We start from the raw sequence: 288,358 nt of genomic DNA, 5'->3' as shown, positions 1-288,358 counted from the left end.
TACATGCTACTAGAGAGTCTGGGTTCTATTGTTTTTCTCTGATGAGTATTGATTTTTTGTTTCTTTTATCATGCAATACTCTTGGTTAAATTCAGAATTGCAACTGTAGACAACAGACTATGACTCTGGACTCAGTTGAGATCTTTAGTTGTTAGCGAAGTTCAGCGCTGAGGCACAAACATGTATGAATGTTTGAGAAGTCAGCCAGAAATGTGGGAGATGGAATTTTGAGGATTCTTCTTCTAAAGTCTTCCTTTTTGTATATCCACACAGCAGCCACCATTTCTTCATATCAGATACTTAATTTCCTGAACCTGGAGTATCAATTTTTTTTCTTTTTTTCATGAATAGTCTGTGAACCCACTTGCCATGTCTATTATATCTGGCCTTAGGCTGAAAGTCACAAATACTGTCACTGTTTATAGGTATTTCTTTTGGGCATGGACTCCCAACTAGTAATGTTAGCTTCTGATGTTTGTTTGTTTTTTTTTTAAGTTTTTAATAATATTCCAGTTAGTTACTATATGATGTAATACTAGTTTCAGGTGTATAATATAGTGAGTCAGCACTACCATAAAACACTCAGTTCTATAACTTTAAAAAAAAGTCAAACTATGGAAACACAGAGTAGAACTGTAGTTGTTAGCAGATAGGGGAAGGGGGAAATGTGGAAATGTTGGCCAAAGGGTACAAACCTCCAGTTATAAGATGAATAAGTTCTGAGGATCTAATATAACTATGGGAACTATAATTCATAATGTGAAAATTTGATATATTTACATTATGAAACAATTCCCATATGAAATTAATATATTCATCAACTCCCATAGTTACATTTTATGAGAATGCCTAAGATGTACTCTCTTTTTTAAAATTTTTTAAATTTATTTTCAGCGTAACAGTATTCATTGTTTTTGCACCACACCCAGTGCTCCATGCACTCCGTGCCCTCTCCAATACCCACCACCTGGTTCCCCCAACCTCCCACACCCCGCCCCTTCAAAACTCCCAGATTGTTTTTCAGAGTCCATAGTCTCTCATGGCTCACCTCCCCTTCCAATTTCCATCAGCTCCCTTCTCCTCTCTAACTCCCCTTGTCCTCCATGCTATTTGTTATGCTCCTCAAATAAGTGAAACCATATGATAATTGACTCTCTCTGCTTGACTTATTTCACTCAGCATAATCTCTTCCAGTCCCGTCCATGTTGCTACAAAAGTTGGATATTCATCCTTTCTGATGGAGGCATAATACTCCATAGTGTATATGGGCCACATCTTCCTTATCCATTTGTCCGTTGAAGGGCATCTTGGTTCTTTCCACAGTTTGGTGACCGTGGCCATTGCTGCTATGAACATTGGGGTACAGATGGCCCTTCTTTTCACTACATCTGTATCTTTGGGGTAAATAACCAGTAGTGCAGTGGCAGGGTCATAGGGAAGCTCTATTTTTAATTTCTTGAGGAATCTCCACACTGTTCTCCAAAGTGGCTGCACCAACTTGCATTCCCACCAACAGTGTAAGAGGGTTCCCTTTTCTCCACATCCCCTCCAACACATGTTGTTTCCTGTCTTGCTAATTTTGGCCATTCTAACTGGTGTAAGGTGGTATCTCAATGTTATTTTAATTTGAACCTCCCTGATGGCTAGTGATGATGAACATTTTTTCATGTGTCTGATAGTCATTTGTATGTCTTCATTGGAGAAGTGTCTGTTCATATCTTCTCTCTTAACAAATTTCAAGTATATAATACATAATGATGAATTATAGTTTAAAGTTATCATATGTATGTGATAGCAAACATATTTGTCTTTCTCATTTTGTTTAGAATAATGCACTCCTGGTCATCTATGTTGTTGCAAATGGAAGGTTTATCTTCTTTTTTATGACTGAATAATACTTCATTGTATAGATACACTACATTTTCTTTATTCATTCATCTATTGATAGATATTGATGTTGCTTCCAAAACTTGGCTATTATGAATGATGTTGCTATTAACGTTGGGTATAGATAATGATTTCACTTATTTTGGTAATATAGCCAGAAGTAGGATTGCTGGGTCATATGGTAATCCTATTTTGAATTTTTTGAGGAACACCCACACTATTTTTCATAATGACCATACCAATTTACATTCCCATCAAGAGCTTTTCTCCACATCCTAACCACCATTTGTTATCTCTTGTCCTTAAGATAATTAGCTATCTTACCTGCTCTGAGGTATTATCTCATGGTGGGTTTGATTTGCATTCTTCTGATGGCTAGTGATGTTTAGCATCTTTTCATAAACCTGACCATTTGTATGTATGATTTGGAAAAAATGTCTATTCAAGTCCTTTGCCTATTTTTCAGTTGAGTTATTTGGTGTTTTGCTATTGAGTTCTGAGCTCCTTATATATTTGTTATATAATTACTTATTGGATATATGGTTTGCAAATATTTTCTTTAATTCCATAGGTTGCTTTTTCATTCTGTTGATTTCTTTATCCTTTGCTGTGAAGAAACATTTTAGTTTTATGTAGTCCCAATTTACATCTTTTTGTTTTTTGTTTGTGTTTACTTAAGTGTAATTAACATGCAGTGCTATGTTAGTTTCAGGTCTACACTATGATTCAACAATTCTGTACATTTCTCAGTGTTCATCAAGATATGTGTACTCTTAATCTTTTTTTTTTATCTATTTTGTTCATCTTCCTCCATCCCACCAACCTGCCCTCATGTTGAGGTCTTTTATCCATTTTGAGTTTATCTTTGTGTATGGTGTAAGAGAATGGTCGAGTTTCATTCTTCTATACATAGCTGTCCAATTTTCCCAGCATCATTTATTGAAGAGACTGTCTTTTTTTTCTACTGGTGTTTTTTCCTGCTTTCTCGAAAACTAGCTGACCATAGAGTTGAGGGTTCATATCTGGACCTCTACTCTATTCCATTGGTCTATATGTGTCTGTTTTTGTTCCAGTACCATCCTGTCTTGGTGATGAGAGCTTTGTAGTAAAGCTTGAAATCAGGCAAAGTGATGCTCCCAGCTTTGTTAGTGATTTGGGGTCTCTTCTGGTTCCATACAAATTTTAGGATTATTCCAGCACTTTGAAAAATACCAGTGGAATTTTGATCAGGATGACATTGAAAGTATAGATTGCTCTGGGCAGTATAGACATTTTAACAATGTTTATTCTTCTGATCCATGAGCATGGAACCCTTTTCTGTTTTTTTGTGTCTTCTTCAATTTCTTTCATGAGTTTTCTGTAGTTCCTTGAACATAGATCCTTTACTTCTTTGGTTAGGTTTATTCCCAGGTATCTTATGGTTCTTGGAGCTATAGTAAATGGAATCAATCCTCTAATTTCCCTGTCTATATTTTCATTGTTCATGTATAAGAAAGAAACTGATTTCTGTGCTTTGATTTTGTATCCTGCCACATTACTGAATTGCTGTATGAGCTCTAAAAGTTTGGGGGTGGAGTCTTTTGGGTTTTCCATATAAAGTAACATGTCATCTGTGAAAAGAGAGTTTGACTTCTTCTTTGCCAATCTGAATACCTTTTATTTCTTTGTGTTTTCTGATTGTTGTTGCTAGGACTTCCAGTACTATGTTGAGCAGCAGTGATGAGAGTTTATACTACAACATTTTAATGAGCTCCACTACAAGCATCTTACTCCTATTACTCCTATTTATATTGCTGGGCCATTTCCTAAATGATACACTTCAACTTAAATACTAATTCACAAATATTAAGTAGTTATACTCCTTCTCAAAATTCTCTATTGGAGCACTTCATTTTCTTTAGAACACTTTTCATGATCTCTTTGTATTTGGGAAATTTGTTTCAAGTCGCTAGTTTATTTTCTTTCTCCCCTTCTGTAATGGAAGTTCCCAGTGTGAATAAAGTCCATTTCTTCATGCATCCCACTACATTTTCATCTTCTTTTAATGTGCTTGACACATGTGTATACTGAATTAAGATTTGTTAATTGGATGAATTTATTTAATGAGAATATTAAATAAATGTGTTTTGTTGATTGTATCAGAAATACAATTTGAGTATGTTAAATATTAAACCAGAGAATACTTCTTGCTTGATCATTCTTTACACTGTTGCTTGGTTCTTAGTCAATTAATCAGTGTGGATAGTCTTATCAATGACATATCAAAATAACATGTTGTAAAATACACTTAACATAAGAAGTATTAAAATATAAAATTTTACAGAAACAAAATATTTTATTTATTTGTTAACTACTTGTATGATGGTTTTCCTTTCAATCTTTTTTATTTTAGTATCCAGATGCAATAACTTTGGAGGGATTTTCCATTATTATAGCTCAACTACTTGGGCTTAAAATGGGATTAACATATGATGATATTAATAACTGTTCTTGTCCAAGAGCTACATGCATAATGAATCCTAAAGCAGTGTAAGACTTTTTTCTTCTTAATTAATTTCACATATATGTTTGTGAAGTTGTTTACAAGATGTGATTTTTTTTTGTTCTTTATATTCAACTCCATGTCAAAAATTGGAAAGTGTGTTGTGCCAAAAGAGATATCACACTAACAAATATGTCTAAGTGATATGACTCCAGGAAAGTGGTGACTGACATGATTAAGAAATGCTCACTTGAGGGAATTAGAGGGAAATTTTTAAGATTTATGAAGACTGTGAAATTTTATATAAGCATGGTACTATTGTTTTGGTTGTTGTAGTATATTGCATTCAAAGCAAACATATCTAAAATTACCCTTAGTAATATAATACTGGCAGCTTTGGTTAGAATTTTAAAGAGATAGTAAAAGGAGAAAAGGTTTGCAGAGGAAAAGTAATTGTCCCTATTTACAGATATTATGATGACTACCCACATATATCAACAGTATCAGTATGCAATTAGAAAAACAACATTAAAAATTTATTAGGATGGGAGAAACTACATATTATCTATAGGCTAAAAGAAATAAAGAGAAGGAAAAGATGATAATGTTGGATATAATGAAGACTTAAAAACAAAATCATTGAGTAAATTAGAGAGGATAGAATTTAGTGCATGAGTAGAGAGGCTTTTATTGGAGCTGAGTATATTCAATTATTGTGATAAGATGTTAGCAGAGTAAAGAGATAAAGATTTAGGTAGTTTGGTTAATTGAGTTATAAAGATGAGGACAATTTCTTCTAGTAAGGAGTATAAAAGTTTGGATAAAATATGTGAAACACTTGTCTTAGAGAGAGACTGTGGACTCTGAGAAACAAACTGATGGTTTTGGAGGGGAGAGGGGTCAGGGGATGGGTGAGCCTGGTGGTGGGTATTTAAGGAGGGCACATATTGCATGGAGCACTGGGTGTGGTGCATAAACAACGGATTTTGGAACACGCACACAAAATAAAATAAAATATTTTTTTTTAAAGTATGGTAGGGTTGTAGGGAGTTTTGAAGATATACTTAATATTAGTAATTACAAATGCAATGTGAATTCAAACATGTTATTTATTTTAGTCCGTATAATTTCAGCCACCAAAGTGTATATATAAAGATAGTAAATAGTTGCGATTTTGCCGAGTTAATATCCATGGGATTCAAAGAGAGTTAGGATTACAGGAAAAGCTATGTTCCCCTAAAATAATTATTTCAATTTTTCATAGACTGCTCTTGGAGTTTGGGATTAGAAATTAAAGGGAGTTGAGGGAAATTGGAAGGGGAGGTGAACCATGAGAGACTATGGACTCTGAAAAGCAACCTGAGGGTCTTGAAGGGGCGGGGGTGTGGGAGGTTGGGGGAACAAGGTGGTGGGTATCAGGGAGGGTACGTATTGCATGGAGCACTAGGTGTGGTGCAAAAACAATGAATACTGTTACGCTGCAAAGAAATTTAAAAAAAGAAATTAAAATACTTTGAGGCTGCTGCCTTACCTTGACTTATTTTATAGTTGTCTTTAGACCTGGGTTTTAATCTTCTCCACAAAAAGCTAATTAATTAATATTTACTTTGAATTGTCTTGGTCTATTAAAATTCTATATACTTAGGCTAATACATTAATTTCTTCCCTTTCATGGCCATCTTTTAAGCAAAGATTACAAAAATAAATTGCTTTGTACACAGTTATACAAATGTTCCAAATTCTTATTAATACTTCCAATTTTTACTCAAAAACATGTGACCCAAGTAAAAGATAATGTTTCTATTTTTTATTTTTGAATTTTTATTTAAATTCTAGTTAATTAACATATAGTGCAATATTGATTTCAGGATTAGAATTCAGTGATTCATCTAAGTCTCTATTTTTAAATTAATTTTGTATAAGAAATATCAGTGCTCAAAATTTGTAACTTTTTGCCTGAGAATGGCCTGCAAAAGTGGAGTGACACTGATACCTATTGAAACAAAGTAGCTGTAAGTAATTGAAAATTGCTTAAATTATATTATTCCTTGTGGCATTCTTCCCACTTTCCCCCATTTATTCCATTACAAATGGCTAAGTCTGTGAAAGCTAAAGCATTACTTTTTCCTCACTTGACCAACTCCAAAACATTAGCAGCTATACATTTGGAGGCTCAGCTATGGCTGTTTTGGAGTTATTTTTTTCAGACATGATTGCTTCGACTGGCAATAGAAATAAAATGTGACCCACATATGTAATTTTAACTTTTTTAGTAATTGCATTAAAAAATTTTAAAAATCAGATGAAGTTAGCTGCAATAATGTATTTTTAATAATATATTTTATTTAACAATATATTAAAAATATCATTCCAACATTCAGTCGACATGAAAATTACTAACTGTATATGTTATATTCATTTACATGTATGTGTATTAATAAAGGATGTATACAAGAGAAAAGAGTCCAGGGATTACACCAATGTTATCAGCTTGAGAAACCAGAAGAATAGAGTTGCCTGGAACTGAGAATAGTAGATGGAACAGTCTTGGCTGAGAAGACCAGTAGTCAATATTGTGCATAGTATATTCAAAATGTCTAGTGGAGATCCATTAGACATATTTTTTAGATATTCCACTAAAAATATAACAGTGAACATGAAAATGAAGACCTTAATGGAACTTACATTTTAGTGTTAAATTTAAGTTACATAAAAAAAATTTAAAAAATACAAATGAGCTTATTTTTACATGACACAAAAGTACCATGTGGAATAATAAATATTGACACTGGAAGTAGAATGGGGGAGGGGACACAATTTTATATAATGTCAAGAAAGACTTTTTTGGAAGATTACATTTGAGTAGACATCTAACTGAAATGAGGGAGGGAAGCTTTGGCTATATGAGAGAAGAACATATTAGGTAGACAAAAAGATAGATGATAGATAATAGATGATAGGTAGATAGATATCTAACCATTATACTTTATTGCTTTCCTGGAAAGATACATTTTTTATGGCATTTTAAATCATGCTTGTCTTTTATGGCATTTTAAATCATGCTTGTCTTTAAATCATTTTAAATGAGCTTGTATACGTTTTTCATTAGCCATCTTGCAATTTATGTCATTATATATAGGGGCATTGTTTAGGTGGAGTTCTATTAGCCTGAGGTTTTACCTGAGGATTATTATTTCATTGTAGGGGTTCCAGTGGTATAAAGATTTTTAGCAACTGTAGCATGTATGACTATAGATATTTTGTTTCAAAATTTGAGGCTAAATGTCTTCAGAACTTTTCAAATTTGCAACCATTATATCAAAATCAATCAGTATGTGGTAATGGGATGTTGGAACCTAATGAAGAATGTGACTGTGGCAGCCAAGAGGTAAGCAATAAAAATTGGAATTTGAGCAAAATTTCTTGTGTTTCTAATAAGTAGTTGTCATGGTATATATGAGATAATATATGCAATTATGTCTGTAATATAAAACTTATATATGAAAATGAGTGTAAGATAGGGTGTAGGAATTGCTTTTCCATCCCTTTTCAGATTAGAAAACAAATGACTCATGAAAACTTGGTTTGCATATACTGTTCCCAAGTATGCCAGCAGAGAGGTTTTGCATGTAAGGTTAAGTGCTTGTCTTTTTATCCTCAATTTATTTCCTAACTCATGTGACCCCAGTCTGTTTTCTCTACAAACTTTTCCTGAATTTGGTTCAAATTTCCCCATTTCTTTTTGTTACAAGAATGGTGAAAAATTATGATAGATTTTTCTTAATCATTAAGCATTCTTGCATTTCCACGTTTCAGGATGATCAAAACTTGTTCTGTTTCCTCACTTCTAAAAATAGATATCCATTCTACCACAGTCCTATTAACAAAACACTGTCTGTACACTATTCTTAACAGATAAGACCACATATTTAATCTAATATCATTATTATGTAATATTTTGCAATTCCCCTCTATTTAAATAAAATAAAATTTAGTGATTAGTCCCCCAGCCATTACATGAACTTCTTATGCACCTATGAAAAGAGCTGACCATTTGTTTATATAACATTAAATCTCTACAAGTTTTCTTAATCCCCACTATTCCCCAAAGTGTGTGTGTGTGTGTTTCTGTGTGTGTGTGTGTACATGTGTAGGTTTTCCATTTATCTCAGATCTATCTTTCTTATTTTTATTTACTTTTTTAATCGCAAGAATTACCTTAATAGAGAAATATAGAAGGGGTCAAAAGCTCAGAATAGTGGTCATACTATAATCAAATATAAGAATACAAATCCAGCACCCAATTATTTGGATGGTTTACAGGATATTGCTTTCACTAAGGCAATGAAAAAATCCAACTAAGGAGGTAATAATGTTGAAAATCTCAGTGGTAGCTTTCTTTTATAGACAACAGTTGGTGGCTGAAAGTGCCCTTACAGAACTGAGCACCCTGGTGTCATTAGGAATAGCAAATAGCAGAGGCCAAGAGACAGTGCTTAACAATAACAGCCAAAATGGATGAAGTTAGCATAAAGGGAAGAAAGACATAGATGGCAACTACTGGTTTTGAACTGCATGGATTTATACTGATAGTTAAGAAGGATCTGGGTAGTTAATTACCATATTTCTTGGTGTAAAAGAAAAAGTGAGCAGAGGATTGAGGCCAATTGCTACAAATCTCTTGCTAATCTCTCACTACATTTTCAAACCCAAATCAGTCTTAGAGCTTGAGCTCATTGCTCAGGTAGAGGATGAAATCCTACAATGCTCCAGTAAGAACAGAAAGCAGCAATTTCCTCAGTCATTCCCCTCTCCCAACACAGTGTCCTATAGTCTTTTACTGAAACAACTATCCACTGGGGAATGGAGAATACCCAGATCATTGTAGGATGATTCAATACAGAATCTTTGCTGGTATTCACATGAGAGGACCCAAAACATCATCATGAGTAGAGTGAGAGTATAGAGAATCCAGGTGATACCTGGAGTCCTTGAAAAAATTTTAAATAAATAAATAAATAAATAAATAATAAATAAACAAACATAAAATAATCCAAAACCAAAACAAAGCAAAACAAAATAAAACAAACAAACAAAAAAACATAAAACAAAAAAAGAAAAGAAAGGAAAAGGCCATCTCACAGAAGGTTCAATGGACCCCAGGTTCTCACAGACTCTGCATCCAAGCATCCTGCAACCAAATATAAGTTGTTTGAATAAATAGCTAGATAGCTAGAAATGCCCCTAATGACACTAATAATAAAAGCCGGGGGCACCTGGGTGGCTCAGTGGGTTAAGCCTCTGCCTTTGGCTCAGGTCGTGATCTCAGGATCCTGGGATCGAGCCCCGCATCAGGCTCTCTGCTCAGTGGGGAGCCTGCTTCCCCTCTCTCTCTGCCTGCCTCTCTGCCTACCTGTGATCTCTGTCAAATAAATAAATAAAATCTTAAAAAAAAAAAAGCCAGCAATAACAGTAACTAAGACATTACTATTGGGGATATCAATATAGATCTTACGTAATATGATTTTAAAATGGTAAGAAGATGTCATGAACAACATTATACTACTAAATTTAACAACCTAGATTAAATGGACAAATTCCTTGAAAAAGATGCATTTGCAAAAACCAACATGATTAGACATCTAAAATATAAATAGCATTATTAAGAAGTAATGCTAAAGAAATGCTATCTATATTTTCAAAACTTCTCATTAAGAGAAGTCTGTACCACCTGGCTCTGCTGGTGATTTTTTTTTAATTAATAAAAGCACAGGATAGAGAATATAGTCAATGACACCATAATAGCATTGTATAGTGACAGATGGTAGCTACACTTGTAGTGAGGAGAGCATAATGTATAGAGAAACTGAGTCACTCTGCTGTACATCTGAAACTAATGTAATGTTGTGTGCCAACTATATTCAATTAAAAAAAATTATGCTGATTTTATACAATATTTTCTAAATTATAGAAGAAAGACAATAATGTTCTAACTTTTTCTTTCCATGTAGAAATAAAAATTAAGTCTATACATCCATTTTACTAATTTGGGACAATTACCATCCCTAGCAAATTAAATACAAATGTGCACACACAAATACAAACATATACTGTGATTAAAATGAGGTGGTATTGGCCAAAAAAATACAGAAAATTTAAAATGAATATAGTCCATATCTTAATAATTGCTTGATTGCCAGTGCATAGACTAGCATCTGGTACTTACAAGGTACTCAACAAATACTTGTTGATTCAGTGAATGTGTGGATAGTGTAATTATCTTTATAATTATGTATCATTTCTAGAATACCCACTAGTCATAACAGTACTTGGAGAGTTTATTTGAAAGTTTTTCTTAACAAGAAGTAAGAAAGAATGTAAGGAACTTTTTATAGAAAAAGTTGATTTGGAATAAATCTTGCCTTAAACATCAAACATACTTTGAGGCTGTTTAATTGCATTCATGTTGTATTGGGCTATTGGCATAAGAAAAGAAAATTATATATATATCTTTATCTATAATATCTACACTTATCCATCAGTGATTTGACTATCTAAATATGTAAAAGTTATATATATATATAACATTCATTTTCAGGATGGAAATATATAATGTCAGAATTGTTTATCTATAAATCCAGTGCATTCATTATGAGAAAGGGAGAAGCAGCCCCTGATGTGCAGGATCTGGCCTAATAATATCAGCTGGGCCTTGATGTTGCTAGGAGCTGGCCTGCCATAGATGGGTTGTGGGGTTCTCCTGTTAAATAATTTCAGAAAAACTCAACATCTGTGATCATGATAGATGAAGAGAAAAAGCAAGGCCACTCTCAATGCCTGAATACAAGTAAAACTTGGAAATTGTTCAAGTCACAGAAATGACCAAATACCTCCTATCCTGGCTAATGTGAGAAATTCCTGCTCCTTTATCAATTTTAGTTTTAGCATTAGTGTAGTCCCTCCTCTTCTAGATAAGCATTATTAGAATACTCAGTCAGAGATATACCCCTTCTTTTCTGACAGCATCTAATCTGACAAAGTCCAGATTCCTTATATGCCCTAAATTACCCAACACAAGCTCAAATTCTGTAATTATACCCTTTCACTGAGGAGTACCACAGTTTCTCAGAATGTGTGTTCTCCTTTGCTGACACTAGTAATAAATCCAATTTGTTTAACTACAAATGTGTTCCAGGTGGTCTTTGGCAGAATGACATAGACATCTGTATCTTTATAAATATCACTAATTTTACAAAATGAAGTTCTATTTTATACACCCACCTATACATGTGGAGTGTACATTTGTTCTTATATAAACAAATATAATGACAAGTAATACATATTTGAACAAATATCCCACAAAATATAGACATACATTTCAGAAAAAATAAATCTGTAAGTTTTAAATAAAAACAAAGATACAATAAAGTATTGATAATAGTCTTTGTATAATGGAGGTCTTGGTAAAGAGACATAAAGCCATAATCATAAAGAAAGAACATTACAAATTTCACAAAATGACAGGCACCATTAACAAGACAAACAATAGACTTCAAAGAAATGTTATAAACATACAGAAGAGAGAAAGGATAACTGGATATTATATAAAAGATTTTCCCACTAGTTAGTGGGGAAAAGAAGGAAAAACAAAATACTCAAAGTGGTCAAAAGTAATGATCATTTAATTCATAATGTACAAAATGAAAATTCATGCTCACATTCACTAGTAATTAGAGAAATTGTTTAAAAAATGAGACAAAATTTCCCCACTAACTCATTGTAAGTTAAACACATTTTGTCATAATTAGTATTGATATATACAGTTGGGAGAGGATCTTCATTTACTGTCCATGAAAGAACACACACACACACACACACACACACACACACACACACACAAATAAGGATATTGAAGCTACCCCTGGATAATCTGGGAAGTATAGAAACAACTTCAGCTTTTAATCTATATTTTCTGTGTTATTTCTAGCATGTGAATATTTATAAATACATTCCTATTGACATTGATTTGATTGACTATTGATTTTTCATGTCTTTAGACATGAAAAAGCAGAAACAAATGGAAAATTAGAAATAAAGAAGAATCTTACCTTTATGTTAAAGGACAAGATCTTTGAAACTAGTTTTTTGAGTAAACAGAAAATGTTTGACTTTTTTAAAGTGTTAAGAATACAAAAATATTAAAAAATTATATAAATGCAATTTATTTACATGGAAACAATATTTAGTTTATTATTTAAATTATTACTCCATTTGAATAACAATTGACTGTCATTTAACTTGTAAAAATACATAGGGGCACCTGGATGGATCAGCCCCTTGAGTGTCTGCTTTAAGCCCGGGTCATGATCCCAGAGTCCTGGGACCTAGCCCTGCAACACATTGGGATACCCTGCTCAATTGGGGAGCCTGCTTCTCCCTCTCCCTCTGCCTGCTGCTCTCCCTGCTTGTGCTCTCTCTCTTGCTCACTATTTCTCTGTCAAATAAATCTTTAAAACAAGAAATATTAAATACAAGTTGGTGCAGCCACTTTGGAGAATAGTGTGGAGATTCCTCAAGAAATTAAAAATAGAGCTTCCCTATGGCCGTGGAATTGCACTACTGGGTATTTACCCCAAAGATACAGATGTAGTGAAAAGAAGGGCCATCTGTACCCCAATGTTCATAGCAGCAATGACCACGGTCACCAAACTGAGGAAAGAACCAAGATGCCCTTCAATGGACGAATGAATAAGGAAGATGTGGTCCATATACACTATGGAGTATTATGCCTCATTGGAAAGGATGAATACCCAACTTTTGTAGCAACATGGACGGGACTGGAAGAGATTATGCTGAGTGAAATAAGTCAAGCAGAGAGAGTCAATTATCATATGGTTTCACTTATTTGCAAAGCATAACAAATAACACGGAGGATATGGGGAGATGGAGAGGAGAAGGGAGTTGAGGGAAATTGGAAGGGGAGATGAACCATGAGAGACTATGGACTCTGAAAAACAATCTGGGAGTTTTGAAGGGGCAGGGTGTGGGAGGTTGGGGGAGCCAGGTGGTGGGCATTATGGAGGACGCACATTGCATGGAGCACTGGGTGTGGTGCAAAAACAATGAATTCTGTTACGCTGAAAAGAAATTAAAAAAAAGAATAAATTATAAGCATTTTTTAAATAAAAAACAAGAAATATTTAAAAAATTAAAAATAAAAATACATATATTTATTAACATATCCTTTTTTGTTAATTTCATTATAGTAAAACATAACACATAATTATTAAATCAAATGTATTTTAGTTGTAACTATTGTCTAACTCTACTTTAACTTTATTCGCAAAATGAACCTGAAATAAACAAAACACTAAGAAGACAATTGGGGAAGTTTTTCTCTTGGAAACTCACATGTTCCTTCCTCAAAGATATATTTCCATTTTGGTAATTTATGAATTAGTCACCAATGATTTTAAGTAATAAATGTCATGATCAACTACTATTTTTGATGTTATTTAGTTCTTATATGTTCTTTTGGACATTCTAGAAGTAAAATAATAAAGCTTCATTGAATATATTGTATAATTGAAAAGTTGAACACAAAAATGTATAAATAGAAGCTAAGATTAATACATAAGAGCTGTTAAATTGTTGAACTACAATAATATTTCTTATGAAATTTTAGGAATGTCAGTTTAAGAAGTGCTGTGATTTTAATACATGTAAACTGAAAGGCTCAGCAAGATGTGGCTCTGGACAATGCTGTACATCAAACTGTGAGGTAAGTTTCCAGTGTTTATAAAAAGGAAATTAAACTGTGATCATAGAAGTCTATATTAATTAAATTATTGTGGAGTTGATAAAATGAATATAGAATAATGAAGAGTCCATGAACAACCACAAGTAAAAAGGAAAACTACTATGAATTAAAGAATGCATCACAGATAGGTACTGATTATTCTTTTGTGTTAAAACTACAGTTTACTGCCTTCTAAATTACCATATAAAGAAAGGGTAAACATAGACATTACTATGTCAAGATATTATCAATTATAAAGGAAATTGTGGAGTCAAATAAATGGTAAATGACCATGGAAAAATTTTAACCCAAATAGACAAATTGTGTTGCAGAGAAAATGAATAGCATACAGAGTATGTAAAGAACTCTCAGATATTGATAAATATGATTACACATAGGCAAAGGTGATGCTCAGGCAATTTATAACAATGAAAGTAAAATTGTTCAATATGTGTACTTCATGTGCAGTAAAGGTAAACACAAATAAAAATAATACAATATATAAAGTAGTCATTCAAATGGTAATCTTAAAAAAACAGTGTTAGATATTAAACAAACAGAAGGGATAAAGATAATTTTTGGAGAGTGTTTGTGGAATTTCGAATTGCTACAATCCTTTTGGTGAGCAATATTTGAATATCTCTGAGCAGAGTATAGATTACCAGTCAGTTTCTCTTATGTACATATGTTAGAAATATGCACATGTATGGAAAGTTCAAAAAAGAATATTAATTGCAGAATTGTTCACAGTAGCAAATAAATAATATTTATTAGTATTTGAACAGTTACATAAATTATTGTATATTATAAAAGAATTAGTAACTGCAGGCTAAATATGGGTGTACTAATATGATATTATTTTTAAGACATATGTTTGGGTGAGAAATCAAGTTCCATAAAGCAAAATATTTTATAATTCTACTTCTGATATATTATATACACATAAATATTCCATATGTTCTTTTTGCTCAATTTTTCAATTAAGGTATAACTTACTAATTATTTTATTATAGTAAAATTCTTTCAGTGAATAATTCTGAGCGTTATAACAAACTTTCAGTCTTATAATTAGCACCACAATCAAGGGATAGGTGATTTTATCACCACTCCCAAAAAGTCACCATGTACCTTCTTGTATTCAACCCATTTCTACACCCACTGACCCTGGAAACTACAGATCTGTTTTCTGCATCTGCAATTTTCCTTTTGCTGAAATATAAATGGAATCATATGTGTAAACATTGTAATTAGGCATGTTAGCATAATGCATTTGAAGTTCATTTATGTTGCGGTGCTTGTTAGTGGCTCATTCCCTTTTTGTTTGTTTAGTTTGTTTTCAAAATAAGTATTCATTATTAAAAAATTATACAAACTGTCTCTATTACTCACAAATTATGAAAATTTTTAAACAATTTGTCTCAACCCTTCAAAAAGTGTACTCTCTCTTTACAGTCTTTAGTGGCAGTACATTATGATGGTATGGAAACTAACTCACAAACATTCCAAATAACTTGGTTAGAATGTACAAAGATATAGCAGAAGATAGAATTCCTACAGTGATTTAAAAAATACAAGTTTAAATTGAAGTTATAGAGACAGTGAGGATTACAGAATAAATAGTAAACAGACACCTCTGTATAATTTTGCAAAGCAAAAATTATAAGTTTTGTATGTTTTCACTTTGTTTCAGCCTTTCCAAAACACTTTTAAACACAAAAGTTGAGGGCACTTGGATGGTTCAGTCGGTTAAGCATCTGCCTTGGGCTCAGGCCATGATCCCAGGGTCCTGGGCTTGAGCCCTGCAATCAGGCTCCCTGCTCAGCAAGGAGTCTGCTTCTCCCTCTGCCCGGACCCCCAACTTGTTCTCACTCATTCTGCTCTCTATCTCAAATAAATAAATAAATAAATAATCTTAAAAAGAAAGTGCAAAAGCTTAAAATTTTCCAGTTACCTAAAACTTCAAAAATTTATTGTACTTTAGGAAAACTCTAAAAAGCAGCATCATTCAAACAGTGGTTAACACAAATGTGCGTGCAACATCCACAACTAACCTCACTATTACTCAAGCATGTCAGAGTACAAGCCAAGGGAGAGCCGGTAGCAGCATCTCTGAGAGTAAAGAGAAAAGGGCATGAAGACTAGTGTGCGGCCCAGGGCATTAGGGTGCTTGCTTGTGGAAAAAAGGATCAAAACTAAAATGACTTTCTTTATAGAATCCGAGGTCCTAATTAAAAGCAGCTCCTTTAAACACCTAGGATACCCTCATATACTAGAAATGCAAAATACCTTGTTACTATTTTTGCTTTATATATATATATTTTATCTTTAAGAGAAGTTAAATAAAGGAAAAATGAACTTAATAACTAAAAATAATTATTCCATTTTTTACTCTTAATTTCCTTTTGTATTTTAGATTTCTGTTTAGTATCATATTCTTTGTGCCTAACGACCTCCCTTATGATTTCTTGTAATTTAGATTTACTAAAAAAGAATTCTCAGTTATTATTTGCTTAAGAAAGTCAATTATTTATCATTAATTTTTGAAATATAGATTTTGAAGGTATAGGATTTTAGGTTGAAATACTTTTTTTTTAAATTTCATTACTTTAAGACACCACTTCATTTATTTGTTACTCATCTTTGTCTCAGTCTATTAAGTAGTAATTCAATTAAACAGAATTGTGGAGTGTGTGTGTTGGGGAAAGGGGATAAACTTCCCTATGAAAGGTAATAGATAAAGTACTTCATAGGCCCTATAAATTTGACAATAACTGAGCTATGCAAGAAGGCCTTTCTACTTCCAGATAATAATCTATATAAAGATGTTGATAGCTATCATATACATTGTTTATTATGTGTTGTTCTAGCACTTTTTACTTTAACTCAGTTTTTTCTCAAATTTTTATTTAAATTCTAGTTAGTTAACATACAGTGCAATATTGATTTGAAGAGTAGAATTCAGTGGTTCGTCACTCACATACAATGCCAGGTGCTCATCATAGCAAATGCCTTTCTATTTTATTTATTTATTTTAATAACAAATACCCTTCTTAATACCCATCACCCATCTAGCATATTCCCCACCCACATACCTCCATCAACCCTTAGTTTGTTCTCTATTATTAAAAGTATCTTATGGTTTGTTTGGTTTGTTCCCCCCCTCTTTTTTTCCCTTCTGATATGTTCATGTTTTGTTTCTTAAATTCTACATATGAGTGAAATTATATAGTATTTGTCTTTCTCTGACTTATTTCCCTTAGTATAATACATTCTAGCTCCATCCATGTCATTGCAAATGACAAGATTTTATTCTTTTTGATAGTTGAGTAATATTCTGTTGTATATAGGAACCACATCTTCTTTATCCATTCATCAGTTGATGGACATATAGTTTGGCTATTGTTAATAATGCTGCTATAAATATTGAGAGGCTTATACCCCTTCATATCTGTGAATCTTTTGAGTAAATATCTAGCAGTACAATTGTGGGATCATAGGGTAGTTCTATTTTTAACTTTTTGAGGAAATTCCATACTGTTTTCCAGAGTAGCTGCACCAGTTTTCATTCCTAACAGTGCAAGAGAATTCCCCTTTCCCCACATCCTCACCAAAACCTGTTGTTCCTGAATTGTTAATTTTAGCCATTCTGACAGGTGTGAGGTGATAGCTCACTGTGGTTTTGATTTGTACTTCCCTGATGATGAGTGATGTTGAGCATCTTTTCATGTGTCTCTTAGCCATCTGGATGTCTTCTTTGAGAAAAAGCCTATTCATGTCTTCTGCTCATTTCTTAACTAGATTATTTGGTGGAACATGCCTCAACAGCATAAAGGCCATGTAAAAAAAACCTACAGCTAATATCATCCTCAATAGGGAAAAACTGAGACCTTTTTCTCTACAGTAAGGAATAAGACAGGGATGCCCATTGTCACCATTACTATTTAATACAGTACTGGAAATCTTAGCCTCAGCAATCAGACAACAAAAACAAATAAAAGCCATCTGAATAGACAAAGAAGAAGTACAGCTTTCAATATTTGCAGATGACATGATACTCTGTATAGAAAACCAAAAAGACTCCATCAAAAAATTGTTAAAACTAATACATGAATTCAGCAGAGTCACAGGATATAAAATAAATGTACAGAAATTTGTTGCATTTCTATGCACCAATAATGAAGCAGCAGAAAGAAAAATCAAGGACTCAGTCCCATTTATAATTGCACTGAAAACCATAAGATGTCTAGGAATAAACCTAACCAGATAGGTAGAAGATCCACACCCTGAAATCTATAGAACACTGATGAAAGAAATTGAAGAGGACACAAAACAAATGGAAAGACATCCCATATGCATTGATTGGAAGAACAAACATTGTTAAAATGTCTATACTATCCAGAGCAGTCTACACATTTAACACTATCCCTATCAAAATACCAACAGTATTTTTTCACAGAGCCGGATCAAACAATCCTAAAATTTGTATGGATCCACAAAGACCCCAAATACCTAAAGCAACCCTGAGAAAGAAAAGCAAAGCTGGAAGCATCATGATTCCAGACTTCAAGCTACAGTACATAGCTGTAGTCATCAAGACAGTTTGATACTGGTGCAAACATACATTGATAAATGGAACAGAAAAGAAAAACCAGAAATGGACCCACAACTATATGGTCACTAATCTTTACAAAGCAGGAAGTTATAAGAATTTACAAGAATATCCAATGGAAAAAAGTCTCTTTAACAAGTGATGTTGAGAAAACTGAACAGTAACATGTGATAGAATGAAACTGGACCACTTTCTTATACCATACACAAATATAAATTCAAAATGGATGAAAGACTTAAATTTGAGACAGGAAACCATCAAAATCCTAGATGAGAACATAGGCAGAAAGCTCTTCAACCTCAACCATAGCAAATTCTTACTAGACATGTTGCCAAAGGCAAGGGAAACAAAAGCAAAAATGAATTATTGGGACTTCATCAAGATAAAAAGCTTCGGCATAGCAAAGGAAACAACAAAACTAAAAGGCAGCCTACTGAATGGGGAATATGTTTGCAAATAACATATCTGATAAGGTGGCATCCAAAATTTATAACAAACATATTAAACTCCACACCCAAAAAACAAATAATCCAGTTTAACTCCGTTTAATCCTAACAAAAACTCTCTGAGAGTGTTTATCATCCTGAGTTTACAAACTAGAAACAACTGCAAAAGAGAGATTATATATCTCACCACACAAATAAGCTAATGAAAATCCAAACAAGACATTGAAACGAGGCAGTTTGGTTCTTGGTCACTTCAAGAACAAAAAAGTATGGGCATTTTTCCTTCAGTTTTGCGGAACAGGTATGTGTTACCTATTTAGGCTCCCTCTAAATGCAGGTTGAGTTAGATGGCCTCCCAACGCAGAGCACAGAAGAGTTGTAAACTCTCTGTCACAAAGGATCCTTTTATATCTGAGACACTTACTTTCCTTCAGGCTTCATAATGAATAATGTACCTGACATTTCTTTCAGAGAACTCACAACCTTGGGAATTTATGATCCCAAATATCAATAATTAGGCATATTTTATTTGATAAATCTCTTCACTAAGTACGGAAGAATAGTCATCCACAAAACATGATTTTCTTTTTCTGTTTCCTCCTAGATAGCAGTAGCAGGCATTCCATGTAGAAAGAGCGTTGATCAAGAATGTGATTTTACAGAATATTGCAATGGAACATCCAGTAATTGCGTTCCTGACACTTATGCATCAAATGGCATGTTGTGCAGTTTGGGAACTGCATATTGTTATAAAGGACGATGCCAAACTACTGATAACCAATGTGCCCAGGTATTTGGAGAAGGTATTGTTCTTTCTTATGTATTTATATTACCTTAAATTTGAATTCCTCTATATGATGAAATACATATCACACCACTCTGAAGTAGAACTTGGATCTCAAGCTCAATAATGAACAAATTTGAATTAAGGAAGATGTTTTTAGAGGATAGTAGTATAGTACAGTATTGTATAGTATCTCCAGGATAATATTGTACATCTCTCTTTTCATGGTTTGATTTTTTATTTTTGTACTTAGCAACCTGGGCAAAAATCCATTTTTACCACTCATAATTACTTAGAGATTGGAACAGCAAGTTAGTAGATTCTAGAATTTTACTTAACAATTTTTCCTTCATATCTTCATCATCTAATTTTAATGGCATAAAACAAGAAGTTCAGAGTGAATTTCATTCAAGCATAATCATATCTCTTGACTGAGGAACAGCTAGGATAACAGTAGTCATAAACCACTGACCCAAATTCATTTTTATATTTTCTTTTTAAATAGTTTTTCCAAATAATTCAAATAAGAGTTGTGCATATATGCTTGCTTTTCAGGCAGTAAGCATTCATAATACCCCAATATGATTTTAGAGGGATTAAATGAAATTTGAATGGACAAAAATTACCATTGAAATGTATTCAGATAAATCATTTACTAATTGAGTAAAAGTAGTGTAAGCACCACTTTTTAGTTATTTGCCCTGCAATAATAAGGTCTATAGTTTATACCAAAGGACATGGAATGCAATTTATACTGTTTTCCTAATTATCTGAAACTTATCCTTAGTAACAAGCTTCAAATTAGGTGACTTAACCAATATTTAACCAGAGCTACAGAGCTATAATCTCCTAAATCAGAGCAGTGATATTTTCTGTAGGCTATATTTCAGGATTCCACTTTTTATTTGGTTATGTCTTTGCTATTTTTCTTTTTCAGTGCTTTCAAAAAATATTATTTATCATTGTCACAGTATCTTTAGATCAAGATTTAGTACATCATTTAAAAATAAAATTAAATAATGGGGCACCTGGGTGGCTCAGTGGGTTAAGCTGCTGCCTTCAGCTCAGGTCATGATCCCAGCATCCTGCGATGGAGCCCCGCAGCAGGCTTTCTGCTCAGCAGGGAGCCTGCTTCCCCTCTCTCTCTGCCTACATTTCTGCCTACTTGTGATCTCTGTCAAATAAATAAATAAAATCTTTTTAAAAAATTAAATAATACTCCCTATAACATCCATTAAGGATTATCCAGGCCATACTCTTCTTTTTTATTAAATAAATCTTTGATCCAGAATTGAACTACTTGTCATTTGACATCTTTTTGAGTTTTAATTAAAATGAGGATGTTTAAGTAAGACTTAACCATTAGTATGTATTTCCTCTTCTAAGCTATGATCCGGAGTCCTACAAAACTTACCCAACTGGGTCAAAATTTGATCTTTTGATGTAGTTCATACATTCATCCCCCCTTTCTTCATTTATTTGGCTCCTATTTGAAGGAGGCACTTTTTTATTGTTTTTATGTTACCAAAAATTATAGGACAAAAGGCTGTACTTAAGGCAAGAGCACACAGAGCTGATAGTATTCAACAAGTTGAATGTTGTCACATGGTTATTTTACTCATGGAGTTTATGATCAAGAGACAAAGATAGTAAAAACATAAATACAAAAGAAATATTAAATCTTTAATTGTGCTACGTGCAGTTAAAGGAAAGAAAATAAAATCCTGGGAAAAAATGAGGTGTAGTGGACAAGGGAAATACCATCTGCTGTCATTATTATCAACTCTAGCTGTTAGCTCACTTCTCCAGAATTTGTCTTAACTACAGACACTTCACCCAAAAGTACATCTTTCCCAGGACAGCACAAATCCAATAATTAATTGAGGTGGGATATAAAGGCCTGAACATTGTAGTCTAATCAGGCCCAAATCAGGCACAATTTGCACTCTGGCAAACAGCATAGGACTGGTCAAGTCTTTGTTGGGCTTGCATTTCTGTTTGACTTCTTATCTTTTCTATCCTGCTTTCTTCCTCTCACTTCTAGATGCTCTAATCACTAATAAATAGCTTTCACATTATACTTCATCTAGATGCTAGCTTCTGGAAGCTCTAACCATTAACAAATGATCCTTAGAGTGGTGTGAAAAAATATTCTATCAGATCATTTTCTTTTCTTTTCCTTCTTTTAAAGATTTTATTTTATTTATTTGACAGAAATCACAAGTAGGCAGAGAGGCAGGCAGAGAGGGTGGGGGGGGAGGCAGGCTCCCTGCTGAGCAGAGAACCCAATGCAGAGCTCAATCCCAGGACCCTGGGATCATGACATGAGCTGAAGGCAGAGGCTTTAACCCACTGAGCCACCCAGGCACCCCTATAAGATCATTTTCAAAACGAAGTTACTTACTTCCAAGCTGTGAATAAGCATGCCATAACTGGTGAAAGTTGATAATATCTTCACTGAGTGAACTAGGAAGTCAAAGATAATCCATTAGCTGGTATAATTGAAATGTGTGGGGGAAATTGTAACTATAAGGGCAGGGGTATTAGATGGCTATTACTAAACAACACTGAAATCTAAGAAAAGATAACAAAAAGGTGTTCACTTGAAATCAAAGTGTATATTGAATGAGCCCCACTGTTAACTCATAGAAAGGTTTTAATCTTTCAAAATAGAAGGTTAGAGCAAGTTAAAAACTTAATTATCAAGTTGAAGGAATTTCAGAGGAGTTTAAATTCTCAGTCTAGTCTGCTTTACCATGATTAAGATTCTGGCTGGAAAAAGAACAAGAACTACAGTTGGGATGTGAAGAGATGAAAACATGTTCCCTGCAATTTTAGCCTCCAGACTTCTCTGAAACTACTGCATTTATAAAATGACACAACTCTGATCCCTCACACCACCACCTTTGTCCAATTAAGAATGGTATAAGCATGTTCCCATTGTTTGAAGAAAATGTGGAAGCCTATCACTCATAACACAAATTGTATCCCCATTAGGATCTCTCTCCTATCTGTCCTGGACATGAAAGCTGAAAATTAAGTTAAGACACAGCAAATAGAGCCAGGATTTGCTGGAACTTATAAGGGAGTAAAAGAAATATACCTCAATGGAGCTGTAGGTCCTAGCCAGCATTTACTACTAGAATCAAGGGAGTTTACATGGAATTGGATTCTGAGAGTGTTTGATATAAGATTAGATAGGGGAACAGAAGATTAGATAAGAAAGTTCATTGTTTTCGGAGCACTCTTCCAGAATAATAGGAATTAGCATCCTGGCTAGGATCCTAGAAGATGGTAAAAAAATTCTATTAGAAGTGTTTCCAGAGGCAGGGGAAAAAATGGGATGGCTCACTCTAAGTGAAATTTAAATGATGAAATTGTCATGAGATAATAGAGGAAAGAAAGAAAAGTCTCAGGGAAATGGATATAATGTATATGCTATAAATACAAGGCCAAATAGTCCCAACAGGAAGGCCCAATGTCACAGGGAATGTGGTGCTAATAGGTGTATCAAAATCACTTTAAGTCTTCATTATGGCCTTCTCTGTAGGCCTGTGGTGGCAGAAGGAGATGGTAATAGAAGTAGGCTCACTAATAGCAATGGGCATGATTGACAAGGTCTTAAAAATATCAAGGCCAGAGAACAGTGCTTGGCTTCCAGAAACCAGATGGATAAAATTATTGTAATAAACAGTAGCAGACAAGGACACCTATGCTACAGACAAAATTATTGTAATAAGCCATAGCAGACATGGACACCTAGTCTACAGACAATCAGGAAGATAGATAATAGAATATTACTGCTTGTGCCATCAAAGGAAATTAAAAAATGGATGACTAGGGGACTCAGTAGAGTTACATTAATAAATGCCATAATTTCATGTTCAAATTCTGAATGTAAGCCACTTTTCAAAACCAAAACTCATTGACATAAGAGAGGATTAGAGTTCCAGAAGGGAAACCACAGAACACCTTGGCAAACATACATGTTAACAATTTCTCTAGCACATCCTCGAATGATTCTCGGTCACTTAATTAGGTATCTATCTGTTCATGTCGGAAATGAAATAGCCAAGCACTTTGGGAACACTTTGGGACAAAGAGTGTGTGAATTAACATGAATTAACCAGAAACCCAGTGTCATCATGGTGTCTTTGTAAGAGTGGGGACTCATAGGGGTAATAGAGTCTTTGATAACTTTCAATGTACAATGGGTCCACTAGGTCCACAAATCTATTTGCTAATTATTTTTCAGTCCTAGAGGATATCATCAGGTTTGACATGTTAATAGTTTTTGCAATCCTATCATTATATCCTTAGCCTAGTTGGCAAGGTCATGGAGAAAGCTTCTGTAAATGTCTCTTTCCAGAAATTAGTGCTATTTGTTTTAAAGCATCTTTGAGCTCACAAACCTGAGATCGAGACTGACCTGAAACCGTAGTCAGATGCCCAACTGACTGAAACAACCAGGTGCCCCCAAATTAATGCCCCCCCTTTTTTTTAAAAGATCTAGAAGATGCAGAGATGGTTCTGTATATTTACATTTAATTACACATGATTCTTGCAGAAACCAGATGGCAACAGAAGATAATAAGCATCTATTGCAAATGCAGACAAGTAGTAGACTAAGTAATTATACCCACTATGTCAGATATCGTGTCTGTGCTAGAGCAGAATAACATGGCCTCAAATATGTGGTAGGAGTATAGCCACTGATTTGGAAAATATATTCTTTTCTTTTCCTATTTGAAAAAAATAATTAGAAATGGTTTGCTTTCATGTGGAATGGATAATAGCATTAATGTTGAGTTTTGTTGCAGGGTTAGTTTTACTCTCCTGCCCTCAATCATAATGCAATTGTAGAGATATATAATATCACATTGTCTACTCCATCAATGATTTTGTTCTAATCCAGCTAAATAAGCAAAGCCTCCTAGAATATTAGAACATTAAATAAAACACATGTAAATAAAAACACTGGAGACAGACTTTCAAAGTGTTTAGAAATTTGTCATCAGTAAAATTTTAGAGTCCAGTGACCAGAGGTATGACCTGACATCCCCTGCAAAGTATAAGCAAACTGTATGTATCTTGCATCTTATTGAACTAAGAAGTACAATAGCTGGTAGTTTTCTTTGGGATCTAGAGGCAGTATATTCCACATGGGGAAGTACTGCTTTGTTTCATCTACTAGATGACATAAAATGTTGCTAATGTTGAGTGAGGTGAAAAGCAGAAAAGGGCTCTGTAGCATGTCCAAGCTGCAATGTAAGCAGCCATGCATTCTGAATTATAAAAACACAGCGGCCCCAATAATATCAGAAGTGTAGGTTGTGAGAGAAAAAAAAAAAATTCTGTGTCGTGTTTATACCAAGCTTCTTTGGGAGAATGACAGGGCAGTTCTCTAGGCTTCTGGAGCAAGATTGTGCCATCTAAACTGGAGAACCATATCACTTTAACAAAATAATTCTGGTCACACTAGTGACCCCTGTAGAGATAAAGAATCTTTCAGACACCAAATAACCATGCATTAAGAACTGTACAGCCTAAACTCAGTTACATCAGACATACTAAGTTAAATGGTCAGATAGATAGAAGTCATTCATTCACCTGGATTCAAGCACAGGCAAAAAGAGAGAGCAAAAGGAAAAAGTCCATGAGCGGAAAATCTAAAACAGTACACATTTCTCCTCTTTGCATCTCCCTCCACTCACACCTATGGATACATGGGATTTAATCATAACCAAATTACACAAGAAGAACAAACCAAGGCTTATTTTATACATATGATGGGTCAGTCACTGGTTATAAGTTGGCTGGGGGGAGCAGTAGCCATACTGCAAACTCAGTGGAGGATGCCTTGAAAGATACTGACCATCTAGTTATCTTTTTCATGTAAAAGGAGAAACAGCCAGAGGTAGATTATAGATAAACTCATGAACAATGACAAAGGGCCTAGTTTCTTGGTGGGGAGCCTGGATATGAAAAGACTAGAAGATTAGAAGCAAGAGTTCTGGGATAGAAATATGTGGGTAGATACATGGAAATGAAAAATAATATGAAGACCTTTGTATTAATCTAACAGATTAACACCCATCAATAAGCACCACCACTGAAGAGACACAGAACAATCAAATAAGCATAATAATTTGGCTAGTTTACATCAGCCAGCAACCATCATTATCCACACCAATGCCAGTAGAATGGACATCTTTCTAGGCTTTCTCAATTTTTTTTTTTTTATTACTGCTTCTGAAATAACTGATTCTATCCTGAGTTTAGTTTATCTTTTTCTTGAGTACTTTTGCCTTCTGGTCAAATACAGCCAAAAGTAACAGACAGATTCTGTTTCCCTACTTCTTTGCCTAAGACAAGTTTATTAAGGCTATTATCACCATTTTAATCATTGAGAAGAGAGTTTCTCCAAGTGTTTCACCCTCACATAGCATGAATTACTCTTCCTTATCCAATGATAATAATTTTCTTATCACCTACTATAAGGCTTCAATGACAATGCCACATATTTTACAGGAAAATTCCACTTTTATGTACCAATTCATGTATTTAATGAAATGGAAACAATCCTAAAATATCTCAGATTTCCATATCCAATACAACTATTCTGCTACTCCATATTACTTTGACAATTATACCTAGACAGACAAATGAACCTCTAACTAAAAGATTGCTTATCCCCCATCAGAAACAAAAGGAGAATGTAACACTTTTGTTCTATTCACATGTCCCACAATACTTTCTGCCCGTAAGTGAGATATTCAAATCTCTCATTCCATTGAGAAGGTCAAATCACAAGGTCAAGTCTAATATTCATTGGATGAGGCAGTGTGCATTCTCACAGAGGCAGCAAATTATTTTTAACAATAATTTAGTTTTACTACAATAGATATAATTATTTTCTGTTTTCTGTTAGATAATTATTTCTTTCTACTTGCATTAACAGTATACATACACGAAAAAAAGAATGGCTTTTTTCTTTATATTTTATTTATGAAATAAGTTTGTTTTTATGAACAAAAAATTTAATTTGGATTAAGAATAATAATTTGACAGACACCTTTACATTTTTAGGTGCTCAAGGTGCTCCATTTGCCTGTTTCAAAGAAATTAATTCCCACATTGACAAATCTGGAAACTGTGGTTTTAAAAATTCACAACCATTACCATGTGATCAGAAGTATGTATATAGAAATTAATTTTTATTGAGTCATAAAAATTATAGCTTTCTTGTCAATAGGTACTAAAGAGTAATGGACAATAAACTGTATATCAGGAGAATATTTTCAAATAACATTATATATATTGTTCTTCAATATAATTCAGTTTATTTTTTGCTGTTTTTTTCCCAGATATAGTCTAATAATGAGACTAAACCAAAAAAAAAGGGGGGGGCTGATGCTTATCTTATTACCAGAGGTAGGAAGTGGGTCAAAAATCAGAAACTTGTACACTATCTTGAGATTTAAAACTGAGTTGTTTTTTTTTATTTAGGTAATAATCCTAAGGCTTTGATTTTTAAAACATAAAATTATTGAGAGGAATAAGTTTCCTTTTTTTTGTTTGTGTTGTTTGTTTTCAAAATACTGATATGTAAAGTGTGGCAGTACCTATGAGGACTTAATTGGGAGTACTAGGATATTTTTAAGGGATTTATGAACTCCAATAAAGGACAGCTTAATCCATAACAAATACTTCCTGAATTTCATAAGAGTATTGAAAACAAAAGAATCAAAAATAATAATAACAACAGAGAGGAGGTTGACCAAGATGGCAATATAGGAGATTTTGGAATTTTACTCCTACCACAGAAACACTGCATGTACACAGGGAACAATTACTTCTGAAAGAAATCCAGAAAATATCTGAGACTTCTACACACTGAGCAAATGAGGAAATACACTGAAACTGGCAGATACATACTCTCTCCGTAAACCCCACAACTGGCCCAGCACCATGCAGTTGGAAGGGAACTCCCAACTGCAGCTTCTTCCTGAGGAGCAAAGAATTTGGACTCCACATTTAGTGTCCCAATATGTACCACACCTCCATGTCTTAAAAAGGAAAGAAAAAGAGTGAAGATTGCTTAAGGAATTCAAGGAACACCACTACAGAGAGCATTATACACACTACAGGAGTAACAGAATGGAAAGAGAGCGAGAAAAGGACAGAAAGGTTATTCAAAGTAATAATGGGTGAAAATTTCCCTAACCTGGGGGAAAGAAACAGATACTCAGATCCAGGAAACCCAAGGGGAAGCAAAAAGATGAATCAAATATCCCACAGCAAGATATGTTAAAATTAAACTGTCAAAGATTAAAAACAAAAGAATCTTAAAAGCATCAAGAGAAAAGTAACTTGATAGGTACAAGAGAACACGAAAAAATTATAAGTAGGTTTTTCAGCAGAAATCTGCATGCCAGAAGAGAGTGAGATGTTAGAATTTTCCAGACAAGCAAAAGCTGAAGTTCATCACAAGACCAGCCTTACAAGAAATGACAAAGGTGGTTTTTTAAGCCAAAATGAAAGAATACTAATTAGAAAAAGAAAACATATGAAAGAAAAATACCCACAAGAAATAGCAAATAAATAGTTTAAATCAGAATATCCTAATGTAATATAGTGGGGGGTAAATTACTCACACTCTAGTTTAAGATTAAAAGACAAAAAAAAAATTAAAACTATAACTACCATAAGTTGTTAATTTATAAATACTGTAAAAAAATACACATTGTGAGCACAAAAATATAAATGTACAGGAAGAGTGTAAGAATGTAGAGCTTTTATATGTGTTCAGTTTTTATCAACTAAGATTGATTGTTACAAATATAAGCTGTTTTATGTAAACTTCCTGGCAAACAGAAAGCAAAAACTTAAAGTAGATGCACATAAGATAAAAAAGAATTGTATGGAATCAAAGCATAAAACTACAGAAAATAAAATAAAGTCATAGAAGGAGACAATAAAAGAGGATTAAAGGAACAAAGGAATTACAAAACAACCAAAAAACAATTCACAAAACTGCAATAGTAAGTCCCTATCTATCAGAAATATAAATAGACTATGTTCTCCAATCAAAATACATAAAGTGTCTGAATGCATAATCAAACAAGAGCCAACAGGGGTGGCTGGGTGGCTCAGTTGGTTAAGCACCTGCGTTTAGCTCCGGTCATGATCCCAGGCTCCCTCCTCAACAAGGAGTCCACTTCTCCCTCTGCGCCTCCCCCTGCTTTTGCTCTCTTTCTCTCTCAAATAAATAAATAAATAAATAAATAAAAATAAATTTAAAAAAGATTTAGCAATATGTTGCTTACAAGGAACTTCAGCTTTACAACACACAGAATGAAAGTGAAAATTGGGAAAAGGTAATCCATGCAAAATGCGAATAAAAACAAAATAAATCAAACAAAACAAAAAAACAACAACAACAATGAAAAGCCAAAAGAAAAATCACAGATAGCTATACTTATATCAGACAAAATGACTTTAAGCCAAAGACTATAATAGGAGACAAAAATGTCATTATATATAATGATAAAGGGATCAATTCATCAAGGCAATGTAACAGTAAATATTTTTGTACCAAACTTAGGAGCAGCAAAGTATATAAAGCAAATATCAATAAATTGAATGGAGAAACATACAACAATACAATAATTGTTGGGGCCTTCAATACTCCACTTTCAACAATGGATAGATAGATCATCCAGACAGAAAATCAGTAAGGAAACATCAGCCTTAAACTACCTTTTGGACCCAACAGACTTAACAGACATTTATAGAACATTCCATCCAGCAGCAAAGTACATTCTTCTTAAGCGCACAGAGGCTTTCTTCAGGAGAGCATATGTTAGGCCACAAAAAAAGTCAATAAATGCAAGAAGATGGAAATAATATCAAACATCTATTCCAACCATAATAGTATGAAACTAGAAATTAATTCCCAGAAGAAAACTGGAAAATTCACAAGTTTGTGTGAACAAACAACATGCTACTACACAACCAATGAGTCATAAAAGAAATAAGAAGAGAAGTAAAAAAAAAAAAAAAAAAAAAAAAAAAAAAACTTGAAAAATGGAAATGGATACACAACATACCAGAATGTTTGATGTAGCAAAGCAGTTATAAGAAGGAAGTTTATTGTGATAAATATCCACATTAAATAGAAGAAGGGTCCAAAATAAACAACATAATTTATACTTCAAATACTAGAAAGAAGAATAACCTATGCATAACTTGAGTAGAAGAAAGAAAATAGCATAGAGTGGAAAGAAATGAGACTAAAAAGTCAATAGAAAAAATCAATGAGGTATTTCATCCATTTAGAGTTTATCTTTGTGTATGGTGTAAGAGAATGCTCCAGTTTTATTTTTCTATATATAGCTGTCCAATTTCCCCAGCACCATTTATTGAAGAGACTATCTTTTTTTCCACTGGATATTTTTTCCTACTTTGTCGAAGATTAGTTGACCAGAGTTGAGGGTCCATATCTGGGCTCTCTATTCTGTTCCATTGGTCTTTGTGTCTGTTTTTGTGCCAGTACCATGCTGTCTTGGTGATCACAGCTTTGTAATACAGTATGAAATCAGGCAACGTGATGCGCCCAGCTTTGTTTTTCTTTTTCAACATTTCCTTAGTGATTCGGGGTCTCTTCTGGTTTCATACAAATTTTAGGATTGTTTGTTCCAGCATTTTGAAAAATGTTATTGGTGTTTTGATTGGGATGGTGTTGAAATTATAGATATCTCTGGGCAACATATTCATTTTAATGACGTTTATTCTTGCGATCCATGATCATCGAATGTTTTCCCATCTTTTTGTGTTTTCTTCAATTTCCTTTTTTTTTTTAAGATTTTATTTATTCATTTGACAGACAGAGATCACAAGTAGGCAGAGAGGCAGGTAGAGAGAGAGAGGAAGGGTTGCAGGCTCCCTGCTCAGCAGAGAGCCCGATGCGGGGCTCAATCCCAGGACACTGAGATGATGACCTGAGCCGAAGACAGGGGCTTTAACCCACTGAGCCACCCAGGCGTCCCTATTAAATTTCTTTTATGAGTATTTTGTAGTTCCTAGTGTATAGATCCTTTACCTCTTTAGTTAGATTTATTCCTATATTTTGGATTTTGGTGCTATTGTAAATGGAATTGATTCTCTAATATCTCTTTCTACAGGTTCATTGTTAGTGTATAAGAAGGCAACTGATTTTTGTATCCTGCCACATTACTGAATTGCTGTATGAGTTCTAGTAGTTTGGGGGTGGAGTCTTTGGGTTTTCCATATAGAATATCATGTTATATGGAATAGAGAGAGTTTGACTTCTTTGCCAATTTGAATACCTTTTATTGCTTTTTGTTGTCTTATTGCTGTTGCTAGGACTTCTAGTACTATGTTGAACAACAGTAGTGAAAGTGGACATCCTTGTCGTGTTCCTGATCTCAAAGGGAAGGCTTTCAACTTTTCCCCATTGAGGATGATGTTTGCTGTGGGTTTTTCACAGATAGATTTTATTAAGTTGAAGAATGTTCCCTCTATCCCTATACTTTGAAGTGTTTTAATCAGGAACAGATGCTGTATCTTGTCAAATGCTTTTTCTGCATCAATTGAGAGGACCATATGGTTCTTCTCTCTTCTCTTAATGTTTTGTTCTATCACACTGATTTGCAAATGTTGAACCACCCTTGCATCCCATGGATAAATCCCACCTGGTCATGGTGTATAATCTTTTTAATGTACTGTTGGATCTTGCTGAGAATCTTGGCATCCATGTTCATCAGGGATATTGGTCTGAAATCTTCCTTTTTGGTGGGGTCTTTGCCTGGTTTTGGGATCAAGGTAATGCTGGCCTCATAGAATGAGTTTGGAAGTTTTGCTTCTGTTTCTATTTTATAAAACAGCTTCAGGAAAATGGTATTATTTCTTTTTTAAATTTTTGGTAGAATTCCCCAGGAAATCCATCACACCCTGGACTCTTGTTTTTTTGGGAGGTTTTTTGATCACTGCTCCAATCTCATTATTAGATATTCATCTATCCAGGTTGCCAATTTCTTCCTGATTCAGTTTTGGAAGCTTATAGGTTTCCAGGAATGCATACATTTCTTCTAGGTTGCTTAACGTTTTGGCATATAGCTGTTGATAATAATTTCTGATGATTATTTCTATTTCCTTGGTGTTATTCATGATCTCTCCCCTTTCATTCATAATTTTATTAGTTTGGACCTTTCTCTCTCTCTCCCTCTTTTTCTCTCTCTTTTTGTATAAGTCTGGCCATTCTTTCAACGTACCACCTTCTAGTTTTATTAATGCATTCTACTGTATTTCTGGTTTCTAATTCATTGATCTCTGCTCTAATCTTATTTCCCTTCTTGTGCATGGGTTAGGTTTAATTTGTTGTTGATTCTCACAGAATGGAAGAAGATATTTGCAAATGACACTATAGTCAAATGGCCGATATCCAAGATCTATAAAGAATTTCTCCAACTCAACACCTAAAAACAGATAATCATGTCAAAAAATGGGCAGAAGACATGAGCAGACACTTCTCCAAAGAAGACATACAAATGACTCACAGACACATGAAATACTGTTCATCATCATTAGCCAGCAGGGAAATTCAAATCAAAACCACATTGAGATACCACCTTACACCAGTTAGAATGGGAAAAATATACAAGGCAAGAAACAACACATGTTGGAGAAGTTGTGGAGAGAAGGGAACCCTCTTACACTGTTGGTAGGGATGCAAATTGTTGCAACCATTTTGAAAAGCAGTGTGGAGATTCCTCAAAAAATTAAAAACAGAGCTACCCTATGACCCAGCAATTACACTACTGGGTATTTACCCCAAAGGTATAGATGTAGTAAAAAGAATTGTCATATGCACCCTAACCTCCATAGCAGCAATGTCCACAATACCCAAAATGTGGAAAGAGCCAAGATGCCCTTCAGCAGGCAAATGATTAAAGGAGATGTGGTCCATATACACAATGTAATATCACTCAGCCATCAGAAAGGATGAATACCCAACTTTTGCATCAACATAGATGGAACTGGAGGAGATTATGCTAAGTGAAGTAAGTCAAACAGAGAAAGTCAATTATCGTATGGTTTCACTTATTTGTGGAACATAAGGAATAGTATGGAAGATTAGGAGAAGGAAAAAATGAGGGGGGAGAAATCAAAGTGAGAGATGAACCATGAGAGACTATGGACTCTGGGAAACAAATGGAGGGTTTTAGAAGGGAAGGGCGTGAAGGGATGGGTAAGCCTGGTGATAGGTATTAAGGAGGGCACAGATTGCATGGAGTACTGGGTGTTATACAGAAACAATGAATAATGGGACACTGCATCAAAAATTAATGATATACTATATGGTGCTAACAACACAATAAAAAATGACTATGATTGAAGTATTAAAAACAGGGGAATAAGAAAAGATCAATTATACTGAAAGTTGATGAAAACATCAATAAAATTGATCAACTAACTAGATCTACTGAGAAAAAAGAAATATGACTCAAATAGCTAAAATTGGAAATGAAAGAGAAGACATTATAAATGATATCATAGAAACAAAAAGGATCATATGAAATAACTATGAATGGTTATATATTCCAAAATTAGACAAGGTAGAAGAAATGGATAATTAACCTAGACAGACACAATCTACCAAGTGAATCATGAATGAATAAAAAATCTTAACTGACCAAACGAGAGTGATAATTAGTCAAAAACCTCCCCCAAAACAAAATTCCATATTCAGATGTCTCCATTGGTGAGTTCTGATAAGCATTTAAATAATCAATAGCAATCCTTGTCAAAATCTTATAAAAACCTGAAGAGGAAAAAACACTTTTGAAGTCATTTTACAAAGCTAGTTTATTACTCTAATAACAAAGCTGGGCAAGCATATTACAAGAAGAGAAATAATAGGCCAATATTCCTGATGAACATAGATGCAAAAATCCTCAACAAAATATTAGAAAATTAATTAAGGAGTACATTAAAAGGGGGATGCCTGGGTAGCTCAGTTGGTTGAACACCCAATTCTTGATTTCAGCTCAGGTCATGATCTCAGGATTGTGAGATTGAATTGGGACTGGATCAGCATAGAGCCCTCTTAAGATTCTCTCTCTGCCCCTCCCCTCTTGCTCTCTCTTTCTCTCTCAAAAAGAAAAAGTACATTAAAACGATTGATCACACATCATGATCAAGTGACATTTATTCCAGTGATGAAAGGATGGTGCACCCTCCACAAACAATCACTATGCTATACCACATTAACAAAATAAAGTATAAAAATCACATGATTATCTCGACAGGTATGGAAAAAGCATTTGACAAAATTAAACATCATTTTATTATAAAAACATATTTGTACAGCAGGATTGTACCTCAACATGATAAAAGTCATATATGACAATTCTACAGCTAACATTATATTAAAGGTGGCAGCTCAAAATTTTTCCTCCAAGACCAAGAAAAAGACAAGGATTCATTCTCTTGTTACTTCTATTTGAAATAATGCTACAAGTACCAGCCATAATAATTAGGCAAGAAGAATAAGAGGCATCCAAATAAGAAAGAAAGAATCCTGGTGGTGGGTAATAAAGAGAGTGTGTGTTGCACAGAGCACTGGGTGTGGTGCATAAACAATGAATCTTGAAACACTGAGAAAATAAAATTAAATTTAAAATAAAGAAAGAAGTAAAATTGTCTGCTGTAGTTGATATAATCTTACATGTGGGAAACATATGTGGGAAACCACAAAAATGTTAGAGCTAGTATAAAAATTCAGTAAAGTTGCAGGACAAAATTTCAATATACAAAAATTATTTGCATTTCTATAACACTAATAATGGAAAGAGAACTATGGAAAAGGAAATTAATAATCCCATTTATAATAACATCATAAAGAATAAAATACTTAGATATGAATTTGTCCAAGGATGTAAAAGATATATGTATTGAAAACTATAAGAAATTGATAAAATAAATTGAAGAACACACAATAAATATGAAGATATTCTATGCTGATGGATTGGAAGAATTAATATTGGTAAAATATCTCTACTACCCAAGGTATGTACAGATTCAATACAATCCCTATCAAAATTCCAATGTCATTTTTTACAGAACTAGACAAAAGAATTTAAATTATATGAAACCACAAAAGACTCCAAAGATCCAGAGTGATATTGAGAAAGAAAAACAAAACATCACACTTCTTGATTTCAAACTGTACCAAAAAACTATAGTTATTAAAAAAAAAAAACAACTATAGTACTTAAAAGAGTATGATATTGGCACAAAATCTGACATATGTTAGTGGAACAGAATAGACAGTCTAAAAATAAATACATGCATATACAATTGATTAATTTTCAACAAAGAGACCAAGATTATACAATGATAGTCTGTTCAATAAATCACGTTGGGAAATTGGGATATCAATCTCACAAATACACAAATATTAACTAAAGTGGAAAAAAGACTTGAATTTAAGATATGAATATGTACAACTCCTAAAGGAAAATACACATGATAATTTCCATGACAGTGGTCTTGGCAATAATTTTTTATTGTCACTGAAAGCAAAAGCAGAAAAAAAAATTACACAAGTCGGAGTACAACAAACTAAAAAGCTTTAACTTAGCAAATGAAATCATCCACAAAATGAAAATTCAAACTATGGAATGGAAGAAAACCTTTGCAAACCAAATATCTGATAAGGAGTGATATTTACAATAAGCAAGATATCTTCCAACTCAATAATAAAAAAAAATTTTTTAATGGGCAAAGGATCAGAACAAACATTTTTCCAAGGATATGTGTATGGCCAACAAGTACATGAGAAAATATTCAGCATCACTAATCATCAAAGAAATGCATGTCAAAACTACAAAAAGATATCAAATCACATCTGTTAGGATAGCTATTATAAAAATGGATAACAAACGCTGGTAAAAATGTAAGAAAAAGGGAGCTTTCATATAGTGTTTATGGGAATGTAAACCGTATAACCACTATGAAAAATAATTTGGAGTTTCTTCAAAAAATTAAAAATAGAACCACCATATGACTTGTCAGTCTCACTTCTAACTGTAATGAAAAGAAATGAAATCAATATTTTGAGCCAATTTAAGTACAGCATGATTCATAATAGCCAAGGTATGGAAATAATCTGCATGTCCAGCAACAGACAAATGGATCAGAAAAGTGTTATGTATACAGCGAAATATTGCTCAGCTTTAAAAAGAAGGAAATCTTGTCATTTGTGACAACACGGATGTACTTAGACATCTGTATGCTAAGTGAAATCACACAGACAATGACAAATAATAGTACCACTTACATGTGGAATTAAAAAAAAAAAGTTAAACTCCTATAAACAGAGAGTAGAAAAATAGTTGTCAGTAAGAAATAGAGGTAAGTTAATAAAAGGGTACCAGTTTTCAGTTTTAAGATGACTAAACTCCAAGGATCTAATGTATAATATATGGTGACTATGGTTGATAACACTGTATTATATAATTGAAATTTTCTAAGAGAGTAGAACTTAAATGTTCTCACACACAAAAAGGATAAATAAATGAAGTGATAAATGTGCTAAGTCAATGGGGAGAATCCTTTCATAATATATACCTATATCAAATCATCACTTTGTACATTTTAAATGTCTTACAAGTTTGTTAATTGTACCCCAATAAAGCTGGAAGAGCATAGTAACATAAACATGTCCTGGAGATCTACTACACAACATAGTTACTACAATTAAAAAGATGACATTGTATGCTTAAAATTTGCTAATGGTAGGAGTTATATTAAGTGCTTTTGCCACAAAATATTTTAAAATAATATAATAAATAAAATTATTTATTATTATTATTATTATTATTACACAAAGGCAGGAGGAAACTTTGAGAAGTGATGGATATGTGTATGTCCTTGACGATACTGAGGGATTCATGAGTGTGTGTTTATCCCCAAATTCATCACATTGTTTACATTAAATATGTATAGATTGTAGATGTTAATTATAACTTGAAGTGGCTTAAAAATAGTTATAGATCCAAATTCAAGAAATAAGGGAATGGAGAGAGAATATAAAAATATTCAGGGTCAAGTGATCCAGGGAGAAGCAGGATTTTCCTTAACTTCCAAAGACATGGTGAGGAAAAATTTGTAAAATCCTTTGGTAAGCACTACATTCAGCATGCTTATAAAACAAAACAAAACAAAATACCTTGCTTCCTTCATGAATATTACAAATAGCCAAAGAAAACGTCTAGTTGGGTGGGACTAAGGTTGTATCCACCACTTTGCATCCACATGAATTTACTATAAGTATGACATGTAGAGGATGCAGAAATTCCCAGATGCCCCAATGCAAGACTATTAGATTGAAAGAAAATCTCTGGAATCACAAAATAGTGATGAAGAGAGATCTGATAAAGAGATCCATATAAGCTCCAAAAGACAAGATTTAGTCAGTCACACCTTGTTAGACACTAATACAGAACACCAGTGATCAGGCAGACTCAGTTATACCACAGTGGATGCCAACAAAAATAAGAGGTAGGGATAACCAGTTATGGTTAATCTCTCTCTTTGATGGCCAGAAGGCATGTCAACTACCTTTGGCCTAAGATTATTTGTGTAAGTATGGAGAGAAAAGGTGGAAGAAACTGTGAAACTCTAGCAAGCACGACTTACCCAGATTTCATGGTACATACATTTTCCTGAAATAAAATCATCAGCACAATTCATCTGCTCTAAGCAGACTGATTCCTTTCCAGAAAAGAAAAGCCTATTATTTTCAAGAATTCAACCATAAATGCGAATTCTGAGAGAAAGAATTTTGGAGGAAGAATTTGTAATAAATAACCAGACTAGAAGGAGACCTAATATGAAAAGCTGGTTTAAGATATATGGCATAGAAAGACAGTGGAGCTGCAACCAAAAGAAGTATCTAGATCCAAGATAGAAAATTTATGCTGGGAAGAAGAAAAGCTTGAAAAGAGATTTGAACTTTGGCTCCCAGTTTCACCTGAGTCTTTTACCTCATTGTGCTGTTAACCTAATCTCTGTGATGTTAAAAGAAACTAAAATGGTCTTTTAGGACAAATGGATAAAATTTTCTAAGGGAAGACTTTTGAAGAAATCATAAGGACATGCTTGATAAGCACATATCAATAATTAAGAATAGTTGTTTCCATCGAAATGAGAATTGATATATTTGAGTGACTCCATGAGCAAGAAATGACATAGATTACTTTCCAGGGCATGGTCTAGGAATATTGTAAGCCTTTAGAGAAGGCAGTATTCTGTCCAGTGATAGATTATGAATGGCTAAATAAACTGTTTATGGGATAATGTTTGGTATGCTTGTGGCATAAAGGAGATCTCAAGTTTCTTAATTCTCAAGTGAGCTGCAGAACCAGTGCAAGTATCAGCATGTTGGAAAAATCTTGGGATCAATGTGAAGAGTGTGTATACTAAGAGATGGACTGATTAAAGTTCATGGTAGGGACAATGGACATTAACAGAAGGGGCTAAAAATATATAGAGAGTTAATAAATGCAACCAGCTACTCTCAGGAAATATTGGGTAACAAATGACCAGATTGGTCTAGCAGTATCAAAGTGGAAGACAGGTGATGAATTTTCCCAAAGAATGTAGTAAAATATGATGAATGGCCTAGGTCAACTGGAGGCTAGACAAAACCTTGAGTTCTGAAATAGGAAATGAGGTTATGACTGCAAATTTGAGTTTAGTGTACAGTATTCAATTCAGTTACAGTGCTAATGACTGGATCATATTCAGTTGTTGTGCACCATAGGATAATATTATCTTGGCATTTTTTTTCTGCCAAAAATTTTATACCACATATTAAACAATATTAATGTTATATAAAACTTATTTGGAAGTTGGTATCATTAAAAGACAAAATGATAGGAATTTTTTTTTCATTTCAGGGATGTTCTCTGTGGAAAATTAGCTTGTGTTTGGCCACTTAAGAATTATAAAAATGATGTTCAATCTGCAGTTTATTCCTATACTCAAGGGAATGCATGCATATCTATAGCTACTGGGTCATCAGTGAGATCAGATGGAAGAGATTATGCCTATGTAGCTGATGGAACTGTTTGTGGTACACAAATGGTAACAAAACATGTTCATTTATATTTAGCTGTGTTATATTATGTAATTGTCAAATACTATATTCCATAATGACTGTTGCAGTTATACTGAATGGATTTGAACCTGGTGCTGTAAATTATTTTCCATACAATATTGAAAATATAATTAAACTAGGCCTCAGCTATCCAATAACTTTGCTTTTTGGTTGTTATAACCTGTCATTATCCTTGTATGAGAAGATATGTATGTGTTTTAAGCACAACATTCCACTAAAATGAGAGATGATTTTTTAAATTAGATCTTTGAATTCTAACAAATTTCAGAATTCTGAGCTTTCAGTTTTCCCTGCTTCACAAAGAAACATAACTGAGCTTTTATATTTCCTAAACCATCTGTTTACGTTTATAATCAAAGTATAAGTGTGAGACGTTTGGAAGAACCAAACAAGAAGTCTATACCAGGAAAGCATGGTTATAGTGATGTACAAGCTTACATCCATATGCATATATACATACATGTAAGCATTTGCACTTTTATATGCATACAATAAAGGGAGAACAAAGATGATTTCATTCAGAGGCTGCTAGTCAATTTGGAAGTACAAGTGCACACATTCTGGAAACTATAAGGCATCTGAGATTTAAAGTAACAACTATAAATCAGTGTACTACATATAAATGACATTCAAACTTACTTGTTGAATTAAAAATAAAACAAAACCTTGAAATGACAAATTGATTAGCCAATTCTTTTTTATTTTATAATGTATGTTCATTTAATTTTTATTCAGGTATGTTTGACATAAAAATTATATTAGTTTCAGGTGTATAACATAATTTAACATCGTACACATTGTGATATGATCACCACAATGTCTATAGTCCATCATCTTCAATACATTATTAACTATATTCCTCATGCTGTGCATTATATCCCCATGACTTATTTTATACCTCTATGCTTATACTTTTTAATCTCCTTCACCTCTTTTGCTCTACCCAAACCCTTTCCCTCTGACAACCACTGATCTGTTCTCTGTGACTGTAAGTCTGGGTTTTATTTTGATTGCTTTGCTCTTTAGAATTATAAAGGTGAAGCTGTATGGTATTTGTTTTTCTCTCTCTTACTTATTTCATTTGTTTAATAACCTTAAGTTTCATCCATGTTGTCACAAATACCAAGATTTTGTTATTTTTTTGTGGTTAAGTAGTAATGCATTGTATATATATACCACATCTTTATTCATTCATTTATGGATGGACATTTGGCTTGCTTACATATCTTGGCTAATGTTGCAACTAACAGAGTGGTACACATACCTTTTTGAATTAGTGTTTTTATTTTCTTCAGATGGATATCCAGTAGTAGAATTACTAGATCATATGGTAGTTCTATCTTTAATATTTTTAATTTTATTTTATTTATTCACTGTATCTTTAATACTTTGAGGAAACTCCATACTATTTTTCCTAGGGATTGCACCAATTTACATTCCTACCAATAGTGCACAAGATGGTCCTTTTCTCCATATCCTCACCAACACTTGTTATTTCTTGTCTTTTTGCTTCTAGCCATTGTGACAACTGTAAGCTGATACTTCACTTGATTTGTATTATCCTGATGAGTAGTGATGTTGACCATCTTTTCATGTGCCTGTTGGCCATCTCTATACATTTTTTGGAAAAATGCATTCAGATCTTTTTTCCTTTTTTTAATCAGAATTTATCTGTTATTGAGTTGCATGTGCTCTTTATATATTTTGGATCTGAGCCCCTTATTGTATATATGATTTGGAAATATCTTTTTTCAGTAGGTTTTTTATTTTTTATTTTGTATCTTTTAATTTTGCAATTGTTTCCTTCACTGTGCAAAAGCTTTTTAGTTTGATGGAGTTCCATTTGTTTCTTTTTACTTTTGTTTCTCTTGCCTTTGATGTCAGATTCCAAAAATATCTTTAAGACTATGTCAAGGAGCTTATCACCTATGTTTCCTTCTAGGAATTTTATGATTTCAGATATTACATTCAAGTCTTTACTATATTTTGAGTTAATTTTTGTACATGTTAAGATGATGGTCCAGTTTTATTCTTTTGCATGTAGCTGTTAGTTTTCCCAACATTATATTTTGAAGACATTATACTTTCCTAATGTATATTTTTGTCTCCTTCATTGTGAATTAATTGACCATATATACATAGGCTTCTTTTTCTGTTCAGTTGGTGTATATGCCTATCTTGATTTCTGTACCACAGTGTTTTATTTGCTATAGTTCTGAAGTCTAGTTTGAAAATAGAAAATGTGGTGTCTCCAGTCTTGTTTTTCTTTTTAAGGATGGATTTGTCAGTTCACTATCATCTGTGATTCCATACAAATTTAAAAATAATTCTTGTTTCCATTTTGGAGATGAATGTCTTTAGAGATTTGATAGGGATTGAATTTAATCTGCAGATTGCTTTGGGTAGTATTGATATTTTAACAATATTGATTCTTCCACTGCATGAGCACAGAATATCTTTCCATTTATTTGTGTCATCTTCAATTTCATTCATCAATGTCCTATAGTTTTTTTTAGCATACAGGTCTTTCACCTCCTTGGTTAAATTTTATCCCTAGGTATTTTATTCTTTTTGATGCAATTATCAGTGGAATTTTTTTTTTAATTTCTCTTTCTGATGGTTTATTAGCATGTAGAAAACACAACAGGTATTTTTATATTGTTTTTTTTTTATCCTATAACTTTATTGAATTTAGCTCTAACAGCTTTGTGGTAGAGTCTTTAGGGTTTCCCCTTTTTTAAAGATTTATTTATTTTAGAAAGAAAGGGAGAGTGTGTCCAAGTGGGGGTAGGAGCAGAGGGAGAGGAACAAGCAGACTCTGCACTTAACATGGAGCCCAACATGGAGCTTCATCCCAGGACCCTGCAATCATGACCTGAGCAGAAATTAAGAGTCAGATGCTTAACTGACTGAGCCACCCAGGTGCCTCAGGGATTTCTATATATAATATCATATCATCTGCAAATAGTTCGTTTTACTTCTTCCTTTCCACTTTCTATGTCTTTTATTTGTTTTTGTTGTCTAATTGTTGTGGCTAGAACTTCCAATACTATGTTAACTAAAAATTATCTTGTTCTTGGTCTTAGATGTAAAATTTTCAGCTTTCCATCATTGAGTATGATATTAGCTGTAGATTTGTCATATATGGAATTGATTATGTTGGGGTATGTACCATCGATAGACAAGTTGTTGAGAGTTTTTATCATAAATGGATGATGAATTTTGTCAAATTTTCTTCTGCATCCATTAAGATGATCATATTTTTTTCTTTTATTTTGTTAATTTGGTATATCCCCTTAATTGATTTGCTGTCCCTGCATCACTGGAATAAATTCCACTTGATTATGGAATATAATTCTTTTAATGTATTGTTGAATGCAATTTGCCAATATTTTATTGAGAATTTTTACATCTATATTCATCAGGGAAATTTGCATTACATTTATTTTCTTATCATGTTCTTGTCTGGTTTTAGTATCAGGGTAATGCTGGCTTTGTAAAATGAGTTTGAAAGTATCTTTTCTTCTCCAATTTTTTGGAAGAGTTTGAAAAGGATCTGTAGTAAATCTTTGAACATTTGGTAGAATTTACCATTGAAGATATCTGGTCCCAAATTTTTGTTTACTGAGGGTTTTTTTTTTAATCACTGAATCAAATTTCTTATTAGTAATTGATCTATCCAGATTTTCTATTTTATTTATTTATTCATTTATTTGAAAGAGAGAGTGAGAAAGGAAAGAGAGAAGAGAACACACAAGCAGGGTAAGGCCTGCTCAATCTCAAGCAGACTCCGTGCTCAGCACAGAACTGAATGTGGGGCTTGATCTTGTGACACAAAGAATAAGAGTTAAGAGTCTGAACTTAAACCAAGAGTCAAGAGTCAGACACTTAACCGATTAAGTCACCCAGACCCCATAGATTTTATGGGTTTTTTTTTTTTAGTTAGTATTGACAGATTGTAAGTTTCTAAGAATTTATCCATTTGTTCTAAGTTGCCCAATTTACTACTGTAAAATTGGTCATCATAGTCTCTTATTATTCTTTGTATTTCTATGATAGGAGTTATAATTTCTCTTTCTATCTAATTTTATTTACTTGAGCACTCTGTTTTTCTTGGTGAGTCTAACTAAACATTTGTCAATTTTGTTTATCTCTTCAAAGAATTAACTCTTAGTTTTATTAATATTTTCTATTGCCATTTTAGTCTTTGGTTCACTTATTTTAGCTCTGATCTCTATTATTTCCTTCCTTCTACTAACTTTGGCCTTACTCTGTTCTTCTTCTAATTCCTTTATGTGTAAAGCTAAATTATTTACTTGAGATTTCTCTTGTTTCTTGTGATAGACTTGTATTGCTATTAACTTCCCTCTTATAACTGTTTTTTTGCACCATCCCATACATTTTGGTAAGCTGTATTTCTGTTTGTATTTGTCTCAGGATTTTTAAAATTTCTCTGATTTCTTTTATGACCCAGTAGTTGTTAAGCAACATTTATTTAATCTCCATGTATTTCTGTTTTTTCTAGTTTTCTTGGGATTGATTTCTGGTTTCACACCATTGTGGTGAGAGCAGATGCTTAATATGATTTCCATTTTCTTGAGTTTATTGAGTCTTGTTTCATGGCATAACATGTGATCTATCTTGAAGAATATTCCATATGCACTTGACAAAAATGTTTATTTTGCTCCTTTTGGTGGAATATTCTCTCTACATCTTTTAAGTCCATCTGCTCTATGTGATGTTTAATGCTGATTCCCTTTTTTAATTTTCTGTCTAGATGATGTATTCATTGATTTTAGTGGGACGTTAGAGTGTCCTACACTTACTGTATTTCCGTCAGTTTCTCCTTTTAGTTCTTTTAATATTTTTATGTATTTTGGTGTTTCTATATCAGTTGCATATATATTTATAGATACTACATCTTCTTTCTTGAGCCCTTTATCATTCTATAGTGTCTTTCTTTGTCTTTTATTATAGCCTTTGTTTAAAGTCTATTTGTCTGTTAAGACTATACTTATCTTAATGACCACTGAGTAACATAAGATATACATATCTTAATGAGTATTGAGTAACAACATACTGTTGAATCATTCTGTTGTACAGCTGAAAATAATATAATACTGTAAGTTAATTATAGTGGAATTAAAATTTAAAAATAAAAAAGACTATTTGTTTGATATGAATATAGCTATACCAGCTTTCTTTGCTATCTTTCTCCATTCCTACATTTTCAGTATGTGAGTGTCCTTACTTCTGAAAGAAATCCCTTATAGGCAATGTAGAGATGTGTTTTGTTATTTTATCCATTCAGTCACTCTCTGACTCCATCCATGTTGTTGCAGGTTACAAAATTTCATTATTTTATGGCTGAATAATATTCCATGCTATATATATACTACATCTTCTTTATCCATTCATCAGTTGATGGACATGGGCTGTTTCAATAGTTTGGCTATTGTAAATAATGCTACTATAAACATTGGACTACATTTATCCCTCTGAATTAGATTTTTGTATTCTTTAGGTAAACACCTAATAGTACAATTGCTGGATTATTTTAATTATGATGTGTCTTGGTGTGGATTGCTTTATGTTCATCTTATTTGGAACTCTCTGAGCTTCTTGGACCTTGATGTCTGTTTCCTTCCCTTGGTTATGAAAAATTTCACTTGTTATAATCTCAAACAAGTTTTCTTTCCCTTGGTCTCTCTGTTCTCCTTCTGGAACACCAATAATGCAAATGTTATTCTGCTTCATGTTGTCTTAAAGGTCTCACGTTTTCTTCATTTCTTAAAGTTTTGGGTTTTTTTTTTTTCCTTTTTGCTGGTCGGTCTGGATAAGTTAAATTGTTTTGTCTTCCAGCTTGCTAATCCATTCTTCTATTTCACCCAGTCTGTTGTTAAAATCTCTTGTGAATTCTTTTTTTAATTATTTTATGCTTCACTCTGTGACTTTTATTTAGTATTCTTAGATTTTCTCTTTTTTGTTTTTATTGTTGACTTTCTCACTATGTTCATTCATCTCCCAAGTTCAGTGAGCATTTTATGACCATTATTTTGAATCCCTTATCTGGTAGGTTACTTATCTTCATATTACTTAGGAGTCTTTTCCTGTGTTGTTGTTGTTGTTTTTTTTTCTTGTTCCTTGTTTTGGGTTATAGTTCTCTGTTTCCTAATTTTGCTTGACTCTCTATGTTTATTTCTATGTACTATTTTTTAAAGATTTTATTTATTTTTGTGACACAGAGAAACACAGTGAGAGAGGGAACACAAGCAAGAGGAGTGGGAGAGGGAGATGAAGTCTTCCTGCTGAGTAGGGACCCCGATGTGGGGCTTAATCCCAGGACCCTGGGATCATGACCTGAGCCAAAGGCAGATGCTTAATGACTGAGCCACCCAGGCATCTGTATTTCTAGCTACTTCTCTCAATCTTGAAGGAGTGACTTTGTGTACATGATCAACTTTCTTTTTTAACTTTACCCTAACTATTGACGATCTCTCAAACCTTTGTGATTGTCTAACCACCTGATTTATTCTTGATTAATCCCTATTTCTGAGTGTGTACCAAGACCTCTCAGTATTCAAAGGGAGGAATCTCATTTAGTGCCTACTTTTAGGTTAATTGGAAACTAGACCCTTAGGCAAATATGCAAATATGTAAAATGTGAACATATGTGTTCGTCCTATGGGAATGCAGTTATAATCCCTGCTGGTGTCTCGTCCAGAAGATCTGGAAGTATCCTTTGGGTGATAGTTGCAAAAATTGAGGTTGCAGATAAGTGCATACGCTCCTTTCTGGGAGGTCTCTTTGAGCCGTAGTGAGGCCCAGAATGTGCACAAGGATGTGCTTACATTGCCTGGATGATTCCTTAGCCTCATTGTATGGAGAAGATTTAAAAACTGTCCCTCAGGCTGAAGTTCCATATTTGACAAACAGACTTTTTCCACAGGAAGCCTGGGGTTGTGTTTCAGTCTATTGTCTGTGTATTAACCTAGGTGTGGTAACCAACCAAGAATTGTGTGTCCAATTTTCATATTCCCATTGATATTGGGGTGCCAGTTTCCTTGATCACCAGAATCAGGTAGATCAAAGAGAATTCCTTTTGTGAATTATCCACACCTACTGGATTTAGATATACAGCTGGAGAGTATAGGGATTGGAGCATATTTGCTGGCTTAAGAAAGGCAGTAATGATGTATCTTAACTGCACATTTCCATAGGTTAGAATGCAGCTGAGAGTCCTTGTCTGTTTGTGTATGCTGGCTTTAGTTTCAGAGTAGGAGAATGCCACAGCCCCTTGCTCCCACCACCCCCAGCCAGATAACAAAGGAGTGTCATAATTGTCCATGCTTGCTGATTTTATCTAGTGAGCATGAGAATGTCATGACTGTTCATGTTCACTTGCTCAAGCCAGCTAGAGGGAGAGTGCTGCAACTGCCTGCACAACCAGACTTCTATAAGGCAGTAGAACAGTACTTGAATGCTGGTCTTTTCTGTCTTGGCAAGGTGGAGGGAATGGGCTGTGTCTGAACTTCCTCCTGTGCTAACAGGATAGGAGCAGATTGCAAAAATGGTATCTGCCAGTGCCTCTGACTCCAGGGAACACTCCTCCACAAGAGACTTTTGAATTAACAAATGAATCTCCTTCACATATATTCATAACGCTCTCCAAGCTGTTAGGGGATTTTTTTGTTTGTTTGTTTTTGTTTGGTTTTTCTGGATTTGGGTTGAGTGAGACCATATGTAAGCTCTTTAAAATGTGAATCTCAAGTTTGTATAGCAGTTTGGGTCCCTTGAGCATCAGTCTATTTGGTTTTCTAAGCCATACATTTTGGGAGTTTGTGTTTCCAGTGCAGATCTCAAGGATTGAGATGACTAATATGGGGGCACCAACCCCTTGCTTCTCCATGAGAAACACTAGATGGGTGAGATCCATCCCTATTCTGGGATGCCATGGCAGGACAGTTTTTGGTGAGATGATATCCCTGCCTTCCTACCCATTTTGATATGGTCTGATTTTAGTCATAATGGCTAAAATTACAAGTCAGGAAATGACAGGTGTTGGCAAGGATGCGGAGAAAGGGGAACCCTCCTACACTGCTGGTGGGAATGCAAGCTGGTACAGCCACTCTGGAAAACAGTATGGAGGTTGTTCAGAAAGTTGAAAATAGAGCTACCCTATGACCCAGCAATTGCACTACTGGGTATTTATCCTAAAGAAATAAATGTAACGATCCGAAGGGGCGTGTGCACCCAAATGTTTATAGCAACAATATCCACAACAGCCAGACTATGTAAAGAACCTAGATGTCTATCAACAGATGAATGGATAAAGAATACATGGTATATATATATATATATATACAATGGAATATTATGTAGCTATCAAAAGGCCTGAATTCTTGCCATTTGCAATGACATGGATGGGACTAGAAGGTATTATGCTAAGTGAAATAAGTCAATCAAAGAAAATTATCATATGATCTCTCTGATATGAAGAATTTGAGAGGCAGGGTAGGAGGGTTGTGAGGGTTAGGGAGGGAAAAAATGAAACAAGATTGGATCGGGAGGGAGACAAACAAACTGAGGGTTGCTGGGGGGTGGTGGGGTAGGGATAGGGTGGCTGGGTTATGGACATTGGGGAGGGTATGTGCTATGGTGAATGCTGTGAAATGTGTAAAGCCTGATGATTCACAGACCTGTACTCCAAGGGCAAATTACGTGTTAATAAAAAAAAATAAAGTGCAATTTATGGTTCACATGAGAAGTACATGTTTGATTCTGTAAGAACCTGATAGAATCGTTGCCAGAGTAGTTATGCCATTTACTTTTCCACCAACAATATGTGAGTGATCAAGTTTCTCCACATTTGGACCAGTACTTGTTGTTATTACTATTTCTTATTTTTGCTATTTTGATACATGTGTATGGACATTTGTGTTTTTAATTTCCATTTCTCTAATGGTTAATGATATTCAACACATTTTTGTGTGCTCATATACCATCAATACATTCTTCTCATTAAAATGTTTACTCATGTCTAATCAGATCACCTTTTTTATAAAAGATGTTGGTCTTTGTTTTTTATAAATAGTACACTCAAGTTTACAAATGTTTTCTTCTATTCTGTAGCTTTTTTTCAAGCTTTTTATTTTCAGGACGTCCAGTTTATCAATTTTTCCTCTTATAGACTATGTTTTTGGTGTCAAGTCTAATAATTTCACCCAGCCCTAAGTCATGAAGATATTTTTGCATGTTCTAATTTTTTTTTCTAAAAATATATAATGAGTTTTACAGTAAATCTTTACTTATTGCTAACTTTTATAAGGTGTGAGGTTTAGGTTGAGATTCTTTTTTCTGTACCTTTATAAAAATTAAATTGGGATATTTTTGTGGATCTATTTTGGGGTTGTCTACTCTGTTACATTGATCTATCTATCCACCCACTAATATGTTTTCTTGATTAGTTCAGTAATGTAGTAAGCCTTAGTAATAGGTAGAGTGAATCTTCCCATTTTATTTCCCTTTTTCAAAATTATTTTAGCTATTCTAGGTCCTGTATTTTTCCATATAAGTTTTCAAATAAACTTATAAAGGACAATAAAATATTTTCTGGAGTTTTAATAAGAATTGTGTTAAAACTACAGTTCATTTTGGGAAGTACTGATATTTTTACTCTACTGGATCTACCATACCATGAATATGGTAAGCCTTTTAAATTATTTATGTAGTCACTGACTTTTTTAAAAATATTTTTCAAGATAGAGTCCTATACATCTTTTGTTAGACTTATATCTAAATATTTTATTCATTTGGGAGAAGTACTGTGTTTTCATCTCACCTGTTATTGTTGTTAGTATACAGAAATATTATTTTTATGTATCTAACTTGTACCCAAAAAACTTGCTGAACTCATTTTTTAGTTTTAGAACTTTATGTAAATTCCTTAAGATTTTGTGTGTAGACAATGATGCCATCTGTGAAAAGTGATAGCTTTTTCTTTTTTTCCTTTAGTAGTCTCTCTCTCTCATCTATCTGTCTTCTGCTATCTATCATCTATCAGTCTGTCTATCTGTCTATCATCTATTTATCTATCATCTCTTTTAAATATATGTTCCTTGCTTATTGAACTGGCTAGAACTTCATGTACTATGTTGAATAGAATCATAAGTGTATATACCCTTGCCTTCTTCCTGATCTTAAGGAAAAACATCCAGTCTTTACTATCAAGTATATATTATGTTAGTTGTAGGTTTTTGAAGAGGACCTTTAGCCAATTGTGGAAGTCCCCTCTATTTCTTGTTTGTTGAGATTTTTTTTTCTATCATGAATAGGTATTGAATTTTGTCAATATATATAATAATGCAATTTTTCTTCTTTGGAATTATAGTTTTATTTTATTGAAATCTAAAACAAACAATATATGGGAGTTCACTGATGGTATTTTTGAGTAGTCTAGATTCATAAGGAAAAACTGTGGATATGTGAAGATATCAAACCCTCTTATGTTAATGTAGAGATTAGGAAACACATGTGATTAAATTTACATTGAGAACTTTGGGAATTGTTCAGAATTGCCAGACTTTGATCGTAACTATCTAGGAGACTCAAGGATGGTAAGCACCACTGTTATTCTGAGCTTCTAGTGAAGAGTACCTCTCATTCTTAATTAAGCACAATGAAAAATGTTATAGCAATAGTAATGTGTGTTGTGTTATTGTAGGAAAATTATATTTGGATGTATGCATAACACTGATATTTTGATGAAGTATTTTTTTATTTAAAAATAACTATAGCTTATTTTCTTTAATGTTAAATACCTACAATTCCCCCCCAACACAAATAGTAACTGATTATTTTAAAAAACGTTTTCAGACACAGATATTTTTATGTATTTTTCTTTTTAAAAATGCATAGAAATCAGAACTCTACAAATAGAAATTTACTGTAAAACTACTAGTTATAGTACATCATTTGTGACATATTATTTGACTAAAAGGATACTTCCAAGACTCTGCCTGACACATATTTATAATTATAGCAGATATAAGAGCAGTGTGTTGAATGGAAGCGAAATGTGCTCTCATCACAGGATATGGAAAATATTGGTATTTTTTGAAATGCAAGATTCTTATTTTTAAAAGATATATATGTTATAACTAGACTTTTAGAGTGGATTTCAGGAATCCAGGATATTAAATCTGGCATGTTCAATTACAATATTTATATACATGGTCCTATAAAGATAAATTATTACTGATAAGACTACATTGTCTTTTGTATTTGTATATAAAAGATTCTTGTGCTACTCAAAATATGAAAATAAGATAATATCACAAGTATTGAAAACATCTCTTAAAATAGTCTTGTGAAGTTGGCAGTGCCATTAAAGTGCCATATATGGTATGTTTTTTCTGTTTCCAAAATTATTTATTGATAACGTTGTCCTCATTTTTTTTTTTAGATTTTATTTATTTATTTATTTATTTATTTGACAGAGAGAGAGCACAAGCAGGCAGAGAGGCAGGCAGAGGCAGAGAGAGAAGCAGGCTCCCCACTGAGCAAGGAGCCCGATGAGGGGCTTGATCCCAGGACCCTGAAATCATGACCCGACCCAAAGGCAGCGGTTTAACCCACTGAGCCACCCAGGCGCCCCTGTCCTCATTTTCTTAATGAAATTATTTCTTGATTAATAATCTATAACTTGAGATCATGTGTGTGTGTGTGTGTGTGTGTATATATGTATATGCATATATATATGTATTATGAGTGTGTATATATTTATATATATATATATATATATATATATATATTTAGACTGATGAATACAATAGAACCACACACTTGATTTGGGGTGTATTTTGGTCTGTTAGAAGAGCCTGCCCCCAAAATTTTAAAGAAAGAAAAACATATATATACAAAAATAAGGGTAAACACAATGAAGGGATGGAATATGGCTGTAAAGATGAAAATCAAAGATTCTAAAAATGGAATTGATAAGAAGTTGGTTGAAAAAAGAAAGAAAAAAGGAGGAGAGAATGTGATCAGGCTGGAGACTAGAACAAAGCCATGCACTAGATTTAGGGTATATTTTGATATGTTAGAAGAAATCATATCCTAAAATTTTAAAGAAAGAAAAACCTATATGTATACAAAAAATAAGGATAAATACAATAAAGGAATAGAATATGACTATGAGAATGAAAATTTTAAATTTTTTAAAATTTTAAAATTTTTAAAATTTTTCATTTTAAAATGAAAAGATAATATAGCTTTAAAAAAGTTAAAATCAGAAAGAGGAAAAATTTAAAAAATAGAATAAGAAAAAAATAAAATTAAAAAATTTAACTTTGAAAGACTAAAGAATCATGGGGGGAAAGTCATGCATTTTATGTGTTGCATTCCCCTAGCTCTGGAGTTTCACAGTTCTCATTGATCAGTAAACTTGGTCTTGGCTGGATGTTCTTGTTAATCTTTGGGGGAAGGTCTGTTGCTGTGATTCTCAAATGTCTTTGCCTGAGGTGGAATTGCATGGCCCTTACCAGGGAGCAGGATAAGTAATCTGCTCAGTTTTGCTCTTGGGAACTTTTGTTCCCTGAACACTTTCTGTACAGCTTTGGAGGATGGAAATGAAAATGGCGGCCTCCCAATCTTCAGCCCCATAGGAGCCGAGAGCACGGGTCCCCACTCTTCAGTACAGCCTCAGCAGAGAAAAGCAGTCAATCATTCCTGTCTCCCTGGTCTCTGGCAACACTCTGTGCTCACCTGGCCTGTGACCAAGTGTTTCTATCTCTAGTGCATGGCCCTGTTTGGAGTTTCTAAACCCAGCAGATTCCTGCAGTGTGCACCCATGCCACTCCTCCCAGAATAGGAAGGAAGGGGGGTCTCCCTAGATCTGCCATTTGTGGGGTCCCTGCTTGAAGATTAGTGGGCCACCTGTGCCTTGGATCATGGTTTAAGGTAACCCCGAGCTGTGAACCCACTCCTTGGCTCCATCTTTGCAGTCAGCTTCCCTGCTCTGATACCTGGCAGCTCTGCCACACTCAGGCATCCCTGGTCTTTCTGTGACCCTGAAAGTCCTCTAAGACCTCACTGTCCCCATGAGTGTTCCACCCCCCACCCCACCCCTGCTTAACCTCTGGAGCTATGTCCCTCATAGAGCAGACTTCTAAAAGTTCTGATTTTGTGCTCTGCCACTCTACTGCTTGCCAGAAGCTGTCCCCTCACCCCATGGTCTCTCATCCTGTATATTGCCTCAGATTCACTTCTCTGTACATCCTTCCTTCCAGAAAGTTGTTGCTTTTCTGTTCCTAGAATTGCTGTTCCTCTTTGTTCTCCTGTTGAGTTTGTAGGTGTTCAGAATGGTTTGATGACTATCTAGCTCAACTCCTGGGATGTGGGAATATTTAGGTCTGCTACTCCTCCACCAACTTTAAAGATTTTTTTTTTTAATTTCTTTATTTACAGACAAAGATCACAAGTAGGCAGAGAGTCAGGCAGATAGGAGGAAGCAGGCTCCCTGCCAAGCAGAGAGCCCGATGTAGGGCTCGATCCCAGGACCCTGGGATCATGACCTGAGCCGAAGGCAGAGGCTTTAACCCACTGAGCCACCCAGGCACCCCACTCCTCCACCATCTTGCTCCTCCCCTTGTTTCATTTTGTTTTTGAGAAATGGTCATTCTGTTTTCACGGTGGCTGCACAATTTTACATTCTCACTAGTAATTCACAAGGGTTCCAATTTGACTACTTCTTTACTAACACTTTCTGTTTTGTTTTGTTTGGATAATAACCATCTTAACAGGTAGGAAGAGATATTTTATTGAGTTTTTAATTTTCATTTTCCTAACAATTAATGATGTAGAACTTTTTTTCACAAGCTTGTTGGCTATCCCTATATCTTCTTTGGAGAAATGTCTATTTAAGTCGTCTGTCCATTTTTAATTTAGTATTGGTTTTTGTAATTGTTGAGTTTAAAGAATCCTACATATACGTTGGATGACAATCCCTTACCAGATCATGATTTGTTAATATTTTCTCCCATTCTATGGATTGCCTTCTCAGTCTCTTGATAGTGTCCTTTGGCACATGAAAGTCCTCTTAATTTTTTTGAAGTCCAATGTACCTGTTCTTTCTTTTGTTCCTTATCATTGGGTGTCATATTGAAAAAATCATTTCCAAATTAATGTTATGAAGCTTTCCCCTATGTCCTCTGAGTTTTATTATTTGGCTCTTTAGGTCTTGAATCCTTTTGAGTTAATTTTTGCATATGGTGTAAGATCTAATTTCATTCTTTTGCATATGGATATCCAATTTTCCAGGATCATTTGTTGAAAAGATTATGTTTTGCCATTGAATGGTCTTGGCAGCAAAATTATTTGACCGTATATGCAAGGATTTATTTCTTGGCTAATATATTCCATTCATCAATATTTCTGAATTTATGCCAAAACTACTGTTTTTATTGCTGTAGCTTTTTAGAAGGTTGTGATATCAAGAAGTGTAATTTCTCCCACTTTGTTCTGTTTTTAGGCTGTTTTGGCTATTTGATGTCCCTTGAAATTCCATCTTAGGATGGGTTTTCTATTTCTGAAAAAGTGTCTTTAGAATTAGCATCTTAACAATGTCTTTCAGTCCATGAACACGGTATTTTTCTATATATTTATACCTTCACATCACTTACCTGCTTGGTTTAGTTGGTTAATAATAGTTAATACTGTTTCAAATTGAATTATTTTCTTACGAGACAGGCCCTACCAAATTGAATTATTTTCTTAATTTTTCACAATTTTTATTGCTAGTGTAAAGAAATGAGTTTATTTTTTGTATGTTAATATGTTATCCTGAAACTTTACTGAATTTGCCAATTAGTTTTGAAAAGCTTATTTGTGTGTATAGAGTCTTTAGGGTTTTCTATATATAAGATTATGTCATCTGCAAACAAATAATTTTACTTCTTTCTATACAGTTTTTATGCCTCTTATTTATTTTTATCACCAAATTTCTTTGGCTAGAATTTCCAAAATTATGTTGAAAAGAGGAGGCAAATGTAGGCTGGAATATGCAACATCACTTATGTATTGGGTGTATGTTAATTTTCAGGAAATAATTTCAAAAATCTAATTTTTATTCTTATTATCTTCATATTTTCAATGTATTATTTATAATTTATGTGACTTTTAAAAATAAAACAAAAAAAATGTAAGCCAGGAAGACAGTTAACAAAATTTTGAAAGGTAAATGAGGCAAAAGTTATATATACAGGTGACTAATTACCACTAGATTACCCATTTTGACATACCAAGGGTTTTACAATGGATACAAATGTAGTTAAAATATTTTTGTTGACAAATTATTCTTATCAATATTTAACAAATATTCATGATAATAATCCAAAATACTAACATATTTGAAACTCAAACAAAATTAATGAATTTTGTTCTAATTTTTGAGGGGACAAATCATTAATATTAATCTAGCTAATTATTTATAATAGAACATTATAATAATAATGTAGAAAATTTTCCTGATGGAGATTTTCAATTCAATTCCAAATTCTAAGTATCAAAACCCAAATTATATTACATTATTATAAAAATTACATCAAGGCAAACATCTTCAGTTATTTTTCTTTTTTCTATTGTTTAGATTTTTTATTGAAATGCTAGAATCTTTGTATCAGAGTAATATGGAATAAAATGTCTCAACTTGAGCATCTCTTATGTGTATATAACAAATAATTCTTTTCTCATATTACTTCAAATGTGTGACTATGAAATATCTTTGTTTTATTTTAGTACTGTATAAATAAAACCTGCAAAGAAGTTCATTTGGCAGGAAACAAATGTAATGCCGTTACAAAATGCAGAGGAAATGGAGTAAGTAAGTTTTCTTTTTGTAGTTCTAAATTAAATGTTATTTTTGTGGGTAATTCAAATTAAAGTTTATCTTACTGGGGAGAACTGAGAGTCTAGTTACTTTTAAACTGAACTTGCGAAGGAATAGCTAACCAATATAAAGAAAATAATTGGGGTGATAAATGAATGCCATTTGCGTCAACATGGATGGAACTGGAGGGGATTATGCTAAGTGAAATAAATCCAGCAGAGAAAGATAATTATCATACGGTTTCACTCATATGTGGAACATAAGGACTAGACCAGAGGACCATAGGGGAAGGGATGGAAAACTGAATGGCAAGAAATCAGAGAGGGAGACAAACCATGAAAGACTCTGGACTCTAGGAAACAAACTGAGGGTTACAGAAGGGAGGAGGGTGGATGAATGGGGTAACTAGGTGATGGGTATTAAGGAAGACAGGTGTGACAAGCACTGGGTGTTATACAAAACTTATGAATCATTGAACACTACATCAAAAACTAGTGATATACTCTGTTGGCTAATTTAACATAATCATAAAAAATAAATAAAAAGAAAAAAGAAATAAAATCAGTGGAGCTAATTAAAACAGTTAAACAAACTGTACTACATCTGTTGATTTTATTGTGAAAATCCACAATTTATGAATTAATAGCATGTTTGAATGAAAAACACTTATTCTTTTCTTATGTCAATAAATGTATAATTTACTTATAATTATGAGCATATTTTGTTCTCCCTCATTTTCTTATTAATTAAAATTTATGGCTATATAATGTTTTATAGAGAGTACACTTAAAAAAATAAAAACCTGTTGACATGTTAGAATTTTCAGATTGTTCCTATGAAGAGGTTTCCAGTCGGATATGTATCCTCATGCAAAAATTTTTTATTTCTTCCCAATGGCTTATCTATCTTAATCTGCTAATACAAATCTGCTGTTACTTTTGTATTTAATTTTTACATCTTAAAATTTGTAGTTTTGGTCCTTTTAAAATTATTTTTCCTGAAAGAAAATCAGTGTAAGATACAGTCAACATTATAGGAATTATTCCATATTTATAATATTTATCAGTATTCAATTTATAATTTTTAATTTGATTGGATTTAGAATATATAAAATACCTATTCCATTGTCTTTAGTTTTCCAGAGGCTGTTAACAAAGAGGATAACTACCTTTTCATGTTTTGTTTTTTACTCTCTATAGTTATAATTATTGACCTTATCTTTTGCTTTCCATTGTTTAATTATCTGTTTTAGGTCTCAGCCCAAATTATTTTTATTAAGTCTCAAAACAAAGTTATAGATGATAAATTATTGATACTGTTCCACTGGATACAAATTTGTTTTCTTTGCCTACTACCATTTAGATTCCATTTTTATTTTACTTAGTTTTTGGATTTTTAAATAAAATTTTTCTTTTTTTATTAATATATCCCTATGTCCAACGTATACTTTATGTTATTTATTTTATTTATTTTTTATTTTTTTAAAAAAATTATTTATTTATTTATTTGACAAAGAGAGAAATAGCAAGAGAGGGAACACAAGCAAGGGGAGTGAGAGAGGGAGAGACAGGCTTCCCACCCAGCAGGGAACCCAATGCAGAGCTTTATCCCAGGACCCTGGAATCATGACCTGAGCTGAAGACAGCTGCTTAATGACTGAGCTACCCAGGAGCCATATTTTTTTTTTATTTTATTTTTCCAGTGTTCCAAGATTCATTATATACCACACCCAGTGCTCCATGCAGTACGTGCCCTTCTTAACACCCACCACCAGGCTCACCCATCCCCTGAAACACCCTTGCATCCAAAAGCCTCAGTTTGTTTCTCAGAGTCCACAGTCCCTCATGCTTCCTCTCCACCTCTGATTTCCCCCAATTCACTTTTCCTCTCCTTCTCCTAATGTCCTACATGTTATTCCTTATGTTCCACAAGTAAGTGTAGCCATAGGATAATTGACTCTCTCTGCTTGACTTATTTCACTCAGCATAGTCTACTCCAGTCCCGTCCATGTATCAACATGGACCCAACAAAGTTGGGTATTCATCCTTTCTGATGGCTGTATAATACTCCATTGTATATATGGACCATATCTTCTTTATCCATTCATCTGTTGAAGGGCATCTTGGTTCTTTCCACTGTTTGGCGACTGTGGCCATTGCTGTTATGAACATTGGGGTACAGGTGTCTCTTCTTTTCACTACATCTGTATCTTTGGGGTAAATACCCAGTAGTGCAATTGCCTCATGGGTCATAGGGTAACTCTATTTTTAATTTTTCAAGGAATCTCCACACTGTTTTCCAAAGTGGCTGCACCAACTTGCATTCTCTCCAACAGTGTAAGAGGGTTCCCCTTTCTCCACATCCTCTCCAACACGTGTTGTTTCCTGTCCCATTATTTTTTTTTTCCATTCTAACTGGTGTAAGGTGGTATCTCAATGTGGTTTTGATTTGAATCTCCCTGATGGCTAATGATGATGAACATATTTTCATGTGTCTGTTAGCCATTTGTATATGTCTTCTTTGGAGAAGTGTCTATTCATGTCTTCTGCCCATTTTTTGACATGATTATCTGTTTTGTGTGCACTGAGTTTGTGTGCCCATTTTTTGACGTGATTATCTGTTTTGTGTGCACTTTATAGATCTTGGATATCAGCCCTTTGTCTGTAGTGTCATTTGCGAATATCTTCTCCCATTCCGTGGGTTGCCTCCTTGTTTTGTTGACTGTTTCCTTTGCTGTGCAGAAAATTTTAATCTTGATGAAGTCCCAAAACTTCATTTTTGCTTTTGTTTCCTTTTCCTTTGGAGACATATCTTAAAAGAAGCTGCTGTGGCTGATGTCAAAGAGGTTACTGCCTGTGTTCTCTAGGATTTTGATAGATTCCTGCCTCATGTTGAGGTCTTTTATCTGTTTCAAGTTTATCTTTGTATATGGTGTAAGAGAATGGTCGAATTTCATTCTTCTATACATAACTGTCTAATTTTCCCAGCACCATTTATTGAAGAGACTGTCTTTTTTTTCCACTGGATATTTTTTCCTGCTTTGTCAAAGATTAGTTGACCATAAAGTTGTGGGTCCATATCTGGACTCTGTACTCTGTTCCACTGGTCTATGTGTCTGTTTTGTGCCAGTACCATTCTGTCTTGGTGATCACACTTTGTAGTAAAGCTTGAAATCAGGCAACATGATGCTCCCAGCTTTGTTTTTCTTTTTCAACATTTCTTTAGCAATTCAGGGTCTTTTCTGGTTCCACACTAATTTTAGGATTGTTCGTTCCAGCACTTTGAAAAATGCTGGTGGAATTTTGATCAGGATGGCATTGAAAGTATATATTGCTCTGGGCAGTATAGACATTTTAACAAAGTTTATTCTTTTGATCAATGAGTCTGGAATGCTTTTCCATCTTTTTGTGTCTTCTTCAATTTCTTTCATGAGGGTTCTCTAGTTCCTTGAGTACAGATCCTTTACCTCTTTAGTTAGGTTTATTCCCAGGTATCTTACGGTGCTTGGTGCTAGAGTAAGTGGAATTGATTCTCTAAGTTCCATCTCTATATTTTCATTGTTAGTGTATAAGAAAGCAACTGATTTCTGTGCATTTATTTTGTATCCTGCTGCATTACTGAATTGCTGTGAGTTCTAGTAGTTTGGGGGTAGAGTCATTTGGATTTTCCATATAAAGTATCATGTCATCTGCGAAGAGAGCATTTGACTTCTTCTTTGCCAATTTGAATACCCTTTATTATTATTTTTGTTGTTGTTGTTGTCTGATTGCTGTTGCTGAGACTTCTAGTACTATGTTGAACAACAGTGGGAGAATGGACATCCTTTTTGTGTTTCTGATCTCAAGGGGAAGGCTGTCAGCTTTTCCCCATTGAGAATGATATTTTTAGCTCTGGGTTTTTCATACATAGATATTATGAAGATGAGGAATGTTCCCTCAATCCCTATACTTTGAGGAGTTTTAATGAGGAATGGATGTTGGATTTTGTGAAATGTATTTTCTGCATCAATTTAGAGGACGATTTATTTCTTTTCTCTTCTCTTATTGATTTGTTCTATCACATTGATTTGTGAATGTTGAACCACCCTTGCATCCCAGGGAAAAATCCCACCTGCTCATGGTAGATAATCTTTTTAATGTACAGCTGGATCCTATTAGCTAGGATCTTGTTGAGAATCAATTGTATTCATATTCATCAGAGATATTGGTCTGAAATTCTCCTTTATAATGGGGACTTTGCGTGGTTTGGAGATCAGGGTAATGCTGGCCTCATAGAAAGAGTCTGGAATTTTTCCTTCTGTTTCTGTTTTTTGAAACAGCTTCAGGAGAATAAGTATTAATTCTTCTTCTTAATTCTGTTTGGTAGATTTCCCCAGGGAATATGTCAGGTCTTGGGCTCTTGTTTTTTTGGGAGGTTTTTGATCACTCCTTCAATCTCATTATGAGATATTGGTCAGTTCAGGTTCTCTATTTCTTCCTGTTTCAGTCTTGGAAGTTTAGAGGTTTCCAGGAATGCATCCATTTTTCCTAGATTGTTTAACTTATTGGCATGTAGCTGTTGATAATAATTTCTGATGATTGTCTCTATTTCCTTGGTGTTAGTCATGATCTCTCTCCTTTCATTCATAATTTTATTAATTTGGGTCCTCTCTTTTCTTTTGAATTAGTTTGGCCAGTGGTTTATTGATCTTATTGATTCTTTGCAAGGACCAGCTTCTAGTTTTGTTGATGTGTTCTACAGTATCTTTAGTTCTCTGCTCTAATCTTGATTATTTCCCTTCTTGTGCCTGGTGCTGTCTTAATTTGCTGTTGATTTTCCAGTTCTTCGAGGTGTAAAGAGAGCTGGTGTATTCAGTATTTTTCATTTTTTTTGAGTGAGGCTTGGATGGCTATGTATTTCTCCCTTAGAACCCCCTATGCTGTATCTCATAGGTTTTGGACTGATGTGTCTTCATTCTCATTGTTTTCCATGAATTGTTTAAGTTCTTCTTTGATCTCCTGGTTGATCCAAGCCTTCTTAAGCAAGGTGGTCTTTAGCTTCCAGGTGTTTGAATTCCTTCCAAACTTTTCTTTGTGGTTTCAAAGCATTGTGATCTGAGAATATGCAAGGAATAATCTCAGTCTTTTGGTATAGGTTGAGTCCTGATTTGTGACCCAGTATGTGGTATATTCTGGAGAAAGCTCCATGTGCACTCGAGAAGAATGAGTATTCTGTTGTTTTAGGGTGGAATGTTCTGTATAAATCTATGAGGTCCATTTGGTCCAATGTGACATTCAAAGCTTTTGTTTCTTTATTGATTTTCTGCTTGGATGATCTGTATATTACTGAGAGTGATATGTTAAGATACCCTACAATTAATGTGTTAATATCAATATGACTCTTTATTTGGGTTAGCAGTTGACTGATGTAGTTGGCTGCTCCCATATTGGGGGCATAAATATTTATAATTGTTAAATCTTCTGGTTGGATATACCCTTTAAGAATGATGTAGTGTTCGGGCACTTGGGTGGCTCAGTGGGTTAAGCCTCTGCCTTCAGCTCGGGTCGTGGTCTCAGGGTCCTGGGATCGAGCCCCATGTCAGGCTCTCTGCTCAGTGGAGAGCCTGCTTCCCCCTCTCTCTCTGCCTGCCTCTCTGCCTGCTTGTGATCTCTCTCTCTGTCAAATAAATAAAATCTTTTGAAAAATATGATGTAGTGTCTTTCTGTATCTCTGACTATGGTCTTCAGCTTAAAATCTAATTTATCTGATATGAGAATTGCTTCCCCAGCTTTGTTTTGAGGCCCACTGACATGAAAGATTCTTCTCCATACCTTCATTTTCAGACTGGACGTATCTTTAAGTTTCAAATATGTCTGTTGTACACAGTATATGGACTGGTCCTTTGATTTTATCCAACCTGCATGCCCTGTGTGGTTTTATGGGAGCCTTTAGACCATTCTTGTTGAAAGTGATTATTGAAGGAATAGTTTTTATTGACATCATGTTGCCTGTGAAGCCCTTGTTTCTATAGATTATCTCCGTAAATTTCTGTTCTGAGACTCTTGCGTTCTTTCTTTTTTTATAGAACCCCCCCTTAATATTTCTTGTAGTGCTGGGTTGGTGGTCCCATCTTTTAAACCTTGCCGGTCTTGGAAGCTCATTATCTCTCCCTCCATTTTGAATGTCAACCTTGCTGGATAAAATATTCTTGACTGCATGTTCTTCTCATATAGTGCCTTGAATATGTCTTGCCAGCCCTTTCTGGCTTGTCAGGTTTCCGTGGACAGGTCATTATTCTGATTGGACTTCTCTCTGAACTTAAGGAATCTCTTCCCCCTACCTGCCCTTAGGACTTCTTGTTAAAATTATAATACCTGAATTTCACAATCAAGTGTCTGGAGTCTTTCTAGACTTGTTGATCTTGTGTGAGGGGTGTCCTTTCTGCCTCTAGAACACAAACACTTGTTCCATTCCCCAGACTTGGGAAAGTTTCATCCAGAATTTGTTCAACTATATCTTCTAGTCTTCTTTCTTTCTCCACCCCCTCAGGTATCCCAATAATTTTGACACTGGAATGTTTCATGGCATCATTTATTTCCCTAATTCTGTTTTTGTGGCTTCTAAGCTGCTTGTTCCAGGCCTCCTCCTGATCCTTCTTATCCATCGGTCTTCTAGATCACTAATTCTATCTTCTGCCTCAGTTACCCTAGCTGTTAGAGTATTTATATTAGACTGGATCTCATTGATAACATTTTTTAACTTCTGCCAGATCAGCTCTCACTTCTGCCCTTAGAGATTCTATGTCGTCACTGATGGTTTTCTCCAATCTTGCCATTGCCTGGATAATTGTTATCCTGAATTCCCTTTCTGACATACTGTTTATATCCATATCCTATAATTCTCTGGCAGAGGGCACAGTCTGTGATTTTTCCCTCTGTTGAGTGTTCCTTCTCCTAGTCATTTTGGTGAGAGGTAGTTGAGGGGATGTATAGCTGAATGTATCAACCACGATCAAGGCAAGGTGCACCATGGAAAGTTTCAGAGCATTCGGAAGTAACCACCAAAAAGAAAGAAAAGAGATAAAAACAGAGAGAAAGGGAGGAAAAAAGAGAGAAAATCCAACCAAAATGAGTCCCAAAAGTAAGATTTACATGGTACATAAACAAGAATGAACAAACAAAAAGACTGACAAAAGTAAATGACAAGAAAAATAAGAAAACCCAGCCAAAATGCATCCCAAGTATAAGATTTATATAATAACCAGAATGAAAACAAGTACAGAGAAATACTAACAGAAGAATAAGATGGGAGGGTGGTTATAAATCCTTGATGTGGAGAAGGAAGTTTATTTTGGTTCTTCCTGGGTATATCTTGTTATCTTTGTTAAAGAAAAAGAAACCCTGGTATATGTATGAAAAAATTTCAAGTTAAAAAGTTATTATAAAGTATGTTGTATTATGATGTATGTAGCTGTAATGGTAAGTAGGTTAAAAAAATTAAAAGAATAAGAATTGTCGAGAACTAATTAAAAAAAAAGAAAGAGAAAGGGAGAAAAGAAAAAGAAAGAAGAAAGAGAAAGAAAGAAAAGAAAGAAAGAAAGAAAGAAAGAGGGAGAAAGAAAGAAAAGTTGTATCTATGAAATATACACGTTTTGGAGCAATATCAGGAGCTTAATATATTGTTTTCTCCTGCTGTTGGGGTTCTACAGTTTTATGGGGACCCTGTGGTGGATGTCCTCTTGTTCTTTTGGCTTCTCAAGGAGAGGCCTGTTCTGTTGTTTTCCAGTCAATCTTGCTTCAGTTGAGTTGCCCTGCCCCCTCTCAAGGGGCTTGGGCTCTATGCAAACTGGTTTTTCAGGCTTTTGTTCTCTGGAGGTTTTTGTTCTTTGATGGCTTTTTGTGGCTTTTCAGAGGGTCAGAACAAAGAATCTGTCTGCACCCATACCTCCAGCTCAGAGAGAAACCTCAGTCTGCACCCCTCTGGATGGTCCAGAACACACAGACTTCCCCTCTGCAAGCTCCACTGAACCTTCCACAGGAGGCGTGCACCCCCAGCCATGTCCCAGTTGTCACGGGAGGCCCTGCTTGTCTCTGCACCCCCATGCCACAATACTGCAAGAGATAGTGATCCAGGGAGCCCACTTCTGGTGGTTGCCTTTGCTGGGACTACTGTCTGGAGTCCAGGCCCACACCAGATGCACTCAGATCCCACAGCTGCACAGGTCATGGAAGGCTATGGGCCAAAGGATATGGACCGGAGTTTGCACTGGGTTCTCTCAGCCACAGGTGGAAGTGTGCCTAGTCCTTAGAGTTGGTGCAAGCAGTGGAAATCAGCAGGCTCAGGGACCACGGACTGGGGGCCCTACTGGACTCTGCCACAGATGGTCACTGTCGGTGACCATGCTGGGACCATGGACTTAGGCCCCTGCCTGTGAATGCTGTATTCCACCAGTCGCCCCGTAAGATCTTTTGCTCTTTTTGAGTGCTTTTAACCAGACTCCCAAGTTAATGCTGGTCCCCAATTACAGGGCACTAGGAACATTAGTAACATATACTTAAGGTTCCTTCATGTCTGATGTCTGGATTTTCCACAGTTTCCCCTTAATACCCATTTATTTATTCACCACTGAAAGACATATTGGTTGCTTCCAAATTTTTGCAGTTATGAATATAACCACTTAAATATTCATGTGCAGATTTTTGTGAAAAGATAAGTCTCCAACTCTTTTGGGTATATACTTTAAATTAGGCTCCCTAGCAATTTATCATTTTATTAATGATCTAAATATATCAAGAATTTAAAAACAAGAGATTATATTGAAAATTTTAGTTATTGACTATAAGTGGTGGACATTCCTGAATCTGGTCCCCATTGTTAAAGACAAAGATTTCAATATTCAATTCCATGTCTTTCTTTCATGCAACATGCTTTTTTAAATTTTATTTTATTTTTTCAGTGTCCCAAGATTCATTGTTTATGCACCACACCCAGTGCTTTATGCAATACGTGTCCTCCACCCCTCCAAAACCCTCAGTTTGTTTCTCAGCATCCACAGTCTCTCCTGGCTCAACTCACTTCTCCTTTCCTCCACCCAATGTCCTCCATGTTAATCCTTATATTACACAAGTAAGTGAAACCATATGACAATTGACTTTTTCTGCTTGACTTATTTCACTCAACATAATCTACTCCAGTCCCATCCATGTTGATACAAAAGTTGGGTATTCATCCTTTTTGATGGAGGCATAATATTCCATTGTGTATATGGAACATATCTTCTTTATCCATTCATCTATAGAAGGGCATCTTGGCTCTTTCCACAGTTTGGTGATTGCAGCCATTGCTGTTATGAACATTGGGGTACAGATGTCCCTTCTTTTCACTACATCCTTATCTTTGGGTAAATACCCAGTAGTTCAATTGCAGGGTCATAAGGTAGCTCTATTTTTAGTTTCTTAAGGAATCTCCACACTGTTTTCCAAAGTAGCTGTACCAATTTGCATTCCCATCAACAGTGTAAGATGTTGTATATAAAAAGTTATCTCCAAACCCAAGGTCACCAAGATTTTCTCCAGTGTTATCTTCTACAAGTTTTATAGTTTTGTATTTTACAGTTAGTTCTATGATCCATTTTGAGCTAGTTTTTATGAAAGGCATAAGTACTAATTTTTTGCATGTAAATTTCCATCACCATTTTTTAAAGTATGATTCTCCATTAAACTCTCTGCCTTTCTCCATTATCAAAGACCAGTTGACTATACTTATGTGGATTTAATTCTGGTTTCTCTATTTCATGCTATCAGTCTGTTTATTCCTTTGCCAACACCACACTGTTTTGATTATTTTAGCTTTAAAATAAATATACATATCAGGTAGTTAAAGAGAGCCTTTTTTGTTCTTCAGTATTATGTTGGTTATTCTGTGTCTTTTGCCTTTCTATAATAAACATAAGTTTGCCAAATCAGTTTGTCAGATCCACAAAATAACCCAATTGAATTTTGGCTGAGATCATATTGAATAGATCAAGGGGGGGAAGAACTAACATCTTGACAGTATTGAATCTTCATATCCTTATACATAGACTATCTTTCCATTTATATAGATCTTTGAGTTTGTTACATAGACTTTTGCAGTTTTCCTAATACAGGTCTTTTAAATTTATAACCAATTATTATTTTTTGGTGTTAATGTAAATGGTACTGTTTTTAATTTCAAATTCAATTGTTTATTGTTATATATAAATAAGCAATTAACTTATATATTAACTTTTCATTAGGCAACTTTACATAATCACTTACTGGTTCTTATAACTTTTTTGTTGATTGTTTGGGATTATTTACACAATCATGTCATCTGAGAACAAAATATTTTATTTCTTTCTTTCTGAATCTTATATCTTTTATTTCCTGTTTTTATTGCATTAGCTAGAACTCCTGGTATAATGTTGAAAAGAGAAAAAATATTAAGAGTAAACATCATGGCCTTGCTCCTGATCTTAGCAGGAAAGCTTCTAGCTTCTCACGATTTTTCTTATATTCTTTCAATGTAGTAGACCATATTAATTTGTGAAATTCTAAATAAGGTAGAGCAATTTTTTATCTGTAGATTTAAAAATAGTTTCAAACTTTACAAAGAGTCATATTCAAATAAACATGTCTAAATTAAAAAAATAATAAAGACATTTACTTCCTGAAAACAACAAAGGGGATGTATTCATCAACCCAGGGCACACATCTTACATTCCTCCATCCTCTCACCTGTGACCTTCCATGACCAACACCCAAGTGAAAGCTCACAAAATAACTTACCTTTGTCTCCAAACCCCATGGCTTACTCTCTCCTTTCCAATTTTTTTTTCTCCTTCAACTTGTCTATATTTTTACTCTTTCATTTACTTTCTATTTTTTCCCTAGTTTTCCCCTGATTCTCTTATGTATTCTTAGCTCCAATTGTTCTCTACCTTTTTCTTTTTTTATTGAAGTTAATTGACAAATATACATTTGTTCAAGATGTACAATATAATGCTTTAATATTTCTATGCATTTCAAAGTGATCACCACAACAATTCTAGTTAACGTCCATCATTATACATAGTTATAACTGTTTTTTCTTGTGCTGAGGAACTTTAAGATCTACTACTCTCTTGGCAACTTTTGAATATTCAATAACATATCATTAACTATATTCACCATACTTATATTACATCCTTATTATTTATTTATTTTATAACTGGAAGCTTTTATCTTTGAAGACCTTCACCCGTTTCACCCATCATTCCTTCCCCACCCTTCACCTTTGGTTCTCTGTACTTACATGCTTGTTTTTAAAAAAATTCTATCTATAGAAGGGATCAGATGATATTCAACTTTCTCTGTCTTACTTATTTTACTTAGCATAATGCCCTCAAGATCCATCCATGTTGCCACTAGTGACAAGATTTCATTGTTTCTAATAGCTGAATAATATTCCATTTTGTGTGTGTGTGTGTGTGTGTGTGTGTATACATGCCACATCTTTTTTTATCCATTTATTCTAGATAACACTTACATTGTTTCTGTATCTTGACCATTACAAAAAATGTTATAGTAAATATCTTTTTAAGTTAGTAATTTGGTTTTTTTGGATGGATACCCAGAATTGGAAGTACTGGATTGTATGGTAGCTCTATTTTTAATTTTTTTTTAGGAAAAGACATGCTGTTTTCCACAGTGGCTGCACCAGTTTGCATCCCCACCAACAGTGCACAATGGTTCCCTTTTCTTCTCATCCTGACCAACACTAGTTATTTCATATCTTTTTTTTAAAGATTATTTTTTTATTTATTTGACAGACAGAGATCACAAGCAGGCAGAGGGGCAAGCAGAGAGAGATAGAGGAGGAAGAAGGCTCCCTGTTGAGCAGAGAGCCCAATGCAGGGCTTGATCCCAAGACTCTGGGATCATGACCAGAGCGGAAGACAGAGGCTTTAACCCTCTGAGCCACCCAGGCGCCCCTAGTTATTTCATATCTTTTTGATAATAGTCATTCTACCATGTGTGGGGTAGTATATAATTGTGGTTTTGAATTGCATTTCCTTGATGATCGGTGATGCCGAGCATCTTTTTATGCACTTATTGGTTATCTGTATGTTTTCCACTTCTTATTATTATGATGTTAGTTGTACATTTTTTTGTAGATGTTCCTCATATTGAGGAATTTCCCCCTCTATGCCTGGATTGATGAGAATTTTTAATCATAAATGTGGTGTGTTGGTCAAGTCCTTTTTTCTGAATCTATTGATGCAATCATATGACTTTTCTTCTTTAGCCTATTGATGTGATAGATTACAGCAATTGATCTTCAAATGATAATCTTAACTTGTATATCAGGAATAAAGCCATTTTATTCTGAAATATTCTCTTATATGTTAATTAATTTGATTTACTAATATTATTGAGGATTTATGCACTTATAAGTGATATTGTTTATAGTTCTTTCTTGTAATGGCTTTTCTGGTTTGGTATTGGGAAAATGCTGACCTCACAGTGAATTTAGAAGTGATCTTTCTGCCTCTATTTTCTGAGAGAGGTTGTAAAGAATTGACATAATCCCTTTCTTAAATGCTTGATCAAATTTACCAGAGAACACATCTGAGTTATGTGCTGTTTTGGAAGATTATTAGATATAGATTTAATTTATTTAATAGATACAGACCTATATAAACTACTTCTTCCTGTGTGACCTTTTATAAATTGTGTCTTTCAATGAATTGGTTCATTTCACCTATGTTATCAATTTATACACATAGAATTTTTAGGATATTACTTTACTATCATTTTGTATTTTTATTTTAAATCAATTTAATTAACATATAGTGTATTATTAGTTTCAGAGGTAGAATTTAGTGATTCATCAGTTGCATATAACACCAAGTGTTCATGACATCAAGTACCTCCTTAATGACCATCACCCTGTTACACCATACTCTCACCTACCTCCCCTCCAGTAACCCTCAGTTTGATTCCAATAGTTAAGAGTCTCGTATGGTTTGTCTCACTCTTTAATTTCATCTATTTTATTTTTCCTTCCCTTCCCCTATGTTCATCTGTTTTCTTAAATTCCACACATGAGTGAAATCATATGGTATTTGACTTTCTCTGACTGACTTGTTTTCCCTAGCATAAAACACTAGTTCCACCCACATCATTGGCAAATGGTAAGTTTTCATTTTTTTTTTTTTTCTGATGGCTGAGTAATATTCAAAATACACACACACACACACACACACATCTTCTTAATCCATCTGGCCTCTTTCCTTATTTTGGCTATTGTGGACATTGCTGCTACAAACATTGGGATGTAAATGCCCCTTCAGATCAATACATTTGTATCTTTGGGATAAATATCTAGTAATGCAATTATTTCTGGGTTGCAGGGTAGCTCTATTTTTAACTTTTGAGGAGCCTCCATACTATCTTCTAGAATGGTTATACCAGTTTGCATTCCCACTGTAGTGTAGAGAATTTCCCTTTCTCTGTATCCTTGCCAAAATCTGTCGTTTTGTGACTTGTTAATTTTAGCCATTCTGACTGGTGTGAGGTGGTATGTCTTTGTGGTTTTGATTTGTATTTCCCAGATGCTGAGTGCTGCTGAGCATTTTTCATGTGTCTCTTGGCCATTTGGATGTCTTCCTTGGAGAAATATCTGTTCATGTTTTCTGCCCATTTCTTGACCGGATTATTTTGTTCTTTGGGTGCTGAGTTTGAGAAATTCTTTATAGATTTTGGATATTAGCCTTTTATCTGATAAGACATTTACAAATATCTTCTCCCATTCTGTAGATTGTCTTCTAGTTTTGTCAACTGTTTCCTTTGATGTGCAAAAGCTTTATTTTTTTGTCTTAATGAGGTACAAATAGTTCATTTTTGCTTTTGTTTCTCTTCCTTTGAGACACGTCTAGCATCAAGTTGCTGTGGCCAAGCTCAAAGAGGTTGCTGCTTGTGTTTTGATGGATTTTGATGGATTCCTGTCTCACATTTAGAGCTTTCATCCATTTTGAATTTATTTTTGTGTATAGTGTAAGGAAATGGTCCAGTTTCATTCTTCTACATGTAGCTGTCCAATTTTCCCAACTCCATTTGTTGAAGGGAAAGTCCTGTTTTCTATTACTTATTCTTTCCTGCTTTGTCAAAGATTAGTTGTTCATAGAGATGAGGGTCCATTTCTGAGTTCTCTATTCTCTTCCATTGTTCTATGTGTTGGTTTTACCCCAGCTGTCTTGTTGATTACAGCTTCGTAATATAGTTTGAAGTCCAAAATTTTCATCTCACCAGCTTTCTTTTCTTTTAATTTTTTTTTTTTTCCAACATGTTTCTGGCTATTCGGGGTCTTTTTTGATTCCATACAAATTTTAGAATTGTTTGTTCCAGCTCTGTGAAAACATGTTGATGGTATTTTGATAGGGATTGCATTGAATGTATAGATTGCATTGGTAGCATTGACATTTGAGCAATATTTAGTCTTCCAATTCACTAGCATAGAATGTTTTTCAATTTCTTTGTGTTTTCCTCAATTTCTTTCCTTAAAGCTCTATAGTTTTTAGGGTATAGGACCTTTACCTCTTTGGTTAGGTTTATTTCTAGATATCTTACGGTTTGGGGTACAATTGTAAATGGGATTAACTCCTTAATTTCTTTTCTTCCATCTCGTTGTTAGTGCATCTGACTTCTGTGCCATTGATTTTATATCCTGCCACTTTGCTGAATTCCTGTATGAGTTCTAAAAATTTTGGGTAGGGCTTTTGGGTTTCCTATATAGAATATAATGTTGTCTGCAAAGAGTGAAATTTTGATATGACTTTGTCAATTTGGATGCCTTCTATTTCTTTTTGTTCTCTGATTGTTGAAGCTAGAAATTTCAGCACTATGTTGAAGAGCAGTGCTGAGACTGAAGATCCCAGTTATGTTTCTGACCTTAGGGGAAAAGCTCCATTTTTCTCTGTTGAAGATAATATTCACTGTGGGTTTTTCATATATGGCTTTTATGATACTGAGGTATGTTCCCTCTATCCCTACATGGCAGAGAGTTCTTATCAAGAAAGGATTCTGTATTTCATCAAATGTATTTTCTGCAACAAATGAGAGGATCATATGGTTCTTGTCCTTTCTTTTATTAATGTAGTATATCACATTGATTGATTTATGGATGTTGAACCACTCTTGCAGCCCTGGAAGAAATCCCACTTGGTTATGGTGAACAATCCTTTTAATGTATTGTGGAATCCTATTAGCTGGAATCTTGGTGAGAATTTTTGTATCCATATTCGTCAGGGATATTGGTCTGCAATTTTCCTTTTTGGTGGGGTCTTTGGTTTTAAGATCAAGAAAATGCTGGTGTCATAGAATGAGTTTGGAAGTTTTCCTTCCATTTTTTTTTTTAAATAGCTTCAGAAGAATAAGTATTAAATCTTTAAATATTTGGTAGAATTCTACTGGGGGCCATTTGGTCCTGGATATGGTTTGTTGGGAGCTTTTTGCTTCAACTTTCTATGCTGGTCATTCATCTGTTCAGGTTTATTATTTCTCTGTTTTAGTTTAGATAGTTTATAGGTTTTTAGGGATGTATCCATTCTTTCCAGATATAATTGTCATAATATTCTCTTATAATTGCTTTTATTTCTTTGGTGTTGCTTGTGATCTCTCTTTCACTTATGATTTTATTTATTTGAGTCCTTTCTCTTTTCTTTTTGATAATTCTGACCAGAGGTTTATGTAGCTTATTAATTCTTTTAAAGTACTAGCTCCTAGTTTCATTGATCTGTTCTATTGTTTTTTTGGTTTCTATTTTATTGATTTCTGCTCAATATTTATTAATTCTCTTTTCCTGCTGGGTTTAGGCTTTATTTTCAGTACTTTCTCTAGCTCCTTTAGGTGTAGGGTTAGGTTGTGTACTTGAGACCTTTCTTGTTTCTTGAGAAAGGCTTATATTACTTCCCTCTTATATACTTCCCTCTTAGTATCGTCTTCACTGCATCCCAATGGTTTTGAACATTTATATTTTCTTTTCATTTGTTTCCATGTGCTTTTTAAAACATTCTTCCTTAATTTCGTGGTTGACCCATTCATTCTTTAGTAGGATGCTCTGTAACCTACGTGCATTTGTGTTCCTTCCAAATTTTCTCTTTGACTGAGTTCAAATTTTAAAGCAATGTGGCCCTAAAATATGCATGGAATAATCTCTATCTTTTGATACCAATTGAGGACTGATATGTGACCCAGTATGTGATCCATTCTGGAGAATGTTCAATGTGCATTCTGTTGCTTTAGGATGAAATGCTCAAAAATATCTGTTACGTCTATCTGACCCAGTGTGTCATTCAGAGTCTTGTTGATCTTCCACTTAGATGATCTGTCCATGGCTGTGAGTCAGGTGTTCAATTCCTCTACTATTTTTTTAAAGATTTTTATTTATTTATTTGACAGAGAGATCACAAGTAGGCAGAGAGGCAGGCAGAAAGAGAGGGGGAAACAGGCTCCCTGCTGAGCAGAGAGCCTGATGCAGGGCTCGATCCCAGGACCCAGAGATTATGACCTGAGCTGAAGGCAGAGGCTTAACCCACTGAGCCACCCAGGCACTTCAAAGTCTTCTACTATAATGTTGTTGTTATCAATGTGTTTCCTTAATTTTGTTATTAATTGCTTTATATGATTGGTTGCTCCCAAGCTAGAGACATAAATATTTATAATTGTTAGAACTTCTTGTTGGATAGACATTTTAATTATGATAAAGTGTCCCTCTTCATCTCTTATTATAGTCTTTGGTTTAAAATCTAGTTTGTCTGATGTAAGGATTTCCACTTTAGCATTCTTTTGATGTCCATTAGAATGATAAATGGTTCTCTACCCCTTCACTTTCAATCTGGAGGTGTCTTTGGATCTTCAATGAATCTCTTGTAGACAGAATATAGATTGGTCTCTCTCTCTCTCTCTCTTTTTTTTTTTTAATCCAATCTGATACCCCATGTCCTTTGATTGGAACACTTGGACCATTTACATTCAGAGTAATTATTGAAATATATGAATTCAGTGGTATTGTATTACTTGTAAAGATGCTGTTTCTTTAGATTGTCTCTGTTTCTTTCTGGCCTTTGTTACTTTGGGGCTCTCTCTTTGCTCAAAGTATTCCCTTTAATATTTCTTACTGGGTTGGTTTAGTGTTTGCAGATTCCTTTAGTTTTTGTTTGTCCTGGATATTCTATCTCTCTTTATATTCTGAATGACAGCCTTGCTGAATAAAGTATTCTTGGTTGCATTTTTTTTTCCCATTTAGCACATTGAATATATTATTCTAGTCCTTTTTGGCCTTCCAGGTCTCTGTGTACATGTCTGCTGCCAGTCTTGTGTTTCTTGTGGGTTAAGGACCTATCGTCCTGTGTACTTTTGGGATTTTCCCTTTATTTCTGATATTTGCAAGTTTCACTATTATGTGTCAGTGTGTTGACCTATTTTTAATGATTCTGAAGGGGTGTTCTCTGTGACTCCTAGATATGAATGCCCGTTTCCTTCCCCAGAATAATGAAATTCTCAGCTATAATTTGTTCAAATAAACCTTCTGCCCTTCTGTCTCTCTCTTCCTCTTCTAAGACCCCTATTATTCAAATACTATTTTGTGTTATGGTATCATTGATTTCTTGAAGTCTCCCTTCATGACCCAGTAGTTGTTTTTCTCACTGTTTGTAGCTTCCTTATTGTCCATCATTTTGTCATCTATATCACTGGCTTTCTCTTCTGTCTTGTTTATCTTAGCAGTAGAGCCTCCATCATTGACTACATCTTAGTAAGAGCATTCTTAATTTTGGACTGATTAATTTTACTTCTTTTATGTCTATAATAAGGGATTCTCTACTGTCCTCTATGCTTTTTTCAAGAACAGCTGGTATCTTTATAAGTGTATTTTAAATTCTAGTTCTTATATCTTGCTTATATCCATATTGATTAAACCCCTGGCAGTGAGTACTGCCTCCTGTTCTTTCTTTTGGGGTGAATTTGTCTGTCTTATCATTCTGTTCAGAAGATAAAAGATAACAGAGAGAAGTAAGATAAAAATAGTAACAAACCAGAAAAATACAAGCAAAATAAACCTGAAGAAAAAATAAATAATACAAAATGAGAAAAAAACTGAAAAAGTAGTAAAACAGAACAAAACAATAAACTAGATCCTGGATGTATTTTGGTCTTTTAAAAGAAACTAGATCCTAAAATAGGATTTTATATATATACAAAAATAAAATAAAATAAAATAAAATAAAAAGAAACCATTATATATATAAATAAGAATTAAGAAATAAAAATAGAGTTGAAAAAATTTTTTAAAAATAGCTAAAAATAAAACCTGAAAGACTAAAGAATCATGAAAAACTAAACAAAACAAAACAAAACCATGAATGCTGTATACTCTTTTCTCCAAGAGCTGACATTTTGCAGTTCTGTATGATCAGTAAACTTAGTGTTAGCTGGATGTTCCTGCTGGTCCTTGGTAGCAGGGACCTCTTGGATTGATTCTCAGGTGCTTTACCCTGGTGGAATTGTCAGGGCCCAGGCTACTTGTAATGGCTCCAGATCATCCTATGTGGCACTGTTTTGCTCTCTGAAGGCTTTCAGCATCAATGGGGAGATGAAAATGGTGGCACTCCAATCTCTAGCCCTGGAGATGAAAGTTCATGTTCCCCACTTTTTAGTGAGCCCTCACAGAAAAGGAGTCAATCACTCTTATATCCCTGGTTTCCACCAGAACTCTGTGTTCACTCAGCCTGTGACTAAGCATTTTTATGTCAGGTATGCTACCACATTTCAAGTCTCCAAACTTCACAGGCTTCTGTGGTGTGAACTCATGCTGTTCCTCCTGGGGGAGGGAGGGGGGTCTTGTCAGACTTCTGCTTTTTGCTGGTCCCCTGCCCAGAGAGTGGTCATGGGAACTTGCAGCAGAGGAGGTTTATGGCAACACCAAGTAGAAAGCCAGTGCCGAGACTCACTGTTTTCAGCCAGCTCCCCCTCTCTGATGTTTGGGAACTCTGCCATACTCAGACACCCTCACTCTTTTTGTGACCCCAGGGATCCTGAGATTACACTGTCCCACCTGGGATTCTGTTCCACTTCACCACCTGAGCACCTTCAAGCCAGGGCCATCACCAACTCTAGCAGACTTCTAGATTCCTTTTTGCACTCTGCTGCCTCTTTATGCAAGTTCCCTCCCCTCTGACTTTTATCTTCCAATATATTGCCCCAGATTCACATCTCCACAATCCCTACCTTCCCCAAAGTGATCAATTTTCTACCTGTAGAATTGCAGCAATTATTTTCTCATATCTTGATTTTGCTGATGTTCAGAATGATTTGATAACTATCTAGCTGCATTCCAGAGATCAGTCAAAATTAGGGTCCCCTACTTCTCCACCACCTTAACTCCTCCCCCTACCTTATCTTTTCAATGTTCATGGATCAATAATGGTGGTACTTTATGATATCAATAATTTGGATTTTTTCTCTTTTTTCTTGAATTTACCTGGTTAGAGACTAATCAATTCACTTATTTTTTTAATGAGTGAGCTTTGATTTTAATTTCCTCTATAAATTTTTAGTTTTCAATCATTTCCACAATAATCTTTATTAGATTTAGTTTTCTCTCCTTTTTTCTAGTTTCCAAAGCACAGAATAGATTATTGATTTTAGATCTTTTGTAATGCATGCACTAAATGCTATAAATTTCCCACTAAGCTGTGGTTTCACTGTGTCCCACTAGATATTCATAAGTTGTATTTACATTTTGACTTAGCTTTTTTAAATTTCTTTTGAAACTTCTTTGACTATTATTTAGAAGGTGTTGCTTAGTCACAACATATTTTGGGGTTTCCAGTAATATTTCTCATATTGATTTCTAGTTTAATTCCATCATTCCTTCTTGGCATGAAGCATACTTTGTATGATAGCTATTCTTTTAAAAATTTTAGGTGGGTTTTATAGCCAAGCATTCAGTTTATCTTGGTGAATTGTCTCTGTGAGCTCAAGAATAATGTATATTTTCTGGTGGTGGGTATTAAGGAGGACATGTATTGCATGGAGCACTGGATGTGGTGCATAAACGATGAATCTTGGAACACTGAAAAAAATAAATTTAAATAAAAAAAAATAAAGCCAGCAATGGAAAAAAAAGAAATTTTTATGAGTAGTATAAATACTTGTAACAAAGTATTCCCAGTACCTCCCTCTTATGCCTTACATTTCTGTAATTAATTTCTCTTACCTATAAACTATAATCACCAAATGCAATGTTGCCATATTTTGGTCAAATTGTTATTTCTTAAGTCAATTAAGAATAAGAAAAAGAAAAGATATTATTTTACCTTCCTTTATTCCTTCTCTTTTACTTTTTTTTTTCTTTTGGTATGTCTGAGTTTCTAATCTATATCAGTCCTTTCTGTAGCTTTTCTTGGAAAGCAGGTATACTGGTGAAAAATTTCTGAATGTTTGTTTGAGAAAGTTTTTATGTTTTTTCTTCTCTTTTGAAAATAATTTTAATGGATACACATTTAAGATGGGGATTTATTTTTTTCACCATTTTAAGTATCTCACTCCGTTTTCTTCTTGCTTTCATGATTTCTGAAGAGAAGTCCAATGTAATTGCCTTCCATGTTCTTCTATAGATAAGGGTTTTTTTTTTTTTCTACCTTCTTTCAAGTTTTTCCTCTTCATTTTTTTTTTATTCTTCGCAGTTTGAATATGTTATTTCTACATGTAGTTTTGAAATATTTACCTTGCTTGGTATTCTCTAAAGTTCCTGTATATAAGGTTTTGTGTCTATCATTAAATTTGGAAGTTCTGCTTCAAATATTTTTCTGTCCCTTTCTTTATTCTCCTTCTGGTATGCCCATGATATGCATGTTATATCATGTTATATCTTTTTTAATTATCCCACACTTCTTAGATATTCTGTGATGTCTTTTTTTACTATTTTTTCTCTTTACATTTCAGTTTTGGAATTTCCTATCTCTCTGCTTTTATTACCTATCTGTTCTTTTATATTGTCTACTTTCCCCTAGTACATTAGCCATGGTTGTTTAGACCTCTAGTCTGATAACTCCAACATATCTGCCCTATCAATCTGAACTTCACCTTGTTCTATTTCTTCAAATTGTGCTTTTTCTCTTTTAGTATGTCTTGTAACCCTACAGAAATGGTCCATTTATTTCTTTCACGGGACAGCATTCCTTGCTTACTAGAATATTATACAGAGTTATGGTCCTTGCAACTTAACATCAGATATTGCTCTCTTAAGTTATGTAAAAACAAAATGTGAAGTTATAAAGATTACAATAATATTAGCTTTTAGAGTAATAATTGTTTTTTAATCTATTAGTTTATTGTCATGTAGAAAATAAATAGTAGAGTTACAGTTGTTACAATAACTTTAGTTTTTGGAAATCCACATGTATTTACCTTTATTGAGATCTTCATTTTTTCATTTAAACTTAAGTTATAATATACTGCCCTTTCAAATCACCCTGCCAGACTCCTTTGACCATTTCTTGCAGGACTGTTATAGTAATAATTAATTCTCTTAATTCTTGTTTATTTGGGCATTAATTTCTCCCTTACATTTGAAGAACTCTTTTGCCAAATATAGGATTCTTGGTTGACAGGCATTTTTGGTTTTGTTTTTGTCTGTCCGTCTTTCTCTTTCTGTCTTTCTTTCTTTCTTTTTTTCTATTAGCACTTTGAATATAACTTTGAATATAACAGCCATCTGCCTGCTGGCTTCCCAAGTTTCTCACAAGAAAGCTATTGATAATCTGAATTAGGATCTCTTGTACGTGACAAGTTACTTCTCTTGCTGGTTCTAAATTCTCTCTCTGCTTTTGGCTTTTAAAATTTCGTTATAATATGTACCAGTGTGAGCCATTTTAAGTTCATCTTACTTGAAGTTTATGAGTTTCCACATGTTTGTTTTCATGTTATTCATTGAATTTGGGAAGTTTTCAGTTGTTATTTCTTCATATATTCTCTCTTCTGAAATGGAAAAGAGAGTTCTTCGAGTTTAAAAATAGACACTAACAACATGAAAACATGTAAAAGCATTAAAAGTCACAGTAAAAAATAAAATAAATTCAAATTCAGAATATTCTTATATTCTGATGTTAGCATGTAAACTCTGATGTAAAAGTTAAGAGACACAATTTAAAATTAGGGCACCTGGGTAGCTCCATTTAGTGTCTGCCTTTGGCTCAGGTCATGATCTCAGGGTCCTGGGATCAGCAGGTAGCTTGCTTTCCCTGTCTCTCTGCCCCTTCTCCCTGCTCATGCTCTCACTCTCTCTCTCAAAAAAAAAAAAAAAATCTTTAAAAGAAAAGTATTAAAATTAACTAAATACAAAAATATGTTAATACACCATATACAATGATGGAAATTTTAGCATCAATTACACAAAATGTGGGAGAAGCTGAAATTAAAGTGTAGAATATTTGTATAAGTCAAAGTTAGGTTGTTATCAGCTTAAAGTAGACTGTTCTATCTATAAAATATTTTATGTAAGCTTCATGATAACCACAAATAAAAAAAAAAAAACCTGTAGTAAACACCCTAAAGAGAAAGAGAAAGTAATCAAAGCATTAACGTATTTTTAAAAAAATTAAATCATAAAGGAGGACAGCAAGAGAAGAAAAACAGAACAAAGAAACCACCAGAATATAATGAACACAAAGGCAATAGTAAATCCTTTCTAATCCATAATTACTTTAAATATAAATTAATTAAATTTTTATTTAAAAACAATAGGAAATTATAGGGTGCCTGGGTGTCTCAGTGGGTTAAAGCCTCTGCTTTCATTTCAGGGCATGATCTCAGGGTCCTGGGATCCAGCCCCGCATCAGGCTCTCTGCTCACCAGGGTGCCTGCTTCCCTTCCTCTCTCTTTCTGCCTGCCTCTCTGCCTACTTGTGATCTCTGTCTGTCAAATTAATAGGTAAAATCTTAAAAACAAACAAACAAACAAACAAAAAGGAAATTATATACTGCCTACAGTGATTTTCTTTACTTTTAAGAACACACATAGGCTTGGGGTGCCTGGGTGGCTCAGTGGGTTAAAGCCTCTGCTTTTGTCTCAGGTCATGATCCCAGGGTTCTGGGATCAAGCCCCTCATCAGGCTCTCTGCTCAGCAGGGAGCCTGCTTCCTCCTCTCTCTCTCTACCTGCCTCTCTGCCTACTTGTGATACTCTCTGTCAAATAAATAAATACAATTAAAAAAAAAAAAAAGAATGCACATAGGCTGAATGTGGAGGAATGGAAAAGAGATTTTCCATGCAAATGGTAACCAAAAGACAGTAATGTGGCTATATTTATATCAGAGAAAATACACTTTAAGCAAAAATTGTCAAAAAAGACAAGAAGGTCACTATATAATAATTAAAGAGTCAATTCATCAAGAGGATATAAAGATTGTAATAGACACATGCCTGAATTTCAAACATCTGAATATATAAAAGAAATGTTAACAAAACTGAAGGGGGAAATAGACAGTGATACAGCAATAGGAAGGAAACAAGGAAAATTTTTAGTGGTGGAGAGTAGAACTTAGTGAGAACTCCTAGTTTTATGCATTTTAATTGTTTGAATTTTACAAAATTTTATTTACTTGTTTTACTTTAAAATGAAAATTAATACTAAACTATTAAATGTAAAAGCACAATAACATGTAAAGTCCATAGATGTTAACCTCTAGAATTGCAAGTTTATTATAAATTTTTATTTTATTGTTCATTTTAAATAATTTTTGCATCTATTTTATTTTATTTTGGAAAATGTGTTTAGTTAAAAATGAAATACAAATGATTGGTTGCTAAAGTAAAATTTGGAAAAGGGGATTAAGATGAAAAATTGAAGTGGCCAGGTCAATCGATGATAATTTTATTATAATATTTTGTATAGAAATTAAAGTGTAGGTGTAGAAGAAGTGGTGATAACAAATGTTTACAAAATAGCTAAATGAGATATTTTTGAGAAATTCAAACTTCACAAAATGTACCTTTCTCTGAATAAAATGGCCATAATTTATTGTATCCTATTTATTAAAAATGATTAGAGCAAGGCAAGGTACTTATCAAAAACTGTCAATATATAGAGGTCATAAATATACTATCATGCAGGATCATGTAGGTAGTAATTTTGTCATTGATTATTATGATGTCAAAACTTTCACTACTTTTTCTAGCATTTCTCATATAGTGTTAAACAGAAAAATAGTGATTTTATTCTTTTGAATATATACATAAGATATAAAAATTAATATAATTTATAGTAATTATATGACTTTTTTGTTTGTTTGTTTGTTTCAGATATGTAATAATTTGGGTAATTGTCATTGCTTTCCTGGCTATAGGCCTCCACATTGTGAATTCCAGATTGGCTCACCAGGGGGAAGTATTGATGATGGAAATGTTCAGAAATCTGGTGAGTAGAAATTAAACTTTTAAAACAAAATATATGCTCTTTTATGAAATACTTAAAGAACTATAATGCTGAGTCAAATCTTTCATGATCACCTGAGTAACATTTTTTATTAACATATAATGTATTATTTGTTTCAGGAGTACAGGTCTGTGATTCATCAGTTTTACACAATTCACAGCATTCACCATAGCACATACCCTCCCCACTGTCCATCACCCAGCCACTCCATCCCTCCCACCCTCTTCCCCTCCAGCAACCCTCAGTTTGTTTCCTGAGATTAAGAGTTCTTATGGTTTGTCTGCCTCTCTGGTTTCATCTTGTTTTGTTTTTCCCTTCCCTCCCCTACGATCCTCTGTCTTGTTTCTCAAATTCCTTATATCAAGGAGATCATATGATAATTGTCCTTCTCTGATGTATTTCGCTCAACATAATATCCTCTAGTTTCATCCACATTGTTGCAAATGGCAAGATTTCCTTTTTAATGGTTGAATAGTATTCCATCACATGTATGTGTGTGTGTGTGTGTGTGTGTGTGTTTATAATATCCTTATCCATTTATCAGTTGATGGACATCTAGGCTCTTTCCATAGTTTGGCTATTGTGGACATAGCTGCTATAAACATTGGGGTGTACATGCCCCTTCGGATCACTGCATTTGTATCTTTAGTGTAAATACCCAGCAGTATGATTGCTATGTCATAGGGTAGCTTTATTTTCAACTTTTTGAGGAACTCCTGTACTTTTTTCCAGAGTGGCTACACCAGTTTGCATTCCCAAAAACAGTGTAGGAGGGTTTCCCCTTCTCCACATACTCACCCACACCTGTCATTTCCTGACTGGTAAATTTTAGCCATTCTGACTGGTGTGGGGTGGTATCTCTCTGTGGTTTGGATTTGTATTTCCTTGATGCCAAGTGACATTGAACACATTTTCTTGTGTCTGTTGTCCATTTGGATATCTTCTTTGCCAAAATGTCTGTTCCTGTCTTCTGTGCATTTCTTCATTAGATTATTTGTTCTTTTGGTGTTGAGTTTGATAAGTTTTTTATAGATTTTGGATACTAATCCTTTTATCTAATATGGCATTTGCAAATATATCCTCCCATTCTTTTGGTTGTCTTTCGGGGTTTTTTTATTGTTTCCTTTGCTGTGCAAAAGCTTTTGATCTTGATGAAGTCCCAATAGTTCATTCTTGCCTTTGGAGATGTTTCTAAGGAGAAGTTGCTGTGGCTGAAAGTCAAAGAGGTAGCTGCATGTATTCTCCTCAAGGATTTTAATGGATTCCTGTCTCACATTGAGGTCTTTCATCCATTTTGAGTCTATTTTTGTGTGTGGTTTAAGGAAATGGTCCAGTTTCATTCTTCTGCATGTGGCTGTCCAATTTTCCCAACACTGTTTGTTGAAGAGACTGTCTTTTTTCCATTGGACATTCTTTCCTGTTTTGTCGAAGATTAGTTGACCATAGAGTTGAGGGTTGAGGGTCCATTTCTGGGCTCTCTAGTCTGTTCCATTGATCTTTGGGTCTGTTTTGTGCCAGTACCATACTGTCTGGATGATTATAGCTTTGTAACAGAGCTAGAAGTCTGGAATTGTGATGCCACCAACTTTGGTTTTCTTTTTCAACATTTCTTTAGCTATTTGGGGTCTTTTCTGGTTCCTTATAAATTTTAGGATAATTTGTTCAATTTCTTTGAAAAACGTTGATGGTATTTTGATAGGGATTCCATTAAATATGTAGATTGTTCTAGGTAGCATAGACACTTTCACAATATTTGTTCTTCCAATCCATGAGCATGGAACATTTTTCCATTTCTTTGTGTCTTCCTCAATTTCTTTCATGAGTACTTTATAGTTTTCTGAGTACAGATTCTTTGCCTTTGTTTTGGGTGCATTATAAATGGAATCAACTCCTTAATTTTTCTTTCTTCTGTCTTGCATAGAAATGCAACTGGTTTCTGTGCATTGATTTTATATCCTGACCCTTTACTGAATTCCTTTATGAGTTCTAGCAGTTTTGGGGTGGAATCTTTTGGGTTTTCCACATAAAGTATCATATCACCTGCAAGGAGTGAGAGTTTGACTTCTTCTTTGCTGATTTAGATGCCTTTTATTTCTTTTTGTTGTCTGATTGCTGATGCTAGGACCTCTGGTACTATGTTAAATAGCAGTGGTGATAATGGACATCCCTGCCATGTTCCTGACCTTAGGGGGAAAGCTGTCAGTTTTTCCCCCTTGAGAACGATATTTGCCGTGGGTTTTTCTTAGACAGCTTTTAAGATATCGAGGTATATACCCTCTATCCTTACACTGTGAAAAATTTTGATCAAGAAAGGTTGCTGTGCTTTGTCAAATGGTTTTTCAGTATCTATTGAAAGTATCATATGGTTCTTGCTTTTTCTTTTATTAATATATTGTACCACATTGATTGACTTGCGGATGTTGAACCAACTTTGCAGCATGGAAATAAATCCCATCTGGTTGTGGTGAATAATCCTTTTAGTGCACTGTTGGATCCTATTAGCTAGTATTTTGGTGAGAATTTTTGCATCCTTGTTCATCAGGGATATTGGTCTGTAATTCTCCTTTTTGATGGGGTCTTTGTCTGGTTTGGGGATCAAGTAATGCTGGCTTCATAAAATGAGTTTGGAAATTTTTCTTCCATTTTTATTTTTTGGAACAGGAGAATAGGTATTAATTCTTCTTTAAATGTTTGGTAGAATGCCCCTGGGAAGCCGTCTGAACTTGGGCTCTTGTTTTTTGGGATATTTTTGACGACTGCTTCAATCTCCTTACTGGTTATGGGTCTGTTCAGTTTTTCTATTTCTTTCTAGTTCAGTTTGGTAGATTATACATCTCTAGTAATGCATACATTTCTTCTAGATTGTCAAATTTGTTGGCATATAGTTTCTCATAATATGTTTTTATTTCTTTGGTGTAGGTTGTGATCCCTCCTCTTTCATTCATGATTTTGTTAATTTGGGTCCTTTCTCTTTTCTTTTGGTTAAGTCTGGCCAGGGGCTTATCAATCTTATTAATTCTTTCAAAGAACCAGCTCCTAGTTTCATTGATCTGTCATGATCACCTGAGAAATTAAAAGAGTTATCTTGAATAGTGGCTTTAATTAAATTAGTGTTACACAATGTTTGTGATGAGATTTTCTCAGATACTTAGTTTTCCTCAACTTAGTTAAATAAGTTAGAAGACAGTCTTCAGGTGTTATAAGTCTCAAAGCAAGAAATAAGATAATGAACTTAATTAATAAATATTATATGTGCCTTGATTTCTCCACCAATAAACTATTCCTCTTCTCTCTCTTCTTGGGCCTCCATATCCTTGATACACAACAATATTTAAGTTAGGCCAGTTAAAAACCCTACAAAGGCCTCTAAGTGCACAGGGAAAGGAAAAGTCTCATGTCTCTGACTTTAAATCAAAAGCTGCAAATGATTAAGCTTAGTAAAGAAAGAACACTGAAAGCCAAGATAGGCCAAAAGCTAAGCTTCTTGCACCAGTTAGGCAAGTTGAGGATGCAAAGTTTTTGAGGAAAGTTAAAAATGCTAGTCCATTAACATACAAATAATTAAAAAAAGCAAAAGAACCTTACTGCTAATATGGAGAAAGTTTTAGTGGTCTGAATAGAAGAACAAACAACCATTCCTTTAAGCCAAAACCCAATACAGAGCAAGGCCCTAGTTCTTTTCCTTTATTCTAATGCCAAGAGATGTGAGGAAGCTGAAGAAAAAAAGTTTGAAAGTAGCAGAGGTTGGTTCATGATATTTAAGGAAAGAAACCATCTCCATCGCATAAAAGTGCAAAGTGAAGCAGCAAGTGCTGATGTATAAACTGCAGCAAGTTAGCTAAAATATCTAGCTAAGACAACTAATGAATGACTACACTAAACAACCTATTTTCAATGTAGACAAAGCATTGGAAGAAAATGCTGTTTATGAATTTCATAGCTGGAGAGGAAAAGTCAATGCCTGGCTTCAAAACTTCAAAGGGAAGGCTGAATCTTCCTGTTAGGGACTTATGCAGCTGGTGGCTTAGTTGAAGTCAATGCTCATTTACCATTCTGAAAATCCAAAAGCCTTAAGAATTAAGCTAAATCTACTCTTTAAATGGAACAGAAAAGCTTGGGTGACAGCACATATGTTTATAACATACTTTACTGAATATTTTATACCCACTGTTGATGACTGCTACTGAGAAAAATAGAAGTTTTTCAAAATATCATTGTTCATTGACAATGCACCTAGTCCTGTAAGAACTCTGATGGAGATTTACAATGAGATTAATGTTGTTTTCATGCCTGCTAACAAAGCATTCATCCTAAAGCCCATAGATGAAAGAGTAATTTTAATTTTCAAGTCCTATTACTTAGGAAATACGTTTCATAAATCTATGGCAGCCATAGGTAGTGATTCCTCTGATAGAGCTGGCCAATGGAAATTTAATACCTTCTGGAAAGGATTCATCATTTTAAATGCAATTAAGAGCACTTGTGATTCATAGGAAGAGGTCAAAATATCAACATTAACAAGAGTTTGAAACAAGTTGATTCCAACACTTACTGATGACTTTGAGTTATTCAAGACTGGTGGAGGAAGTAACTGCAGACATGGTTAAATAGCAAGAAAATTAGATTAGAAGTGATACCTGAAGATATGACTGAATCACTGCAATCTCATGATAAAACTAACATCAGGAGTTGCTTCTTAGGATGAGCAAAGAAAATAGTTTCTTGAGAAAGAATCTACTCCTGGTGAAGGTACTGTGAAGATTGTTGAAATGACAGCAAAAGATTTAGAATATTACATAAACTTGGTTTTTAGCAGGGTTTCAATTTTAAAAGAGGGTACTTTTTTATATTACTATAGCTAAAAAATGCTATCGAACAGCATCACATGCTACAAAGAAATCATTCATGAAAGGAAAAGTCAATCAATGTAACAAATTTCATTGTTGTCATATTTTAACAAAATGCCACAGCCATCCCAGCCTTCAGCAGCCACCACCCTGAACAGTGCGCAGTCATCAACACTGAGACAAAATTCTCCTCTGCAAAAATATTATGGGACACCAGGGTGGCTCAGTCAGTTGGGTAGCTACCTTTGGCTTGGGTAGTGATCCCTGCATCCTGGGATTGGGTCCCCTGTTAGGCTTCTTGCCTGGCAGGGAGCCTGCTTCTCCCTCTGCCTCTGCCTGCCACTCTGCCTGCCTGTGCTCTCTCTCTCTCTCTGACAGATAAATAAATAAAATCTTTAAAAATATATTATGACTCACTAAAAGTCCAAATAATATTTAACATCTTTTAGCAGCAGTGTGTTTTTACATTAAGGTATTCACAGTGTTTTTGTAATGATAATGTACACTTAATAGACTACAATATACTGAAAACATAACTTTTATATACACAGGGAAAATAGAAGACTAAGTTAACTTGCTTTTTTGTGTTATTTGCTTTATTGTGTTGGTATGGAACTGAACCTGCAATATCTTTTGCCTGTATTGTAATTCCAGAGTAAATACTAGGAAAACAATTCAAAATTTTTAGGAAAAAAATTAAAGAATTAAAATTGTACAAGGTATTCCTTTCCACCAATTAATAAGATGAAGTCTGAATAGAGGAAAAAGAACATTAGGTAAATAGAATAGTTAAATGTATATATAAATCCAATAATGATACTTTAACTAAATATCTATCAAGTAAACATTCAATTTAACAGCAATTGCTCAGGCTTTCCAGGATAGTGATATAGGAATATTCAGAACTTAACTCACCTTCCCCCAAGGATACATCAAGTCTACAGTTACAGATAGATCATTTCCTCTGAAAAAGATCTGAAAACTAAAGAACTCTCCACAACAAAGAATAAAAGACCACACTGAGGACTAAACATGGTCTTGCAAACACACACATAAACGCACACACACACACACACATGCACACACACACACAACTTGTGCAGAGTTACCCAATAGAGAGGGATCTCATAAGACAGGCACTTCTCCCAGAGGAAGGAAGTGTTAATGCCCCATGTAGCCCCTGGGATCTACACACAGAGATGAGTTCTCAAAAGACTTGGCTTGGGGAAAAAATCAGTGGGAGTGACATCTGGGAATCCCAAAATGCTATAGGAAACAGATTCTGCTTTTGGGGAGCTCATGAGTGGTCTCACTGAAAGACCTGGTTAAACAAACAAACAAACAAACAAACAAAAAACAGCTCAGTTTGCAAGGCACTTAGCTTATTTAAGACTTTTCTTGGCTTTCTGGGGACATTACCTCAAGAGCAGGGAACAGCTGAGACATTCAACAAAGACAGAAGCATTAGTAGATACCAGTATTGCATTCTCCACATAGCCTGTTAATACGGGCTGGTGAGTTCAGATGCAGCACCCTTCAGCCATCTTGCTGGGTTGGACAGGAGTGGCAGGCATGGCACCTTTGAGTCCTAAAAGTATTAGTGGTTGCAGTGTTCCCCCACTCTCTGGCTCTGATAGGCAAAACCAACAGTTGAGAGTTCTTCCATTCCCTAGCATAAATCTGCAAGAATAGGCAATTGTGACATTTTCCTAATCCCTGGCTGGGGCTAAAAAGTGTGATCATGATCATCATTCTCCTATTCCCAGACTAAACACAACACATACACAAATGAGGCACTCTTCTGCTGCATTGCTGAAGCCCATGGGCTTGTGTAATCAAAACATTTTCTTGATGCTTTTCTGAAGCTGGTAAGAATGTTCCACCTCATACACTCTCCAGCTGTGTTGCTAAAGTGAGAGGGTACACATCCACACAGGAGACACCACTTGATCTCCTAGCCTAGTGGCCAAAAGTGCTGGCATTCCAGAACTTCATGGGACTATAACAATCAGAAAGCATTTTTGGCAGACCACCATCAGAGTGGATAAACAGTGCATAACAGTGCATAAACAGCAGACTGAAACACAACCCCAGTCTTCCTATGAAGAGGCCTATTTATTTAGTCTGGAGGTTAGGCCAGAGGCTTAACAAGTTTCCTACAAATGTAGAGGCTACATTTTTAAAAATATATTCTTTAAAAATATTTTTAAAAGACAATCCTTTAACTATACTAACTCAAGAAAAGAGAAATAAATTTAAAAAATCAGAAATGGAACAGGAGACATTACAACAGATACCACAGAGTAACAAAATTTAATTAATTAAATTTAATTTATTTGCATGTGGTTATCCAGTTTTCCCCTACATGATGTGTTGAGGAGACTATCCTTTCCTCGTTGAGTATTCTGGGTCTCTTGTCAAATATTACTTGACCATAAGTGCATGGGTTTATTTCTGGGCTCTCAATTCTGCTCCATTTTTCTACATATCTATTTTTATGCCAGTACTAAACTGTTTTGAGTACTAAACTGTTTGATTAGCTTTGTAGTATAGTTTGAAATCAGAAAGTGTGATACCTTCAGCTTTTGGTTCTTTTTCTGGATCACTTTGGCTCTTCAGGGTCTTCTGTGACTCCATACAAACTTTAGAATTGCTTTTTTCTATTTTTATGGAATATTTTTGAGGGATTCCATTGAACCGATGGATGACTGAGTCATATTGAAATTTTAACAATATTAATTCTTTTAATCCATGAACATGGGGTACATCACCATTTGTTCATGTCTTCAGTTTCTTTCATCAAAGTTTTATCATTTTCAGTGTACAGATCTTTCACCTCATTGGTTAAATTTATTCTTAAATATTTTCATTTTTTTGATGCTATTGTGAATGGAATGTTTTTGTTTTTGTTTTTGTTGTTTTTTCTCTCAGACATTCTGTTATACATATAAGAAACACAACTGTTTTCTGGGTATTGATTTGGTATCTTGCAACTTCATTGAATTTATTAGGTAGATACAATTTTTTGATACTGTCTTTAGTATTTTCTATATATAGGATCATATCTGCAAAGATCATTTTTCTTTTTCATTACTGATTTGGGTACTATTTATATCTTTATCTTACCTGATTACTATAAATGGAATTCCAGTACTATGTTGAACAAGAGTGGCACCCTTGTCTTATTTTTCATCTCATATGAAAATCTTTCTTACCATTGAGTATATTAGCTGTGGACTTTAAATGGCCTTTATTAAGATGGGGTATCATAGTAAATTTGTTGAGACTTTTTATCAGGAAAAGATACTATATTTTGTCAAGTGCTTTTTGTGCATTTATTGAGATGATCATATGATTCATATCTTTTTATCTCTCATTAAATTTATGTGGTGTTTTGCACTTATTTATTTATATATGTTGAATCTTCTCAGAGATAAATCTTACTTTCTCATGATGAATTATCTTTTTAATGTGTTTTTGAATTTTATTTGGTAATATTTTGTTAAGAATTTTTGCATCTATATTTATTACAGATACTTGTCTGTAATTTTCTTTTTTTGTGATATAAGGTAATGCTGCTCTTGCAGAATGAGTTTGAAAGTTTCTTTTCAAATTTTGGAAACATTTGAGAAAGATTGCTGTTAATCTTTCTTTAAATATTTGCTAGCATTCGCCAAAACAATCTGGTTTGAGAATTTTCTGTTTCGAGAGACTTTGTTGGTCTGTTCAGATTTTCTATTTTTCATGTTTCAGTCTTCATAGATTATGTGATTACAGGAATTTATCCATTTTATCTAGATTATCCCGTTTGTTTGGCTATAATTATCATAGTAGTGTCTTTTTTTTTAATATTTTATTTATTTATTTGACAGAGAGAGATCACAAGTTGGCAGAGAGGCAGGCAGAGAGAGAGGAAGAAGCAGGCTTCCCGCTGAGCAGAGAGCCTGATGTGGGGCTCCATCCCAGGACTCTGGGATCTTGACCTGAGTCGAAGGCAGAGGCTTTAACCCATGGAGACACCCAGGGGCCCCTTCATAGTAGTTTCTCATGATTCTTTGCATTTTTGTGGTATCTGCTATAATGTCTCCTCTTTCATTTCTGATCTTATTTGATTTCTTTCTCTTTTCTTGAGTCAGTATAATTAAAGATTTATCTTTTTCTTTTCTTTTTTTTTTAAGATTTTATTTATGTATTTGACAGACAGAGATCACTAGTAGGCAGAGAGGCAGGCAGAGAGAGAGAGGGAAGCAGACTCCCTGCTGAGCAGAGAGCCTGATGTGGGGCTCGATCCCAGGACCCTGAGATCATGACCTGAGCTGAGGCAGAGGATTAACCCACTGAGCCACCCAGGCACCCCAAAGATTTATCTTTTTCAATATTTTTAAAAAGTCAAGTCTTAGCTTCATTGACTTTTTCTGTTGTTTTTTTAGTTTCTATTTCATTTACTTCTGCTATGATGTTGGTTATTTCTTTCCTTCTACTAACTTTGAGCTTAGTTGTTTGTTTGGTTTTTTTCTCCTAGTTCCATGAGGTATAAAATTAGGTAGTTATTTCCATATTTCATTCCTTTAACTTCTAGTTTCATACTATTGTGATTGGAAAAGATACTTGGTATGATTAAGGAACCTTTGTACACTGTGGGTGGGAATGTAAAATGGTACAGCCAGTGTGGGAAACATTATGGAAGTTCCTCAAAATTTTAAAAATAGGAGTACAAAAGGAGCCAATAATTCCATTATTGGATATTTACCCAAATAAATTGAAAATGATAATTCAAAAAAAGTATGCCTCCCTATGTTTATTTCAGCATTATTTACAATAGCCAAAATAATGGAAGACACTTAAATGTGCATCTATAAACACATGTGGTATACATATACAATAGAATATTACTCAGCCATAAAAAAGAATGAAATCTTGCCATTTGCAATATCATGGGTAGAGCTACAGAATATTATGCTAAGTAAAATGTCTGTCAGAGAAATACAAATACCATATGATTTCACTCATATGTGAAATTTAAGAAACAAAACCATTGAGGGCACCTGGGTGGCTCAGTGGGTTAAGCTTCTGCCTTCAGCTCAGGTCATGACCTCAGGGTCCTGGGATCGAGGCTAGAATCAGGCTTTCTGCTCAGCAGGGAGCCTGCTTCCCCCCACTCTGTCTGCCTGTCTCTATGCCTACTTGTGATCTCTCTCTGTCAAATAAATGAATAAAATCTTTAAAAAAAAAGAAAAGAAAAGAAACCAATGAGTAAAGGATTTAGGGGAAGAGAGGAGGAGGCAAACCAAGAAACAGACTCTTAACTATCAAGAAAAATCTGATGTTCACCAGAGGGAAGGGGGAAGAGTAAAATAGGTGATGGGGATTAAGAAGTGAGTGTACTTGCTAAGAAGAGCATTGGATATTGTATGGAAGTGCTAAATCACTATATTGTACATATGAAACTAATATTACACTGTATGTTAACTAACTGGAATTTAAATAAAAACTTAAAAAAGACAAATGGATAAGGATGATTTTATTCTTCTTAAACTTGCTAAAACATGTTTTGTGACCTATCATGTGGTCTACCCTAGAGAATATGTGCATAGAATATGTATTCTGCTGCTTTTGGATGGAAGAAGTTTCTGTATGTGTCTGTTAGTTCCATTAAGTCTACAGTATGATTCAGTCAGTTTCCTTGTTGATTATCTGAATATCTACTTATGCCAAAAGAAGATTATTGTGGTCCTCTACTATTATTATATTGTTTTCTTTTTCTTCCTTCACACCTGTTACTATTTGCTTAATATATATTCAGGTGTTCTGATTTTGGGTGGATGCATAAATATAATTGCCATATCTTATTGGTTAATTGATCGTCTATCATCATATAATAATCTTCTATGTTTCTTGCTACTATTTTGGCTTAAAGTTTACTTTGTCTGATTTCGGTATAGCTACTTCTGCTCTTCTTGTATGGAATATCTTTTGCTGTCTCCTTACTTTGAATCTATACATGTCATTGAAGCTGAAGTGAGTCTATTATAGGAAGTGTATAATTGAGTCTTATTTTTTATTCATCAACTCTATGCCTTTTATTTATTTATAATTTTTAAAACATTTATTTATTCGAGAGAGAGAGAATGTATGTGAGCAGGGGAAGGGGCAAAAGGAGAGGGAGAGAATCTCAACCAAACTCCCCACTGAGTGCGGAGTCTGACATGGATTTGATCTCATGACCCTGAGATCATGACCTGAATGGAAATCAAGAGTCAGATACTTAACCGACTAAACCACCCAGGTACCACACTCTTTGTGTTTAGATTGGTCTATCCATTAACATTAAGAGTAATTATTGATAAATAAGGACTTATTGATGTCATCTTGTTTTCTGGCTGTTTTACAGTTCTGTTTTTTCTTTTATTCTTTTTTTTTGATGCCTTCCTTTATATATTGATGATTTTCTTCTCTATCTTTTTTGTTTCCATTGAGGAATTTTTCTTTGTGGTTCTCATGAGGTTTACATTATAAAACATAAAACATAAAGTAAAAACATCATAAAACAAATTATATATATATATATATATATATTTCTGATAACAGTGTAACCTTGATCATATACAAGACTAATATTCTTTTATTCCCCCTTTTATGTTTTGCATTTCAAAATTTATATCTTTTTGTGTATCCACTAAAAACTGGTGAAACTATAACTATTTTTAATACTTCCTGTTCTTTAACCTTTATTCTAGATTTAAGTACTTAGCACATTAGTGGGGCATTTTGAATCTGACTACATACTTAACTTTGCCAATGTGTTGTATATTTTCATATGTTTATATGTTACTAATTAGCATTCTTTTGTTTCAGCTTGAAGAAAACTTTTCAGCATTTCTTATAGGGTAGGTTTAGTGGTGATAAATTCCCTCAGCTTCTGTTTATTAGGGGAAAATCTTTATCATATCTTCAGTTCGCAAGGACAACTTTACTACTTGAAGTATTCTTAGTTGGCAGCTTCTTACTTTTAGTATTTTCAGTATGTCATCCCATTTCTCCTGCCATGTGAGGTATGTGCTTAGAAACTCACTGATAGTCTTATGGTGATTTTCTTGTCTGAGAGATATTTTTTCTCTCACTTTTAAAATTCTCTCTCTTTAATTTTAGACAGTTTTGTTATTGTCTTGGAGAAGAATATTTTGGTTGAAATTTTGCTTTATGGAAATATTTGCTTTATGAACTTTCATGTCCAAATCTCTCCCCAGTCTTGGGAATTTCTCCATCATTCTCTCTTAAATAAGCTTCCCATTCCTTTCTCCCCCTCTTCTTCTTCCAGGAATCCAGTGTGTACCTTATATCTTTTCATGGTGTTCCATAATTTCCACAGGCTTTCTTGATTCTTCTTCCTTTTTTTTTTTGTTTTTTTGTTTTTTTTGTTTTGTTTTGTTTTGTTTTGCACTTCTGATTAAATAATTTCAACTGATTTTTCTTCTAGATCACTCTCTCTTCAGCTTATTCAGGTTTGCTGTTGAAGCTCTCTATTGAATCTTTACTCAGTCATTATATACTTTGGCTATGAGAGTTCTAGTTTTGTTTTGTTTCCTTTTCTTTCCTTCTCTTTGTTGAGCTTCTCATTTTTATTCCTGGTATGATTAAATTATTTATCTATATTCTCCTGTAGCTTTCTGAGTGTCTGTAGAGCAGTTACTTTGAATTCTTTGTTGAGCAATTATTTGATCACCATTTCTTTGGGACAGTTATTGGAGATTTCCTATATTATTTTGCTGGAGATATTTCCTGATTCTTCAGGATCTCAGTAGCCTTGCATGGATGTCTATACATTTGAAGATGTGGTCACCTCTTCCAGACTTTATGGACCAGTTTTGAAAAAGGGAAGCTTTCACCTGTGAATGGAGCACACTTGATCAAGCTGTGATTCTGGGTCTAGTGATGCAGAGTACTAAGTCCTGTGGCACCCAGTGACACAGCGTCCAGGGAGCTGTAATGTCTTTTTGGCTCAGGTTACTGGGGTCTACCTTATCAATGCTTGTATCATCCTTGGGAAACACCTTATGGGGTCTATAGTTGCTGCAAGTGTTGTTTGGGTCCTAAGTGGAACTTCCAGGACCAACAGTTAGCAGCAAGTTTAAGCAGTGTTGGTGGCTAGACAAAATGGTGTGCACACATTTAACTGTGGAGCCCAGCTGCAAGTGCCTATGTAATGGCAGAGATCAGTTGGAGACACATGTGTGATCAGGGCCAGGGTAAGAAGCAAGGGCCAGTGCCAGCTATGGGTCATGGGAAGCTGCAGTGGCTCTGGGTTTGTTTGCTCTCATGGTTTCACAATCTATCTCCAGATGTGCATACTTCAGTGGAGGCAGCGATGGGCCTTTGGCTAAGAGACATAGAGATGCACAGCTGGAGGGGTTATCTTCAGGTGCACTGTTGAAGTATTTGTATTTAGAATATACAAAAAATTATATTAAGGATACATAAAGAACCTTGAAACAATAAAAAGCAGACAACCCTACAAAAAATGGAAAAAATATTTGAATTGAAATTTCATCAAAGAAGAGATGACAAATAAGCACATGTAAAAATGTCCAACTTAATTTTTCACTGGGAAAATACAAATTATATTCAAAATTAATACCATTACATCTCTATAAAAATTGGTTAAATTTCAAAAACTAACCATGGTGTGAAGATAGTGTCCCATATATTGTCATTGTAATGTAAAATTGCAATTTCACAGCTTCTTAAGAAGGTAAGCATTTACTTACCATATAATCCACTCATTTCATGATTTACCGAAGAAATAGAATGCTTATGCAAGTACAAATCTTTGTATATAAATGTTTATAACAGTTTTATTTGTAGTAGATAAAATTTGGAAATAACCTCAATATAAATCAACAGTGATTAATAAACATAATACTGTATATTTAAATAATAGATTACTATTGAACAACAACAAAAAAATGAGCTATATAGTTACATGTACCAATGTGGATGAATTTCAACATTACCCTATGTGAAAAGGAAATATTAAAAAGAATACTGCCTAACTTTATATTAAATTGTAAAAACATGTAAACTAATTTATAGTGAGAGAATGCAGATAAATCAGTGGCTGCCTATGTGGGGGAGTAGTAGCGTAGTGAGATTATAAAGGAGCAAGAGGAATGTTTTGTGGATAATGGATATATTCATTATTTTGATTGAGGTGATTTTATGGATGTATACATATAACAAAACCTATCAATCATAAATTTTAAATATATGTATTTATTATATATCAGAAATACCTCCAAGATGTTAAAGTAACAATATTTAAATAAATGAGGATATTCACACTATTTTGTTGTCCAATCTCAGACACTAGCTAAAACCACTTTATTACTTACCAAATAAAAAATTTTAAGAATTTTACACTAAATGGAGGAAAGCCACAAATGTCAAACAAAACAATCTTTAAATATTTGCCTAATTGAGGTATATATTTATCAAATCTTATCCATATGTACAGTTGAAATATTTGCATTTTATTGTATATAAAGAATAACTATGATAAAAAAAAGAAATATCATATATATGAAATATCCAAGACTCCCATCCACTGCTAATGGGAATATAATTGTTCATTTAGGAAAATCATTGGATAATTTACTAATGTTTAAAATAAGCATATGCTATGAATAAGCATTGCTACTCAAAGGGCATATATCTATTAAGAAGTATGTGTAGTGTACATATGTTGACTAAAAGACATGTATTAGAATATTCATAAAGCACTATTCATTATACTCATAAATGCAAGTTACACAAATATTCATAAGGAATAGAATACATTAATGGTTGGTATTTCTATGCAAAGATATACATACAGTGGTGTGAATGAACATTTTGCAACTATAAACAACAATGTGAGTGAATTCCCAAGTTAGGTAATAATGACCAAAAAAAAAAAAAGGAAAAAAGTGTATACAATATAATTCTATTTACATAAGGTTTAATATCTGTAAAAAATTGATTCATGCTCTTAGAGACCTAAGTAGTAATTATCTTTAGGAAGAATAATGACTGGAAGGAGTCAGGTTGGCAGTTCTGAGATACTGGTAATATTATGCTTCCTGGATTTGGTGTTGGTTACATGAATGTGTTTAATTTAGAAAATTCTTTAAGCTGTGTAATTATGACATACATCCATTTCTGTTTACATGTTATAATTCAGCAAAAATTCACTAAATAAATAATAATAATAGAAGAAATCAAGATATTTATAAACTTTGGAAAGAAATGATGATTAAAAACGTCCTGAGGATTCTCTTGGATTCTAGCAGGATCTGTTTTGAGATCTGAATAATTTTTGCTAATTCATTGCTAATATATTTATATATTGTGTACATTTCTGAATCATGTAACACTTTAATTTTTAAGTATAAGAAATAACAGATGTTTGTCTTTCTCTGACTGACTTATTTCATTTAGCATTGTTCTAGTTCCATCCATGTCATTGCAAATGGTAAGATTCCATTTTTTATGGCTGAATAATACTCCATTGCAAATATATATATATATATATATATATACACAAATATATGACATCTTTTTTTTTTAAATTTATCAAGTTTTTATTTGAGTTCCAGTTAGTTAACATGCAGTGTAATATTAGGTTCAGGTGCACATCATTTTTTTCTATATATATATTTTTTAATTTTATTTTATTTTTTACGGTGTTCCAAAGTTCACTGTTTATGCATCAAACCCAGTGCTCCATGCAATACATGCCCTCCTTAATACTCACCACCAGGTTTACCTAACCCCCTACCCCCTCCTCTCCAAAACTCAGTTTGTTTCTCAGAGTCCACAGTCTCTCATGCTTCATCTCCCCCTCCTATTTCCCCCAACTCCTTTCTCTTTTCCATCTCCCGATGTCTCCCATAATATTCCTTATGCTCCACAAGTAGGTGAAACTATATGATAATTGGATTTCTCTGCTTGACTTATTTCACTCAGCATAATCTCTTCCAGTCCCACCCATATTAATACAAAAGTTGGCTATTCATCCTTTCTGATGGAGACATAATACTCCATTGTAAATATGGACCATATCTTCTTTATCCATTCGTCTGTTGAAGGGAGTCTTGGCTCTTTCCACATTTTGGTGACTGTGACCATTGCTGCTATGAACATCGAGGTACAAGTGGCCCTTCTTTTCACTACATCTGTATCTTTGGGGTAAATACCCAGTAGTGCAATTGCCTCATGGGTCATAGGGTAACTCTATTTTTAATTTCTTATGGAATCTCCACACTGTTTTCCAAAGTGGCTGCACCAACTTGCATTCTCCCCAACAGTGTAAGAGGGTTCCCCTTTCTCCACATCCTCTCCAACACGTGTTGTTTCCTGTCCTGTTAATTTTTTCCATTCTAACTGGTGTAAGGTGGTATCTCAATGTGGTTTTGATTTGAATCTCCCTGATGGCTAATGATGATGAACATATTTTCATGTGTCTGTTAGCCATTTGTATATGTCTTCTTTGGAGAGGTGTCTATTCATATCTCCTTCCCATTTTTTGATGTGATTATCTGTTTTGTGTGTGTTGAGTTTGAAGAGTTCTTTATAGATCTTGGATATCAGCCCTTTGTCTCTAGTGTCATTTGCGAATATCTTCTTCCATTCCGTGGGTTGCCTCCTTGTTTTGTTGACTGTTTCCTTTGCTGTGCAGAAGATGTTGATCTTGATGAAGTCCCCAAAGTTCATTTTCCCTTTTGCTTCCTTTGCCTTTGGAGACATATCTTTAAAGAAGTTGCTGTGGCTGATGTCAAAGAGGTTACTGCCTATGTTCTCTAGCATTTTGATAGATTCCTGCCTCGATTTGAAGTCTTTTATCCATTTAAAGTTTATCTTTGTGTATGGTGTAAGAGAATGGTCAAGTTTCATGCTACACATAGCCATCCAATTTTTCCCAAGGTGTACATCTTCTTTATCCATTTATCTACACTGTACGTTAACAGATTTTATCTAGATGCATAAAACATGAGTCCTTTAAAGTTGATTTTCTCCAAGAAGAGAAACTGACTAGGCAAGGGTAAGGGAAGAGGGTTTTCATAGAATATTCCTTTCTAAATTTTTAACTTAAATCCTATTAATGTGTTACTTTTTAAAAACATTGATGTCATAAATATGCTGAATATAGAAAGCAGTACTCAAAACATTTATACAGTTACTATAATAATTAAACTAATATCCTTAAAGGACAAATATGAAATGTGATAAAAGTATCATTGTTGTTAGGGGCTATGAGTTTAAATGTCCTTTTGTTTTCCCCTTTAAGAGTTGGCAATGTATTAAAATTTCAATTATTTATACAAATATTTATATAAAAAGATTAAAGTAAAAAATATGTTTATTTAAATATTTGGTGAAGTGAATATCCACTATGGTGGATATTTGGTGAAGTGAATATCCACTATGTTTCATTTCTAGATATAATTTTTATTAAAGAAGACTCCAGTGCACAGCAGAACAACTGGCTTATTCTGAGTTTCTACATTGTTCTGCCCTTTATCATAATATTCACCATTATGATCATGAAACGAAATGAAATGAGAAAATCATGCAACAGAGAGAATGCAGAATATGAAGGGTAAATATGACTATGCAAATTATTATCTTAAATTTTACTGCTCATCGACCAGTGAAATACATTCATAGTTCTATAATGCTTAGTGATATTCATTCTTAAGTATGCACTATTTTTATAATTTTATTTTCCAATAGATTGTTGCTAGCATATTGCAGAAAGTCAGAATTGTGGCTATTCTAGAATTGTTTTCCTCATAAGTATTTACAGTGTTTAGATGTTGCTATTCTTACATTTGTCATTCTTCTCTTCTGGTGACCAAACTGTTGACTCATTGAAAGTAAGAAACCCTCTTCCACTGTTGGTGGGAATGCAAGTTGGTGCAGCCACTTTGGAGAACAGTGTGGAGATTCCTCATTTAAATCCTTAAATGTGACATCACAAATGAAAATTTCAGCTTCAAAGTAGTAATGGGGTTTTTTTGAAGGCTATATTACTGGTATATTTTATGAAGATTTTTTTTATCTATACACACCTTGTTTGTAATATTGTTCAGGGAAGTGATGGATCATACACACTGAAAGAGAAAGTGACTTAATTGACCTATTATAATTCTCTGCAGAAAAGAAAAAGAAAGAAATCAATGAAAGACCTCACAGGTAATGATATTGAGGGGATCTGAGTAATGTACATGCTCAATGCATCTCCACAATCCAAAAATTTCTACTGCCCCAGACTCAATAAATATCCCTTTATAAACAGTTTTAGATGGCCTGGGATATATATCTTTTGGTCTTTCATCTTGTGTATTCTATAAGTAATATACACTTGGAACCATTGAAAACATTATTTTAACCAGCTAGAAATAAAATTATTTCATCTTATAAATAAATATTCATTTCTGTTATGTGTTACCTTCTTAATTAATTTTATAAAAGACTTTGAATTTCAACTAAGTTTGGAATATCTAGCATAGAACCATCTATCCTGGAATCATCAGGTATTCCCTTAGGATGGCAACCCAAGCTTGATCCTTACAGAGTCTTATTTTCAGAGTTGCCTTAATCAACTTATTGATATCTTATGCTATAGGTAAGAAAATCTTGACTCTGGAATATAATCACCTCAACCTTGAGTAAACAATGTATGTAAGAGAGTTTAATTACCTGGTTTTCCTTTCTTATTTCTTCATTAGTTTTCCAAAGGGACTTTTTATCCATCTTTTTGTTATATTTTGGATGGCCTCTGTGAGAATGCCCTTTCAGTCCTTGCTCTCCATGACACACTCAGTCTTTCATTTGAGTGAACTTATGCAAAATTAATAGGTAAAATATTGGATCTTCTAACAAAATATGGTAATCTGGATCACTTGTCTTCATAAAAATAGTCATCGAAATTAATAAAATAACATACTACTAAAATGTTCTATTAAGTTAAACCCTGGAAAAAAACTAGAAGACATAGTGGTTATCAAAATATGAAGAAAGCTCCAGCAAGACTGGCAAAGTTAAGGAAGAATACTTGGAATAGCCATAGTATTTCTGGGGGCTTAAACAACTGGGAATGAGGGATGGCACGCAAACTGTGCTGGGAAGCCAATTCAAACCCAAATCTAAGACCAAGATTTCACAACAAGAAGGGATTCAATTTTACTCTATGTGAGATAGGAATGATGATAGTGTTTCTCCTATACATATTTTAATTACTAGTGAGACTGCCAGTCTTTATTTTCCTCTGGGCTGTACTGTTTTTCTGTACACAGAAATTACTTTTCATATCATTTGACCTCTTGCCCCCATTTGTTTATATTTTATCTTTACAGAAGTTGTATACACACATATACACACATATAGTTTACTCATACTTTTTTTTTAAAGATTTTATTTATTTATTTGACAGAGATCACAAGTAGGCAGAGAGGCAGGCAGAGAGAGAGGTGGAGGCAGGCTCCCTGCGGAGCAGAGAGCCCGATGGGGGGCTCGATCCCAGGACCCTGGGATCATGACCTGAGCTGAAGGCAGAGGCTTAACCCACTGAGCCACCCAGGCGCCCCTACTCATGCTTTTTCAAAGATTTTATTTATTTGAGAGAGAGAGAGAGAGAGAGCACAATGGGGTAAGGGGCAGAGAGAGAAGCAGGCTCCATCCTGGGACTCTGGGATCATGACCTGAGCTGACGCTTAACTGACTGAGCCACCCAGGTGCCCCTACTAATGCTTTTTATTCATACATGAATATTCCCCTGGATTCTTATTGAATTTATAAAGTATTTAGAGAAACTGACTTTAAGTATTGTTTAGGTTTATTCTGGAGCATGTAAAACAAGAATAAGTTCAAAAATATCAAATGATTTCTCATCACATAAAGGCATAATTGTTGATTTGCATTGATACACTGAATATGTGTGTGAGCTGTTGAAAACCTACAAGAAGCACACAACACAGTATGCGCAAAAAAAAATCAATGTGGACACTCATATCTCCTCCAACAATTTCAAATGTAAGATATCACCAGTAACAATATCCAGTTCTGGGGTCTCTTTATAGGAAGAGTTTTAAAATTATTTTGATGCCTTTACTTGTTGTAATCTATTCATATTTCATGTTCTTTCTTGAGACAACTTTGGAAATTTGTGTCTCCTAGGAATATTATTTTATCAAAATATAATATTTTGCTACATAAAGTTGTTCATATTATATTTTCTTGACATTATTTTAATTTCTGTAGGACAGTAGTAAATTCTTATATTTCATATTTGATTTTGTGTCTAACCTCTTTTTTTCTTCTTAAATCTAGTTAAAGCTTTCTTAATTTTTACACTCACCACTGCCTCTGCACTGTTTTTGATGGAATTACCAAAACTCTTAGTTGTCAAAACTGACCAGCATTTTTAAAAAATATTTTATTTATTTATTTGACACAGAAAGAGAGATCACAAGTAGGCAGAGAGGGAGGTGGAGATGGGGGGAAGCAGGCTCCCTGCTGAGCAGAGAACCTGAAGCTGGGCTCAATCCCAGGACCCTGAGATCATGATCTGAGCCGAAGGCAGAGGCTTAACCCACTGAGCCACCCAGGCGTCCCCTGACCAGCATTTTCTTTAATATTTTGCTTGTTTTGTCAAAATATTTCACTCTGTTGACCATTCTCTGCTTTCCTGAAATTCTTTTCTTAATTGCAAAGCAGGTCTACTAGCAACAGTTTCCCTCAGTTGTTAATTTTCAGTTTGTTCTGCCTTTTACTTGTAGTTATTTGGGATGATTAAGTGACAGATTTAATACATGCCAAAATAAAAACTGAAAGTTTGTATATACTGTTTTTTATAGTCACCTACAAAGCTGTCCTTAACTCATGCTCTTTGCCTCATTATATGGATTAGAATTACTACCCTGTGTAATTTGTTTCAGTCTGAAGAACGGCTTTTGTTATTTCTTGTAAGGGATGTCTACTAGTAACAAATTTTCCTAAAAAGAGAAAATATCTTTGCTAGAATTTTGTAAATCTAGGAATATCTTTATGTGACTATTATCATGGAAACACAGTCTTGCTAGATATAGGATTCTTAGTTGACAGATTTATTTCATTCAGTAATTTCATATACCATCAAATTGTCTTCCCGCTCCTGCTGTTTCTGAGAAGATGCTATTCTTAATAAAATCCCTTTGTAGGTGATAAGTTGTTTATTCTTACTACTTTCCAGATTATTTTTATGTCCATGTCTTTCAAATTTTAACTATCATGTGTCTAAGTATGAATCTCTGTTTTTATCCTACTTGGAATTCATTGAACTTCTGTGGTATTTAATGTATTTCATCATATTGGGGAAATTACCAGCCACTTATCTTCAGAAATGTACTTTTTTCTCCCATGTCTCTCTATTCTTTTTAGAATCCATTAGTTATATGCCAGTGCACTTCATGGTGTCTATATATATGTGAAGCTCTTCTGACTTTTTAAAAACATTTTCCTCTTTTCTTCTAAATATTTATCAGTATGGATCTGTGTTCAAGTTAGCTAAATCATCTACAAACTCACATCTACTGCTGAGTCTTTCTTTTGACTTTTTAATTTTAGTTATTGTATTTTCAACTTCATAATTTCCATTTGTTTTTTATAATTTCAATTTTTTGTTAACCTTTTTTAAATTGAGGTATGATTGATATACAGCATTATATTAGTTTTAGATGTACAACAAAATGATTTTATATCTATAAACATTGCAAAATGATTGCCACAGTAAGTCAAGTTAATATGCCTCATACAGACACATAGGACTAATTTTTTTTTTTTTTTTTTTTTTTTTTTGGTGACGAGAACTTATAAGACCTGGATTTTTTTAGCTTTAAAATATGCCATACAGTATTATTAACTACAGTCACTATGTTGTACATTACATCCCCATGATGTATTTATTTATAACTGGAAGTTTGAACCTTTTCACTACCTTCTCCTATGTTACCCAGTCCCCAACCTCAACACCTGGCAATGGCAAAATTTTCTTTGTTTCTATGACCTGGTTTCTTTTCGTTGTTGTCATTTATTTTACTTAGATTCCACATATAAGCAAGGGAGAGCATACAGTATTTGTATTTCTCTGCCTGACTTATTTCACTTACTATAGTGAATTCAATGTCCATATGTATTTCACTCCTTTTTATGGTTGAATTTATATATATATATGTGTATATATATATATATATATACACATATATATATATATAATTTTCTTGATATGTCCATCCATTGATAAACAGGTTGTTTCTATATATTGGCTAGTATAAAAATGCTGCAATGAACACATGGTGCATATATCTTTCTCAGTTACTGTTTTTTAGTTTCCTTCAGATAAATACTCAGAAGTGAGATTGTTAGATCATATGGCAGTTCAATTTTTAATTTTTTGAGGAAAAGACATGCTGTTTTCCATAAAGGTAGCACCAATTTACCTTCCCACTAATAATGTGTAATGATTTCCTTTGTTCCACATCCTCGCCAACACTCGTTTTTTGTCATCCTTTTGAAAATATCAATTCTAAAGTTTCATTGTAGTTTTGATTTGCACACTCCTGATGATTAATGATGTTGAGTATCTTTTCAGATATCTGTTGGCCATTTATAAAACTTATTTGGAAAAATTCTATTCAGATTTTGTGCATGTTTTTCAATTAAATTTTTTTTTCACTCTTGAGTCATCTTAGTTATTTTTATATTCAGAATCTTAACCCCTTATCTGCTTTATGAATTGCAAATATTTTATCCCATTCAGTAGGTTGCCCCCTTATCTGCTTTATGAATTGCAAATATTTTATCCCATTCAGTAGGTTGATGGTTTTCTGGCTGTTTAGAAGTTTTTAGTTGGATAAAATGCCAGTTGTTTATTTATTTTTTTAAAAGATTTTATTTATTTATTTGACAGAGAGAGATCACAAGTAGGCAGAGAGACAGGCAGAGAGAGAGGGGGAAGCAGGCTCCCCACTGAGCAGAGAGCCCGATGCGGGGCTCGATCCCAGGATCCTGGGATCATGACTTGAGCTGAAGGCAGAGGCTTAACCCACTGAGCCACCCAGGTGCCCTGCCAGTTGTTTATTTTTATTGCTTTTCTTCTTGGGGTCAGATTAAAAAAATCATCAACAAAATCAATGTCAAGAAATTTAACTGCCTCTGTTTTCTTCTGGAGTCTTACAATTTCTGGTTTACATTAAAGTCTTTAATCCATTTTGAGTTAATTTAAGTGTATTGTATAAGATGGTGGTCCAGTTTCATTCTTTTGCATATGGTTGACCAATTTTCCAACACCATTTATCGGAAAAGATTTTCTTTTCTCCATTGAATATTCTTACCTCTTTTGTCACAAATTAATTGACTGTATATGCATGGGCTTATTTGGGGGGCTTCTATTCTTTTTCATTGATCAATGTGTTTGTTTTTATGCCACAACTATAATGTTTTAATTACTACACTTTTGTAATACATTTTGAAGTCAGAGACCATAATGCTTTCAGTTTTCTTCTTCTTTCTCCTGATTGTTTTGACATATAGGGGTCTTCTGTTGTTCTATACCCTATTGTAGAATGCTTTGATGTATTTCTATGAAAAATGTCATTGAAATTTTGATAGGGATTACATTGGATCTGTGGATCATTTGGGATTATATAAAAATATTAATAATAAATTTTCCAATCCATGATAATAGATTATCTTTATATTTTTTCTTTAATTTCTATCATCAATGTTTTATAGTTTCCATGTACAAGTCTTTTACTTCCACAGCTGAATTTATTTTCTAGATATGTTATTATTTTTGATGTAATTTAAATGGCATTGTTTTCTTTCTGATAGGTAATTATTAATACAATAAATGCAGAAGATTTTGTAAATTGATTTTTCATCCTGCAACTTATTTAATTTGTTTATTAGTTCTAACAATTTTTTGGTGGAGTATTTAGGGTTTACCATATATAATATGTCATCTGCAAAGTGACAGCTTTGCTTCATCCTTTCCAATTAGATACATTTGTATCTTTTCTCGAATAACTGCTCTGACTAGGATTTTAATCCTATGTTGAATAACAGTGATGAGAGGGCATCCTTGTCTTATTTCTAATCTTAGAGGGCAGCTCAACTTTTTCACTGTTCAGCATGGTGTTAGTTGTGTGTTTATCATATTTGGACTTCAATATGTTGAAGTATATTCCCTCTATACCTGTTTTGTTGAGAGTTTTTTTCATAAATTGGTATTAACTTTTGTCATGTTTCTGCATCTAGAAAGATGATGATATGATTTTTAGCATTCATTTTTGTTAATGTAATGTGTCATGTTGGTTGGTTTGCAATTGTTGAAATGTCTTTGCATCCCAGAAATAAATACTATTTTGATTATGGTATATGATCCTTTTAATGTATTGTCGAATTCAGTATGCTAATATTTTGTTGAGAATTTTTTGCATCTACGCTCATCAGGGATATTGACCTACAATATCCTCCTATTGTGACATCCTTGTCTAGTTTGAGTATCAGGGAAATGCTGGCCTCATAAAATGAGTTTGGATGTTTCCTTCTGTTTGTTTGGTTTGGTTTGGTTTGGTTGAGTTTGGTAAGGACTGGTTTTAAATCTTTGAATGTTTGGAAGAAATCACCAGTGAAGCCAACTGGTCCTAGAATTCCATTTGTTGAGTGGTTTTTAATTACTCTTTCAATTTCCTTACTAGCAATTTTTCTAGTCAGATTTTCTATTTCTTAAGAATCAGTCTGGGTAGCTTGTTTCTTAGAATTTATTCATTTCTTCTAGGTTGTAAAATTTTTGTCATATAATTATTCATGGTAGTTTTATGATTCTTTGTGTTTCTTTTTTTTAAATGTATTTATCTTAAAGAGAGAGAGAAGAGGGGGAGAGAGAGAGAGAGAAGGGGAAGGGGTAGAGAAAGAGGGAGAGAAAGAATCTCAAGCAGATTCCCTGCTGAGTGTGCGGCCTGATGAGGGGCTTGATCCCACAGCCCTGAGTTCATGACCTGAGCTGAAATCAAGAGTTAGCCACTTAACCAACAAAGCCACCCAGGCGTGCCAATTTTTTGCATTTCTGACATCAGTTATACCTTCTATTTCATTTCCAATTTTTTTTAACTCCTCTCTTTTTCCCTCAGTGAGTGTAGCAAACTTTGTTAGCTGTGTTTCTTTTTAGAGAACAAGCTTTAAGTTTTATTGATTTTTTTTCTATTGTCTTTTTAGTCTCCAATTCATTTATTTTATTACTATCTTTTTTTATCTCATTGTTTCTACTAACTTTGGATTTGTTCATTCTTTTTTAGTTCCTTGAGGTGTAAAGCTATGCTGTTTACTTGGGATTTTTCTTGTTTCTTGATGTAGGCATCTATTGCTATGAAATTCCCACTTAGAAGTGCTTTTGTTGCATCCCATAAAATTGGTAAGTCGTATTTCCATTTTTATGTGCTCACATATTATTTTAATTCTCTTTTGACTTTTTCTTTGACCCATTGGTTGTTCAGCAGTATATTATTTACTCTCCACATATTTGTGAACTTTCCAGTTTTCTTTTTGTAATTGTTTTCTAGTTTTATGCCATTGTGATCAGAAAAGATGCTTGACATTATTTCATTCTTCAAATGTATTATGACCTTTTTGTAGCTTAATATATCATCTCTCCTAGAGAGGTAGGACTAGATCTATCTTTTCCAGATATCTATAGCTTAATTTATGCTGTAACCTATGTCTACACTAAGGTTCCATATATGCCTGAGAAAAATATGTATTCAATTTCTCTTGGATGGAATGTTTTGTATGTATCTGTTAAGTTCATCTGGTCTAATACATCATTTAAGGCAAAGGTTTCCTTAATTGTTTTTCTGTCTAGGTGATCTTTCCTTTGATTTAAGTGGGGTATTAAAGTCTCCTACTACTATTGTATTGCTCTACCTCCTGGTAGATCTGTTAATATTTGCTTTATATATTTAGGTGCATTACAGTTGTTATATTCTCCTTGGACTGACACCTTTATCATTATGCCTTCTTTGTTTCTATTACAGTCTTTGTTTTAAGGTCTCTTTTGTATATCCCAGTTTTCTTTTGTTGTATTGTTATTCTATATTGGATAAGACATTATTATAATACTTTCTTTTCCTTTTTTTTATGGTTTCCTTTAATTCATGGAACAACTGCTTTATAGCAGCTGCTTTATTAAAGTTTTTTCTTCTAAATCTGTCAACTATGATTTTTCAGGCAATTTGTTTCCTCTTCTTTCCCTGGGTGTAGGTCACAATTTCCTCTTTCTTTGCAGTTTATAACATTTTTATTAGAAACTGGAAATTTTAGATAATACATTAATACAGTAGCAATTCTGGATACTTATGTCCACCCACTACACACCCACACAAGGCTCCTTGTTCTTGTTTGATTTTTTGTTTAATGACTTAACTGGAATATTTCTTCGAAATGAATTTTCCCTATAATATGATGCCTCCGTATTGCTCCTCAGATATCACAAATTGCCCTACTGTCTGATCCAATATACCCAATTGCCTTTGCAAGAGTAGCCTTTGAGGATTGTCTCTCTCTGACCCCAAAGACTTTTCTTAGCTGTCTCTTTTTTTTCTGGTTCTCTCTGTTAAAATTTTAGATGGTCTTTAGTTTAGCTTTTTCTCATGAACTACAAGCCTTGTGTACCCAACATAATCTTCATAGTGTATGACAGTGTCCTTAGGTTTGAGCTGCTCCTGTTCCCAATAAATCATTTTCCTTCAGAGAGCTACAGATCCAACAATTTCACTCTTGGACATTAATCTTTGAGAAATGAAAATCATGCTTTCACAGAAACTTGAGAACATATGTTCACAATACCTTAATACACAATATCCTAATATGTAAATCAAGGTCATTCAATGCATAAATCATTACACAACTTATGGTAAATCCATATTACCACATACTACACGATAATAAAAGAAAACAAAGTATTGATAGAAACAATTTTGAGGACACAAAGGGAACTATGCTAAGTGAAACAAAGCCCTTTTCAAAAGTTTATATACACTATGATTCCAATTATATAAAGTTCTTGCCACATTAAAAATTACAGGTTTGGAGAATACAGTAGTAATTGCCAAGAGTTAGGGATAATGAGAAGAGTGGGTGAGTATGTCTATAAAAGAGTATGAACAAGAACTTTTTTTGATGGTATAGTTCTGTATCTTGATGTGATTATAGTTACATGAAGCTACACATGTGATCAGGTTGTGTAAAACTACACACAAACAAATACATGTGTAAATGGTACACTCTGAGCATATTCTGTGGATTGTATTAATGTCAGTTATATTGCTTTCATATTATAGTTAGGCAACATGTTAATATGGGAGAACTGGATAGAAAGTACATGAAACCTTTCTGTACATGCCTTTGCAATTTTCTATGAATATAAATTTACTTAAAAATAAAAGTTTAAAAAATTGGATCATGGGTATGAATTTAATAAGTTGAATTATGCAATTTCTGAAGAAAACACAAAAAAACTCTGTGGATCTAGGACTATACCAAGAGTTATTTCACATGAGAACAAATCATGAGGGGCACCTGAGTTTCTCAGTGGATTAAGCATCTGCCTTTTGCTTGGATCTTGATCCCATTGACTCCATGCTCAGCTGGGAGTCTGCTTCTCCTTTTCCCTATCCCCCTACCCTTCCTGCTGATGCTCTCTCTCTCTCACTCATTCTATCTCTCTCAAGTTAATAAATCTTAAAAAGTAGAAGAAGGAGGAGGAGGAGGGAAACAAATAATGATCCACAAGGAAAATTTCTATGTGGTCAAAATTAGAGATATCTGATCTAAAAAATACCTTGTTAAGAATGTAAAAAGACAAGCTTCAGTCTGGTGGAATATATTTATATAATATATATTATGATATATCCAAATGTATAGACCATATATCCAACAAAAAATTTTTATCTGTAATATATTTTAAAAGTTCAGAATCGACAATTGAAAAGAAATTTGGTTAGCAAAGGGCAAAGACATGAACCGAGATTTGACCAAAGAATGTATAAAGATGGCACGCAAGCACATTATAAGCGATGCTTGACATAAGTAGTCACAAAAAGCCACAAATATCATTAGAAGTTTCAACATCTCTCTCAATACAAATAGATTTAAAAACAGTAAGAATGAAATAGAAATGAAAAATACTAATTAGCCACATGATCTTTCAGAAGACCTCACTACAACAGCAGAAATCACATTTGTTTCAAATACACCTGAAACATTTAACAAGTTAGGTCAATGTGTGCCATGAAAAAGTAAGAATAAATTCAAACAAATTCATGTCATGAAAAATATATAGTCTGAACAAATAGAATTATACTTGTCAATAACAGTAAAAAATCTTAAAACAGTTTGGAAAGCACACATTTTTTTAAAGCACACATGTTTTTAAGTAATTCACTAATCAAAGAAAAAAATCACCAAGGAAATTGAACGTATTTGAACACTAATTGAAAAAATATGATAAAATTTGTCAGATATATATAAAACAGTACTTTAAGGGAAAAGTTACACTCTTAATAATTTATATCAGAAAGTAAGAAATTTTAAATCAATTACAGAAGCTTCTAAAAAGAAACTAGATAAGGAAGAGCAAATTCAACCCCATGTAAAAAAGAAATGAAATTATGAAGTTTAGGAAATAGCAATAACAAAATGGAAAACAGGGAAAAAAATATGAAACCAGTGAAACAAAAATTGATTTTTGGGTAACATCAAAAAAGTACTAACTGTGTAGCCACATTGGAAGGAATGAGAGAGAATAGATAACAATTACAAATATCTAGAATGAGAGAAGGTCCCTCATTACTGATCTTATAGAGAATGAAAAAATACTGAGGATTTTTTTTTTACTTTCATATATATTTTTTATTAGTAATGACAAGATTTTACCCATTGCTTCGGTTTTTTTTTTTAATTTTTATTTTTTCAGTGTTCCAAGATTCATTCATTGCTTATACACCACACCCAGTGCTTCATGCAATATGTGCCCCTCCTTAATACCCACCACCAGTCTCATCTAACTCCCTACTCCCCTCCCCTCCAAAACCCTCAGTTTGTTTCTCAGAGTCCACAGTCTCTCATGGTTTATCTCCCCTCCGACTTCCCCCAATTCACTTTTCCTTTCCTTTTCCTAATGTCCTCCATGTTATTCCTTATGTTCCACAAGTAAGTGAAATCATAGGATAATTGACTCTCTCTGCTTGACTTATTTCACTCAGCATAGACTACTCCAGTCCCATCGATGTATCTACATGGACCCAACAAAGTTAAGTAGTGATCCTTTCTGATGGCTGTGTAATACTCCATTGTATATATGGACCATATCTTCTTTATTCATTTGTCTGTTCAAGGGCATCTTGGCTCTTTCCATAGTTTGGCAATTGTGGCCATTGCTTCTATGGACACTGGGGTACATATGGCCCTTCTTTTCACTACATCTGTATCTTTGGGGTGAATACCCAGTGTGCAATTGCCTCATGGGTCATAGGGTAACTTTATTTTTAATTTCTTAAGGAATCTCCACACTGTTTTCCAAAGTGGTTGCACCAACTTGCATTCTCCCCAACAGTGTAAGAGGGTTCCCCTTTCTCCACATCCTCTCCAACACGTGTTGTTTCCTGTCCTGTTAATTTTTTCCATTCTAACTGGTGTAAGGTGGTATCTCAATGTGGTTTTGATTTGAATCTCCCTGATGGCTAATGATGATGAACATATTTTCATGTGTCTGTTAGCCATTTGTATATGTCTTCTTTGGAGAGGTGTCTATTCATATCTCCTTCCCATTTTTTGATGTGATTATCTGTTTTGTGTGTGTTGAGTTTGAAGAGTTCTTTATAGATCTTGGATATCAGCCCTTTGTCTCTAGTGTCATTTGCGAATATCTTCTTCCATTCCGTGGGTTGCCTCCTTGTTTTGTTGACTGTTTCCTTTGCTGTGCAGAAGATGTTGATCTTGATGAAGTCCCCAAAGTTCATTTTCTTTTTTTTTTTCCTTTGTCTTTGGAAACATGTCTTGAAAGAAGTTGCTGTGGCTAATGTCAAAGAGGTTATTGCCTATGTTCTCCTCTAGGATTCTGATGGATTACTATCTCATGTTGAGGTCTTTTATACATTTCAAGTTTATCTTTGTGTTTGGTGTAAGAGAATGGTTGGGTTTCATTCTTCTATACGTAGCTGTCCAATTTTCCCAGCACCATTTATTGAAGAGACTGTCTTTTTTTCCACTGGATATTTTTTCCTGCTTTGTCAAAGATTAGTTGACCATAGAGTTGTGTGTCCATATCTGGACTCTCTACTCTGTTCCACTGGTCTATGTGTCTGTTTTGTACCAGTACCATGCTGTTTTGGTGATCACAGCTTTGTAGTAAATCTTGAAATCCGGCAATGTCATGCTCACAGCTTTGTTTTTCTTTTTCAACATTTCCTTAGCAATTCGGGGTCTTTTCTGGTTCCATGTAAATTTTAGGATTGTTCCAGCACTTTGAAAAATGTCGGTGGAATTTTGATCAGGATGACATTGAAAGTACAGATTGCTCTGGGCAGTATAGACATTTTAACAATGTTTATTCTTCTGATCCAAGAGCATGGAATTCTTTTCCATCTTCTTGTGTCTTCTTCAGTTTCTTTCATGAGTGCTCTGTAGTCCTTGAATACAGATCCTTTACCTCTTTGGTTAGGTTTATTCCCAGGTATCTTATGGTTCTTGGTGCTAGTAAATGGAACCAGTTATCTAATTTCCCTTTCTATATTTTCATTTTTAGTGTAAAAGAAAGCAACTGATTTCTGTGCATTGATTTTTGTATCCTGCCACATTACTGAATTGCTGTATGAGTTCTAGTAGTTTGAGGTGGAGTCTTTTGGGTTTTCCATATAAAGTGTCATGTCATCTGCAAAGAGAGAGAGTTTGACTTCTCCTTTGCCAATATGAATACTGAGGAAATATTATAAAAGTGTTAATACTAATAAATCTGACAATTTAAATGAAATGGACAAATTCCTAAAAGACTAAAACTATCAAAGCTTATTCAAAAAGAAATGGGGAGGAGCTAAGATGTAGGAGTACTAATAGAACCCTTGGTAGATAGATATCAACTCATTCTGAATATCCAAGAAATCAATCTGAGGATGAACAGAACAAACTACACAACTAGGAGAGAAGGAGCCATAATATGGAAGGAAGGGGGTGTGGAGATGTGATTTGGGGGAGAAATAGGTAACAGATGCTGCCAAGGGGAGGAAACCCTGGTCATGAAGAGAGGCAAGAGAGAGAAAGAGGAGGACACGGGGGATCTCACAAGGAATTCCCCAAAGCCATTGACTGGATATAGAAGGGGTTGATCTTCATGAGCTCTTTTTAAATCAGCAAGGCTCACAGACTGGAGTTTTAGAGGTCCATGGTGAGGCTGGTATGGATCCCTGAGGGTGTTGCAGTGCTCCTGTGGAGAAGGAAGGAAGATAGCCCAGGAACAAATAGTGGCATCTGAGCATCCCTTGGGATATATAGGGAGAGAAGGTTTTCCCTTGTTGGGGTGCATCTGGGAGAGGTGCATTTCCTCTCCAGGAACCAAAGAGCTCGTGAGATCCATTACCTTCCCCTTCCACTCAGCATAGGTGCAGAGACACCTGCTGAGGGTGGCTAACTTGTACACTGGCTCTTTGCTGCACTTTATTCCAAACTCCACTCTACTGCAGTTTGGTGCAACTCCTCTTGTAAGGCAAACCTATGTTAGTAGTAAAGCAGTGAGATCTTCCCCCAGAAGGCCAACATGGGCTTGTGCCACACCAGGACCCTAAAGTTGAGAATTTTAAAACTCAGCCTGCCTGCCTGCTACAGAACACAGGTGCACTGTACTACCAGGAGAGAAGACACACACATAAGGTGTGGGCAGGACACACACAGGGTGAAGGCAGAGATCTGAGGGATGCCTGGGACATATGAGGGGAGATTGTTCACTCTTCTGGAAAGGCTTCCCAGATAGGGATGGGCATGAACTCCCCTCTCTAAGGATGAGGGAGACAAATAAATAACAACATAAGAAAGATACTATTAATTTGTATCCCTCATGAAAGTGGATGGAAATTTTAACAAACTGAATCCAACGTTATATAAAAAGGGATAATATATCATGACCAAATGTGATTTATCAGGGGAATACAAAGTTGGTTTACCTTAATATTCAATCAATATTAGATTGGATTTTTAAAAGATCAATTCAACAGTGCAAGAAAATCATTTGAGAAAAATCACAATATCAACATTCTAATTCCTAACCTACCTCAATTTTTAATCTCTATGTTTCATTTCCTCTCTTGACTGCTGTTCCCTTAATCACTGAAATCATCTGTATGATCCACAAACTCCTTTTGGACATCTACTTTTCTTTCTATGTATTTTTTTCTTAAGTTATCTAATTCACTCTCTTTCCTTAAAATCACCTTTTTAAGTGTTTAATTCAAATTGTAAGGATCAAAATTTGTCGCCAACGACCTATTGCTGGTTCATAAGGGCCTCAAATTCAACAAGTCTTCAACCCAATTGATTATCTCCCCACTCTTGCACAAATTTGTCTCTCCTAAAATTGGCGGTATTATCATCTGAGTTGTTTAGTTGCCTTAACAATTCATCAAGCTTCATATCAAATTAGTCAACACACCTATTTTGTTCCATGTATGTTTTAAGTGTAAATACAAACCTATGAAATAAAATATTAATTTTCCTAGGCAACACACTTGAAAGAAAGTAACACACACACACACACACACACACACACTTCCTTTTCTTAACTTATTTCCTTAGAAAACTGTAATTGTTAATCCATTCTCTGTCTCTTTGAGACATATGTAATTCTTCTTGAAAATTAAATAAAAGTTGTCAATTTCACATTCCAGGAATATTTTTCTTAAGGACTTTGTAGGCAGGTATCTATTTCAAATATAAATATTAAGGAAGATCGCTTCCTGTCTCTCTGGCACCTTTGGAATTTAACCTTGTTGTGGTTCCAAGCTGTAACTTCTAGGTTATCCTAAAGAAATTGGAAGTTTTCTTTATACTTTGGATAAAGAAAGTTAACATGTATGACATGGACTGTATCTGTCCTGTTATATAAAAGGGTAAGATTTCTTTCTCTCCTTGCAATCTCCCTAGCACACCTGTTCGGGTTAGCACTTATTCAATAATAAAACTGCTTTGTTCCTTTCTACATTTGTGAAGAGGATTTCGGGTGGGTTGATAGAGATACTATTTTTAATTACTTTTCCAAAATGCCTCTCATATTTCTATGTCCCCCCCACTCATGGTTTAGCCATGAGTATATTGATATTTCTGGCCTAAACTATGCAAAATTCTTCTAATTAGATTTACTGTTTCCAGTCCTCATTATTAATAGCTTACCATCCCTAGGATCATGATAAGGTTTTTTTGTTTGTTTGTTTGTTTTGTTTTGTTTTATTTTATTGAGATGAAATACCATTCATTCACACTTAAAGATTTTGGGTGATTTAATATTACTCTTAGGAGAAAATTACTGACTTTATACAAGTCATTTATTCACCCAATTATGGTTCAAAACTCAGATGTTACATCCTTTCTGTAACTACATTTGATATATGTAGAGAAAACAAATTAACTATATTTTCAAAGAATTTTGTATATCATGCTAACAATGAATTTATAATTGCTAACTATGACATCTTTTATGCAAATCTGCTTTCCTTCAGCCTCTGACCTGTTTGGTATATAGATAATTTTTCTTTTTTTAAGACAGAGACAGAGAGAGAGAGAGTACTAGTGGCAAGAAGAGGCAGAGAGAGGAATGAGAGAATCTTAAGGAGGCTCCAGCCTCCGCATGGAACTGACATGGCTCCATCTCATGACTCTGAGATCATGAATTGAACTGACATCAAGAATCAGATGCTTAACTAACTGAGTGACACAGGTGACCAAGAAGTAAATACTCAAGCAAAATAAACAGACATAGATATCTTAGGATTAAATATTATATTATTTGCTACTGAAACAAAAATTTAGAAAGAAGTATGAAAATTAAATTTTCTTAAAAAAACAATTTTTGTGTTTCTATTTACAAACAGGAGGAGCAATCAATATTTGAATTTCTCTATAGGTATTTATTTTAAGATATATAAACACAAGTTTTCATGGAAGGAATATTTAAGAATAATTTGAAAAATAGTCCTTATGAAATTGAAATTAGGTAATTCTGTTTTAAATAAATGAAAATTTTTTCCAAATCTATATGTAGTTCACACATTGAAAGGCAATAAAGTTAACTTGGAAAGAACTATCATTTCATGGTTTAGTATACAGGTTGGTTACTTGCCTAATTTCAGATTTTTTTCAAAATTAACTTTTTATTGTAGTAAACTACATCTAACATAAAAAGTTACCATCTTAACCATGTTTATGTGTATAGTTCATTGCTGTAGAGTGTCTTCACATTGTGTGCAAACATCACCACCAAGCATCACCTGAATTCTTCATTTTGCAAAACTAGAATTCTATATCCATTAAATAAGTCCCCATTTCTCCCTCTTCCAAACCTTGGCAACAACAATTCTGCTCTCTGTCTCTAGGAATTTGGCTACTCCAGGTACCTAATGTAAGTGGAGTCATACAGTATTTGTCTTTTATCACTGGCCTATTTTATTTAGCATAATGTCTTCAAGGTTCACCCATGTTGTAGCATATTGCAGAATTTCCTTCCTTTAAAAAAAACTGAAATTTTCTATTGTATGTACATACCACATTTTGTTTATCTGTTCATCTGTCATTGACACTTGGGTAGCTTCCACTTGTTAGTCACTGTAATAATACCGCAATGAACATTAGCATACAATCTCTCTTCTGGACCCTGATTTCAGTTATTTTGGATATATACCCAGAATAACAATGAGTAAAAAACAACCCCTCAAAATGGGAAAAAATATTTGGAAAGCATGTATTTGATAAGTGATTAATATCTAGACTATAGACTATAGACTATAGACTTTAACCCACTGGGGCTAAAGCCTCTGACTTCAGCTCAGGTCATGATCCCAGAGTTCTGGGATAGAGGCCCGCATCGGGTTCTTTGATCCACAGGGAGCCTGCTTTCCCCTCTCTCTCTGCCTGCCTCTCTGCCTACTTATGATCTCTGTCAAATTAATAAAATCTTTAAAAAATATATATAGACTATATAGAGAACTCCTGAGAGTCAACAACAAAAATAAGCACCTGATTAAAAAATGGCCAAAGGACCACTTAGTCTCCTAAACATAGATTTTTTCTAAGAAATATAAGTGTACAGAATTGAATGAACATTTTATTTTTCAGTCATTTCATAGCCAAAATTACTTCGCCTCATGCTTAAATTATAAATCAATACTAGAATAATATACACATATTTATATTTCAATTAGCAATAATCGTGCCTCGGATAAACCTCATTAGCTACGATACTGCCACTGCGCAAAGCTACACATATTTATATTTGTTTAGTGTTTTATTTGGACTCCTTAGTTTTGTAAGAATCAAATTTATCTATAATAGAATTGATTTTTGAATTTTTAATTCTTTCTTTTTATGTGTGTTTTCACCTGAGATTTTAAATTATAAATTCAGTAGTAGATATGGTTAAAACAGGCAACTGTCTGCTGCCAAACATATTGTGAATTTCCATTTTCTGTTTTCCTTCACCACAGTAATTCAGTCATTGTGCCAGAAAACTACAATGTGGACTATTAAGATTGGCAAACATTTCACCAGCAAATGGCCCGTTACTAAAGGAGAAAACGCATTTTATGACCCTTACGTCATCCCTGAACGCATTTCCAATGTCCGCAGTTTGAAAAATAAAGCCCAAGCCCAAGAGGGCAGAGGACAGGCTGGCGTGTGCCTTCCTGTGTGCAACGGGCGGTGGGTGGGCTCCCGGGACTGCGACTGTGGCTGTGCATGCCACTCGGCAGAGGGGCGGGGTGGGCGGAGCAGCCGTGCCCTCCGCCCCCCCCCCCCACCGCTCCTCTGCCTCCCCACAGACCCTGCAATCCTCTACCCCACCCGCCGGAGTTCGCAGGGCCCCACCAGAGCGGCCACCGTTAAGCAGCCAACAGCCATCACTGTGCTAAGACCAGCAGGCTACGCAATGCTGTCTCTCCTGCTGATCCTCTATCCTCTCGTGCCTGGGCAGGCTGACCTCCGTGGACCATCTTAAGGGAAGGACCCTTCTCCATAGAAGGCCACATGCCACAGAGCCTCTGGGCATGGCGGGCCCCAGAACCTTGCTCCAGAACCCCGATTCTGGCTGGAGAGAGCCCAGTGTCTTGTCACAGCCGGCTTAGAGTCAGCATCCTCCTAGGCCTGCTTCTGGGAGGGCTTGGAGCAGAACTGGGACAGTTGCCCCTCACTTGCCTGACCCTGAACTTGGAGGAGAGGTTGCGCATCTTCTGGGAAGTGGGGCCTTAAAAGCAGCACTTCTTCACCTGCTGGGGCTGAGGTCAAGTCCCAAAGTCTCTGGATGGGGCAGGGTCCTGCCCCAAAGTGTATGGGTGGTGGAGGTAGCCTCTTCCTGTCATGTACAAAGTCTGATTTTGTGGCGGGTGAGTGAGTGCCTGTGTGTGTGTGTGTGTGTGTGTGTGTGTGTGTGTGTTGGGACTTGGAAGTTCAAAAAGTTATGGGATATGACAGGACACTCGAAGAATAAGGATGCTTCCAAGCATCTGGGGAATGCTCACTGTTAGGTCCGTAATCAAAGGAGCAAGACGGATACAAAGCTAAGGTCAAGCAAAGCTTTATTTCGCGCCAAGCATTGAGAATCAAACCGACAGGCTGGGGCCATCTCTTAGAAAGCGGCAACCCCTCCCACCTTCACAGACTAACTTTTATAGAGCAAAGGCCATGTGGTTGAGCCTGGCCGCACACAGGTGGCCAATGAGATTGCAACACACAGAGAAAACTGCACAGTCATGCTAGGTCACACACGGGTGGCCAATTGAATTTCAGTAGGCCCCTACACTCACACAAGTTTTCCTTACTGTACATCCTGAAACATAACTTCTACAAATTACAGTGCCACAGAAGATTGAGACAAACAGCAATGATGGCAAAGTTTCTTAAATGCATGCAATAATGGGGCACCTGGGTGGCTCAGTGGGTTAAAGCCTGTGCCTTCGGCTCAGGGTCCTGGGATGGAATCCCGCATCGGGCTCTCTGCTCAATGGGGAGCCTGCTTCCCTCTCTCTCTCTGCCTGCCTCTCTGCCTACTTGTGATCTCTCTCTGTCAAATAAATAAAATCTTTTTTAAAAAATGCATACAATAAGGAATCATTATTTGTACTTTCTGTACTTTTTCTGCCTACTTGTGCTCTCTCTCTCTGTCAAATAAATAAAATCTTTTTAAAAAAATGCATGCAATAAGAAACCATTATTTGTTTTTTCTGTACTTTTTATTCTTTGGACTATATGGGACAAATCAATTCACACATAATCATTCATAAAATTGTGTTCATATTTACTTTGTTAAAGAGCTTTGATATTTGAATGAAAGCATTTATATTTTGATATTTAATTTTCAAAAACTATTCTCAAGTAATATATAAGCATAATTCTATCTCACAAAAGGGCTATACAACTTACCGGTCTTTTATCTATTAAATTATGAATTTAAATATTTTTTAAAGATTTTTATTTATTTTTTTGACCAACAGGGATCACAAGTAGGCAGAGAGGCAGGCAGAGAGGAAGGGAAGCAGGCTCCCTACTGAGCAGAGAGCCCAATGTGGGGCTCGATCCCAGGACCCTGAGATCATGACATGAGCCAAAGGCAGAGGATTAAACCCACTGAGCCACCCAGGCACCCCTGAATTTAAATATTCTTATACAAGTGCGATCATACTAATACATTTGATGATTGTGGTAGCTATGTTTCATAAACACCCACCACACTGAATTAGTTCCTACTGAATCATTGCTGAATCATAGGTATATATCTCATGTATATAATCATATATATAATCTGAAATTCTAAAAGCAACCCATCCTTTGGAGATTTTATTTTCTCTAATTTACAAAGAAGCAAAGGAGGTTCAGAAGTGCAAAGTGATTTGCATGGGGCCACCCCACTAATAGATGCCAGAGTTGAGATTCAAACACTCTCCAATGGCCCCTCGATGTGATCTTGCAATACAGTGCATTGCTCCCTACCTTTTTTATACTCTCTGTATAAGAACTGAAATAACAAGGCAGGGTATCATTTGTTCATCCTCAGCAGAGAATGTGAACCTTAGAGTCACTGAATTTTTTTTCACCTTGGGCATTAATTCAAATGATCAAGTGAGATCTATGAATATTGATTTGGGTGTAATAAATCCTAGCAAGTAGGCAAATTTGCAAATACAGAATACTTGAGTAATTATTGACTATTCTGTAACATTGTTTGAAATAAATTTGAAGTGGATAAGTTTTAAAAGGTAAAATATAGGGGCACCTGATTGGCTTAGTCAGAAGAGCATGCAAGTCTCAATCATGAGGTTGCAAGTTTGAACCCCACCTGGGGTGTAGTAATTACTTAAAAATAAAATGTTTTTTTTTAATCTTTTGAAAAATCAATCAATGAAAGGTAAAATATAAACCAGATTTTTTTTTTTGCAGGTTATATGTTTAGTTGAAAGCTTGAGAGATTTTACATATAAGTTTTTAATATTAATTAGAAAGATTAGTAAAAGATATCTGGGCACTGAAATGGATAAGTGTATATAATACTGGTGAAAAAGCTGAAATGAGTTAAAGGAACTGATGCCTCCAGATCTCCATCACTTACTAGCTATGTGTCAAAATAAACTTAACATCTATCTTTAGTTCCCTTAATTATAAAATGGGTAAAATAGAACCTAGCATATAAGTACTGTGAGACTTTAAAAAGTATTTTATGGATTACTTAGCTATAAGCCAAAGAATTTATTTTTTTTATATTTCTGTTATAACCAGTAAGGTACAGATATATTTTGTTGTTGAAACAGATTTGGGCTTTGAGTAATGGTACATGATGAAACTATTACATGATATCCAGGATGTGGAAGGCAAATTATACATTTTTATTCTCAAGCAATAAATGAAGGATACCGAAAATATTTCATTGGTTTGTTTCATATACAGTTTGTAGCAAATATAGTTATAAAATTCAGTAATATAAAATAGTTTGTATATTTTGTTTATTATGCAGAAACAGAATCAATGCAGCACACCACACTAATAGAATAAAGGAAAAGAACCACATGTTCACATCAATGATGTGGAAAAAGCATTTGACAAAAAGCACACTCATTCATGACAAAAACAACAAGGTAAGAACAGAATGATACTACCTCAAAATAATAAAGGATGTATATGAAAACCTATAGCTAACATTATGATCAATGGTAAGAGATTGAAAACATTTCCCCTAAAATCAGGAAAAAGACAAGGATGCCCATTTTGCCACTTCTTTTCAACAAAATCCTAGAAATTCTAGCCAAAGTAATTAGGCAAGAAAATTAAATTAGAGATCCAAATTGCAAAGAAAAATTATCTCTATTCACAGATGATAACCATCTTATACATACAAAATCCTAAAGATGTCCCCCAAAATTGTTAGACTTAATAAATTCAGCAAAACAGCAGGATACAAAATCAATACCAAAATATCAATTACATTTCCATACACTTAACAATGACAACTCCAAAAAAGAAAACAATCCCATTTACAATAACATCAAAAAGAATGAAATACTCATGAATAAACAACCAAGAAGATGAAAGAACTATAATTAAAACTAGAAAACTTTGTTTAAAGAAGTTTAAAGAAGATATAGACTCCCATGTTTGTGGATTAGTCAACTTAATAGATGCAAATACTACCCACAGAAGTCTACAGATTCATGCAAATTCCGTCAAAATCGGCATGACATTTTTTGAGAAATAGGAAAATATATCCTAAAATTCAAATAGCCAAAACAACCTTTAAAAAGATGAGAAAAATTGGAGGACCCACACTTCTTGATTTCAAAACTAACTAAAAATCTACAGAAGAAAGAATGGTATTGACAGACATGTATACCAATGGATGAATATAGAGCCCAGATATAAACCCTCACATATAAACCCTCAATATATGGTCAAATATTATTGAGAAAGGTGGCAAGACTATTCAATGGAGAAAAGACAATCTTTTCAACAAATGGTGCTGGAAAAACAATATCCATATACAAATGAATGGAATTAGACCCTTGTGTAGCTGGTTTAGTGTTCAGGAACTTCTCTAATTTTTGTTTGTGTGGGAAACTCTTTATCTCTTTTTCTATTCTGAATGATAACCTTGCTAAATAGAGTATCCATGGATGCACATTTTTCCCATTCAGCACTTTCAATATATCGTCTTACATGATAACTGGGCTTGAGCCAACTTTCTGTTCAGAAATCCACAGTTAGCCTTATGAATTTTCCCTTGTAAGTTAAGGACTTCTTTTGCCACTTTCATGATTTTTTTTTCTTTATAATTGTATTTTGCAAATGCAATTACAGTATGTGTTGATATTGGCCTGCTTTTGTTGATTTTGATAGTTCTTTGTGCCTCTTGGGTCTGGATGTCTATTTCCTTCCTCGGATTAGGGAATTTTTTTAGCTCTTATTTCTTCAAATTTTCTGCCTCCTTTTCTCTCCTCTTCTTCTGGGACTTTTATAATATGAATATTATTATGTTTGATAGAGTCACAGAGTTCCCCTAAGTCTATTCTTGTGTTCCACATTTCTTTTTTCTTCCTTTCGTTCAGCTTCCTTATTTTCCATTATTTTCTCTTATCACTAATTCATTCCTCTACTTTTTCCAGACAATTGTTCATTGCATCAAGCCTGTTTAAATCTCAATTATTGCATTCTTCATTTCTAACTTTTTTTAAATTATGTGGTAAGATTCTCCCTGGTGTCTTCCATTCTTTTCTCAAGCCCAGTGAATATCTTTATGATTGTTGCTTTACATTCTCTGTCAGGCATGTTACTCTTATCTGTTGTGCCTAGATATCTGGCCATAAACTTATTCTTTCATTATGAAAGAATTCCTCTGTCTTGGCATTTTGTCTAAGTCTCATCCTTCTTTTCTATGTTAGAAAGGCCAGTTATGTATTCTTATCCTAGGAGTAATAGCTTTATGAAGAAGAGGTCATGTAGTGTCCAGGATCTGGTGCTTCAGGGTGTGTCTTTTGTGTGTACTGCATATGTTCTGCTATTGTGTTTTGGTTCTATCCTTCAGGCCAGTCACCTACAGAGGCTTTCCTTGTCTGCAGTTGGCATTGTTTTGTCCTTGACCGGAATGAGGCAAGTTTTTATTACGTGTGCTCTGGTCTGCTTGTTGAATGAGACCCAATACTACATTCAGTAGAACTTAAGACCTGTAAAACTATCTGGTTGGGAAATGTGGTGTGGAGAGCAGTTTTTGTTGGTCTTCTATGGAAAAGACCCATTGCACTGGAATTGAGGCAAACTTTTCTGAGAAGGGCAGTTCCCCCATAGAACAGGGGGGATGGGGATTGTTGTATGCAAGTTGGGCAGCTAGTGTTGACATTGTACTGTTTCCTTCAGGTGACCCTGCATTTATACTTAAATGTGTAGTAGAGATATGATCCTGGCCAGCTCCTTTGTCCCCAGAGAGGCACCTCCATGAATACAGCCTCTCAGGGACACACTCCAAGAAGAGGGAATAATCTTTCTGCTGTGTGCACAGGCATTCTTCAAATTGACATTTCCATGCCATCTGCCCCTGATTTTTTTGTCTGCCTTTTCTCCAGGGGTAGGGCAGTGCCCTCAGGGCTGTATCCCAACCAAGCCTGCTGCCCTTTAAAACTCCAGGCTTTAAGCCCTGCTGGTTGCAAGAACTAATGAAAATCAGTCCCTTTCTGTTTTCCCACACAATGGCTTTGGGAACATGTTTTCCTTTTGGGTTCCCCTGTTTGCTTAACTCTTTCTCACCCTTCTCTACAGCAATGGCTCTCTTTTTCCCACAGCACCTTGATCCATTTCTTCCCTAAACTTCATGTATGCAAATGCTATTTCAATGTGGCTTCTGTCCCTTAATTATGGAGTTAGTTCTGTCTCTCTTCAGGTTGATTTCTGGGGTATTTAGAATGATTTGATAGTTATCTAGTTGTGTTTGTGGGATCAGACAAGCCTAGGGTCCTCCTACTCTATGGCCATCTTCTCTTTTCTCAGCTATTTCTTCAAATAAATTTTCCATTCCACTCTATCTCTGTTCTTCTTCTGGGACTCTAACAATGCAAATGTTTGTTTGATGTTGCCCAAAAGATAACCTATCCTTATTTTTAAATTCTAATCTCTTTTGCTGCTCAGCTTGGGTGCTTTCTAATATCCTATCTTCCAGATCTTTGATTTGTTCTGTATCCACTAATCTGCAGTTGATTCCCTCTTGTGTGTTTTCTTAAATTTCAGTTATTATAATCTTCAACTCTGATACATTATTTTTTAAGATTTTATTTTATTTTTGTGTGTGTGTGAGAAAGAGAGCTAGAGAGAGATTGAGCATAAGCAGAGGGGACGGGCAGAGGGAAAAACAGACTCCCCATTCAGCAGGGAGCCCAATGTGGGCCTTGATCCCAAGACCCTGGGATCATGACCTGATCCAAAGACAGTGGTTTAACCAACTGAGCTTCTCAGGTGCCCTGATATGTTATTTTTAAATATTTTCTTTATTTATTTCTTATTTATTTATTTATTTCTTCTATTTTCTTTTTATTGAAAATTCACTGAGTTCTTCCACTCCTCTGTCCAGTGAAGTGGTCATCTTTATGATCTTTAAATTACTTATCAGGCATATTGGGTATCTCCATTTCATTTAGACTTTTTATGAGGTTTTTTCCTTATTTATTTTGAAGCATATACCGGTCTCCCCTTGCTTGGCTTTCTGTGTTTGTTTCTATGGATTAGGTGGACCAACTCCTTCTAAACCTGAAAGAATGATTACATATGGTCATCCTCTATATAGACTGTATATCCTTGGTGATGTTTTTGCTGGCCTGAGCTTTTGCTGCTGTAGGGTAGGGGTCCTGAAGCTTTCCATATAGTGGGCACCTTCAGGACAGCTGAAGTGAATGTAGGCCAGGATGTCATGGGTTTCTATGTTCTAAGGTCACTCTGGCAGGACAGCTGAGCTGTGGTGGTGTATGGGTCTGGGGGTCTGTGGGCTCTCTGCACAGAGGGTGCCCTACTATCTTAAATTAGGTGCAAGTTGAAGGGATCCTGAGCCCTACACATAGAGGGTACCTTAATAGAATAGTTGAAACTATATAAACCAGAGTATTCTAGGACTCTCCATACAAAGGGTGCTCTGAAGGGGTGATGAGCACTGGGGTGAGATACAAGGTGGTCCTGGTGCTCCTCACAGGGGGGAAACTTGTCAGGACAACTGAAGCTGAATTAGGTGGTAGCCACATGTCCCACTGTGTTCAGCACAGTGGGTGACCTGGCTGGGCAACTAGAGCAGAGGTTCCAGGTAGGAGTGTTCCAGGGCATTCCATATAAGGACTTCACTGGCAGAGTGTCTGAAACCAATGCAGGCATAGACCTTGGGTTCCCAGGGGACTCTGTAGAAGCACCCTGGTAGGGTGGCTAGATTTGAAGCAGACATCAGCCACAAGATTCTTGAGCACTCTGCACTGGGTTCCTTAGCAAATGACCTGGAGCCAAAGTTGTGTGGTTCTAGAATGTTCTAGGGTGATTTGTGTCTGTGTCACCTTGACACAAAGTCTGGGCCTATAGTGTGCACTTCCCACCGGTTTCCCTGTGTGTACCGCATTGTGGCCACACTGATGAAATGGTGAGGACTGGTGTGGGCTAGGCACCTGGGGCTTATTGAGGGAAGATTATTGTGTCTATCAGATGCTGTTCCTGTCTGGGTTTTTAAGATGGAAGAGTACAGGGAATTATCACATCTCCTCATCCCTTTTAAATTGTGGCTTTCTTTCTGTGTCCTAGTGCAACTAAGACTAGTACAGGCTTGCAGACCCTGAGCTTACTGAGGCCGCAAGTTTGCAATGTTAACCAGACCTGCTACTATGTGAACCCTGCTCTGGTATGGCCTTTTAGAGTTGAGTGGGAATGTAAATGGTGTCATTCTGCCATCCCTCTGACTCAGGCAGCATTCCTGCACTCCGTAGCTGTGTGGCAGAGTTCTAATGTTATCTGTTTTATATGCTAGTTGTTCTTTTAAACTGTACATTTTTTTCCTGTGCCCAAAGGCAGAGGAATCTCTTCTCAGTCCCTTAGTGTTATACCTTCCCACTGCAGTTCACACCATTGAGGGTGAGAGTTCCCTTTGTTAACATGACTTTTTCCCTCTTGCTATTCTCTTTTGCTGTTTTCTCTGTCTTTTGTTGTACAGAAGCTCTTCAGTTGGCTCTCAGTTCTTCAGAAAGAATTGTTCTATACATAGGTGTAATGTGGGTTCTTCCATGGAAAGGTTGATTTAGAGGTCTTCCTACATCATCATCTTGGACTGGAACCAGGATGCAGTATATTCTGAAAATCGGAGTTCATTCTAGGGGTGGCTGGCTCAGTCAGTAAAGTATATGACTCTTGATCTCAGTCATGAGTTCAAGCACCATGTTGGGTGTAGAACTTTTTAAAAATTTTTTTGTAAAAAAGTGGTCATTGTGTTGTGCTGCCTCCCCCATAAGCATAATAAGTGGGTCTGGGAAATAAAGATTAGAAATTAAAGTTGTTCCTTTTACAATTTTATCTATTAACCGGCTCATAAAGTTACTTTTTTTTATCACTAAAACATTGGATTTGGTTTTTTGTATGTCTTAGTTTCCACCAGAGGACGTAACATTGCTTCCATTGAATTGGAAGTTGAGTCTGTCGTTTTTGTCATTTAAGGCTTCTTGTGCTATTGAAAATGCAGAAAAATGCATTACTCTATGTAGTGTTGTCAACTGATCCTGATTATTAAGGGTAAACTGAATGCTGTTACACAATGAAGGCACATGGGATAATGTTGAAAAACCGGGAAATTATTTGGGCTCACCACTTATTCCTTTGTATCCAATTACAGGAAAACTACAGCAACAAAACGTGTAGCTCTGGGGCACCTGAGTGACTCAGTTGGTTAAGTGTCTGCCTTTGGTTCAGGTCATTATCTCAGGGTCCTGGGATCGAGCTGCTGCTCCCCCGCCTCATTTGTGTTCTTTCTTTCTCATTCACTTGCTCTAGCTCAAATAAATAAAATATTTTAAAAAATAAAAATTACAAAATGCAGATATATTGGGAATTTAGATATTTTAGAAAGTTTGGGTTACATTACCAGTTAAGATTTCCAAATATTCAATGCTCTGGGTGTAAAAAAAAAAAGATAATTGGTAGTGGAAGAAGGAAATCATAGATAATCAACTGTGGCCATATGATTAATTACAGAAATGATAGCTGTAATAGATTTATATATTTTATCTTTGCTTGTTAGGAATATGAATTAATTTTACATATTATTCATTTTCTTCCCATTATTATTTTATATAAAAATTAGTGGTTAACTTTAAATTTAGTATTTAAAGACAAAATATTGAACAAATACTGTGACTTAATATTTTAGAAGTAATTTATAGCCATGATACACATGATTGTTAATATGTCATTTCCTCTCATTTTTTTTAAAAGAGAAAGACACTTGTATGAAGGATAGTTGTATTTTGTTAGGTAAAGCCATATAACTGTTTTGTTGTCTTATGGAATTCAACTGTGGAGAAAGATGCATGTAGAGGCTGAATTGCCAAAGAGGTAGATGTTGCTAGTTATCAAGTTATTGTCTCTCAGCCTCACATCTGCCTTTCTTACTCTTGCTTTGTGATACTGAATATGGACAATATAAATAACCAGCTAGCAGAATGTTTGATATTAACTGTAAAAGTCAGAGGAGGAGAACTAGAAAAGGAACAGCTTCTCTTTCTGGTCCTGGTGTTCTTTTCTTCCTATTCCCACAGCATGGTTGTCTGTGGTATGTAGGTTACCCTGTGGTGCTCAGTGTCTGGTCAGAGTTTTCCTTAAATCTGATTGGGTGGCTTCCTGCTCAGGAGCCTTGGCCTGCTGATACCCCAATAAGACAACTCAAGATCCCTTGCTTGACAATACAAGATTACAGCTACCTGGTTAGTCTTCTGGTACACTGCTTGGAGGCTTCTTGCTCACCAGTAATATCTTGTGGTTTCTTCTTTGTAAATATCTGTCTGCTAACTGTGGACCAGCTCTAGTCTAGGGAAACAGAGTGATCCTCTCCATCAGCAGTGAGTTGCAACCACAGGTTGCAGGTCTGAATTTCAGCCTTTCTAAATATTTTCCTTTGGAGGCTACTGCTCCTCAGCCCTATTGTTAGTAGATGCTCTCTACATTGTTATTACTGTGTTCTTTTGACATCATCTTTATCCTTTTTAATAATCACCTTTTGCTAGTTAATAATTTTTGTATTAAAATTTGTCTTTAAATTATTGGTGTGTTTTTTGTTTTATGAAATGAGACAGACTGTTACAGACTGATATCTTTGTTTCAACTAAAAATATTGTTGCCACATTCAAACTTCATATAAAGAGTTGTTCTGAGCAATGTGGTGAGATAAAATCCTCCAAGCAGGCAAACTGAATAGTAAACTTCTTTATAACTTTGTATGAAGGGGAAAATGACTTCATATAATTATGTACATAGACTCCTTAACAGTGGCAAATATCTCTAATGGTTAGTCAGGGTCTTGAAGAGATTGATATTAGATTATATACAAGGAGGGCTCAAAGAGATAGATTTGAGTGGACTTATGTCCATCTGTTAATTTTCACCAGTGAACATATACCACAGAGGAGGCGCTCAACTACTAGTTATAGTGGGTGATCAATCCTGAGGATGTCAGTCAAGATTTGACCTTAGTACTTAAACATGGAATGGCCATGGATTCAGGAATGAAGGCTAAGAATAAGCCTAACAGCATTACTTAGACATGGAATGGCTATGGATACATAGATTAAGGCTAAGAATAAGTCCAACAGCACAGATTTCTATCCATATAGTATTTAACTATTGCCTCTCCTAAATTCCAGTATAGGTAGATGTCAATGGAGAGGCTTTGATATAGTACTATCCCTTGAAACCAACCAGTAACTTGAATAGTTGGTTATTTATGTCCCTTTTTTTCTTTCAGGCTTAAGGGAGAAAGGTTCATAACTTTTTTCCTTGCAGGAATTGATACCTATCACAAACAAGAGTTTGCTTTCCTAGATAGCAATGCCTCTGCCAGCACTACTATAGGTATGGTATAGTAGATACTTGATTGACAAACAATGGTTTTTAGGCAATACTATATTAAAGATACCTGATTGACAAACAATGGTTTTTAGACAATACTATATTAAACCAGTGCACTCATTTTATAGTGGATAAGGTGCAAGAATGGGTTTAAGACCACTGGGTATATACTACATTATATAGAAATAACCAGTCTAACAATTCTACAGATAGGTGAGCAAGCCAACTCAGAAGAGTCAAGCCCAAACACCAGAAGAATAGTATAAATGAGTTCAGCCTAAAGTACCAATCCATAGAACTGAGAGCTAAACAATTAGTTAGGTTTTTCTTTTTTTCCAAACGGGAGAAAAAAAAAAGTTTTATTACATTCACCTAGATGTCCAATAATGAAATTGAGACCCAAAGAAATGACCAAGGCAAGTGTTTTTTAAACTTTTCAAACAAAGAGAAAATAAATCTGTCAGCATTTGACAGGACAAAGAAAACTTAAGAGGGTTTGGGGGGCACCTGGGTGGCTCAGTGGGTTAAAGCCTCTGCCTTCAGCTCAGGTCATGATCCCAGGGTCCTGGGATCAAGCCCCGCATTGGGCTCTCTGTTCAGCAGGAAGCCTGCTTCCCTCTCTCTATCTGCCTGCCTCTCTGCCTACTTGTGATCTCTATCAAATAAATAAAATCTTAAAAAAAAAAAAAAGAGGGTTTGGTTTTTTTTAAGCCACTAAATGTTGAACTGGTTTGTTATGTGTCAGAAAAATCTGATTAAATCTTATATCCAACAATATACCTAAATACATTTATGTATCTGAAGATTCTTTCAGATTTTTTGTATGGACATTCATAAATTTTACAAATAATGAAGTGCTTATTTGTTCTAATCTTTATACTTTAGAATTTCTATCTCTAAGCTTAATGTACTGTTTTTGACCTTTTGTATGGTGTTAATAACTTTTTATAACAGGTATTTTTTTTTACGCTTATAACAGGTATTTTTAACTCATTTCTAGTCTCAGTAATTTTTCAAATTTTCACCATTAAGTGTAAAGGTTTATTCAATTTTATAGAGGTCCATCAACATTATCTTCCTTCTATTTATTTTTAAAACCATAAATAATTTATAAATTTATCAAATGCTTTTTATGCATTCATTAACATGAATTATGAGCTTATTTTTGTGATTTTATATATGTATGTATATGTATATATGTATGTATATATATATTTGTTGTTATTGTTCAGAGATTATAATTATTATTTCTGGGAGAATCAGTCTCCTACAGATTATTTTACAACTGCAACTTAAAGTCACGGTATCATCTTTATTAAATTTGCTTTTCCATTTCAGGCCTATTTCCCCACTTGGATTACCTAAATTGTTCTTAGTAGTATTCAGTTATTCTTTATACATACTGCATATGAACCATTGTGAGATTTTTGTGTTGTAAATATTTCTCATACTCTGACTTGCTTTTTTACTTTCTCAACAGCATCTTTGGATGAAGAGAATATATCCTGATTTACAATTTTATTCAAAATTTTCTTTGAGTTTATTGTAAGCATACTCAAGAAACTACCAAACCCAAAGTCATAATACATTCTCCTGTTATCTTCTAGAAGTCTAATTATTTTGTATTTTACATTCATGTTATTGTATAGTCTATAATATTACTATATTGATTCATCCAAATTTACTATCTCTAAATATTATAAAATGCAAGTACCAGGATGCAAGGAAGATTTTCTTTTCATATTGATAGCCAATTGAACCATCCCTTTTGATGGAAAAAACCTTTCTTTCCCCAATGTTATTTTATCAATGGTCTCATTAACCAAGTGTTCATCATATAGACTTTGTTGGCTTAGTTATTTAGTATTGAAATGTAGCTTTCTCTTGATAGCATAAATATTGGTGTCTGGCAAGTTAAGTACTCCAAATTCACTATGTTCTTAAATGAATGACTTGGTTATACTTGGCTACCTGAATTTTCATATTAATAAAACTATCTGCTGAGATTGTATTGACACTGAATCAAATTTGTATAAAATTGGATAATGGGAAATTCTGCTTCTGGATTAAAAAGCTAGAAAAAAACAATAAAAATAAATGTCATATGCTTGAATGCAGTCTAGAGTTGCTGAACATGATAAATAGATGTCTTAAGACTTTGGAGAGGGGTCACCTGGGTGGCTCAGTTGGTTTAAGCTTCTGCCTTCAGTTCAGGTCATGATCTAAGGGTCTGGGGATCCAGCTCCACATCAGGCTCTCTGTTCAGTGGGGAGTCCGCTTGTCCCTCTCAGTCTCCTTCTATGCTTCCCCCAACTCTAATAAATCAATAAAATCTTTTTTTTAAAAGACATCGGAGAGGGAATAATGACACATTTGAGCTGACTTCTTTTGGCTGCTTCAATCTCCACATTTATAGATTTCAGGAATTGCTAAGATTCTAAAAATCCATGCTTTTCTCTGCAGTAGTACACTTTTGGGCATGGAGTGCAGAAAAGTAACAGAGACATGAATTCACCTGCATTCTGTCTTGGGACATTTGCCAATTCTTTTGCCACATGGGTTAGGAGACCCAGGAGAAAATATACTGAAAACTAGAATAGAGCTTTTAGCATTCTCATCAAAGAATAGGGTTAGGAGACCACAAGCATTCAGTGGAATATCTTGGAGGCTCAAGAGCATAAAAAGTAATCTCGGCCTTATTGAGTAAGTAATTGCCTAAAATCATTATTACCGGGCAGAGAAATGGCAAACCATCCTTTAAAAAACATTAATATTATTTTGAGCCTCTACATTTTTTGACCAATGTCAAACATTCAAAAGTAATAAAACAATAACGGTGATAAATTTCTAGGTGTGTCAAATGACAAGATCTAAGAGAAAACACTAAAATAAGAAATAGACAGTAGAAACATTGGCAAAAATGACTGAGACAAGAAAGTTCTTATATAAGCAGTTGGTATTCATTTTAAGGTGTTTGAGAAAATGGAGATAAAAAATTTGGAAATTCACCAGACTAGTGGAATTTAGTAAGACCTAATTTGATTTCAGAAACTGAATGATGTTATATCTGAAATAGGAATGTATTAGAAGAGGGTGCCTGGGTAGTTTAGTTGGTTAAGTATCTGCCTTTAGCTCAGGCCATGATCCCATGGTCCTGGGATGGAGCCCCACATAGGGCTCCTTGATTAGTGGGGAACCTGCTTCTCCCTTTCCCTCTGCCAGCTGCACCCCCAGCTTGTGCTCTCTCTCACTCTCATTCTCTCTCTCTCAGTCAAGTAAATAAAATCTTTTTAAAAATTATTAAATAATGTATTAGATGATTTAATATTTGGTAAGACACAGCAGAATATAGCACAAGGAAACTGGAGCATAGGTAAATAGAAATATTCAATTTTAAACTGTCAGAATAAAATGTGGAAACATAGATTAGAGGTAGGTGGAAAATAAGTCTTAGAATGAGAAGAGAGAGAATATGCAGTAGAAACAAACATGAAGAGGTAATTACTAACAATTTTTCAAATCTTATAAGAGACATCAACTCACAGATTCAACAAGCTTTGTAAACACCAGGCAGTATAAATATTATAAAAACCAACATAATCATTTTATAGTAAGAGTACTGAAAATCTATAGTGAATAGGAATTCTTCAGCTGAAACCAAGAGCACACTCTATGTTAACTAACTAAAATCTAAGTAAAAAATTTTTAAAAAGTAATTCTTAAAGCCAAAGAACAAGAAAGCATTACTTTCAAAGGAACATTAAAGAAACTGAGAATTAACTACTCAACTAATATATTTTGGGGTTTTAAATAATTATATTAATCATATCCTTACTGTACACACAAAGTGTGTATAGATTAGAAAGTCTTATTATTAATTTTTCGTATTAAATAAGTTCATTGTTGGCACCTCTTTGCCCCAGGCCTTACCCTTGGGTTGGCACAATGAAAGATGTCAAGTATTTTTCCTACACAAGTATCCGGACACTCCCAAGAAGAGGAATAAGAAAAAATGATTTTTCTTTGCAGCTATCTTCCTCTCCTTTGGAAAGGATCTCTTTATTCCATTCCATTCCATTCCATTCCATTCCATTCCATTCCATTCCATAAATCAAATCTCTCTAGAAGCCACATAGTCTCATACCTGTTGGTTTTTATGATCTAGAGCTATCTCCAAGTTTTGGCACTTCAGGCATGTGACATGTGAATACCTAGAGAGATAATGCTTCCTGGAATTGTTAGACTGAAGCTAAGGACCTAGTCCAAGTTGGCATTATTTGACTCTCTCTGGAATATAAGAGAAATTTTAGTATCTTCTTGGATAATAAATTAATTAGGCAAACGGTTTTGTATCTAATTTTTATAGTATGTGAATGGTGTCAGGAAGCTAAGGCTATTACAGGAACAATAAGAAATCAACAAATGTTTTATTTCCCTCCACTGTAGGTCAGAAAGCAAAACAACATCTTTAGAGTGCTAAATGAAGATTATGACATAAAATGTACTAAATGCAACCTCAAATTCCACTAAAATACTTTTAAAATTGAAAATAAAAAGATATTTTCAAATAAATGAAAATATAGATTGTTTTACCAACACATTGACACTAAAAGAAGCAGCTGAGTTCTTCCATTAGAAAAATTATTATAGGAAGAAAACTATGAATATTGGAAAGAGCAATTGAGAGGGTAAATATTATCAGTACATAAATTGGATACAAGTAGGTGAAATTATTCCATAAAATATTAAGATTAGCATGTTGAATTCTAAAACACGACTAAGAAATATTTCAAATATGAAAATACACAAGCAGGAAAAGATTTATATTCATATTCTGGAAGAAATCTACTGAAGCTCAGCCACTTTGAGAAATTTTGTTTTTAAAGAAAACATGAGCAGAAATATAACAGTGGCATTTATTAAACATAGAACAGATGCCAGGGCACCTGGGTGGTACAGTGGGTTAAGCCTCTGTCTTTGGCTCAGGTCATGATCTCAGGGTCCTGGGATCTCTGCTCAGCAGGGAGCCTGCTTCCTCCTCTCTCTCTGCCTGCCTCTCTACCTACTTGTGATCTCTCTCTCTGTCAAATAAATAAATAAAATCTTTTTAAAAAAATAGAACAGATGCCAACCAGGAAGATAATACATTCAAAATCTTTATAAAACCCATTATGGCATCTCAAAAAAATTTTAAAAATTGGGAATATTGTGATTTAAAGCAATACTAAATCTTTCAATTCATGAACACTGTTTTGTTGTCTTCCAATCCATGAACATTGTTTATGTCTTCATGTATTCAGGTCACCTTTAATTTCTCTTAATAGTAATTTGCAGTTTTCTTGTAGAGGTGTGAAAGTTTTTTAACATGTTTATCTCCTAAGTATTTGCTTTATGTTTTGCTAATCAAAATAGTACACTTTGTGGAATTTAAGAAACAAAACAAGTGAGTAAAGGGGAAAAAAAAGAGAGAGAGAAAGAGAGAGAAGCAAACTAAGAAACAGACTCTTGTCAAAGGAAAAAAAAGAGAGAGAGAAAGAGAAGCAAACCAAGAAACAGACTCTTGTTTTGTTTTGGTTTTTGGATGTTGGTTTGTTTTGGTTTTTAGTTTTTATTTAAATTTCAGTAAGTTAATATGCAGTGTGATATGAGTTTGGGGTGTACATTATGGTGAGTGATTTAACACTTACATAAAACACCCAGTGCTCATCACACCAAACACATTCCTTAACTCACAACACCTATTTCACCCATCATCCCACCAACCTCCCCTCTGGTAACCATCAATCAGTTTCTTCTTTAGAGTTGAGATTCTGTTTTATGATCTGCCTGTTTTTCCCCCTTTGCTCACTTGTTAATGTTTCTTAAATTCCATATATGAGTGATATCATATAGTATTTGTCTTTTTCTGACAGACTTTTTGTGATCCCATAACATCCCAGTAGGTGGGGCAAACATTTAGTTTACAATAAAAGGTAAGAGAATAAGTAATAATATAGAGAAATGCATATAATGTTTTGATTCTTATGATTACTTATTATTTACATAATATTGCTAGTTTGGTTTCATTTTCTTTTTTGTTTGTTTGGAACACAATTTTAAGAATATTTAAAAGCCCCGTAAAAATCAAAATTGAGCAATTGTAGTTAAAAATGTTTCCTCAGAGTGGGGCCCTGGGCTCTCGGCTCCTCCAGGCCTGAGACTAGGAGGCCGCCATCTTCATTCCCGTCCTCAGGAACTCTACGGAAAGCGCTCAGGGAACAAAAGCTCCCAAAAGAAATCCAAGCAGATTACTCAGCCCAGGCCCTGGTAAGGGCGGTGCAACTCCGCCTGGGGCAAAGACACTTGAGAATCACTACAACAGGCCCCTGCCCCAGAACAGCGGAATTCCAGAGGAGGAGAAAGCAAAGCATGGAACTCATGGCTTTCTCCCCATGATTCTTTAGCCTTGCAGTTAATTTATTTTTTTTTTCTTTTTCAATTTTTTTCTTTTCTTCTGCTAATTTTTTTTTAACTTTTACCCTTTTTTAACGTTTTTTATCTAGTTTATCTAATATATATATATATATATATATATATATATATATATATATTTCCTTTTTATATGTTTTTTAATTGTGGTTTTCTTTTTTTATTTGTTTCTTTTTTCTTTTTTTTTTTTTTTTTTTCTTTCTGAACCTCTTTTTATCCCCTTCCCCACCCCTCATGATTTGGGATCTCTTCTGATTTGGCTAAAGCATATTTTCCTGGGGTTGTTGCCACCCTTTTAGTATTTTACTTGTACCTTCATATACTCTTATCTGGACAAAATGACAAGGTGGAAAAATTTACCACAAAAAAAAGACAAGAGGCAGTACCAAAGGCTACGGACCTAATCAGTACAGACATTGGTAATATGTCAGATCTAGAGTTCAGAATGACGATTCTCAAAGTTCTAGCCGGGCTCGAAAAAGGCAGGGAAGATATTAGAGAAACCCTCTCGGGAGATATAAAAGCCCTTTCTGGAGAAATAAAAGAACTAAAATCTAATCAAGTTGAAATCAAAAAAGATATTAATGAGGTGTAATCAAAAATGGAGGATCTCACTGCTAGGATAAATGAGGCAGAAGAAAGAATTAGCAATGTAGAAGACCAAATGACAGAGAATAAAGAAGTTGAGCAAAAGAGGGACAAACAGCTACTGGACCACGAGGGCAGAATTCGAGAGATAAGTGACACCATAAGATGAAACAACATTAGAATAATTGGGATTCCAGAAGAAGAAGAGAGAGAGAGGGGAGCAGAAGGTATATTGGAGAGAATTATTGGAGAGAATTTCCCCAATATGGCAAAGGGAACAAGCATCAAAATCCAGGAGGTTCAGAGAACCTCCCTCAAAATCAGTAAGAATAGGTCCACACCCCGTCACCTAATAGTAAAATTTACAAGTCTTAGTGACAAAGAGAAAATCCTGAAAGCAGCCCGGGAAAAGAAGTCTGTAACATACAATGGTAAAAATATTAGATTAGCAGCAGACTTATCCACAGAGACCTGGCAGGCCAGAAAGAGCTGGCATGATATATTCAGAGTACTAAATGAGAAAAACATGCAGCCAAGAATACTATATCCAGCTAGGCTATCATTGAAAATAGAAGGAGAGATTAAAAGCTTCCAGGACAAACAAAAACTGAAAGAATTTGCAAACACCAAACCAGCTCTACAGGAAATATTGAAAGGGGTCCTCTAAGCAAAGAAAGAGCCTAAAAGTAGTAGATCAGAAAGGAACAAAGACAATATACAATAACAGTCACCTTACAGGCAATACAATGGCACTAAATTCATATCTCTCAATAGTTACCCTGAATGTTAATGGGCTAAATGCCCCAATCAAAAGACACAGGGTATCAGAATGGATAAAAAAACAAAACCCATCTATATGTTGCCTACAAGAAACTCATTTTAAACCCGAAGACACCTTCAGATTTAAAGTGAGGGGGTGGAAAAGAATTTACGATGCTAATGGACATCAGAAGAAAGCAGGAGTGGCAATCCTTATATCAGATCAATTAGATTTTAAGCCAAAGACTATAATAAGAGATGAGGAAGGACACTATATCATACTCAAAGGATCTGTCCAACAAGAAGATCTAACAATTGTAAATATCTATGCCCCTAACATGGGAGCAGCCAACTATATAAACCAATTAATAACAAAATCAAAGAAACACATCAATAATAATAACAATAATAGTAGGGGAGTTTAACACTCCCCTCACTGAAATGGACAGATCATCCAAGCAAAAGATCAACAAGGAAATAAAGGCCTTAAATGACACACTGGACCAGATGGACATCACAGATATATTCAGAACATTTCATCCCAAAGCAACAGAATACACATTCTTCTCTAGTGCCCATGGAACATTCTCCAGAATAGATCATATCCTCGGTCCTAAATCAGGTCTCAACCGGTATCAAAAAATATTCAGGGATCATTCCCTGCATATTTTCAGACCACAATGCTCTGAGGCTAGAACTCAATCAAAAGAAGAAATTTGGAAAGAACCCAAATACATGGAGACTAAACAGCATCCTTCTAAAGAATGAATGGGTCAACCAGGAAATTAAAGAAGAATTGAAAAAAGTCATGGAAACAAATGATAATGAAAACACAACGGTTCAAAATCTGTGGGACACAACAAAGGCAGTCCTGAGAGGAAAATATATAGCGGTACAAGCCTTCCTCAAGAAACAAGAAAGGTCTCAGGTACACAACCTAACCCTACACCTAAAGGAGCTGGAGAAAGAACAAGAAAGAAACCCTAAACCCAGCAGGAGAAGAGAAATCATAAAGATCAGAGCAGAAATCAATGAAATAGAAACCAAAAAAACAATAGAACAAATCAACAAAACTAGGAGCTGGTTCTTTGAAAGAATTAATAAGATTGATAAACCCCTGGCCAGACTTATCAAAAAGAAAAGAGAAAGGACCCAAATAAATAAAATCATGAATGAAAGAGGAGAGATCACAACTAACACCAAAGAAATACAGACAATTATAAGAACATATTATGAGCAACTCTATGCCAACAAATTTGACAATCTGGAAGAAATGGATGCATTCCTAGAGACATATAAGCTACCACAACTGAACCAGGAAGAAATAGAAAGCCTGAACAGACCCATAACCAGTAAGGAGATTGAAACAGTCATCAAAAATCTCCAAACAAACAAAAGCCCAGGGCCAGACGGCTTCCCGGGGGAATTCTACCAAACATTTAAAGAAGAACTAATTCCTATTCTCCTGAAACTGTTCCAAAACATAGAAATGGAAGGAAAACTTCCAAACTCATTTTATGAGGCCAGCATCACCTTGATCCCCAAACCAGACAAGGATCCCATCAAAAAAGAGAACTACAGACCGATATCCTTGATGAACACAGATGCAAAAATTCTCACCAAAATACTAGCCAATAGGATTCAACAGTACATTAAAAGGATTATTCACCACGACCAAGTGGGATTTATTCCAGGGCTGCAAGGTTGGTTCAACATCCGCAAATCAATCAATGTGATACAACACATTAATAAAAGAAAGAACAAGAACCATATGATACTCTCCATAGATGCTGAAAAATCATTTGACAAAGTATAGCATCCCTTCCTGATCAGAACTCTTCAAAGTGTAGGGATAGAGGGCACATACCTCAATATTATCAAAGCCATCTATGTAAAACCCATCGCAAATATCGTTCTCAATGGAGAAAAACTGAAAGCTTTTCCTCTAAGATTAGGAACACGGCAGGGATGTCCGTTATCACCACTGCTATTCAACATAGTACTAGAAGTTCTAGCCTCAGCAATCAGACAACAAAAGGAAATTAAAGGCATCCAAATTTGCAAAGAAGAAGTCAAACTATCACTCTTCGCAGATGATATGATACTATATGTGGAAAACCCATAAGACTCCACTCCAAAACTGCTAGAACTGGTACAGGAATTCAGTAAAGTGTCAGGATATAAAATCAATGCACAGAAATCAGTCACATTTCTCTACACCAACAACAAGACAGAAGAAAGAGAAATTAAGGAGTCAATCCCATTTACAATTGCACCCAAAACTATAAGATACCTAGGAATAAACCTAACCTAAGAGGCTAAGAATCTATAGACAGAAAACTATAAAGTACTCATGAAAGAAATTGAGGAAGACACGAAGAAATGGAAAAATGTTCCATGCTCCTGGATTGGAAGAATAAATATTGTGAAAATGTCTATGCTACCTAAAGCAATCTACACATTTAATGCAATTCCTATCAAAGTACCATCCATTTTTTTCAAAGAAACGGAACAAATAATCCTAAAATTTATATGGAACCAGAAAAGACCACGAATAGCCAAAGGAATATTGAAAAAGAAAGCCAAAGTTGGTGGCATCACAATTCCGGATTTCAAGCTCTATTACAAAGCTGTCATCATCAAGACAGCATGGTACTGGCACAAAAACAGACACATAGATCAATGGAACAGAATAGAGAGCCCAGAAATAGACCCTCAACTCTATGGTCAACTAATCTTTGACAAAGCAAGAAAGAATGTCCAATGGAAAAAAGACAGCCTCTTCAATAAATGGTGTTGGGAAAATTGGACAGCCACATGCAGAAAAATGAAATTGGATCATTTCCTTACACCACAGACGAAAATAGACTCAAAATGGATGAAGAACCTCAATGTGAGAAAGGAATCCATCAAAATCCTGGAGGAGAACACAGGCAGCAACCTCTTCGACCTCAGCCGCAGCAACATCTTCCTAGGAACATCGCCAAAGGCAAGGGAAACAAGGGCAAAAATGAACTATTGGGATTTTATAAGGATCAAAAGCTTTTGCACAGCAAAGGAAACAGTTAACAAAACCAAAAGACAACTGACAGAATGGGAGAAGTTATTTGCAAACGACATATCAGATAAAGGGCTAGTGTCCAGAATCTATAAAGAACTTAGCAAACTCAACATCCAAAGAACAAATAATCCAATCAAGAAATGGGCAGAAGACATGAACAGACATTTCTGCAAAGAAGACATCCAGATGGCCAACAGACACATGAAAAAGTGCTCCATATCACTCGGCATCAGGGAAATACAAATCAAAACCACAATGAGATACCACCTCACACCAGTCAGAATGGCTAAAATTAACAAGTCAGGAAATGACAGATGCTGGCGAGGATGCGAAGAAAGGGGAATCCTCCTACACTGTTGGTGGGAATGCAAGCTGGTGCAACCACTCTGGAAAACAGCATGGAGGTTCCTCAAAATGTTGAAAATAGAGCTACCCTATGACCCAGCAATTGCACTGCTGGGTATTTACCCTAAAGATACAAACGTAGTGATCTAAAGGGGCACATGCACCCGAATGTTTATAGCAGCAATGTCTACAATAGCCAAACTATGGAAAGAACCTAGATGTCCATCAACAGAGGAATGGATAAAGAAGAGGTGGTATATATACACAATGGAATACTATGCAGCCACCAAAAGAAATGAAATCTTGCCATTTGTGACGACGTGGATGGAACTAGAGGGTATCATGCTTAGCGAAATAAGTCAATCGGAGAAAGACAACTGTCATATGATCTCCCTGATATGAGGGAGAGGAGATACAACATGGGGGTTAAGGGGGTAGGAGAAGAGTAAATGAAGCAAGATGGGATTGGGAGGGAGACAAACCATACGTGACTCTTAATCTCACAAAACAAACTGAGGGTTGCAGGGGGGAGGGGTTTGGGAGGGGGGGTGGGGTAATGGACATTGGGGAGGGTATGTGCTATGGTGAGTACTGTGAAGTGTGTAAACCTGGCGATTCACAGACCTGTACCCCTGGGGAAAGAAATATATGTTTATAAAAAATAAAATTTAAAAAAAAAGATTAAAAAAAAATGTTTCCTCAGAAATGCATCATAATTTTATCAGTGTTGTTCAAGTAATATCCACAAACTCTAAGTTTAGAGATACACAGGAGTGACACTAGAAAAAAGTTTTAAGGTGACTGGGTAGCTTAGTCAGTTAAGCATCTGCCTTTGGCTAAGGTCATGATCCCAGGGTCCTGAGATCAAGTCCCACATAGGTCTCTCTGCTCAGTGAGGAGTCTGCTCCTCCCTCTGCTCCTATCCCCCATTCATGCTCACTCTATCTCACAAAAATAAATAAAAATCCTTAAAAACAAAAAAGAAGAAAATGTTTTAATGTTTGTGAGTCAATAAGCTTTCCTCAATAATGTTTGTAAGTTTTAATTTAAATTCCAGTTGGCTGACATACACTGTTAGTATTAGTTTCAGGTGTAGAATTCAGTGATTCTTCACTTAACATGGAACACCCAGTGGTCCTTACAAGTATACCTCTTAATACCCATCATCCATTTAATTCATTCCCTTACCCACCTCTCCTCTATTTACCATCAGTTTGCTCTCTATACTTAAGAGTCTGTATTGGCCTTTCTTAAAAATATATATTTATTTATTTGCTAATTAGAAAGACCACTCAAGTGAAAGGAGAGGAACAAAGGGAGAAGGAGAGAATCTTAAGCAAGCACTATGCTCAGCATTAAGTCTGACACAAGGCTCAACTTCACCACCCAGAGATCATGACCTGAGCTGAAATCAAAATTTGGATGCTTAACTGACTGAGCCACTGAAGTTCTCTTTCTTGTTTCCTCTGTGCTCATATGTTTTCTTTCTTAAATTCTACATATAAGGGAAATTATATGGTATTTGTCTTTCTCTGACTTTTTTGTTTAACATGATACTCTCTACCTCCAACCACATCATTGCAAATGGCAAGATTACATTTTTATGGCTGAATAATATTCCATTGTTTTATATATATATATATATATATATATATATATATATATATATATATATATAACACTTTATTCATTTATCACTTGATGGACATTTGGGCTCTTTCCATATATTAGCTATTGTTGATAATGCCACTGTAAACATTGGGATGTATATATCCCTTTGCATCAGTATTTTTGTATCCTTTTAGTAAATACCTAGTAATGCAATTGTTGGATTGTAGGGTAGTTCTATTTTTAACTTTTTGAGGAAACTCCATACTGTTTTCCAGAGTGGCATTCCCAAAAATTACAACAATTGTAACAACAACAATTGTAAGAAGGTCCCCCTTTCTCTGCATCTTCATGAACATCTCTGTCCTTTCTTGTGTCATTAATGTTAGCCAGTCTGACAAGTGTAAGTTGATTTTCCATTGTAATTATGATTTGTATTTCCCTGATCATCAGTGATGTTGAACATCTCTTCATGTGTCTGTTGGACATCTGTATATCTTCTTGGGAAAGATATTCATGTCTTTGCCCATTTTTTCACTGTATTATTCATTTTGGGTATTGAGTTTGATAAGTTCTTTGTATTTTTTAAATGTAACCCTTTATAAGATAAGTAAGTCATTTACAAATATTTTCTTCAATTATGTAGGTTAACTTATAGTGTTGTTGATCATTTCCTTCACTGTACAGCAGCTTTTTATTTTGGTGAAGTTCCAATAGTTTATTTTTCTTCTGTTTCCCTTGTTTCAGGACATACATAGAAGTTGTTACAGTGTATGTCAAAGAACTTGTTGCCTGTGTTCTCCTCTAAGATTTAATGGTTTCATGTATCACAGGTTGTTCACCCATTTTGAATTTACTTTTGTGAATGGTGTAAGAAAGTGGTCCAGTTTCATTCTTTTGCATGTCACTGTCCAATTTTCCTAACACAATTTGTTGAAGAGACTTTCTTTGTCTCACTGGATATTCCTTCCTTCATTGTGAAATATTTAGTATATAGTTGTGGGCTCATTTCTGGATTTTCTATTCTGTTCCATTGATTTATGTGTTCATTTTTATTCCAGCACCATACAGTTTGGATCACTATAACTTTGTAATATTACTTGAAATCTGGAATTGTGATGCCTCCAGCATTGCTTTTATTTTCAATGTTGCTTTGGCTATTCAGGGTCTTTTGTGATTACATACAAATTTTAAGATTGTCTGACCTAGGTGTGCCTGGTGGTTCAACTGGTTAAGCAGCTTCCTTCGACTCAGGTCATGATCTCAGGGTCTTGGGATTGAGCCCTGCATCAGGCTCCCCTACTAACTGGGGAGTCTACTTCTCTTTCTTCCACTGCCTACTGTTCTGTCTACTTATGTTCTCTTCTCTCTCTTATGTTCTCTCTCTCAAATATACAAATATAATATTTTTTAAAAGATTGTCTGATCTAGCTCTGCGAAAAATGCTGTTGGTATTTTTATAGGGATGGCATTAAATGCATAGATTACTTAGGGTAATATACACATTTTAACAATATTTGTTTTTTCAATCCATGAGCAGAGAATAGTTTTTAATTTCTTAGCATCATCTTCAATTTCTTTCATCAATGTTTTATAGTTTTCATAGTACAGATCTTACATACTAGGTCACAAATCAGTCCTTAATAAATATAAAAGGATTGAGATAATGCCATACATATTTTCCAACAACAACACTATACAACTTCAAGTCAACCACAAGAAAAATTTAGAAATACCCCAAATACATGGAGGTTAAAGAACATTCTACTAAAGAATAAATTTTAAAAAATCTTGGAGATAAATGATAATGAAAGCATGATGGTCCACAACTTCTGGGATACAGCAAAAGCAGTCATCATAGGGAAGTATATAGCAATACGGGCCTACATCAAGATGCAAGAAAAATTTCAAGTAAGCAACAAAACTTTACACCTAGATGACCTAGAACAACAACAAATGAGGCCTACAGCCAGTAGAAGAAAAGAATAAGGATCAGATCAGGAATAAATGATACAGAAACAAAGCAAAACAAAACAAAACAAAACACCCAGTAGAAGATATCAGTGAAACTGGGAGCTGGTTCTTTGAAAAAATTAATAAAACTTATAAACCCCTAGCCAGACTTATCAAAAGAGAGAGAGAGAGAAAGAGAGGACCTAAATAAATAAAGTCACAAAGGAGAAAAATAACCAACACCACAGAAATGTAAACAATTCTAAGAATATTATGAGAAATTGTATGCCAAAAAATTGGATGATTTGGAAGAAATGGATAAATTCCTAGAAATATACAAACTATCAAAACTCAAACAAGAAGAAAGAAAACTTGGAACAGATGGATAACTAGCAATGAAATTGAATTAATATTCAAAATCTCCCAACAAACAAAATTCCAAGGTCCAGGCAGCTCCTCAGGGGATTTCTACCAAATATTTAAGGAAGAATCAATACCAATTCTTCTCAAACTATTCCAAAAAATAGAAATGGAAGGAAAACCAATGGAAATAGACATTACCACCTGTTGAGGACCTGAATAGGGGAAAAAAAAAAGAAAAAAGAAAGAGAGAGAGAGAGAAAGAAAGAAAAAAAAAGTTGGAATAAAGGTGAAGCTGCTCTTTGCTCGAGCTAAGATATCCACCCTCTTCTGCCCTTGGACACCTATTGGCACTCCTGGTTCTCAGGTTTTGAACTCAGACCTTAACTTCCACCATTGGTTTTCCATGTCTCAGGGTTTTAGATCCATACTAAGTTATACCACCAGCTTTCCTGGTTCTCTAGCATCCATATGGCAGATCATGGGACTTCTTGGCCCCCATAAACATATGAACCAATTTCTATAACAAATCTTCTCATTTATCTATTTATCTACCTGTTATCATCTATCATCTACCTATCAATCATCATCTATCATCTATCACCTATACCACCTCTATCATCTCTCAAGCACTGATATCCTATTGGTTCTGCTTCTCTGGAGTACCCTGACCAATGCATTTGTATTATTGTAATTTCCTTTTAAGAATAACCCTTTGTGCGTATCTAGGTTGTTCAGTCAGTTAAGCATCTGCCTTTGGCTTGGGTCATGATCCCATGGTCCTGGAACTGAGTCCCATGTCAGGTTCCATGCTTAGCAGGGAGTCTGCTTCTCCCTCTTCTTCTGCCCTCCCCTCCATGCTCTCTCTCTCTCTCAAATAAAGAAATAAAATTTTTTAAAAAAGAATAACCCTTGTGTTATATTTTTTATCTCTATGAATGTTTTCAGTGTTAAAGTCTATCAAGCTTTCTTTTGTGTAAAGTTTCGCAGTATATATCTTCCCATACTTTACCTTGAACCTTTATATAACTGAGTTGTGTCTTTTTCAGGCAGCATAAAATTGAGAATTTTTTCCAATTCTTAGGATCATTGTTTTTTGATTGGTAACAGACCTGACTATAACATAACTACATAGCACTGCAATTTAAAATATAACAGTGAGCTTTAGTCATGGTATTAGATTTATTATGTTATCAACTGTATCACATTCCTACTAATAACAGAGTTAGTGCATACTAATGATTAGTATGAGATAACTTTAAAAATAAGAAATAGGTAATATAAAAACTCATAAGTATGCATATCTTACAAATAATTCATCTGAGGAATTTTATATATAAACATAAATGTATATTATATTTATATTAAAAAACATCTATATGTTCTTGTCTATCATAACTATAATATGCAGGTTTTTGAATCCCAGATAATCAGGGCTTGCATGTAGTTTTGTTTTTTTTTTTCCGTTTTTCCTGTCCATTGAAGATAATTACTCTGGAAGAATAAAGAAAAGGGGAAAAGTTACCTGTTTAACCAATTAAGTTAAAAATGACAATTCAATAAAGAGCATGAGGTTACCCTAATTATAAGATAGAGTTCTATCATGCAATTTATTCATAACCAACTTCTGAACACACAAATGCTAAAGGATTAGATATTATTAGAAAAAAATTAAAAGATCATAGTGCAAAGAAGTTTTTAAATGGCAAATTAAAAAGTCACTTATAGTTTACTGTGCCTATGATCTAGTTTTCAATATTGAAAAATATTTTCCAATTCAATTTTATTATATGTAGCTATATGACTATCATCATTAATATATATTTATATTATTTACATTTATCTGATACATTAAATTTTCTCTATTTCTGTCTCAACCCCTAAACTATTTTATACTCACTGTGATATGATGGATTCTGTTTTCCTGGTTACTCTTTAGGTTCACTCTCACTTTCAAGTTGCCTATATGTTTCAAAATAAATATAATCATTTAAAATTATATTTTCTTTGTTCTACAAAACTTTGTATACACCATCAATATTGAAACAGCTTTGAAATCCTATTTAGGATCTGATACTCTGAGACCAGCTACTACTTGAGAATATCTTGCCACTGAGAACACCTCTCAACTAATAATCCTAACATGAGAAAAAACAGTAATACAACTTTACCTAAAAATGATTTCATAATTTCAATATTTGTAAAATGTAGCTAAATAGCCTTAAGCTTTCTCGTGATTCATCTTCTGCCATATTTATTACTACTAATTTTACTAGCTTTTCCCCTCAAAGATATGTTATCAGTTTTTCCATAATACAGTTATCCAACATATGAATATTCCTTTAATGTTGAATTATGTTAACTATTTCACACACATTATTTCAGCAATTTTACATAAATTTATCAAAACATTTCTATGAAATGTATTCCCCTTTTGGTATTATCTTATCAACTTTAATATTTTAATAAAATTTACTTATATTAAATAAAATGAATAGCACAGATATAAAATTCAAAGACAAAAATTATTTTGTAGCAATTTCCCTGAAGTAAGCTGATTTTAATATTAATTTTATTTTGAAGCAAATTTTCAGATATTTCTAAGGTCTTTTAATGAAAACTAATGAAAAACTATTTGTTCTATTTTTTCAGAAGGTTAGCTTTGACTACAAACTAGATTTTTCAGTCTATTATTTATTGATTTTTAAATTTTTCTATCTCTAGTTGCCTCTCAATCTATTTAACTGCCTGAAAGACTATTTTTTAAGATTTCTGCTTTCTTTTAATAAGATATTCATAAGAGGGGTGCCTGGGTAGCTCAGTGGGTTAAAGCCTCTGCCTTCGGCTCAGGTCATGATCTCAGGGTCCTGGTATCAAGCCCTGCATTGGGCTTTCTGCTCAGCAGGGAGCCTGCTTCCTCCTCTCTGCCTGCCTCTCTGCCTATTTGTTATCTCTCTCTCTGTCAAATAAATAAACACAAATTTAAAAAATATATTCATAAAATATTTTGAAATATATAAAAAAGAATAAAGTAATAATGCTTATATATATATTTAATAGTTAAGATCAAAAGTAAATGGAGGTAAACATTAGCTAAAAATCATTTCCACTTAATTTTACCCAAACAGAATTAGTTATAAGATTCAAATTAAAATTGCTGACTTTTGGAAAAATTCTGTTTGTCATCCATTGTACTAATTATTAATATATTATTATTATATTTTCATATAAATACAAATTTAAATTTTTCTCTTTAATTTTGAGTTATTAGTTACATCATGATGATGTTATTTATTAATAAGTAATATATATGCCAACAAATTATAAAAGTAATAAATCTTAAATATGAAATAATATGAAATATGAAATCAATATACTCATCACTTGTATACTCCTCAGTTTTCCATTTTTTCCTTTGGAAATAAACTTTTACCAGTGTGATAATCAGTACACAGAGAATAATGAAAAAAGGAATAAGTAAGAAAAATGGCCATCTGGTAGGTCTGGGATGGTAAATATCCTCAATGTAGCTTCTTTCTAGGAGAGAAAACATCAGTGATTTAAAAGCAATTACTAGGAATATAATAAAGGCATTTCTATATTTTAATATGACTATTAACATATGAAATTTTAACTCTTTTATAATTTTATAATTAACATGTTTTTAAATAAAGTAGATAAGTTGACAGCATAAGTGCCCTCCAAAATATTTCTAACTTCCATAATATTCCTTTGCTTCATTATTAAGAACTTTTTATTTCACAGTTTCTTTTCAGAACAGTTTGATAATATAGATGAAAAGAAAGTGTCACCTCTGTAAAGAACACTTTTTCTCAATACCCTATTTTTAGTAAATACTGTACATGTTATAACATTTTCATGAGGTCCAAATTGCCTTTCATTTCTTGTATTGATATGTATTTTCATGTCTTATCTAAGAAATTATTGCTTATTCGAAGGTCATATGGACATTTCTCTGCTTCTTTCAAGAAGATATATAGTTTTCATTTATATGTTCAGATTTATGATTACTTCTTATAAACTGTTAAGTAAGCTGAAATTTTAAATGTCATTTAATCTTATTTGGATATTTAATTCTTACAGTATAATGTTTTGAACTGATTTCCTCCTTCATTGAACTACCTACATTTTCCTTGAAAAACTGATTAACCATAAAGCAATAGATATAATTACCAATGCCACACTAAATATAATCTATAATATACAATCTATATATATAATCTATATACATACATACTATATAATAAAGTAAATGCAATATAAGCCAAATGGACAAAGATGTCCTTCTTGTTCTTTTTCTGGGATTTTTTTTTTTTTTTTTTGCTATTCTGACACTTTTTGCAAATATTTTAGAATCAAGTTGTTAATATATAAAAAGTTGCATGGTTTTATGATTGGGTTTTTTAATCTATAAATTTTATTAGAATTGACATCTTAGCAATAGTAAATCTTCCAATAGATAAACATGACATATTTCTCCACTTATTTTGTTTCATTTAACATGATTGCATTTCTGTTTTAGTTTCAGTGTAAAGGTATTAGACATCCTTTGTTAAATTTATCCCTAAAATTTTTATTTTAATAGTATTATAAATGGTACTAAATTTAAGTTGATTTCCATTTACTGCTGCTATTATATAGCAATACTACTGACTTTTGTTTTTCTTTGTTTCAAGTTTTTATTTAAAGTCTTGTTAGTTGGGGTGCCTAGGTGGCTCAGTGGGTTAAGCCTCTGCCTTAAGCTCAGGTCATGATCTCAGGGTCCTGGGATGGAGCCCCATATTGGGCTCTCTGCTCAGCAGGGAGCCTGCTTCCCCCTCTCCCTCTGCCTGCCTGTTTGCTTGTGGTCTCTCTCTCTCTCTGTCAAATAAATAAATAAAATATTTTTTAAAAAGTCTTTAAAAAATAAAGTCTAATTAGTTAACATATAGCATAATAGTGGCTTCAGGAGTAGAATTTAGTGATTTGTCAATTATACATAATACCCAGTGCTCAACACAAGTGCCATCCTTAGTACCCATAACCCATTTAAACCATCCTCTGCCCACCTTCCCTCTAGTAACCTTCATTTTTATTTTCTATAATTAAGAATCTCTTTTAAAAAGTCTCTTAGGGTTTTCCTTTTATTTCCCCCCTTTCCCCTGTATTCATCTGTTTTGTTTCTTAAATTCCACATATGAGTAAAATCATGTGGTATTTGTCTTTCTCTAATTTATTTCACTTAGCTTTTCACACTCTAGTTCCATCCTCCATCCACATCATTGCAAATGGCAAATTTTGTTCTTTTTTAAGGCTGAGTAATATTTCATTATTTATCTATCTATATCTATCTATCTATATCTATCATCTATCTATCATCTATATCTAGCTAGCTAGCTACCATCTATCTATCTACCTAATCTCACATCTTCTATCTATATCTATCTTCTTTCTATCTATCATCTATCATCTATCTTATCTATCATCTATCTATCTAATCTCACATCTTCTTTATTCATTTATCAATTGATGGACACTAGGGTTCTTTCCATAATTTTTGTAGATAATTATAAATATTTTTGTAGATAATACTGCTATAAATCTGAGGATCCATGTGTCTCTTCAAATCAGTGTTTGTGACCTTTGGGTAAATACCTAGTATTGCAATTCTGGGTCATAGGGTAGTTCTAATTTGCAATTTTTGAGGAAACTCCATACTGTTTTCCAGAGTGGCTGCACCAATTTGCAACCCCACCAACAGTGTAAAAGGGTTTCCCTTTCTCCACATTCTCACCGTTTGTTGTTTCCTGTGTTGCCACTTTTAGCCATTCTGACAGGTGTGATGTGATATCTCATTGTAATTTGATTTATATTTCCCTGATGATAAGTGATATGGAGCATATTTTCATATGTCTGTTGGCCAACTGTATGTCTTCTTTGGAAAAAATGTCTATTTGTGTCTTCTGCCTATTTCTTAACTGGATTATTTGGCATTTGTGTGTTAAGTTTGATAAGTTCTTTATATATCTTGGATATTACTGACTGAAAATTTCCTTTGACCTTTCAAAAGATATTATTTCTAAAAGTGTTTTGCAGATTCCTTGGGATTTTCTATGTACTTTAAAACATCTTAGTCTCATTTCATCATTTCTAATACTCTTTATGCTCTTGATTTCTTCTTTTTTGTTATTGCACTGGCTAGGATTTATGGGAAAATGTTGAATAGGCATAGTGAGAACATAATTTGTTTCCTCATCTTCAACTTTTTTTTTTTAAAAATCAGTGTATTTCATCACAAACTATATTAGCTATGTTTCCTTTTATTTTTTTAAAGATTTTATTTATTTATTTGACAGACAGAGATCACAAGTAGGCAGAGAGTCAGGCAGAGAGAGGGAGGAAGCAGGCTCCCCACCAAGCAGAGAGCCTGATGTGGGGCTTGATCCCAGGACCCTGAGACCATGACCTGAGCCGAAGGCAGAGGCTTAACCCACTAAGCCACCCAGGCACCCCACTATGTTTCCTTTTAATTTTTTATCAGAGTAATCAAGTTTACTTCTGTTTTTTGCTTTAAAAAATTCATAAAAAGGTGTTGAATTTTTTGTTAAATGATTTTTATGTATCAAGTGAGAAAGTCATATGCTTTTTAAAAATAATTTTGTTGATTTGGTTGCACTGATTGACTTTCTAGTGATTAAGGAGACTTGCATTTCTAAGATAAAGTCCAACTAATTTGGATTACTATCCTTTTAATATAGATAGGTATAGAAGATGAGCTAATATTTTGTTAGGAATGTTTACATCTGTTTATGAAAGATATTGTTCTGTAATTTCTCTGTGTTAACTTCCTTGTATGGATTTGATACTGGGTTATATTTTCCTCATACAATTAGGTAAAGAAGTCCCCTTACTTGTTTTTTATTTTTTTTATTTTTTAAAGATTTTAATTACTAAAGAGAGAGAGAGAGAATGAGAATAAGTGGGTGGGAGGGGAGCAGAGGGAGAGAGAGAAGCAGACTTTCCACTGAGCAGGGAGCCCTATGCAGGTGATCCTAGGACTCTGAGATCACAACCTGAGTCAAAGGCAGAAACTTAACCAACTGAGGCACCCAGTTGACCCCCTACCAGTTTTTAAAATGATATTTCTTCCTTGCAAAAATTTTCTGGATTTGACCTGTGAAACCATCTATACCAATGTGTGGAGGGAGAGAAGTGTTTAATTCTGTTGGTAGTTACATTTAAAGATTATAAACCCACAGATCAAAGAAGTTTTCATTCTGGTGTCTTGGTTATATCCTTTTATTTATAATTCCTTTTCCAAAAGGAATAGCCATTTTTTAACAACTGAATAGCTTTATCAGCCTTGTTTCTTGCCCATATCTAATTGATACTCAAATAGCTTATATACTATTTTGATCACTCTTTGAGTTGATATAAATCCTTTAAAATGTGTAGGTTTCTTGTATGTCAAGTAAAAAATATACCCCATTAACCAAAGGCCGTGTCCACAAATCCTTGTGAGATAAGCCTTTTTCTGCATAAAACCTTGGTGAGACTGCTATGGGATAACTGATTTAAGATTCTTCATAGTCTTATTCTTTGACAGTTTTTAGAAGCATTCTACTACATCACTTGGAAGACCCTTTGCATAGATTAAGATGTATAAAATGCATCACTACCTTCCTGAGGTTTAAAAAAAAGTGGGGGGGAGATGTCTTATAGGGACACCTGGGTCTCTCAGTCAGTCAAGTATCTGCCTTCAGCTCAGTTCATGATCCCAGGGTACTGGGATTTAGTCCCACATCAGGCTCCTTGCTCAGCAGGAAGCCTGCTTCTCTCTCTGCCTGCTGCTCCCCCTGATTGTGTTTTCTTTCTCTCTCTCTGACAAATAAAATTTTTTAAAAATATATAAATAATATAAAAAATAAATAATTTTTAAAAGGGTCTTACAGTCACGTGCTTGATTTAATTTTTGAGGTCAAATTTTATTTTTCAGTATCTCAAATTTAGTTTTTAGCCATTTCTTACAATAAGAATGTTTTGTTGGAAGAGAGTCCAGGGATAAGAATGTTTCATTTTCAAACTAAATCCAAATGAAACCAAAAAACCCCCAAATCCTGTTTTTGTGTTTGATCTACATTGTACTTGAAAATTGAAGTATTTTTCATCAATTATTACTGTCTTCTCATGTTTTATCATAAGTTACTTAAATCACATTCTGGAAATCTTTACAATCTACCTGGAAATCTTGCTGACCAGAACCAGTGAATTCTACTTTCCACATTACCACAGGCAGCAGTGATGACAAACAATTTACCACTTCATAATAAATGTCTCTATTTCTCCAACATCTAATAACATATTTTTAAGCTGTCTTTGGATTGCTCACCAACAGTCTTCTCAAGACAATTTCAACAATATACTAAAAGTCTTCAACAGTTTCCTAGAGGTCTTTCTACCTTCTGTGCAACATTCAGTTCCAAAGCTAATGCCTTAATGTCTTAGATTCTTTTTATATAAATAAAAAAAAATCTATTAACAATTATTATTATTATTAACAATTATCCAATTGTTTTCTATTACACACACACACACACACACGCACACGCACACACACAAAGATGTTTTCATATATATAAAATACACAGAGAGAAAGATATAAGACATGCAGGAAACTTCTTAGTAACGTAGTAATTTATATTTTTAAGATTTTATTTATTTATTTTCAGAGAGAGAGCACAAGCAAGGGGAGTGGCAAGCAGAGGGAGAAGCCGGCAGAGGGAGAAGAGGGCTCCCACTGAGCAAGGAAACCCATAGGGGACTCGATCATGACCTGAGTCAAAGGCAGACACTTAACAAACTGAAACACCCAGGTATCCCCAAATATAGTACTTTAAAATGATCATTTACTTTTGTTCATTTTGTTCATTTTGTGTGTCATGAATTTGGGGAATTTGCATTTTATGTCTCAGTGTAATCAAATTTCAAATTGGGAAGATGATTTTCAACAGATGAGGTTCCAATAATGAGAGTTACAAGAATTGGTATTCTAAAAGACCCAGTCAGAATCTCACTTCTGTACTTTTTGTGGATCAATAACATCACTAAGGTCAAACTGAAATGATATGTGTGTGCTCAAAATATGCTTTAATTATCCTAAATTTAAGTTTTCATATATAGTCTGGCCCTAAGCATTGTTGGATATGCTGGGTTACTCTAAAACCCAATTCTCTTTGGACCTAAAAAGAAAAAAATGTAGGAAACTACTTCAGACTTTAGTTATACTTGGCCAATAAGAATAACTGGATAACATTTGGAAAGTCAGAATAATGAAATATTCATGATATTTATCCCCCTGCCTCCACAGCATCTCCCATAGTGGCTGCATATACTCTATACCTCTACCTCATGCTGGACAGTACCTCTCCCTATGATTTAGATCCTAGTATGTATCCTTGACCATAGTTACATGTCATGAAGGTGCCTCAGATTCTGGTTCTAGTAATACCACCTCTTCCCATTTTTCTTCTAGACCTAAGAAGTAGTAGTGGATTCCTGTGTTGCCTCAAGATTCTTTGACGGGCTTTCAACTCTGCCATTATGTGTTAGCTAATGCCTTATATTGAATTCCTTCTGTGTGAAGGACAAAAGTCATTTCTATTTTACTGGCTGGGCCTTTACTGATATATCTTATTTATAATGTATGTTACATATGTTATATTACTCTCTACAGTAAAACTTAAGTTAGCTAATATGTCTTATTATTTGATGTCCATACATAATTTAAATATAGATTGGCAGACAAGTAAATAAAATGTTATTTTATTAAATTTAATAAATTAAAATAGTTTTAGTTATATTTTCAATTTGCTATTAATACTTACCAGAAGAGAGACCACCGAGTACACCTCGAAAATTGCCACTGTCAATACTCCCACCAATCCATTTGTCAGAAGTAGTTTGGCAATTAGGAGGTAAATATTTGGGGTTACAATGACAGTTCTTTTTATTATTGCATATCTGAAACCAGGAGAAATATCACCTTATGAGATAGGTTGCTATAATTATTTGTGTTCCAGTAGAATTTTAAAAATAATACTTAGGTAAAATAAGGCCAATCTTGTTATGTGGTTTATGAGTATATAAATGTGTGTGTGTGTGTGCCCACGCGCGCGCACATGTGTGTGCACACGCGCTATTATGTGTTTACATTCTAGTATTATTCTCAATGATTTATATTCTCACATCATATTACTGGTACTTACTCCTTGTTCATTGCATTTTTGTGGAGTACAGTCATAATTCAAGTATGCAGCATCTACACATTCTTTATTCCTACAAACCTAAAATGAAAATAAGCCAAAATAGATTAACATATGAAATAATATCTGTATTTGTCATTTCACTAAAAGAATTCTATATTATTCTGACATAAGAGACATCCATTTAGCAATAAGTGTTAATACACTAAGTGATTATTTTATAGTGCTACTATGTTTCCAGCACCAGATGAGACTCTGATTATCTGATAGTAAAGAAAACAAAAGTATCCTCCCTTCTTATACTGGGATAAAATGTATGGACATGAAATAAATAAAAGTGAAGATAAATATGTCACAAATACTATAATAAAAATGCTTTAATGAAAAATAAAGAAAATTTTAAAAATAAAGGTAATTTATCTTATATGTGAGAACAGTTTTAACCTCTTCATCAAGTCTGGATGTTGAACATGACTTAATCAAGAATAGAAATGAGGGGTACCTGACTAGCATAGTTTGTTAAGGGTCTGACTCTTGGTTTCAGCTCAGGTCTGTTCTCAGAGTTATGAGATCAAGCCCTGCATCAGGCTTCACACTCAGCATGGAGTCTGCTTAAGTTTCTCTCTGTCTTTCTCTCTGCCCCTCCCCACTAAATAAATAAACAAATAATATCTTTTAAAAAAAGAATAGGAGTGAAAGACAAAGTACTTATAGGAAAAGAAATAATATTTAAAATTTCTCTACACTGAAATATAGTGTAGAAATTTGAGAAATATTAACAACAGTGTAGCTGCTACACAAAGACTAGCCATTCAATCATTAATTCACTATGTAATTGAGTCCTAAAAATGCCTGCCCTGAAAACACACCAGTAAACAAAAAAAATCATATTTATATCACAACAAAAGATATAAAAATACACAAAAAGGTCAAATGTGATGTGATAAAAATTGTTATGACAGAACGGAGACCCTACATTCTTAAGCAGAAAATCAGCCTATAACTTACAAACAATTGGTTGTATTTAGAGATTTTATTGGAAGATGGAAAGCCGATAAAGTAGGTTTTGGAAATGAGGCTGGAAAGGACAAGAGAAAATGTAGAGACAAATTAAGATACCATTATAGTGGTACAGTAGTCCAGGAAAACGATAATCATAGAGTGAAACTGAGTGGATGTGGTGAAAGGAAAATCCGCGGTTGTATTTGAGATATAGTTTAGAAATTTAATACACTGAATTATAATTATCGATTTTATGTGAAGGATGAGAAGAAAGACAGCTCAATGACACCAAGATTTCTGATTTATCTAACACTCTTGGTGGTGGTACAATCAAATGAGGTAGGGAAAGCTAAGCAGAAAGCTTGAAAGTATAGCAATTATTTTTTGAAATTTCTTTCCATTTCTTTCAACTATGCTTCATATTTAAAAAAAAAAAACTAAAAATGTATTGCCTTCATGGAAAGGCTCTGAGTGACATGGTAAACCAGAGAACATGTAGTTGGTTATATTGTTTTTGTAAAAATGTTTTCTAAGTAATATTGTCAATATTTCTTTGGTATTCTTTCCTCTTGAAAATATATGATCATCCTATAAAATTTTTTAAGGTTTTATTTATTCACTTATTTTATAGATGGGGGAAAGGGCAGAGGGAGAGAGATCAGGACCTCCATGCTCAGTGCAGAGCCCAATGTGGGATTCATTCTCATGATACTGAGATCATGTCCTGAGCCAAAACCAAGAGTCAGATGCTTAACTGACTGAGCCACCCAGGCACTGCCATAATATACTAATTGTTAAAGCCAGAGAATGAATCTGCTCAAATAGATTTTGCTAAACATTACTAAATATGGAAATATATATCATTAAAGGTGTTTGATGATTTTGGCAACCCATACCTCTGTTTAAGACTTGGAAATATACCGATGATAAATACATGGCCGGGTTATTCTGAAGGGTTGTGGCAATAGTATAAAAGTTCTGTTCTGAATACAGACTAGTGTTGCTATAGTTAAAAATACATGTGTTCTGTTAAAATAATGCCTTAACATCTAACTAGCACTTGGACAAAAAAGTTAAATATATAATTAGTAGAGCTGTTGTCCAGAAGAAGGTACACTTAACTCTCAGAACCATTAAATAAATTCTATGAGCCAGTGAGAAAAATGTTGAGAAGAGATTGTTGGTATTATGAGTATTCTGTTTCTCAATGGAGTTTTTTTCATTTGTTTGAACATGTTTAACTTCAGTTGTACCATGCAGAAAGGCTAGGGAAAGATATATTCCAAAGTGGGGAGTTAGCTAGAAAACCACAGAAGTTATTTATCTCCATATAATAGTAATATAAAGAAAACAATGGCTCTTCACCAAAGTCTATTGAAACAGGTTTTTAAAAATTTGGCTGGAGATAAAAAATGATGCATCTTCTTATACCTCTCACTATGGTAGAATAAGATTCTGTAGAAGTCTTCATGTATAGAGAACTTAAAATAGGGCATTTTCTGGTACACATGCTCTTTAAAAAATTATGTAAACATGTTCTTTAAGAAATTATGTACACATGTTCTTTAAAAAAATATGGCTGTACCAGAGACAAAGTAAAAATTATTTTTAGGTTCACAAAATATGAGATGATGTGATTCCATGAAACTAACCAAAATTGAGGCCAGTATTCCTCCACTGGTCATCAGTGACCAATCTCATAGGATTTATTTTTTTTTTAATCACATAGGCTTTAAATGATCATGTTTACCCTACACCAGTGACAGAATGACAAGATTTTACCAAATATTGAAAAAATAATCTGGGGAGTGGCATCAATAAAATGGTGCACTGAGAAGTCCCAAGTTCTTATTCTCCCTTGGAGATATTTTTTAGAAGAAGAAGAAAAAAAGCTGGCTAAGATAACCAATGGGAACTCTAGAAAAACAATGGTCTACAGCAACCAAGAAAATGCCCAATCAAGAAATAAGCACATTCAAAATGGTAGAAAAATGTGTGGTATTTTTTATCAAATTTGCCCCACTCCTTCCCCAGCATGACACAGTCTTGGTCTGGAGGAGGAAACTGCGGAGTTCACAATAATTTCCTTTGAATTGAAGGGATCAGAGGAAACCTTACTTTCAATATTATTAATTGCCTGGGAGCTGCTTGAAGGACTGGTTTCTGTTCCACCTAACTTAAATCTCAGATAGGGAGAAACAATGAACACTGCTCAGGAAAGCTGCAAGGGGGCTAAGACTTTCAGACAGACACCTGGAGCAAAACATTATGGGTAAAGATATACAATAGACCATCTAAAGCCCCAAGGAGAGGCTGGCATGAGACTATTTGGAAAAATAGACATTTGAAAGCATCCATGTATGTGAGAATTTGAAAAAGTCACAGGGAGGCTTAGGAAAAATGCATAATCACAAAAGTTCTAAGAAGAACACAAACTTTCTTCTCAGAGTGATCCCACGCTCAGAGCACACCCAACTGTCCCAGCACAGAGCCAGTCTGTAAACACTAGAAGTATCTGTTTTTTCAAATGTCCAATTTCAACAAAAAATCAAAAGGTAGAAAAAGAAACAGGAAAACATGCCCCAATCAAAGGAAGAAAATGAAGTGATAGAAAGTTATTTTTAAATAACCACATTAAAGGGGTCCTTGGGTGGCTGAGTTGGTTAAGCATCTGACTCTTGATTTAGGCTCAGATCATAATTTCATGGTTCTGAGATCAAGCTCTGCATCATGCACTGCATAAAGCTCTGGGCTCCAAGCTCAGAGTGGAGCTTGCTTAAAATTCTCTCTCTCCCTCTCCCTCTGCCCCTCCCCACCACTTGTGTTCTCTGTCTCTAAAAAAATTAAAATAAAATAACCAAACTAAATATGCTGCAATGCTAAACAAAAATTTGGATTAAGAATGAAAGAAGGTCAGTCAGAAAAATTGTATATGAACAAAATGAGAATATCAACAGAGATAGCAATTATAAATAGCAACCCAAAAATTATGATGCTGAAACATATAACAACTAAATTTAAAAATTCACTATACAGGTCAACAACAAATTTTGGTGATTTGAAGAGAGGGTATTTTAAATTTTGGAGTATTAGATGCAAAAAGGAAAAAAAGGACAAGGAAAAATGAACAAAGCCAAAAGGACTTGTGAAATACCACCAGGCAAATCAAAATACATATTATGGGAGTCCCTGAAGTATATGAGAAAAAAAAGGGGCAGGGAGATTATTTGAAGAAATGATGGCTTAAAATTCCCCATGTTTAAAGAATAACATGGATCTACAAGTTTTAGGAAACCACTGAATTCCAATAAGACAAATGAATACAGACTCACACCAAAACACATTACAATAAAACTCAAATGCAAGTGAAAAAAAGAGAATCTTAAAAACAGCAAGTGAAAATGAATCACCATGTACAAGGAATCCTTAACAAGATTACAGCAGATTCTTCAGTAAAAACCTTCTGCTGATAGGTTGGAATTGCTAAATGGAAAAAAAAAAAAAAAAAGCCCTAATAACTGAGAATTCTATATCCAACAAAACTGTCCTGAATTTGATAGGGAAACTAATACATTCTCAGATTAAAAAGAAACAAATTTTTAAAAGTTGAGATATTTAATACCATTAAGACCTTGTAAAAAAAAATACTAAAGAGAATACTTCAGGGTAAATAAAAGTTTGCTGGTCTGTAACTAGAATTTATATAGAGAAATAAAGATCTATGGTAAAAAAATGGTGAAATTATAAAAATTGGTATTATTGTAATTTTCATTTATAACTCAATTTTGAAAACTTCTGTGAGATTCAAAATATAAATGCATAAAATTAAATAATAATAAATTTATGTTAATGGATACACAGAATACAAAATATAATTTTTGATACAAGTGTGGAAGGCAAGGCTGTATAAGAGTGGAGGTTTGTGTGTATTTGAAGTTAATTTGGTATCAATTCAAATTAGATTGTTATAACTTTAGGATGTTGTATGTAATCCCCTGGTAACAACAAAGAAAATATCTATAGAATATGCACAAAAGAAAATAAGAGAATCAAAATGTGTCACTACAAAACATGAACTAAACAAACTGAAAGTGGTATAGGGTATATGAGGTAGAAAAAAGCTATAAGAAATTTAAAAAAAAACAATAATAAAATGACAAACTAAGTCCTTCTCTATCACTAATTACATTAATGTTAATGTAATTTCCCAATCAAATACCATAGATTGGCAGAATGGATAACATTGCACAACTATATGCTAAAAGAGACTCTTTCTGAAGGAAACACACTTGATAAATGACACAAATATGTTGAAAGTGAAAGGATGGAAAAATATATTCCATGTAAATAGTAACAAAAGGGAATGGAAATAGCTGCTAAAATAAATCTTAAACTACCATTACAAGAAACATAAAAGTATATTCTAGATTAAGTGATCCACTCACCAGAAAACATACAGATTATAAACTGTATGTACCAAACATCAAAACTCCAAAATATATGACACAGACAGATTTACTGTGAGAAATAGGTCTACAATAATAGCCTTCATACCCCACCTTTGAAAAGAATAAGGCAGAAGATCAGTAATAAAATAAAGGATTTAAACAACAACACTATACCAATTGGACATAATAAGACACATAGAATGCTCCTTGAAACAGCAAAATACACATCTGTCTCAACTGCACATAGATAATGCATATATTAGCCCATATTTTAGTCATAAAAAAGTCTTAATAAATTTAGAAGTTTGAAATAATACAAAGTGTTTTTTTTCTGATTAAGGTGAAACTACAAATTAAAAGCAGAAGGAACACTGGAAAAATGACAAATATGTGGAAACTATCACATTTTAAATAAAAAAATTGGTTAACAAAAAGACAAGGGAAATTAAAAAAAATTCCCAAACAAATGAAAACAAAAACACAATACAGCAGATTTATGAGATGTAGGAAAATGGTGCTAACAGTCATTTTTAACTATAAATCAACATCTAAAATGAAACATTTTAAATCAACAACTTAAACTTGCACCATCAATAAATAGATTAATTAATAAACCCAAAGGTAGCAGAAGGAAGAAAATAGTAAAGATTAGAAAAGAAACTAAAGAAAGAATAGAAAAAAAAAACAGAGAATAAAAAATTGAAGACCAACAAAATTGAAAAAAAAAATTTACTTAGAATGACTAAAATAAAGAAAGAATATTCAAATAATTAAATTAAATTACAAATGAAACTGGGAACACGGCTATCAATTTTACAGAAATAAGCTGTATAAGATGAAAAACTGAAACTGAGAGCTAACATTTAGAAAAACTAATAAAATGAACAAATTTTTAGGAACACCCCATCTACCAACACTGAATCACAAAAAAGTAAAATGTCTGACTAGATCTATAAATCATAAAGAGATTAAATCAGTAATCACAATCCTTGAAACAAAGAAAATTCCTAGACCAGATACTTTCACTGGTGAATTTTACCAAATATTTACAGAAGAGGTAAGTCAATCTTTCTCAAACTCTTCCAGTAAATATAACAAGGGGCCCAACACCAAGATGCATTCTCTGAGGCCAGAATTACCCTAAAACATGAACTAAGGACCCCATAATAATGGAAAGTTATAAAAAATATTAATTATGAATATTAATATATGTCCTCAACAAAACACAAGTAAACAGAATTCAACAGATTTTTTAAAAATTGGATATCATGACTACATGGGAATAATTCATGAAATATGAAAACGATTCAACATATAAAAATCAATGTATTACATTGATTACACCACATTAAAGGAATAATAGGGGAAAAACACACAACCATCTCCGCTGAAACAGAAAATTTGACAAAATTGAATACCTTTTCATTATTAATAAAATATATAACAAATTAGGAGTAGAAGAAAACTCCTTCAATATAGTAAGGACTACCTGTAAAAAATACACAGCTATACTTCCAGGGAAAATGGCAGAGTAGGAGAATTCTAAGTCTACCACATCCCCTGGATACAACTAGATAACACCCACATCTGTGTAAATAACCCCCAAAATGGCCCAAAGACTAGCAGAACAGATTCTTCACATCTAACTGTAGAGAAGAGACCATCTTAGAGAGGATATGATGGACAGAGATTAGATCCAGAGAAATAGACCTATGAGACTGACCACAGAAGGGAGAGACATTTCAGGTGTGGAGAGAGGAGAGAAACAGACTCACATCAGAAAGCTCAGGCAAGGGGAACTCACATGGGGAAGAGAAATCCCCACAATATTTGGCTTTGAAAAACAGGGCATAATTTCACAAGGGTTTATAATCAGTGGGGCTTAACACTTGGAAGTTTAAATATCACTGGAGTTGGCTCTGGGAGAACCAGGAAGGTGAGAGGAAATTTGAGTCCCTGCCCTTAAAGAGACAGCACAACAAACAGCCTTATGAAGATGGAGCATAGAAAGCAGTTTTTAAAATACCTGAGGTATACAAGAGGGAGATTTATTTACTAATCTCCCTGAGCTGGAGGGGGATATTCTAGAGACTTCTCCAGGAACAATGGAACTGTCAGGCACCATTTCCTGCCTCTGTTCCACAGCCTATACAAACAGACACCTGTGGGAAACAGTGCAGCATCAACACTAGTTTGCTAGTTTGCTAACGGGTCACCCTGCCGTTTCACTCTCCTGCAGACATGCTCTTTCCAGCCAGGCCTTTTCTCATGTTTCCTTCCATAACAGCCCCACACAAAGCTTGCTCACACCATCCCCTAAAGTCCCCCTCAAACTTGCTCCCTCCAGTATGCCCTTGACCAGTGCCTATTCAAAGTAGTACCATAAACCTGTTAGTATGCAAGTTATCCCAACAGGGGCCAGTGCCTCACCAAAGTGACTCCTACTCTGGGGAGAGAGGAAGATAACCACATATACCGATCCCATTGCAGCCCCAGCAGTGTGCTGGGGATAGTCATCTGGTCTGACTACAGGCCCTGCCCACAAAACTACTCAGGGAAGGACACAGGGAAAAGTGTCCTGCAGTTTGGTGTTAACACATCTCTAAGAAGCTCCTGATCTGACCCAACTCAAGCCCCCGGATTTGCCCCCTAACTGCACAAGGACCACGCCCTGCCTGTAATAGGCAAAAAGAGCTAAGGCAGGTGACTAGACTGAAGGCAAACAGCAGCTCAGCTATAATAGTAGGGTGTATACAATGAACTTAGGAGATACCCTTGATACACCAGTTTCTGATAAACAGGGATATTGTACCTGCAGGGCACTATAGTACCTCTTCTTCATAAGGCCTCTGCTTTCTAAAGCAGGACACATAACTTCCTTTCCTAACATAGAAACAGACACAAAGAGGTGGACAAAATGCAGAGGCAGAAGAATATGTCCCAAATGAAAGGAAAGGACAAAATCACAGCAAGACACCTAAATGAAATTGAGAGAAGTAATATGTTTGAAAGAGATTTTAAGTTAATGGTCATAAAGATACTTAATATTAGACTTGAAAAGAGTGGAGGACATCAGTGAGACCCTTGACAAAGAGACAGAAAACATAAAAAAGAACCAATCAGAGATGAAGAACTCAATAACTGAAATTAAAAATGGGCTAGAGAGAGCACCTGGGTGGCTCAGTTGGTTAAGTGTCTGCCTTCAGCTCAGGTCATGCTTCCAAAGTCCTGGTATCAAGTCCCACATCCAGCTCACTGCTCAGTGGGAAGCCTGTTTCTCTCTCTACCTGTGCCTCTCCCCCCTCTCAACTCTTCTGCTCTCTTTCTCTCTCCCTTCTCAAATAAATAAATAAATAATTTTTAAAAATACATTAGATGGGATAAATAATAGACTATAGGAAGAAGAATGTATCAGCAACCTCGAGAAAAGTGTAATGTAAGTGATCAAGTGAATAAGAGAAAAAATAATAACAACAAATTAAAATGGACTTAAGGAACCCAGCAACACCTAAAAGTGAAATCACATTTGCATTATGGGATCCCAGAAAGAGATAACTTGGCAGAAAATGTATTTGAAGAAATAATAGTAGAAAACTTCTTGAATCTAGGGAAGAAAACAAAAATCCATACTCAAGAGGTACAAGAAGTTCCCAACAAAATTAATCTGAGAAGGTCTACACCAAGAGACATGGTGATTAAAATGAGGGGGAAAAAAAGTAATGAAGAGAATTTTAAAAGAAAAAGAGAAAAGAATACAATTATATATAAGAGAAACCCCATAAAGCTATCAGTTGATTATTCAGCAGAAACTTTGCAGGCCAGAAGAGAGTGGCATGATATATTCAAAATACTGAAAGAAAAAAAGAAAGAAAGAAAAAAAAAAAGCTGTGACCACACTCTATCTAGCAAGCCTCTCATTCAGAATAGAAAGAGATAAAGAGTTTCCCAGATAAACAAAAGTTAAAGGAATTCATGGCCATTAAACCAGTTCTACGAGAAATGTTAAAGGGGACTCTTTGAGTGGAAAGGAAAAACCACAAGTAGGAATAAGAAAAGTTGGAAGCACAAAAGCAGTGAAAATAAGTATATCTATAAAAATGAGTCAAAGTAGGAGGGCACATGATGTAATGAGCTTTGGGTATTATATAAGATTAATGAATTATCTCTACCTCTGAAACTAATAATGCATTATGTATTAATTAATTGAATTTAAATTTAAAAATAAAATTTTTAAAATGAGTCAAGGTATTCACAAAATAAAAGGATGTAAAGGATGGTACTACATACCTAAAATTTAACAAAAGTTAAATAATGGGTTCAATCTTAAGCAATCATCAACTTAATATAGACTGGTATATACAGGTTATGCTATATATAAACGTGATAACCATGAATCAAAAACCAGTAATAAAGGTGTATAAAATAAAATATATCACTAAAGAAAGCCAACAAATCATGAAAGAGACCAAAAAGAAAGGAACAGAGAATGACAAAAACAACCATTAAACAAGTAACAAAATGGTAGTAAGTACATAACTATGAATAATTATTTTGAATGTAAATGGACTAAATGTTCCAATCAAAAGATACAGGGATGAGTGGCTCAGTAAGTTGAGTATCCAACTCAATTTTGCCTCAGGTCATGGTTTTAGGTTTGGGATAGGGCCCCATGTCAGGCTCTTTTCTGAGCAAGGAGTCTGCTTGAGCATTCTCTCCTTCTCCTCCTCCCTCATTAACACTCTGTCTTGCTCTCTCAAGTAAACAAATAATTTTTTTAAAAGATAGAGTGAAAGGATGGAAAAGAAAGCAAGACCTTTCTATATGCTACCTATAAGAGACTAATTTCAGACCAAAACCACATGAGATTGAAAAAGACAGAAAAGCAATAATTATGACAATGGAAGTGTAAAGAAATAACAATAACAATACTTACATAAGAGAAAATAAAATTTTAAAACAAAGGGTGTAATAAGACACAAAGAAGGACTCAATATAATCATAAAGGGAATAATCCAATAAGAACATATAACAATTCTAAATATGTATGCTACCAACATGGAAGAATTCAAATTCATAAATCAGCTAAAAATAAACACAAAGGAAATAATCAAGAGTAATATACTAATAGTAGGAGACTATAACACTTCACTTAAATCAATGGATAGATTATCCAAACAGAAAATCAAAAAATAAACAGTGGCTTTCAATGGCACATTGGACCAGATGGATCTAACAAATACATTCAGAACATTCCATCCTGAAACAGCAGACACACATTCTTTTCAAGTGCAATTAGAACATTGTCCAGCATATATTATGTATTAGAACAAAGAAAATCTCAACAAATTCAAAAAGATTGAAGTCATGTCACTCGTCTTTCATCTCTCTGACTATAATGTTAGGAAACCAGAAATCAACCACAAGAAAAATCTGGAAAGAACACAAATAAATGGAGATTAAATAACATGCTACTTAACAATGAATGGGTCAACTAAAAAACCAAAAAGGAAATTAAAAAACACATAGAGACAAATGAAAACACAATGGTCCAAAAACTTTAGGATGCAGGATAAGCTCTTCTAAGAGGAAAGTCTGTAACTATACAGGCCTACCTCAAGAAGCAAGTAAAATATCAAATGAACAACCTAACCTTATACCTAAGAGAGCTAAAGAAAGAAAGAGAAAAAGAAAAAAAACAAAACAAAACTCCAAACCTGTAGAAAGAAGAAAACAAAGATTAGAGCAGAAGAAGAAAAAACAAAATGAAATGGAAACTAAAAGAACAATAGAACAGATCAGTGAAACCAGGAGCTGATTCTTTGGAAATATCAACAAAATTGATAAAATTTTATCCAGACTCAGAAAAAAAAAATGAGGACTCAAATAAAGGAAATCAGAAATTAAAGAAGAGAAATAAAAACTGACATTCATGGAAAGACAACTATTTATGAGAATAGTGAGAAAAATTATTGCCCAAAAATTGGATGACATAAAAGAAATAGATAAATTCCCAGAAACATATAATTTCCCAAAACTGAATCAGGAAGAAATAGAAAATTTGAACAGATGGATAACCAATGAAATTGAATCAGTAATTTAAAAAAAAAAAAAAAAAACCCTTCCAACAAACAAAAGCTCAGGACCAGGGACACCTGGGTTACTCCTTTGGGTAAGTGCCTGCCTTTGGCTCAGGTCATGATCTTAGGGTCCTGGGATTGAGTCCTACTTCGGGCTTCCTGCTCAGCAGAGACTCTGCTTTTTCCTTTCCATGTGCCCCATCCCACATTTTTTTTCTCTCTCTCTCTCTCTCTCTCTCGCAAATAAATAAATAAAACTTTTTAAAAATGTTCAGGACTGGGGCACCTGGGTGGCTCAGTGGGTTAAAGCCTCTACCTTCAGCTCAGGTCATGATATGAGGTCCTGGGATCGAGCCCTGCATTGGGCTCTCTGCTCAGTGGGGAGCCTGCTTCTCCCTCTCTCTCTCTGCCTGCCTCTCTGCCTACTTGTGATCTCTGTCAAATAAATAAAATAAAATCTTAAAAAAAATGTTCAGGACTAGATGACTGCACAGAGGAAGTCATCTACCAAACATTTAAAGAAAAGTTAATACTTATTCTCCTCAAACTATTCCAAAAAAAAAAAAAAAAAAAGCATAGAAGAGAAGGAAAACTTTCAAATTCATTCTTTGAGGTCAGCATTACCCTGATAACCAAGCCAGATAAAGACACTACAAAAGAGAGAGAGAGAAGAAAGAACGAAACTAGAGGTCAATATCTCTGATGAACATAGCTGCAAAAATCTTACAAACAAAAAAAATTCCTCAACAAAATATTAGCAAACTGAATCTGACAATATAATTTAAAAGAGCATTCACTACAATCAAGTGGGATTTATTCCCAGGAAGCAAGAATTGCTCAATATTCACAACTCAGTCAATGTGAAAATGTAATGTAAGTCAATGTAAAAGAAAGTATAAAAATCGTATGATCATTTCAATAGATGTAGAAAAGCATTTGACATAGTACAAAACCCATTCATAATAAAAAACCCCAGCAAAGTAGGTTTAGAGAAACATGCCTCAACATAACAAAGTCTATATATGAAAAACACTCATCTAATATCATCCTCAATAGGGAAAAACTAGCAGCTTTTCCCCCAAGACTTAAGCAAAAACAAAAATATCCAATCTCACTACTTTTATTCAACATAGTACTGGAAGTCCTAGCCACAGCAATCAGACAACAAAAAGAATTAAAATTAGTTAGGAAGAGGTAAAACTTTTATTATCTTCAGATGACATAATACTATATATAGAAAGCTATAAAGAATTCACCAAAAAACTATCAGAACTGATAAATGAATTCAGTAAGGTCACAGGATACAAAATTAATATACAGAAATCCATTACATTCCTATACACAAATAATGAAGTGACAGGAAGGGAAATTAAGAAAATAATACATTTACAATTACATCAGAAATAATAAAATACCCTGGAATAAACTTAACCAAGATTAAAGATTTGTATTCTTTGGAATAATGGAAAAACAAATATAGTTAAAATGTCCATACTATCTGAATCAGTCTACAGATTAATGCAATCCCTATCAAAATACCAACAGAATGTGGGTTGCCTGTGTGACTCAGCTGGCTAAGCAACCAACTATTGATTTTGGCTCAGGTTATGATCTCTGGTCATGAGATTGAGCCCCGAGGTGAGGCTCTGCACTGAGTGTGGAGCCTGCTTAAGAGTTCTCTTTCCTTCTTCCTTTATTCCTCCCTGCTCATTCTCTCTCTCTAAAGAAAAATACCAACAGCCTTTTTCACAGAACTAGAATAATACTAAAATTTGTATGGAACCATAAAAGACCCCAAATATCCAAAGAAATCTTGAAAAGCAAAACTATAACCTCTGGAGATTTTGATTCCTTAGGTCTGAGATGGTGCCTGGGAATCTGTTTTTGTGAGTGGAGCTTCAGGTGATTCTTAAGGATCAAGCAAGTTTGGGAAATATTGGTGTGATAGTTAACAGCAGGGCTTTGGAAGCAGATGGACCTTGGTTCTAGTCACATTTCATTTAATTGCCAGCTGTGTGTTTTGGAGCACATAAATAGCCTCCTTAAGTTTTAGCTTCCTCTAATATCAGTATTTACCTCTTAGAATTGTTGAGAGAGTTAAAGGAAATAGCTTATATATACAGTGGGGCCCATAATAAATATGCAACAAACACTATCTATTATAATTATGTTCTATTTAACAATAATTAGAATATTTTTGAGCATTTATGGCTAATGATGAAGACTTATTCTTTGCCCTCTAGGTGGAGAAGAGATTTTATACTAAAGGCAGTAAGTTATATCAAGGGGCACTGGCTGGCTCTGTGGGTAAATCATGTGACTCTTGACCTTGGGGGTCCTGAGTTCAAGCCCACATTGGGTATAAAGTTAAAAAAAGCTATATCATCAAGTAAGTTAAGAGCCTTTTTTTTTTTAAGAAAAGAAATCACATAAGTGGAATATGCTAGAATTGAGTTATAGGGTGAGTGAGTGGGATGGAGTCGTGTACTTTAATCATCTTAAAAAGGTACTTCAAATTGACCTGGCAATAGTGTGAATGCAAGAATTAATTCTGGGAAAAAATTAGAAGTTTGCTTCAATAGTACTGGTGATTTAATAGTAATTCAGTTACTATTAATAAAAATGGGAATCCATATCTCAAAACAAAATGTAGATGCTTAAAATACATCTGAGAGGTACCTGGTATTTCAGTTGGTTAAGTATCTGCCTTCTGTTCAGGTCACGATCCCAGGATCCTGGGATTGAGTCCTGCATTGGGCTCCCTTCTCAGAGGGAGTCTGCTTCTCCCTCTACCTCTCCATCCTGCTTCTGGTCTTCCTCTCTCTCTCTCTCTCTCTCTTTCTCTCTCTCATGCACTCAAATAAATAAATAAAATCTTTAAAAAAAATACATCTGAAAGATGCTCTGTTTAACTCCTACAGTCTAGGTAAATAAAGAAAAAATGCTCATATTAAATATTTTCTGTACAGTCCATTAAAAAGAAGTAAAACAAGAATAAAACTGGAGCTCTCACAATCCCAGATTTCAAAATATATCACAAAGCTGTAGTGATCAAAAGAGAATGGTACTGGCACAAAAATAGACACAGAGATCAATGGAACAGAGAGCCCAGAAATAAACCCATGATTATATGGTCAATTAATCTTCAACAAAGGATGCAAGAATATGCAATGGGAAAAAAAGTATATTCAACAACTGCTGTTAAAACTGAACAGTTGCAGGCAAAAAGAAAAAAAAATGGCATCCATAAAAGATTAGTACAGAAATATACAAAGAACTTATATAATTCAATACCACAAAAACAAATAATCTTATTAGAGAATTTGCAGAAGACATGAACATTTATTCAAAGAAGACATCCAGGTGGTCAAGAGGCACACGAAAAGATTTTCAACATCACGCATCATCAGAGAAATGCAAATCAAAACCACAATGAGATATCACCTCATATGTGTCAGAATGGCTAAAATCAAAAACACAAAAAACAGGGGCACCTGAGTGACTCAGTGGGTTAAGCCTCTGCCTTTGGCTCAGGTCATGATCTCAGGGTCATGGGCTCAAGCACCACATCAGGCTTTCTGCTCAGCAGGTAGAATGCTTCCCCCTCTCTCTCTACCTGCCTCCCTGCCTACTTGTGATCTCTCTCTCTGTCAAATAATAAATAAAATCTTTTTTAAAAACTCAAGAAACAAGTATCTATGAGGATGTGGAGAAAAAGGAATGTTGTGCACTGGTGGCGGGAATGCAAACTAACAGAGCCACCATGGAAAACAGTATGGAGTTTCCTCAAAAAATTAAAACTAGAACTACCATATTATCCAGCAATTGCACTACTGGAAGAATACAAAAGCACTAATTCAAAAAGATGTATGTCCCCTATGTTTATTGCAGCATTATTTACAATAGCCAAATATTGGAAAGAGCCCAAATGTCCATCAATGGATGAATGGATAATGAATATGTGGTATATTTATATACTAGAATATTAGTCATAAAAAGAACAAAATCATGCCATTTGCAAAAACATGGATTAGAGAGTATAATGCTGAGTATATAAGTCAGTCAGAGAAAGACAATGCCATATGGTTTCACCATAAGTGGAATTTAAGAAACAATAACAAAAAAAAGAGGCAAACCAAAAAAATAGACTCAACTATAGAGAACAGACTGATGGTTACCAGAGGTGGATGGATGAAATTGGTGAATAACACACATACATACATACACACACACACACACACACACACAGTGAGAGACAGAGAGAGAGAGAGAGAGAGCTAACATAACACTCAATGATGAGTTAAAATTTTTTCTTTAAGATCTGGAACAAAACAAAGATGACTGTTTTCATGACTTCTGTTCAACTTGGGATTGGAAATTCTATCTAGAACAATAAAAAGAAATAAAAGTATCCCAGTTGTGAAGAAAAGAGCATAATCATCTTTTTCCAAATAATGTTATCATATTTGTAGAAAACCATAAATACTACACACAGAGAGACACACAATATTAGAACTAATAAAGAAATACAGCAAAGTTGCAGGATACAAAATCAAGACATAAAAATTGAATGCATTTCTACACACAAAGGGTAAACTTTCTGAAAAGGGAATGAAATTATCAGTTCCATTTATAACATCAACAAGAATAAAATACTTAGGAATAAACTTAATCAAGGATATAGAAGACTTATACACTAAAAACTACAAAACTCTGATGAAAATTATTAAAGAAGACACAAGTGGAAATGTATTCCATATTCAATGATTGGAAGACTTGCATGGTTAGGGTGTCAATACTACTTACTTAAAGTGAAATGCAGATTCAATGCAATCCTTATAAAATCCCTTGGGTTTTTGTTTATCTGTTTTGCAGAAATAGGAAAACTCATTCTAAAAATTATTATAGCATCAAAGGACCACAAAGAGCTAAAAAGATCATTCAAATTTAATAAAAAGTTGTGTAATCAATAAAATGTAGTACTGACAAAGACAGCCATATTGACCAATGAAAAGGAATAAAGAGTCCAGACATAAGTCTTGGATGTATGGTCAAATGACTTTCAGTAAGGCTGCCACAGAAATTCAATGGGGCAAAAAAAAAAGTCTATTTAATAAGTGATGCTGGAAAAACTGGATATCCACATAAAAAATAAATGAACAGTGGTGCCTGGGTGGCTCAGTGGGTTAAGCCACTGCCTTCGGCTCAAGTCATGGTCTCGGGGTCCTGGGATCGAGTCCCGCATTGGGCTCTCTGCTCAGCAGGGAGCCTGCTTCCCTCTCTCTCTCTCTCTGCCTGCCTCTCTGTCTACTTGTGATCTCTCTCTGTCAAATAAATAAATAAAATCTTTAAATAAATAAATAAATGAATGAACAAGGACCTTTACCCTACACCATAAATAAAACTAACTATAAATGTATTCTAGGCCCAAACATAAGTACTAAAACTATAAAACTCCTCAAAAAATACTGGGGAAAAGTTTCATGATATTGGGTTTAGCAATGATATCTTGAATATGGTACAAAAAGCACAGGCAAAAAGAAAAAAAAATAGATAAAATTGGATTTCATCTAAATAAAAAACTTTTGTGCATCAAAGGACACTATCAACTGTTAAAAGAATCCCATGGATTGGGAGAAAATATTTTCAAATCATATGTTTGATTAAGATTAATATTTAGAATATAAAAAGAACTACTAAAACTCTCAAAATTCAATTTTTTTTTAATGAGGAAAGATTGGGAATAAACATTTCTCTAAGAAGATATGCAAATATCCAATATACATATAGAGAGATGCTCAACATCACTAACCATTAAAGAATAAAAATGATAATGAAGTACTACTTCATACTTATTAAAATGGCTATTATAAAAAAATGAAAAGAACAAATGTTGGTGAGGATGTAAAGTCATTGCAATCCTTGTGCATTGGTGGCAGAAATGTAAAGTAGTGGAAAATGGTTTGGGAGTTCCTCAAAAATTAAACAGAATTGTCATATGATCCAGAAATTCCTTTAGGTCTATAATCAAAACAAAACAATCAAAATCTGAACAGAGATTTGTACACCAATAGAGGTAGAAATCTTATTTACAACAGTCAAAAATGAAACAAACCAAATATCCATTTACATATAAGAGGATAAGCAACATATGCTCTAAACATGCAATGGAATATTATTCACACTTAAAAAGGAATGAAATTTTGATAAAGCAACAAAATGGATGATTTTGAAAACATTATGTCAGGTGAAATAAATCAGACTCAAAAGGATAAATACTGTATGATTCTACTTGGATTAGGTACCTAGAATATGCAAATTTATAAAGACAGAAAGTAGAATAGTGATTATCAGGGCTGTGGGAAGGCTCATTGGAGAGTTATAGTTTAATGTTTACAGAGTTTCAGTTTATAATGATGAAAATTTTCTGGAGATGGATAGTAATGGTGGTTGCACAACAATGTGAATGGACTTGTGCTCCTGAACTGCACACTTGAAAATGATTAAGAGGGTAAATTTTATGCTATGCATGTTTTACCACAAAAAGTAGTATGTATTTTATGTTTGGTGTTTTAAAAACTAAGATAGGAAATACAGTCACTAAACTCATATTGTGAGAACAGTATATACTGGTATTTATAGCAAACAAGGGCATCCTAAAAGACAATATACTGTTTGTTAATATATGGGGAATATACAGTCTAAACAAATTGAATTATTTTTTATGGTTGAAAGGGTGGTGGGAAAGCAGAATATTTATGTAATACACACTATAATGTGATTAAATGTAAATAAAATGCAAGAGAAGTCAAATTAATCTAGACAGAAATGTTTTGAAAAAAATTGAAATTCATTTATTATAATAAAAAAGCAATTTGGGGAGGAGGGGCAAGATAGTGGAAAAGTAGGAGACCTTATTTCAACTGGTCGCCTAAAGTGAGCTGAATATCTACCAGAACACTCTGAACACCCATGAAATCAGCCTGATGTAAGATTATACACTTCTGGATCTCTATGGGGACAAAAGACCTCAGTGGAGAGGTAAATTGGAGTGGGAACACTCAGACTGATATTGGAGGATAAACAGAAGGGGGAGGGAGCCACCAGAAGTGACCCATTGAAAAGTAATACACCAATACAAAAGTGCCCTGTGATTGGGGACCAGAATTAACTTTCATTAATTAGCCAGAGTCTGGCTAAAAGCACTCAAAAAGAACAAAAGATCTTAAGGGGCAACTGGTGGAATTGGGTGGTCACAGGCAGGGACCTAAGACCACGTTCCCAGGATGGTCACTACCAGTGACCACCCATACCAGAGAGAACCACCCATGTAGAACCTCAAGTCCGTGGTCCCTGAGCCAGGGGTTTCCCGCTGCTTGCACCACTGCTCAGTCTGGGCGGACTCCTGCCCCCACCTTAGAGAGCATGGTGTGGGCGCCAGCCTGTGGTCTCTAGGATCACAGCCTTCCATGACCAGCTGCAGGGTCTGAACACTCCCAGCCTGTGCCAGAAAGAACCCTGCATTATCTCTGGTTGGGATCCTACTGTGACAGCCTTCTGTGACCTGCATGACACTGGGCTGGGAGTACCTGGCGTGGCCTGGACTCCAGACAACAGTCCCCGCAAAGGCAGCCACCAGAAGCAGGCTCCCCAGGCCCACTGGACGGTGGCTGGGGGTGTGTACCACCTGTGGGAGGTTTCGTTGTTCAGAGGAGTTTGCAGAGGGGGAGTCTGTGTGTTCTGGATCACCAAGTGAGGAACAGTCTGAGACTTCTCTTCAAGGTGGAGATCTGGGTGCAGACAAATTCTTTCTTTGCTCTGACCCTCTGAAAAGCCACAAAAAGCCACCAAAAAAAAAAAAAAAAACCCACAGAACAAAAGCCTGAAAAATCAGTTTCCACAGAGCCCAGTCCCTTGATAACCTGCAGGATGACTCAACCCAAGCAAGATTGATGGGAGAACAACACGGCAGGCCCCTCCCACAGAAGATAAGCCAAAAGAATGAGAGGACAGCCACCACAGGGTCCCCATAAAACTATAAAACCCCAACATCATGGAAAAACAATATATTAAGCTCCCAGTATTGTGTATTTCATAGATACAACATTTTTTTAATTCATTCTCACAATTCTTGTTCTCTTAATTTTTTTAGCCTACTTGCAATTACAACTAGAGGTTTAATACAACATATTCCATAATAAATCCAATATAAATCTTACTTTGGGAGCTCATTTTGACTGGGTTTTCTCTCTTTCCTTTTTCTCTTTCTCTCTTTTTTTCACTTTTCTTTCTTTTTGGTGGTGACTTCTAATTGCTCTGAAAATTTCCAGGGTGCATCTTGCCTGGATTGTGGTTGATATATTCAGCTATACATCCCCTCGACCACCTCTCACCAAAATGACTAGGAGAAGGAATATCCAACAGAAGAAAAATTCAGAGACTTTGCCCTCTGCCACAGAACTACTGGATATGGACATAAGCAATATGTCAGAAAGGGAATTCAAGGTAACAGTTATCCAGGCAATGGCTAGATTGGGAAAAAACATTAGTGACAACAAAGAATCTCTAAGGGTAGAAGTGAGGGCTGACCTGGAAGAAGTTAAAAATGCTATCAATGAGATCCAATCTAATCTAAATACTCTAACAGCTAGGGTAACTGAGACAGAAGATAGAATTAGTGATCTAGAAGACCAATGGATAGATAAGAAGGATCAGGAGGAGGCCTGGAACAAACAGCTTAGAAGCCACAAAAACAGAATTAGGGAAATAAATGATGCCATGAAATGTTCCAGTGTCAAAATTATTGGGATCCTTGAGGGGGTGGAAAAAGAAAGAAGACTAGAAGATATAGTTGAACAAATTCTGGATGAAAATTTCCCCAGTCTGGGGAATGGAACAAGTGTTTGTGTCCTAGAGGCAAAAGGAACCCCCCAAGATCAATGACTCTAGAAAGACCTCCAGATACTTGATTGTGAAATTCATGAATAATTTTAGACAGGAAGTCCTAAGGGCAGCCAGGGGGAAGAGATTCCTTACATACAGAGGAAGGTCCATCAGAATAATGTCAGACCTGTCCATAGAAACCTGGCAAGCCAGAAAGGGCTGGCAAGACATATTCAGGGCACTAAATGAGAAGAACATGCAGCCAAGAATACTTTATCCAGTAAGGCTGACATTCAAAATGGATATAGACATAAAGATCTTCCAAGATTGGCTAAGTTTAAAAGAGTTTGTGACCACCACTCCAGCACTACAAGAAATATTAAGGGGGAGCTCTATAAAAGAAGACAGAACCCAAGAGTAACATAGAACATAGAACAGAAATTTATAGAGACAATCTATAGAAACAAGGATTTCACAGGCAATATATTCAACAAATATACATAATTTCCATGAAAAATATATGAAATAGCCAATAAAATATTTATAGAAAAATAATCTGTGTGTGAATGAAGATTTAAATTTTTTTCCTATTTTTAAAGTTTCTTTTTTTATTTTTGAAATCAAATGTGCAATTAAATTATGAGAAAAATTTTAAACATATATTTGAAAATAGAGTTTAAAATGTTAGGAATAAAATAAAGTAAATATTAGGAATTTATTTGGTAACAAAGGCCACATACCTTATTAGTACCACAAACAGTTCCTTCTTCTACCCACATCCTTTCACCATCACTAACACCTTCTGGAAAATCCAAAGCAACACAGAGGTGTCCATTTATATTGGCATAAATAGTAGTGGCATTTGGAATTTTTATTATTTCTTCATTTTTATGTTGACATATTAATTTTCCACACAGCAGATCCCTAAAATTTATGAATAATTGAAATCATTAGACTTTAACAAAAAGATATTATAATATCATTTATAAAGCAGAAAGATTTAGGTAAAGCATTTAAGGCATGCAAAAAGATGCATGCAATTAATTATAAAATAACAGAAAAAGTATAAAGACCTTGCCTGCATTGTTAAAAATAACAATATTTTAATAATTTTTAACTACTTCACAGTTAGCCTGATCACTTTCTTGGTAACAATTCCATCACTCTTTTTTTTTTTTTCAATTTTTAAAGATAAGCAATTCCAAACTTACTCCATTTTTAAAAATTGGTAAAGTTAATCTAATTACCAGCTCATTGAATTTTCTTTTCCCTGTTCAAACATAACACCTACTCTCAGAATTATAGGTTCCAAATAGACAAGACATTGAGATCCACCTTCAAAAAGCATTATATAATAAATACTAAAATAAAACCATGAAAGATATATCATAAAAATAGTGCTATAAAACACAGAAAAAGTGATATTGTAATGAGAATATAAAAAAGTATTAAAAGCAAAGAGCAACAATAAAATTTAAGATAGACTTTTCAAGAAAAATAATGACCAAAAGATTACTGAATGGGAGATTCATAAAAGAAACAAATTGTCTTCCCACTCTATATGCAGAGAAAATATCTTTGAAAATGAAACATGGCATTTTCAGATAATAATTAAGAAAATTTTTCACCAGCAGTCCTGAAATAAAATATAAACCAAGTTCTTCACACTGAAAGAAACTTACTCTAAGTGGAAGTTTTGCAGAAGTACAAAATGTATATAATTTTATCAGATTGAGGAAGTCTCTTTTTATTCCTAGTTAGATGACAGTATTTATCATAGGTCAGTGCTAGATTTTGTGATAAGTTAGACACAAAACCAAGAACATTGTGCTGATAAATGTAAATGAGAAGGCTATAAGAGAAAGGGAGAAGATATATTTAAATCATCTATCCAAAAACAAATATAAAACTGGTCAAATTAGTCAAAACAACGACTTCAGGGCTATAAAATCTGATCAGAACAAAAAAAAAGTGGAAATCATTTATGAAAATCTGCCATAAAATCAAGAATAGTGGGAGGTATGATCTTTTTTGCTGTGTCTGCTCCTATGTCCTCTCCCAGTTGATGCTGTTATTTACCAGGGCACGGGTGGCCATGAAAACCTTTAAATTAAATGTCAGAGGAGTGGTTCTAGATTTGGTGAAGAGAACAAAAAACAAACAAACAAACAAACAAAAAAAAAAAAACCCCACCTATCAACACTTTGAATAAAAGTAGCCAATAAGGTCAGAAAAGAATGTAAAACCAGTAGCACCATGAGCCCAAGATTGAGGTCCCAATTAGTGTTAATGACAGATCAGACAGAAATTAAAGGCATGATCCTGGAAATAATAGTTCCATAAAGAGTGGTGATAAACTCTCCTCATATCACATCCCTAGCTGACAGGGAGGCTGCATTTCATATGCCAGAGGGACCTGAGAAGTACTGATGAGAAGTAACACCAGTGGGAACTTTAAATTTGCCTAAAATGTAAATGTGCTCCCCAATTACAAAGAAAAGTCCAAAGCCACATGGCTCTAGTGATAAATTCTATGAAATGAACAAAGAAAACATAATTCTGCACAAATATTTACAGAAAGTGAAAAATCAATGTAAACCACCACATTAATAAAAGAAAGGAAAAGAACCATATGCTCATTTCAATAGATGCAGAAAAAAAAATTCAACAAACTACAACATCCATTCATGATAAAAACCCACAACAAAATAGGGATAGAGGGAACATACCTCAATATAATCAAGGTCATTTATGAAAAACCCACAGTTAATATCATCCTCAATGGGGAAAAACTAAGACCTTTCCTTCTCTACAGTCAGGGAACAAAACAGGCATGTCCACTCTCAACACAGTTATTTGATGTAGTACTGGAAGCCTAGCCATAGCAATCAGAGCATAGAAGAAGGAGAAGCAGAAAATAAGTGAAAGAGAGAGAGAGAGAGAGAAACAAAGAAAAGGCATCTAAATCAGCAAGGAAGAAATAAAACTTTAACTATTTGCAGATGACATGATAATGTATAGAAAAGACCTGAGACTCCAAAAAACTGATAGTTCAATACACAAATTCAGTAAAATCACATGATACAAAATCAAGGTACAGAAATCTGTCACATTTCTATACAAAAACAATGAAACAGCAGAAAGAGAAATTAAGAAATTAAGGAATCAATCCCATATAAAATTGCACCAAAAACAATAACAGGAATAAACCTAATAATAATAAACCTAGGAATAATCCTAAACAAAGAGGTAAAAGGTCTGCACTCTAAAACTATAATATAAACACTGATGAAAGAAATTAAAGATGACACAAAGAAAGTCATTCCATGCTCATGGATTGGAAGAACAAATATTGTTAAAATGTCCATATTACTCAAAGCAATCTACACATTCAATACAATCTCTATCAAAATACCATCAGTATTTTTCACAGAACTAGAACAAACAATCCTAAAATCTGTATGGAATCACAAAAGACCTCAAATAGCCTAAGCAAACTTGAAAGAGAAAAGCAGGAGGCATCACAATTCTGGACTTCAAATTATATATATTCAAATTATATTATGAAGTAGTAATCAAAACAGTATGGTGCTGGCACAAAAATACATACATAAATCAATAAAACAGAAGAGAAAACCCAGAAATGAACCCACAACTACATGGTCAATTAATCTTCAACAAAGCAGGAAGGAATATCCAATGGGAAAAAGACAGTTTTGTTAAGGAATGGTGTTGGGAAAACTGGACAGCAACATGCAGAAAAATGAAAGTGGACCATTTTCTTACATGATAAACAAAAATACAAAGTGGTTGAAAAACCTAAATGTGAGACAGGAATATCAAAATCCTGAGAAGAAAACAGGCGGTAACCTCTTTGACACTGACTACAGCAACTTCTAACTACATATGTCTCCTGAGGCAAGGGGAACAAAATCAAAACAAAAACAAAAACAAAAACAAAAAACAAACTATGGAGGCTTCTGCCTAGCGAAGGAAACCATCAACAAAACTAAAAGGCAACCTGCAGAATGGGAAAAAATATTTGCAAATAACATATCCATAAAGGGTTAGTATCCAAAATATATAAAGGACTGATATAACTCAACACTCAAAAAACAAATAAACCAGTTAAGAAATGGACAGAAGACATGAATAAACATTTTTCCAAAGAGGACATATAGATGGCTAACAAACATGTGAAAAGATGCTCCACATCACTGATCATCAAGGAAATACAGTGAGATGTCACCTCATATCTGTCAGAATGGCTAAAGTCAATTACACAAGAAATAATGGGTTTTGGTGAGGATATGTAGAAAGGGGAACCTCTTGCACTGTTGGTGGGAATGCAAACTGGTACAAGTCTCTGGAAAACAGTGTGGAAGTTCCTCAAAAAGTTAAGTTATGATCCAGCAACTGCACTATTTTGTATTTACCCAAAGGATACAAAAATACTGATTTGAAGGGATGCTTGCACCCCTATGTTGTCAACAGCATTACCTACCATGGTAATGGTACAAGATCCACTGACTAATGATGGGTAAAGTATAAGTGATATCTGTATATAATGGAAAATATTACTAAGCCATAAGAAAGAATGAAATCTTGCCATTTGCAATGATGTGGATCAAGCTAGAGTATTGGACTAGGTGAAAGAAGTCAATCAGCAAAAGACAAAGACCATATGATTTCACACATATATGCAAATTAAGAAACAAAGCAAATGAGTATAGGGGAAAGAAGAGAGAGAGAGAGAGAGAGAAACCAAGAAACAGACTCTTAATTATAGAGAACAAACTGATGGTTACTGGAGGAGAGGTGGGTGGAGGGAGATGGGTTAAATAGGTGATGGGGAGTAAGGAGTGCTCTTGTGATGAGCATCAGCTGTTGTATGTATGGTTGAATCACTAAATTGTATACCTAAAACTAATATACTGTATGTTTACTAGAGTTTAAATAAAAACTTTAAAAATTAAGATTTTAAGAGCTTAAGTTAAATTAACAAAAGTAAATGAATTATATCTTGTAGAGTTATCACTATTTATGTTTTGTAAGGTATATGCAGTATTTTAACGAAATAGATATCCTGAAAATTGTGCCTGGTGGATAATGTGAACATCTGTTTATAGTAGATGTTATGCCATAAAATTTTTATTAGGCTTATGAATAGTTTTGGAGGTCTCAAATGCCACACACCCACTGATATATCAGAGGATTCAACAAATTATTCTGCACCAAAAGTGGGAAGGGAGACAAAGACCAAACAAAATATATACAACATGTTCTAAAAATAACATCCTAATCAGCAAAATCTTAGCAATGATGAAAATAGAGATATCTTAGAGCAATTTCCTATGGCCTGAACTTTTCTGCTTTTGGGCAAAAAAGGAAAATGGAAAAGAGAAGTTCTTGACATTCAGGTGTAAGTATTAACAGCAAGACATGAGAGCTGCTATAGACTGACTTGCACTTATAGCTAGATCATCATGCATAACTGTTGAATATAAGCAATTTGGGGAATATCAACTTTAAGCCACATCACTCTATGACCATAAAGGATCAAGAAAAAGACAAACCTGTTCCATAAATTATGTCTTGAATATGGAAATACAAGATATAAATGTTGCCCAAACAACAAAACTACCAAACATCCCTCTCATCTAGCTAATATGAGTGACTGTTGCTCATTATCAGTTACAACTTTAACTTCTCTCCAGTCTTCCTTATTCATATATAAGATTATAAGTACTTTGTGGTGCTTAATCAAAAATAAAATTATTTCTTTAAGTTCATGTTTTAAATACAGAGATACATGAACATATAAGTAATTGTGTGATACATGTATGTGCATTTATTACATGTATGTTCTAGCTCTGTTGACTAAGAAGGCTTAGAGGTAATGAAAGACAGTGGAAATAAGCACACTGGTGTCCAAATATTTATTTTTTAAATATTATTCTCTACTCAAAGGTAAATGGGCTACTTGGATAAATAGATGAATCCAGAGTAGGGGTAAAACAGGAGCCTAGAACACTTTGTGCTAGAAAAATTTGGAAGTTCTTGAAGAGTCATATACACTTTTGAAATTGAGAACACTGTGGCCAAATAAGAGACTCTCGGTAGCCAAACTGATGCATTTGAAAAAGAATCGACATAAGTAATAACAGTAATGTATTCTACGTATTGAATAAAATAAGAATTGCTGAGTCCAAACTGACATAAATAAATACATAAACAAACAAATAAATAAATATAGTGAAGGGAATACTTCCTACAGTACATTTCTAATTTAAAAGCAGAGTCAATAATGGAGTTAGAAATCATCAATGGATTTTAAACCTAGTGAGTCTAAGTTTGTAAGCGAACAAAGTATATCCATGATCTCAATATAATTTAATCTAAAATATCCAAGATTGAGAAAAAATGTCACATACTCTTTAAAAATTGCACCAAGACATACATCACTTTAGTAGTAAGAAAGCCAAAATGCTTAATTTGAGTCTAATTATGAAAAATATCCATCAAAACCAAATTGAGGGAAATCTTTAAAACAATTACTCCATAGCATTAAAAAAAAAAAAAAAAGACCCATGGAAAAGAAAAAAAAGTAAAACAAAAAAAATTCTAGATTAAAGCTTAAAAATACATTATGACTAAATGCAAATATATGACTGGATTAGTTCCTGAAAAAGGCAAAATAAGTCTAAATATTTCACTGAGACAATTAAAGAAGTTTTAATACGAACCATGTTTTATAGCTACAATATAGTTATGTAAGAAAATATCTTTATTCTCAGGAAAGACACATGATTTATTTAGAGGTAAAGAAGGATGATTTTCAATATTCTTTCAAATGGTTTAGGAAAATCATTTTGATGACATGAGAGGAAAGTTGGAAAAAAATAGAAGGATGAATAAAACAAATGGAGAAAATGTAAACAATTGGTAAACCTGGATAAATATATATGGGGAATTTGTACTATTCATGCAAACTGGAAGTGTTTTACAGAACTTTTACCATCAAACCAATTTTGAAATCATCTCAAAATAAAATATTATAATAACAGTAACATTCTAGATCTAATATATATATATTAATTATAAGATTTAATAATTAACTCTCCTACAGTGTATACTGTGTGTCAGTCCCACTCTAAATATTTTCAATAGAGTATCTAAATTCCACACTGGCATTAGCCCAATTGTGTTAGTGGAATTAATATTCATATTTTACATATCAGAAAAATGATGCACATTATCACACAAGTAGGTAAGCAGTGGGATTAGTATTTGAAACAAAGATGTATGGCTATAGAGCCCATGTTTTAAACATAGTGCTTTACTTACTGGATAGTAAAAATTCATGCATTTTCATTTCATCACTGTAAGAATGCTCATCTTTTGTAAAATTAAAATGACAGTATGCAAAATAAGAATTTTAAGTTTTAATTGGTTAAGTCCACTTAACCAATGTTTTCAATGTACCAATATAAATTAAACACTAAGTGGGAAGGTACAAGGAATAAGTGAATATATGAGAAAGAGCAGTATAAATATTCTATATTAAAGACATTTATAATTTATGGTCTCACTTTTTGATCAAGTAATATTCTGACTACTCATAAGCTTAATTATCTTGTGCTATTTTCTAATTTAAAGCAATAAATAGAATTTCTCAGTTAAATTTCTTAAAGCATACTTAGTTTTACACTGTATGTATCCTGAAGGAGTTGAACCACAGTTTCCAGATATATCAGTCTTAGAATTAAGATGAGTATAACACTCTTCAGGAGCAAATTCTGAATCTGAAAAAAAAAAAAAAAAAAAAACGTGTGGTTAGCCATATTGAGCTTACATTAATTTAAAATAATTTATTAGTATATTTGAAATTCTGAAATTGTTCATAATTTATTATAGAAAATATGACCATAATATGTTGAAAACAAAATTAGATTTAAGATTACACAAAATCATTTCAATTAAATATTTAAAAATTGAAAGCAAGATGCCTCGTTAGTACAGTAGGTAACTCATCAGTCTCATAAAAATTGAAAGCACTCTTGTCTACTATCCAAAAAGATATCTTAAATTTAACCATGGTATGCAGTTTATTTTGCTAATTTTTAGTAAGTCTAGATATCTATAAATGTATAAGAAACTAAAAATTGATTTATTGATCAAGAACCTATTTTGCATAAATGTCTTTTCAAGTCAAACTATGAAATTAATATCTTATTCTTTCATCATATTTTCTTCAGACCAAAAAATCTTGGGAGTCATAATTTTTACATTCATTATCCAATCCATGTACATGATGTACTCAATTCTCAGAAGAGCTAACCTACTTAAAGAGCAGTTTATTTATTATAACTTCTATTAGTTCTATTGTAGTTGAAAGATTAGCCCAAAAATCTCTGATAGAAATATTTAACCACTGCACTGTGGTGCTGAAGAAAAACAGCACACCTAAGAGGATCACAATGGACACATCAGGATCTCAGCTGAAACTCCTACAGTCTCTATTGAACTGAAAATAAGCACTTTATTTTATCCCGGAGGTCATTTGCAAACCTGGTTATGGGTGAGAAGTCAAAATTATATGTTTAGCTAATGAACCAGGCCATTGAAGGTAGACATAAAAATAGGCTGAAGTTGAAAGATCTTTATAACTATAGTAATAAAATTGAAGATCCAAGGAGTCTCAACATATAGTTTATTATCCCCTCAAAGCTTTTTCCTGCTTCTAAACATGTGAAGAACAGGAGATTAAGCCATAAGAGATTCTTAACTATAGGAAACAAACTGAGGCTTCCTGGAGGGGAGATCAATGGGGAAATGGGGGAATGGAGTAAGTGGGTGATGGGTACTAAGGAGGGCACTTGATAAAATGAGCACTGGGTGTTACATGCAACTGATGAATCACTAAACTCTATCTCTGAAACTGCTAATACACTATATGTTAATTGATTTTAAATAAAAATGTTAAAAAATAACAAAATAAAATATAAGGAGATGACTTCCATAAAGCAGTGTGGATTTTTCTGCCATTTCTGTGTTGTGGTTACGTATCTGCTAAGGGAAAGAGTCTCAGTAAATGTAACAACTATCAGTTAAAAAACCCTGAAGAGTTATGCCATAGAAACAACAGTGAACTAGATAGACTGAACTTTATTTAAACTCTAACGAAAGCTTAATACATATCAGTTTCTGATTTAATTAAAGTGATTAGTCTCTCATTTCATACACTTAACAAAAGAGAAAGATGGATAATAATAGTATCCATGCAAAAAGCATTTTAGAATGAAAGCAGGCATTCAAAAAGGCAAAAATTGAAAAAAAAAAGAAAAAATTTAACTAGAAATGTGTCTTTATCATTCAAGAAAAAAATAAGATAAAGATATCTACCTACATTAAAATAGTTGAGAAAGCGGGGGAGAAGTCAAGATGGCGGAGAAGTAGCAGCTGAGACTACTTCAGGTAGCGGGAGATCAGCTAGATAGCTTATCTAAAGATTGCAAACACCTACAAATCCAACCGGAGATCGAAGAGAAGAAGAACAGCAATTCTAGAAGCAGAAAATCAACCACTTTCTGAAAGGTAGGACTGGCGGAGAAGTGAATCCAAAGCGACGGGAATATAGACAGCGCGGGGGGAGGGGCCGGCTCCCGGCAAGCAGCGGAGCAACGGAGCACAAAATCAGGACTTTTAAAAGTCTGTTCCACTGAGGGACATCGCTCCAGAGGCTTAACCGGGGTGAAGCCCACGCGGGGTCAGCGTGGCCTCAGGTCCTGCAGGGTCACAGAAGGATCGGGGGTATCTGAGTGTCGCAGAGCTTACAGGTATTAGAACGGGGAAGCCAGCTACAGAGACAGAGCCGAGGAGTGAGCTCTAAGCTCGGGTTTACCTTGAACCGCTTGCAGGTTCAGTCAGCTCGGAGCGCGGCCAGGGGCCAGGTGACGGGAGCAATTGGGCGCTGTTCTCTGAGGGCGCACTGAGGAGTGGGGCCCCAGACTCTCGGCTCTTCCAGGCCAGAGACTGGGAGGCCGCCATCTTCATTCCCGTCCTCCGGAACTCTACAGAAAGCGCTCAGGGAACAAAAGCTCCCGAAAGCAAACCCGAGCGGATTACTCAGCCCGGCCCCTGGTAAGGGCGGTGCAACTCCACCTGGGGCAAAGACACTTGAGAATCACTACAACAGGCCCCTCCCCCAGAAGATCAACAAGAAAGCCAGCCAGGACCAAGTTCACGTGCCAAGGAGTGCAGTTTCAATACCAATGAGAACAGCTGTTTTCCAGAGGAGGAGAAAGCAAAGCACGGAACTCGTGGCTTTCTCCCCATGATTCTTTAGCCTTGCACTTAATTTAATTATTTTTCTTTTTCAATTTTTTTTTCTCTTCTTCTGCTAAATATTTTTTAAATTTTACCCTTTTCTTTTTTAACGTTTTTTAACTAGCTTATCTAATATATACATATATTTTTTACTTTTTATATTTTTTCATTATTGGTTTTCTTTTTTTATTTGTTTCTTTTTTCTTTTTTTTCTTTTTTTCTTTCTGAACCTCTTTATATCCCCTTTCCCCCATCCCCTCACGATTTGGGATCTCTTCTGATTTGGCTAAAGCATATTTTCCTGGGGTTGTTGCCACCCTTTTAATATTTTACTTGTTCCTTCATATACTCTTATCTGGACAAAATGACAAGGCGGAAAAATTCACCACAAAAAAAAGAACAAGAGGCAGTACCAAAGGCTAGGGACCTAATCAATACAGACATTGGTAATATGTCAGATCTAGAGTTCAGAATGTCAATTCTCAAGGTTCTAGTCGGGCTCGAAAAAGGCATGGAAGATATTAGAGAAACCCTCTCGGGAGATATAAAAGCCCTTTCTGGAGAAATAAAAGAACTAAAATCTAACCAAGTTGAAATCAAAAAAGCTATTAATGAGGTGCAATAAAAAATGGAGGCTCTCACTGCTAGGATAAATGAGGCAGAAGAAAGAATTAGTGATGTAGAAGACCAAATGACAGTGAATAAAGAAGCTGAGCAAAAGAGGGACAAACAGCTACTGGACCACAAGGGGAGAATTCGAGAGATAAGTGACACCATAAGACGAAAAAACATTAGAATAATTGGGATTCCAGAAGAAGAAGAAAGAGAGAGGGGAGCAGAAGGTATTGGAGAGAATTATTGGAGAGAATTTCCCCAATATGGCAAAGGGAACAAGCATCAAAATCCAGGAGGTTCAGAGAACCTCCCTCAAAATCAGTAAGAATAGGTCCACATCCCATCACCTAATAGTAAAATTTACAAGTCTTAGTGACAAAGAGAAAATCCTGAAAGCAGTCCGGGAAAAGAAGTCTGTAACATACAATGGTAAAAATATTAGATTGGCAGCAGACTTATCCACAGAGACCTGGCAGGCCAGAAAGAGCTGGCATGATATATTCAGAGCACTAAATGAGAAAAACATGCAGCCAAGATATCCAGCTAGGCTATCATTGAAAATAGAAGGAGAGATTAAAAGCTTCCAGGACAAACAAAAACTGAAAGAATTTGCAAACACCAAACCAGCTCTAAAGGAAATATTGAAAGGGGTCCTCTAAGCAAAGAAAGAGCCTAAAAGTAGTAGATCAGAAAGGAACAAAGACAATATACAATAACAGTCACCTTACAGGCAATACAATGGCACTAAATTCATATCTCTCAATAGTTACCCTGAATGTTAATGGGCTAAATGCCCCAATCAAAAGACACAGGGTATCAGAATGGATAAAAAAACAAAACCCATCTATATGTTGCCTACAAGAAACTCATTTTAAACCCGAAGACACCTTCAGATTTAAAGTGAGGGGGTGGAAAAGAATTTACGATGCTAATGGACATCAGAAGAAAGCAGGAGTGGCAATCCTTATATCAGATCAATTAGATTTTAAGCCAAAGACTATAATAAGAGATGAGGAAGGACACTATATCATACTCAAAGGATCTGTCCAACAAGAAGATCTAACAATTTTAAATATCTATGCCCCTAATGTGGGAGCAGCCAACTATATAAACCAATTAATAACAAAATCAAAGAAACACATCAATAATAATACAATAATAGTAGGGGAGTTTAACACTCCCCTCACTGAAATGGACAGATCATCCAAGCAAAAGATCAACAAGGAAATAAAGGCCTTAAATGACACACTGGACCAGATGGATATCACAGATATATTCAGAACATTTCATCCCAAAGCAACAGAATACACATTCTTCTCTAGTGCCCATGGAACATTCTCCAGAATAGATCATATCCTCGGTCCTAAATCAGGTCTCAACCGGTATCAAAAAATATGCAGGGATCATTCCCTGCATATTTTCAGACCACAATGCTCTGAGGCTAGAACTCAATCAAAAGAGGAAATTTGGAAAGAACCCAAATACATGGAGACTAAACAGCATCCTTCTAAAGAATGAATGGGTCAACCAGGAAATTAAAGAAGAATTGAAAAAAGTCATGGAAACAAATGATAATGAAAACACAACGGTTCAAAATCTGTGGGACACAACAAAGGCAGTCCTGAGAGGAAAATATATAGCGGTACAAGCCTTCCTCAAGAAACAAGAAAGGTCTCAGGTACACAACCTAACCCTACACCTAAAGGAGCTGGAGAAAGAACAAGAAAGAAACCCTAAACCCAGCAGGAGAAGAGAAATCATAAAGATCAGAGCAGAAATCAATGAAATAGAAACCAAAAAAACAATAGAACAAATCAACAAAACTAGGAGCTGGTTCTTTGAAAGAATTAATAAGATTGATAAACCCCTGGCCAGACTTATCAAAAAGAAAAGAGAAAGGACCCAAATAAATAAAATCATGAATGAAAGAGGAGAGATCACAACTAACACCAAAGAAATACAGACAATTATAAGAACATATTATGAGCAACTCTATGCCAACAAATTTGACAATCTGGAAGAAATGGATGCATTCCTAGAGACATATAAGCTACCACAACTGAACCAGGAAGAAATAGAAAGCCTGAACAGACCCATAACCAGTAAGGAGATTGAAACAGTCATCAAAAATCTCCAAACAAACAAAAGCCCAGGGCCAGACGGCTTCCCGAGGGAATTCTACCAAACATTTAAGGAAGAACTAATTCCTATTCTCCTGAAACTGTTCCAAAAAATAGAAATGGAAGGAAAACTTCCAAACTCATTTTATGAGGCCAGCATCACCTTGATCCCAAAAGCAGACAAGGATCCCATCAAAAAAGAGAACTACAGACGAATATCCTTGATGAACACAGATGCAAAAATTCTCACCAAAATACTAGCCAATAGGATTCAACAGTACATTAAAAGGATTATTCACCACGACCAAGTGGGATTTATTCCAGGGCTGCAAGGTTGGTTCAACATCTGCAAATCAATCAATGTGATACAACACATTAATAAAGGAAAGAACAAGAACCATATGATACTCTCCATAGATGCTGAAAAATCATTTGACAAAGTACAGCATCCCTTCCTGATCAGAACTCTTCAAAGTGTAGGGATAGAGGGCACATACCTCAATATTATCAAAGCCATCTATGAAAAACCCATCGCAAATATCGTTCTCAATGGAGAAAAACTGAAAGCATTTCCGCTAAGGTCAGGAACACGGCAGGGATGTCCGTTATCACCACTGCTATTCAACATAGTACTAGAAGTTCTAGCCTCAGCAATCAGACAACAAAAAGAAATTAAAGGCATCCAAATCGGCAAAGAAGAAGTCAAACTATCACTCTTCGCAGATGATATGATATGATATGATGGAGATTAAGGAGTACACCTGTTTAGATAAACACTGGGTGTTATATGTAAGTGTTGAATCACTAAATTGTACACCTGAAACTAATATTACACTGTATGTTAAGTAACTAGAATTTAAATAAGAACTTTAAAATATTTTTTGTGTGTATAGTGGACACACAATGTTAAATTAGTTGCAGTTATACAACATAATGATTCAACTTCTCTAGGCATTATACTAAAAACTATACAATTCTTAGAAGAAAATATAGAGGAAATTTTTTTGACATTGGATTTGGTGATTATTTCTTGGATATGATGCCAAAAGCACAGGCAACAAAATAAAATACAGATCAAAATTTTAAAAAGATTTTTACATGAAAATCAACAATGAAGTCAACTTTAATGGATATGGAGTTTCAGTTTGGAAAATTGAAAAATTTCTGGGGATGGATGATGGTGATGTTTGTAAAGTAACAAGAATACATTAATGTCACTGAACTGTACACTTAAAAATGGTAAAAGTGCTTTTATGTTATATATTTTTTTCACAATAAGAAAAACATTCAAGTATAAACCAACAATCCATATATAAATATAAAAAGGTAAGATGCCATGACCAAGTGGTATTTTTTTCCGGAAATGCAAGGCCGGAAATTAAACAGTGTAATGTACTGTATCAATAAACTAGAAGATGAAAAAAAAAATGATCATTTCAATAAACACAGAAAAGAACAGGAAAACCCAACATTTAATTATTGATTAAAAAAAAAAACTTCACAAAGTGGGTAACAGAAGTGGAACTTCCTTAACCTAATAAAGAGGATTATGAAAAACCGTAGTTAACATCATCCTTAATAATGAAAACCTCAATGCTCAACCTGTAATATAGGGAACAAGTCAGAATATATATCCTGAATACTTCCACTCAATATTGTACTGCAAGTACTAATCAGGAAAAATATCCAAGAAGAAAAATCAGAAGGCATACAGATTGTAAATTAAGAAATTAAAATATATCCATTTCCTACAACATTTTCCGATATATAGACATTCTAGGAATCTGCTAAAAATACTTACTAGAACTACAAAGATCTTTAGCAATGTTGCAGGATAAAGGTTCAATATTCAAAATCAATTGATATCTATATACTAGTAATAAACAATGAAATTTTTTAAAGTCCTATTTAGAATAGCATCAAAAGAATATCAAGAAATATATTTAACAGAAGTATAGAGCTTGTATACTAATTATAAAATTATAAAACATTTAATTGCAATTAACTAAATAAGATACAAATATTATAAAGACATTTCATGTTTATGGATTAGAAACCTTAATATAGTTGATGTAACATTATACCTCAAATTGATGTACAAATTCAACACAAAATTGCTATCAAAATTCCACAGCAGACTTTTTTTGCAGAAATTGACAGTTGATTTCAAAATTCAAGAAATGTGGGAGACCTAAGATATCCAAAACAATCTTAAAAAGAAAAAAAAAGTTGGAGTGCTCACATCCTTGATTTCTAAACTACAAACCTAGAGTAATCAAGACAGTGTGCTACTGACATAAGCATATACATGTGTAGATCAATAGAGTGGACTTGATTGCCCAGAAATAAACCCTTATTTTTTCAATCAAGTGATTTTTCAGCAGAGATACCAAGTCAGTTAAATGGGGGAATAATCATCTTTTCAACAGTGATGCTGAAACAATTGGGATATCCGCATGCTAAAGAATTAGGTAGGAACCATTTTTCATACCATATACAAGATAGCAAAATGGATTTAAGAGAAAATTAAATTTAAGAGGAAAACATATAAAAACCCCAGGGGAAAAAGAGGGGTGAGGGAATAAGTTAGGATCTTAGATTAATCAATGCTTTCTTGTTTATAATACCAAAATCACAAGCAGACACACACAAAAAAATAGATAATTTGAACCCCACCAGAATTAAAACTTTGCATTTCAAAGGTGACTCTCAGGAAAATGATGACATAATATATACAATGAAATACAAGATTTGCAAAACATGAATTTAACAATAAACTGAATACAGATTATATAAAGAACTATTACAATTCAATAATAAAAAAACTAATTAAAATAAATGGCTGAAAGATATAAATAGATATTTCTCCAAACAAGATACAAATGATCAATAAGTACATGAAAAACTGTTCATCATTAGTCTTCAGGTAAATGCAAATCAATACCACAAGATACCACTTCACACTCATTACATCATCCATGGAATAACATGCATATCAATTCAACTAAACTTAATGCATGAGTTAACATATTAATCTGGTTCTTAAATTCATTAATCTGTTCTTAAGGAAAGTCATGTCAACATGTATGAAGAAGATACAAAAGATAAGATGACTTATTTTTGAGATATTAAAATAATTATAAAGGGAGATAAATTAAAATAGCATAAGATTGGCAAGACAGAGAAAAATTGACCAAGGGCATGAGAAACATTGACACTTTTGGGTTTAAAAACAACCAACCAATTAGCCAAACAGACAATTTTTAGTAGATACTGCACAGCTGTGCATTCAAGAGTATTAAGTTGGTGTAGTAAAGGTGATTGATCATCAATAGGCTGTAGTATTAAACTGGATATATGTCAAACAAGACACACACAATTACATATATCCTCTCCTTCCCTCCCTTAGCCTCAGGCAACAATTAATTTACTTTCTGTCTTTATATATTTGCCTATTCTGTAAGCTAAATATAGTTGGAATCAGAATCTGTGGACTTTTGTGACCTGCTCTCTTAGCTTAGCATAGGTTTTCAATATTTATTCATATTTGGCAAATACCATCACTTCATTTTTATTAACTAAGTACAATTCCGCATTTTGTTCACTCATTCATCAGTTGATGAACATTTGTTTTGTTTCTAAATTTTGGCCACTATGAATAATGGTATGATGAGCATTTGTACTTAAGGTTTTGTGGGGACATGTTTTCAGTTCTCTTGGGTACATACACCAAGGATTAAATGGTTATGTTCAACATTTTGAGGAACTCCCAAATTGCTTTCTAAAGCAACTGTACCATTTTCTATCTAGCAATGCATGAGTTTGGAACTTGCCATAACCTCACAAAAATTGTTATTGTCTTTTAATTATAGCATATCCTAGTGACTATCTTTTTTTTCCCAGTAATGTCTATTCAATTTTTTTTCCTTATTTGTTATACTACATTGTCTTTTTTATTGTTGAATTGAATGTTTATGTATTCTATATGTGTCTATATTAAAAATATTGTTTCCAAATATATTCTCCCATTCCTTGAGCTGTTTTTACATTTTCTTGGAGATTTTCTTTGAAGAACAAAAGTTCTTTAAATTTCTGAAGTCCAAATGATTCCTTTTTCCTTTATCACTTGTGCTCTGGGTACCTTATCTAAGAAAACATTGCCTAAACCAAGATCACTAAGATTTATGCATATTTTTTTCCTAAAAGTTTTATAGCTTTAGCTCTTACATTTAGGTCTACAATACATTTTAAGTTAATTCTTCTGTTTGGTATGAGGTAAGGGTTCAAATTCATTCTTCTGCCTGTGAATGTACACTTGTTCAAGCATATTTATTGAAAAGATTTTGTATTTTTGCTCATTACAGAATTCTGGGTGGGCAAATATTTTCTTTTAGTCCTTTAGAAGGGTCTTTGTCATCTGGCTTCTGTAATTGTTGATAAGAAATCTGACTCACACTTGCTTTTTAAAAGTTATTGTGTCTTTTTCTCCCACTCTAGATGTTTTGTTTTCATCTTTTCATTTTTTTAATCATTTTTTAAATTTATTTTCAGCATAACAGTATTCATTGTTCTTGTACCACACCCAGTGCTCCATGCTATCCGTGCCCTCTCTAATACCCACACCTGGTTCCCCCAACCTCCCACCCTCCACCTCTTCAAACCCTTCAGATTGTTTTTCAGAGTCCATAGTCTCTCATTGTTCACCTCCCCTTCAAATTTCCCCCAACTCCCTTCTCCTAACTCCCCTTCAACGGACGAATGGATAAGGAAGATGTGGTCCATATACACTATGGAGTATTATGCCTCCATCAGAAAGGATGAATACCCAACTTTTGTAGCAACATCTTTTCATTTTTTGTAGTAGTTTTGCTATGATGTCTTTATGTGTTTTTTCTTTAAAGACGTTCTTCTTAAGATTCATAGAGCATCTTGAATTTTGGGATTAACTTTCATTTTGAAAATTATTGGTTTTATCTCTTTAAATATTGCTACTTTCCATTCTCTATTTTATCTTTTTAATGACACTTTACTGAGTTAGGCATATCTGGTGAGGTAATGATCACTGAAATCTAATCAGGCAATTAAATGGGCCAGGGCTGATGTACAGTTTTTTTCTGGATCTGCCTCATTGTCTTTGGTGTGACCCATGTAAGCTACTGATTGAAAGCCTTATCAATATTTGTTTTCACTGTAAGTCTGCCTAAGATAAATTCTTACCATTTAGAGAGTCTCAGAATAGCTTTCTAGCCTACTAACATAGGCACTTCAAACTGTAGTGAAATCATTCAGAAGACTAAGGTTTTCTGGAGCAAGCCTCTTCCACCATTTGGTCTTTGATTATCTTGTGACTGCAGTGAAATTCGTTATGCTTTTTTAATGTTCTTAACCTGGTTGACCAAATTGTTGAGCAGCTTCAGAGCTCCAAAAATGTCTCATAGAAAAAATTTTCTATGGTTTTGACAGTCCCCTTAAATTTAACTGCTAAAATTTTTCTTTTTTTCTTTCTATTAGAAGATCTCTGCCTAATCCAAGCCTGATCTTCAGCTTTCAAAATCTCCACATGTCTAGGAAAAACAACTGTCTAACATAAATAAAATGTGCAAAATTTCTCTCCTGTTATAATTTAAACAATTAGCTGGCTTTGGTTTCATTATAGCCTAATGTTTTTTATAATAGGCCAATAAAATATATCTTAATTTTTCTAGTTATCTTCTCACAGTTACATCTGTCACTACTTGCTAAAAACTTTCCCTAAATTCATTATTTAATACAGGTTTTAAATTTAATGTAATAGCTAAATATTTAAATGTAAATTAGCTGTCTTAGAATGTATAGTCTTATGTCCTTTTTTAAACTCTCTTCTTATCGTCTTTGGAATTAATCAAGTATTTTTATTGCTTTCGTTTTTCTCTTTTATGAGCTTGTGGTTTCACCTTATTATTATAGCTGTCTTAAATTATAAAATGAATACTTGATTTATGCCAATTTTTAATTCCACTTTGTGCTACATTTTATTGGAATAATTGAGTTTTGTTTCAGGTTTTTTTTTTTTTCCCTTGGTGAAACTATTTTTTTCTATTACTCTTCTAGAGTTTAACATTTTTGACATATTAATATCTCCATTTAATACTATTCTTTATATTTTAAAATATATATATTTTAAGAGATATGTACATTAGTCAAAAAATGAATTATGCTAATTTCTATGATGATTATTTCTTCTCATCTAATTCTTCTATCTCCTGGCTTAGAATCCCTTTTTTTAGATATCATTCACAACCAGTTTCTACAGAAATAAATTTGGAAAGCAAATTACAGGTGTTCAAATGTGTGCTTTCATATGTTTTTTAATTTTTTTTAAATTTTTTTAGTATCTACCTATTTAACATTGGGTGAAATTTGCAATTCTACCTGCCAGCTTAAGTTCTACCTTTTCAATGATCTAACCAACATGCTTATTTTTACATTTTAACAAGTATACCTTTCAAATCAGGATTTTCTTTTCCTTTCTCTTTCTTTTTCTGTTTATCTATATGTATATATAGGTAGATATAGATAGATGATATAGATGAAAAGGTAGAGATGGGGGCACATGGGTGGCTCAGTGGGTTAAAGCCTCAGCCTTCGGCTCAGGTCATGATCCCAGGGTCCTGGGATCGAGCCCTGTATTGGGCTCTCTGCTCAGCAGGGAGCCTGCTTCCTCCTCTCTCTCTCTGCCTGCTTCTCTGCCTACTTGTGATCTCAGTGTGTCAAATAAGTAAATAGAAATCTTAAAAAAAAAAAAAAAGAAAAGAAAAGATAGAGATGATATAGATAAGAGATAGGTAGAGCTAGATGATAGATAGATAAATGATAGATGATATATTAGATGACAGATTAGATAGATAGATAATAGATAAATGATAGAGGACAGATAGATAATAAAGGGAGAGATGGAGAGACAGAGATATATTTCTTCAAAATTTTCTCTGTGGTTCAAATCACCCAGTTCCTTGGGAGAGCACTTCACCATTATATGTTTCTTTTCTTGTATCTTTGTGTTGCCTTTCTTCAAACCAATAGTCATTCTATATTATTGTATGTTTATTTTGGGAGTTGATAAGCACTTTGCAACTCCTTTTTACACAGAAATTAGAGTAGGCATTTACCTGTTACCATTAAGAAAAGTTTGACCCACCCAGCTATTTTTATGAGTATCTTGAATATTTCCTCTGTCAATTGCTCTTGCTTCTCCTCATAGAGACAGAACATGCTGCTGCCATTGCTGCTGTCTCCATCTACTTCAGCAAATGATTCTGTGTATATTTTGTACCATGGTTTTCCTTTTTGCTTTCAACCTTGGTGCACATCATCTTTCAATGATTTTATAGTTACTGGATCTTCATGACCCCTTTTTGGGATTTTCATAAGCTTTTCTTGCAGTTCCCAGGTTCAAATGCGTGTATCTGGTTGTGTGTATCTGCATGTATGATTTAAATTGCACTCATATGCCAACTTACATTTATGGCCTTTAATGTCCATAGCCATATGTGTTTATTTTATGTTTACTAAAAAAACTGTGGATATGGAGCAAGAGGAAAATGTAATTTATGTCCAGTCTGCTTTCTTCCTTCTCAAATGAAGATCCCATGGATTTTTAATGTTTCCCTTTATTATTTTGTGGAAACCATTCATAGCTCTAACTCAAGGCAACTTGTCTGATTTTTTTCTTACAGTATTTCTTCTTTCTGTAATCCTTTAAAATATTTATACTAAAAAATCACATTATTTTTTAAAATCACAATTATGTATCAATTTCTATTTTTTTTGGTGTCCAGAAAAACACATATATGGGAAATCAAATTATAATAAATACCTTCACCAAATACAGCTGTACATTGTTTTATCCCACTTATACAAGTTCCATTCAGACAGAGCCATTGGTTTTCTCCACATGGATGCCCATTCTGAGCAAAAAAGTTGTCTTGGCACATCGCAGATGATCCATTGCAGTATTCGGGGAGATCGCATTCATCAGTGGGAGGCCTACATATTTTTCCTATTGCCGAATACTGATGGGGCGAAGTAAAGGACATTGAATAAAGCAATGTGAACATATAAATATTATTAAGAAGATGACTTTGTTCACATAGGCAGTTAGAAAATTTAAAAAGGCTCTTACTTGGCAATTTGTGCAGCATTTACCAGTATCACAAACTGAGCCAGCTTTCAGTGTACATGTGGCAGGATTACAGCATGTGTTTGCCTGAGCTTCACAATCCTGAAAGGCAAACCAAATGCTCTGAACTATCTTCCAATTTTTACTTGCATTAGATAGATATTTTAATGGTAACAGTATATTATATAGTATACAGATAGATGCCTAAATCCCATGTTGGCAAATATAAAAAATAAAGCCACTTATTGATTTACGTAACAGATATTTATTAGTTACTACTCAGTGCTATACTGTGTATCCCTAGAGTAGGTTTGACTATATTGGTAGTAGGATTTTCTGAAACCCTGGGGTCCACAAAAAGCAAAACATCAAGCTCTCTAGTGCTTGTAGACAAAGAGACAATTAAATACAAGACATAAAATAAACAGAAGCTATGATATATCAATTTCATTATAGTGACTAGTTCCTAATCAACTCTTATGAATCTATTGTATTTTAATAATTCTGTAACTTTTATGGGATGTCCAAAGTTTACTTTACTTTTAATCCTCTAAAGACAAAGAGCTAGAAATGATATTTCTAAACATGATTGAAATTATCACCTTTTCATCACTTATCTATATCTTATTATGCCTTAGTTAATGTTATGATTCATCCATGACTAGTGATTTTGTTTTTAAAAATTCAATTATTATGCTTAATAAAAACAACAGATAAGAAAAGATGCTAGAGAAACAATGCTTACACACACACACACACACACACACACACACACACTTTTTGAATTCCTCAGGTTTTGGAATAAGTTAATTGGACAAAAGTATCAATAAGAAAATAACAAATAACAAAAATTAATCATGCATTTCACTATTATAACATAATACTTACTAGGGTAAACTAAATTTGCAGTATTTTTCAGAACTATTTTGTTCTTTCCAGAACAATGTCATTGTTATTGCTATTTATATGGGATTCCAGAGAATAAAGTTATATCACAGGGACTAGCTCAATTATATGACAGTTAATAGAGCTAAGATATACAACTGTGAATTTTTACTAGAAATTTTCAATTTCCATTCAGACCCAAACAAGAAAAGACAAGTAGGTATTGGGAAATAATTTATTAAAAACACATCATCCAGCTAGGAATCTAAAAGCTCACTTTCATATTGGGGAATGTACACATGTGTGACTTTAGCTACTGCTATAGGGAACAGTAAACTTCTTTCATGTTTTTGATTTTTTCACATCCATATGCCCATTATGAGTCTCAGGATCTCTCTCCCTTACTGCATTCCTTTTATCTCAACTCTTCCACTTCCCTCCAATTCAAAAGGTTTATCTAAGACTTTAGTGTTAGAAAACGTGCCTTTATTGGTTATGTATGGTCCAAATATTTCTTACTTAAATATTGACCTGTATTAAAATATTCAAAGCCACAAGTGTGCCTCATTTTCTTGTTGATTTGTGAAAACTGTATCTTATCTATTTGCCTGAATGCCAGCAGATCTTAGGTTTGGAAGAAATATGGGCATACCTTAGTTTATTGTGCTTCACTTCATTGCACTTTGCAGAGATTACATTTTGTACAAACTGAAGGTGGTAACCCTACATCAAGCAAGTCTATCAGCATCATTTTTCCAACAGTATCTGTGTCACATTTTGATAATTCTTGAAGTATTTCAAACTTTTTATTTATTATTATATTTGTTATGGTGACCCGCTTTGAGTGGTTTTTGATGTTACTATTGCAATTTGGGGGAGTGTCATGAACCATGCCCATTTAAGACAATAAACTTAATTGTGTATGCTCTGACTGTTCCACTGGTGAGCTGCTTCTCTTTCTCCCTCTTCTCAGGCCTCCCTATTCCCTGAGACATAACAATATTGAAATATGGCCAATTAATAACCCTGCAATGACCTCTAAGTGTTCAAGTTAAAGGAAGAGTCTCATGTTTCTCACTTTAAGTGAAAAGCTAGAAATTATTAAGCTTTGTGTGGAAGGCATGTTGAAAGCTGAGATAGGCCAAAAGCCAGGAGTCTTACACTAAAACGTTAACTAAGTTTTGAATGCAAAGGAAAAGTTCTTGAAGGAAATTAAAAATACTGCTTCACAAGGAATCAAAATGGACTTAATTGCTGATGTGGAGAAAGTTTTAGTGATCTGAATAGAAGATCAAACCAACCAGGCATTCCCTTAAGCCAAAGCCTCATCCAGAGAAAAGACCTAATTCTTTGAAATTCTATGGAGGCTGAGAGAGGTGAGGAGGCCACAGAAGACCCTGAAGCTGGCAGAGGTTGGTTCATGAGGTTTAAGGAAAGAAGCTATATCCATCACATAAGAGTGCAAAGTTAAGTAACAAAGTAGAAACTGTAACAAGTTATCTCAAAGATTGACTAAGAGGAGTAATGAAGGTGGCTACACTAAACAACAGGTTTTCCATGTAGATAAAACAGCCTTCCATTGAAAGATGTCACCTAGGACTTTCATAAGCAGGGTGGAGAAGGTAATGCCTGGTTTCAAAGTTCAAAGGACAGGCTGAGTCTCTTGTTGGGGGTTAATGCACCTATGATTTCTAGTTGAAGTTAATACTAATTTACTATTTCAAAATTTCTAGGGCCCTTAAAAATTATCATAGATCTACTCTGCCTGTGCCTTATAAATGCAGAGTCTGGATGACAGCATGTCTGTTTACACCAAGGTTTCGTAAATATTTTAAGACACTGTTGAGACACACTGCTCAGAATAAAAGAATCTTTTCAAAATATTACTGCTTATTGACAATGCACCTGGTCACCCAAGAATTCTGGTGGAGATGATGTACAAGGAGATTAATGTTGTTTTTATGATTGCTAACACAACATCCATTCTGCAGTCCATCGATCAAGGAGTAACTTCAACTTACATTTCAAAAGGTTATAATTGCAATACAGAGGATTTCTCTAATGGACCTGAACTAAGTTGAAAACTTTGTGGAAAGGACTTACCATACTAGGTACCATGAAAAGTATTCAGAAAGCATTAACAGAAGTTTGGAACAAGTTGATTCCAAGCCTCATGAATAACTTTGAGGGGGTCAAGGTTTCAGTGCAGGAAGTAATTATAAAAGTGGAAATACCAAGAAAACAAGTAAAGCCTGAAGATGTGACTGAATCACTAAAATCTCATGATAAAACTTCAACAGACAAGGAGTTGCTTCCAACAGATTAGCAAAGAAAGTGGTTTCTTGAGATGGAAACTACTCCCACTGAAGATGATGTGAAGATTGTTGAAATGACAACAAAAGATTTAGAATATTACATATATTTGTTTATTAAATAGTAACAGGGTTTGAGAGAATTGACTCCAATTTGAAAGTTCTATTTTGAGTAAAACATCATCAAACACCATCGCAGACTTACAAACTGTTTATGAAAGAATCAATCAATGCAAGAATCTTCATTGTTGTCTTATTTTAGAAGCTGCCACAGCCACCCAATCTTCAATAACCACAAGCCTGATCAATCAGCAGACATCTGCATTAAGGCATGATTGTAACTTGCTGAAACTTCAGATGATGGTTAGCACTTTTTTAGGAGAAAAAAAAAAAAGTACCAGCAAATGTATTTAGCAAAAAAAAAAAAAAAAAAAAAAGGTATTTTTAATTAAGATATGAACCTTGTTTTTTAGGCATAATTCTATTTCACACTTAATTGACTATAGGATAGTATAAACATAGAACTTTTATATGTACCAGGAGAACAAAATTTATTGTGATATTCACTTTATCATGGTGGCCTGGAATCAAACCCACAATATCTCTGAGGTATGCCTATATTCAGGAAGAACATACTCAAGAAGGAAAGTAAAACCTAGGTCAACTCAGAGAATTAATGACCTTGAAAATCACCTGTATGGATAATCTACAAACCACTGAATCCATATACTGATATATAAGTGCACTTATCAGCTTATTACAATATAAAAGTGAGTTTGACATATTAGGGAAAATGACCACATAATACTATAAAAATTTATAATTTTTCAAGTAACTCTGCTATATATTCTTCCAAATGAGTACTAACCTCTGCACTTCCACAGTCACATTGTTCCCCTTGTTCCACTTCTCCATTGCCACAAACTGCAGCTTTGTATGATGGATCTAAGTGTGGCTGATTTTGAAGACAGTGGGACTTGGGCTTTGAAATAAAATGCGCAAAATCCTCCATGCTGCAGTTACTAAAGCTCTTCACACCCCTGGAATGACTAAACATACATCAAACATCAAATTTTTATTAAGTATTCCTTCATACATTGTGCCTAGACTAGGAATAAATCTATTTTATCACATTCCACAAGAGTCAAAATTCTCAATTTTGTTAGTGTCAAGCTTTTATTTTCTGTACAAAGGAAGTCAATTGTGCAAGAACTTATATTAAATATCTTTAGTCACAATGAAATAATAAAATTTTATTGTTTCTTATATTACACTCACTCATGAAATTATTTCCTCTTATAGCTCCTACCTCAGAAAATACTCCATCTATTTCATTTGTTGTTTCTTTTTCTTTTCATGATTCATAAATATTATAATAGCCTGTGTTCACAAAAGAGATTGGGCTTTTTGCTTCTTTTGTCTATATTTATTTATAGGTGATATTATTCAGCACTGCATTTTGAATAACACCTATACCTGACAGCTCAGATAATTGTTTCTCTGACTTAAATAAATTGCCTAAACTTGAGCCCAGTGTCTGATTCTTTATTCAATAACATTTAATAACAAGATAACATTTCTAAGCACACATCTAAAATACTACTTTTAAATTTGCTACTCTTTATTATTTATTTTATTATTTATTTTAAATTACTACTCTTTATTCTTTTAGTGACATTTATTTTTCTTTAAAATCTTTATTAACAATGAAAATATTATTCATTTGCTCGTTATCTTCTCCTACTAGTTTTTTAGCTCCAGGAGAAAAGGCATTCCAATCCCTTTGTTCTCTAGCACAGAGTACAGATTTTAATGACTTTAAGTCTGTGGTGGAAACCGTCTGTTGTAAATAGTACATTCTTTGGTTGCTGTTACATTATGACTTTTATTATTCTGAATAGTATTAACACATGAAAAGATTATATTCAGAAAGGTTTATAATTTGATGACAGATATAGCCAATGTGAAGTTACTGGATTTTTAGGGCAATAGACTCAAATCATAGTCCTTTGGGTTAGGACAGGGAAATGTTATTTACATGAGGCTCATGAACAAATCAGGGATTTTTAATGGATTACCAATTATTTTTAGAGGTCACATCCTGGTTGAACATACTGTTCAATTATAATAAGCACAAATAATGGATTTATTGCAAATAATTCAGATGATTTCTATCTAAATACCAAAAAGCAAAAGAAAAAAAAAAGTGATACAGCATTATATTACTTAAAACGAGGTAATGTAACATATGTTTATTATGTGTAACTGGTTTATAGGGAATACACTTCCTAGTAGTAAAATCAATGTCATTGAAGGAAAATATCAATCAAAATTATATCCAGCTAGAGAATTTATTTGCAGCTTGAATCTTTGCGAACATTTGTTGGACATTCCAATTCTCCATTCTCTGTTTTCCTTGATAATACATCTTCTGATTTTCAGTTGAATATAGGACTTCCTTGTACAATCCCTAAATTTCTTAGCCTTTCATAAAGTTAGGAGTATACATCTATAAATGTGAGATAATCAGCATATGTTTAAGCACCATATGTTTAAATTCTAGAAAGTAATGTTGACAACCATGCTTTCATTCTATTGATGACTACAATTTTTGTTGTTATAGTTAAAACTTCCATCATGAACTATGAGATGATCTTGGATAAGAAAGCCATTGTGTATAAATTAATGTGAAATTAATAGTGAAATGCTGTGCAATTAATGCAATGCTAATTCCCAAAAATAAAATAAACTTCTTTTTTATTTATGCCATTATTACTTTGGGATTTCTGTAACTTACACTCAAATCTAAATACAAATTCCTTCCCAAAAAATACAGATCTCAATCAGGGCATTGCTGTTTTAATCACATTCCAAACATTAATTTTCTCACCACTCACCACAAAATTGCAAAGTATTGACAGAAAGGTGCAGGATTCTCATTACAGTGAGGTAGAGAATGCTAGAATAGACCATCTTTTGCTTAATCCATAAGCAAAACATGTGTCCAATATCTGCATTTTTTTAGAAGAAGCAATACTCATTAGAAATAAAATGAATAAAACCCTGTATTCAAATATAACTCTGGAGAAGTTATTAGAGCATTTTGATTACTAATTGAAAAAGAAATACACTTCAACACATACTCTCTCTGTAAAGTTTGTAAAGCATGGAGATAATCAAGCAAAAATGGGAAACAAAAGGATAAAATAATTACTATTATTAAATAAGTCACAATGAATTTCAAACTATGTACATCTAAAATAATAAATATTAAATAAGAAATTAATAACAAAAAGGCACCTAGATGATCCACAAATATTTGAAAATCAATGGACATACTTCTATTTTTTAAAAAGATTTTATTTATTTATTTGACAGAGAGAGAGACAGCGAGAGAGGAAACACAAGCAGTGGGAGTGGGAGAGGGAGAAGCAAGTCTCTGTGGAGCACAGAGCCCCATGTGGGGCTCAATGCAGGGCTCGATGCAGGGCTTGATCCCAGGGTCATGGGATAGAGATCTGAGCTGAAGACAGACGCTTAACCACTGAGCAACCCAGGTGTCCCCAGTTGACATACTTCTAAACCAACCTACTAGACAAAAAAATAATAATAATAATAATAATAATCATAAAGAAAATGAAAATATTTTAACCAAATAAAAAAGAAATATAAGATATCAAAATGTATGGTACTCAACTGATACTGCAGTTAGAAGGAAACATATATCTTTAAAGGGCTTACACAAAAAAGAAAGGAGGTTTAAAATTAAATATTTGCATTTTTGTATTAAAAATCTAGGGGGAAAAGCTAGTTTACCCCAAACTATGCATAGAATTAAGAAAATAAACTGGACAAGTGACAAAAGTTAATAAAATTAAAATAAAGTTTTTTTAAAAAATCAATTGATTTGATAAAACCCAAGTTGGAATGATTAAGGAAAAAAAAGAAAAGAAAAAGAAAAGAAAACACAAATTGTACCAGAGAAAAAAGAAGTAATACTAGTAGAGATTCCAGTGACTTTTGAAGAAAAGTAAACGGAATTCAGGCTTGGGAAGATGCAGAGTAGGAGGACCCTAAGCTTACTTCATCCCATTTTACAACTAGACATCACTCTCATTCCATTAATAAATCGGAGAGTGATCCAAAGACTGGCCAAATAAACTCCATGACTAAATGTAGAGGAGAAGCTACATCAGAGAGGTTAAAAAGAGCATAAATGGTGGTCAGGAGTTGTCCATAAGAAAAGGGGAGCTGCAGGCTCTGAGAAGGGAAAGTACCAGGGGGCCACATGGAGGGTAGTGGGGAGTGAATCCCCATAACATCTGCCTTGAAAATCAGAGAGGCTGAATATCATGAACTTGTAAAACCAGAACTTGGAACCTGGAACTTCAGAAGTTTGGGTGAGCCAGAGAGTGAGTAGTAAATGGATCCTCACCCTTAAACAGAAACTCTCAGAGAGACAACAAAGAAGTGACAATTTGCACAACAAAGAAGCAAATGAGAGGGAAATTAGTTTATACTAATTATGTAATAAGTGTGATGAGGGACTTCTCTAGCAACAAAAGACCTGGCAGGCGCCATTCTCTTCTCTTGCAATCTAGCATAAACACAGAGCCACTATGGGAGATGATACTGCCCTGACACTTGCTACCTAACTTGCTAGCAGTGTTCCCTGTCCGTGAGTTCTCTGGAGGAACAACACAGTCCAAGGCTGCCAGCCTCAGCCCTGGGCTCAATGCAAGTTTTGTTAACTCCACACATGTCCTCTCCAGTTGTCTCAAGAATAGTAGCCACAAAAACACATGCCATACTGGGTGTCCACTACACTATGAGGGATCTGGCCTATGACTAGCAGCTCAGTGCAAATTTTGCTAAAATCACTGCCCCACCCTTGAGTACTCTTGCAGTCACATCCCCTCAGAGCCAGCCTGCCTGGGTCTCACTAACACCACAGAGAGCAAGCACAGGCCACAACAGGTAGAGAGCCAGTGTAGACAACTGGACTGAAAGATAAAGCAACTCAAACACAACAGCACGATGCAGGCAACACACAAAGAAGACTCCCTTGAAGTGAGAGATTCTGGTGAACAGGAAACCCTGCACTGCAGGACACTATAGGACCTCTTCTTCATACAGGCACTACTTTCAAGAGCAGAAGATGTAACTGTCTTTCCTAATACAGAGAAATAGACACAGAGAAGTACACAAAATGAGACAGAGAGATATGTCCCAAATGAAAAACATAACAAAATCATAGCAGGAGATCTAAGTGAAACAGAAATAAGTTATATGTCTGATAGAGAATTTAAAATAATGATCATACAAGGTTACTCACAGGACTTCAGAAAATGTGGAGGATACCAGTGAGAACCTTGACCAACAGATACAAAATAATATATCAGAGATGAAGAACTTAATAAGTTAAAAACAAAATCGATGGTATAAATAGTAGACTACAGGAAGTAGAGGAATATATCAGCGACCTGGAAGATAGAGTAATGGAAAGCAAGCAAGCTGAACAGGTGGGAGACAAACAAATACTGCATAATGAGAATAGACTCTGAGAACTCAATGACTCCATCAAGCATAATAACATTTATACTATTGGGATCCCAGAAGGAGAAGGGTAAAGAATAAAATGTATTTGAAGAAGTAATAGTTGAAAGCTTCACAAGTCTGGGGTAGGAAACAGATCCAGATTCAGAAAGCAAAGTTTCCCTCAACAAATTCAACCAAAAGAGGTCCATACCAAGACACCTATTAATTAAAATGGTTTAAGAAAAAAGAAAAAAATAGGGATAAATAATTGTAAAGATTGCAAGAGAAAAGAGGATGGGTACATACAAAGGACACTTCATAAGGCTATCAGCTTATTTTTCAGCAGAAACTTTGCAGGTGGGAAGAGAATGGTACAATATATTCAACATGCTGAGAGGGAAAAATCAGCGGCCAAGAATACCCTATCCAGCAAGATTATCATTCAGAATAGGAAAGATAAAGCAATTCCCAGACAAACAAAAGTTAAAAGAATTGATAACCACTAAACCAGCCCTACAAGAAATGGGGTCACATCCCCCCTGGCCAACAGATGAGTGGAAAACAAAAACCATAAGTAAAAGTAAGAAAATAGGAAGAACAAAAGCCAAAAAAATGAATTATACCTGTAGAAATCAGTCAAGAGAAGCAAAAAATAAAAAGATGTAAAATATGATACCAAATACATAAACATGGAGGTGAGAGGAGTAAGAATGAGATCAAAATTAAGTGACTATTAGCTTAATATAGACTGCTATATGGAGAGGATGTTCTGTAAAAATTGAATAGTAGAATAGAATAGTAGAATAGAAAGAATAGTAGTCTTTCTCCAAAAATTAAAAAAAAAACAGTAATAGATTAAAAAAAAATGGTTTTCTTCACTTGTATTCATCACTAAAGAAAACCAGCAAAACATGACCAAGAGAAAGAGAAGAAAGAATCAGAGAAAAACTACAAAAACAATGAGAAAACAACTAACAAAGTGACAATAAATATATATATATATATCTCAATAATTATTTTGAATGTAAATGAACTAAATGCTGCTCCAATCAAAAGACATAAAGTGAGAGTGTATTAAAAAAAAAATACCCTTCTATATGCTACTTACAAGAGACTCATTTCAGAACTAAAGACACCTGTAGTTTAAAAGTCAGGAGATGTTTAAATAACAGCTGTTGGCCAGGATGTGGAGAAAGGGGAACCCTCCTGCACTGTTGGTGGGAAGGCAAATAGGTACAGTCACTCTGGAAAACAGGATCCTCAAAAAGTTAAAAATAGAACTACCCTATCATCCAGCAACATGCAAGTTAAATAACATAATATTAAACACTGAATGAGTCAATCAAGAAATCAAAGAAGAAATCAAAACTACATGGGAAAGAATGAAAATGAAAACACAATGATCCAAAACCTTAGAATACAGCAAAAGCAGTTGTAAGGGGGAAGTATATAGCAATGCAGGCCAACTTCAAGAAACAAGAAAAATCTCAAACAACCTAACCTTAAACTTAATGAAACTGGAAAAAGGAGAACAAATAAAACCAGCAGAGGAAAGGAAATAATTAAGATTAGAACAGGAATAAGTGATACAGAAACTTAAAAAAATAAAAATGAAGAAGGTGGAGGAGGAGGAGAAGGAGGAAGAGGAGAAGGATATCAATGAAACCAGGAGCTGGTTCTTTAGAAAGATCCACAAAATTTATAAACCTCTAGCCAGACTTATGAAAAAAAAAAAAAGATTCATATAGACAAAATCACAAATAATGGGAGAAATAACAACCAATACCAGAGAAATACAATTATAGGACAATATTACAAAAAACAGTACAACTGGGTTTTTTTCAAGATTTTATTCATTTATTTGACAGAGAGAGCAAGAGAGCACAAGGAGGGAGACCAGCAGAGGGAGAGGGATAAGAAGCAGGCTCTCCACTGTCACGTGAGACAAGATCCTAGGACCCTGGGATCATGACCTGAGCTAAAGGCAGATGCTTAACCATCTGAGCCACCTACGCACCCCTGAAAAGCAATACAATCATAAGAGAATATTATAAAAAACTATATATACCAAAACATTAAACAACACAGAAGCATGGATAAATTCCTAGAAAAGTATAAACTACCAAAACTGAAATAGGAAGAAGTAGAAATCTCGAACAGAGCAATAACCAGGAAGATCAAATTAGTAATCAAAAAACCTTCAACAAACAAAAGCCTGAGCTGTATGGCTTCACAGGCAAATTCTACCAAACACTGGAAGAAGAGTTAATATTCTTCTCAAACTATTCCTGAAAAATGGAAAATGAAAGAAAACTTCCAAATTCATTCTATGAGGCCAGCATTACCCTGATACCAAAATCAGATAAAGACTCCACTAAAAAAAGAGAAATACATGCCAATATCACAGAAGAAAATGGATGGGAGAAATTCTCAATAAAATACTAACAAATTAAATCTAACAATATATTTAAAAAGTCATTCACTACAATCAACTGGGATTTTTCCTGGTTTGCAAGGGTGATCCAATATTGACAAATCAATCAACATGATATCTCACATCAGTAAGGGAAAGGATAAAAACCTTTTAATCATTTCAGTATACACACAAAAAAGCATTTGATAAAGTACAACTTTAATTTATGATTTAAAAAAACCCTCAACAAAGTAGGGATAGAGGGAATATACCTCAATATGATAAAGGTCATATAAGAAAAACCCACAGTGAATATTATACTCAACTGGGGAAAACTGAGACCTTTCCCTTTAAAGTGAAGGACAAAACAAGGATGTCCATTCTCACCACCTTTATTCAACATAGTACTGGGAGTCCTAGCTCAGCAATGAATAATAAAAAGAAATAAAAGGCATCTAAATTGGAAAAGAAGAAAACTCACTTTTTGCAGATGGCATAATACTACATATAAAAAATGTGAAAGGTTCCACCAAAAACTACTAAAACTGAAAAAAGAATTCAGTAAGGTCATAGGATTTAAAATCAATGTACAGAATTCTGTTGCATTTCTATAATAAGAAAGCAGCAGAAAGAGAAATTAAGGAACTGATCCCATTTATAACCGCACCTTAAATAATTAGATAGTAATAAACATAACCAGAGGTGAAAGACCTGTACCATAAAAACTATAGAACACTGATGAAAGAAAGTAAAGATGACACACAAAAAGAGACATTCCATGCTCATAGATTTGAAGAATAAATTTTGTTAAAATGTACTATCTAAGGCAATCTATACATTTAATGCAGTCCCTATAAAAATACCAGTAACACTTTTCACAGAACTAGAAGAAAAAAATCCTAAATTTTTTAGGAACCACAAAAGATCCTGACTAGCCAAACAATTTTGAAAAAGAAAAGGAAAGCTGAAGGCATCACCATTCTAGACTTCAAGTTATATTACTAAGCTGCAGCAATCAAAACAATATGGTACTGGCAAAAAAATGGATACACAGAGCAAGAGAACAAAACAGAAATTCAGAAATAAACCCTCAACTCTATGGTCAATTAATCTTCAACAAAACAGGAAAGAATATCTAATGGGACAAATTCTCTTCAACAAATGGTGTTGGGAAAACTGGAGAGCAATATGCAAAAGAACAAACCTGAGTCATTTTTTCACACCATATACAAAATAAACTCAAAATGAATTAAGGATTTGAATGTTGAGACCTGAGACCATAAAAATCCCTAAAGAGAACAAAGGCTGAAATGTCTCTGATATCAGCCATAGCAACATTTTTCTAGATATGTCTGAGACAAACTAAATAAAAGCAAAAATAAACTACTGGGACTATTTCAAAATAAAATGCTTCTGCAAAGCAAAGGAAATAATCAACAAAACTATAAGGCAACCTACAGAATATAGGGATAAAAAATTTTAAATTACATATTGATAAAGGGTTAATATCCAAAATATATAAAGAACTTATAAAACTCAACACCCCAAAAACAAATAATCCAATTTAAAAATGGGCAGAAGACATGTACAGACATTTCTCTGAAGAAAACATCCAGATGGCCAACAGATATATGAAAAGATATTATACATCGCTCATTATCAAGGATATGTAAATCAAAACCACAGGGAGATATCACTTCACATCTGTCAGAATGGCTAAAATAAAAAACACAAGAAACAAGTTTTGGTGGGAATGTGGAGAAAAGGAATCCTTGTGCACTATTGGTGGGAATGCAAACTGCTGCAGCCACTGAGGAAAACAATATAAAGCTCCCTCAAAAAGTTTAAAATAAAGCTAACCTATGATCCATTAATCGCACTACTGGGTATTTACCCAAAAAATACAAAAACACTAACTCAAAGGGAAACATGCATCCCTATGTTTATAGCAGGATTATTTATAATATAAAAGTCATGGAAGCAGGCCAAGTGTCTTATCAATTGATAGATAAAGATGATGTAGTATATATACAATAAATATTATTTAGCCTTAAAAAGAACAAAATCTTGCCATTTGCAATAACATGGATGGAAATAGAGAATATTATGCTAAGCAAAATAAGTCAGTCAGAAAAAGACAAATACCGTATGATTCACTTACATGTGGAATTTAAGAAACAAAACAAATGAGCAAAGGTTAAAAAAAGAGAGAAAGAGAGAGACAGAGACAAACTAAGAAATAAACTCTTAACTACAGAGAACAAACTAATGGTTACCAGAGAGGAGGTGGATTGGAGGGATGGGTGAAACAGGTGGTGGAGATTGAGGGTGCATTTGTTGTGATGGGCACTGAGTAATACATGGAATTGTTGAATCACTGGATTATACACCTGACACAATATAATGTTGTATGTTAGCTACACTGCATTCAAAATTACGTTAAATTTAAAAATAAATGAAGATTATAGAAACTTTATGACAAATTAATTTCAAAGAAATATTTTTAAAATCCCAAACAAATATCCTCAAATCTTAAAATTATTAAACACCTTTCCAGAAAGAGAAGTCTAAGTCCATATGGCTTCACTGATGAATTACTATCAAATAATTTGTGAAGAATTAATATCAATTTTCTAGATCACTTTTAGGAAATTTTAGATGCCTGATAATAAAACCAGTCAAAATTATTAAAAGAGTAAACAACTAAAGACCAATGTCCTTCATAAATATACAGAGAGGCAAATATTAGGGGAAAAAAATCCAGCAACAAGTAGGGCAATACACAAAAAAGACTATTCATCATGTCCAAATGTGGTTTATCCCAGGAAAACAAGTTATTTAACAATTTCAACATATCAACTGAAAAAAGTAAAAACAACAATAACAACACACAAACTTTTTTATATGTAATGAAATCTATCCATGATGGAAATTTGGAAAAAGAATAAAAAAAGTACTTCCTCAATATGAGTGAAAGCCTCTATGAAAACCTTTCAGCTAATATATTTAATGGTGAAGGATTAAGATTTTGCTCTTAAATTAAAAGCAAGAAAAATATCCACACATTCCATATCATCTAACATTGCATTAAAGGTCCTAACCACCATAGTAAGGCAAAAATAAGACTTGAAAAAATATGAAGATTGAAAAAAATGTAAAACTGTATATATAATATATATGTATAAAGTTCTAATAAAGCTAAACTAAAATTCCAGAACTAAGTTTAGCAAAACTGTAGGAAACAAGTTCCATGAAATTTTCTATATACTTGCTACAAACAATTGGAAATTTTATAGTCTTATATATAAAGAGGTGCAATTAGAAAGAATAGTATATGCTAATCTATTTACACCTAATCTAATAATTTCCGCAAAGAAAAAAAATTGTGGAAACACAGCACTCTGAAAATTTCTAACCATGATGAGAATAATTTAGGCATCTCAACAAAATAAACTCTTTTCAAATTGAGCAAAGAATACTTTGACAATATTGAGGAGGAGGTGGAGGGTCCATAGAGCTATTAATATTCAGATCTTCTAGTTCTGTCATTTCCTCACCATCATAACCCTTATAATCATTGCAATCAGTATTAAAGGTAACATATCATTATTGTAAAAACTATAGTTCAGTCAAAGATAAATCAATATTTAATAGGCAGTGTTCAACATTATTAATATGAGGTACATATACCATCATCCATCTTTACTTAGATTAAAAACAAAAGCAAAAGTAATGAACTTGATTGTAGGACATATATTTGGGACATGATGCTAGGAAATAGGATTAAAGAAGTAGGAATACAGAAAGAGAGAATGAGGAAAAGTCAACATAAGTGTTTTTTATTGAGATGACAATTGTCACTCCATTCTGCTGGGACCACAGAGAAGTACAGAATATTTCATGGATTGTAGGGTAGCTCTGTTGCACTACTGGGTATTTACCCTAAAGATACAAATGTAGTGATCCAAAGGGACACATGCACCTGAATGTTTATAGCAACAATGTCCACAATAGAAAAACTATGGAAAGAACCTAGATCTCTATCAACAGATGAATGGATAAAGAAGATGTGGGGTATATATATACAATGGAATAGTATGCATCCTTCAAAAAAAAAAACCAAATCTTGCCATTTGCCACAACGAAGATGGAAGTAGAGAGTATTATGTTAAGCGAAATAAGTCAATCAGAGAAAGACAATTATCATATGATCTCTCTGGTATAAGGAATTTGAGAGGCAGGGTGGGGGGGTCATGGGGGGAAGGGAGGGAAAAATGAAACAAGGAGGGAGGCAAACCGTAAGAGACTCTTAATCTCAGAAAACAACTGAGGGTTGCTGGCAGGGAGGGGCGCAGCGGGGAGGGATAGGGTGGCTGGGTTATGGACATTGGGGAGGGTATGTGTTATGGTGGGTGCTGTGAATTGTGTAAAAGTGATGATTCACAGACCTGTACCCCTGAAACAAATAATACATTATATGTTAATTTAAAAATTTTAAAAAAATATTTAATGAAATTGTCTTTAGATGGTTAGGAAGGTGGTGTTCCAATAAAGTGTTTGAAGGCTTCCCCTGCAAATAGGTGATTACCTTTATTTTAAGACCTCTTTTATATATTTTGCCTAGGGAAGAAGCTGACTGACCTTCATGAATTTTAAAATGTGGACCTGGTCATTGAGTACTTCTTGTAGGACTTGAACTTAAGATAGATATAAAGATCCGTATACTTTGTGCCCTCTCTAAATCAACTCACATGCTTCTTCCCCATGCTTCCTTGTCTCTAAATGTACAAGCTTGCAGTATCCAGATCCTTGACCAAATACCTAACTCATTTGTCATTGCTGAGGCTATGTAGATCCAACCTGTGGTACTTCTCTCATACAAGATAGAGAGTTAAATGTATTCTGTGTAAATATGTTCATTGGGATGGTCTTAATCTAATTGGAGAATAGTATGAAATAGTGATTTTTTTTCCAAAAAGATTCCACCTAAAATATTGAAAGGAGCTATTATTGAACTAAGTTGTTTTTTTTTTTTTTCTGTGCAGCCAGTTTTAGGGAACTCCCATGTGACCACTGATATGAAGTGATTGAGAAATATTGGTGCAAAAGATATAGGTGACATGGAGCTCTGTTATCCCTGTTATTTACTTACACTGGATGTTTTTAGTTAGCTACCATATATGTCATTTTGGTCATTTGGTAGATTAATAGGTCCATTTGATCTTATAATTCTAGAGATATGAAACTACTCAAATTATGATGAAAATAATCAATTTTAGTAACACAGTCACTATTTCCTGGATGCATGTTCAACTCTATCAGTGTGCAATAGCCCACCAAGAGCTTCAAAGAACTCTAGGGGCCTGCACTACAAATTTCTTATATTTGTCAGAAATTCCACATGTAACCTAATCTATGAGGAATATATTTACTTATATTGTATCATAGTGATCATAAGTGCCAAAGTATGAGCATTTTGCATCACAGCATGGACCTGCAGTGCACTCTCTCTACTACACCTCCTGCTAAAGGCATCTCTGTTGTCACCAAATCATGAATTGGTTCTAGGTCCACAATTGTTTTAAAAGGGCTTGCTTTCTATAGCCCCTTCTTTTTCTGTTGTTTCAAATTTATATTCAAATTCTAGTCAGTAATATTCAAATTCTAGTGTATTGATTTCAGGAGTAAAATTTAGTGACTCACCACTTACATATAATGTCCAGTGCTCAACACAATAAGTGCCCTCCTTAATACCCATTACCCATTTAGCCCATCCTCCCATCAACTTCCTGTCCAGCAACCCTCAGTTTGTTCTCTCTAGTTGAGTATGTTTTATGCTTTGCTTCCTTTTTCCCCCATGTTCATCTGTTTTAGCTCTTAAATTTCACATATGAGTCAAATCATATGGTTTTTATCTTTCTCTGACTTATTTCTTTTAGCATAATATACTCTAGCTCCATTCATGTTATTGCAAATGGCAAAATTTCATTCTTTTTGATGACTGAGTAATATTCCTTTGTATATATATACATAAATGCACACATGCAGGCATACATATCCTCTTCTTTATCAATTCACCATTGATGAACATTTGGGTTCTTTCCATAATTTGGCTATTGTTGATAATGCTGTTCTATAGCCCCTTCTGAGATAAGTATTTCCATATAAGTCGCTGCCAAATCAGAGCCTGAGATAAAGATTTGAGTGCAAGTATTCTTTTTTTTTAAAGATTTTATTTATTTATTTGATAGAGATTACAAGCAGGCAGAGAGGCAGGCAGAGAGAGAGAGGAGGAAGCAGGCTCCCCGCTGAGCAGAGAGCCTGATGTGGGGCTTGATCCCAGGACCCTGGAATCATGACCCGAGCCAAAGGGAGAGGCTTTAACCCACTGAGCCACCCAGGTGCCCCGAGTGCAAGTACTCTTAAGAAACGATTCCAGAAACAGAAGTGAAGGAATGGAGAGAATGTGATGTTATCAACTTTGTTGCTGTAGGAAATAGGTCTTGATTTTCTAAGACATATGAGAAGCAAAAAGTGGCTGTGAGAAATATCCTTCAGAAGCACAAGAGGCTGGCTCTAATCATCTAATGATGGTTTCCCTAAATCTTCTATTTGATCCTAATTCTATGAAATCTCACCATTGTATACTCCACCAGATTCACTAGGTCTTTGAGGCAGGGTAAGGATATTGCAAAAAGAGCCTTCTCTAGTATCAGAAAAAAGCTGAAAAACAGCACCTTCCAATTCAGACAATGCCAATACTTCAAGTTGAGAGGGCAAAATGGACGAGATTCATGCAGACAAAAATCAGTCTTGTAGAGTGATCACAAGCCTGTATTTAGCTTATGAAATCATGCATTAGATTATAAAATCTGGCAAGTGATTTAGTGATAACTGTAGAGTTAGGTCACATATGACAAAACAAGTGTGGTATCAGATTACAAGTGACAGGGAGATAGACATGCAGCATTGGGCATTGTTGGAACACAGCCTGTATTATTTTAGCAGCCTAGACTCTTTAAAACTAAATACACCAAAGTTATTTTTACATAAACTATGTATATAAAGAATATAAAAGTAAAGCATCTTACATTGCTTCTGGATTCATTATGCAGACAGTTCCTGAGCACTGACATTTGCTAATATCATCATAAGCTATTCCCATACTAAGGCTTAGTAATTGAGCTATAACAACTGCAAGCGATTCCAGACTTATGGTTCTGGGGTGCTGGAAAAAAAAAGCACACACACACACACGTACAAAAAACAAACAAACAAACAAAAAACCCCACACTAAAATTTTAGAAGATACTTCATTTACCTGGAAAATAATGTAATTATTAAAGATAGTCACTCAATAAAATTGAATAGAGGCATCTAATATGTTAACCACAGGTGTGCCAACCATATTGGTCTAACATGATACAGGTACCATTACCAATATAAGAAAAATATAAAAAGGGAGATCTGAAATTTTACCAAGATGTAAATGCATGGTTCACTGGGTAGCATCAGGGCAAGAAAAATATTGTCCCAATAACTTGTTAATTATATATGAGAATTATTATAGTCATATTTGCATTCACAAAAGAAAATCTTTAGATACACACATATACACAAACTATATGTGTATCAAATTAACAGGTTATGATCATTTACAATTTAATTATTTGGGGGTAATATTTTATGTAAATTTTCCATACATTTAAAAAAATCATAAATTAACCCATTAAATTAAGCTAAATAATGACTGAAATTAAAAATGCTGACTTTCCACAGTTGTTTAAACTTTATTTTTAAAACTAAAGTAACTTTATAATTTTTCTTTTTGCAAATATAGGATACTTATTATAGCACATTTTAACCATACTAAAACATAGGCAGTTCAAGAAAAATACAAAAATCACACTATCTGTTCATACAGATCTAATAGTATTTTATTAAATATACTTCAAGATTGGTTTCTAGGAATACATTTTGGTGTCTTCTGTTTGCCTCTCAACCCTGCAGCATTTTCCACCCTGCTGTTTAGCCCAGAAAGTGAAACCAATAGATTATGTTAAAGCCTTCCTTTACCCTCTGCTTTAACCTAGATTTAATCTAAAGAGATTAACAAGCTAAGAAAAGAGCAGGACAGGATGTTTAATACCATCACTGCCAGGGAGCCTATAACTGTCTGAATCCTTGAGTGGAAGCCTCTACCTTTCGTCAGTGACTGTAGGAAAATGACATTGTCTTTCTTTCAAGTCTGAGTGACAATTAAATTTTTTTATTGCTAGCCCTAAAGTACAGCAAAGTTCCTATATCTTGCATACACATTGATAAATGGTCCCTTTATCAAATTACCACAGTTTAATTTTCAGAGAGAGAAGGGGAGAGGGAAAAAGAGTGGAAAAGAAATTGAATTCTGAAGATTCTAAATTTCAAGAATTTAAATAATTGGATATTATAAATAATAATAGTATATTACATTTTTGCTGCAGTTACAAATTTTCCTTTTTGCAGGGTAAGTAGAAAAGGTCTAGCATTATTCAATGTATCTTTGCATTTGTTTCTTATTCTGTATCTGTCCCATTCCGTTATCTTTTAGAGCTTAGTAAGATGAAAAAACCAATATGCAAAAATTCTGTTTTAGTTATTTGTGTGAAAGTATTCTCCTCCCCAACCCATGCAATTGCTTCTCTATTTTCTATTTTCTTACCACCGCATGTATTTTGACTTTTCCTTTCATTGTATGATAGGATCAGATACATGGTTTAGTTTTTGAGATGAACTTTCTTTATACTCTTTACTTCTACTAATCAGCTCAGGGTATTACAAAATACTACAGATTGGGATGGTTTAAACAACAAAATTATTTTTTCATAGTTCTGAAGATCAGAAGTCCAAGATCAAAGTACCAGCATCATTCATTTCTGGTGGGGTCCTTCTTCCATGGCTACCTTCTTTTCTCACTTGGTTTTTCTACTGTGTATGTACAGATAGGGATCTCGGCTGTCTCTTTCTCCTTCTTTATGAAAGCCAGTTCTATTGAATTAGGGATCCACTTTTATGAACTCTTAAGTATCTCCATAAAGGTTAAATCTCCAAATAGAGTCACATGGGGCTTTGGGGTTTAATATATGGATTTTAGGAGGACATGATTTAGTCCATAACAGACCAGTACGAAAAATTTGAAAACAATGTGGACTAGAATATGAGAATTTCCTATAGGATATTGTTATGATTACTTCTGTTTTGAAAACAAAATAATGGGAAAAAATAAATTATATTTAACATTAGATTTTTTAAAATATTTTAGGAAAAAATGTTACGACTAAGTAGACATTTCTTTTTGTAAATAATACCTACTTAGGACAATAGTTGTAAAATATTAACTGACATTTACTAAAGCTTCTTCAGCACCAATCACCAGACAAAAATGTTGGTAGACAAGGAAGTATTGATTGAGACTTCCTTTACTGTGCAACATGTGATTATTCTACAAATATGCCTGACACTTATGCTCATAAAAACTTGTGATCTCCAATTTTAGAAATCAAGATTCTATATATGTCTTTCAGATAAAGCCTGCTAATATTGTTCAAATCTTCTAAATTTTAGTCTGAAAAATTAATTATCCAAGTATGATTTATTTGGGCTAGTAGTTTTCAGTGTTTGCTTTGTGTATTTTGAAGGTATTTAGTTGGATACATATGATTTCAGGTTTAATATATAAGGCAGGTAAAATTTTGTTTCATCCTAAATAATGAATCACTTAAAATTCATATCATTTTACCTGAAGAACATTTTGCTACTTTATACTAATACTGATACATTAGTTTTCCTTTGGCACCATATTCTGTATTTTTATGCTTGTTAGGGTTAAAATTTCTGGCATTAGATAGGTAGGTTAATTTAAAACATAAAAGAGAAAAAATCTGATTTTTTTATTTTTTATAGTTGAAATTAAAATATTTTTAACCACTTTTGGGTATTGCCTTTTCAAAATTATTGATAACATTTTATTTTGTGTGATGTTTTTATGCTGAGTGTACAAATCTTAAGTGCCTTGATGCAGTTTTATGTAAATATACACATACATATATATAGAATATTTATTTACACATATATATACATTCATATATAATTTATACATATCATATGTGTATACACATATACATACATATTTATGATATGTGTGTATGTGTCACAAACCTGCTTAAGTACTACACTGTAGAAGATACAGAATGTTTTTACTACTCAGGAAGCTTTCTCCAGCAAGTTTCTAGGCATTACCTCTCCACTAAATGTAACTTCTAATTCTGACTTTTAACAATATAGCTTATCTTTAGCAACACTTTAGCTTCATTTTTGAAAAATGGCATCATGCCCTTCTTTTGCTCAACCTACAGTTTTTGAGATCCATCAATTATTCAGTGTACCAATAGTTCTTTTTTTTGCTTGCATCATATGACTATACCACACATGTTTATCCAGTTTATGGATAAGAGGACTCAGTATTGTTAAAATGTCAACCTTCCTCAAAGTGACCTAAGGATTCAATTAAACAACCAATCAAAATCCAAATTTTTTTGTTGAAATTGACAAACTGATTCTAAAACAGAAATGCAGAGAACTTAAGATACCCAAATTAGGGGCGCCTGGGTGGCTCAGTGGGTTAAGCCTCTGCTTTCGGCTCAAGTCGTGATCTCAGGGTCCTGGGATCGAGCTCCACATTGGGCTCTCTGCTCAGCAGGGAGCCTGCTTCCCCCTCTCTCTCTGCCTGCCTCTCTGCCTACTTGTGATCTCTCTCTGTCAAATAAATAAATAAAATCTTTAAAAAAAAAAGATACCCAAATTATTCTGAAGAATTAGTAGGAGGGTTTATACTACCATTGTTGATAATAAATATAAAACTATAGTTATTAAGATAATGGTGTTGGTGGAAGGACAGAAAGACCAATGATCATAAAAGAATCAAGAGAGAGACCAGGAATATGATGATCAGATTTATATATAACAAAGCCACCACTTTAATTCTGTGAAAGAAAAATGGCCTGTTTACTAAGTGTCATTTAGTGGCTACTTACCTAATGTGAATAAATAATCCTGACCCCTAACTCACACCAAATGAGTTATTTTAGTGTGGTTTATATAGACCTATAATTGAAAGGTAAAAACAAGTTTGTATTAGAAAATATAAGTGAGGGGCACCTGGATGGCTCAGTGGGTTAAAGCCTCTGCCTTCAGCTCAGGTCATGATCTCAGGGTCCTGGGATCGAGGCCCTCATTGGGCTCCCTACTCTGCAGGGAGCCTGCTTCCTCCTCTCTCTCTCTGCCTGCTTCTCTGCCTACTTGTGATCTCTGTCTGTCAAATAAATAAATAAAATCTTTAAAAAAAAAAAGAAAGAAAACATAAGTGATTAGCTTTAAGACCTTTGAGTGAACAAAAATTTCTTAAAGGTGTTAATTTTTGTAACTAGTTTGTTGACAGTTTTATCTCTATTTTTGTCATAAATGGGTTCTAACTTTACCAACTGTTTTTTTCTGCACCTATTATTTCTTTTGGTATGGTAGATTATGATTGATTTTCAAATATAAAATTGACTTTGCATTCCTGGAATAATTCCTACTTGGGTCATGTTGTGTTACTCTTCTGATAAATTGCAGAATTCTTTTGCTAACATATATTGGCATAAATCTCAATTCATAACACAAGCAAAGAAATAGCCCCTCCTTTTATATTCTCTAGAAGAATTTGTTTTACATTGGTACTAAAACTTTTGGGACTTCTTCAAGGAGGCCCTCAGAACATACTGTTTCTGTGTGTTCATTTTCAAGTCTTATTTAAGACTCAGTTACTCAATAGGTCAATGATCATTCAGGTTTTCTTTCCTATTCATTTGATAGATTTTATTATTCATGAAATTTGTTAACTTTATCCAAATTTCTTGCCATACATTAGTTGAGAATCTGCCTTGTTTTATTTTTAATATGTGTAGGATCTGTGGTGATTGTGTACCTTTTTTCTCAATGAGTTTTTTGTTTTTTGTTTTTTGTTTTTTTTCCTCAATGAGGTTTTGATAATTTATTTGCTCTTTTAGAAATAGGATACTAGTTTTGTTTGAGGTTTATCAATTTCATTTATCTTTTTAAACAAATTACTTTTGGATTTGATGATTTTCTCCATGATATACATATTTTGCATTTTTCACTGATAGTCAATATTATTTTTTATTACTTTCTCCTTTCTAGAGTCTTTCAGTTTAACTTGTAATTGTTAACTTGTTTTTTTAAATTGGATTTACATCATCTACATTCAAGCCATCTTTATTTTGTTTAATTAAAGGACACATATTGCATGGAGCACTGGGTTTTATACACAAATAAATCATGTAATACTACATCAAAAACTAATAATGTACTGTATGGTAACTAACATAACATAATAAAAAAATTATTTTAAAAAAGCTACAATGTTCTCAGTTCTGTTTTTTTCTGATAGCCCAGGAGTTAATTCGGATATTTTTAGTGTCATTTAGTTCAAAATGAGTTCTAATTTCTCATGTTTTATTTGCAACCCTTTAGATGTTTTAAGTGATCTTTCTATTATTTAGTTTTAATTTTAATCCATAGTTGTCAGAAAATATTCTCTGTAAGATTTCTATCATCTTATATTAATATTGTTTTATTTATCACTATTTTATTTATTTCAGTAAATTTTAAAAAAACAGAGGAACAGAAGAAATCTTTTGTAGGTGATGGATGTATTTATTCCTTTGTTTGAAGTGATGGTATTACAGATTCATGCATATGATAAAACCATCAAAGTGTATACATTAAATATGTATAAATTTTTATATTAAATATAATTTAATGGAGTTAAAATAATATTCTGCTGCTCTTTGGTATAAGGCTTTTAAATATATTTCAACAAATGGAAAATAGGGCATTGCTGAGTTAAATTTCTCCTCATTCTCAAATTATCATTGTGTACATCTTTTTTCTTTTATTCTTTCACATTTGCTATATATATTTTGAAGCAATGTAATTAGGTATATACAACATTATGATTGCTATGTCTTTCTTTTCAATTCCTTTGATTATTATTTGATAGTCCTCTTTATTGCTTTTGTTTTGCTTTGTTTTGTTTTGTTTTTAATTTAAACTTTATTTTTTCCAGTGTTCCAAGATTCTGTTTATGCACCACACCCAGTGCTCCACGAAATCTGTGCCCTCCTTAACACCCACCACCAAGCTTGCCCAACTCTCCAACCCCCTCCCCTTCAAAACCCTCAGTTTGTTAATTTCTCATAACACATCTTTCCTTAAAGTCTACTGCTATAGATCGAATTGTGTCCTTTGCAACATCTTATGCTGAAACCTTAGCCCCCAGTGTGACCAATGTGACTGTATTTGGAGATAGGGTATTTAGGAATAACTAAGGTTAAATAGGGGCATCTGATAAAACTGTGGCCTTAAAAAAAGATCTCTCTTTCTCTTTCTCTCTTTCCCCACTTCTCCCCACTATTTGAGAACACAAGAGAAGGTAGATACCTGCAAACAAGCAAGACAGAGCTCTCACCAGAACCTGACCTTGCTGTCACCCTCATCTCAAACTTCCAGCCTCTAGAATTAGAAGAAAATAAATTTGTGTGGTTTGATCTACCCACTCTATGTTATTTGGTTATGGCAGCCCAACCTAATCAAAACAACTATTTTGTTTGCTATTAATATACCCAAAACAAATTGCTTTTGTTTAGTATTTACATTGTATAAATTTTCATTGTTTAAATTTCAGTGTATAGACTCCATTTCCAGAAAGATGGAACAAACAAATGTCAGTCTATCTCTCCCACTGAACTCAGCTATAATACCAAGACAGAATAGAGACACAACTATTTGATTTTACAAGCCTGAAAGTATCAACATTCAAAAGGGGAAGATCACCCACATTCAAAGTACCAGTGAATTGGTCTCTCCCAGCCTAAAAGCCTTATAGTCTGAATTTGCAAGCAAGCACTGTAGTGCACACAGAGAACCAGGAGAAGTTCTGTAGTTCTGAATTGAAGAGTGGAAAAGGAAACTCTTAAATCTCAGGGAAAGTGGGTATATCTTATTTATTTCTTTTTTCTTTTTCCTTCTGTTCTTTCATGCTCCATCCATCAGATGATTCTTCAGCAACTTAAGCAGCACTAAAGAGGCCAAAAGGGGGAAATTACAGAACCAACATTCCAAAGGAGGAGTATTTTCCCTTTCCTTTCATAGAGTTTTATGTTCATGAGTTTGGGATCAAATAAGGTAGTTCTGTTATATTCTCTTCTCCAGTATTTGGTCTCCAGAGGTGATACAATCACAGAAATGGGAAGATTCTGGACAAAATACTAAAAAAAGCAGCCACAAATAACTGAAATGTACCAGGGAGATAGAGAGCTCTGAATTAAGGAAATCAGTCCCACAAAGCTATATTCTATCTATCTATCTATCTATCTATCATCTATCTATCTACATCTATCATGATCATCTCTATCATGGATCTATCTTTTAATATTTAAGTATTTTTTTATATTTAAGTATTAGCCATTGTATTAATCTGGGCTCTCCAGAGAACCAATAGCATAGGGAGAGAGAAGCAGAGAGGAAAAGATACATTATAAGGAATTGGCTCACATGATTATGGAAGCTGGCAAGTACAAAACCTGCAGAGTGGGCCAGTAGCCTAGAGACCCAGTAGAACCAATGATTACATTCCAGTTAGAAGACCAGAAGGCTGAACACTCAAAGATGATGATGGTGCACATGAAGTCTGAAGGCAGTTCTGCTGAAGAATTCTCTCCTGCTTGGGGAGGATGATCATTTTGTTCTATTCAAGCTCTCAACTGATTGGATGAGGCCACCCACATTATGGAGGGCAATATATTTTTCTCAAATTTCACCAATTTTTAAAAATATTTTATTTATTTGTTTGACAGAGAGAGAGTTCACAGGAGACAGAGAGGCAGGCCAACAGAGAGGGGGAATCAGGCTCCCTGCTGAGTAGGGAGCCCAATTTGGGGCTCAATCCCAGGACCCTGAGATCATGACCCAAGCCAAAGGCAGATGCTTAATCTTCTGAGCCACCTAGGCACCCAGATTTCACCAATTTAAATATTAATCTCATCAAAAACTCTCCAAGTCAACATACAAATATCATCACAAGCATCACTCTACTCTTTCAAGTTTAGGTTCCAAATTAAACTCCTCTTCTACCCTTCTCCTTCCCTTATGCCTCCTGGCCCGTGTCCCTCTGCCTAGCTTTTCAAGACAAATCTGAGGCATAATCATTTATTTTTCCATCCTATTGGTTATGTATTCAATTAGTTGGTAAGCCCTTTATGTTCTATTTTCATAATATATACTGAACAAAATCTACTCACACATCCAAGAACAAAACACCAGTTTATACCATTCATCTGCAATTATCTCCTATCTGATCTCCTTGTTTTAAATCCTTACCACTGAATAATTTCTTTTATGTAAGGCTACTGGAAAAATATTTTTGCACTGACCAAAAAACTTCCAGTGCCTTTTCATTGCAAAGAGAATAAAATTCAAAACTATTTACCAAGATCTATAAGGCCCTATATAATTAGATTCTGGCTGACTTAATATTTTTTAGCCATCTTGTTCATGACATTCATTTCCATCTGAAGGCCTTTGTATTTAATGACCTTTCTTATCCACTCTGACTTGTTAGACCTTGCCATAAATGTCTCTGTCTCATCCTTCATGCATCCTCCTAAATATTTTCTCCTTAAGGTTTTTCTTTTATCATCCTAGCTAAAATAGTCTGTTCCTCATCCTATTATTTTAACTATATTATCCTACTTTCGTTCTTATTACCAAATGCCATGAACTGAAATATTACAACATTTCTTTTAGTTAAAAGAGGTCAATAGATTTTCTAAGGTTAAATGATCCTATGTTCTTTGGATAAAATCATCTTGGTCATGGTCTATTATCTTATAAACTGCTAGGCTCAGTTGGTTGGTATTTTTAATGAATGTTTCTACCTCTCTTCTATGTTTGTGGAAAAATTAGCCTCTAATTTCCTTTTGTGTAACATTCTCCTTTGGTATTAATATTATTATGGTAATTTTGGTTTCCAAATTTGTATTTTCTCTTCTTCTATTCTCTATAGATGTACGAGATTGAAATAATCAGTTCCCTCAAAATTGTGAAGAGTGCCTAAAAACATTGTTTTATTTACCTTATGAGATTTTAAAAATAATTCTTTTAATAAGTTGATGATTCTGAATTTCTAGTTCTTCTTCTGTAAGTTTTAGTAAATGATGGATTCCTATTAACAATTCCTATTAACAATTCTTATTATTAATTCCAATTCCAATTAGCAATTCCTAATAATTCCTATTAACAATTCCTATTAACAATAACCAATTACTATTTATCCATGTTTGCAAATTTATTATAACTCACTATTATCTTAATATTATCTACATCTGTAGTATTTCCTCTTTATTTTTATAATTGTATTAATGTATTTCTACTCTATTTTATAAAATTAATTTTGTGAGCTATATGCTTGTTTTTAGTATTTTTGAGACCTAATATTCTTTTTTAAATACTTCTATTCTAATTCGTCTGTCTTACATTGGTTTCTGCTTTTATCTTCATTATTTTCTGCCTTCTATATGTCTTAAATGTTACTTTGTTTCCATCTTTTCTCATTTGCTCACTGGTTTTTAGATATTTTCTCCAAAATTCATTAGATACTAATTTCCTTAATTGTTCTTTACTCCTTCACTCCTAAAGTTTCACCATCAATTATTTTAGCATCAACAATGTTTTTTATTTAAAGTTTAAATATGTAGATTCTAGTTTTATTATTCATTTTTGTTTATTGTAAAACTGGAATTGCCTTGGTAACTTATCAAAAATCATTGATTATATATGTCTGGGTCTATTTTTAGATTTCCTATATTGTTACATTGATCAGTTTATTTACACTACAATATCTTAATTACTATAGTTTTTCAGAAGTTTTTATCTTCTACTTTTCCTTCAATTTCTAAACTTGCTTTATCTATTTTCTTTTTAATATTTGTATATGAAATTTTTTATCAGCTTTTCAGTATTTACCAAAAAAAAAAGGAAAAAAGCCTGCTGAGATTTTGGTTAGGACTGCATCATTATTTCTATAAAATTGGAAAACAATTTAATTTTATATGATAAGGATATATCAACAAAATTTTTATAAGAAACAAAGATAGGATTAAAAAAATAAAATACATTTTAAAAAGCTTAGAAAATTAGAAATAAAACTGAGCATCTTTATTATGTTACAAAGTATCTGTAATAATCTAGAGCAAGCATAATACCTAATAGTGAAATATTGAGTTTTTCCCTTGAAATCAAGGATGATACAAGAATGAATACAATTGATTCAATTAAACATTGTTCAATTTGGGGTTCCTGGGTGGCTTAGTTGTTAAACATCTGCCTTCAGTGCAAGTCAATGTCCCAGGGTCCTGGGGTCAAGCCCTACATCGGGCTCCCTGCTAAACGGGAAGCCTGCTTCTCCCTCTCCCACCCCACTTCTCTCCTTCCCCTGCTTGTGTTATCTCTCTCGCTGTCTCTCTCTTTGTCAAATACATAAATCAAATCTTAAATAAATAAATAAATAAACACTGTTCAATTCAACTATTTCAATTGAATATTATTCTTGAGATCCTAACCAATTCAATAGGAAGAAATACCTTAAAAGATGTATGTATTAGAAAGGAAAAAAGAATGTAATTTTCCTTATTCACATAAGACAAAATTGGACACAGAAAATTTAAATCTAAAACTGCAAATAAATATAGAAATATACAGATCAGTGTATAATGTTGTTTTTCAACATAACAGAAACACATATTATATTTAAAATATAATATTCACCAATATTGCCAAGAAGGTCAAATACCTATATATATGGTATTTAATATATGCAGAATATCTACATGAAAACCTACCATGAAATTTATGCCTATTTGTTATCTATATTTTCTATAAATTCTGTCCTGTCATATTTACTTATTTATTTATTTATTTATTACTTTATTTACTTATTTAACTTGAATATATTTTATCTTTTTATATTCACCTTCACTTAGTCCTAGTATGTCTCTTACAAAGAAATATTTGACCTTTAAATAATTTTTAAATCTATCAAAGATTTTATCACTTAGTTGGTGAGTTTAACCTATTTATATTCACACAATTGCTGTTATATTAAAATATATTAAACCATTTTATTTTATATTTTCTATTCATTTTCTATTCTATTCTATTTTGCATTATTGTTCTTATGCTTCTTCTTCCTTGGCTGTATTTTCATTTCTTTCATTAGGTTATTACATAGTACAGTTTTGTTCTTACTATCTGTTCTTAGGACCAATATTCATCTCATATGCCCTACTTCTTTCTAAAATTTACCATTATCTATACCTTTCTCTTAAGAAAACAAGTCCTATAACATGCTTTCCTGTCAATTCTATTACTCTCTTAACCACACCATCATAGAATGTGCTCTGGTTTAATATTGATAAAATACCTGTCATTCTCCACAGAGCTCAGTTCCAGCTCTTTTCATTTTAAGACAATAATAAAATTTAGCAATATTTGTTCACTTTTAGTTTCCTGATCCTTGTAGTTTTTCATATTATAAGTAATTTCTACAAATGTATTCTGAATGTTAGTCATTCATTTGGCAAATCTTTTGAGGACTTTTTTACCTGAGACTGTTTTTATTGTGTCTTATATTGAATGATTTTTTTAAGATATTAATTGTGCTTTTAAAGTACTTTTATGTTATTATTTTAAGAATACTATCTTTTTTTATTTCAATGTGATCTTTCCCACTATAGAACTTCTTTTTTATTATGATTTTCTTTTTTCAAGAGATAAAGAAATTTCTTTGTATTTGATATTTTCATTTCATTGTCAGTGTGCATTTTCTTTTTCAGTTTTGACATTTTATGTGCCCTTTTCATCTGACAACTCAGTTTTCTCCCCTCCTACTAGATGACTCAGGATAAGGGATTATGTGGAGACTCCAAAAGGGATTTCCTGGCATAAGGATTTTGTTGATCAGATAATGGCTATAATTTGGTGAAATTTATTTTCATTTCTCCTTCAAAAGTTTTCTTATGTTTTTTTTTAATTATTATCTCCATTACTCTTTTTTAAAAAGATTTTATATATTTATTTGAGGGAGACAGAGAAAAAAAGAGAGCACACTCAAGTGGGAGGAGGGGCAGAGGAAGAGAACCTCAAGCAAACTCCATGCTGAGCACAGAGCCCCACAGTGGCTCAATCTCACACCCCTCAGGTCATGACATGAGCTGAAATCAAAAGTCAGAATCTTAGCAACTGAACCACCCAGGTGCTCCAATCTCTTTTACTTTTAATATCTAGATATTGGCATTTCTACTTGAGTAATCCATTTCTCTTAAACTTATTTTTTTTTTTTTACTGTTCCTATAACTCTTCTGATGTCTCCTGGGAGAGGTTCTGATTCTAATTTAATCTAACACCCTGTGTGCAATTTATTATATTTTTTGTACCTAGTACTTCCAACTAGTCCTTTTCTATAATTCCTTACACTTTATTTTATTTGAAGTTTCTATAACTACTGATAGTTCTGCTTTAAGTAGTATGTAATGTGTACTGTGTTTTCTTCTGAGGACGTTTAATATTCAGGATCTATACACTCCATGAACTGAGGTCAAGAGATAATGTGTCCAGTAATATGTAATGGCATAAAAATCTTGAGACCAAGAACTAGCTTGTGTCAGTCCTCATGAAAGAGTAAATTAGTGACTAACAAGACAGTAGATGAGTCCCAGGAAAAAGAGTTGCAAGACATCAAATATCTTCTGCTAATTATTCCTACATGTTTCTACTCATCCAAAATCACCTGGGTTGTGGTTTATCTATAAACTTTTAAGAAGTAGCAATGAAGGGATATAGATCTTTAGATTTTATTCCACAGATCTGGGAGACTAGGGAGGATTATGGGTGTTTAAGAGTACAGAGAGGACCTAAGATGGAGTAGGAGGACCCTAGACTTGCCTTTTCCTTCAAACACAGACAGATAACTATGAAGTCATTCTGGATATCCAAGAAATTGATCTGAGGACCAACACAACAAACTGTGTAACTAGAGAGAGAAATAAGAGGCCACATTATGGAAGGTAAGAAGTGTGGAGAGGTGATTTGGGGAAGAAAAGGACCCCAATGAGGGAACCTAGGTCAGGGAGAGAGACAAAAGGGAGGGAGGGAGAGAGAGAGAGACAGAAGACCCCAAAAGAGATCAGACAAGAAAAACACTTCCCCAAAGACACTGAATGGTAAAATGAGAACTTTTTCTCATTTTACCATGGAGGAGAGTAAACAGCCAAGTAGCGGACCAAGAGATCTGAGGATCTCTTGATGTACACTGGGAGATAGTTTCCCTTCATAAAGAGCATCTGGGAGAGATGGCATTGTTTCTCCAAGGATAGAAGAGCTGGTGGGTGCCATTCCCTTCCCCACCCTTCAACATAGGTACACAGAAAACTGCTGAGGGCTGCTTACCTGGACACTGGCTTTTTGCTGCACTTTATTCCAAAATCAACCCCCCTGTGCTTGGTGTGTCTGTCCTCCTGGGCAAACCCACATCAACACCAGCATGGCAAGATCCTCCACCAGAGAACCAATGGGTTCATGCCATGCCAGGTCCATAAAGTTTGGAGTTTAAAAACTTAGCCAGCCTCCCTGGGATAGAATGCAGGTGGCACAGTACTTCCAGGGCTCAGTTAGTCAGTGTGAAGGCAAAGATCTGAGCCCTGCCTGGAACACATGATGGGAGATTGTTCCTTCTTCTGGGAGAGCTTCCCAGACAATGGCAAGCAAAAACTCTTTTCTTCAGGATGATGGAAGGGGCTTGCATCATTTTTCTCCTCTTCCCTTCAGCATAAACTAACTTCAGTAAGCACAGCACCAACAGTGGCAGCCTAAACTGCTTACACGAAGCCCTAACCTCCCATACTCTGCATATGCAGCCTTTCTAGAGCAATTGTGCCAGAGAACAAAATCATTGGACCCCTATACCAGATAAGTAGCACAAACTCTGCATGTACCATATCTACTGACCATAAAGTTCTATAAAGCTTCAGTGCTAGTAGAAATAGTATCAGGTCTCTTTTAACAAGCAGACCAGAGCACACCTAGTTAAAATTCACCATACTCTGGACAAGGTCCAAACACTCCCCACTGCAGGCAAGGAGAAACTCTGCAGAGGACTGACTGGAAGAAAACAGCAGCCAAAATGTAACAGCAGAGTGTACACAACATACACCAGAGACACATCCTAACATGCCAGGGCCTGCACAGTATACAACCTCTTCTTAATAAAGCCATTACTTACAGGAGCAAGAAATATAACAGGCTTTTCTAACACAAAGAAGAAGACAGGGACCTAGCCAAAATGCCAAGATGAGGAATCCATCCTAAAGAAAGAACAAGAAAAGGTCATGGCCAGGGATCGAATCAAAACAGATATAGGATCTAATTGAAACAGACATACAGATATGCGTGATCCAGGATTAAACAACAATCATTGTTGTTTAATCATTTAAACAACAAACTCCCATCAAAATCAGGAAAAGCTGTCCAACACGTATTTTAGTCAAATTCACAAAACACAGACAAGGAAAGAGTCCAGAAAGCAGGAAAAAAGTCCTTAACATACAAGAGAAGGCAAATCAGATTTGCAGATCTCTCCACAGAAACTTATCAGGTCAGAAGAGAGTAGTATATATATTCAGTGTGCTTAATGGAGAAAATATGGAGTCAACAATACTTTATGCAGCAAGGCTGCCCTTCATAAAAGGAGAGACATAGAGTTTCCCAGACACACAAAAACCAAAGGAGTTCATGACCACTAAACCATCCCTGCAACACTGAATGGGGGGGAAAAAAGACCAAAAGCAACGGAGACTAGAAAGGAACAGAAAACATCACCAAGAACACCAACTCTACAGATAACACAATGACACTAAATTTATATCTATCAGTAATCACTCTGAATGTAAATGGACTAAATGTTCCAATCAAAAGACATAGGATATCAAAATGGATAAAACAAAACAAAACAAAACAAAAAATGACCCATCTATATGCTACCTGTAAGAGAGTCACTCTAGATCAAAAGTCACCTGCAGATTTAAATTGAGGAGATGGAGAACCATCTATCACACTAATATGTCAAAAGAAATCCCAAGTAACCATACTTATATCAGACTGCAATAAAAGATGAAGAAGGGCACTATGTCATAATAAAAGGGTCTATCTAACAAGAAATTCTAACGATTGTAAATATTTATGCATCCAACTTGGGAACAACTAAATATATAAATCAATTAATAACAAAAATAAAATGATTGGTAATAGTACAATAATAGTAGGGGACTTCAACATCGCACCACAACATCTAAACAGAAAATCCACTCGGAAACAATGGCTTTGAATGACACACTGGACCAGATGGACTTAACAGATATATACAAAACATTTCATCCTAAAGCAGCAGGATACACGTTCTTTTTGACTGCACACAGAACATTCTACAGAATAGATCATATACTGGGTTACAAATCAGACCTCAACAAGTACACAAAGGTTGAGATCATATTATGCATATTTTCAGACCACAAAGCTATGAAACTTGAAGTCGACCACAAGAAAAATTTGGATAGATCACAAATATATGGAGGTTAAAGAGCATCCCACTAAAGAATGAGTGGATTAAACAATATTTTTTTAAGATTTTATTTATTTTGGGTTAAACAATACTTTAAAGAAAAAATAAAAATACACATGGAAACAAATGAAAATGAAAATAAGACAGTCCAGTACCTTTGGGATGCAGCAAAGGCAGCACTAAGAGGGAAATACATAGTAATACAGGCCACCTTAAGAAGCAAGAAATGTCTCAAATCCACAACCTAACCTTCCACCTAAAGGAGCTAGAAAAGTAAAACCTAATAAAGCCTAAAGCCAGGAGAAGAGAAATAATAATGACTACAGCAGAAATAAATTATATAGGAACAAACAACAAAAGAACAGTAGAATAGATCAATGAAACTAGACATTGTTCTTCGTCAGAATTAATAACATTAATAACCTCTAGCCAGACTTATCAAAAAGAAGAGAGAAAGGACCCAAGTAAATAAAATAACAAAAAAAGGAGAGATCACAACCAACACCATAGAAATATAAGCAATTATAAGAGAATACAATAAAAAAGTATATGCCAACAAACTGGTCAATCTGGAAGAAATGGGTAAATTCCTAGAAATATATAATCTACCAAAACTGAAACAGGAAGGAATACAAAATTTGAACAGCCCCATAACCAGCAAAGAAATTAAGTCAGTAATCAAAAATCTCCCCCTCCAAAAAAAAAAAAAAAAAAAAAAAAAAACAGTCCAGGGCCAATGGCTTCACAGGCAAAGAGTTAACTCCTATTCCTCTTAAATTATTACAAAATTTCAAAAAGGAAGGAAAATATCCAAATTCATTCTAAGAATTTAATATTTCACATTTAATACTCTACATTACATTAAAATTACCCCAGAGAAATCAAGAAATTGATCCTATTTGCCCTTGCACCAAAAATAATATCCTTAGGTATAAACCTAAAGATGGAAAAGACCTGTACTATGAAAACTATAGAAGAACACTGATGAGAGAAATTGAAGAGGACACAAAGAAAGGAAAAACATTCCATGCTCATGGATTGGAAGAAAAAATATTGTTAAAATGTCTATAATATCCAAAGCAACCTACACATTTAATGCAGTCCCTATCAAAATACCACCAGCATTTTTCAGAGTTAGAACAAACAATCCTAAAATTTGTATGGAACCACAAAAGACCCCAACTAGCCAAAGGAATCTGAAAATGAAAAGCAAACCTGGAGGCATCACAATTCCAGACTTCAAGTTATATTACAAAGCTGTAGCCATCAAGACAATATGATACTGACACAAAAGAGGCACAGAGATCAATGGAACAGAATAGAAAATCCAGAAATAGACCCACAACTTTATGATCAACTAATCTTTGACAAAGCAGGAAAGAATATCCAATGGAAAAGAGACAGTCTCTTCAACAAATGCTCTTGGGAAAACTGGAAAGCAACATGCAAAAGAACAAAACTGGACCACTTTCTCACCCCATACACAAAAATAAACTCAAAATGGATGAAAGACCTAAATACAAAACAGAAAACCATCAAAATCCTTGAGGAGAACACAGGCAGTAACCTCTTTGACCTCAGCCATAGCAACTTCTCCAGAGGCAAGGATGGCAAGGGAGGCAAGGGAAGCAAAAGCAAAAATGAACTATTAGGGCTTCATCAAGATAAGAACTTCTGCTCAGTGAAACAGTCAACAAAACTATAAGGCAATCTTCAGAATGGGAGAAGATATGTGCCAATGACTTATCTGATAAATGGTCAGTATCCAAAATCTATAAAGAACTTATTAAACTCAACAACAAAAAACAAATAATCCAATTAAGAAATTGGCAGAAAGAAAACATGAACAGACATTTTTCCAAATAAGACACATAAATGGCAAACAGACAGATCATCAGGGAAATAGGAGTCAAAACCACAATGATATATAACCCCATACCTGTAAGAATGGCTAAGGTTAACAACACAGGAAATAATATGTGTTGGCAAGGATATAGAGATAGGGGAAAATTTTTGCACTGTTTGTGAGAATACAAAGTGGTGAAACCACTCCAGAAAACAGTACAGAAGTTCTTCAAAAAGTTAAAAATAGAACTATCCTATGATCCAGCAGTTGCATTACTAATTATTTACCCAAAGGATACAAATTTTATACTTATGAAGTTCAATAAGATCTTTTTAAAGTCCCAACATTTCCAATCTGTAGCAAGGACAAAGATCCTCAGAATCATTTTGCAAATTTTAATGTACATAAAAATAATAAAATAAAGTAATGCTTAACTGTATATTAATCTAAATAGCATTTATTTATACATCTTAGCCTAATAAATTAAAACATATCATACCAGAGCAACAGCTCCTCCATAATGGCTATCACACATCTTCCCTTGAAAGGTTGCACCAACATAATTTGATTTTTCTCTGTAACTTAAGTTTAAAAAAGGATCATAGTCATTTAATTTTGTAAAATTAAGCACAATTACTATTAAATTTTCCTAATAACATTTTATTTGCATATTTATATAATAAATTAATAAATATTTCCACTTAACATTAGGGTAATGAAGCTTGGAACTAACTAAATATGCCTGCTTGTCTTGAAAACAATGAAATACTTTTAAAAAACAAACAATAGAAAGTTTATATTGATACTGAATTTTTAGAAAACAACATTCTTTATTATGTAGTATTTTTTAAAATTAGGTAATTCCTAAAATATCAAAATAATAAAAATAAATAAAATTCCTTAAAGTTAGAAAGCTAAAGAAATACAATTGATAAATAAAATGGGCAGAGTCACCTCATGGGCTAAAGTTTCTTATATACTTGGATAGAATTAGACAACCAGGATCATGAGAATATATGGCATGCTTGTGGAACAGAAAATAATTTAAAATATTATAATTTTATAAATATATTTTATATAATATAGTAATATATTATATATAGATCCTAAATATTAATAGAGAAAAACAAAGAACTTATTAAATAGAAGGGAAGCCTTATATTTTTTAAAATGCAGCACAATGTAAATATGATATGTTAGAGATATTTAAATTTACAGTAGTGTCACCATATCCTTGGGCGTTTTTTTGGTTATCTCATGAAAATAAAGCATAAAAAGAAGTCCTAACTATTACATTCATCATGTGTGTTTCTTCAGATAGATACTATTATTTTAAGTATTGTTAGGGATATTTAATGATATGGTACACATTCTAAGGTAATGCAGCATATAATAACAATATTGAAAGGGCGAGCTTTAACTACAAACAAGTAAATAGAATGATTGACATCAATAATTCTGCTATAAAAACTGTTTTGAAAAATAATATTCACATGATGTTATATGTAGAAAAAAAATGGCATATGTTCCCTAACAGTCTGTCAACTATCAGAAATTAGGCCAAATATGGATGTTTCCTTTGTATAAGACTTAGTAAAACCAAAATATGCTTACACAAGTAAAAATGCTATATCATGTGGACGCAAAACAAGATAAGATCTTTTCCATTTTAAAAATCTGTATAATAATTCATTAGCATCTCCGGTTACTGAGATTTTATTTTCATCTATCCAAAGTTCCAATGAAGAGAGAATTATTGTAACATTAAATGATGTAAAAATCTAAAATAGAAAACACGAAGAAAATATGTTTAGATATCAAGGTTTAAATAGATCTGGAGATTTATCTATAAAAATAAACACTACACTGATGACAAATATTAAACAACAGAATTGCTAAGTCTGGATTGGATCTTAGAAAGTATATTAATAAGTAATAAGTATGACTTATAAAACAAGTAATAATTAAGTTTGAAATGCTTGTACTTCAGCAAGCCCTATGTGAAGTGCTTTATCAATTTTATAATTAGCATAATTAGGTATAGATTATTATAGTATACGTAATCATAGTATACAAAATTAAGAATAAATAATAATTATTTGTTCTATTATTATTCCTATTCAGAAAACTGAAACTTAAAACAGTTACATAATTTGGCCTATTTTATACATCATGTGCATTCAGACAGTGCCATAAATAAAGTATGGGAATTCTTTAGGTAATACAAGCAAATGCAAAAAGAATTAAAAAGCAAATACTTACAGCATTGGTCAGTCCAATCAACTGGAAGATCTTTTGAGTGACAACAATTGTATCAGAACCCATATGATTATACTGAAAAAGGTAAGAATTTGTTTAACTTACCAATTTATTAGTTTTTAAACATTATTATTATAGAATTAATATTATACTCAGTGTAAAATAGAAAATATTTTTAAAAATACAAAAGACACTACAAACTCTTCCAAATATGAGGAGGGAAGATTTCCAAACTCATTTTATGATGCCACCATTACCCTAACACCAAAATCAAACACTGCAAAAGTAAAATACAAACCAATATTCCTAATGAGCACAGACGCAAAAATTCCTCAACAAAGTATAGGCAAATTAAATTCAACAGCATATTAAAAGGATTATACGCTATGATAAGTAGGGATTTTTTCTAGTAATTTAAGAATGGTTCATGATCTGCAAATCAGTCAATATGCTACACTAATCAACAAAATGAAGGATACAAATTACATAATCAGATGATGAAGAATCATCAGAAGATGCAGAAAAAAACATTTTAATGAACTTCAACATCCTTTCAAAATGAAAACTCTCACCGAAGTGTGTATGGAGAGAAGGTACATCAACATAATAAAAGCCATATATAACAAGCCTATAACTAACATACTAAACTGAGAAAACCTGAAAGCTTTTAGTTTAAGATCAGGAATGAGACAAAGATGCCCACTCTCACCACTTTTATTTAATATAGTAGCAAAAATTCTACCCAGAGCAACTAGGTAAGAAATTATACAAATTGGAAAGGAAGAAGTAAATTATCACTCTTTGCAAATCACGATATTATACATAGAAGACACTACAGATACACACACACACACACACACTTAGAACAAATTTTTTAAAATTCACTAAAGTTGCAGGATAAAAAATCAATATGCAAAAATCTGTTGCATTTCTGTATACTAATAACAAACAATTAGGAAGAAAAACTAAAACAATTCCATTTGTATTTGCATCAAAAAGAATAAAACACTTAGAAATAAGTTTAAATAAGGAGATGAAAGGTATGTACAGGGAAAACTATAAGACAATGATAAAAGAAATTAAAAACACACAAAAATAGAAATATATACTGTATCCAAGGATCAGAATAATTAGCATTGTTAAAATGTCCATACTACCTAAAGCAATATATAGATTCAAGGTAATGCTTATTAAATTTTCAGGGACATTTTTCACAGAAATAAAACAAAGAGCCTTGAAATTTGAGTGGAACCACAAAAGACCCTGAATAGCCAAAAAAGTTTGAAAAAGAACAAATCTAGAGACATCATGCTCTCTGCTTTCAAAATATATTACAAAACTATAGTAATCAAAACAGTATGATATTGCTATAAAAACAAACACATAGAACAATGGACTAGAACAGAAAGCTCAGATATAAATCCACACATACCTTATGGTCAATTAATTTGTAACAAAGGAGCCAACAATACACAACAGGGAAAAATAGTCTCTTCAAGAAATGGTATTAAGAAAATTGAACAACACATACAAAAGAATGAAACCATACCACTATCTTATACTGTACACAAAATGTAACTCATAATGAATTAAAAAATTGAATGTAAGATCTGAAACCATAAAACTCCTAAAGGACAACATACAGTAAACTTTTTCACATCAGGTGGCAATGACTTTTTTGACTTGACACCTAAAGCAAAGGCAACAAAAGTAAAATTAAGCAAGTGGGACTATATCACTCTAAAAACCTTATGCACTGCAAAAGATAACAAGAACAAAATGAAAAGACAATCTACCAAACAGGAGAAGATATTTGTAAATCATATATCCAATAATGTGTTAATATCAAAATATGTAAAGAACTCATATGACTCAATAGCAAGAAAAAAAAAAGCAAACAATCCAATTAAAAAATAGGCAGAGGATTTGAATAGACAACTTTTCTGAGAAAATATACAGATGACCAAGAGGTACATGAAAAGGCACTCAAAATTACTAATCACAGGGAACTACTAATCAAAACTACAATGAGATCATCTCACACCTATTAGAATAGCTGTTATTAAAAAAAAAGAAAGAAAGAAAGAAATAGCAAGTATTGGTGATGATGTGTAGAAAAAGGAACCCTCAAGTGCTGTTGGTAGGAATGTAACCTGGTGCAGCCACTCTGGAAAATAGTATGGAGGTTCCTCAGGAAATTAAAAATAGAGCTTCCATATGATCCATCAATTCCACTTCTGGGTATTTGTCCAGAGGAAATAAAAACATTAACTCAAAAAGACTTATGCCAAATAAAGAAGAAAGTCTTGCTATTTGTGACAACATGGATGCAGCTTTAAAGCATTATTCCCAGGGAAATGAGTCAGAGGAAGATAAATACTGAATTATCTCATTTATATCTGGAATCTATAAACAAAACAAAAAAACCAAACTCATAGATACAGAGAAAAAATTGGTGGTTTCCAGAGGTGGGGTGTAGGGAATAGAAGAAACGGGTGAGGTGATCCAGTTATAAAATAATTAATTCCTGGGAATTAATGTACAGCATCATGACTATAGTTAATACTACTGTATTGTATATTTGAAAGTTGCAAAAAGAGTAGATCATAAAAATTTTCATTAAAAAATTATAGCTAAGTGTGATCATTTTTCAGTACATATTTTGCAAATACTGAATCCTTATATTGTACCCTTGAAACTAATATAATGTCACATGGAAATTTTATCTCAATTTGAAATCAGACACTACAAATAAGTTATAGTTTTATTATCAAATAATAATTGTTGAAAGAAAATGTTAGTTTAAACTGTAGGATTTAAATGTGAATAAAGATTATGTATTGAATATATGCTTTCAAAACCATGCCTTAGTGAAATATTATTTAAAAAGTTAAAAATATTAAATTATTAAACATTGTTAATAGAAAAATAAAGTTTCAAGAGCACAAATAAAAGAAAAAACAAACACAAAATTTGAAAACTGAAGAACAGATAAGTGATAAAAGATAAAGCAGATTTAAGATATTTAAATGATAGACCGGTGCAGCAATATAATTCACCTCAAAAACCCTAAAATATTCAGATTGGCTCTATCCGCTTTTCTTCAAGTATGAGAAATTGGCACTAAGAGCAGGCAGATTGACTTTAAAATTTGTTTAAGGAGCAGTTAAGGAGCAGTTAAGGCAGGAAGAACATCCAGAATGGCTGTGTGAGTAAAGGCAATCCAAGGATATTATACATGGAATGATTCCATTTAGATAATGTTTTGGAAATTAAAAAGTATAGACATGGAGAAAAGATTAGTTGTCTTCAGAGATCAGGGAAAGGGTAATGAAGGAGAACTGGGTGTGGCTGTGAAAAGGCAAAACAACAGATCCTCATTTGAAGTTATTCTGCATTTTGACTATGATTGTTAATATCCTAGATGTAATACTGTATTATGATATTTTAAGTTGTTACAAATTGAAAAAAATGATACATAAGATCTTTATATATCCCTATTATTTTGATATATTTTATTCATGTTTTATTTGGTAAAAATGAAATGAAAATGACACTACTGACAATATGTACACACAAACCACACAAATCCACAAACACATAGATATAAATTAAGGTGATTAGTCAATAATGTAATAATGTAATAATGTAAGCACTCTATGCCAACATTTGAGATAACACCCATCTGTAAGTAATAAAGAAGACCAAGAACATAATTTTTGGAAGGCAGATAGGGCAGAAAGTTCATCAAAGAAATTGAGTACTTATTTAAAAGTGCATTAAACCTAGGATAGGGTAAATATCATAGATTTTTCAGGATTAAATGAAAGAACAAGGTGGTTTGAGATACTCAAGAGTAAAAACTTCAGAATAAAAGTTTTTGTTTGGGGCCAATGGATTTATCACACAAAATAATCTTTAAATATTCTTATAAATGCATATGAGTAAACGACTATTTCTAATAACAAGATAATTTAAAAAAACTAGAAAACATGTGCTTATGACCAAAGGAGATAGTAAGGAAGGAACAAATAGCTATAGAATAAAAAAAAGTCAAAATGGCAGACATACATATACACATATAAATAATGACATTAAAAAAATGGATGAAAAAATCACTTAAACTATTAAGAAATTAAAACTACAATGAGATAGCCTCACACCTGTTAGAATGCTTGCAATCAAAACAATAAGATATAAGAAATGCTGGTTAGGACATGGTAAAAATTTAAGGGTCCATCAATGGATGAATGAAGAGCTTGTGAGATGTGTATGCATGTGCATGCACGCACACACACACACACACACACACCACAATGGAGTATTATTTGGCCATAAAAAATGAAAATTTTCCATTTGTGATATGGATGGACCTTGCTATGAACATTGGGGTGCATGAGGGCATTATGCTAAGTGAATTAATAAGTGAATTAAGTTAAACAGAAAAAGACAAATACCTATGATCTCATTTACATGTAGAGTTTAAAAAAAAAAAAAAAGCACATAGACACAAAGAAAAAATTGGAAATTGCCAGAAGAAGGGAATGGGCAAAATGAGTCAAGAGAACTAAAAAGTACAAACTTCCAGTTATAAAATAAACAAGGTATGGGGATGTAATATATAGCATGGCAACTACCTAACAACACTGTACTGCATATCTGAAAGTTGCTAATAAAGTAAATCTTAAAAGTTCTCATCACAGGAAATAAAATTCTGTGACTATGTGTGCTGTTGATATTAACTAAACTTATGGTGGTGATCATTTTGCAATATATACAAATACTGAATCATTATGTTGTACACCTGTAACTAATATAATATGTCAATCATACCTCAATGAATAAAGAGAGAAAAAAAGAAAACTATTCAAAAGTCTTAAGCAGGAGATAGATACAATTTGATTTATGTTTTAAAAATGTAAAAGGCCCTAGCCTCATGAGATTTGGGGTATTAAAGATTTTGTCTATATAAAATGAATTAGGAGCCTTTTTAAATTATGTTAGTCACCATACAGCACATCATTAGTTTTTGATGTAGTGTTCCATGATTCATTGTTTGCATAGAACACCCAGTGCTCCATTCAATATGTGCCCTCCTTAATACCCATCATTGGACTAACCTATCCCGCCAACCTCATTCCCCTCTAAAATCCTCAGATTGTTTCTTGGAATCCATAGTCTCTCATAGTTCATCTACCCCTCTGATTTTCCTCCCTTCATTTTTCTCTTGCCTCTCCCAATGTCCCCAAAGTTATTACTTATGTTCCACAAATAAGTGAAACCATATGATAATTGTCTTTCTCTTCTTGATTTATTTTACTTAGCACTTAGTAATCTCCTCCAGTTCCATCCATGTTGATGCAAATATTGGGTATTCATCCTTTCTGATGGCAGAGTAATATTCCATTGTATAAATGGACCACATCTTCTTTATCCATTCGTCTGGTGAAGGGCATCTTGGCTCCTTTCAGTTTGGCTATTGTGGACATTGCTGCTATGAACACTGGGGTGCATGTGGCCCTTCTTTTCACTACATCTGTATATTTGTGGTAAATACCTAGTTGCAAAAGCTGGGTCATAGGGTAGCTCTTTTTTAACTTTTTGAGGAACCTCCACACTGTTTTCCAAAATGGCTGCACCAGCTTGCATTCCCACCAACAGTATAAGAGGGTTACCTTTTTCCACAACCTCTCCAACATTTGTTGTTTCTTGCCTTGTCAATTTTTGCCAATCAAATAGGTGTAAGGTGGTATCTCATTGTGGTTTTGATTTGAACATCCTTGATAGTTAATGATGTTAAACATTTTTTCATGTGTCTGTTAGCCATTTGTATGTCTTCTTTGGAGAACTGTCTGTTCATCTATTCTGCCCATTTTTAAACTTGATTATTTGTTTTTTGGATGTTGAGTTTGAGAAGATCTTTATATATCTTGGATACCAGCCCTATATCTGTAGTGTCACTTGCAAATATCTTCTCCCGTTCTGAGGGTTGCCTCTTTTTATTGACTGTTTCCTTTGTTGTTCAGAAGCTTTTTATCTTGATGAAGTCCCAAAAGTTCATTTTCACTTTTCTTTCCCTTGCCTTTGGAGATGGGTCATGGAAGAAGTTGCTGTGGCTGATGTCAAAGAGGTTACTGCTTATGTTCTCCTCTAGGATTCTGATGGATTCCTCTCTCACATTGAGGTCTTTCATGCATTTAGAATTTATCTTTGTGTATGGTATAAGAGAATGGTTGAGTTTCATTCTTTTGCATGTGGCTGTCCAATTTTCCCAGCATCATTTATTGAAGAGACTATCTTTTTCCATGTGATATTCTTCCCTGCTTTGTCAAATATTAGTTGACCATAGAGTTAAGAGTCCATTTCTGGGGTCTCTATTCTGTTCAGTTGATCTATGTGTCTGTTTTTGTGCTAGTACCACACTGTCTTGGTGATCACAGATTTGTAATATAGCTTGAAATCAGCCAATATGATGTCCCCAGGTTTGTTTTTCTTTTTCAACATTTACTTGGGAATTCAGAGTCTTTCCTGGTTCCTTACAAATTTTAGGATTATTTGTTCCAGAACTTTGAAAAATACCACTGGTATTTTTATTGGGATGGTGTTGAAGGTGTAGATTGCTGTAGGCAGCATAGACATTTTAACAATGTTAATTCTTCTGATCCATGAGCATGGAATGTTTTTCCATCATTTTGTGTCTTCAATTTCTTTCAGAAGTGTTCTGTAGTTTCTAGAGTATAGATCTTTACTTCTTTGGTTAGTTTATTCCAAGGGATCTTGTGGGTTTTGGTGTTACTGTAAATGGGATAAATTCAAATTAATCCTAAACCATGCACAAGAAGAGAAATAATTAAGATTAGAACAGAGATCAATGAATTAGAAACCAGAAATACAGTAGAGCAGATCAATGAAACTGGAAGTTGTTTTTTTGAAAGAATAATATCAAAAAACCACCAACCAAACATATCCTTAAGAAAAGAGAAAGGACCCAAATTAACAAAATTATGAATGAAAGGGGAGGGACCACAACTAACACCAAGGAAATAGAAACAATTATTAAAGATTATAATCAACAACTATATGCCAATAAATTAAGAAACCTGGAAGAAATGGATGCCTTCCTGGACATCTATAAACTACCATGACTGAAACAAGAAGAAACTGATAACATGAATAGACCAATAACCAGTAATGAGATTGAAGCAGTGATCAAAAACCTCCCCCCAAATGAGTCCAGGGCCTGATGGATTCCCTGCAGAATTCTACCAAACATTCAAAGAAGAAATAATACCTATTCTCCTGAAGCTGTTTCATAAAATAAAAACATAAGGAAAACTACCAAACTCATTCTATGAGGTCAACATTACCTTGATCCCCAAACCAGGCAAAGACCCCATCAAAAAGGAGAATTTTTTCAGACAATATTCCTGATGATTATGGTGACCAAAACTCTTAACAAGCTCTTAGCTAATAGGATCCAACAGTATATTAAAAGGATTATCCATCATGACCAGGTAGGATTTATCCCTGGGATACAAAAAGTGGTTCAACATTCACGAATCAATCAGTGTGATAAAACACATTGCTAAGAGAAGTGACAAGAACCATATGGACCTCTCAATTGGTGCAGAAAAAGCATTTGACAAAATACAGCTCCCTTTTCTGATTAAAACTCTTCAGAGCATAGGGATAGAGGGAACATTCCTCAATTTCATAAAATCCAGCTATGAAAAGCTCACAGTGAATATCATTCTCACTGGGGAAAAGCTGAGAGCCTTCCCCTTAAGAGCAGGAACACAACAAGGATGTCCATTCTCACCACTATTGTTCAACATAGTACTAGAAGTCCTAGCAACAGCAATCAGAAAACACAAAGAAATGAAAGGTATTCAGATTGGCAAAGAAGAAGCCAAACACTCTCTCTTCACAGAGGACATGACACTTTATGTGGAAAACCCAAAAGACTCCATCCCAAACTACTAGAACTCATACAGCAATTCAGTAATGTGGTAGGATACAAAATCAATGCACAGGAATCAGTTGCTTTCCTATATACTAAAAATGTAAGACATAGAAAGAGAAATTAGGGAACTAGGAGCTTTTAAAACAGTTTAGAAAGTAAGTCTCAGATTTTGGCAGGTCAGAATCATCTGGAAAACGAGTAAAGAATACAGAGACCTAGATTTATTGAAGTACAACAGGATCTGGGTGTGTGATTTTATCACCAAGTTTCCTTAGTGATTCTTATTCATACCAAAGTTTGAAAATGACTAGATTATAATGTGATTATCAATTATTTAAAGCTTAGATAAAATGCAGATATGAGATCATAAATTCCTGAATTTTTAATCAACTTTCAGGTTTCTTCTGTGGTAATTGATCTATTTAATAAAACTATAAAATATAAAATATCTGTACTCATTAATATGAATGCAGATTTTATAAATGTCAGTCAGTAGATTCCAGCAATGTAACATAAGAATAATATGTGAAGATGAGGTAGTTGATTTCTCGTAAACTCATGCTCAACATCAATAAAATATGTATTATTGCATTACATCAACAAACTAACAAATAAAACCTGCATGGTTGATATAATAAATTCTGAGAAAGAATTCGGTAAAATTCACTAGCAATTCCTAATAACAAGTCAAAACATTGGAATCAAGTGAAAGCACTCAGATGTTATAAAGACTAAACACAGCAACAATGGCAAAAATCAACAACAAAAAACTAATAATAAGTATCATTCTAAGTGGAAAAACTATTTCAATTAAAATGAGGAGCTTATCTATTTTCTCTTCATTATTTAACATGGTCAGGGAAATTTTTGTGAATGCAAAAGCACAGGAAAATAAAATAACTATGGCACACATTTGGATAGAAGAAATAAAACTCCATCTTTGAGTTTATGATACATTTTATACTAGAAAACACATGAGACTCCAGTAAAATTACTACAATTAGAATATGGTTAAGATTGCTAGATATAGGAGATATCTATAAAATTAATGATTTTTTCTTATTTTATATAAAAAATTCACTTGCAATACTGAAAAATTAAATTATTTTACTTAAGAATAAATTTTAAAAAGGCAATATCTATATGAAGAAAACTACAGTAATCTTATTAAAAGGCATAAAATCAGTCTAAATCACAAGAGTACACATTATTTTTGGATAAGGAGACTTTCTATCCTAAGTTTGTTAATCACTCTAAGTTAGTATTAAATTTTAATGCCATCCCAATTAGAGTTCTCCATTTTGGGCGTGAGGATTAAGAAAATGATCTTAAGGTTTATACATAAGAAAAAGAACCAAGAGAGAAAATATGTTAAAGCACGAAAAAAACAGGATGAGATTTGCCTTGCTAGATATTATGATACCATAAAGCCACTGTAATTGTCATTATGATGTTAGTTTATGAGTGGAAAAATATTAATGGGACACAAAATAGAGAAATCAAAATGTATCCCAATCACATGTGAGACTTTCATATTTAAGAAATAGTGCTTGCAGAACCAGCTATTCATCTGAAAGAAAACAAAAGTAGACCCCCATCTCGGGTCGTAGTTTATCCTATACCATATATAAAAATATATCTCAAGTGAATTAAAGAGTTAAATGCAGACAAATCTAGAAAACTACATAAAAAGTATAGGCATTATTGATACCTCCTAAATAAAATTGCAAAGCTGAAAATTGTGTAGGAATAGGAAGACATATTTGAATACATGAAAATCAAAGTTTTGTTATACAAAAAAATCCACAAATGAAGTTAATTACCAAAGTCAGCATTTTGATAATATTTTATTTCAGACAATAAAAATGTGAATATTTTTAATATTCAAAGATTTCTTATAACAAGGCAAACAAATAAAACATGAGAAAAGGCATAAATTATCAATTCAGAGAAAAGCTAATACCAGTGACCACTACATATTAACTGATGTTTAAATTAATTCTCAAGGAAATAGAAATTAAAATCACATTTAGATTAAAATTTAATGTGCACTGACTAACAAAAATTAAAGAGAAATATAAAATCGATGATTACTATGTATGAAAGGAACATTGTATTTTCAGTTTTAACTTGGATATGTGAAAAAAGTTACAATCTTTATGAAGCAATGGATGATATCCATTAAAATTAAACAACATAAATCTTTTGAGCCATCATCCCTATTCCTGGTGACCTTTCTCATAGGAGTTAAATGCCCAAGATGGAAGTGCTCATGAATAAGGATAATTCATAAGCATTATTTATGGCGTAAAGCAAAACAAAGAAAGAGAAAAGAAAAGGAAAAGAAAAAAAAAGAAAACTGGAAATAGAGTGAATACTCACCAAAAAGGGAATAAATGAATCCATTACAGCACATGCATACCATGAAGTACTATTCAGACCTCAAAAAAGAATGAGTTAAATACTCAGTTGACTTGAATAACCTCCCACACACAAAAAAAATATTTAAAAATTAAAATAATCCAAAATCCTTGCATGGCTCAGTCAGTCTAGGAGCTGCCTTAAGCTCAGTTCATTATCCCAGAGTGCTAGGATTGAGTCCCACATTGGGCTCCTTGCTCAGCAGAGAGCCTGCTTCTCCCTCTGCCTGCCCCTCTCTCTGCTTGTACTCTTTCTTGCTCTTTCTCTCTCTGACAAATAAATAAAATCTTTTTAAAAATTAAATAATCCAAGAAGATATCAGAAGCTGCCAGACTTGATAAAGGGAAAAGAAGAGAAGAACTAAATATATATTGTTTACAGAAGACATACTACATTTTATTTTCAAAGATACAAATAACTTGAAAATAAAAGTACTGAAAGAGAATAATATGCAAACAACAAGAAGAAAACTGACATGTCCATGAAGAAGATATAACATTATAAATGCATACACATCTAAAAACAGCGTCTGGGGAAGGAGTTAAGATAGAGGAGTAGGGGTCCCTAATTCCATCTGGTCCCTGGAGTGCAACTAGCTCTCCAGTGGGGATCTGAGAAGATCTGAGAAAATGGGAGATCTGAGAAAAGAATTGCTGCAGTCCTACAAATAGAAAAGTGATACACTTTTTGCAAGGTAGGAGGTGTAGAATAGATGTGAATATGGGGCCAAGGAGGGGAGGAAGCACTTAAGCAGGCTACCAGAAAGTATTAAAAGCATATAAGCATCAGAGTGCAAAATGGGAGCATTAAGAAGTCTGCCAACTTGGGAACATCCCTGGCTCAAAGGTGCTCAAGTTGTGAAATGGGGCCAGGTGGACAGCATGGTCTCAAGATCCTCATGGTCACAAAAAGAATGGTGGTGCCTGCGTGTGGCAGAGTTCCCAAGCATCAGAGAAAGGAAGCCAGCTGAAAGCAGCAAGTCTAGGTGACACCTTTCTGCTCAGTGTTGCCATAAACCAAGTACCACTTTATGATGGGATGACCCTTCTCTGGGCAGGGGCCCAGAAAAAGGCAGAAACTTGATGAGAACTACCCCTTCCCCAGGAGGAATGGCTCCAGTGCACACTGGAGGAGCCCAAAAGTTTGGAGACTAGAAACTGGGTCATGTACTTAAAATAAAAACACTCAGTCACAGGCCTAGTGAACACAGAATTAGGATGGAAACCAGGGAGACAAGAGTGATTGCTTTTCTGTGAGGGCTCATTAAAGAGTTGGGGGCATGAACTTTCAGCTATAGGGCTAGAGATAGGAGTGCTGTCATTTTCATCCCTTCCATTGGTGCTGAAAGTCTTCAGGAAGCAAAACACCACCAAGTAGTGCAATCTGGAGCCACTTACACTGCGCCCAGCCCCTGGCAAGGGAGGCACAATCCCAACCATGCAAGGATACCTGAAAATTAGTGCCCCTCCTACAGAAGACCAGCAAGAACAACAGACTAACACCAAGTAAACCAATCATACAGAGCTACAAAACTTTAGCTCTTGGAGAAGACACTATATAGCATTTGTGGTATTTTTATTGTCCTTTATTATTATTCTTAAGTCTTTCAGGGTTTTTCCACAGCTGTTTTCTTATTTTTTCAATTTTTTTTAATTCCTTTTAAATTTTTATGTATACATTTTTAATTTAATTTATATATATAAATATTTATATATTTTATTTTCTTCCATTGTATTTTATTTTAATTTTGTGTGTATATTATATATAATAGAAATAGAAATAGAATAGAAATAGAAAGGAAAACATGTTTTCCTTTCTATTTTATATATTTATATATATTAATATATATTTATATATTATACATAATCATATCTATAATTATAATATATATTAAAAACATTTTTATATATAAATGTTTTCCTTTCTATTTTAAGATCTAGTTTCCTTTGACAAATTGACCAAAATACACCCAGGATCTAGTTTATTGTTTTGTCCTGTTTTACTTATTGTTTGATTTTTTTTTCTTCCTTTGTTTTGTTTTTGTTTTCTTCCAGTTTGGTTTGTTTGTATTTTTCTGGTGTTGTTGTTGCTATTTTTGTCTTTTCTCTCTTTCACTTATTCTTTCTAGACACAATGATGAAACCAAGAAACTCACCCCAAAAGAAAGAATAGGAGACAGCCCTCACTGCCAGGGATTTAACCATCATGAATATGTCAGAATTAGAATTCAAAACAATGAGTATAAAGATACTAGCTGGGCTTGAGGGAAAAAAAAAAACCACAGATGACAGTAAAGAATCCCCTACTATAGAAATAGAAGAAATAAAATCTAATCAGGTCAAATTCAAAATGGTATTACTGAAATGCAATAAAAAATGGAGGCTCTACCAGCTAGGATAAAGAAAGCAGAAGAGATAGTGAATGATATAGAAAACAAAATGATGGAGAATAAGCGAACAGAATAAAAAGAGAGAAAACTACTGGATCATGAAGATAGATTTTGAGAAATCAGTGATACATAACACAAAATAACATTTGAATAATAAGGGTTCCAGAAGAGGAGGAGAAAGATAGAGGGGCAGAGGTTTATTTGAACAAATTAGAGCTGAGAACATCGCTAATCTGTGAAAATAAGCAGGCACTTAAGTCCAGGAAGCATAGAGAATGCCCTCAAAGTCAATAAAAATAGGTCAGCATCTCAACATATCATAGTGGAGCTTGCAAAGTTCAGAGACAAAGAGAAAATCCTGAAAGCAGCTTGGGACAAAATGCCATAACCTACAGGGCAGAAACAAGGCCGGCAGCCAGAAAGGACTGACATGACATATTCAATGTGCTAAATGGGAAAAATATGCAGCCAAGAATATCTTATCCAGCAAGGCTGGATTCATTCATTCAGAATGGAAGGAGAGATAAAGAGTTTCCAGGACACACAGAAACTAAAAGAATTTGTGATCCCTAAACCAGCCCTCCAAGAAATATTCAAATGGATCCTTTGAGCAAAGTAACAAAGACCAGACAGTCTACAGAAACAGTGACTTTACAGGTAATACAAAAGCACTAAAGTCATATCTTTAAATAATTACTCTGAATGTAAATGGACTAAATGCTCCAATCAAAAGACAGAGAGTATCATATTGGACTAAAAAACAAGACCCAGTGATATGCTTTCTACAAGAGACTCATTTTGGACCCAAAGACACCTCCAGATTGAAAGTGAGGGGGTGGAGAACAATTTATCATATTAATAGACATCAAAAGAAAGCTGGGGTAGCAATCCTTACAACATACAAACTAGATTTTAAATCAAAGACTGTAATGAGAGATAAGAAGGACACCAAATTATAATAAAGAGGTCTAGCCAACATGAAGATCCAACAGTTGCAAATATTTATGTGCCTAACTGGGAAGCAGTCAATTATATAAAGCAATTAATAACAAAAACTTAAAGAAATTCATTTGTAACACTACAATAATACCAGGGAATTTTAACATCCCACTCACAGCAATGGACAAATCATCTAAGCAGGAGAGCAAGAAGGTACCAAAGGCCTTGAATAACACACTGGACCAAATGGACTTCACAGATATATTCAGAGGATTTCATCCTAAAGCAACAGAATATACATTCTTCTAGACGATGCATGGAACAGTCTCCAGAATGCACCACATACTGGGCCACAAATCAGGGCTCAACTGGTACCAAAAGCTTGAGATTACCCCATGAATATTTTCAGACCACAATGCTTTAAACTCAGGGGCACCTGGATAGCTAAGTCGTTCAGTGTCTGCCTTCAGATCAGGTCATGATCCCAGGGTACTCTATCAAGTCCCACACTGGGGTCCCTGCTCGGTGGAAAGTGTGCTTCTCCCTTTCCCTCCTGCTTGTGTTCCTTCTCTTACTGTCTCTCTCTATGTCAAGTAAATGAATAAAATTTTTAAAAAAGCTTAAACTCAATCACAAAAGAAAATTTGGAAGGAAAACAAATACATGGAGGTTAAAGACCATCCTATTAAAGAATGAGTGGATTAACCAGATAACTGAAGAATTTAAAAAATACATGGAAACAAATGAAAATGAAACCACAAAGTTTCAGAACATTTAGGATGCAGCAAAGGCAGTCCTAATAAAAAAGTATATAGCAATAGAGGCTACGCTCAAGAAATAAGAAAAGTCTCAAATACACAATCTAATCTTTCACCTAAAGGGGCTGGAAAAAAGAAGAGCAAATAAAGCCTACATCCAGCAGGAGAAGAGAAATAATAAAGATTAGAGCAAAAATCAATGATATAGAAATTAAAAAAAAAACAGTAGAATAGATCAACAAAACAAGGAGCTTGTTCATTGAAAGAATAAGCTAGATAAACCTCATCTCAATAGATGCAGAAAGAACATTTGACAAAATAGAGCATCATTTTTTGATAAAAACTCTCTGCAGTGTAGGGATAGAGGGAACATACCTATATCATAAAAGCCATATATGAAAAACCCATAGCAAATATCACCCTCAATGGGGAAAAAGCGGAGAGTTTTTCCCCTAAACTCAGGAACCTAACAGGGATATTTACACTCTCCACTCTTGTTCAACATAGTACTAGAAGTTCTAGCTTCAGTGATCAAAGAGCAAAAGAAATAGGGTGAAAGTCAAACTTTCACACTTTGCATGATACTCTATGTTGACAACTTGTAAGACTCCATCCCAAAATTGCTAGAACTCACATAGAAATTCAGCAAAGTGGCAAGATATAAAATCAATGCACAGAAATCGGTTGCATTTCTATACACTAAGAATGAGGCAGAAGAAAGAGAAATCAAAGAATGGGTCCCCTTCACAATTGCACCAAAACCATAAGATATCTAGGAATAAAGCTAAACCAAAGAGGTAAAAGTACTTTGAAAACTCTACAACACTTATGAAAGTAGTTGAAGAAGAAAAAAAGAAATGGCAAAACATTCCATGCTCGTGGATTGGAAAAACAAATATTGTTAAAATGTCTATATTACCTAAAACAATCCACACTTTCAAAGCCAGAGCAGTAATGTTTATATGAGACAAACTAGACATTAAAACAAAGACTGCAACAAGAGATAAAGGATACTATATAATTATAAAGGAGACAATCCAACAATATTTATGCCTCCAACATAGGAGCACTCAAATACGTAAGAATTAAAAACAAACATAAAGGTACTCAATGATAATAATAATAGTATGGGACTTTAACACATCACTTATATCTATAGACAGATCATCTAAACAGAAAATAAACAATGGCTTTGATTGGCACATTGGAACAGATAGACTTAACAGATACATTCAGAACATTTAATTCTAAAACAGAATATAAATCCTTTTTTTTTAAAGATTTTATTCATTTATTTGATAGACAGAGATCACAAGTAGGCTGAGAGACAGGCAGAGAGAGAGAGGAGAAAGCAGGCTCCCCGCTGAGCAGAGAGCCCGACTCGGGGCTCAATCCCAGGAGCCTGGGATCATGGCCTGAGCCAAAGGCAGAGGCTTTAACCCACTGAGCCACCCAGGTGCCCCAAATATAAATCCTTTTCAAGTGCATATGGAACAATCTCAAGAATAGATCATATATTAGATCTCAAATCAGGCCTCAAAAAATACAAAAAGACTGAAATCATACCATACTACATTTTCTGCCCACAAGGCTATGAAATTTGGAGTTGATCAAAATATAAAATTTGGAAAGATCATAAGCACATGAAGGTTAAACACCATGCTACTAAAACAATGAATGGTTCAATGAAGAAATCAAATAAGAAATTTTAAAAAATACATGAAAACAAAACAGTCCAAACCTTTGGGATGCAGCAAAAGCATTTCTAAGAGGGAAGTATATAGAAATACAGGCCTATTCCAAGAAACAAGAAAAACCTCAAATAAACAACCTAACTTATTACACTCAAAGGAGCTAGAGAGTATAACAAATGAAGACTAATCCACCAGAAGGAAGAAAATAGTAAAGGTTAGAACAGAAATAAAAAATATAAAAACAAAAAAAAGCCCCCAAAACCCCAAAACCAAACCAAAACAAAACAAAACAAAAACACAATAGAATAGATCAATGAGACCAGGAATTGGTTCTTTGAAAAAATAAATAAAATTGATAAACCTCTAGCCAGGTTTATTAAAAGAGAGAGAGGAAGAGAGAGAAATTAAATAAATAAATTCACAAATGAGAAGAACAACAACAATCACTACAGAAATACAATTATAAGAGATATTATGAAAAAGTATATGCCAAAAAAAAGTATATGCCAACAAACTGGAAACCTGAAAGAAATGAATAAACTCCTAGAAACATACAGATTATGAAAACAGAAACAGGAGAAATAGAAAACTTGGAAAGACCAATAACCAGTAAAGAAATTGAATCAGTAATCCAAAAAATCCTCCCCCCCCCAAAAAAAAAAAACAAAAGTCTAGGACCAGATAGCTTCACAGGTGAATTCCACCAAACATTTAAAGAAGACTTAAGGGGCACCTGGGTGGCTCAGTGGATTAAACCTCTGCCTTCAGGTCAGGTCATGATCTCAGGGAACTGGGATCAAGCCGCACAGCAGGCTCTCTACTCAGAGAGCCTGCTTCTCCCTTTCTCTCTGCCTACTTGTGATCTCTCTCTCTCTCTGCAAAATAAATAAATAAAATATTTTTAAAATAAAAAATTAAGAAGAATTGATACCTATTTTTCTCATTATACTCCAAAAAATATAAGAAGGCAAACTCTCAAAGTCATTCTGAGGCCAGCATTACCCCAATACACAAGCCAGATAAAGGCTCCACTAAAAAAGAGAGAACTACAGGCCAATATCACTGAAGAACATGGATCCAAAAATTCTTAATAAAATTGTAGCTAACTGAATCCAACAATACATTAAAAAAATCACTCACCAATCAAGTGATATTTATTCCTGGGTAGCAAGGGTGCTCCAATATGGACAAATCAATGTGATATACCACATTAATAAAAGAAAGGATAAAAACCATATAATTATTTCAATAGATACAGAAAAAGTATCTGAAAATTACATAAATTCATGATAAAAACCCTCGACATAGTAGGTTTAGAGGAACATACCATCATAATCAAGAGAATTTATGAAAAACTCTCAGCTAACATCATCTTTAGTGGAAAAAACTGAGAGCTTTTCCTTTATGGTCAGGAACAAAACAAGGATGTCCACTGTTATTTAAGATAGTACTAGAAGTCCTAACTACAGCAATCAGACAACAAAAAGAAATAAAATGTATCTATACTGGCAAGGAAGAAGTCAAACTTTCACTATTTGCTATATGACATGACACTCTATATGGAAAACCCTAGAAGATTCCACCAAAATTTGCTAAAAACTGATCCATGAATTTAGTAAAGTCACAGGATACAAAATTAACATAAAGAAATTTGTTGAATCCCTATACACCAATAATGACACAGAAAAAAGAGAAATTAAGGAATGAATGCCATTTACAATTGCACCAACAATCATAAGATACCTAAGAATAAGCCTAACCAAAAAGTTGAGAGACCTGTACTCTGAAAATTATAAAATAACTAATAAAAGAAACTGAATAGAAATGGAAAGGTGTTCCATGCTCATGGATTGAAAGAACGAATATTGTTAAAATGTCCATAGTACCCAAAGTAATTTACACATGTAATGTAATCTCTGTCAAAATACCAATAACATTTTTCACAGAAATGGAACAAACAATCCTAAAATTCGTTTGGAACCACAATACATCTTTAATAGCCAAAACAATTGTGAAAAAGATCAAAGCTGAAGACATCATAATCATAACTTCAAGTTGTGTTACAAAGCTGCAGTGATCAAAACAGTATAGTACTGGCACAAAAATAGACATATAGACCAGTAGAACAGAATAGGAAACTCAGAAATGAACTCACAACTACATGGTCAATTAATCTTTGACAAAGCAGGAAAGAATATCCAATGGAAAAAAGATCTTCTCTTCAACAAATTGTATTGGGAAGACAGGATAGCAACATGCAAATAATAAAACTGGATCACTTTCTCACACTATATACAAAGATAAATTCAAAATGGATGAAAGATCTTAATGTGAGACCTGAAGACATAAAAATACTTTGGGGAGTAACCTCTCTATTGGCCACAGCAACTTTTTTCTAGATATAATATGCTGAGGCAAGAAAAATAAACTATTGAGACTTCATCAAGATAAAAAGCTTCTGCACAGCAAAGGAAACAATTAGAAAAACTAAAAGGCAGACTACAGAATAGGAAAAGATATTAGCAAATGACATATCTGAAAAGATTAGTACACAAAAAGAATGTATAAAACTGAACACCAAAAAAAAATGAATAATCTAATTTAAAAAAGGGGGAAAGACATAAACATTTTCCCAAGAAGATGCACAGATGCTCAACATCACTCATGATCAGGGGAATACAAATCAAAACTGCAATGAGATATAACCTCACACCTATCAAAATGGCTAAAATCAACAACACTAAAATGATAGCTATCGGTGAGGATTTGGACACAAGAGAACCTCCCTTCTTGCACTGTTGGTGGAAATGCAAAGTAGTTCATCATTCTGGAAAACATCATGGAGTTTCCTCAAAAAGTTAAAAATGAAAATACGCTATAACCAGCAGCTGCACCAGTAGGTATTTACCCAAAGTACACAAAAATACTAATTCTAAGGGGTGCATAAACTCCAATGTTCATAGCATCATTATCTACAATAGCTGAAATATGGAAACAGCTATATCCGTTGACTAATGAATGGATAAAGAAGAAATGGTATATATAAAAAATGGAATATTACTTAGCCATAAAAAAGAATGAAATCTTGCCCTTTGCATTGACACGGATGGAGCTAAGGGCATTATGCTAATACCATATGATGCCACTTATGTGTGGAATTTACAAAATAAATGAGCAAAGGTGGGGGGAAGGTTAAAAAACAGACAAGTTCTTAACTATAGACTATAGAACAAACTACAAACTGATGGTACCAGAGGAGAGGTAGATGGAAAGATAGGTGAAATAGGTGATGAGGATTAAGAAAGGTACTTGTTATGAGGACCAGGTGTTGTATGGAAGTGCTGAATCACTATATTTTAACCTGAAACTAGTATACTGTTTGTTAACTAACTGGAATTTAATTAAAAGCTTCATAAAAAGATAACATAAAATATGTTAACAGCTAAGAGAAAAGAAAGAACTAAGGAAAAGGAATATGATACGTGAACAAAATGAGAATAATAACAGACATAGAAATTATAAAAAGAAATGAAACAAATTCTGGAGTGGAATTATACAATAATTGAATTGAAAATTCATTAGAAGTGTTCAACAGTAGATTTGAAGAGACATAGGAAAGAAACAGCAGGTAGGATAATTGAAATTACTGAGTATGAACCATGAAAAATTATAGACCCCAAGAAACAATCTGGGGGTTTCAGAGGGGAGAAGGGAGGTGGGTAGGGGGTAATAGGGTGATGGAAATTGGGGAGAGCATGTGCCGTGATAAGCACTGGTTGTTATACTTAACTAATGAATCCCCGAACACTGCATCAAGGACTAATTATGTACTATGCAGTGGCTAACTAAACATAAATAAGTAAATAAATAAATAAATACCTAAATGAATGAATGCATAAATAAATAAAATAAAAATAAAGTAATAAAAAAATTACTGAGTCTAAGGACCAGAGAGAGAGAGAAAAAAAGAATTATGAGACACTATTGTGTGTAAAAATATATTAATTATGGAAGTCCCTGATAAAGAGGGAATTTTTAAGAAACAATGGCCAAAACCTTCCCAAATTTGATGAAACACATGAACCTATAAATCCTGGAAGCTCAACAACACTAAGAAGCATAAATCCAAAGAGAACCATACCGAGACACATTATAATCAAAGGCATTATAATCAAACTATCAAAGCTAAATACAAATATAGAATATTGAAAGCAGCAAGAGAGAAGTAATGATAAGATTATCAGTCAATTTTTCACCAGAAACCTCAGAGTTCAGGGACACCTGGTTCAGTCAATTAAACATCTGACTCTTGATTTCTGCTCAGGTCATGGTCTCAGGATTGTGAGATGGAGTCTCACATCAGACTCTGTTGAATGTGGAGTCTGCTTCAGATTATTTGCCCTTTCCCCATTCTTTATTTCAAAAAAAAAAAATTGAAAAAAGAAAAAGAGAAACCTCTGAGCCAGAAGACAATGGGATGATATATTTAAAGTGCTAAATGCAGAATGATGCAGTCACCTTAGAAGAAATTCTAGAAGTTTCTTATGAAATGAAAAGAACTCTTACATTATGATCTAGCAATAATACTCCTTGATATCTCCCCAAAGGCGTCAGAACTTAAATCCAAGCAAAAACCTGCATATGGATGTTTTTAGCAGTTTGGTTCACAATTTTCCAAACTTGGAAGCAACCAAGATATGCTTCAGTAGTTAAATGTATAAATAAATTGTAGTATATCCAAATAATATAATTTCACTCAGTGCTGAAAAGAAATGAGCTATTAAGCCATGAAAAGGCATGGAATAAAGTTAAAAACATATTACTAAGATAAATAAAACTGTTTGTAATAGCTACATACTGTATATTTCAATTACATGACATTCTGAAAAAGACAAAACTATGGAGACAGTAAAAAGTTCAAGTATTCCCGAGCATTAGGAGGATGGGAAGGATAAAATTTACTAGGAAACCATTCTAAATGTAGCAGTTGTTTTAATATACATTATTTATATAAGGCTAAGAATAAATTTATAGAGATTTGATTTCCAATTTACTACTGATTTAAATTTAAATTTAAAATATATTAAAGTAAAAATGGTCATTTATTGTCATTTGTTAAAAAATTATTCCAACTTTTTTATAACCCTTCATTGTTAATATAAATGGACATAAAATAAACAAATGAAAATATACGTACCAAATTTTTTTCAACTACAACATGCATTTCTATATACTGAGAGAACTCTGAAAGTGGCTGAAAAAAATCCACAAATTTTATATCAAAATTGAAGTATTACTTGTTTTAATATATATCACTGTTTCATGAATTCAATGTTGCAAAATACAATTTTATATATAAAAAAGAATTAGATAACTTAACCAAAACTTGCCATCACTGAATCATTTTCAGAAATTTTGCATTTGTCACTTCTTTTGCACTTGATCAAATACTTAATTTATTCAAAAAAAAACTTTTACTTCCATTGTCCATATTCTCATTGGTATTGGGCTATTTGTATTATCTTCTCTAAGGAAACTTTTCTATTGACTTTCCATTACAAGATGATGTTTAATTAGCTTAAAAATTCTATTAAACTGTAGTACGTGGTCCTAATAGTTTTTTCTATACCCCAAAATAGTGAAGACACAGCTCTGAGTCTAGAAGAGTGGGATTTCATTTGAAAGATAAAGTTAATATTTGTATAATTTGCCTCAAAAAAATTTCAGCAAATTAAATTTTTTTAAAAAAAGAAAACACTATCCAACAGAGAATCAAAATGACAAACTTTGTTAAATCATATCATAGGTATCCGAAGATGTATATTCTGGATTTCATGTGATCCACCTTATCATAGTGGTTAAATTAGGCACAAATGTGAAGCCTAATGGTATTTGAAATCTGGCTTATCATTTATGTGACTTAGAGTGTTTCCCAAAAATTAGGATAAAGTAATAATTGTTAGATACTATTACTTCTATTCATCATTATTTTTTGGTGAAGGAGGAAGGCACTGGAGAAAACATATAAGACAGTCTTTGTAAGCACTTAAACAATATATGTGTGGAAAACTTCAAATATTTTGTTACTAAAATAGCATACATCTACATTACTAGAAAATATTTGGAAGCAGAGGGGCGCCTGGGTGGCTCAGTGGGTTAAAGCCTCTGCCTTCGGCTCAGGTCATGATCCCAGGGTCCTGGGATCAGGCCCCGCATCCGGCTCTCTGCTCAGCAGGGAGCCTGCTTCCCTTCCTCTCTCTCTGCCTGCCTCTCTGCCTACTTGTGATCTCTGTCTGTCAAATAAATAAATAATCTTTAAAAAAATATTTGGAAGCAGAGAAGGATTATCAAATTTCAGAAACTGAGTTTATCAAGTTTATTTTAGTGTCTACATGTTTTCTTCTTTAAACTGATATTTAATCCCTTGAAAGTTCAAAACCATTCCATTTTAGGTAAACTGTTTTCCTTACAAATCTGGGGTTTAGTGGAGAAGAAGAGTAATAATTTTAGTAACTAAAAGGAGAAAGAAAAGTTGAGAAAGGTCAGAAAAACAAATTTAGGGATCACTAATTACTCATTTTCCCCCCTCACATTAAAATTCTCTTTCTTGGCCCAAGTGTTGGAGATTTGATGATTTTATTTTTAAAATGCTGATGGGGGCGCCTGGGTGGTTCAGTGGGTTAAAGCCTCTGCCTTTGGCTCAGGTCATGATCCCAGGGTCCTGGGATTGAGCCCCATGTCTGGCTCTCTGCTCAGCGGGGACCCCGCTTCCTCCTCTCTCTCTGCCTGCTTCTCTGCCTACTTGTGATCTCTGTCTGTCAAATAAATAAATAAAATCTTTAAAAATTTTTTAAAATAAAAAAAAAATAAAAATGCTGATGAAATCCCCTTATGGTCTAATTTGTTTCTTATCATTTCTTCCAAAGTTAAGTACCAAACGTTGCAAAATCGTCTTGTCTATAGTACTCTATCTTTTAATTAAAGTCCCTAAACAAGTAAGTGACACTACCTTACTGGACAATAAAAATAAACATTTAAATTAATTGAGAGAAATAATATATTAGTGGACTGAGGGATTCAAATTTATTTCTTTGTTTTAATGAACATAAATGTTGTCGAACATTCCCTGAAATAATTCTTGACCTTCGAGATGATGATTGTTTAATATTTAGTTAATAACAATTTATTTATTCATTTAATGAACAGTATGCTTCTATGCAGAAAAAAATACACAGTCCATTCTAGCCAAATAAAAGCTTAAGACAAAGGTGCATAAAATAATTTGAGAAATTGTGTATGTTGGAAAAGTGAGAAGATATTTGATTTAAAAAGACCTCTAAAATTATTTTATTTAGTAAGAGAAAGTAACCATATACATAGACAAGTTATTTATATATCTGTTATGTAAAGATGACTCCAATTGCAGGCAAATTTGCTTTAGTCAAGTAAATACTAAAGAACTGAATCCAAGCAAGAAGATCATGTAATGTTATTAGATGATCCAATTGCAACATATATAGATTAAAGATTTAAGTTCAAAAAATGTAGAAGTCATGGGTAGGAATATTTAGGGAGTGAGAAGGGACATAAAGATAATTGATAAGTAGACATGATAGAAGATAGATGATAGATAGAGGATACAGATATAGATAGATCATAGATAGATGATAGATGATGATAGATGATATCTACCTATTATATAGGAGATACTCAGATATACAGATGATAGACACACAGATACATGGACAAATAGATGATAAACAGATATAGGTAGATAGATAATATGTATTTGTGTATTTTAACATGAGATAACTAGGGAAAAAATTTAGAAAGAGTGGGAGATCTGTAAATTACAGTAGATAAATCCATGAAAAAATATATGACAAACAAATGAAAATCTGAGACATATGTTATGAATGTGATTGTGTAAGAAAAAGTCAGAAAAAGTAGGATGTAATGAAAAATAGGAGAGTTTTATCAGAGAGTAAAGTGAGTCAAAAATTCCAGGGAGTTTTTATTTTATTTCACCAATAACATACTTAATGACAGTAGACTGAATCCTTTCCACCTAAGATTGGAAAAAGACAAAGATATCTCTTCTTACCTATTCAACATTGTACTTGAGGTGCTAATCAGGGCAATTCAGCAATGAAAAATAAGTGAAAGTTATCTTAATTGCAAAAGAAGAAATAAACTACCATTATTGAAGATGACATTATCTTATACATAGAAAACTACAAAAAGTTCAATAAGAGACTAATAAATAATTTAAACAAGTTTGCAAGATAGAAAATCAGTACAATGAATTCTGGAACTGAAAAGAAATTAAAAAATAAATAAAAATTAAAAAAACAAAGGCATAATAAATAAATGCACTGTAAGTACATCTAAAAAAAAAGAAAGAAAATCTGTACATATAAACCAATAATTTTCTAACACTAATAGAAACACAACTTTGAAATAAAAATTAAATGTACCTTAATATTTTTTTTAAGATTTTATTTATTTATTTATTTGACAGAGATCACAAGTAGGCAGAGAAGCAGTCAGAGGGGGTGGGGGGAATCAGGCTCTGCGCTGAGCAGAGAGCCCAATGCGGGGCTCAATCCCAGGACCCTGCGATCATGACCTGAGCCAAAGGCAGAGGCTTTAACCCACTGAGCCACCCAGGTGCCCCAAATGTACCTTAATATTTAAATAAAAAATATAGAAATAAATTTCACAAAAGAAGTTTTGACAACAGTTTGAAGACTGAACTATATAAAACATTACAAAATGAAATTAAAGAAAACCTAAAAGTAAAATGCTATTCGATGTTCATGGATATAAAGAGTTAATATTTTAAATGTTAAATTTCCCAGAGCAATCTACAAAATCAACATAATCCTATCTGGCTTTTTAAGGGAACTTAAATAAATAAAATTTAAAATTTGTTTAGAAATGAATACTACCCCAAATATCCAAACAGTCTCATAATAGGACATCCCTGAAGAGTTTACACTTGCTAATTCCAAAACATACTTCAAAGGTATAGTAGTTAAGAAAAAAAAAGTGAGGTTCTGGCATAAAAATAGACACAAGGATCAATGAAACATAACTGCAAGTACAGAAATAATCCCAAACTTTTATGGTCAACGGATCTTCGGGTAAAAAAAAAGCTATGAAAATTCAGTGGAACAAAGTATAGTTTTTTCAATAAAAAGGTGTTGGGAAAACCAGGTTTCAAATAAAAAATGATGAATTTAGAAGTCTACCTCACTCTTTACAAAAATTGACTTAAATTGGATCATATATTAAAATGAAAGATATTAAACAATAAAAGTTTTAGAAGAAATACAGTAATGAATTTTCTAATTCTGATATGATAGTTAATTTTAGCTGTCAACTTGCTTGGACCACAATGCTCTGAATTGTAGTTAAACATTATTCTGGATGTTTCTGTGAAGGTGATTTTAGATCAGATAAACATTTATATTGGGGGACTTTGATTAAAGAAGATTATCCTTCAAAATAGTTGAACCTCATCCAATCATACATACACATATATATGCATCTTGGTTATGTTTCTCTGGAGAAATTTCTGCCCTGAAAGATACCTTTAACTACTTGTATTTGTTGAGCTGAGATTGTTGAAAACCAAGCTCAGAATCTCATTTGTATGAATGGACGAATTATAACGTAAGCTGAACTTCCAATGTTACATGTGTCTACTGTTAAATTTTGGACATTGATTAGGAGGAAATGAGATCCTGAAAACTGGAATAAGGACATATGGGAAGATTCTGATGAAGCTGAGATTCACTGAACCCCTGAATTCTGATGACTCTTCTTTGCCAGTAGAAGTAACCTCTCCATCCCTGAATGTGAAGATCAACCCTGTCTTTCTTTAAGATAATGTAATGACCTGTCTTGAGGCAGTTGCTTTAAAAGATGCTGGTGATTCTCCTCAGGACTCTAGATATGTATCTTCAAGATTTATGTGAATTGAATTTGTGTTAATTATTTGACATAATAAATATGGAGAAAGGAGTGTATCTCCAGACAATAAAGATCTAGGTATCACAAGTAAAAAATGCAACTAACAGTAGAAAATGCCAGCTTGGAGTTCTAAAAAATTGAATGACTAGTTGTAAGGCTTACAATGGAAGTCATGATGTTTCTGGTGCATCTATCATCCATCTATCTATCTATCTATCTATCTATCTATCATCTATAATCTATATTAATGTAAATAAGTTGTACATTAGAAAAATACATTGTTTATATTGCTGCATATCAATAATCATGTATTTTACTCAATCACCTACCTCTATGCTTTGTATTTTATAGGGCATTTCTCTTGACTCAATATCCTTCTCAGCGTATAAAGAAACACCTTTATTCTTATGTTCTACTTGATAAATCACATGTTCAAAACCAATTGAAGGTTCCAAGGGCTCAATACCATAACTTACATTTTCAAATTGTAGTAAGCCCCTACGAATTTCAAAAAGATAAGTAAATAAATAAGATAATGCATTTTTAAAGTCAACACAATAAATACAAAAATGACAATGAGTTTTTTTAATAGTATGTAGATTATTTTGAGTCTTAGTCTTAGATGGTAATATAGGAAAAGGTTACTGAATATCCAAATACTTATTGAGTAGCACAGAATAGTAACATTATTGGTATTCACTTAGCAATTAATATTTTATGGTCTACAAATATATCAAAAATCTTAATTCAAGATTGGGTAGGAGACATTGTAGGAATTTGCATATTCTGCTTTTCCCCTTAGAGTTTCCCACAATAAGTCATGCCTCACTTTAGAACCCCTGAATATAATTTTAAAAATTTAAAAATTTCTAAAACACTATCCTACTTCATAATCATAAAATGATATAACATAACCTGAGTCCAGTACATGTGCTAACAATCACCATAGAATTTGGATAACCTTCAATATACCCTTGGTAGTAGCAAAAATTCTGAAAAAGATAAAATACAAAAAGATAAAGAAAAAATACATGCACCTCTATTACAATAATTCATTAAAAATAATTCATGTTAAAGGAACTACTTTCAAATATTTAAAACATATATTTTATTTGTGTGTATGTGTCAAATACTCATTGTTTCCAAAATAGATTTCTAAAATTATTAAATGAAGATTTGGTTCAATTCTCCAAAAATTTCCCTGCAGGGTCAAAAAGAATTAAGTTTGTACTGATTTTGAAAACTTCAGAATTGCTCCCAACTACACTATTTTCAAAGGGCAATCATAAAATATTACCTCTCGGTATTCAGAGAATTAAAACCTTTAAGTATTAAAAAGGAAAAAAGAGAATTAAGTACTTTTCATATTTTTTCCTGTTAAAAATTTAACATGACATTTGCAGTCATTAGGATCAAAGTAAAAATCATTAAAAACTTTTTTCTCCACTCTCTTCACTTAATTTTGCAAGATTGAGGTTTTGGACTTCATTGAGATAAAAAGCTTCTGCACAGCAAAAGAAACAGTCAACAAAACAAAGAGGCAACCCATGGAATGGGAGAAAATATTCGCAAATGACACTACAAAGGGCTGATACCAAGATCCATAAAGAACTCCTCAAACTCAACACTCAAAAAACAGATAATCACATCAAAAAATGGACAGAAGACATGAAACACCTTTTTTGGTTTGGTTAACCATCTGTTTAATAAGGCTAACTTGAGACACATTTTAAGCAGAAAGCTCGGGGTCCCCAGAAAAAGAAAGATGAGATATAGCTTTTGTGATACAAGAGAAGTCATTTTAGGTCCCCAGCTCTTTTCTGTGATCTATGCCCTACCAACACTATTTGCCCAAGGACAGTTTTTGCAGAGCTTCCAAGGAGGTATCAGAATTACAAAGAAATGGTATTAAAGAGGGCACTTATTGCGTGGAGCACTGGGTGTGGTGCAAAAACAATGAATTCTGTTATGTTGAGAAGAAATTTAAAAAAAAAAGAATTACAAAGAAATGCAAAAACCTCAGTAGTTAAGGATTTTAACGGAACAAAGGGAATACAAAAACTAAGTCTCAAATCAGGCCAGAAACTAGCCTAACCATATCAGAAATAATAAATCTGTAGTAAAATAAGCAAGACTCTGCATTCTTTACTCAAGATAAGAGCCCAAGATCCTCTCTAGTTTACACTCTCTGAGTATCCCCATAACCCTCCAACACTTACCTCTGTTTCATCGTAATGCTAAAATCTCCACCCTATGAGGAGTACAAGCTTCATTAACAAGCATAAAATGTGTGTATAGGCATGTTTTCTAAGGACACCTACACAACTTCATGCCTACCTTTATATGCGATGACAAAGTTCTCCTTTCTGAATCTTCATCCTAAGCATTAAATAAAAAGAACCTGCTCCTTCTTGCTCAGGCTTTGGAGCTATGCCCTATGATCTTATTTGTTGTAAAAATTTTCCTTTATATGACAACCACCTGGTGTAGTCTCTATCTGTAATTCACCAAGGAGCTAACTCATGCTAGTTCAGTTACAGCATCATCAAAAGTAAATGGTTAACCTCATTTTAAAACAAAACATAACTCCAACCTTTGTGTTCTAACAGGCCAACCCTAATTAACGTGAACACAGAAACACATAAGGATAAAATAGATAGTAAAAGTCATACCTGAAGCTGTTGTTCAAGAGGCTTCATACTTTCTGTGCCATTATAACCATAAACTCTAAAATTATGAGGTAAAAAAGCTCTGTAAAATAAAGATAAAATGTATTTAATGGGGAATTTGTTTTCTAAGCTCCTATTTTGAAAAGGTGTTTATTTTATCCTACTTATTATAGATAGGTAGAAAGACAGGGTTAGGGGAGAAATAGAAAGTCATGAAAACATGGACTTCATTCTAATTTTACTCAAAAATCCTGGTGTCTAGACCTCTCCTCGTTTACTTTACCATCACACTGTCCTTTGGGCTGTTTTTTAAAATATAATCACCAAGGGGTGCCTGCATGGCTCAGTTGGTCAAGCATCTGCCTTTGGCTCAGGTCATGATCGCAAAGTCCTGGGATTGAACCTGAATTGGGTTCCCTGCTCAGCAAGCAGTCTGCTTCTCCCTCTGTCTCTCCCTGTGCTTGTGCTTTTCCACACTCTCTCCCTCAAATAAATAAAATCTTAAAAAAAAAAAAAAAAAAAAAGACAAGTTTGCCTCAGAGTATTTTTACCAGTTGCTGCCCCTTCCTGGAATGTTCTTTAGCATAGTTCATTGTCTCATTTACTTTAGGTCTATATATCACCTTCTCAGTGAGGCTGATCTGAGTAAGTTTATTTTTAAAATGCAACTTTCCTAATTATCAAAACATAGGATTTTCAAACAATACTTCTAACTTTGCTCTTTATTTTTGCTTAAGCATTTATCACCTTCTAAAATTCTTCCTAATCCACTCATTTATGATATTTGTGTAGGAAAGAGATTAGGATTCAAAGCTGACAGCCAGAGAAGAAAGAATTCTTGAGATATTTTGGTACAAAAAAGTGGTTTTATCAAAGCACAAGGAGAGGACCTGTAGACAGAGAGAGTGGAACCGGGATCATGAGGAGTCACCAATTATATACTTTCAAGTTTGGAGGGGATTAGGGATAGTGTAAGTCCCTAAGAAATTTTAGAAGCAAGGTTTCCAGGACCTTGAGGGGCTAGCTATTGTTAGGAAAAGTTCACTTATGACTGTCTATTAAAGCCTTAGTCATATGACCCCCGCAGATGTATATCAGTGGGTCATATGCTTGTGGGATGACTACCAACATACATCTTTGGGGATAGAGATAAAGGAAGTTTCCGAAGGAATTTTTATATGTTAAAGTAGACTTACACAATCCTGGGGGTTGGGCTAAGATTGCCTTTCACCCTTAACAAAGTTTTAACATCAAGGCAGCAGAGTTTCTAGAGAAATGTCACTCTGCCTATTTCAAGGACTTGTCATTGGGCTATAGGCAGGTAAGGAAATTTAATTTTTCCTTTGCCTTTGTTTCCCACATTAATATCATTATTAGTTTCACTTGATAACAATATGAACCGAGATTCTTGTCCATTTTGTTTACTAGTGCATTCAAGTACTTAGAAGAATACTGGTAAAATAGCAAATGGTCAGTAAATATTGAACTAATGTGACAAGAATTCAACAGATTAGATGGAGAATTCTCACATGATAGTATATTATTTGTAAATATGGGAAGGATATGCTGAAATGGCTTTATAAAAAGAAAGGGTAAATGTAGATATCCCATTTCATTTCTCTAGTAAGCATAATATAAAAATTTGTGACTACCATGGCAGTCTGCATTTGTTGGAAACAAAAGGTCAAAGAGCCAAACATTGATAAACAGAGCAAGATTTTTTTTGCATTTTTGTCATACCAAAAAAATAATATGACCCACAGTGGGGGAGGGGCTCCAGGAAACACAGATTCTCAGTAGAAGGTCCTATAAAGAGATATAGCTGGTCATATGCAGGCACCGGTTTTTTGGAAAAGAAAGAAAAAGCCAAATGTCTGTGTTTGGTCAAGAAAACTGCTGGAATGTCTAGAAACAGGCTGAATCACTGGTGTCCTGTACCCCTAGAGAGAAAGTAATAAATGTTTGAAGTATATCAAATACATAGCTTCTCTCCCTGTAAAATCTTTTGCCAGTGTTGGAAAATGTGCAAAGTGGCCAAGGAGCTAAACTTAAATTCTCTGAAAACAAGAGCAAATATTTTTTTAAAAAAACTGATAATACAGAATCAAGAAGCTCTATGTGATTCAACCATGATAAAAGCAAAGTTACATTTGATTTGTTTAAAAGACTAATGAAAACCAAAATAAAATCTTCAAATTATTAAGAGGAAAAACAAAGATGTTACCTTCAAAGAATCAGCAATAAGATTGACAACTACTTTGTCCATAAAAATGAAGAAAGTTAGAAAACAATAGAATGACAAGTTTAAAAAGCTAAAATCATTTTTAAAAATGTCATCCTAGAATTTATTTCAGCAAAAAAATGTTTAAGAGGAAGGTTAGATAAAAATTTAACAATGAATACAAACCAATATAATTTAAAAAAGCAGACTCACAACAGAAATATGGATAATTCCAGAGAAATATATAAGTTAATTGTATATAGAAACAGAAATGGGGAAGGAAATGAAAAGCACCAGAATAAGTAAATTTATGGTTGAATATAAAAGAATGTTGGCTGTACAAAAATAATCTCATTGGAGTTTAAAAGTATCAGGATTATAATGGTTGAAAAAATATTAAACACATAAAAGAAGGCAAATGGAATTAAAAGATTTAATAATTTGATAATTAATAAAAATACAGGGTAACTGATAAAAGTAATAATGCATATTAGGGTCAATAACTCAGAGATTAACATGTTAATCTAAATAAACTACTAAAAGATTAGTAAAAGAACATATAATAAAGAATTTAATTGATTGGAAATGATACAATATAAAATGACAGATTCATTAAAATGAAGATAATAAAGAATATAAAATAAAAGGTACAAAAGAAAAATATTAAAATGACTTCAAAAATTATATGGAAAATCAAAGGCTCAAGAAAAGCAAGGACATCTTAAAACTGTTGAACAAGGCTGGGCATCAAGAACTATAATAAATGCACTGTAATTAGTATAGTATGGTATTTTATAGATCAATAGGATGCAAGAATAAATATATAAACTAGCAGAAGAGAAAAAAGGGTCCAGAGTCATTCAATTTATGACATCGATTACATTACAATTCAGTGAAGGAAGGTTGTGTTTTCTTCCAAATGGCCTTTGCTGAATACATACAATGCTAATATGAAAAATTAATTAAATCTTCACTCTTATGCTCACAAAACACATAAATATCAATTCTGGATAAATTTTAGAGCTAACGTGAAAGTGAAAACAATAAAAACATTAAGAGAAAATAGTAGCTTTGACGGATATCTGTATGTAGACAATCATTTCTTTAAAAATTACAAAAAGAATAATAACTACAAAGTAAAAAATGATCTTTTGTACTGCATTTAAAGAAAGAATGTCACACTCAATAAAAGAAAAATCCAGACTGGATAAAAATTTTAAGACAATGGTAGGAAAATGTAGTTTACAAATACTAAACAAAAGAAAGTTTGTGTAACTGTACAAACATCAGATAAAATGTAAAATAATTACTAACCACTTCATAATGTTAACATTTCATTCACCAAAAAGGTAAATATTTAAAATTTTTACTTAATATTTACAATCTCAAAATAGGGAATTCAAAAATTAATCAATTTGAAAATCACTGTGGAAGATTTTAACACATATATTACTAAATAGAAAAATCATTCTTGAATATGGAAGAATTCCATGATATGATTTTAAAAGAACATTATAGTAAATAATTATAGGATACATGCTATTTTCTAGTACATATAGAATATTTACAAAAACTGAATATATATCACATCACAAGGTTAGCCTCAACTTTTAAAGGATTGGAATCAAAGAATATTCTGTGATTAAAAATTACTAGAAATAATTCTTAGAAAAGTGCCACATGTATTGATGTTTAGAGATACAGTGAAATAATTCATGGGCCAAAGAGGAAATGTAATATAAAGTTTAAAATGTTTGCTAATGGCAAACTAGAGGAAATTCTATACACCAAAGATGTAAGGGACAGCTAAGCAGTATTTGGAGAAAAAAGTTAGCCTTAAATCTTTAAACTGGAAAATAAAAATGGTGATGAGTAATCAACTTAGAATTCTTTTAAGAAAGTTATAAACAAAGTTCAAAATAAACACAAAAATATTAAAAGCAAAACAATAATACAAAATTCATATAATGTAGAGGACACCTGGAGTAAAGGGGCATTTTTTACACTAGATAAAACTAAAATTTTTCACAAAGGAAAAATTCTCTTTACTAAAATACCATAAATATGAAAACAGAAGGCATAAAATAGAAGTTATTTGAAAAACACATCATGAATTAGGGTTTTAGGCAAAACGTTAAAAGAATTCCTTAAAATAGGAAAGAAAAGGTCAGATTAGACATGTCTTTTTTAGGAAGTATAAATGTCTTAGGAGCACAATGGTGGAGGAGTGGGAGATTTAAATATTCTCAGGTCCTGGGAGTTCAGCTCGACAGCTATCAAACCATGCAGAACACCAACACACTCAACAGGAGAGCAAAGAGAAGAGGAGCAGCAATTCTAGGAACAGGAAAGCAACCACTTTCTGGAAGGTAGGACATGCAGAGAATGAATTCGAGGTGAAATACGGGAAGATAGACCTGGGCGGGGGGAGGGGCCAGTTCCTGGCAAGCCGTAGAGCAGCGGAGCATAAAATCAGAACTTTTAGAAGTCTGCTTCATTGAGAGATGTCTCTCCAGAGGCTAAGCAGGGGGTGAAGCCCTCATGAAAACAGTGTGGTCTCAGGACCCATGGGGTCACAGGAAGACTGGGGGTACATGAGTGTGGCAGAGCTCCTAGGTGTCAGAGGAGGGAAGCCAGATGCAAAAATGGAGCCAAGCAGTGGACTCTCAACTTGGGATTACCTTAAACTGTGATATGAAGCACAGTCAAACTGCCACTCTTCGAGCAGGGAACCCTCAAGTGGCAGATCCGGGAAGACCCACCTCCTTCCTTCACTGGGAGGAGTAGCATAGGAACACATTGCAGGAATCTGCTGGGTTTGGAGAGTCCAAACTGGGCCATGCACCAGAGATAGAAATGCTTGGTCACAGACTGGGCAAGCATGGAGAGTGGCTGGAGACCAGTAAGACAGGAGGAGTTGACTGCTTTTCTCTGAAGGCACACTGAGGAGTGGGGCCCTGAGCTCTCAGCAACTACAGGGCCAGAGATTGGGAGGCCGCCATTTTCATTCCCATCCTCCAAAGCTGTACAGAAAGCCCTCAGGGAACAAAAGCTCCCAAAAGCAAAACCAAGCAGATTATTTAGCCTGGTCCCTGGCAAGGGTGGTGCAATTCTGCCTCAGGCAAAGACATTTGAGAATAACTGCAACAGGCCCCTCCCCAAGAATATCCCCTCAGCAAGAACATCCAGCCAAGATCAGGTTCACTAGTCACTGAGAACTGCGGAATTCCAAAGTTAGGGGAACACAGAACATGGAATTCATGGCTTTTTTCCCCATGATTCTTTAGTCTTTCAAAGTTAAATTTTTTTAATTTTTTTTCTTATTCTTTTGATTTTTCCTCTTTCTTATTTTAAACTTTTTAACGATTTTATCTTATCAATACCTTTCTAAAAATCTTACTTTTTCATTGTTATAGTCATATTCTATTCCTTCATTGTATTTAACCTTGTTTTTTGTATACATATAGGTTTTTCTTTCTTTAAAATTCTGGGATACAGTTTCTTCTAACAGATCAAAATATACTCTAAATCAGCACATAGCTTTGTTCTAGTCTCCAGCCTGATCACATTCTTTTCCTCATTTTTTTTTTCTTTTTTCAACCAACTTCTTATCAATTCCTTTTTTAGAATCTTCTTTAATTTCCATCTTTACAGCCACATTCCATCCCTTCATCATGTTTACCCTTATTTTTGTATATATATATAAGTTTTTCTTTCTTTAAATTTTTCAGAGGCAGTTTCTTCTAACAGACCAAAATACACCCAAATCGAGTGTGTGGCTCTGTTCTATTCACCAGTTTAATCACATATATATATTTTTTTTTTCTTTTCTTTTTCTTTCTCCTTTTTTCTCTGCTGGTTTCAGGTCTCTTCTGATTTGGTTAGTGTATATTTTTCTGGGGGAATTGCTATTCTTTTAACATTTTGTTCTCTCATTCATCTATTCTTATCTGGATAAAATGATAAAGTGGAAAAATTCACCTCAAAAAAAAAAAGAACAAGGGGCCGTACCGACAGCTGGGGATCCAATCAATACAAACATTAGTAAGATGTCAGAAGTAGAGTTCAGAATGACAATTATCAAGGTGCTAGCTGGGCTTGAAAAGAACATGGAACATACTAGAGAATCCCTTTATGGAGAAATAAAAGAACTAAAATCTAACCAAGTTGTAATCAGCGAAATGCAATAAAAAATGGAGGTTCTAACTGCTAGGATAAATGAGGCAGAAGAGAGAATTAGTGATATAGAAGACCAAATGAAGGATAATAAAGAAGCTGAGAAAAAGAGAGATAAACAACTACTGGACCACGAAGGGAGAATTCAAGAGATAAGTGATACCATAAGATGAAACAATATTGGAATAATTGGGATGCCAGAAGAAGAGGAAAAGAGAGAGGGGCAGAAGGTATTTTGGAGTAAATTATAACAGAGAATTTCCCTAATTTGGTGAAGGGAACAAGCATCAAAATTACTTTTAACAACATTGATAAATCTCACAGACATTATTTTGAGTGACTGTAACAAGTTGTAGGAGAATAAGCTATGATTCATTTATAATTCAGAGCAAACAAATAGAAATATGTTACTTAGGATAATTAAATAAAATCAAGGAAATGGTTATCACAATGATCAAGAAAGTAGTTAAAAATAATAGGGATGGAAAATGTTATCTGTATGGCTTTTGGAGGGCAGTCAATGTCAGGGGGTACAGGAATGTTTATTTCATAGTTATTCATTTAACTGCATAAACATATTTCATATATTTTAACTTGTACTTAATATATTGTACAATAAGAAATATTAAAACAACAATTAAATAAAGGTAATTGGTAGTGATTTTTATGAAAGATAGAAGATCCAATCCCCTATTTCCATTTCCACTCTCATCATTCAAAAATGACCAATTGGGACGCCTGGGTGGCTCAGTAGGTTAAAGCCTCTGCCTTTGGCTCAGGTCATGATCCTGGGGTCTTGGGATCGAGCCCCGTGTCGGGCTCTCTGCTCAGCAGGGAGCCTGCTTCCCCTCTCTCTCTGCCTGCCTCTCTGCCTCCTTGTGATCTCTGTCAAGTAGATAGATAAAATCTTAAAAAAAAAAAATGACCAATTAACCATTAACCATTTTTAAATATGGTACTACATTTTAGACAATAAAGTATGTTGACAAAGTATGGCCTATAGGCCAAACCCACCCACCATTTTTTTAATATAAAGTGAAATTAGAATATAGCTATATCAATCTATCTGCATATTCCCTATGACAGCTTTCACAATAGCAGAACTGAGTGGTTGCAAGAGAGACTATATGGAGGCCCATTCTAAAATGTTTGCCCTGTGCCAAAGGAGTACTGATTTTTGCTTTAAACAGAATGATCAAATGGGGCACCTGGGTGGCTCAGTGGTTAAAGCCTCTGCCTTCAGCTCAGGTCATGATCCTAGGGTTCTGGGATCGAGTCCCACATCGGGCTCTCTGCTCAGCAGGGAGTCTGCTCCCCCCTCCCCCACCACCTGCCTCTCTGCCTACTTGTGATCTCTGTCTGTCAAATAAATAAATAAAATCTTTTTAAAAATTATTAAACAGAATGATCAAAGAAATAAAAGTAAAGACTAGTGCTGCAGCTGAAAGAGTGAGCAGATGACATTGCAAACAAGGACAGAATCTGGACCAGAATTGTGGCCTTATGGATGGAGGGTTAAATGGCCTCTGGTCTCTAGCATGAGAGCACACTGTGGGCTTTCCAGTAAAGGGCATAAAGCTAGAAATATCCTCACAATTTTTAAACAGAAGGAGAAAAAAATCAATACCTGCTGTCTATAGACAATGGAGAAAATGAAGCTATCCAGTCCTGACAATGGCAAAAGGAGCATCACATGCAAAAATGAAAACCCTAAACTACATCTCATGCAGATGTGGAATGGATTACAAATAGCCCCATCATTGCCGAAATTCTTAGGTGATGAATTATATAAACATTGGAGCCAGCTAAATGGATCCACTAAATGGAATGAAGCCACTGCTTGACATAGGGTTGCCACAAAAACCTTTAATATGTAAAATATATAGTATGTGAACAATAAGATGAGGTTTGCCTGTAGTATTACCCTCAATATTTTAATCTAGAACTATTCCTGAGTTTAGCAGGAACACCTTTGAGCAATGTGATAAAACTGGTGTTCTAATTTTGTGTGTTTGAAGGCTGTAGGGGATTGTGAAGTTTCTGTGACAAGGCACAGATTGCTGCTAGCTCTGCACACAGCCAAAGCTTCATAGGCTGTTCAGAGTGCAAGTGACATCACTGTTTGTATATAAACTGTTGGCTAAGCCTGAAGCTAACTACCTGCCAAGACACCCTGAGTCCCTGGGACAGTAGTCACTGAAGGCTTTGTGACTCCACCAGCAGGGATTCCCTGAACACACATTATTCTGTCTCCTCTTCACCACAGTCTTATTCACTATATTCTCATCTGTTGCATATAAAATGAAAAAAAAAAAAAAAAAGGAGAAGAAAGTTTTACGTTTTACTTTGTATAGTTTTGGTCAGATCTAAAAAGTTGAGTTCTATTTGTGACTACTTTTTTGACATTTTGCAACAATATTTTGAAATTTTTTAAGCCAAGACTTACTAGGTAACTCTTACTTAATTTCCAAAAAGTTGGTTCCTCTTTGATTAAACATTTGTAATTATGTTCTAATTTTCTCATACTGGTCATTGAGAATATGGTTACTCTTAAAAGACTTTGTGATGGTTTTTCCTTAAGTGTATTTTGCTTGTATGCATGAAGAAAGCATTAATTGTAGGGTGTGTAATACTCAATTCATCAATTATATCATCATCAGCTGTATTGTATATTCTATACTCTTTTTTCCTAATATAAAAAAAGACAGAGCTTAAGAAATATACTGCTATTCAGAAGCCAACTTTTTTAATATTAAGAAAAAATATAGAATATACAATACAACTAACGATGACACAGATGGCTAACAGACACATGAAATAGCAGACACATGAAATGATCAACATTACTCATTATCGGGGAAATACAAATCAAAACCACAATGAGATATTACCTCACACCTGTCAGAATGGCTAAAATAACAACACAGGAAACAAAGACGTTGGCAATGATGCAGACAAAAGGGAACCCTTTCACAGTGTTGATGGGAATGCAAATTGATGCAGCTGCTCTGGAAAGCAGTATGGAGGTTCCTCAAAAAGGTAAAAATAGAACTACCCTACAATCCAGCAATAGCACTACTATTTACCCAAAGAATACAAAAAATTCAAAGGGATACATGCACCCCAGTATTTATAGTAGCATTGTCTACTATAGCTAAATTATGGAAACAACCCAAATGTCCATCAATTGATAAATGGATAAAGAAGAGATTGTATATCTATATAATGGAATTTCACTTATCCATAAAAAAGAATAAAAAAAAAAGAATGAAATCTTGACATTTGCAATGACATGGATGGAGCTAGCATGTATTAAGCTCAGCGAGATCAGTCAGTCAGAGAAAGACAAATAAATACTATATGATTTCCCTCATATGTGGAATTCAAGAAACAAACAGATTAACATAGGGGGAAAAAAAAGAGAAAGACAAACACATAAAAGAGACTTGGCTATAGAGGGGCACCTGGGTGGCTCAGTGGGTTAAAGCTCTGCCTTTGGCTCAGGTCATGATCCCAGGGTCTTGGGATCAAGCCCCTCATCGGGCTCTCTCTCAGCAGGGGGTCTGCTTCTTCCTCTCTCTCTGCCTAATTGTGATCTATGTCTGTCAAATAAATAAAGAAAATCTTAAAAGAGAGAGAGAAAGATTTATCTATAGAGAACAAACTGAGGATTACCAGAGGTGAAGTGAGTGAGGGATGTGCAAAATAGGTGACAGGGATTAAGGATGGCACTTGTGATAACCACTAGTTGTTATATATGTAAGTGATGAATCACTAAATTCTACTCCTGAAACTAATATTACATTATGTATTAACTAACCGGATTTTAAATAAAAATTTGGAGAGAAAAAAAAAAAAAAACAATTTCACACAGTTTTAAAAACACATTAGAGTTCTGAAATTCCTATTTTTACCATTTAAAAAGTACCATTACAATTCTGAATTTTATTTATTCCTTAGTATGATGTGCTTATTTTTCTTAATTCATCAGCTGGCATGGGATTGAGTTTGGCTAATTACAATTATATTCTAAGTCCTAAATACATTCTGACATGATGTGTTAAGTAATTTTCTTTTAGTTACCACTATTCTTTCCACCCTAAAATTCAAGATGTTTTCAAATGAATAGTCAGTAACTAGGAACATCTAGAAATGCAAAATAATTAGACTCTGGATTAATTATAAATAATAATTAGAACAAATAGAGATGACAAAATAATATAGAACACCTACTTTTGCATTAGGTTCACCGTGTATGTTTTTCCTTCAATCATAATGTTGTAGGACACCTAGAAGAAGAGTATATTAAAAAGGCAAAGAAAAGTGAGAAGAATGTTAGAAAGGAACATTTTATATCAATGCTAACTATATTCAAAGCACATGAATACAGTAAAAAGAGGAAAATTTATAATTCAATGTTGATTTATTCCAATGAAACTTGATATTTAAATATTGGTTTTCATAATAAATATGATGGAAGAATATGATTTGTTATTTCTTATTTGTTAATTTTCAAATGTAGCTAATAAAACATTTGAATCTGAAAAATTGGTTTTTATCCAATAATTACATTAGTTTAATGAGGTCACTGCAAAACTTATGCTTAAAATGAAAGAGTATAAACTATTCAACACAAAATTTATATACTAGAACAAAGATTTAACAGCACATATTTGCAGATTTTATAAAATTCATTCCAAGTTTGGATCAAAACTCATTGATTTATTTTATTAATAGTAAGATTAAGAAATGATGTCTCACAAATGGGCAATTCAGTCTTTATAGATCAATTTGGGTAGCTTTGACATCTTTACATTATTGAGCCTTCCAATCCAATAACATGGGATATACTCTATTTATTTAAGCCTTTAATTCTTCTCATCTTGTTTTATTGTCTTCAGAGAGGAGGCTTTGCTTATTTTTGTTAGATTTTGATTTTGATTTTGATGTAGTGGAAAATTTTCTTTTTAAAAGTTTCATTTTATATTTTTGTTCTGCAGAATAGAAATGCAATTGATTTTTGTTTTGATATTGTTTCTTTTTGTTTTGTTGTGTTCTGATCTTGTTTCTAAAGAATTTACTAAATTATTATGCTATTTCTAATTTTCTCTAGATTATTTTGGATTTTATTTTGTAGAGAATCATTTAATCTGTAAATAATGATAGCATTATATTTTCTAATTTTTATGCTTATTTTTAATTTTTGTTATTTTCTTTCCTTATTGCAGTGGCTAATATTTCCAGGCAAGGATAAATAGAAAAGGTAATAGTGGACATCCTTATCCTTTTCTTGATCTCAGGAGAAAAACCTTTCAATATTTCAACTTTATGCATGATTTTTTTTCAAAGGCATTTGATCTCTATAAGCCACAATTAATTATTATTTTTAATTATTATATATTTTGGACATATAAACATTACAGAAAATCATATAAAATGACTGTCACCAATGTCTATGTTAAAAATTAAGAGCATTGCAAGTATTTGAAAGCAATTTTAAGTACTCTCTCATCCCATGATCAATTCCCTTTCTTACACTCCAGCTAACCAACATCCTGGATTTCATGTTTATCATTCCCATTCATATTTTTATATTATATATTATTTTATATATACTATTATATATATTATTATATTATATTTATATTTATGTTTAATTTTTTGCATAAATTTTTGTTCTTCATAGATGTAATCCTACAAATTATGTATTTCATTGCTGGATTACATCTCTGCTTGAAACACTATCTCATACAATAAGCACTATGCAAACATTGCTATCATCATCATCACCAATACATATAGCTTTCTAATTTATTTTTTTGATGGTATAGTATGCCATTGATGGTATAGCATGCCATATGAATATACCACAGTTTATTCATCTATGCTGTCAATGGATGTTTAGTTTTGTTTCATCACTATTTTAAGCGATGGCCCAATAAATAATCTTAGACATATATCTTTGAGCATTTTTGTTAGATATGTTAAACTAAACCTATGAGTGAACTTCTTTTATTGAAAAGTACTTTTGCAACTTCACTTCAAGCTTAAAATTAATCTGCAAATTTGTTGTACCAATGTAGACATTCACAAAAAGTAATATTATCTTTCTATCCATCTCCTCTAATTGCATTTTGTTTTGTTAAGAGTTAATTTTTGCCATTGCTGATGTGAAATAGTAACTTATTGTGTTTACTTGGCAATTCCTTATAAATGTCCTGATTTGTATATATGTTTGATAATTATTACCCTCTCAAGTTCAACCCTTGTCATTTATAACTTTGTACATTTCTATTTTTTTTTGTTTTTTATCTTATTGACTCGTATGAATTCTTTTTTTTTAAAGATTTTATTTATTTATTTGACAGACAGATATCACAAGTAGGCAGAGAGGCAGGCAGAGAGAGAGGGGGAAGCAGTGCTCCCTGCTGAGCAGAGAACCCAATGTGGGGTTCGATCCCAGGACCCTGGGATCATGACCTGAGCTGAAAGAAAAGGCTTTAACCCACTGAGCCACCCAGGCGCCCCATGACTTGTATGAATTCTTGATATATTCTGGATACCTTTTCTGTGTTATATGGATTTCAAATATCTTCTGTGAGTCTGGAATATTTTTCACTTTATTTATGGTATCTATTTATTTTTATCTTTGAATCTAGATATTCCTTAATCCTTCATTTAAGTATTTGTATTCCTTTTTCTTTCTGGTATAATTCTTCCCTATTATAAGGTCCTAGAAATAGTCTTTTATCTTGTCTTCCAGATTTTTAGTACTTTACTCTCAGATGTATGCATTTAAATGATCTTGAAGCAATTTTGGTGTATAATGTAGCATTAATATATACTTTATCATTATTCCATATCATTAGTCAACTGTGCCTTCACCATTTATTAACTAGTACATTTTTTAACCAATGATTTCATTGCCACCACTGAGCTGATAAGTTTGTATGTGTGTGGGTCTTTAGGAGGCACTCTTTTTTAATTTATTTGTCCCTTAGAATTATCACATTATATTAATTACTTAAACTTTAAAATATGTTTTGAAATTAAACCAAAGTGAATCACTGTTTTGTTCTTCAAAGTTAATAATTTTTTTTAGTTTTAACCTTTCCATACATATTTTAGAGTCAATCTGCCAATTTCCACGAAATTTCTTATTAGAACAGCAGTCAATCTATATAGATTTGGTGAAAATTAGCCCAAGAAAATACTGCATATTCTTGACTGCCAACATGATTTATCTTTTATTTTTTCACTTTTATTAGAGGTTGTATAATTTTTTTAAAGATTTATTTATTTATGTTAGAAAAAGAGAAAGAAAGAGGGGGCAAGCAAGAGGGGCAGAGGGAGAGGGAAAGAATCTAATGTCTTTCAATAAAGGTTGACTATATCCTAAAAAATATTTTATATATATATATATATATATATATATATATATGTGTGTGTATATGTATATAAACACATATGTGTACAATACACACCTTCATCAAAGATATGTTATTTACCAATAAAACTACTATTAAATATATATGTGTGTGTGTGTGTGTGTGTATTTTCCCTTATTTTTTTTTGTTCTACATTTCTACTTAATTTTAATATTTGAGTCTTATTCTTTGTTCTTGTTTTACTCCTCTTTTATAATATCCAAGTAGATGTCTGGTATTCTGATTTCGCTATGTCAGGGTGTTGTCTGTACTGATTTCTATTTATTCTGTGTTGTCATACTTGCATCTAAAGATTCTCTTTTTCTATAATTTCTCAGTTATTATATGTTTAATATAGCCTCTTCTCCAGGTTTCTTCCCCCTCTTTCAGGAATATCAGTTATTATATACTTAAGCTTCCAATTCTATCTTCCTTCTCCCATAGTCATTCATATGTTGCATTTTCTGATCTCTTTAGCTGATTCTGGTCTACTGTTAATTCTTGATTTTTTTTTCCCCACTTTCATTATACTTTTCACATCTAGACAGGCCGTTCAGTTTTTTTAGAACTTCTAGTGAAGAGTATCTTCTTATAAATTATATTATTTATTTATTAATTATAAGTTATTAACATACACTATGTATATAAGTACAATATAGCCTCGCTAATTCAAAAAATACTATGTATTCAGCACTATTCTAGACATGGGGGATAGAGACATTAACAAAATAGTCAAACTTTTTCCCTCGTAAATTTGAAAGTTGAGGACAGGTGATTTTTTTAGTACTTCTCTTATGAGAATTACTATCATAGAAGGTGGTGATGCCTGGTTGAAGATACTTCCTTCTAAGCAGATTCTGTATATATTTTCTAATAAGAACAAGCAATTCCATATTATTTTTGCATTGAAAAATAAAACTCTCTCAAAATACTGTTAAATGCCTCACCTTTTTTTCTATTTAAATGGTTAAATCTAAGTTTTCATAAATATGCATTCTTTTTAAAATGATATATTGAAAATTTTAAGCTTGTAAGTTAAGGTGACAAGTGGGTAGTTGGTAAGGAAATATTTGCACTCAAATTACCAGAACATTTACTACCCAACCAAAAAGAAAATTAAGGTGTGATATTTGAAAAAACACATTTCACCTCTTGGATTGATTCCAGAAATTAGTAAAAAGAAAAAAAATATATGTTTTCTAATTCAAAGAAAACAAAACCTAATACCCTGAACCAAGAGGAACTAAGATGGCATGAAAAAAGTCTTAATAATTAACATATTTGTAATCAAGATGGAAAAACTGATCAGATAAACTTCATTAAATGAAATGATCACATAGGAAGCCATGGGCTTACTTAACAAAGACAAAAACCCTCAAAGATAGCCTAGTGAGTAAGAAGAGAATGTCTAGATGGATCAGGTCAATGATTATTCAAAGACACTCAAGAGGAAAACAGATTTAAACGATGGGACTTGGGGCTTTGATAATAAGCATCACTATACCACATTTCTATGAAGCAATGGTTTATCTTGGTTCATTTCTAAAAGGGCTTTTCCACTTAAGGAAAACCAGATATAAATATAAAATTCACCAAGTTTGCATGGATGGAAATGCCAAGTTTACTTCTTACAAAAAAAAAAAAATCTGCATCATTTTAGAATGTGAAAAATGCTAGTGCTTAATTACATGTGATTCAACTCCTCCACTTAATATTGACAGTATTTTCTCTGGTATTGTAATTTGCACACGTAGTCTTTCAGAATCTGCAAGGTACAAATGTTTTATTAGAGTAACACCATCACCCCATAGCTTCCTCCATTATTTCCTCATCTAAATCTGTAATCTTTCACCTGCTACCTTTTTTTAAACTATCTTTTCAAATACACTCAATTCCCACTTCTTCCTAGAATTACAAGACTTTAAAGAGAAATTCAGTACAAATAAAGTCAGGTCTTTGGGACTTTTCTAACTACAGAGTCTACTGGTCAAGAATGCAGAGCAATAAATGAAATTCTAACCTTGATACATTCACTTAAACCATGGCACATCTCATCTTTCACATGGTACCAAGACGAGTGGGAAAGCCCCCTCACATCCAATGTGGATTTTGTTTGGGGGAGGTCATGCGGTGGTGGGGTCTGGCTTACAGAGTCGGAGCCCCTACAAGAAAGCAGCTTCCCAGGGATACCTGGCATCTCAGAAAAAAATGGAGAGGAGAACTGACATTCCCAAAATGTCAGAAGACAGGTTTTTGTACTTACTATTGTCTGTCTGGACCCCGATGAGCCCCATGAGAAGTAGTAAACACAACATGGCTTCATGTACAGATGCCCGCCCGAATAATGGCAGTTGGCTTTCCTAGAGGGCAGTTGGGAGCGCGAGGAGAGCCCTCCTGGCCACGCACCCAGCAAGAGTCTGTCGTCTGTGAAAGCAGAGGTGGGTCGAGAGAGTGGGTGCTGTGCACTGTTGAACATAGACTGTCTTGGCCCTTAAATCTGTGCAGAAGACTTCGAATCAGTTTGACGCCGCTTTTGGGACTAAGAGAAGAGCAGAAGCACTCCCCTAACACAGAGCTGAAGAAACAGTTAATGAGCAGGAAGATTCATACGCACTTCTTACAGAACTTTTCATTGAAGATATCTATATATATCTATATAGATATCTTCTACAAACCATAGGCTAACTATTCAATAATATTCAAGTGAACAAACCAGCATAATTAACACCTAGATTCAGATCAAGAAATAAAACATAGAACCACCAAAACCCACATAGTGCCCCATGACGATCATTATCGCTACCATCATAGTTTTGTTTTTGAACTTTACATAAATGGAACCAATCACCATGTACTCTTTTACATCCATCCATCCATATTGTGAAGAGTGATAACTTTAGTTTTTCCTCATAGGTGTTTATCGCCCATTAAATGAATATAACGCCAACCGTTTTTTACATTTTATTGTTGATTAATGTTTGTTTATGGTGGTGGCTATTAAAAATCGTATTTGGCTATTTTATTTCTTTACTGAATGTATGTAGTGATTTCCTTCACGTATATTTTTAGAGTGAAGTTGCTGAATCACAGGGTATGTTTTATAGATACCTCCAAGTTTTCCAAGATTGTTGTACTAATTTATGTTTTCACCAGAAGTGTATGGGTTTTTTTTATTCCATTATATTCATTAATTTGCATTTTTCACAGTTATTAATAAACTTTAGTACAATTGTATATATTTATTGGTCTTTATTGGTAAATGCTTGTTTAAGATGTTGGTCTATTTTTCAATTGTGTGGCCTTGTCCCTTTCTTATTATATGTTGAGCCTATTAACACATTCCAGATATGATTTTTTGTTGTTGTTGGATATCATGGTTTACAAGTATCTTCTATACTAGGGCTTACATTCAGTGGATTTTTGTACATACACATTCCTATTCAGAAATTTACTCCCCCAAGTTTGCTGGGATTTTCATATGTGTCTTACTGCAAATGTGAATTTTATCTAAAGTTTTTGTTATAGGGGCACCTGGGTAGTTCCGTCAATTGAGTGCCCAACTCTCACTTTCAGCTCGGGTCATGATCCCAGGGTCATGATATTAAGCCTCTCAATGGACTCCACACTGAGTGTGGAGCCTACTTAGGATTCTCTCTCTCTTTACTTCTACTCTTCCCCCCATCCCCCCTCCCTTACATCCCCCCTTGCTATCTCCAACTCTTTCTATTTTTCAAAAAAGCTCTTGTTATGTAAATTGAGGTGATCATATAGCTTTCTTCATTTTCTGTTAATTTAGTGAATTAAAATTATTGACATTCTAGTGTTGAAACAAATTGTATGCTGGGATACATATTATTTGATGTACTATCTTTTTACATTTTGCTAGATTGATTTGCCAGCATTTTGTTTCACATTTTTGTATCCATAGTTGTTAGAAATATATGTCTGTAATTCTCTTTCATTGTAAGAAGCTTGTCAGTTTTTGTACCAGATTTATGCTGGCCTTATAAAAGAAACTGGGAAATGTTATTCCTTCTTCTAGTCTTTGAAAGAGTTAGTGTAATGCTGTGAACATTTCTTCTTCTCATGTTTCTTGGAATTTAGAAATGGAGTGATTTAGACTTAGAATTTTATTTGTGAGAGACTTTTTTTTTAAATTATGAAATCAGATTTTTAAAAAATATATATATTCAGATATTCTCTTTCTCTTTGTGTTAGAAAAGTTGTTTCTGATGAATTTTATCCATTTCTTCTGAGTTGTTAGATATATTGGCCAAAGTTGTTCACAATACAGCTCCCTTATCATCCTTTGAACTGTAGAGAATCTCTACAAAACCCTTTTTTTCATTCTCAGTATTGATAATTTTGTGATTTTTCTCTACATTCTTCATTCATTCTTTGAGTCTATTATTTAATTAACTTTTAAAATAACCAAGTCTGGGTGTTTTTTTTTTTTCCTATTATTTTTTTGTTTCCTGTCTTACTGATTTTTGCTCTTGTGTTCCTTTTTCTACTTTGGGTGTAATTTGTTCTTTTTCTAGCTTTTAAGAATGGAAGTTTGTCTTATTCATATTAAACCATTCTTCTTTCTAAAATATACATTTAGGGGCACCCAGGTGGCTCAGTGGGTTAAGCCTCTGCCTTTGGCTCAGGTCATGATCCCAGGGTCCTGAAATCGAGCCCAGCATCAGGCTCTCTGCTCAGCAGTGAGCCTGTCTCCCCGCTCTCTCTCTCTGCCTGCCTCTCTGCTTACTTATGATCTCTGTCAGTCAAATAAATAAATAAAAATCTAAAAAAAATTAAAATTGAAATTAAAAATGTGTATTTTAAACTATAAATGTTCATCCACCATCACTTTAAATTTATCACCAAATTTATATGCATTATATTCAATATATATTGATGGGCTTTATTTCCATTAATAGTCATTTCAAAATATTTTCTAATTCACATCATGGTTTCCACTTTACCCCATGTGCCATTTAAATTCCATAAGTTTGAGGATGTTCCACTTACATTTTTCTTATTATTATCTAATTTAATTCAATTGTGGTCACAGATCATACTCTGAATCATTTTAAGCCATTGTTATTCACTGAGAGAAGATTCATTGTTCATTAGATGGTTCATTATGGATAGACAGTTTCATGTAAACTTCAGAAGAGCGTGGATTTTTTATCTGTGAGCTCTATTATTCTATAAATATCAATTAGGTCAAGTTAGATAATAGAGTTTCAAATATTTTACAGCTTTGCTAATTCTTTTGCTTTCTTGTTCTTTAAATATACTCAATTAAGATAGTAGATATTTCTATTAGTCCCTTGTGTTCTTATATTTCCAAGACATGTTATTTTATATATGCCTATTTACGGATGATTTGTCTTCTTGATGAATGACTTTTATCATTATGAATATCACTTTTTGCCTTTTGTAATACTCCTTGTCATTTTCTATTTTGTCTCATAATTCTATACCCAGGTTTGTTTTTTCAGGATTAGAATTTATACGGAATATTTTTAAAAATTCTTTTACTTTATAAGTGTGTACTTATATTTACAGAGAAGGGTAAACAGCACTGTTAATACACAAATAGCAATATTCAGACCAGGAGAAATTACAAGAAACTACAATTCAAACACTTGGGGTCTTTAAGAAATAAATTATAAGGGGAGTAAAATAAGTGAAAGGGATTAAGAGGTTCAAATTTCTAATTATAAATTTTTTTTTTTAATTTATAAGGGAGGGGTGCCTGGGTGCCTCAGTCAGTTAAATGTCTGCCTTCGGTCCAGGTCATGATTCCAGGGTACTGGGGTCGGCCCAGCATCGGTCTCTCTGCTCAGTGGGGAACCTGATTCCTTCTCTCTCTCTCTGCCTGCCTCTCTGCGTACTTGGGATCTCTGTCTGTCAAATAAATAAATAAAATCTTTAAAGAAAAAAAAATGTTATAAGGGAAAGAGGGGATGAAGGGGTAACCTGCAATTTAAAAGAAACTTAGTGTATTATGAACTGTAGAAAACACAAAGGACAAGATTAAATCATAATGCCCAAGGATGCTTTTGGGTGACAGAACAATAAAGACATATAGATATAATTGTTATGAAATCTGCTGGATGTCTCTTTGGTGGGGGAGGTGGGTGTGATTGAGGGGAGCACAGGGAGGAGCTGCTGGGTGGCTGGGATACTTCTGTTTTTCATCTGGATGGTGGTTACAGGGATGGCATTTCATAAAATGCATTCATATGTTGGTTTTCTGCATCTATGTTTTATTTTACATTAAAAATAATAAAAGTGTATCTTTATTTTTAAAGTATATATGTGTCAGGGTGCCTGGGTGGCTCAGTGGGTTAAAGCCTCTGCCTTCAGCTCAAGTCATGATCCCAGGGTCCTGGGATCGAGCCCCACATCGGGCTCTCTGCTCAGCGGGGAGCCTGCTTCCCCCTCTCTCTCTGCCTGCCTCTATGCCTACTTGTGATCTCTTTCTCTGTCAAATAAATAAATAAATATTTTTTTAAAAAAATAAAGTATATATGTGTATTTGTAAGCAGCATATAGCTTTCTTTTAACTCTAGATTGACAATATTTAGCTTTAATGGAAGCAATATGTCTATTTCATTTACTGTTCATACCGACATGTTAAGTTTACTTCTCTCATCTTGCTAGACTTTTTCTATTTTTTCCTGTTTTTTGTCTTTTCTTTCTTTTTTTTTTTTTAAGATTTATTTATTTGTTGTAGGAGGAGCAGAGAAAGAGGGAGAGAGAATTCAGGCAGACTCCCTGCTGAGTGCAGAGCCTGATGTGGGGCTTGATCCCATGACCCTGCATGCATGAAATCAAGAGTCAGATGCTTAACTGACTGAGGCACCCAGATGCACCTTGTCTTTAAATTGTTTACCTTTTTGAAAAGTTGTTGTGATGAGCACTAGTTGTTATATGGAAGTGTTTAATCATTATACTGTATACCTGAAACAAATATTACACTGCAGGTTAACTAACTGGAATTGAAATAAGAATTTAAAAAATAAAATAAAATCACTGTCATCTCCCCTCCGGTAACCATCAGTTTCCTCTCTATAGTTTAGAGTTTGTTTCTTGGTTAGTTTCTCTCTTTCTTTCCCCCTGCCTTTGCTCCTTTTGTTTTGTTTCTTCAATTCCATATATGAGTGAAATATAAAGTATTTGTGTTTCTCTGACTCACTTATTTCTCTTAGCATAACACATTCCAGCTCCACCCATGTCATTGTAAATGGCAAGATTTCATTATTCTTTATGGCTCAGTAATATTCTATATGTATATGTACAATCTCTTCTTTATCCATTTATCAATGGACACTTGGGCTACTTCCATGATTTGCCTATTGCAGATTATGCAGCTATAAATACCGAGGGTGTGTGTGTCCCTCTGAATTAGTATTTTCATATTTTTGGAGTAAATAAGAGTACAACCTGAGTCATCAGGTAGTTTCTATTTTTAATTTTTTGAGGAAATTCCATGCCATTTTCCAGAGTGGCTGCACCAGTTTGCATTCCCACCAATAGGGCACCAGGTTCCCCTTTTGCCATATCCTAGCTGATACCTGTTATTTCTTGTGTTGTTGATTTTAGCCATTCTCACAAGTGTGAGCTGGTATCCCATAGCACTTTTGATTTGTATTTTCCTGAATACAATGAGGGATATTGAGAATATTTTCATGTCTATTACCCATCTATATGTCTTCCTTGGAAGAATACTATTCATGTCTTCTGCCCATTTTTTAATTGGATTCTTCATTTTTGGGGTGTTGAGTTTTATGAGATTTTGGATATTAAGCCTTTGTCAGATATGCCATTTGAAAATATCTTCTCCCATTCCATAGGTTGCCTTCTACTTTTGTTGATTGTTTTCTTTGCTGTTCAGAAAAGTTGTATTCTGATAAATTCCCAATAGTTTATTTTTGCTCTTGTTTACCTTGCCTCAGGAGACGTAACTACAAAGAACCTGCTATGGCCAGTTTCAGAGGTTACTGTCTGTTACTGTTCTCCTCTAGGATTTTTATGGTTTCAGGTCTTTCATCAATTTTGAATTTATTTTTGTATATGATGTAAGAAAGTGGTTCAGTTTCATTCTTTTGCATGTTTGCTGTCCAGTTTTCCTGGCACTATTTGGTGAAGAGAGTGTCTTTTTCACATTAGATTTTATCCTGCTTTGTCAAATATTAGTTGACCATATAGTTGTGGGTTCATTTCTGGGTTTTCTATTCTGTTCCATGGTTCAATGTGTCTGTTTTTGTGACAGTACCATAATGTTCTGATTACTATAGCTTTGTAATACAACCTGAATTCCAGAATTGTGATGCCAACAGCTTTGCTTTTCTTTTTCAAGATTGCTTTGGCTGCTTGGGGTCTTTTGTGGTTCCATACAAATTTTAAGATTGTTTGTTCTATGTCTGTGAAAAATGCTGTTGATGTTTTGATAGGTATTGCATTGAAAATGTAGATTGCTTTGAGTAGTATAGACATTTTAACAATATTTGTTTTTCCAATTCAGAAACATAGAATATCTTTTCATTTCTTTGTGTCATCTTCAGTTTCTTTCATCAGTGTCTTGCAGTTTTCAGAGTACAAGTCTTTCACATGTTTGGTTAGGTATATTCCTAGGTATCTTATAGTTTTGGTGCAATTGTAAATGGGATTGATTCCTTAATTTCTATTTCTTCTGCTTCATTATTGGTGCATAGGAATGCAGTAGATTTTTGTATGTTGATATTGTATTCCATGACTTTACTGAATTTGTTTGTTGTTGTAGCAGTTTTTTGGTGGAGTCTTTTGGGTTTTCTATATAGACTATCATATCATCTGCAAGTATTGAAGTTTCACTCCTTCCTTGCCATTTTGGATGTCTCTCATTTCTTTTTGTTCTATGACTGCTGAGGCCAGGACTTGCAGTACTATGTAAATAACAATGGTGAGAATGGATATCCTTGTCTTATTCCTGATTATAGAGGAAAAGTTCTCAGTTTTTCCCCATTGAGGATGATATTAGCTGTGGGTTTTTCATAAATGGCCTGATTATGCTAAGGTATATTCCCTCTAAACCTACTCTGTTGACAGTTTTTATTACGAATTTTTGTTGTACTTTGTCAGATGCCTTCTCTGCATCTACTGAAATCATAAAATGATTCTTATCCTTTCTTTTATTAATGTGGCATATCATGTTGATTGATTTGCAAATACTGAACCACGCTTGTAACCTAACAATAAATCTCACTTGATCATGGTGAATTTTTTTTAATGTATTACTGGATTCAACTTGCTAGTATTTTATGGAGAATTTTTGCATCCATATTCTTTCAGCAATTTTGGCATGTAGTTCTCCTTTTTAGTTGTATCTTTATCTGGTTTTGGTATCATGGTAGTTCTGGTTTAGTAGAATGAATTTGGAATATTTCTTTCATTTTCTATTTTTCTAGGATTGTTTGAGAAGAATATGTATTAACTCTTCCTTCAGTGTTTGATAGAATTTGCTTATGAAGCAAAATGGTGGTCCTGGGCTTTTGTTTGTTGAGCTTTTTGAATACTAATTCAATTTCTTTGCTGGTTATTGGTATGTTTAAGTTTTCTAATTCCCGCTTCAATTTGATAGTTAATATTTTTCTAGGAATTTATCCATTTCTTTCAAGTTGTACAATTTGTTGGTGTATAGTTTTTCATAATATTCCCTTATAATTGTTTCTATTTCTATATGGCTTTGTTATTTTTCCTCTCTCATTTGTAATTGCATTTATTTTATTGCTTTCTCTTTTCTTTTTGATGAACCTAGCTAGCTGTTTATCAATTTCATTATTTTTTTTCAGAGAACCAGCTCCTGGTTTCATTGATCTGTTCTACTGATTTTGTAGTTACTGTATCGTTCATTTCTACTTTAATCTTTACTATTTTCTTCCTTCTGCTGGATTTAGGCTTCATTTGTTGTTCTTTTTCTAGCTCCTTTAGAAATAAGAATAAGTGGTTTACTTGAAATTGTTCTTGCTTCTTAGGGCAGGCTGATATCGCTATCTACTTCCCATTTAGAACTGCTTTTGCTGCATCCTATAGATTTTGGACTATTGCGTTTTCATTTTCATTTGTTTCTGTGTATTTTTAAAATTTTCTTCTTTGAATTCCTAGTTGACACATTCATTGTTTACTAGCATGTTGTTTAACTTCCATTTACTTGTGGTTATTTCCAAGTTTTTTTCTTGTGGTTGACTTCTAGCTTCATGATGTTGTGGTCAGAAAAGGTGTGTTCCGATTTTAATCTTGTTTATATTTGTTGAGGCCTATTTGTGACCTAATACATGACCTGTCCTAGAGATTCTTCCATATGCATTTGTAAAGAGTGTGTATTCTACTGTTTTAAGATGGAATGTTCTGAATATATCTGTTAAATCTATATATTCCAGTGTGTCATTTAAAGCCATTGGTTTTGTTTGTTTGTTTTCTGTTTGGATTATCTGTCCATTGATATAAGTATGGTGTTAAAGTCCCCTACTATTTTGTATTATTATCAATGAGATATGTTTGTTAGTAATTGTTGGGTGCATAAATATTTACAATTATTATATCTTCTTGTTGGATTGTTCTCTTTATTATAATATAGTATCCTTTTTCTTTTGTTACAGTTTTTGTTCTAAAGTCTAATTTTTCTGATATAAGTAATGATATTCAGGCTTTCTTTTGATATCTATGTGCGTGTTTAATGTTTCTCCATTTCTCACTTTCAATCTGCATATTTCTTTAGGTTTGAAGTGAATCTCTTGTAAGCAGCACATAGAAGTGTCTTGTTTTTTATCCATTCTGACACCCTATGTCTTGTGATTGCAGCATATAGTCCATTTACATTCAAATTAATTATCAGTAGATATGTATTTACTGCAATTTTATTACTTGTTTTCTCTGAACTTTCTTGTCTTTGTCACTTTTGGTTTCTTTTTTCCACTCAGAGTCCCCTTTAATATTTTTTTTCAGGGTTGGTTGAGTGGTCACAAACTCCTTTAGTTTTTGTTTTTCTGGGAAACTCATTATTTCCCCTTTTATTCTAAATGATAGCTTTGCTGGATAGAGTGGTTTTGGTTGCATGTTTTCCCATTTAGCACTTCTATCAAAAGATTTTATTTATTTATTTATTCATTCATTTATTTGAGAGAGAGAGAGAGAGCATAAGCTTGGGGAGAGACAAAGGGAGAGGGAGAATCAGACTCCCTGTTGAATACGGAACTTGACATGGGGCTCTATCCCAGGACCCTGAGAACTTGACCTGAGCCAAAGGCTTATGCTTAACTGACTGAGCCACCCAGGCACTCCCCATTTAGCACTTTGAATATATCATGTCACTTTCTTCTAGCTTGCCAAATTTCTGTAGAGAAATAGCTAGGTAGCCTTATAAGTTTTCCCTAGTAAGTTAAAAACTTCTTTTGTCTTGCTGCTTTTAAGAGTTTTTCTTTATTACTATAATTTTCTAATTTAAGTATATTATGTCTTGATGGTGGCCTGCTTTTGTTGATATTGATGGGAGTTTTCTGTGCCTCCTGGATCTGGATGTCTGTTTCTTTCCACCAGATTAAAGAAGTTTTCTTCTATTATTTCTTCAAATAACTTTTCTACTCTATTTTCTCTCTCTTCCTCTGGGGTTCACATAATATGAAGGTTATTGTGTTTGATGGAGTCACTGTATTCCTTAAGTCCGTTCTCATGTTTCATATTTCTTCTTTTTTGTTCATTTTCATTATTTCCCATTACTCTGTTTTCCAGGTCACTAATCATTTGTGTGCTTCCTCCAGCCCATGGTTTGTTGCATTTTGGGTGCTTCCAATCTCATTTATTTCACTCTTCATCTCTGATTTATTTTTTTTAATTATTTTTTTCTCAGTGATAAGCATCTCACTAATGTCTTCTATTCTTTTCTCAATCCCAGTGAGTATCCTTATGATTGTTGTTTTAAATTCTCTATCATTCATGCTACTTATATCTGTTTTGTTTAGATCTTTGGCCATGACCTTATCTTGTTGTTGTTTGTTTGTTTTTTCATTTGGGATAAATCCCTCCATTTTTGCATTTTGTCTAAGTCTCTGCCTTCTCTATGTTAGAAAAGTCAGTTAAGTCTCCTGCTCCTGCTCCTTATTTAAAAAAAGGACATGTAGGGCCTACAACCTGGCACTTCAAGGAGTGACTCAGGTGTGTGCTGCATTAACTCTGCTGTTGTATTTTGGCTGCTCTATCCTTTAGACCAGTCATCTACAGAGGCTTTCCTTGCCTGCTATGGTCAGTATTTGGTCCCTGGTCTGAATGTAATAAGTTTTAACTAGATATGCCTTCGTCTACTTGGGAAATGAGACATGACATCACCTCTACCAAAACTGAAGCTCTGCAGAACTCCTTGGTTGGGAGACATGGGAGAAGCATTGGTTTGTGCAGGTCTTCAGGGGTTGGGGGGGGGTGTCCTGCCACAGTGGGACTGAGGCAAGTTTGACTGAGAAAGGCAATCCCACCAGAGCGTAGGGTGTGGGTCTTGATGTTAGCAAATTAAGCAGCCAGTGTTGGCACAGTGCTGCTTCCCAGAGATATGTTTATGCTGAGGGGTGGAGGAGTAGAGATATGTTACCAACAAGTTCTTCTGTCCCCAGAGAGGCATCTCTGTAAATGTTGTCTCTCAGGGAAGCACTCCAAGAAGAGTGAGTTTTCTTCCCCACTGTGTGCCCCAGGATTCTTCAAGTCCCTGTTTCCATGCTTTCTGCCCCCAGGCTGTTTGCCTGCCTTTTCTCCAAGAGCAGGAAAGCCCACTCTGGGCTCCATCCAAGCCACACTCACTGATCGTTAAAACTCCAGGTTCTAATCACTGCTGCTATAAGAACTCACAAAATTAAGCCCCTCTCATATTCCAAGCCAATGGTTTTGGGAAAACATTCTCCTTTTCTGCTCTCCCTTGTGCTCTTCTCTCTCTCTCTTCCTCTCTCTCTCTCTCACCTTTCTCTGCAACCATAGCCTCCCCCATTCCACAGCACTCATGATCCATTTCTCCCCTAAACTATGTCTCTGTACTTCCTATCCTCTTCAATGTGGCCTCTTCTCTCCCTTTGGTTGTGGAATTTGTTCTGTTAATCTTCAGGTCAATTTCTGGGATATTTAGGAAGATTTAATAATTATGTAAGATTTAATAATTATGTGTTCCTGGGAAGAGAACCTATGGTCCTCCTACTCTGCTGCCATCACTCTCCTCTAGACCACAGTTTTTTAACATAAAACTGGCTGACATCTCACTAGAAGGACACTCCTGAGAGAATTTAGAAGATTGGGATCTGATACTTCATGACCAAGACTTCAGAAAGCAGTTAATTGATTACCCAAAAGGACAATACTTTCAGAAAAACAAATCCTGAATAACACTAGGAAGCTTAAGCAAAAAAAGGGATCTCAAATCCAAGATGATACTTTCCAAACCAAAAGGAAGAAGACTACTCATGGAAGTGGAGAGCACAAATGGACTCAAATGTGTATTAGCTCCTCCAAGCTTCAGCTTGTTTGCATCCCACTTCTGACACCCTGAAATGTCTTTTGAAAAAAGAAAGTTAACCAATTCAGCTGTAGCCCATTGAAGTGGTGGTGGCTTCTCATTGGCTGAAGGCAAAGGCAGCCTGCTTTTGTCAGGCAAAGAGGAAATATTCTTTCTTTCTGCAGGGTAGTACAAGCTGTGATGAATTGTACACGCATGAGAATCCTGCCTCCAGGCTTTCTTCACATCAATTTACTTAGATTTCCTTAACACAGCATCACAAAACTCATCTAGAAATCCAGAGCCATTC

General features: G+C 34.0%; 2 protein-coding genes and 1 non-coding gene across 3 annotated transcripts in view; 1 reads left to right on the top strand and 2 right to left on the bottom strand.

Annotated features, from left to right (window-relative positions):
* ADAM18 (ADAM metallopeptidase domain 18) overlaps window positions 1–115,406 on the top strand; it is a 186,232-nt gene extending 70,826 nt beyond the window's left edge. Inside the window, exons 11-20 of the mRNA XM_032838071.1 lie at window positions 4,280–4,416; window positions 7,574–7,757; window positions 14,055–14,150; window positions 19,828–20,026; window positions 27,097–27,202; window positions 38,997–39,183; window positions 55,013–55,093; window positions 79,444–79,558; window positions 96,898–97,057; window positions 115,236–115,406. Of these exons, the coding sequence (XP_032693962.1) occupies window positions 4,280–4,416; window positions 7,574–7,757; window positions 14,055–14,150; window positions 19,828–20,026; window positions 27,097–27,202; window positions 38,997–39,183; window positions 55,013–55,093; window positions 79,444–79,558; window positions 96,898–97,057; window positions 115,236–115,278 (1,308 nt within the window). The 3' untranslated portion in view covers window positions 115,279–115,406. The remainder of the gene's footprint in view (window positions 1–4,279; window positions 4,417–7,573; window positions 7,758–14,054; window positions 14,151–19,827; window positions 20,027–27,096; window positions 27,203–38,996; window positions 39,184–55,012; window positions 55,094–79,443; window positions 79,559–96,897; window positions 97,058–115,235) is intronic.
* LOC116855388 lies at window positions 114,877–115,010 on the bottom strand. The gene has a single exon (XR_004380340.1). It is a non-coding gene; the product is annotated as a U4 spliceosomal RNA (small nuclear RNA).
* Window positions 115,407–143,452: 28,046 nt separating the features above from the next.
* On the bottom strand, window positions 143,453–276,931 carry ADAM2 (ADAM metallopeptidase domain 2). The gene is made up of 21 exons (XM_032838008.1): window positions 276,808–276,931; window positions 276,233–276,309; window positions 271,351–271,406; window positions 260,724–260,802; window positions 258,967–259,043; window positions 258,381–258,549; window positions 253,271–253,327; window positions 231,913–231,984; window positions 231,265–231,431; window positions 230,150–230,231; window positions 212,128–212,264; window positions 197,954–198,134; window positions 193,892–193,990; window positions 193,586–193,781; window positions 180,366–180,471; window positions 173,407–173,590; window positions 152,260–152,337; window positions 151,894–152,014; window positions 145,372–145,531; window positions 143,895–143,956; window positions 143,453–143,488 (listed from the first exon to the last, which is right to left on the bottom strand). Exons 1-20 carry the CDS (start codon window positions 276,857–276,859, stop codon window positions 143,923–143,925), a joined length of 2,184 nt encoding a protein of 727 aa, XP_032693899.1. The 5' UTR covers window positions 276,860–276,931; the 3' UTR covers window positions 143,453–143,488; window positions 143,895–143,922.
* Between the last annotated feature and the right edge of the window lie 11,427 nt (window positions 276,932–288,358).

The sequence above is a fragment of the Lontra canadensis genome, unplaced genomic scaffold, assembly GCF_010015895.1.
Source record: "Lontra canadensis isolate GAN:19392208 unplaced genomic scaffold, GSC_riverotter_1.0 scaffold101, whole genome shotgun sequence".
In the NCBI taxonomy this organism is placed as follows: Eukaryota; Metazoa; Chordata; class Mammalia; order Carnivora; family Mustelidae; genus Lontra; species Lontra canadensis.
Note: the sequence above shows the minus strand (reverse complement) of the source record. Positions and strands in the feature narration are given on the sequence as shown.

What these genes read in the sequence shown, in the direction of transcription:
- ADAM2 (XM_032838008.1), bottom strand. Translation starts at nt 276,859, where the DNA reads ATGTTGTGTTTACTACTTCTCATGGGGCTCATCGGGGTCCAGACAGAC. An exon ending in TGATTGGACTGACCAATGCT is followed by an intron (nt 231,432 to 231,912) that starts GTAAGTATTTGC and finishes TTTCTATTTTAG; the next exon opens with ATTTTTACATCATTTAATGT. An exon ending in GTGACTGTGGAAGTGCAGAG is followed by an intron (nt 193,991 to 197,953) that starts GTTAGTACTCAT and finishes TTTGCCTTTCAG; the next exon opens with GATTGTGAAGCTCAGGCAAA.